Raw genomic sequence first — 280943 nt, 5'->3', positions numbered from 1 at the left:
CTGACTGAAATACCATTGATTTATTGAAGATCAAGAGAAGGGCTTGATAGTTCACCCTGGGTAATGGGCCGAGGTTTATCTTTCCTTTCAATCAATCAACCAATCAATCATATTTATTGAATGCTTACTGTGTGCAAAACACTACTAAGCGCTTGGAAAAGTACAATATAACCGAGTTGGCAGACAGGTTCCCTGCCCACAGTGAGTTTTCAGTCTAGAGGTGGGAGACAGATATCGGTACAAATAAATCAAATTACATATATGTACATTAGTGCTGTGGGGCCGGGAGAGGGGAAGAACAAAGGGAACAAGTCAGGGCGATGCAGAATGGAGTGGGAGATGAGGAAAAGTGGGCCTTAGTCTGGGAAGGCTTTTTGGAAGGCACATAGTAAGCACTCAATAAATACGACTGAATGAACGAATGATTGAATTCTCTGTGCCTCAGTTACGTCATCTGGAAAATGGGACTTAAGACTGTGAGCCTCACATGGGACAGGGACTGTGTCCAACCTGATCACTGTTCATCTAGAACAGTGCTTCGCACATAGTAAGTCCTTAACATATGCTATAATTACTATTATTATTAGCTGGGCTTCTGGCTCTGGTAGCAGACGGCCGGCGGCATTATGTGGTCTGCACATTTGAAGTCTGCACGGAAAGTCCTTTAGTAGAGCAGGGGCAGGAGGAGAGAGAAAATAGGGCTGAGGCACCCTGTAGCCCAACCTACATCCCGACTAAGCCCTCTGCTCCCTCCCCTTTCCCCCCTTCACCTCCCCTCAGCTAAGCCCTCTTTCCCTCTGCTCTTCCCCCTTCCCTTCCCCTCCCCTCAGCACTCTGCTCATTTGTATATATTTTTATTACCCTATTTATTTTGCTAATAATAATGTTAGTATTTGTTAAGCACTTACTATGTGCAGAGCACTGTTCTAAGCGCTGGGGGGAGATACAGGGTAATCAGGTCGTCCCACGTGAGGCTCACAGTTAATCCCCATTTTACAGATGAGGTCACTGCGGCACAGAGAAGTGAAGTGACTTGCCCACAGGCACACAGCTGACAAGTGGCAGAGCGGGGAGTCGAACCCATGACCTCTGACTCCGAAGCCCAGGCTCTTTCCACGGAGCCACGCTGCTTGAGGTGTCCATCCCCTTGATTCTATTCATCGTGATTATGTTGTCTTGTTTTTTGTCCGTCTGTCCCCCCCCCGATTAGACTGTGAGCCCATCACTGGGCAGGGATTCTCTCTATTGCCGAATTGTCCATTCCAAGCGCTTAGTACAGTGCTCTGCACATAGTAAGCGCTCAATAAATACTATTGAATGAACTAAGCCACCCCTTTTCCTCAATTCCCCCTCCCTTCCGCGTCGCACTGATTCACTCCCTTTGCTCTACCCCCTCTCCCCTGCCCCACTGCACTCATATATATATGTACATATCTATAATTCTATTTATTTATATTGAAGCCTGTTTACTTGTTTTGACGGAGAAGCAGCATGGCTCCGGAGAAGCAGCATGGCTCAGTGGAAAGAGCATGGGTTTGGGAGTCAGAGGTCATGAGTTCTAATCCCAGCTCTGCCGCTTGTCAGCTGTGTGACTCTGGGCAAGTCACTTAACTTCTCAGGGCCTCAGTTACCTCATCTGTAAAATGGGGATTAAGACTGTGAGCCCCACGTGGGACAACCTGATCACCTTGTATCCCCCAGCACTTAGAACAGTGCTTTGCACATAGTAAGCGCTTAACAAATACCACCATTATTATTATTATTATTATGTCTCTTCCCTTCTAAACCATAAGCCCGATGTGGGCAGGAATTGTCTCTGTTGCTGAATTGGACTTTCCAAGCGCTTAATACAGTGCTCTGCACACAGTAAGCGCTCAGTAAATACGATTGAATGAATCAAATGAATGAATGAATGATCTTGCCCCAACCAGGCCTTCCCAAGAGATGGTGGAACTTCAACCAAGATCTGCTCTTGGCCTGGGTGCTGGCGCGATCCTTCCCCGACCTCATCTGCCAAGGTCTGGAGAGTCCGAGCCCTGAGGTTGAGACTGGCACAGGCTAGGAGGCTTCCTGCCAGCACTGGGAGTGGGCTTGGGGGCTTCTGACCTCCTCATGTAGGATACCTCCTTTCGGTAAACTTCATCTCGCTGTCGTCTGGAAAGTAGGCCAGAAAAGCAAGATCTGCAGCCACTTGCAACCCTCTGGAGAGATGATCATGAGCCTAGAAAAAGGCACGGGCGTTAATACGTCCCCTTCTCTCCACGGTGTTGCCACATGCAACTTGAAAATTATGTAAGGAGGGGAGGGGGTTTACTTTCTTTTTCAGTTTCCCCTTAATTACAGAAGCTACCGTCACAAGTTGTTCTCACAAAACGGGGAGCTGAATGTTCCAATAGCTTTCACCAAGAAACGCCCTGATCACCGAGTGCTCTCCAGAACCACGTCCTCTAACTCGGAAAAAGGAGGCCCCTCTACAGAGGGAGAGGATGCCCTGTTCAGCCACTAGCCCGATGCTGGAGGCTAGAGGGATTCCGTGAAGATTGAGATGAAACTGAGATGATTGAGGCCAGAAGGTCAAAAATGAGATGTGGGTTCTAGGGCAGAGAAAGAATTCTTGCCAGTCAGGAATGAAAGGGATCCCACATAAGAACTGTTTCAGAACCCCAGAGATGGCACCTTGAATTTCTAGAAAAGAAGTGCCTCGTAAGTATTTTATTTCAGAATGGAGGTAAACTGAGAACCATCTAAGAAACAAAAAGTTTCAGCCTCAACACGGTTTTCAAACAAATGAGCTCTAGTCCACTACAGTTGATGTCTGTGTCATCTCCTTAGAATGAGAAGCAGTGTCGCCTAGTGGGAAAAGGCCAGGCCTAGGAGTCAGACGACCTGGGTTCTAATCCCAGCTCCAGCATTTACGAGCTGAGTTGACTCCGGGCAAGTCATTTAGCTTCTCTCTGTCTCAGTTACCTCATCTGTAAAATGGGGATGAAGACTGTGAGCCCTATCCCTGTGAGACAGGGACTGTGTCCGACCTGATTATCTTGTACCTATCCCAGCACTTAATACAGCGCCCGGCACATAGTAAGCACTTAACAGATAAATGTGAGGCCTATTAACCATTTTGATCCACTAGGAAGATTTCTAGTACCATTGTTCCCAAACAGTTTTGAGCAAAGGTGTCCCCCCTTCTATGGTATAAATGGAGGGGGTACAGTGGGGCCCAGGAGAGATGGGGAGAGGGCAGGGTCCTTGTTGCTAGGGCAATTCTGTCATCTATGTGGCTGCCCTGAGGTCCTCCAGAACAAAGATTCTGATGATTCTGAATTCTGCAGCCTGACACTGGCCAGTTAGGTGCCTGTGGGGGTTGGGGGGTTTGGAGGTCCCTGAAGGGGGGATCCACTAGCCCCCAGACCTTCTCTTCACGGGATTTATTGAGCGATTACTGTGTGCACAGCACTGTACTAAGCTCTTGGGAGAGTACAATATAGCAATAAACAGAAATATTCCCTGCTCACAGTGAGCATACAGTCCCTGAATTATGCCACTTCATAATTTTTAGGTACTTCAAGTGCCTAATACAGTGTATCCCACCAAGTGGATGCTCAATAAATGCTACTACTGTTAAGTTGTTGCCCTCAAACCTGAGCCTTTGAAAGGTTCCATAGTCTCCATGAGAGATTTGAGGACTTTTTTTGGAGGGGCCATCCCCCTCAACAGAAGTCAGTTTCCGGCCTCCTGAGGACTTCTGAGGAGTGGGAAGCTCCACATAAAATCTCATCATTACTGTTATTATTGTATTGTAAGCACTTAACAAATACCATTTTTAAAAACCCAAAACCTTCCTTAATTTGTCTCTGTAATCATTCACTATATGATGATTATATAGTGGACATTAGGGGGCCTGCCCTGGGTGGAGAGATGTGCATGCATCACCTCCAGCCAGCAGACCTAAAATGGGTCCTCAGGCCAGGCGGCCCTGAGGGAACAGGTGGAGAGCAGGGGGCCTGGCAGTGGATGATCCGGATAGGCCAAGTCGGAGACGGTGCCCAGCTCTCTTTTGTTTCCCCAAGAAAATGGTCAGGAGGACAGGGATCGCATCTACCAACTCTATTGGATTGTTCTCTCCCAAGCGCTTAATACAGTGCTCTGTTCACGGTAAGTGCTCACTAAATCCCAGTGACTGATTGATTGGCGAAAGAGGTTGACTGCGATACATTCTGCCTTGCCCCCCCAGAGCGTCAACCAAAGGCCCTGAGGGTCTACACCATTCCCAGATCAGTGGAGACCCCCAGGACCTCGAAGAAGTTGGCTAGTCCTCTCCAGGACGCATCCCGCTCAAGACCATAGGCTCATTATGGGCTGTTGTATCGTACTCTCCCAAGCACTTAGTACAGTGCTCTGCACATAGTAAGTGCTCAATAAATATGATCGATCGGTTGACCGACAGGGCCCTTGGGCTTGCCCGACTTCAAGGCCCAAGAGTGGACCTTTCCCGGCGCCTCAAGCCGGAGTACTCCTGACCCAACCACGGGCCTGCCAGGAAGAGAACAAAGAGATGGCTGTTCCCTTGGTTCCCTGGGTCCATCTCCTTGTGACGCAGTCTGGCAGGGCACTGCCCTCTTCCCAGACTTAGACTGATGACTGACAGTGGCGGGAGTTCTTCCTACGATCTAATCTACATCCCCGCCTGGCCCCTGCCCTCCGCCCTCTCTCTCTGCTCCCCTCGTTATGATAAATACTTGAGGTATTTGTTAAGTGCTTACTATGTGCCAAGCACTGTACCGAGCGCTGGGGTAGATACAAAATAACCAGGCCAGACACAGTCCCTGTCCCACATGAGACTCATGATCTAAGGGTGTGGGAGATTGGGAATTTAATCCCCATTTTATGGGTGAGGAAAGTGAGGCATGGAGCCGTTAAAGTTAAGTGACCTGCCCAAAGTCACACAAGCAGGAGAACAGCGGAGCCGGAACTAGAACTCAGGTCATCTGACTCCCAAGCCCTTGCTCTTTCCACTATGCAGTGTGACCTAGTGGAAGGAGCTCTAGGCCTAGGAGTCAGAGGACCTGGGTTCTGATCTCAATTATGCCAGTTGCCTGCTGAGTGACCTTGGGCGGGTTGCTTAACATCTCTGTGCTTCAGTTCCCTCATGCGTAAAATGGGGATTCAGTTATTCTATTCTCCCTCCTAACTAGACTGGAAGCCCCATTATGGGACAGGAACTGTGTCCAACCTGATTAACTTGTATCAGTGCTTAGAACAGTGCGAGACACATAGTAAGGGCTTAACAAATACCATAAGAACAATAAAAAGCCACACTGCTTCACCGGGAGGTGAAAACAGCTTATCATTCTCACTCTTGCACCCTCCACTCATGGAAGTGCAAGGAGTTTGAACTGGGATTTCCTGAACCTCTGTGAACTGGGTCCAGTTATTCCTGAGCTAGAGCACCATCCCTTCCCCTCTCTCTCTCCGGCTTGTCATCATCCCTTGTTCTTTCTCACTTACGCGCTCCCCAGTGCCCGCTCTCCTCCCTCTCCTGCAAAGGCTCTGCACACTCCCTCCCTCGATACCCCTCCCCAGAAAACTCACCTTCCGCAAATACACTTTGACGCATACAAATAACTGAACACAAAACATTCTCGAGCAAACCGTGTTCTTTAGCAAGTCTCTGTTTCTTTCTCCTCCTAATCCTCCTCCACCTCTTTCCCCTCCTCTTCCTGCATCTCCTCCACTTCTTCCTCCTTCTGTCCCTCTTCTTTCTCCTGAACCTCTTCCTCCTCCACCTCTTCCAGCTCTTCCTCCTTCTCCTCTTGCTCCTCCTCCTCCTTTTATTCCCCCTCCACTCTTTCTCCTCCTCCTCTCGCCAGTGACCCTCCACGTCCCCCAAAGCCAACCCCCCCCACCCCCAGCCCATCCCAGCCACGCAACTCAGCAATCATTCTCGGTTTCCCCATCCTCCCCAGACTTCCCAGCGGAGCCTCTTCCCTATCTGAGGGCTGGTCTCCAGGTCCTCACGCTTAGTAGCCTGGAGAAGGGAGAACAGGGCCCCATTCCAGTAAATCATTCAGCTCCCGACTAGAAGACCCCACCCAGACCAGCGCTAAGACATTGTTTGAAAATGCATTTGGATAGAACTCATTCAGATCCCTTCAGACATTTTTAAAACTCCCCCTTCCCCCACACCATCCCCCAGCTCACCGTCTCTACCGGCCACCGCCGGGCACCCATCTCCAGAAGCCAACAAGTCGCCCTTGCCACCCCCTTGAAGTCGTTCTGGCCTTCACCTTTCTCTTTTCCAGGTAAAACAACTTCGATTTCTTTTGCCTTCCCTCATAGGACGTATTTTCCAGTTCTTGAATCATTTTCATTGCTTTCCCTTGGACGCTCTCCAAAGCTTTCCATATCTCGCTTCGGTTGTGGGCCACTGTTCTCTTTGTCCTTAAAACAAAAGCTCCCAAACTCCGACTCTCTTAGCACTGCAAGTCAAGAACGGCCTCCCCTCAACCACTGTGGGGCAATTTGCCTTCAAACTGGTCAGTCCAGCAAACAGTTTTTTTAAAAAAATCAGTGAAAAATGTTTTCAAAGCCAGCATCTTGTTAAGGTTGCTCCCTGGGTTCTGTTGTCCTTGGCATGAAGGAGCTACCTTCCTTCTTTCAGACCACTAGAAACAATAATTCTGGTATTTGTCAAGTACTTACTCTGTGTCAGGCACTGGACTAAGTGCTGGGGTAGATAGAAGGTAATTGAGGTGGACACAATCACTGTCCCATATTGGCTCACGGTCCCAATCCCTATTTTACAGATGAGGTAACTGAGGCTCAGAGATGGTGAGAGACTTGCCCAAGGTCACACAGCAGGCAATCGGCAGAGCCAGGATTAGAACCCAGGTCCTTCTGACTCCCAGATCCGTGCTCTATTCACAAGGCCATGTGGCTTCTCCTTCCAACCAGTCAATGGCTGGCAATAGTAACACACTTAGTGGCTGTCTAGTGGGGCTACCGGCGCATTGTGGACACAGGCCCAGGAGATGGTGGTCACGGCATCCACCTTCTGACCACACTTAGGAGGAGAAGTCAGGTGTCTCATCACATTTTGCTTGTTCGTTTGTTTTTAATGAGATCTGTTAAGCACTTACTATGTCCCAGGCACTGTTTTAAGCCCTGGGGTGGTTACAGGCTAACCAGGTTGGACACAGTCCTTGTCCAATATGGGGCTCCAAGTCTTAATCCCCATTTTACAGATGAGGTAACTGAGGCCCAGAGAAGGTAAGCGACTTGCCCGAGGTCACAGAGCAGGCAAGTGGCAGAGTCAGGATTAGAACCCAGGTCCTTCGGACTCCCAGGCCCGTCCTCTGTCCACTAGGCCACAGCTGCTTCTCACTGGTCCCGCTGCCCTCCGACATCCCAGACAATCCAGATCCTTTCCACCTCTGCCTCCCTCTTCCCTTCTAGACCTAATCGCAATCCCACAGTTCCACTTCCTTCCTGTAGGAAGTGGTGGGTGGAAAAGGTTGTGAGGGGGCCTAAGTGGTCTTTTCATAGGTGTTCAATCAATCCGTTAATCAATGGCTTAATGGAAAGAGCAGGAGCCTGAGAGTCAGAGGACCTAAGTTCTAATTCCAGCTCTGCCACATGTCTGCTGGGTGACCTTGGGCAAGTCACTTAACTTCTTTGTGCCTCAGTTACCCCATCCCATTAAATCCTACTCCCCCCCACTTAGATTGTGAGCCCATATGAGATAGGGACTGTTTCTAACCTGATTAAATTTTATCTACCCCTGCGCTTAGAACAGTGCTTGACACATAGTAAGCATGAAACAAGTACCATTATTATTATTATTATTGCTACTAAATGAGAATTTACTATGTGCAGAGCACTGTACTAATCACTTGGGAGAATTCAACAGAATTTGCTAACACAATCCCCGCTCATAACGAGCTTACAGTGCAGAGGGGGAGACAGACATTAATATAAAGAATTTATAGTAATAATAATAGTGGTATTTGTTGAGTGCTTACTATGTGCCAAGCACTGTTCTAAGCGCTGGGATAGATCAGGGTAATCAGGTTGTCCCGCGTGGGGCTCACAGTTTTAATCCCCACTTTACAGATGAGGAAACTGAGGCACAGATAAGTTAAATGGCTTGCCCAAGGTCACACAGCAGACAAGTGGCGGAGCCAGGATTAGAACCCTCGTCTTCTGATTCCCAAGTTCGGGCTCTTTCCACTAAGCCCCGGTTATAATATATAATTTAAAAATATGTGCGTAAGTGGTGTGGGGTTAGGGGAGGGGCGAATATCAAATGTAAATGTCATCTCAGGTGTGGCTACTATCACTTGCATTGGGGCTAGTGTCCCCCTCAAGCTGGGTCCCGGCTTTTTGGAGGCAGCACTGGTGGGAGTAGGGAGAGTGACAGTGAGAATGCCACACAAGATGCCCTGCAAGTCTTTTCTGGAAGTCAGAAAGTTGCCAAAAACCAAAGTTTCCCTCCCGTGGAAGTTCTCTCTATGTCATCCCGGGGCCTGCATTTGATGACTGAAATATTTAGGGGAAAGAGAAAATAGGCAACGACGGTGTAGTTCTGGAAAGAACAGCCTTAAGGGAGAAGCAGCGTGGTCTAGTGTTTCCACACTGAGCAGGGGCCTGGGAGTCAGAGGACCTGGGACCTAATCCCGGCTCCACCATGGACCTGCTGTGTGACCTGGGGCAAGTCACTTCACTGGGCCTCAGTTTCCTTAACTGAAAAGTGTAGATTTCATTCCTGTTCTCCCACCTGGGCAGTGAGCCCTACTTAGGACAGGGACTGTATCTGGCCTGATTAATTTGCATCTACCCCAGTACTTAGAACTGTACTTGATGCATAGTAATGCCATTAAAAAAAAGAGAAAGTAAAAATACAGTCAAACAGCAAGCCTAAGGGGGGCAAGCCCAAACCGTGGGAAGATCTGATAGTTTTTCAAGATTTTTAAAAATTTATATTTGTTAAATGCTTACTATGTATCAGGCACTGTACTGAGGACAGGGGTAGATGCAAGATAATCAGGTTTTACATAGTACTCGTCCCACATGGGACTCACAGTCTTAATCCCCATTTTTACGATGAGGGAACTGAGGCACGGAGAAGTTAAGTGACTTCTGTCACCCAGCAGACAACGGGAGAGCTGGGATTAGAACCCGGGTCCTGTGACTCCTAGGCCTGGGCTCTTTCTTCATTTTAGGGACTGGGAAAGGCCAGATTCTTCACGTAAAGAAAACCACAACGGTTCATCTTCAGAAACAAATTCTGGAGGCCAGAAATGCACCTGAAACCACACTGACTTCCAGACCCGTCCTGTATCCACTCGACTACGAACAGGACCTGAAGCAGATGGGTGAGAAAGCCGTGGAGACAGTGTCATAAATACCACCTCATCAGGGGAAAAGGAGAAAAGGGTGGGTTGACAATGCAGGTAACAGAATCTTGCTAACAGGCCAAAAGATAAAAATCGAGCCCAGTCTTTTCCCTCTGCTAGAAAAGCGATTTCCTTCCTTGGTGTTGAGGAGGAAAAATACAACACCATTTGCTAGTTTGAAGATTGCCCTCCATCCATTATCCTGAATGTCATTCCTGGAGTAAGAAATGTCTCTAACAGGAATGCTTTTGGAAAGGGGAGTGGTGCAGGGAGAGTGTGCCCCCAGGGTCATAGAGAGCGTCCTGATCCTGAGAGAAGACATCTACAGCTTTCTTTGGAGCAAACACAGCCTCCTTCTCTACCCTCGGAGAAGCGGCATAGTATAATGGATAGAGCACCGGCCCGAGAGTCAGAAGGTCATGGATTCTAATCCTCACTCCGCCGCTTGTCTGCTGTGTGACCTTGGGGAAGTCACTTCACTCCTCTGGGCTCCAGGTCCCTCTTCTGTAAAATAGGGATTTAAGACTGTGAACCCCAGGTGGGATAGGGATGGTTCAACCCAATTTGCTTGCATTCACCCCAGCTTAGTATAGTGCCCGGCACGTAGTAAGCACTTAACAAATACTGTAATTATTACTGTTATTATTACCCTGTAGATTTGGAAGATTTTTATACTACTATTAATTCTGAACCCTAAAAAGTGAATTTCTTGTGTTTTCCTGCTTGGGTGGGGTTGTTTCCTGGTGTTTGGGGTCCCTATCTCCCTGGTCTTTTGAGAAGACGCAAAGATCCCTTAGAATGAGAAATCTTCAAGAGGATGGTTGACTTGGTGCCAGGTTGGGGCGGGTCAGGTCCAAGACTTCACCTTCAAACCCTTATTAAAGACACATCTCCTCCAAGAGGCCTTTACTGACTAAGCCCTCATTTCCTCTTTTCCTACTCCCTTCTGCGTCACCCTTGCGCCTTTTATCCACCCCTCCCTCGGCCCCACAGCACTTATATCCATATTCAAAATTTATTTATTCATATTAATGACTGTTTCCCCCTCTGAACTGAAAGTTCACTATGGGCAGGGAACATGTCTACCTACACTGTTATATCCGAGTCTCCCTAGTGCTTAGTACAGTGCTCTGCCCGCAGTAAGCACTTACTACATTCGATCGATGGATTGAACAGGAAGCTCTCCTGCGGGTAGAAGAAAGAGAATTAAAACATACAAGATCTGCGAGTGTTGGTAAGAAACCCTTCGGTGCGATGTGCCCCGGACAGTTCCTTGTTAGAGAACTGTGCCCTGTGTGGTTACTGCATTTGAAAAAATGATGTGGCCGGAAGGCCTTTTCAGAAAGACAGTGCCTGGCCCACAGTGAGCGCTTAACATTCATTCAATCGCGTTTATTGAGCATTTACTGTGTGCAGAACACTGAACTAAGTGCTTAACAAATACCATTCTCCAAAAAAAAAGGACACTGTCCGACAGCAGTTTGGGATTGATTCCATGTGGCTTCTAGGGTGGTGGGTCAGGACTGTGCCACAGGGCACCGTCAGGGTTTTTTTTAAAATGGTAATAATTGTAGTAATTAAACGCTTCCTATGTGCCAAGCACTGTACTAGGTGCTGTGGCAGCTGCAAGATGATCAGGTCCCACATGGGACTCACACTTTATGTAGGTGGGAGAACAGGTCTTGACTTCCCATTTTGCAGATGAGGGAACTGAAGCACAGAGAATTTTAGTGACTTGCCCAAGGTCACACAACAGGTAAGTGGTGGTCAGGATTAGAACCCAGGAACTCTGTTTGTACTTACTATGTGCCAGGCACTGTACTAAGTGCTGGGATAGAGACAAGCTAATCAGCTTAGACGCAGTCCATGTCCCCTAAGGGGCTCACAGTCTTAATCCCCATTTGCAGATGAGGTAACTGAGGCACAGAGAAGTTAGATGACTTGTCCAAGGACACCCAGCAGACAAGTGGAGGAGTGAGGATTACAAACCAGGTCCTTCTGTGTGACCTTGGGCAAGTCATTTCACTTCTCTGGGCCTGTTACCTCATCTGTAAAATGGGGATGAAGACTGTGAGCCCCACGTGGTACAACCTGATCACCTTGTATCTGCCTCAATGCATAGAACAGTGCTTGGCACATAGTAAGCGCTTAAATACCAACATTATTATTAGTAGTAGTAGTATTAGTGTGGGGCCTGGGTGTCAGAAGGACCTGGTTTGTAATCCTCGCTCCTCCACTTGTCTGCTGGATGACCTTGGGCAAGTCATCTAACTTCTCTGGGCCTCAGTTACCTCATCTGTAAAATGGGGATTAAGACTGTGAGCCCCTTAGGGGACAAGGACTACGTCTAAACTGATTAGCTTGGATCTTTCCCAGCACTTAGTACAGTGCCTGGCACATAGTAAGTACAAACAGATAATCAGAGTACCTGGGTTCTGATCCTGACTCCAGTGGTGTGACCTTGGGCAAATCACTAAAATACTCTGTGCCTCAGTTCCCTCATCTGCAAAATGGGGAGTCAATACCTGTTCCCCCACCTAAATAAAGTGTGAGCCCCACATGGGACCCGATGACCTTCTATCCACCCCAGCGCTTAGAACAAGGCTTGGCACATCATAGGTGCTTAACAAATACCACCAGCAGCGTCGCTCAGTAGAAAGAGCCCGGGCTTGGGAGTCAGAGGTCATGGGTTCGTATCTAGGCTCTGCTACTTGTCAGCTGTGTGACCGTGGGCAAGTCACTTCACTTCTCTGGGCCTCAGTTCCCTCATCTGTAAAATGGTGATGAAGACTGTGAGCCCCACGTGGGACAACCTGATTACCCTCTAAATACCCCAGCACTTAGAACAGTGCTCTGCACATAGTAAGCGCTTAACGAATACCAACATTATTATTATTATTAGGCCAGGAACGGGAGCCCCTGGTGGGAAAGCTGGCCCAGGGCCAGCCTTTAACAAAAACCACAATTATTATTAATTAGGATTAAAGCCAGCGTCACACTTCTAGCCATTTCCCTGGGTTTGCTAGCCACGCATCACTTCCCCCCCCTAAAAAAAGTCTAAAAGGCCATCCCTCCAGTTGTCTCCACTTGGGTGGTTTGAAGGAGGGGAGGGATTTTAGACTGTAAACCTATCAAAGGGAAGCAGCGTAGCTCAGTGGAAAGAGCCTAGGCTTGGGAGTCAGAGGTCAGGGGTTCGAATCCCAGCTCTGTCACTTGGCAGCTGTGTGACCTTGGGCAAGTCACTTCACTTCTCTGGGCCTCAGTTCCCTCATCTGTAAAATGGGGATGAAGACTATGAGCCTCACGTGGGACAACCTGATGACCCTGTATCTCCCCCAGCGCTTAGTCCAGCGCTCTGCACATAGTCAGCGCTTAACAAATACCAACATTATTGTCCTCACGTGGGACCAGCTGATGAGCCTGTATCTACCCCAGCGCTTGGAACAGTGCTCTGCACAGAGTAAGCGCTTAACAAATACCAACATTATTAAAGGGCAGGGACTGTCTCTGTTACCGATTTGTCCATTCCAAGCGCTTAGTCCAGTGCTCTGCACATAGTAAGCGCTCAATAAATACTATTGAATGAACGAATGATTCCCAAATGGTGGCTGCTGGGGGGGCTACTGGGAGGGGGAGCTGGGGGGAGGGAGGAAGAGCGGAGGGCTCGCGCACGCGCGCGCGCGCCGGCCATCGGCGGCTCGGTCGCTGGCCCCGCGCTCCCGCCCGATTGGTCGGGTCAGCGGAGTCCCGGCTGCTCATTGGACAGCGAGGTCACGGGGTAGGAAAGGGGGCGGGGCCTCAGCGGGGCGGGGAGGGGGGGCGAGGGGACGGCTCTCCCCGCTCTTCCCTCCTCCCGCCCCCTGCCGGACCTTCCCCGCTCCAACACGTTGGGGGCGGGGAGAGGGGAGAGGGGGAGAATCAGGGGAAGATGGGGGGGGGAGGGGGAAGAGGAGGTGGATGGGGAGGAGGAAGAGGAGGAGAAGTTGGGTGGGGACAAGGTGGAGGAAGAGAGGAGGAAAGAGGAGGAAATGGGGGACCAGGAGGGGGAGAATCAGGGGAAGATTTGGGGGGTGAGGAAGAGGAGAAGTTGGGTGGGGAGGTGGGGGAGGAGGGGAAGAAAGGAGGAGATGGGGGGATGAGGAGGAGGGGGATGAGGAGGAGGGGGAGAATCAGGGGGAGAATCAGGGGAAGATTGGGGGAGTGAGGAGGAAGAAGAAGTGGATGGGGAGGAGGAAGAGGGGGAGAAGTTGGGTGGGGACAAGGTGCAGGAGGAGGAGAAGAAAGAGGAGGAAATGGGGGACCAGGACAGGGGAAGATTTGGGGGATGAGGAAGAGGAGAAGTTGGGTGGGGAGGAGGGGAAGAAAGGAGGAGATGGGGGGATGAGGAGGGGGAGAATCGGGAAGATTGGGGGAGTGAGGAGGAAGAAGTGAATGGGGAGGAGGAAGAGGAGGAGAAGTTGGGTGGGAACAAGGTGCAGGAGGAGGGGAAGAAAGAAGAGGAAATGGGGGACCAGGAGGGGGAGAATCAGGGGAAGATTGGGGAGAAGTTGGGTGGGGATGGAGGTGGAGGAGAAGGGGAAGAAAGAGAAGATGGGGGGACAAGGTGGAGGGGGAGAATCAGGGGAAGAGGGGAGGAGGAGATGGATGGGGAGGAGGAAGAGGGGAAGAAGTTGGGTGGGGCCGAGGTGGAGGAGGAGGGGAAGAAGGTGGAGGAGATGGGGGGACGAGGAGGAGGGGGAGAATCAGGGGAAGATGGGGGATGAGAAGGAAGAGGAGGAGAACTTGGGTGGAGATGGGAGGAAAGGAGGACGGGGAGAAGCGGGAAGATTGGGGAGTGGTGAGGAGGAAGAAGAGGTGGATGGGGAGGAGGAAGAGGGGGAGAAGTTGGGTGGGAATGGGGTGGAGGAGAAGAAAGAGGAGGAGATGGGGGAACAAGGAGGAGGATGGGGAGATGGAAGAGTTGAGGGGATGAGGAGGAGGAGGAGGAGGAGGAAGAGGCCTTGCTGACCTCCCTATCTCCTATCTCTCCCCACTCCAGTTCATACTTCACTCTGCTGCCCCGAACATTTTTCTACAAAAACATTCAGGAGGTGTCACCCTGCTCCTCAAAAGACTCCAGTGGTTGCCCAGCCACCTCCACATCAAACAAAAACTCCTCACCACCGGTTTTAAAACAGTCCACCACCTTGCCCCCTCCTACCTCACCTCGCTTCTCTCCTTCTACAACCCAGGCAGAACACTTCGCTCCTCTAGTGCTAACCTTCTCACTCTGCCTCCATCTCGCCTGTCTCGCTGTCGACCCCTCGCCTACATCCCGCCTCTGGCCTGAAACGCCCTTCCTCCTCAAATCCGACAGACAGTGACTCTCCCCAGCTTCAAAGTCTTACTGAAGGCACATCTCTTCCAAGAGGTCTTCCCGGACTAAGCCACACTTTTCCTCATCTCCCTCTCCCTTCTGCGTCTCCCTGAACTTGCTCCCTTTGTTCTTCCCCATCCCAGCCCCACAGCACTGATGTACATATCTGTGATTTGATTTCATTCATTCAATCGTATTTATTGAGTGCTCACTGTGTGCAGAGCACTGTACTAAGCGCCTGGAAAGCACAGTTCAGCGTTAAAGACAATCCCTGCCCACAATGGGCTTACAGTCTGGGGGGGGAGACAAACATCAAAACAAGTAAACAGGCATCCATAGCCTCAATATAAATAGAATTATAGATATATATATGCATCAAAACAAGTTATTTGTATTGATGTCTGTCCTCCACCCCGCCCTGACTTGTAAATTGTGTGGGCAGGGAATGCAACTGTTTATTGTTGTATTGAACTTTCCCAAGTGCTTAGTACAGTGCTTTGCACACAGTAAGTGCTCAATATGACTGAATTAATGAGGTGGAGGAGGAGAGGAAGAAAGAGGAGGAGATGGGGGATGAGGAAGAGGATGAGGAGGAGAAGGAAGAGGGGAGAAGGAGGAGGGTGGAGGAGGTGGGGTGGAGGAGGAGAAGAAAACGGAGGGAAGATGAGGAGGAAAAGTTGGAGGAAGGAGGAGGAGATTAGGGGAACAATGAGGCGGAGAAGTTGGAGAGGGGAAAGAGAGAGGGGGAGGAGGAGAAGCTGGAGTGGAGATGGGGGGGGTGGATGAGTAAGAAGAACGGGACAGGGAGGAGGAGGAGGAGAAGTGGGAGTGACCTGGAATCTGCAGGACCAAATTTTGGAGGCAGGATTTGCCACTGCATGAAATCCAGGAGCCTCAGCAGAGAGGGCAGTTTCTCAGCACTGTGGGCTGCCATGCTACTGCCTCAGAGCCGGCTGAGGCCTGTCTCGGTTTCCCCCGCTTTTATCCCTCCCCAAATGCCACAGCACCAAAGTAAACTGTCAGAGAAGGAGAACAAAATGATTAAAAGGTCGGGGGTGGGGGGGTGGAAGAGGTCCTATGAAGCAAGATGAAAGGTATTGGGGTCCAATGAAGAGAAGGCTGAGGGGTGTTTTCACGGTTTTATGCAAGGCATGCCCGCTAGGGCTTTGCTCACCGAGGACCGAGATGGAGGGTGTCGGATTAGGTTAAAGCAGGAGAGAGTTAGCCATAAGGAAGAACTTACTGACGGGTGATAAAACTCTGGAACGGGTGATAAAACTCTGCAGAAGGAGAAATGGAAGTAAAGAAAAAGACACATCTGGCCTGGATGGCTTGGGCTGATCAGATGACCTTCTAAGGTCCTGTCTGCTTTTGTGACTCTCAAAAAGACAGGAAGTGAGACTATCTCTTAACTCACCAAATCAAACCAAAATTCCTGACCAAGGCGTTCAAAGTTTCTACTATCCCCTCAACTTCTAATACACCCCAGCTGGCCCTCTGCTCCTGCTAATTGGTCCCCTTCATTTGACATGTCCACTTGGGGCCTTGACACAAGGACAGTAGAATTAGACGACATATGATCCGTGCCCTCAAGGAGTTTACAACCTCTAGACCAAATGTTTTTCTGCTCTGCTTGTTTGTATTTATGTACTTATGCAAATGTGCATCATACCAGATAGATTCATCCCATTAGGTTTCTTTTCTTACAGTAGCGTTTTTGTGTTTGTTGTGCCTTGCTCCTTTGGATGATAAAATCCTGAAGGGTAGAGCCTGGCCAGACTCTCCTTCTGAAATGTCCCCTCGGGCCTGGTTCATGTTCAGTCAGTCAATCGTAGTTGTTGAGTGCTTTCTGCGTGCAGAGCCCTGAATTAAGCACTTGGGATAGAACAATATAACAGACACATGCCCTGCCCATTCAGCCTTCAGTGAACTCCCAGTAAATGCTCCTGGGGCAGTCAGACAGAGTAGTCCTAGGCCAAACGTCTGCAGGATGCTGTTCTGGTTTGATTTATGGTACTTGCTAAGTGCTTAAATAAAAAATAAATAAATGTTGGTATTTGTTAAGCGCTTACTATGTGCCGAGCACTGTTCTAAGCGCTGGGGTAGACACAGGGGAATCAGGTCGTCCCACTTGGGGCTCACAGTTAATCCCCATTTGACAGATGGGGTAACTGAGGCACCGAGAAGTTAAGTGACTTGCCCAAATTCACACAGCTGACAAGTGGCCGAGCGGGGATTCGAACCCATGACCTCTGACTCCAAAGCCCGTGCTCTTTCCACTGAGCTGTGTCAAGCACTGTTCTAAGCGATGGGGTAGGTACAAGTCAATTAAGTTGACTTCACTTAAGTCAATAGAGAAGCAGCTTGGCTTAGTGGAAAGAGCCTGGGCTTGGGAGTCATGGACATGGGTTCTAATCCCGGCTCTGCCACTCATCAGCTGTGTGACTTTGGGCAAGTCACTTAACTTCTCTGGGCCTCAGTTACCTCATCTGTAAAATGGGGATTAATAATAATAATGTTGGTATTTGTTAAGCGCTTACTATGTGCAGAGCACTGTTCTAAGCGCTGGGGTAGATACAAGGTAATCAGGTTGTCCCACATGAGGCTCACAGTCTTAATCCCCATTTTACAGATGAGGCAACTGAGGCACAGAGAAGTTAAGTGACTTGCCCATTAAGACTGCGAGTCCCACGTGGGACAACCTGATTACCTTGTATCTACCCCAGCGCTTAGAACAGTGCTTGGCACATAGCGCTTCATATCATTATTATTATTCTAATCCCAGCTCCACCACTTGTCTGTTGTGTGTCCTTGGTCAAGTCACTTAACTTGTCTGTGCCTTAGTTACCTCATCTGTAAAATGGGGATGAAGACTGTGAGACTCACGTGGGACAACCTGATCACCTATCCTCTCCAGCGCTTAGAACAGTACTTGGCACATTGTAAGCGCTTAACAAATAGCATTAAAAAAAAAAATTGGAGTCTCTGTCCTGCTTGGGGCTCACCATCTTAAGTGGGAGGGAGAAAAGGTATTGAATCCCCATTTTACAATTGAAGAAACTGAGGCCCAGAGAAGTTAAGTGACTTGCCCAAGCTTACACAGCAAGCAATTGACAGAACCAGAATTAGAACTCGGGTCCCCTGACTCCCAAGTCCGTGCTCTTTTTACTAGGCCAGGCTGGCTTCTTGCCAGAAGAAAGATCCATTTGAGAAGCAACATGATCTAGTGGATACAGCATAGGCCTGGGAGTCAGAAAGTCAGAAGGTCCTGGGTTCAAATCCATACTCTGCCACATGTTTGCTCTGTGATCTGGGGCAAGTCCCTTACCTTCTCTGAACCTCAGTTCCCTCCTCTGCAAAATGGGGTTTAAGTCTGTGAGCCCCATGTGGGACAGGGACTGTGGCTAACCTGATTATCTTGTATCTACTCTAGAACTTAGAACAGCGCTATGCGCTGTTCTAGTATAGTAAGCGCTTAACAAAAACCATTATTATTATTATTGTTATTATTATTCTGCTCACCTTTCCGGTACCTTTTGTGACTGTGATTATCTAGAGCAGGCGGGGACGGATGGCATGTATGAAAATGATGAAAAATTGGGCTGGACATGCTTAAAATACAAGCTCCTTGTAGGTAGGGAACATGTCTACCCACTCTTAATATTGTACTCTCCCAAGCGCTTAGTACGGTGTTCTGCACACAGTAAGCACTCAATAAAAAGGATCGATTGATTAATTTTGCCCAGGGTGCTCCCTAGAAATAGAGCCCCTGCAGGATGCTTAAAGATAGCCAGGGAATGATAAGTCGAGGGAGGAAAACCCTCAGCCAAAGAAACAATAATAATGATGGTATGTGTTAAGCGCTTACTATGTGCCAAGCACTGTTCTAAGCACCGGGATAGATACAAGGTTATCAGGTTGTCTCCCGTGCGCCTCACAGCTTTAACCCCCATTTTCCAGATGAGGTAACTGAGGCACAAGAAGTTAAGTGACTTGCCCAAAGTCACACAGCTGACGAGTGGCAGAGCGGGATTAGAACCCATGATCTCTGACTCCCAAGCCCGGGCTCATTCCACTAAGCCACGCTGCTTCCAAATAACGACGCATCTGCTTATTACGCTGCCCTCTCCCAAGCGTTATGTACAGTGCTCTGCACACAGTAAGCACTCAATAAAAACGATCGATCGATTAATTTAGGCCAGGGTGCTCCCCCGAAATCGAGGCCCTGCGGGATACACTTAAAGATCGCCAGGGATTGATTAATGGAGGGAGGAAAACTCTCAGCCAAATATCCACGCGTCTGCTTATTGTTACGCTGCTCTCTCCCAAGCGTTAAGTACAGTGCTCTGCACACAGCAAGCGCTCAATCATAACGATCGATTGATTAATTTAGGCCAGGGTGCTCCCCCAAAATCGAGCCCCTGCAGGATACACTAGAGAAGCAGCCTGACTCGGTGGAAAGAGTACGGGCCGGGGAGTCAGAGGTCATGGGTTCAAATCCCGGCTCCGCCTCTTGTCCGCTGGGTGACTTTGGGCAAGTCACTTCACTTCTCTGTGCCACAGTGATCGCATCTGTAAAATGGGGATTAAGACTGGGAGCCTCATGTGGGACCTGATCACCTCGTATCCTCCCCCGCGTTTAGAACAGTGCTTTGCACATAGTAAGCGCTTAACAAATGCCATCATCATTATTATTATACAGTTAAAGGTGGGCTTAACAAATGCCATCGTTATTTTTATTATACACTTAAAGATAGGCAGGGAATGATCAGTGGACCGATTAGACTGTAAACCCGTCAACGGGCAGGGATTGTCTCTATCTGTTGCCGAATTGTCCATTCCAAGCGCTTATTACAGTGCTCAGCACATAGTAAACGCTCCATAAATACTATTAAATGAATGAAAAACTCTCAGCCGTATAACCACGCGCCTGCTTATTAATAATAATGTGGGTGTTTGTTTAGCACTTCCTACGTGCAGAGCACTGTTCTAAGCGCTGGGGGAGATCCAGGGTCATCAGGTTGTCCCACGTGAGGCTCACAATCTTCATCCCCATTTTCCAGATGAGGTAACTGGAGAAGCAGCGTGGCTCAGTGGTAAGAGCACGGGCTTTGGAGTCAGAGGTCATGGGTTCGACTGGCTCTGCCACTTGTCAGCTGTGCGACTGTGGGCAAGTCACTTCACTTCTCTGGGCCTCAGTGATCTCATCTGTAAAATGGGGATGAAGACTGTGAGCCCCACGTGGGACAATTCCCCTGTGTCTACCCCAGCGCTTAGAACAGTGCTCGGCACATAGTAAGCGCTTAACAAATACCAACATTATTATTAACTGAGGCCCAGAGAAGTGAAGTGACTTGCCCACAGTCACACAGCTGACAAGTGGCGGAGCCGGGATTGGAACCCATGACCTCAGATTCCCAAGCCCGGGCTCTTTCCGCTCCCCAAGCGGTAAACGCAGCGCTGGGCGCAAGGTAAGCGCCTCGGTGGCCGTCTCCCAGAGAGCTGGAGAGTTCCCCCAAACGGATCCAGAAATGCACCGGGGAAAGACAAGGGGCTCCACCCGGAGAACTGGCCAACTCTGGAGGCCGCCTGGAGGAAACGGCCCGGGCCTCCTAAACCGCGGGGTGGGCCGCCGCGGGGGCGTCCACCCAGTAGCCGGGGGAGGAGGGCGATGATGGTGATGATGATGGGTGGGGCGGGACTGGTGCTTGGCCCGAGGAGGGGAGGGGGCGGCCACTACGGCTAGCGTTAGCCCCCCTGCTGCGAGGGCCCCATTCGGTAGTATTTATTGAGCGCTCACTGTGTGCAGAGCACTGGACTAACCGCTTGGAATGGACAGTTCCGCCAACAGATACAGTCCCTGCCCACTGACCGGCTCACAGTCTAATCGGGGGAGACAGATGGACAAAAACAAGACAACTTAATCACGATAAAGAGAATCAAGGGGATGGACACCTCATGAACAAAATAAATAGGGTGATAAAAAATATATACAAATGAGCACTGGACTAAGCGCTTGGAATGTACAATTCGGCGACAGAGAGGGACCATCCCTGCCCAAGGACGGGCTCACAGTCTAAAAGGGGGAGACAGACGGCAGAGCAGAACAAAATAAAAACATCATCAAGATAAATAGAATCGAGGAGATGTACACCTCTTTAACCAAATAAATAGGGTAATAAATAATATATATAAATGAACACAGTGCTGAGGGGAGGGGAAGGGGGAAGAGCAGAGGGTTGGGGGGAGGGAGGGGGAGCAGAGGGAAAGGGGAGGCTCGGTCTGGGAAGGCCTCCTCCGAGAGGAGCCAGGGGACGGGAGACACCCCAGCCCTCGGGAATTGGAGAGGAGCTCTGCAAGAAAATGGGGAGAAGAACAATCATAATCATCCAGTCCTATGTTTTGAGCGCTTACAATGTGCCAAGCACTGTTCTGAGCTCTGGGATAGATACAAGGTCATCAGGTGGTCCCAAGAGGGGCTCAGAGTCTTCATCCCCATTTTACAGATGAGGGAACTGAGGCCCAGAGAAGTGAAGTGACTTGCCCATCGTCATGAAGCAGACAAGCGGCGGAGCAGGGAGTAGAACCCACGACCTCTGGCTCTCAAGCCCCGGCTCTTTCCGCTAAGCCGCGCTGCTTCTCAATCATAATCATTCAATCATATGTATTGAGCGCTTACTGGGTGCAGAGCACTGTACTAAGCCCTTGGAATGTACCATTCAGCAACAGAGACAATCTCGGCTCAACAACAGGCTCGTGGTCTAAAATAATAATCATCATAATCATAAGGATGACAGTGGTCGTATTTGGTAAGCGCTTACCCTGTGCCAAGCACTGTTCTAAGCCACGGGGGGAGATACAAGGTCATCAGGTTAGAGAAACAACGTGGCTCAGTGAAAGAGCCCGGGCTTGGGAGTCAGAGGACGTAGGTTCTAATCCCAGCTCAGCCACGTGTCTGCTGTGTGACCTTGGGCAAGTCACTTCACTCCTCTGGGCCTTAGTTACCTCATCTGTAAAATGGGGATAAAGACTGTGAGCCCCACGTGGGACACCCTGGTTACCTTATAATAATAATAATAATAATGTTGGTATTTGTTAAGCGCTTACTATGTGCCAAGCACTGTTCTAAGCGCTGGGGTAGACATAGGGGAATCAGGTTGTCCCACGTGGGGCTCACAGTCTTAATCCCCCTTTTACAGAAGAGGGAACTGAGGCCCAGAGAAGTTAAGTGACTTGCCCACAGTCACACAGCTGCCAAGTGGCAGAGCTGGGATTTGAACTCATGAGCCCTGACTCCCAAGCCCATGCTCTTTCCACTGAGCCACGCTGCCCAGGGTTTAGAACAGTGCGTGGCACATAGTAAGCGTTTAACAAAGACCATTATTATTATTATTATTAATTATTATTAAGCGCTTACTGTGTGCAGAGCACTGTACTAAGCGCTTGGGAAAGTACAGTACAGCAATAAAGAGAGACAATCCCTGCCCACAGTGAGCTCACAGTCTAGACGTGGGGAGACAGACATCAGTAAAAATTAACAGACAGCAATACAAATAGAATTACAGATATATATGTAAATGCTGTGGGGTTGGGAGAGGGGGGAAGAGCAAAGGGAGCAGGTCAGGGAGATGCAGAAGGGAATGGGAAGCAGTGTGGCTTAGTGGAAAGAGCACGGGTGTGGGAGTCAGAGGTCATGGGTTCGAATCCCGACTCTGTCTCTTGGCTGCTGTGTGACCCTGGGCAAGCTGCTTAACTTCTCTGTGCCTCAGTTACCTCATCTGTAAAATGGGGATTAAAACTGTGTGGCCCACATGGGACAACCTGATTACTTTGTATCTATCCCAGCGCTTAGAACAGTGCTCGGCACATAGTAAGCGCTTAAGTACCATAATAATTATTATTACTGTGTCCACTCGAGCACTGTGCTTGGCACATAGTAAGCACTTAACAAATACTATTAAAATCAGAGATGAATCAATTTTTTAATGATATCTATTAAGTGCTTTCTATGTTCCAGGCATTGTATTAAACGCTGGGGTAGATACAAGTTACTCACTTTAGACAGAGTCTACAACCCACATGGGGCCCAGAGTCTTAACCTGCATTTTACAGATAAGGCAACTGAGGCACAGAGAAGTGAAATGACTTACCCAAGATCACACAGCAAAGTCAGTCAATCGTATTTATTGAGCGCTTACTGTGTGCAGAGTACTGTACTAAGCGCTTGGGAGAGTACAATATAACAATATATCAGTGCCCACAATGAGTTTTCAGTGTGGAGGGGCTGCTTGTCATTTCTCCATGGTCACGTGTTCTGTGCCTCAAAAGGTCCCTGGGCTACGTGCACCGGGCTGACCGGATCCATCCCGACCTGGAGACTCCCAGAGAAGGAGGTGGGCTGGCCTCAGGAAAAACTCATTCATACTTATTAAGCACTTACTGTGTGCGGAGCACTGTAAAAAGGCACCAAACCACTGAGTTCTCAGGTGTCTGCTTTAAGGAATTCAATTTTCTTGGCCTTGGTGTCCCTGGCCCACAGCCCCAAAGGCTCATTAAACGCTGGTGCTCCTGAATGAATGGACAAGGCTGGAGAGAGGCCAGACTCGGGGGCTGGTGTTCAGGGTGGAGCGGCCAGGAAAATGGGGAAAGTGGGAGACTCCCAAAAAGGGGAATTGGAGGTGGCTCCAGCTGCTTTATCTTTGGAGCGCTCACTCTGTGCAGAGCACTTGGGAAAGTATGAGAACAATAAAGGACACCTTCCCTGCCCACAATAAGCTTACAGTATAGATGGGGAGACAGTCTGACACCATCTTTTGCATTAAGGGCATTTGGCTTTTTTTTTCTAGGCCAGAAGGAGTCTGGAAGTTCAGGATCACCTCTGCTCAATAACTTGTCTTCACCAGGAAAGTAGCACAGCTATTTCAAAACAAAACAAAACACAAGACTCTAACCATCACCTGCTGCTTAATGCCAGGTAATAATAATTCTGTTGTTTGTTAAGTGCTAACTATGTGTGAAGCACTGTAATTAAACCCTGGTGTAGATACAAGATAATCAGATCTGACCTATTCCAGCTTTGTTTTGAGCCCAGTGAAAAAGGATCAATAACTAGATTTTTTTTTTTAACCTCAATTCAGCACGAATCCCTTGTCTGGTGGGGTGGGCTTCCTTGCGGGTATCCCCTTGATTGACCACTAAGTCTCCCAGTTGACCCTGCTTTTAACTGGGCAAACTGGAGGCCTCCTCGCCTAACCCCAACCACCGCTCCATTCCCCTGGGGATAATCAGAGAGGGAACTAGTGACATGTGCCTCCTTTCCCAGTGGGCTAGCATTGGTTGACATTCATTGGTTTACCTCAGAATTAAAGCTAAAACACAAATTTTCAAGCAGAAAGAATTACCCCCTTCCTAAGGTAATCCTGACACAGGTTTCCTAACACTGTTGAATTGTTACCATTCGAGTTCCTGTTTTGACTGCTGACCACTTCCATTAAACCTAAAACGGAACAGGTTGGCATACCTGGCCCACGTCAGACACCTCGAGAACAAACTGAACAGACCAAAACACCCTCGTTTCTTTCTCTAGAAGCAGCGTGGCTCAGTGGAAAGAGGCCGGGCTTGGGAGTCAGAGGTCATGGGTTCGACTCCCGGCTCTGCCACTTGTGACTGTGGGCGAGTCACTTAACTTCTCTGTGCCTCAGTGACCTCAACTGTAAAATGGGGATTAACTGTGAGCCTCAGGTGGGACAACCCGATTACCCTGTATCTACCCCAGCGCTTAGAACAGTGCTCTGCACACAGTAAGCGCTTAACAAATACCAACATTATTATTATTATTTCCCCTCACGGTATCAACTGCAGGAGAGTAGGGGCTTGTCTGTTCATTCAGTTGTATGTTTCGAGTGCTCACTGGGTGCAGAGCTGGGGAAAAATATACAAATGCAAATCAGATGTGGTCTAAGCAGCTTGTGTGAAAGCAGCATGGCCTAGTGGAAAGAGCCGGGTCCCGGGAGCCAGAAGACCTGGGTTCTAATCCCAGCTCTGCCGCTCGTGTGCTGTGTGATCCTGGGCAATTCATTTACATTCCCTGTGCCTCAGTTACCTCATCTGTAAAATGGGGAGTAAGATTGGAGCCCCGTAATTGAGGTATTTGTCAAGCAGCGTTCTTAAGTGTTGGGGAAGATACGAGATATTCAGGTCAGACACAGTCATACAGTGAGACAGGGACTGTGTCCAACATGATCATCTTATATCTTGTCCTAGTGCTTTGAACAATGTCTGGCAAATAGCAAGCGCTCCACAAATATCATTAAAAGGGTCAGGGGGTGGATGGACAATCTAAGAGTAAGTGGAACAGGAGTGGGTGAGAGAGTTGTTGATTGACATAGGAGGAAATATGAAACAATAGAAACAGAAAAACAATATAAGACAAGAACATTAACTATAGAACATTAACAATAATAGTGGTTTTGTTAAGTGCGAATTATGTGTCAAGCACTGTACTAAGCGCTGGTTTAAGTACATCATAATCAGGTCAGACAGGGTTGCTGGTCCAAGTGGGGTTCACAGTTTTACAGGGAGGGTCCTCAGGTATTTAATCCCCACTTTACAAGTGAAGAAACTGAGGCCCAGAGAAGTTAAGCGACTAGTTTAAGGTCACATAACAGGCAAGTGGCAGAGTCAGAATTAGAACATGGGTCCCCTGACACCCCGACTTGTTCTACTATGAGCAGTTAAATATTCCTCACTGCTAATAATAATAATAATAATAATAATAATAATGGTATTTGTTAAGTGCTTACTATGTGCCAAGCACTGTTCTAAGCATTGAGGTAGATACAAAGTAATCAGGTTATCCCACGTGGGGCTGACAGTTTTAATCCTCATTTTACAAATGAAGTAACTGAGGCACAGAAGTTGTGACTTGCCCAAAGTCACACAGCTGATTTTTGGTAAAGCTGGGATTAGAACCCACAACCTCTGATTCCCAAGCCTTGTTCTTTTCACTAAGCCACGCTGCTTCTCTACCGATCAGGTTGGAATGTTCATCATCCCATAGCCAAAGCCCAAAGCCTTCTATCGTTCTTAGCATCTCAAAACCAAGAAGAGTTAAGTGGGGAATGTCAGACCTAGGACTTTGATAGTTACCCAGTAAAGTCGGGAGACATGATGTGAGCTGATACCAGAGAGAAAGCAGCCAAAGAGCCCCCAAACTTTTCACCTTTTCTCTCTATGGCCCATCCATGGAACCATGGGGTCTGCCCCGGTCCATTCAATAGTATTTATTGAGCGCTTACTATGTGCAGAGCACTGTACTAAGCGCTTGGGATGAACAAGTCGGCAACAGATAGAGACAGTCCCTGCCGTTTGACGGGCTTACAGTCTAATCGGGGGAGACGGACAGACAAGAACAATGGCACTAAACAGCGTCAAGGGGAAGAACATCTCGTAAAAACAATGGCAACTAAATAGAATCAAGGCGATGTACAATTCATTAACAAAATAAATAGGGTAACGAAAATATATACAGTTGAGCGGACGGGTACAGTGCTGTGGGGATGGGAAGGGAGAGGTGGAGGAGCAGAGGGAAAAGGGGAAAATGAGGCTTTAGCTGCGGAGAGGTAAAGGGGGGATGGCAGAGGGAGTAGAGGGGGAAGAGGAGCTCAGTCTGGGAAGGCCTCTTGGAGGAGGTGATTTTTAAGTAAGGTTTTGAAGAGGGAAAGAGAATCAGTTTGGCGGAGGTGAGGAGGGAGGGCGTTCCAGGACCGCGGGAGGACGTGGCCCAGGGGTCGACGGCGGGATGGGCGAGACCGAGGGACGGCGAGGAGGTGGGCGGCAGAAGAGCGGAGCGTGCGGGGTGGGCGGTAGAAAGAGAGAAGGGAGGAGAGGTAGGAAGGGGCAAGGTGATGGAGAGCCTTGAAGCCTAGAGTGAGGAGTTTTTGTTTGGAGCGGAGGTCGATAGGCAACCACTGGAGTTGTTTAAGAAGGGGAGTGACATGCCCAGATCGTTTCTGCAGGAAGATGAGCCGGGCAGCGGAGTGAAGAATAGACCGGAGCGGGGCGAGAGAGGAGGAAGGGAGGTCAGAGAGAAGGCTGACACAGTAGTCTAGCCGGGATATAACGAGAGCCCGTAATAGTAAGGTAGCCGTTTGGGTGGAGAGGAAAGGGCGGATCTTGGCGATATTGTAGAGGTGAAACCGGCAGGTCTTGGTAACGGATAGGATGTGTGGGGTGAACGAGAGGGACGAGTCAAGGATGACACCGAGATTGCGGGCCTGCGGGACGGGAAGGATGGTCGTGCCATCCACGGTGATGGAGAAGTCTGGGAGCGGACCGGGCTTGGGAGGGAAGATGAGGAGCTCAGTCTTGCTCATGTTGAGTTTTAGGTGGCGGGCAGACATCCAGGTGGAGACGTCCCGGAGGCGGGAGGAGATGCGAGCCTGAAGGGAGGGGGAGAGGACAGGGGCGGAGATGTAGATCAGCGTGTCATCTGCGTAGAGATGGTAGTCAAAGCCGTGAGAGCGGATGAGTTCACCGAGGGAGTGAGTGTAAATGGAGAACAGAAGAGGGCCAAGAACTGACCCTTGAGGAACTCCAACAGTTAAAGGATGGGAGGGGGAGGAGGCTCCAGCGTAGGAGACCGAGAATGATCGGCCAGAGAGGTAAGAGGAGAACCAGGAGAGGACAGAGTCCGTGAAGCCAAGGTGAGATAAGGTACGGAGGAGGAGGGGATGGTCGACAGTGTCAAAGGCAGCAGAGAGGTCAAGGAGGATCAGAATGGAGTAGGAGCCATTGGATTTGGCAAGAAGGAGGTCACGGGTGACCTTAGAGAGAGCAGTCTCGGTAGAGTGGAGGGGACGGAAGCCAGATTGGAGGGGGTCTAGGAGAGAATGGGAGTTAAGGAATTCTAGGCATCGATTGTAGACGACTCGTTCTAAGATTTTGGAAAGGAAGGGTAGTAGGGAGATAGGACGATAACTGGAGGGGGAAGTGGGGTCAAGAGCGGGTTTTTTTAGGATGGGGGAGACGTGGGCGTGCCCAGGGCACCCTGACTGGGCCCTGAACCCTTGAAAGGCTCAGTTAATGTGTGAGGACCAAGGTGGGCCAGGCTCAAGGGGCTGTGTCATCTCAAGGCCTGACCAGGAGCTAGGAAGAGAGAAGGTGGTCAAACAAACAACAGTCAAGTGAGGAGAAAAAGACTCGAGTTCTGTCCCAATCCAGAGTCTGGGGGTAAGAGCTAGCCCAGTGTGTCTCAAGTATTCAGACCAGTCCATTCCAGGCCCAAGAAACTGAGTTGACCAGAGTGAATCAGTGTTGTTACTTGGGACCCACGTGGCCTACACGGGGCTGCGGTCTTGGAACTTCGACCTTGGCCAAGGGAGATGGCATTCAGTACCGGACACTCCTTTATCCACCTACACAAAATACCAGGTGGGGACAGATCAGCTGAAAATCAGATGAAAACCAGAGTGTCCAGTAGAGAACGGGGCAAAAGGTCACTCTAGGTGGATGTCTCTAAACCTACCAGAGTGTGGGACCCTCCTGAGGATCAGGCGGAAGTGCAGTGGAGCTAGAAACTCAGGAATAGAATCAGCAAGCTGACTGGAATCCCACCATCCAGGGTGGGCTACCCTGGGGCACAGCTGAGCGAGAAGGGCTGAACTGGGACTAAACCGGGACCCTAAGGTTTTTGGGTTTTTTTCATGGTATTTATTAAGAAGCACTTATTATGTAACGTTGGTATTTTTTATGTGCTTACTATTTGCAGTGCGCTGTTCTAAGCGCTGGGGTAGATACAGGGTAATCCTGTATTCTCCCCCGATTAGACTGTAAACCCGTCAAATGGCAGGGACTGTCTCTATCTGTTGCCAATTTGTTCATTCCAAGCGCTTAGTACAGTGCTCTGCACATAGTAAGCGCTCAATAAATACTATTGAATGAATGAATGAATAATCAGGTTGTCCCATGTGAGGCTCACAGTTAATCCCCATTTTACAGATGAGGTAACTGAGGCACAGAGAAGTTAAACCACAGTCACACAGCTGACAAGTGGCAGAGCCGGGATTCAAACCCATGAGCTCTGACTCCCAAACCCGGGCTCTTTCCACCGAGCCACGCTGCTTCTCTGCTTCTATGTGTCAGGCATTTTAGGGCTGGGGTAGATATGAGCTAATTAAGTTGGACATCATTCATTTATCCATTCATTCATTCATTCATTTATTGAGCGCTTACAATGTGCAAAGTACTGTACTAAGCACTTGGGAGAGTACAATATAACAACAAACAGACACATTCCCTGCCCACAACGAGCTCACAGTCTAGAGGGGGAGGCAGACAATAATATACATAAATAAATAAATTACAGATATATACAGATAAATACATATGTGCTGTGGGGATGGGAGGGAGTATGAGTGGAGGGAGGATGAATGAAGGGAGCAAGTCAGGGCGATGCAGAAGGGAAGAAAGAGCCTGGGCTTCGGAGTCAGAGGTCATGGGTTCGACTCCCGGCTCTGCCACTTGTCAGCTGTGTGACTGTGGGCAAGTCACTTCACTTCTCTGGGCCTCAGTGACCTCATCTGTAAAATGGGGATTAACTGTGAGCCTCACGTGGGACACCCTGATTACCCTGTATCTACCCCAGCGCTTAGAATAGTGCTCTGCACATAGTAAGCGCTTAACAAATACCAACATTAAATAATTAAGAGAGGAGGGCTTAGTCAGAGAAGGCTTCTTGGAGGAGATGTGCCTTCAATAAGACTTTGAAGTGGGGGAAGGCAATTATCTGTCACACTTTTACGGCTGTATTATACTTTCCAAGCGTTTAGTACAGTATTCTGCACACAGTAAGCGCTCCATAAATACGATTGAATGAACGAATGAAAGATTATGAGGAGGGAGGGCACTCCAGTCCAGAATCCACTCCCCACAGGGGGCTCACAGTCTTCATCCCCATTTTCCAGACGAGGTCATTGAGGCCCAGAGAAGTGAAATGACATGCCCCAAATCACACAGCAGACAACTGGCAGAGTCGGGATTAGAATCTACGTCCCTTTGACTCATTTTTAGGTCCAGGATGTGGGCGGGGCGACTCGTTAGGAGGAGACCGTCCGCCCGGGAGGAGAATGGAGTTGGTAAAGAGGTGGGGATGGAATGGGGTTGGGGGCGGTGCTAGGACTTTACCTAGGCTTCTTAGCACCCATTCATTCAGTCAATCGCATTTATTGAGCGCTTACTGTGTGCAAAGCACTGTACTAAGCACTTGGGAGAGTACAGTCTGACAGATCTGTCTGTTGTTAGATTCCCTGTCCACGACGAACTCACATTCTAGTGGGGGAGACAGACAATAATATGCACGCCCTTCTGCTCAGTAAAAGTGTGCATGGGGCAGGGGGTAATAGTAATAATAATAACGGTGGTATTTGTTAAGCGCTTACTATGTGCCAAGCACTGTGGCGAGGGTGAGCTTGGGTGAAAGGTGTCTTGCATCTTTAATAATAATAATAATAATAATAATAATAATGGTATTTGTTAAAAACTTACTATTCACTACTCTACCCAAGCACTGTTCTAAGCGCTGGTGTAGCTACAAGGCAATCAGGTTGATTCACGTGGGGGGTCACAATCTTAAACCCCATTTTACAGATGAGTTAACTGGGACCCAGAGAAGTGAAGTGACTTGCCCAAGGTCACACAGCAGCCAAGCGGCGGAGGCGGGATTAGAACCCATGTCCTCTGACTCCCAGCCCGGGCTCTTTCCACTAAACTAGGCTGCTTCAGCTCCTTCCCCCGGGGATTGTTGCTACGAGGTGGGGTGGTTAATCAGGTTGTCCCACGTGAGGCTCACACTTAATCCCCATTTTACAGATGAGGGCACTGAGGCACAGAGAAGTGAAGTGACTTGCCCAAAGTCACACAGCCCCAGCTCCCTCCCTCCGCTCTATCCACCTCCCCGCCCCACAGCACTTGGGTATATACGTGCATATTTATTATTCTATTTATTTTATTAAAGATGTGTATATATGCACACAGTAAGAGCTCAATATATACGATTGAATGAATGAACCTGTAATTCTAAGTATTAATATTGATGCCCGTCTATTTGATTTGTTTTGTTGTCCGTCTCCCCCCTTCTAGACTGTGAGCCCGTTGTTGGGTAGGGATTGTCTCTACTTGTTGCCGAACTGTACTTTCCAAGCGCTTAGTACAGTGCTCTGCACACGGTAAACTCTCAATAAATACAATTGCATGAATGTATGGCGGAGGCGGGATTAGAACCCACGACCTGTGACTCCCAAGCCGGGCCTCTTTCCACTACGCCACGCTGTTTCTCCGGAGGTCTCGACCCCGGGGAGAGGGATCGGAGCCCAGACTCGGAGACCCCCCCCCCCTCCATCCGCCCCCAAAAGCCTTATTCTGCCTCTTAGCTGTGTGACTGTGGGCAAGTCACTTCACTTCTCTGTGCCTCAGTTCCCTCATCTGTAAAATGGGGATGAAGACTGTGAACCTCACGTAGGACAACCTCATTCCCCTGTATCTACCCCAGCGCTTACAACAGTGCTCTGCACGTAGTAAGCGCTTAACAAATACATTATTATTAGAGAAGCAGCGGGGCTCAGTGGAAAAAGCCCGGGCTTGGAAATCAGGGGTCATGGGTTCGAATTCCGACTCTGCCACTTGGCAGCTGTGTGACTGTGGGCAAGTCACTTAACGTCTCTGGGCCTCAGTTCCCTCATCTGTAAAATGGGGATGAAGACTGTGAGCCTCATGTGGGACAACCTGATTACCCTGTAACTACCCCAGCGCTTAGAACAGTGCTCGGCACATAGTAAGCGCTTAACAAATACCAACATTATTATTATTATTGAAGGCCCACCTCCTCCAAGAGGCCTTCCCCGACTAAGCCCCACTTTTCCTCATCTCCCGCTCCCTTCTGCGTCGCCCTGACTTGCTCCCTCTGCTCTTCCCCTTTCTCCCCACCCCGCAGCACTTAAGCACCTATCTATCATTCATTCAATCGTATTTATCGAGCGCTTACCGTGTGCAGAGCACTGTACTAAACCCTTGGCAGGTACCAGTTCGGCAACAGCTAGAGACAACCAACAACGGGCTCACAATCTAAAAGTGGGGAGACAGACAACGAAAGAAAAGAAGTAGACAGGCATCAATAACATCAATATACATAAATAGAAGCATTATAATAATGTTGGTATTTGTTAAGCGCTTACTACGTGCAGAGCACTGTTCTAAGCGCTGGGGTAGATACAGGGTCATCAGAGTGTCCCACGAGGGGCTCACACACTTTTAATCCCCATTTTACAGATGAGGTAACTGAGGCACAGAGAAGTTAAGTGACTTGCCCACAGTCACACAGCTATATACACATCATTAATGAAATTAATAGATTATAGATATGTATATCTGTAATCATAGATACATATGTATATGCATATGCATATATAATAATAATAATGTTGGTATTTGTTAAGCGCTTACTACGTGCAGAGCACTGTTCTAAGCGCCGGGGGAGATACAGGGGAATGAGGTTGTCCCACGTGAGGCTCACAGTCTTCATCCCCGTTTTACAGATGAGGGAACTGAGGCCCAGAGAAGTGAAGTGACTTGCCCACAGTCACACAGCTGACAAGGGGCAGAGTTAGGATTCGAACCCATGTCCTCTGACTCCCAAGCCCGGGCTCTTTCCACTGAGCCACGCTGCTTCTCTGTGTATGTATACATATACATATATGTATATATATACATATCTATATTAATAGAATTGTAGATTCATTCATTCAATAGTATTTATTGAGCGCTTACTATGTGCTGAGCACTGTACTAACCGCTCGGAATGTGCAATTCGGCAACAGATAGAGACCATCCCTGCCCAATGACAGGCTCAGTCTAATCGGGGGAGACAAACGGACAAAAACAAGACAATTTAATCGCAATAAATAGAAACAAGATATGAGAAGCAGCATGGTTTAGTGGAAACAGCACGGGTTCGGAAGTCAGAGGTCATGGGTTCTAATCCTGGCTCCGCCACTTGTCAACTGTGTGACTCTGGACAAGTCACTTAACTTCTCTGTGCCTCAGTTTCCTCATCTGTCAAATGGAGATTAAGACTGTGAGCCCCTCGTGGGACAACCTGATTACCTTATATCAACCCCAGCGCTTAGAACAGCGCTCTGCACATAGTAAGCGCTTAACAAATACCAAAATTATTATTATACATACAGATATGCACAAGAGCTGTGGGGCAGGGAGGCGGTAGAGCAGAGGGAGGGAGTCGGGGCGATGGGGAGGGGAGGAGGAGCAGAGGAAAAGCAGCGAGGCTCAGTGGAAAGAGCCCGGACCTGGGCGTCCGAGGTCATGGGTTCTAATCCCGACTCCGCCACTTAGCTGTGTGACTTTGGGCAAGTCATTTCATTTCTCTGTGCCTCAGTTACCTTATATGTAAAATGGGGATTAAGACTGGGAATCCCTCGAGGGACAACCTGATCACCTTATATCCCCCGCAGCGCTTAGAACAGTGCTTGGCACATAGTAAGCGCTTAACAAATACCATCATCATTATTATTATTGAAAAGGGGGGCTCAGTCTGGGAAGGCCTCCTGGAGGAGGTGAGCAGCGTGGCTCAGTGGAAAGAGCACGGGCTTTGGAGTCAGAGGTCATGGGTTCGAATTCAGGCTCGGCCACTTGTCAGCTGTGTGACTTTGGGCAAGTCACTTCACTTCTCGGTGCCTCAGTTACCTCATCTGTAAAATGGGGATGAAGACTGTGAGCTCCACGTGGGACAACCTGATTCCCCTGTGTCTACCCCGGCGCTTAGAACAGTGCTCGGCACATAGTAAGCGCTTAACAAATACCAACATTATTATTATTATTATCCCAGTTCTGCCACTTGTCAGCTGTGTGACTGTGGGCAAGTCACTTCACTTCTCGGTGCCTCAGTTACCTCATCTGTAAAATGGGGATGAAGACTGTGAGCCCCACGTGGGACAACTTGATTCCCCCGTGTCTACCCCAGCGCTTAGAACAGTGCTCTGCACATAGTAAGCGTTTAACCAATACCAACATTATTATTTCTATTGATATCCGTTTATTTGTGTTGATATCTGTCTCCCCCCGCCCCTCCAGACTTGGAGCTCGTTGTGGGCAGGGATCGTCCCTCTCTTTATTGCTGTGGTGTGTTTTCCCAAGCGTTTAGTGCAGTGCTGTGCACACAGTCAGCGCTCCATAAATACGGTTGAAGGCAGGAAGAATGACGATCCGGGACCCCGCCTTTCCATTTCCCCAGATCGGTGGCCCGAGGCCCGGTCTCGGCCAGGAGAGGGGCGGAGGGGGAGGCTTCATTCCTTCATTTAGTCATATTTATTTATAATGTTGGTATTCGTTAAGCGCTTACTATGTGCAGAGCACTGTTCTAAGCGCTGGGGGAGATACGGGGTCATCAGGTTGTCCCACGTGAGGACAATAATGTTGGTATTTGTTAAGCGCTTACTATGTGCAGAGCACTGTTCTAAGCGCTGGGGTAGATATTCATTCATTCAATAGTATTTATTGAGCGCTTACTATGTGCAGAGCACTGGACTAAGCGCTTGGGATGAACAAGTCGGCAACAGATAGAGACGGTCCCTGCCGTTTGACGGGTTTACAGTCTAATCGGGGGAGATGGACAGACAAGAACAATGCAGGGTCATCAGGTTGTCCCACGTGAGGCTCACAGTTAATCCCCATTTTACAGATGAGGGAACCGAGGCCCAGAGAAGTGAAGTGACTTGGCCACAGTCACACAGCTGACAAGTGGCCGAGCCGGGATTCGAACCCATGTCCTCTGACTCCCAAGCCCGGACTCTTTCCACTGAGCCACGCTGCATTCATTAAACGCTTACTGCCGGGCAGAGCACTGTACTGAGCGCTTGGGAAGGTACAGAGTGACCATCCCTGCTCACAACGAGCTCACACTCTGGGGAGGAGCGGGGAGACAGACGTCAATATCTGTAATTTTGTTTATGAAGCAGCACCGTGCAGTGGATAGAGCACGGGTCCGGGCGTCAGGAGGTTATGGGTTCGAATCCCGCCTCCGCCACTTGTCTGCTGTGTATAATAATAATGTTGGTATTTGTTAAGCGCTTACTATGTGCAGAACACTGTTCTGAGCGCTGGGGGAGATACAAGGTGACCAGGTTGTCCCACGTGGAGCTCCCAGTCTTCATCCCCATTTTACGGAGAGGCAGCGTGGCTCAGTGGCAAGAGCCCGGGTCATGGGTGCGAATCCCGCCTCTGCCACTTGTCAGCTGGGTGACCGTGGGCAAGCCACTTGACCTCTCTGTGCCCTCATCTGTAAAATGGGCATTAACAGTGAGCCTCACATGGGACCACCTTTCATTCCTTTATTCAATAGTATTTATTGAGCGCTTTCGATGTGCAGGGCACTGTACTAAGCGCTTGGAATGTACAATTCGGCAACATCTGATGACCCTCTATCTACCCCGGCGCTGAGAACGGTGCTCGGCCCGTAGTAAGCGCTTAATAACAATGTTGGTATTTGTTAAGCGCTTACTATGTGCAGAGCACTGTTCTAAGCGCTGGGATAGATGATAATAATAATAATGTTGGTATTTGTTAAGTGCTTACCATGTGCAAAACCCTGTTCTAAGCGCTGGAGTGGATAATAATAATAATAATTATGTTGGTATTTAAGCGCTTACTATGTGCAAAGCAGTGTTCTAAGCGCTGGGGTGGATAATAATAATAATAATGTTGGTATTTGCTAAGCGCTTACTATGTGCAGAGCACTGTTCTAAGCGCTGGGAAGGGGAGTAATAATAATAATAATAATAATGTTGGTATTTGTTAAGCGCTTACTATGTGCAGAGCACTGTTCTAAGCGCTGGGAAGAGGAGTAATAATAATAATAATAATAATGTTAGTACTTGTTAAGCACTTACTATGTGCAGAGCACTGTTCTAAGCGCTGGGGTAGATACAGGGAAATCAGGTTGTCCCACGTGAGGCTCACAGTTAATCCCCATTTTACAGATGAGGGAACTGAGGCCCAGAGAAGTGAAGTGACTTGCCCACAGTCACACAGCTGACGAGTGGCGGAGCGGAATTCGAACCCATGACCTCAGACTCCCAAGCCCGGGCTCTTTCCACTAAGCCCCGCTGCTAATCGGGTGGCCCCACGTGAGGCTCACCGTCTTAATCTCCATTTTCCAGATGAGGGAGCTGAGTGAAGTGACTCGCCCACAGTCCCCCAGCTAAGTGGGCGAGGCGGGATTCGAACCCACGACCTCTGACTCCAAGCTTAACAAATGCCAGCATTCTTCTTCTTCTTCTGAGCAGATGAGGTGAGGGAGGGCCAGAGGAGGGGGGTGGCTTGCCCCAAGTCACAGAGCGGGCAGAGGGGAGGGGGGGACAGGAGGATGCTGCACAGGGGCCAGGCCTCTCCCCTCCCCCACGTCCGCCCGCAGCCCCCGGCTCGGCCGGTACCATTCGCGGTGCGGGGGGGGGAGGGGGGGCGAGGAGGGCTGGCCGGCCACACCCTGGGAAAGGCCGTGGACCCGGCCCAAGCCCAGCCAATCAGCGAGCGCGGCCGGGGCGGGGCCCGGGAGCGGCCCCGCGGGCCGGGGGGCGGGGGGGGGGGGGCGCGCGCGCGCCGCTGGGGAACTTGGGGCGGAGAGCCGCCGCGCGCGCGGCGCGCGCCGCAGGGGCGCGAGGAGGCGGAGGGTGGGGCCGGCGCGGCGGGCCCCGGCGCCGCTACGCCCCCTGGCGGGGGGCGGAAGCGCCGGCCGGGGCCGTTGGGAGGGAGGTGGGTGAGGGGGCGTGAGGAGGAAGGAGGAGGCGTCCTCGGGCCTCGGGCCCCGCCCCGGGCTTCAGGGCCACGGCCTTTGCCCGCCACACCCGCTCTCCAGAGGCCTTCGGCCAGACCCCAGCCCCGCCTCGGGCCTTCGGGGAGCCTCCAAGTTTCCACCCCGCCTCACCTCAGGCTTTCGGGGAGCCCCCAGGCTGCAACCCCGCCTCACCTCAGGCTTTCGGGGAGCCTCCAAGTTTCCACCCCGCCTCACCTCAGGCTTTCGGGGAGACCCCCCCCCCCCCCAGCTTTAGAGAAGCATTGGGGCTCAGTGGAAAGAGCCCGGGCTTTAGAGTCAGAGGTCATGGATTCGAATCCCCGGTCAGCCAGCTGGGTGACTGTGAGCGAGTCACTTCTCTGTGCCTCAGTTACCTCATCTGTCAAATGGGGATTAATTGTGAGCCTCACGTGGGACAACCTGATTAGCCTGTGTCTACCCCAGCGCTTAGAACAGTGCTCTGCACATAGGAAGCGCTGAACAAATACCAACATTATTATTATTGTTATTAAACCCCACCTTACCTCAGGCCTTCGGGGAGCCCCCAGGCTGCAACCCCGCCTCACCTTAGCATTTTGGGGAGCCTCCAAGCTTTAGAGAAGCAGCGGGGCTCAGTGGAAAGAGCCCAGGCTTGAGAGTCAGAGGTCATGGGTTCGAATCCCAGATCTGCCACTCGTCAGCTGGGTGGCTGTGGGCGAGTCACTTCTCTGTGCCTCAGCTACCTCATCTGTCAAATGGGGATTAACTGTGAGCCCTACGTGGAACAACCTGATTACCCCGTATCTACCCCGGCGCTTAGAATGGTGCTCTGCACATAGGAAGTACTTAACAAATGCCAACATTATTATTATTATTATTCAACCCCACCTCACCTCAGGCCTTCAGGGAGCCCCCAGGCTTCAGCCTCGCTTCACCTCAGACTCCCGGGGAGCCTCCAAGCTTAAATCCCACCTCACCTCAGGCCCTTGGGGAGCCTCCATGCTTCAACCCCACCTTACCTGTAAAATGGGGATTAACTGTGAGCCTCACGAGGGACAACCTGATTACCCTGTATCTACCCCAGCGCTTAGAACAGTACTCTGCACATAGGAAGCGCTTAACAAATACCAACATTATTATTACCTCAGGCCTTCAGGGAGCCTCCAAGTTTCAACCCTGCCTCACCTTAGGCCCTCGGGGAGCCCCCAAGCTTAAATCCCACCTTACCTCCGGCCTTAGGGGAGCCCCCAGGCTGCAACCCCACCTAACTTCAGGATTTCGGGGAGCCTCCGAGCTTAAACCCCACCCCACCTCAGGCCTTAGGAGAGCCCCCAGGCTTCAACCCTGCCTCGCCTCACCTCAGGATTTCAGGGAGCCTCCAAGTTTTAACCCCACCCCACCTCAGGCCTTAGGAAAGCCCCCAGGCTTCAACCCTGCCCCGCCTCACCTCAGGCCTCCGTGGAGCCCCCAAGCTTCAATCCCACTTCACCTCAGGCCTTCGTGGAGCCCCCAGGCCTCGGTTGTTGGGGCCGGGGGACCCTCCTCATCGAGGGGCGAAGGACGGAGCCCCCTCAAACCACCGCCAAACGGGGCTCGGTGAGGGGCTCGGACGGCCGGGCGAGGGCTGCGGGCCTGTGGATCCCTCGGAGCTTGCGAGTGTCCAGCTGGGATGGTCAGGGGGAGACCCTTCCCCGCTGCCATCGCCATTCCTCTTTGCTCCTCAGGAGCGAAGCCCCGAGGGCCCCCCACTCCTTTTTCCGGGGCCCCAGAAGCACTCAGGTGCCCAGTACAGTTCTCTGCATAAACTAAGCGCTTAATAAATACGATAAAATGCATGAACACCTCTCCACCATCATCCCCGCCAGGCTGGGTGGTTGCGGGCAGTCCTTACCCTCACCCCCTCAAACCACTCAGCAATGCCCTCTCGGCTCTACCCTGGGACTTCACTCCTAACTTGTCCTACGCCTTCCGGGCTGGGAAACATTTAAGCACGAAAAAGATGAGGCCTCCTCAAAGGTTACAAACACTCTGCCTGGAACTTCCCCCTCATATCAAAGCGTCTGATGTTATACTGTACTCTTCCAAGCACTTAGTAGAATACTTCGTACATACTAAGCGCTCCATCAGCGTGGTGCAGTGGAAAGAGCACGGGCTTTGGAGTCAGGGCTCATGAGTTCGAATCCCAGCTCTGCCACTTGTCAGCTGTGTGACTGTGGGCAAGTCACTTAACTTCTCTGTGCCTCAGTTCCCTCATCTGTAAAATGGGGATGAAGACTGTGAGCCCCACGTGGGACAACCTGATTCCCCTGTGTTTACCCCAGCGCTTAGAACAGTGCTCTGCACATAGTAAGCGCTTAACAAATACCAACATCATTATTATTATTATCCGTCGATACGACTGAATGAATAAATCGAGCTGATCAGCCGCATCTGAACCTTCTCACTGCCTCGATGTCTTCTCACAACCGATCCCTGCCTCTGGCCTGTCACCCCCTCCCTCTTCACACCCGACAGTCATTTACTCTCCCCTGCTTCAAAGTCGCACATCTCCTCCAAGAGGCCTTCCCTGACTAAGCCCCTCCTTTCCTCTTCTCCCTGTCCCTTCTTCATCACCCTAACTTGCTCCTTTTGTTCACCCCCACCTCCCAGCCCCTCATACGGACATATCTGTAATTTCTTTATATTAATGTCTGCCTCCCCCTCTAGACTGTCAGCTTCTTGTGGGCAGGGAATGTGTCTATTGTATTGTTCTCACCTAAGCGCTTAATACAGTGCTCTGCACACAGCAAGCACACAATAATTACAACTGAATGAATCTGAAATCGCTAGGAAACCTCTGATTGCTCATCCCCCCACCTTATGTCCCAAGTCAGCACTTTCAGGCCACCTGAGCTCTTCTATTTCTTAGATTCACATACTTTAGTATCTGTCCCCACTACTAGTTTGTACATTAGAGGACCTGGATAATTTCTACTAATTCTATCTTCCTCTCCCAAGTGGTTGGTACAGTGTTCTACCCACAGGAGGTGCTCAATAAATAACATTCGTTGGGAATAGCGTTAAGTGCCTGCATTTCATGGTATTTACGGGTCTACTACGTACCGGGCATCGTACTAAGCGCGGGGTAGATATGGAATAATCAGGTTGGACACAGTCCCCGTCCCTCGTGGGGCTCAGTCTTAATTCCCATTTTACAGAAGAAATAACAGGCATAGAGAAGTTAAGTGACTTGCCTGGGATCACAGAGCAGATAAATGGTGGAGCTAGGATTAGAACTCAGGTTCTCTGACTGTGGTTTTTCCACTAGACCACACTGATCCTCTATTACTAGACAAACTGTCCCACTCATCTGACACCAACCTTCCTGGTTCAAAAGCCTACAATCGTGTTGTCACTCTTGACTCCAGTTCATCAACTCTTGTTTTCAATCAACTGCTGAACACTGTTGGTTAATCATCCAGGACATGTCCGTGATTGCCTCTTTCCTTCTCCTCCTACCGGACTGCTAACGTCCTGGTTCGAGTTTCTGGTTATAAGGCTAGACTAGTGGATCAGCCTCCACATTGGTCTCCTTCCTTCCAGCCTCGCTCTACTTCAGTCTCTAGTACATGTTGCTGACCGGATCATCTTCCTGAAATGTCACCCAACATCCACGTTTGACACTTCAAAAGTTTTCAATGCCACTAAGCAAAAGTTCTTTACCATTACTGACGTCCAAGCTTTCATACCACTTTTATTCTTCTGCCCCGCCTTCATTCACCCTCTTCACTCCCCCCCATCCACTCAAGCTCACTTTCTAGTTAGCAGCGGTATTTCCTGAGCACCCGCTGGGTGTAATGCACTGAACCAAGCATTTGGTCTCATCCCTCCCACCTTGATCAATATTTCTGGAACACCTACTTTGTTCCAAGCATCGGTTTAGCAGACCGAAAATCAATTACTGATGAAAAAATGGGAAGACATAGGGATATGTACTGAAATACTAAGGTGCTGGGATACAGCTCCAAGTGCCTAAGCATCATAGAAAGGCGGGGAAATGGGAAAAATCAGAACCTAGTCAGGGAAGGCCTCTTGAAGGAGTGATTTTAGTTCCACCGTCTTCTACCTGGAGCTAATCTGCCTCGCCCAAATCCACCAGACCAGTTCTCCCCAGCTTCAAAGCCTGCCTCAAATGCCACCTCTCCCACGAAGTTTTCCTTGATTATTTCCCAACTCCTCAAGCCGGGTCAACCCAACAGCTTCCAACTGAGAGTACTGAGCACTACAGTGTAGTAAGCGCTTGGGAGAACACAATATGACAGAATTAACAAGAACGTTCCCTGTTCATATTATTTGTACCCATCTTCAGCCCTACTGTATATTCAATTATTTTTCAACTATTCCATCCTGCCATATCCGTGCTACTGTTACATCCTCGTTTCTCCTCCGGCTCCCACTGCTTGTAAATAATTTTCATCCATCTCCTCCGCTAGGCCGTAAGATCCCCGAGGGTCCAGAATGTGTTCTTCGCTTCTGCCGGTTTCCCAAACACTGAGAACGGTGCCTATGCACCCCGCAGGCACTCAATAAATATCACTTATCGTTACCGGGCTCCCGGGACTGCCCCCACTAACGCGAAGGTGGCCGAAATTAGGACTTTTGTGAGTCCTACCGGCCTCGGACACTCTATGCGAGCTCATTGTGGGCGGGGAATGTGTCTGTTTTTGTAGTGTACTCTCGGGAGTGCTCAGCCCACAGTAGATGCTCAATAAATACGGGTGAATGCCTGACCCAGTGGGAAGTTTGGGGGGGGGAGGGCGTTAGCGGGGTGAAATGCAGATGGAAGGGCTGAAGCCCGCTGCATTTCACCTGCAGGTGGGGCAGAACTCTGGCCGCAGGTGGCCAAAGAGGAGACGAGTGACCGGGATCATTTTCCTTACCCTTCGGCTCCTCCACAAGTCAGGCCTGTGACAGGTGAGATGGGATTCCATACACAGTTCTGAAGATGGCAAACTGTCCCCTGCAACCATGTCTGAGCCCATCAGAGTACTCAAAAATGGTTTGGGGGGGGAACCTACAATGGTACTCGCAGATAAGAATTATTACTGCGCACACATCTTTTGCATGTCCTTGCCAAGCCCCTCTCCCAACTTTGTTTTTAAACTTATGAGACCCTTAGGGGCCAAGGGCAGGCCTTATTTTCATCTGCGTATTCTTTCCCAGTACTCTGCATACAGCGGGAGCTTAATAAATACTATTACTACTTCCAGTCGATGACTCCAAGTTCACCCCCATCCTCTGCATCAAACAAACTCCTTACCGTTGGCTTTAAAGCACTCCATCAGCTCACCTCATCCTACTTCACCTCTCTGATCTCCTACTTCACCCAGACCACACGCTCCGCTCCTCTAGCATCAGCTTACTCACTGCCAAAACTCATCTATCTCATCGCGGATTCCTTTCCCAAATCCCCCTCCCCGCTCCATATTTGTCAGGCCACCACTCCCCTCACCTTTAATACATTAAGGTCACATCTCCTCCGAGAGGCCGTGCCCAATCAAGCCGAGTTTTCCTCCGCTCGCTCTCCCTTCTGTATCATCTCTGCACTTGGATCTGTGACCTTTGGGTATTTTCATATTTGCCCCACCCCTAACCCCACAGCACTTATGCACATATCTTTATATAGCATAACGTTAACGTTTCCCCCACTGGACTGTAAACTCGTTATGGGCAGGGAACTGGTCGTACCCTACCAAGAGCTTAGTATGGTGCTCTGCGTATCGTAAGCACTCAAATATCAGATCGATCGATCGATCCACAAGCAGCCCCCACTGAGCTAGCTCGATCCATTCCCCCTAATCTGAATCTCACTCCACTTCAACTCCATCACTGTAAAAACTCTTAAGGTGGAGTGACAGCCATAAAGAAAAGAAGCCTCGGAACTCCGGTAGCGGTAGCATGATAGGGGAGAGGTTTCTGCCCCCTTTGAAAAAAAAACTCAGGAAGGTGAGTCAGCCGCCCACTGAGGAAGTCATCGGCTGGGGACGGGTAGGGGGCCCGACATGGGGAGAAGGGACCATCTAGATGAGCGAAGCGTTACGTGAGGCGAGGCGTCAGCCTCCGGGCGATGGGAGGTAATGCTTTTAGGATCTGCCATTTGCCCCGGGAGGGGGGGCGGGGGGCAACAGACACAGAGGCGGCCAAGTGCAGAAGACAAAAGACACGGCTCAAAATCTGTGAAGCTCCGAAACGGTTGTGCGGAATTCTCTGCCAGTTATATTCCTCGCTTTAGATCTCCCAGCTGAAAATGCAACGCGCCTCTGTCATTGTTCCCGATCCTTCAGACCGTCAAAGGCGTCGGGTCTCAGCTTAAAATAGGTCACTTTGAGACTTCGGAAGTGGAGTTTTCGCTTTCCGCTCTGTTCAGATTAACGAAATGCCAGGCAGACGTCGGAGAACAAGGCTGTTTTTCCGAAGTGCGCGGGGGGGGGGCCGGGGGGAGGGTGACGGACAGGCCATTTTGGATGCTGAAAAATAAGCCAAGCGGCAACCGACACACACGGTCATTATTTGTGCAGATTTCTTTCACTTCCAGAAGGTGGCATCACCGCACACGCTACGGCCGCCCAGCCAACTTGACCAGCGGGCCAGGGCCGCCGAAACAGAAGCAGCCCGTGGATCACACTCGGGCCTTTCCTGGAAAATTCGGGCACGAGACCGTCTGCCACGTTCCGGAGCCGCGGTCTGCTCAGCAGCTGTGCTGGGTCTGCCGACGCGGCCGGCCAAACCCCCGGACTCCGGGAGAGCTCTCCCCCGCCTTCGAGAGTGCGGAGATCTCCGGGGCGGACCGGAGAGTAGAGCCTGGGGAGTCTAGTTAGAAGTGAATCCTCTGATACGGCCTCAGTCCGCGAATGGTTCCATCAGGCTCACAGAAGCCCACCCTTCGGAAACCCGCGACGCAGTGGCGAAAGAGACTCGACACTGCTTTGGAGCTGCCCCAAGCCTCCCCGAGTGGGTCTTGGAACCCCAGAAGATGACCAGAGGAGAAACTGGGGGGGGGTGGGGGGGGGGTGTAGGAGGAGAGGCACGCACACCTAATCCCCAGACCCAGGTCACCGTGCTGCCAATCCAATGGAAATATATAGACGGGGACGGGAGAGAGGGAAGGAGGACCTCTAGGCTTTTGATGTCCTACCGTTTTACTCTTCGCGCAAAGTAGGAAGTTCTCTGTGCCCCCGCGCACCCGGACGCCGCCCCTGGACAGTACAATCTACGGCTTTTTTTTCTTCGACCGTCTGTGTTGCTTCCGTGGCTCCCGCCGCCGCAGGTTCATGTCGGAGCGGCCTTTCTGTGAGGAGGCTTTGGGGCCGGCATCTTCCGCACTTATGGGCTCGATGATGTGGCCCTGCTTGGTGACGACCCGGGGAGCGGTCAGCTTCTGGAAGGCCCGCTGGGTGTTCCAGGTGGTGCCAACGGGCGTCTGGATGGTCTTCTCGAACTGCTGGTGGTGACTGAACGGGAAGGGGAGCTGATTTACCTGCAAAGGAGAGGGAAAGAGTTCGGCGTGAGCCACCGATAGGAACCGGGCATTCTGCTCCCCCTCTAGACTGGATGCCCATCGAGGGGAGGGAATGCGACTGCTATTTCCGGGGTACCGTATGCTCCCTGGTGCTCAGTACGATGCTGTGCGTACAGTGAGCGCTCAATAGGTATCACCGATTGACCGACAGTCTATCCCTCTAGGCTGTAAGCTCGTTATGGGCGGGGAACGTGACCGCTAATTCTGTGGTATTGTGATCCGAGGCCCTCCAGACTATAAATTTCTTGTGAACCGGGAACACGCCTTCTGTTCTATCGTACTCTCCCAAGCACCATTTAAGCTGGAAAAGAGAAGAAAATGGGCCCCGTGGACGGACTGATAAGTGAAAATGCAGGTCTCCGTCTCTCTGTTCTTCATGGTATTGTTAAGTGCTTACTACGTGCCAGGACTATACTAAGCGCCGGGACAGATACAAGCTAATCGGTCTGGACACAGTTTCTGTTCCATGTGGGGCTCACAATCTTAATCTCCATTTCTACAAATGAGGGAACTGAGGTCCGGACAAGTTAGGTAACTTGTCCAGGGACACACAGTAGTCAAACGGCAGAGCCGGGATAAGAAACCCAGGTCACCTGACTCCCAGGCTCGTGCTCTTCCCACTAGGCCACGCTGCTTCACAAGCGCAACAGCAGAGTGCCGGGGACGTAGGCAGAGAGCACCCTGTAGTCGGCAGAAAAGCGGGGACGTGTCTTGTCTCTTGTTAGGAGACAAGGTGACAAGGAGACAAGGTGAGCGAGGACCTGGACCACTGCTAACTCTAAGCAGTCACTGAGAGCGGCCTCTGAGGAGAGGGGCGGCACGGGCTGTTCACCTGAAAGTTACACGGAAGTCTTCAGCTATGTTAAAATTCTCCCTGACAATGAGATGACCCATTGCCCGGTGACCCCCACACAACACAGAAAAGAAGGGAGCTGGCTGGCTGCTGGGACCTGGAAGGGAGTGTGGTCCAATGGATAGACCCCGGGAGTCAGAGGGGATCTGGGTTCTAATCCCTGCTCTGCCACTTGTCTGCCGCGTGACCTTGGACAAGTCACTTACCTGGGCCTAAGTCACCTCATCCGTAAAATGGGGATTAAGACTGGGAATCTCATATGGGACAGGGACTGTGTCCAACTTGATTTGCTTATAACCACCCCAGCACTTGGTAGAGCGCCCGGTCCACTGTACGGGCTCAACACGTACGGCAACTATTATTAACATTATTAATGTGGTTTCTCATTCCCCTGTCATTTCTCCTACCCACCCCTGCCATTTTCCTTCTTTCTTGAGGTTGGGAATCCCAGGAGGTCCAGAGCTGAACCTACGGAACCTGTTGCTCTATTCCACTTCCTCCCACGTTATTGGTTCAAAGTCCAGAAGCCGAACCCGCGAGCCTCACGGCGATGCTGGTCCAGGAATCGGCAACCCCCGGCCCTCCCAGGACACGCGCCAGGAGCGACCTTCCAGACTCTCTGTCCGTGTCCTCGGCCGCCTCCACCCCACTCAGGGTTCCCGTTGCTGCCAACTGGGGGCCCCCGGCTCCTTCCTGCCACTGGCCGGGTTCCGGCCTGGATCCAGCCTCCTCCCCGTGGCTGGGCACACGACGCGGACGCCTGCTCTACCTAGCAGTTGAAGTGGACACGTTCGGTAAACAGGGGAGTCTTTGGCTGACGATTCTGTAGCAAGTGCTACGTGCCCCTCCCTATTACCGGGAATCCATCCCTGCCCACAGCACTACGCAACGGACGGTAGCGCTCCAGAGTAGCCGAGCCGGGAGGAGGGCCCCGACAGAGTGCTCGGCGCACAGACTTTACCATCTGTGCAGCGCATTCCAATTAACGTCGTTAACGGAATCCAACCTTTCTTCCTGAACCCGTAATCCGCGTCGCCGAACGCAGGTAGCCACTTTTCTTTCCACGCACAGGGACAGAAAAGGGGCACGGATTTATTTTTTGTGGGGGAGGGAGAGGAACACTGGACAAACTCACTTTCAAGGAGTCAACTGGCCAGAAAGTTGCCATTTTGGGACTTTCCAGCCCTGACTGGCAGCTCTCAGGTCACATGAGACCCCTGGGGTGGGTAAGGCCCCATGACTCCATTCCCACAGAGGCCAGGTGTAGGGGAAGAAGCCTTGGCTGGTCTTGCTGATGGAGGGCCACTTTCCCACTCCATCTGGATGGAAGCGGCAGGAAGGAAGGGAACAGAATTTCTTGCTAAGGCCATAGCATAGGGCTACGGGGAGGAGGCCCCGTAAATTTCAGTCCTCCCGATCCTGGGAAGACCAGGGCTACTCTTCACAGACGGAAGCTGTGGATTCTGGGCCCACTCCACGTTCCCGCGAAGAAGAGCGGAGAGAAATACATAGCAGGGATGAACCCGGTTTCGTTGATACCCACGCACCCACGTGACCCAGTGTGATCACACCCCTTTGGGGATCGACCAGCCCGACGGGAGCAAATCCGAGGGCAATATTTTTGTGCGGGGCGCCTGTCTACTCCACAGAAAAGGGTTGGTATCACGGCGCATCACGTTTGGATATAACTCCGTAGAGTTTTCAACAGGTCTGGAGAAAAGAAAATATATGGTGCCAACACCTCAATGCGGGTTCACTCCAAAATCAATCAAGGGTACTTACTGAGTGTGGGACACCGTACTGAGCGCTGTGAGCTCATTGTAAGCAGGGAAGGTGTCTACCAACTCCGTAGTCTCCCCAAGTGCTGAGTACAGTGCTCTGCACAGTAAGTGCTCAATAAATACCACCGATGGAATACATCAGTTGGCAGACACGGTCCCTGCCCACAAGAGCTTAGGTCCTATGGATCCCCGGAGGCATTATTTCGTCTCGAGGGGACCCGGGGAACCGAGTCCCAACTGCAAACCTCGACTCTGCCTCCTTATTCCCATCTCAATCCGGGGGCGAATCCCAGATTCCTGCCGGGCGGTCCTCCTCTGGCCGATCGCCCTCACTCGAACGGGTTCCATCTCGATGAAGCTTCCGCGTTGCCCTAGACGCCCCGGGCCCCAACAGGCACCGCGCCAACACCGCCAGGCCCAACTAGACGCCCCGGGCCCCTGCACGCCCGCCCGAAGGGGACAGAGAGCGAGGCGGGCCAGGACGCGGCCCCTCCGCCCCTCTCACCTGATGGGCTGCAGCCCGGACGTTGCGCTTTTCGTTGATAATCACATTCGGAAGGTGTTGGTCTTTTCTCGAGGAACCCTCGGGGGGTTTGATGAGAAATCTGAAACACACGTCGCCGAGAAATCTGGGTCCGGGCACCTGGGCTGGCGCGAGCCGCTCCAGCCGAGGGCGGACGTTCCCCTCGGGCCCTAAGGGCTGGCGGGGATTCCCCGGGCTCCTCCCGACACTTACCTTCGCTTCTTCTTTTGGCTGGGTTTCAGGCCCACGCCCCCCCACTCGCCCCAGCCAGGCAGGGTCAGGTCCACAGTCTGAGGCTTGTCGGCTTCCTCGGCCTGGTGCTTCTCCTTCAGGAAGTCGGCAACCACGTCGTCTCCCGCGAAGGCTTCCCGTATCATCTGCCTCTGAGTTCCCTCCTCTCCCGTCTCCTGGGAGGAAGCACGAGGGCGAGAGTCAGGGTAAACCGAGGCGTCCGTAGGAACAGGAATGATAATAATGATATCTGGGGCATTTGTTAAATGCTTACTATGCGTTAGGCACCGTACTGAGTGACGAGGTAGCTAAAAGCAAAACGGATCGGACGCAGTCCCTGGTCTCACATGGGACTTACTGCCTTAACCCCAATTTTACAGATGAGGTAACTGAGGCCCCGAAGTGAAGCCAGTTGCCCAAGGTCACTCAGCTGACAAATGATGGAGCTGGGATTCGAGCCCAGGTCCTTCTGGCTCCCAGGCCCGGGGTCATTCCACTAGGATGGGCCACGCTGCTTCGCCCCAACAGGGGCCACCCAACCCCCTGGCTCGAAGAACCTTTCCCAGCGTGGTACGTAGGGAGGGTTTAAGGTTTCACAGCTTTGTTCCCAGGGCCATGGTGACCCTTCTCCGTCCAACGGTCAGTCAATTGTATTTACTGAGCGCTTACTGAATGCAGACCACTGGACTGAGTGCTCGGGGGAACACAATATGACAATAAACAGACACGTTTCCTGCCCAAAAGGAGCTTACATACTAGAGGCTGCGGCACAGAGCACGTCGGGTTTATCTTCTAGACCTTGAGCCTGTTGTTGATAGAGACTGTCTCTATTTGTTGCCGAATTGTACTTTTCAAGCACTTAGCTCAGTGCTCTGCACGATGAATACGATTGAATGAATAAATTAATCAGGGCCCCCTGAGTGAGGGTGGGCGGTGGCCCCGAGCTGGCGCCCCCTCCCCGAACCTTCCCCGTTTGGTGGAGTCTGGTTATATTAATGTCTTTCTCCCCCTCTACACTGTAATAATAATAATAATAATGATAATGTTGGTATTTGCTAAGCGCTTACTATGTGCCGAGCACTGTTCTAAGCGCTGGGGTAGACACAGGGGAATCAGGTTGTCCCACGTGGGGCTCACAGTCTTAATCCCCATTTTACAGACGAGGGAACTGAGGCACAGAGAAGTTAAGTGACTTGCCCACAGTCACACAGCTGACAAGGGGCAGAGCTGGAATTCGAACTCACGAGCCCTGACTCCAAAGCCCGTGCTCTTTCCACTGAGCCATGCTCATTGTGGGCAGGGAATGTGTCTGTTCTATTTTTATAGCGTACTCTCCCAAGCGCTTAGTACACTGCCCTACACACAGTAGGTGCTCAATACGACTGACTGACCGAGCAGCGAAGGCCCGGGCCGCGGTCCCCGCTCACCTCCTCCTCCTGCACCATGATGGGGGCTGCCAAGGATTCCACGGGCTGAGATTTCACCGCCAGCATGGCCTTCAGGCTAATGATCTTCTGCTTCTTCCCCGGGGGCTGGACTCCCGCTGGGGGCCTCGGCCCCTGCCCCTGCCCCCCTTCTCCCGGAGGGGGTCTGAGGAGCGGCTCCTCTTCCACTCGCTCCTCGGAGCCCAGCCTGTCCATGTCCTCCAACCTCTGCACCCTGTCTAGTCGTTCGTCCAGCAGTGGGCCCTCCTCACACTGGACAGTCTCTTCTGGGGCCGCCACGGCTTGGGGGGCCGGTGCTTGTTGCTTTTTGGCCACCTTAGCTTGCTGGCTACCGATTTTCTGAGAAAAGACTTTCAGGTGAGCCAACACCTCTTTTTCCTCTCCTCTGAAGGGATCTAGAAAAAAAAAATCAAAGCCACCAGGAAAGGAAGATAGATAATAATAACAAAAGTGGTATGATAATAATAAGGATTGTCCTATTTAAGTGCTTACTATATGCCAGGCAGTGTACTACAGGCTGGGGTAGATACAAGGTAATAGAGTTGGACACGGGCCCCGTTCCACATTGGGCTCACAGTCGTAACCTCTATTCCACAGACGAAGTAAGTGAGGCCCAGGGAAGTGAAGTGACTTGCCAGCAGACGAGGGGCGGAGCCGGGATTAGAACCCAGGTCCTTCTGACGCCCAGGCCTGGCCTCTATCCCCTGGGCCACGCTGCTTCCCGTAACTGAGACGGATGAGCGCTAATAGCGACATACCCGGACCCCCTGAAGCAGCAGCTTATCTGCGCTCATTAAGTGGCAGGGAACACACTTCGCTAGTAAATGCATCATCTGAGGAAGCAGATGACAGTCTGAAGAGTTGCTTAAATTCATAATAATGTACCTCCATTTCTCCTCTATTTAATAGGCATTATTACTTCCTCCAAAGAGTTTAACAGAATCCACGCGTTCACTACTGTAAACGCATTCTGAGACGCAAGGGGCAAAAGGTGATTAATACTGTACAAGATGCATCGCGTTGCCGTCTTAATGCTGGGGGAATGAAAAGTTTGCCAGACACCCCGATGGGTTTATAACGAGCTTAACCTACCCCCAGATGGCATGCGGAGAATTAAGAAAACCTAATTGGTGTTCTTTACCACTCAATTGGCATCCGCTGTTATCTACTGCTGCAGACTGGGTAGTGAGAAATGCAGCTTGCTCTTGGGGCCCCGCCCACCGGGAGCTGGAGAGAGTGAGTTGCCCCACAAAAGGGGGTTGAGGTCCCAAAGACACTACTCTGCCCAAACCTATCCGTGTCAGGCTGGGTCTTCCCGTTGCCGGATTTGACCCGGGGTTTCTGGAGGAAAAAATGGATTTGATTCCATTCTCTAACCTCTTCATCCCAGGGATCGGCTACCAAAAGGAGAGGACTCTCGAGCAGAGCCCAGGCTGGAACCGTCCTGTTCCAAACTCAAGAGATTTAAAGAGAAACATTTCTTTCAGGAGAGTCAAATTGTGAGATGATCCATTTGACTTCTTAGTTATGATTCCCTGGAAATCAGATGCCTCCTTACTCTTCTCTAGAACCAACGGACCGAGCAAGCTGTGCCCAACTTACATCTCATTTTGAGGGTCCATATTCCCGGGAATTCTGGCATTCTCTTACAACCGAGAAGCAGCGTGGCCTAGCGGACAGAGTACGGGTCTGGGAGCCTGAAGGATCTGGATTTTAATTCCAGTTCTTCCGCTTGTCTGCTGGATGACCCTGGGCAAATCGCCTAACTTCTCTGTGCCTCAGTTACCTCGTCTGTAATGTGGGGATAAAGACTGTGAGCCCCATGTGCGACACGGACTGTGGAATCTGATTAGTTTGTATCTACCCAGCGCTTAGTACAGTGCGGGGCACACAGAAAGCACTTTACACATACCATTAAAAACAAACACAGAAGACAAAGAGACCAAGCAAGCTGAGTCCAACCCATGTCTCCTTCCCCCAGGGAATGCTGATATTCCCTTCTAACTCACCTTTCACTCCCTTTTCCCGTGCCTTCTTGCTGGCCACGGACTGTCGGTGGGAACGTTTCTGTTGAAATTCTCGCAACAGCGATTCTACCTCTGCCCCTGGCTCTTCTTCCTCGCTCTCAGATTCCTCGAGGGCCGGGGCCGGGGTGGGGGTCTGGGCGGGCGGTTTGGGCTCTTCGGGGACGGCCGCGTCCTTTGTGTCCTTACTGAGGGTTCTTTGCATCCAGGGGTTTGGCCCATCTATACTCATCTGCACCTCGTTCACCATCTCTGGGATGAGGTTACTGTCCTCTTCGGGTTCTTGCTCCTCCTCCTCACTGTCAGGAGCCTTCTGGACTTTCACTGTCAGTTCTTTGTTCTTAGCTAATTGCTCCTGCATTGCTTTACGAGCCTGAGAAGGAAGAACAAATTGGTCAGTAGTAGGAAGAGCAGTTAGCAGCATCAAGGACCCAACCAGCAGCTATACGACCTGACCCCGTTTTTTAGGGTATTTGTTAAGTGCTTACTCTGTACCAGGCATTATTCTAAGCGCTGGGGTCTATAAGAGTTAATCAGATTGGACACAGTTCCCATCCCACATGAGGCTCGCAGTCTAAATTGCGAGGGAGAACAGGTACTGTTAAGTGCTTACACGGGCCAAGCACTGTTCTAAGTGCTGGGGCAGATACAAGGTAATCAGGCTGTCCCATGTGGGGCTCAGAGTCTTAATCCCCATTTTACAGATGGGATAACTGAGGTGCAGAAGTTAAGGGACTTGCTCATGGTCCCACAGAAGGCAGGTGGCAGAGCCAGGTCCTTTCGCTGCCAGGCCCAGGCTTTATCCACTACTAGGCCCCAAAGATTTGGGGCCCGCTCTCCAATATCACCTCCCCCTTTTCCTTTCCTTACTGCCCCTCTTTCCTTTATTGCCTAGGCTGGCCCTATTTGTCCAGTCTCTTCCTCTCTAGCTCTGTCTCCTATCTCGCATCCCCCTTCCCCGACTCCCAGTTCGGCTGGGAGTCCGCCACGGTTCCCGGTCTTCTTTGGCTCGTAGGGGTTTCCGTTTGCCTCGTCCCACCTTTCCCCACACCCCGTCCTCCCTCCCTCCCGGTTATTCCTCACCTCGAGGTCGTACTTGGCCATGATGGCTTTGGACCTGGCCCACTTCCCACTGTTCTGATGCTTGAGACTCATTCGTTCCTGAGGAGAAAGCAGAGAGTGAAGGTTGAGTGGGTGCCGGACCTGGTCCCAGAGGGTGGAGGAGGAGAAGTAGGAGGCTCACCTGCATCCTGGCCTTCTCTATTTTTTCCAGCTCTTCCAGGGCTGCCACAGGATCGGACTTCCGCAGTGCCTCAAACTTCTTCAGAGCTTCCTTGGCCTTCCCTTTCCTCAGCATTTTGTGAAAACTAAGGTGGGATGGGAAAAAGGAGAAGAGTGGAAAGCCCGTTTGTTCATTCATTCAATCGCATTTGAGTGCTCAGCACTTGGGAAAGTACAATACCACAATAAACAGTGACAATCTTTGCCCACAACGAGCTCACGGTCTAGAGGGGGGGGCGATACGGCACGATTGTAGGCACCGTGCCGTCTTCATGCCCCAGCGCTGTAGAGTTCAGAGGATTCCCAGTGTGGGCCAAGCTGGCTGTTGGTATCAAGACCGTGCTCGTCTTCTAGCTCAGGAAGCTTTCCCAGCACCGGGACACAAAGTTCAGCCAATAGGGGCCACTCTTTGCTGCCCAGTGAATCCCCTTAGGTTTCCAGAATTATTATATTGTACTCTCCCAAGTGCTTAGTACAGTGTTCTGCACAAGGTAAGTCCTCAATCAAAACGACTGACTGACTGACGACGTTCACTCTGGACCACTTTTCTAGGGAATGAAGAGTGAACTACCCAGTTAAAGCCCAGGAGAGGGAATCAGGATCCCAGGTGCCCACTCTGTGGGGTCCAAAGGGGTGTTGGCCCTCATGGCTATGTGTTCATTCTAAGTCTCTGGCAAGACCCGAGAGTTTTCCCCAAGGGCCAAAAGGATTCAAAATGATGGCTCGGCGCACTACTGGGTCTTTGAGGCCTGTCTTCCCCGATTCGCCACCCCTGCTACAATACCCGGTCCCTTCCCTCCCCCACGGTGAAAAATGATTAGGACAGGCAAGGACATTCAGACTAAACCAGACTACTATAAGCAAACTGAATATAATAGTAATGAGAGCTGATTACTAGCTATAGGGGAGGGGGGGCTAAGGCCAGGCTCTCCTCGTCCTGGCCAGTTCTGGCCCAAACGACCTGACTCTATCCCAGCACTCCATATGGTGGGATCGTAGCTTCCGTCCTCCCTCTTCCCTGTTCATTCATTCATTCAATCGTATTTACTGAGTGTTTACTGCGTGAGAGCACTGTACTAAGTGCTTGGGAGAGAACGATACAGTACTAAATAGACACATTCCCTGCCTGCAACAAGCTTACAGTTTAGAGGGGGAGACAGACATTAACAGAAATAAATTTTGGATATGTCCATAAGCGCTGTGGGGCTGGGGCGAGGAGTGATGAACAAAAGGAGCAAGTTGGGGTGAGGCAGAAGAGAGTGGGAGAAGAGGAAAGGAAGGGCTTAGTCAGGGAAGGCTTCTTAGAGGACATGTGCCCTCAATAAGGCTTTGAAGTGGGGGAGAGTAATTGACTGTCGGATTTGAAGAGGGAGGGTGTTCCAGGCCAGAGGCAGGAAGAGGACGAGGGGTCGGCGGCGAGATAGACGAGATGGAGGCACAGTGAGAAGGTTAGCATTAGAGGAGCTCCGAGGCCCATCTTACTTTTTGCTTTTGATTTTCTTCTCTCTGCTGGCCCTGGCTTCATAGTAGGACTGCAGGGCCCGGGCTTTCTGCATCTCTGCTCGGCGCAGCATCGCCTGAAATGCAAACATGGCCCCGGTGACCCCAGGGGTCAGAAGGCCCCCCGCCGGGACGGCCAACAACCCAAAAGGGGCGGATGTGGAAGGTCGGCCCAACTCACCTCCTCCAGGCTCATGGCTTTGAAAGACGCCTTCTCCATAGGAGTCAGCAAAGGATCGGTCTTGGGCTGCTTGTGCTGATTCAGGACACTAAAAATCTCTTGCTCCAGGGGAGTTCTGGGCTTAAAAAGCAAGCGAGACACAGTGTAAGCTGGGTTCTCTTGGGGGGCCAGGCCCAAAGAGCCACCCCACCAATCTGCGCTTGCCTAAAGAATTCGATCTGCAAGAAAGCGCTTCCAGAGGAGAAAAGACTTCATCAACGGTATTTATTGAGCACTTATCGTGTGCAGAGTGCTGTATTAACAGTCTGTAATAACGGACTTGACAGACGTGTTTCCTGCCCACGACGAGCTTACAACGTAGCGGGGGAGAGAGACATTACGGCCAAGCACCCACTGGGTACTCAACTGAAGAGTTTCTATTTGTCTTCGAAAGAAATTGACCTGCTGTCCCCAGGCTTTGACCCCAAGGTCAACAGTCCTCGTGTTGGCAACCATCCCTCGCATTAACCTTGGACGCAAAAAGCCGGAATGGGAAATATGGTCTTGCAAGCCTACGGTGATCAAACAGAGGCAGCGGAGATGCAGTAAGAAGAAAAAGGAGCCAAGTTCCAAAATGAGCAACACGTGTGTCACTGGCCCAGCCCTGCAAAATATCTGGCTCCCCGGAAGTTGGCCACGCTTCTTTCTTTGCCAAGCCTGCTTAGCTTAAGCGTTAAGAGTACCAAAAATTATACATAATAATAGTATTTGGCTATGTGACAAGCACTGTCCTAAGAGCTGGTGTAGGTACAAGATAGTCAGGTCAGACACAGCTCCTGTTCCATAGAGGGTTCTCGGTCCAAGGAAGAAAGGAGAACAGGCATTTCAATCCCTATTTACAGATGAGGGAACTGCGGCCCAGAGAAATTGGGGCCGGGTTGCACGCCCTGTCGACTCATTCATTCATTCATTCAATAGTATTTATTGAGCGCTTACTATGTGCAGAGCACTGTACTAAGCGCTTGGAATGGACAAATCGGCAACAGATAGAGACAGTCCCTGCCCTTTGACGGGCTTACAGTCTAATCGGGGGAGACGGACAGACAAGAACAATGGCAATAAATAGAATCAAGGAGAGTCTCAAGAATGTGGTTTCCTAAGTGCAGCTTCTGTGCCTCAGTTACCTCATCTGTAAAATGGGCATTAAATCCTACTCCCCCTTCTTGTGAGCTGAGAGCCCCATGTGGGACAGGGACTGTCCAACACAATTAACTTGTACGTACGCCAGCGTTTAGTACAGTCCTTGGCAAAGAGCAACTGCTTAACAAGAATTATAATAATAATTATAACAATAACAGCAACGGCACTTTCAGTGGACAAGGCAGCAGACCAAGAGGGAGAGAGGAATTTGTGCAGTGGGTGGCAAGCTATTGGTATAGACGCCAAAGAGAATTAGCATTAGAGCAGTAACTTTTTTTACGGTACTTGTTAAGCGTTTACTACGTGCCAGGCACTGTACTAAAGCGCTGGGGTAGTTTACAAGATTGGACACGTTCTACATTCCACGTGGTGCTCAGCTTTAATCCCCATTTCATAGATGAGGTAACTGAGGCCCCGAGAAGTGAAGCGACCTGTCCAAGGTCACACAGCTGATAAGTGGCAGCTCTGGGATTAGAACCCAGGTCCTTCAGACTCCCAAGCCCATGCTCTATTCACTAGGCCACGCTGTTCTCTTTCTCGGACTTCATTATTTGTGAATCTTTTTGACTTGCCTTGTTAAAAGAGTAAACTCCTCGAGGGAGAGTGTCTTGTTCTTCTGCTGAATTTGGCCAAATGCTTACTAGAGTGCACTTCATTCAGCAGGGGCTCAATAAATGCTATTACTACTCCATGCAGCAGGCGAGAAATCCATGGCATTTACTGAGCGCTTACTGTGTGCAGAGCACCCTACTAAGCACTTGGGAGAAGCTGATTCAATAGAATCAGAGCGGATCCCGTGCCTTAGTGAAAAGAGCACGGGTTTGGGAGTCAGAGGTCGTGGGTTCTCATCCCGGCTCTGCCGCTTATCAGCTGTGTGACTTTGGGCAAGTCTCTTAAATTCTCTGTGCCTGTTACCTCATCTGTAAAATGGGGATTAAGTCTGTGAGCCCCACGTGGGACAACCTGTACCTACCCCAGTGCTTAGAACAGTGCTTGGCACATAGTTAGCGCTTAACAAACATCATCATCATTCTTTAGGGGAAGACAGGCCAAGTGACTTGCACTGGGCCACTGCTGTAGACTGTAAGCTCATTCTCTAGACAGTAAGCTCATTACGGGGCAGGGAACGTGTCTGCTAATTCTGTTGTATTGTACCCAGACTGAGCTCCTCTTTTCCCTCTGCTCCCTCTCTACCCTCCCCTTCACCTCTCCTCAGCTAAGCCCTCTTTTCCCCCCTTTCCCTCTGCTCCTCCCCCCTCCCTTCCCCTCCCCCCAGCAGTGTACTCGTCCGCTCAACTGTATATATCTTCATTGCCTTATTTATTTTGTTAATGAGATGTACATCACCTTGATTCTATTTATTTGCTATTGTTTTAATGAGATGTTCATCCCCTTGATTCTATTTATTGCTATTGTTTTTGTCTGTCTGTCTCTCCCGATTAGATTATAAGCCTGTCAAAGGGCAGGGACTGTCTCTATCTGTTACCGATTTGTACATTCCAAGCGCTGCACATAGTAAGCGCTCAATAAATACTATTGAATGAATGAATGCTCTTAGTACAGAGCGCTGCCCATAGTAAGCTCTCAATAAATACCACTGATTGATCGATTGAGGAGTAGAAGTCAAGAATATCATCTCAACTCTGCTCTTCGTAGTTCTTTCCAAGAGGCTCAGAGATCACCTGCCCCGTAACAGTACCTCTATTTGGATGAAGGGCTGATGATCTGACACGCAAATCGCAAATTGCAGTATGTGCACAGAACATTCCCAGACTAAGGATTTGAGCAGGGTGCCCTCAGGGTAAACGCTTAGACACAGGTTCCAAAGCAGCAGTCCCTAAACAAGGCATCAGTCCGCACATTGTCATGTATATTCTGAAACACATAATCGGTCCCTCATGGTCAAGAATCAGACTCCTATCACAAGTTTACATTCCAGAGCAGAAGGGAGGTTAGATTCAGAGATTAGTATTATTCACTGCTGATAATACAACAGGGAAGCCGATATGAACACTGGTTCGGAGGCAAACTGGATTTTCTTGCCACAGTCAAGCTGCCCCCAAAATGTAAATAACTATTCTGTACCGAATCCAGCCCTTGATAACATTAATTTTGAAGGGAATCAAACCAGAAAAACATGGCAATTTCCAGCATTTTCGCACTTGCAGTTTTTTTTTTAATTGCCTGGGTACAAAGGACACTGCCTTTAAAAAAAATAAATAAAATGACTCATATAATTGGGTCCACTGGCCAATGTCAAACCTCCATCCGTTATTTTCTATCACTAATAGCTCAACTCTAACCTCATCCTCTCTTCATATTAGTTCCGCCTGGCGATAGGCAGTGCTGAGCTGCAGAATACAGAGTGGTACAAACAGCTCCTCAAAACCCTAATTTCTGATGCTTCACCACGTACAACTGAAACAAATTTCTGGGCAGATAATTTTGGGCTACACATGGTTGATTCTACAGCAAACATAAAAGTATTTTCTTCCCCTGCTGTATTTAGTGACCAATTAAAAACTGCAAAATGGTGTCTATCGGAGAAACCTTGCTATAAAAAGTAGGATCCATGCTGAAAATCGTCTTTCAGTCAGGAAATGGAGGCCCTACTGGATCCAGAAATAGTCATGAGGGCCTTGTATTACAACAAGCTCTCATTACGAGGATATTTTTGGAAGTCTACAAACTTACTATACTGAGTGCTCACTTTCATCATTAACTTCCTCCCTTCTCAGCTAGAAGTCCATTCATTCTATAGTATTTATTGAGCGCTTACTATGTGCAGAGCACTGTATTAAGCGCTTGGAATGTACAAATCGGCAACAGATAGAGACAGTCCCTGCCCTTTGACGGGCTCACAGTCTCATCGGGGGAGACGGGCAGACAAGAACAATGGCAATAGAGTCAAGGGGAAGAACATCCCATAAAAACAATGGCAAATAAATAGAATCAGGGTGATGTACATCTCATTAAACAAAATAAATAGGGTGATGAAGATCTATACAGTTGAGCGGACGAGTACAGTGCTGAGGGGGTGGGACGGGAGAGGGGGAGGAGGAGAGGGAAAGGGGGGAGAAGACGGTTTAGCTGCGGAGAGGTGAAGGGGGGGTAGAGGGAGCAGAGGGAAAAAAGGGAGGAGCTCAGTCTGGGAAGGCCTCTTGGAGGAGGTGAGCTTTAAAAGTTGATGTTCTACAAGATGGGCAAAAACTGAAGCACAGAATCTGTGAGGTCCCACTTAGCGAAAATTATTATTACTCAATCGGAGGTATTTAAAAAGTGCTAATTGAGTGCACAGCAGCGTACTCAGCACCTGGGAGAGTCCAAAAGAATAACGTAACACACATTTCCTGCCCACAATGAGCTTACGTGTTGTTTTGGAACTATGCAAGTTCAATTGTAGGTACTCTGAGTAGATTCTTCCAATATCACCACCTCCATAATAATAATAAGCCTTATTATTGGGCCTAACAGCACTCATGCTTATTTGCAACATATTTGACGGGTCTTAGCTATAACTTCCTGAACTTCTGATAACTGACCGTTCCAAACCGAATAAGCCAAAGACATATGTTTATCCGAGTTCAATAAAAGATCTTGGATCAAGGCTCCGCTCCATAGCACTGTAATTATTATCTATGAGACCCTCAAGGAAGACTGGCCTATCTGAACTACAGGGGGTGGGGGGAAACTAGAGAAAAGTTTACCAAGAGCTTGGACACAAATTTTAATTTCATGCTCACGGAGGGAAAAGGGGGAGAGCCCCATCAGAGCTAAACACTTGCAGTTCCCTAATTACACAAACTTCCAGAAATACTCAAGCAAGGTTCTAATAATAATGATGACGGTATCTGTTAAGCGCTTACTCTGTGCCAGACACTGTACTAGGTGTTGACATGGATACAAGTAAATTGGGTTGGACACATTCCCTGTCCCATGTGGGGTTCATAGTCTCAATCCCCATTTTCCAGATGAGGTAACTGAGGCCCAGAGAAGTGAAGTGACTCGCCTAAGGTCACGCAGCAGACCATTCATTCAACAGTATTTATTGAGTGCTTACTATGTGTAGGGCACTGTACTAAGTGCTTGGAATGTACAATTTGGCAACAGATAGAGACAATCCCTGCCCAATGACTGGCTCACAGTCTAAACAGGGGAGACAGACAGCAAAGCAAAACAGAACAAAACAAGACATCATCAAGTTAAATATAATCAAGGAGATATACACCTCATTAACAAAATAAATAGGGCAATAAATTATACAAATGAGCACAGTGCTGAGGAGAGGGGAAGGGGGAAGAGCTGGGGGGAGCAGAGGCAAAGGGGAGGCTCAGTCTAGGAAGGCCTCCTGGAGGAGGTGAGCTCTCAGTAGGGCTTTGAAGAGGGAAAGAGAGTTTGTTTGGCGGAGGTGAGGAGGGAAGGCATTCCAGGACAGCGGGAGGACGTGGGCCAGGGGTTGACGGCAGGATAGGCGGGAATGGGGGACAGCGAGGTGAGCGGCAGAGGAGTCGAGTGTATGGGGTGGGCAGTAGGAAGACAGAAGGGAGGTGAGGTAGGAGGGGGCAAGGGGATAGAGAGATTTGAAGCCCAGAGTGAGGTTTTGTTTCAAGTGAAGTTGGATAGGCAACTTGTGGAGGTTTTTGAGGAGGGGAGTGACAAGCCCAGACCGTTTCTGTAGGAAGATGATCCGGGCAGCGGAATGAAGAATAGACTGCAGCGGGGGGAGACAGGAGGAAGGGAGATCTGAGAGGAGGCTGACACAATAATACAGTCGGGATATTCTGAGAGCTTGTACCAGCACGGTAGCCGTTTGGATGGAGAGGAAAGGGAGGATCTTGGCGATATTGTGAAGGTGAGACCGGCAGGTGTTGGTGACAGACTGGATGTGTGGGGTGAATGAGAGAGACAAGGGGTGGAGCTGGAATTAGAACGCATGACCTTCTGACTTCCAGGCCTGTGCACTATCCATTTCACCATGCTGCTTCTCTTATAAAACCCCGAGCTTTAGCTCATCACGTAGGATCACTGTAAAGTCGATATGAGCAGGGAACGTGTGCATTAATTCTGTTGTTTCAGAGAAGCAGCATGGCTTAGTGGAAAGAGCCCAGGCTCGGGAGTCGGAGGTTGTGGATTCTAATCTCTGCTCCGCCACTTCGGACAATGTGTGACTTTGGGCAATCACTTCACCTCGCTGTGACTCAGTTTCCTCATCTATAACAGGGGGATGTCCCTTGTGGGACAACCTGATTACCTTGTATCCATCCCAGCACTTAGAACAGTGCTTGACACATAACACTTAATACCATCATCATTATTGTATTATATGTCCCAAGTGCTTCGTTCAGTTCTCTGCACAGAGTAAACTCTCAACACAACTGACTGATTGACTAATCACTGGGATGGGGGGGGAAGATGGAGGGTTTTCACCAGGTGGGAGAAGCAGGAGAAAGAAACATGGTCAGTTGGCAGGAGCCAAGGGTAAAGACGACCTACCGCTTTTTCCCTCCTGGTTTGCTGATTGGGTCTCAATCTCATCTCCTTAGGGAAATGGCACTCCCAGGAAGAAGGTGCTGCCAGGATAAGCTTCCTACTTCTGCTTCAGTCCCTTCTGTCTTCAGTTCCGCCTCCCAAAAGCAGCCTGAACCTTTCCCCAACCAGGCTTCTGCCTGGTCAAAGTATCAGCAGGCCAAGGATTCGAGTCTCAGCTACTCAACTCACAGAGATAGCATTTTTAATGCCCTCCCTATGAAATAGTTGCAGGTTTTTATAAAAATGGTTCCAAGGATTTCTAGATGCCTTCCTACCCCCAGTATCATCCCAGTATCAGTATCTATTACTGAGAAGGAACCCCTAAACTAAGTTTACTCAAAGCTGGCCACGGCTTGCTTCCGAAGGTGTCTCCCACAGCTTTACTGACTCCCGGAACGGAGGACAGATGCATTTTACTTAGCTGGCGGATCAGTCGACCTTCCCCAATCTTAAAAAAAGCTTCGAAAGTTGCCAGACCCCAGGCTCCATGAAACCTCCATCCTAACCGGAGGCCCTGTCCACAGAACAGAGGCCCGGAACACTCTCTCTCCCTCTTCAAAGCCTTATTGAAGACACATCTCCTCCCAGGCCTTCCCTAAGTCCCCCTTTCCTCTTTTCCCACTCGCTTCTGTGTCACCGTGACTTGCTCCCTTCGTTCATCCCCCCGTCCCATCCCCACAGCACTTATGTACCCGCCTGTAACTTAGTGAATGTGTCTGTTTATTGTTGCACGGTACTCTCCCAAGCGCTCAGTACAGTGCTCTGCATGCAGTAAGTGCTCAATAAATACAACTGAATGAATGAATGGAGAGAGAAGAGGGAGGGCAGAAGCTATGATCCCGCCATATGAAATGCTGGGATAGTGCCAGGTGGTTTGGGTCAGGACTGGCCAGACTTGGAGTAGTCACAGGCTGAGGAGAGCCAGGCCTAGACCCCTTCCTCCACAGCGATTAATCAAATTATCATTACTGTTGCATTTGATTTGCTTCTATTAGTCTGTTTTTTTCCCTTCCTCTTCCTATGTCCACCCTCCTCTCCTCAATGTTCGGGTGTGAGCCTGTTGTGTCCCAAGAAAAGTGTCGGAAACGTCTATGGATTCTCCCCAGGGCCTGGTTTAGTGCTTCACACAGTGGAAGCACTTAATACATGTTATTTATTATACGCTTTTGTTCAGCTGCTCAGAACTAATTAATATCTAAAATTCCGGAGACAGTATAAATTAGTTCTTTCAAGGACAGTTTTTTGGCTATAAGTATACTCCTAGGAAGTTAATTAATATCTCAAATTCGGGAGATGGTGTGAATTACTTTAAGGAATTATTTCCTGGTCTAAGTAAACTCCAGGCTCCACTGTTGACACATCCACACACACGCTGCATTTACACTTCCATAAGACCCAGGTTACTCACCTGCATTATAGGTTCTCCGAAGTTATAACAAGACTGACCTCAGTCAATCGGTGCTATTTACTGAGCGCTTTCGGTGTGCAGAGCACCATACGGAGTGTTGGGGACAGAGTTGGACTTATTTCCTGCCCACAGAGAGCTTAGAGTCCAGAGGGGGAGACCGTCGTGAAAATAAATTACGGATATGCATGTATACGGTTACGGATGAGTGTTGTGGGGCTACGCTGGGGTGAATACCAAGTGCTTAAAGAGTCCAGATCTAAGTGCATAGGAGACAGGAAAGGGAGAGGAAGTAAGGGGCTTAAGCGGGGAAGACCTCTTGGAGGAGATGTGATTTGAGTAAGATTTTGCAAGTGGGGAGAGCTGTGGTCTGCCATATGTGAAGGGGGAAAGAGCTACAGGCCTGGTGATAGAGCACTGTCTTTTGGAAAATTTAAATTCCTACTTTTCTTACAATCGTTAGAAGCATGTACCTTGCCCAACACAGAGTAAGCAGTCAACAAATACTAGTGCTGGATTATGTAAGGAGTTTTTTTTTTTTGCACCTGTTATTATTCAGTCTAAAAAGAAAAATACTTCACCTGCTTGCAAACCAATGAACGCATTCACTGCAACTGGCAGTCACATGACTGCACACAGTGAATAAATACGCTCCGCCACTCGGTGCCCAGAGGCATTTTTACTCTTGTTGCCCAAATGACAAAAAGAAAGCATCGCCCCACTTTTTTAGCTAAAACAATTTCTTCATTCAGATGGGATGATTTATAATTCTCTTTTCAATTCTCATTTAATTTTATCCCCATAATGTCTTTGTGAGGTAGGGAGAAGTGAGAATTATTATCTCCGCTCCGCAAAAACAGGCCCAGAGAGATTTAAATCATTTACCTTGGGTTGCACCAACAGGCCAGCGGTAGCTTTTTTTTTCCCTTTCAAATAATGGTATTTGTTTCACATTAACTGGCCGTCAAACTGTTCTAAGCGCCGGGGTAGATACAGGTTAATTAGGTTGGAAACTGTCCCTCTTCCACATGGGGCTCACAGTCTCATATGTAAGAGAAAAGGAGAAGCGAGGCCCGGAGAGGTTAAGTGACTTGCCCAAGGCCACGGTAAGCATTTGGCAGAGGCGGAATTAGAACCCAGGTCCTGACTCCCGGGACTGTGTTCCTTTCCATTATAGTGTGCTGCTTCTGGGATTAGAGCCCTGTCGCCAGGGGCCCACGCCCTTGCTTTTCATTAGGCAATACTGTCTTCTTGGATGGACTGAGCTAAACTAGGGTCGACACTCAGTACGGTGCTCTCTATGCAGCAGGCCCTCAGTGAAGTGCCGATTGAGTCCCCAAAGGAAATCTTACCCCCTACACAGGAGAACGTTCAAGACGGTCTTGCCGTACCTACCTTCCAGCTATCTATGGTCTCTTCGATGGGGGTTATAACCAGATGCTCTTGATTCAGGGGAAACACCAGCTGCTCGGCTCTCCGGTTTTTCCAAACGATCGGATCCCATTTGGTGATGTCTTTGGAGGTTTTATTGTATGCTACTTCCCGGCGAATCTACCGTGGAACAAAGATTCCCAAGAAAGAAGAAAACGGACAAGTTTTCAAATTTAGAGGGATAGCCGGATTAAGAAACTGAGTGGTTGACCCTGGGGGGCACAGGACGGACAGAAAAGCCAATCGACCTTTCTCTTCAGAGATCACCCGGCTCTCAGCTCTCGCAGACAACTGCCCCCGATTTAAAACGCCCCCTCGATCTCCCGGTGATTGCCCCAGCTTCCTTCTTAACGGATCTCCCGTCCCTTACGGATTCCGATCGTTCTCACTCACGGGCCTTTGCGAATTCACTGACCTGCTCAGTCTTTTCTTTGCTGAGCGGCACCTTCACCGTCTTCTCTGATTTGATTCTGTTCAGCTGGTTCTTCACGGGGGCCAAAGAGGAGGAGGGTTTAATGGGCCCGAGCAGGTCTGAGAGAGCAAGCTTTTCCCCGGTTCCTGCAGAGTCAACAGAAATCTCGGTTTGGGATGGAAAAAGAGCTCGGAGGGGGAACTGATGAAATGTGCAGGAAGGCGAGACCGCTCAATGATCTAGTTGAGTGGAGAGAGAACGTGCAGGGAGTGGCCCATGATTAGTTTCTAGACTTCAAGCTTGTGGTGGGCAGGGAATGTGTCTATTTAATGTTGCATTATACGCTCCCAAGTGTTTAGTACAGTGTTCTGCACACGGTAAGCACTCAATAAATACGACTGACTGACTAGTCTCTGCCACTAAGAGATGCACATTCCACTCCAGTGTGAGCCTTCTGTTCCCTTAGCTGCGGCTCAGTATGGTTGGAAAGATGCTTGCTGAGCAAAGGCGTTTTTCAGGGTAAAGAGCTAATATAAAGCACAGTATTTATTCTATTGAGCGCTTACTGTGTGCGGAGCACTGGACGAGTGCTTGGGAGAAGACAAATAACAGGAGTCCACAGCCACACCAAATTGTGCCTGTGAGGGAATTCACAGGCAGGCAAGAGATGAGAATAATTACAACCGGGATATCTGTTAAACGCTTACTATGCACCAAGCACTGTACTAAGCGATGGGGTGGACACAGTTAATCAGGTTGGACAAGGTCCCTGTCCCACATGGGGCTCAGTCTTAATCCCCTATTTCCAGATGAGGGAACTGAGGCTCAGAAGTGAAGTGACTTGCCCAAGGTCACCCAACGGACAAGTGGCAGGGGCGGGCTTAGAACCCAGGTCCTTGTGACTCCCGGATCCAGGCTCTATCCACTAGGCCACGTTGGCGAGGGCACGGAGCTGGAGTCCCCTGCTGCCAATCAGCTTGGGGAACAAGGGGAGAAGGGGAGAAGCAGAGTGGCTTAGTGGATAGAGCACGGGCCTGGGACTCAGAGGGACCTGGGTTCTAATCCCGGCTCTGCCACGTCTGCTGGGTGACTGCGGGCAAGTCTCAACTTCCCTGGGCCTCAGTTCCTTCATCTTTAGAATGGGGATTAAAGAGTGTGAGCCCCACGTGGGACGGGGCTGCATCCAACCCATTAGCTTCTAATCTATGCCAGTGCTCACAACAGGGCTTGGCACATAGTGAGCCAAGTGAGCACACAGTAAGGACTTAACAAGTACCATAATTAAGGGGGAGGCCACGCACTCCTCTGCTCCTCCCGCTCCGGGCCCGACCCTCTCTCAAATGAGTTGCGGCAGGGCGATCTGCGGGCTGGAAAATGATGCCCCGTGGCTACCTGCTACTTGGGCAACCACTCCGCTTTTCGCGCCTCGGAGGCCGTCTTACCTTTGGAGCTGACGCTGAACTCGGACACCTGCAGGCTAGCCTCGGACCGCTCCGTCAGCCTGCGGCGGAAGCTACATGGAGAGAGAGGGAGGCGTTCTTCGAATGGTTCTGTTTCGCTCATGGGAAAATGCATCTCTCCCTGCCCTTCAAAGTCCCCTATGCGTGCAGTCTCAGCAAGATCCCGAGATGGTCATCTGCCTCGCCATTATTTATGCTCAAGGACAGCGATGGCACAGGCCATCCGACCCAGGTGAGGGGCTCTAGGTGGTGGGGGAGTCCAGATGCTACACGGAGCTTAAGACCTTGGGAGGTAGGTGGAGGGCCAAGCCTGGGAGTTGGAAGGTTATAATAATAATAATGGCATTTGTTAAGAGCTCAATTATGTGCCAGGCACCGTACTAAGCGCTGGACTGGATACAAGCAGACTGGATTGGATACAGTCCCTGTCCCATGTGGGGCTCACAGTCTCAGTCCCCATGTTTCAGATGATAGAACTGAGACCCAGAGAAGTGAAATGATTTGCCCAAGGTCACACAGCAGACAAGTAGCAGAGCCGGGGTTGGAACCCATGACTTTCTGACTCCCAGGCGCGGGCTCTATCCACTACACCATGTCTGGGTTCTAATGGGTTCTAATCCCTGTCTGCTGTGTGAGCTTGGGCAAGTTACTTCACTTTTCTGGGCCTCAGTTCCCTCATCTGGAAAATGGGAATCGAGACTGTGAGTCCCATGTGGAAGAGGGACTGTGTCCAACCTGATTTGCTTGTATCCATCCCAGTGCTTAGTACAGTGCCTGGCGCATTGTAAGCACTAAATAAATATCCTTACTATGACTATTATGTTATTATTATTATTATTATTATAAGAACTGAGTTGCCTGCATAAGGTTCTGTAGCTCAGCACCTCTGGAAAACTCAACAATCATTTCAAATGAACACACTGAACTCAGCCCAAACCCAGTTTTACCTGGTGGTTTTTCCATCCAGGGAGCTGATGGCCTCTAGGAGTTTCTGATGCTTCCTTCCTCCATCGCCGTCAGCCTGGAGACCAAGAACAAAGAGGATTATACTGTCTTGAAGGTCCTGAAGGGACAACAGAGGAACAGCTGGTCCAGTGGGAAAGAGCACAGGCTTGGGAGTCGGAGGACCTGGGTTCTAATTCTGGCTCCTCCACTTGTCTGCTGCGGGACCTTGGGGAAGTGGTTTTACTTCTCTGCGCCTCAGTTCCCACAACTGTAAAATGGGGATTAAGACTGAGTCCTATGTGGGACAGGGACTGTGTCCAACCCGATTAGCTTGTATCTACCCCAGCCGCTTGGTACAATGCCTGGCACACAGTAAGCGCTTAACAAATACCAGGATTATTAATAGACGCGTCTCCCTGTTTTACAAGAAGGTGATGGAGGGTTGGGGAGGTAGAAGTGTGAAAAATACGTTGGAATAGATATGAGAGTGTCCACCACCCATCTCCTGTTTGGTAGGAAAGGCAGGGAAGGAGGGAGGGAGGGAGCTACTAAACCCTGGTTCACTGGCCCATCCAGAATCTGCCACGCCTTGACCTTAATAATAATAATAATAATGTTGGTATTTGTTAAGCGGTTACTATGTGCAGAGCAATGTTCTAAGCGCTGGGGTAGATACAGGGTAATCAGGTTGTCCCACGTGAGGCTCACAGTCTTCATCCCCATTTTGCAGATGAGGTAACTGAGGCACAGAGAAGTTAAATGACTTGCCCACAGTCACAGCTGACAAGTGGCAGAGCCGAGATTCAAACCCATGACCTCTGACTCCCAAGCCCGGGCTCTTTCCACTGAGCCACACTGCTTCTTGGGCAAGTCACTTAACTTCTCTGTGCCTCAGTTCCCTCATCTGTAAAAGGGGGATTAAAACTGTGAGCCCCATGTGGGACAGGGACTGTGTCCAACCTGATTATCTTGTATCTGCCCCGGCCCTTAATACAATGCCTGGCACATAGTACACGCTTAACAAATACCACAATTATTACTGTTGGCAAAATGCTTTCACAGCAAAGGTATTTTTAAGTAAAAAGAGCTAATATAAAGCACAGTGGACTTCAATCAGTGGCATCTATTGGGTGCGTACCGTGTGCCGAGCACCGCCCTAAATGCTTGGGAGAGAATAAAATAACAGAGTTGTTAGGTGCCCTGCCCACGGTGATCTTACAGTCGAGGGGGGGAGATGGACACGAATATAAATAAATTAAGGATCTGGACATAAGTGTTGTGGGGCTCGGGGAGGGACGAGAACGGGGTGCAAATCCAAGCGCTGATCCTGACTCTGGACCCTGCTCCGGCAGACTGCAGGCATCTCACAGCTTTCCCAAAGATACAAGTTAATAGGAAAGGATTCTGTCCCTTACACTCAAAATGACGGCCTTATAGTTCTTCCCCACTCCCCTCCCGGTGTCCAGCGACGGGTTTTGCTCACTGGGCACTTGGGACTAGCAAAATCCAGCTATCCATATGTGAAAAAAACTGTTGTTCACGATTATCTGTGCTCACAAAGATTCGTAGAGCACTAAATTGGAAAACTAATGGTTAATACATTTCGGCACCCTGATACCTTCAAGCAAATGGACATTGAGGAATAAATTTTGCCCATCATGTAAAAATGAAACAGTCCAAATGCTAGGTCAAAGTAACACACGAGGGGGAACGAAAGGGCCACTTTGATGCTTTGCAGCTTGGCTTAGTGGAAAGAGCCTGGGCTTGGGAGTCAGAGGTCATGGGTTCTAATCCCAGCTCCACTTGTCAGCTGTGGGCAAGTCACTTCACTTCTCTGTGCCTCAGATACCTCATCTGTAAAATGGGGATTAAGACTATGAGCCCCACGTGGGACAACCTGAAAACTTTGTATCTATCTCAGCGCTCAGAACAGTGCTCAGCACACAGTAAGCGCCTAACAAATACCGCTATTATTACTATCATTTCACCTACCTCGTCCTCACTGGAGCTCACAGGACCTCCTTCTAGCAGCTCCATATCTTCCTCCTGTTGGCGTAACGCCTGAAGGCTGCTAGAAGGCAAGAGAGAAACTTTTAGCACAAAAATGTCACTCGCGCCAAATTTGCAAGAAAATCTCCCCCTGCTACCAGCCCCAACAGCCGGACGATACACAAGCCTGACGGCCTTCATAAATCTCGGCAGTTTACCAAAAAAGTTCATTTTTAAAAGTCAAAGGTTAGGAATTGGAAGCTATCCCATCAGACAGACATGCCACCCTGAGCTGGGTGAGTAGAGATTTGTGAGTTCATTTCTCTTCTCCTACACCTCTAATGGATTCCCGTGTGCTTCAAGATCGTCGAGGTCAAAGCGGTAGGCCTCGGGCTTGGGGGCGAACACCTGGGGATAAGATCCCCATCGAGGCCACAGATCTGAGGCTCAGCCTAGAATTATATACTATCAATTAGCGTTTAATATTAATGTCCACCTCCCCTCTGGACGGTGAGCTCCTTGTGGGAAGGGAACGTGTCTACCAACTCTGCTGTACTATACTCGCTCAGGCGCTTAGTACGGTGGCCTGCACAGAGAAAGTGTTCAGTAAATACCATCGGTCGGTCGATAAAACCACCCAGCAGAACTGAGCACAAGTAGTGCATGTTCACGGCTGTTCCTGGAGCGAGCTGGGACTTATAATGCCAGGGAGCACCAACGGGAAGAGCTGCATTTGTGCAGTTCAGTGCACACACAAAACAGTGCTACAACCATCACACTGGCCAAGGCCAGTCTCCTTGTAATAAGGAGACTATTATTACAAGTCTCCTTAATAATGACATTAATAACGACGGTATGTCAGGGGCTTCCTTCGCGTCAAGCACTGTTCTGAGAGTTGGGGTAGACTCAAGCTAATCAGGTTGGACACCATCCATGTTCCACAGAGGGCTCACAGTCGTAATTCCCATTTTACAGGCGAGGTAACTGAGGCCCAGAGAAGTGAAGTGACTTGCCCAAGGTCACACAACAGGCTAGCGGTGGAGCCAGGATCGGAAGCCAGGTCCTTCTAACGTCTAGATCCGGGCTCTATCCACTAGGCCATGCTGCTTCTCCCCTATCGGGGAGACTTGGGGAGGGACAAGCCATGGACCACTAAGCCCTGCTTGCTTTTTTCCTTTTCCTCCTGCTTATTAAAACCCGGGGGCTGAGGTAACAAAAAGGCAGCCGCCATGGAGGAAGGTGTCCATTGCCTATTTCTTGAGCCCGAATCTGGCGATCTTATTCCAAGAACCAAAGCTGAGTTCGGCATTCTGCTCTTCACTGTTAATTAAGCATTTACTACAAGTCAAACAGTGTACTAAGTGTCGAAGCAGGACGAGATGCAGCATGGCGGAGTGGATAGAGGTCAGGCCTGGGAGTCAGAAGATCATGGGTTCTAATCCTGGCTCCACCACTTGTCTGCTGTGTGACTTTCGGCAAGTCACTTCACTTCTCTGCGCCTCAGTTACCTCATCTGTAAAATGGGGATGGAGACTGTGGGTCCTATGTGGGACAGGGACTGTGTCCCACCCTAGTGTTTAGTACAGGGCCTGGCACACTGTAAGTGCTTAAATACTATCATTATTATTAAGATAATAAAACTGAACACAGTTCCTGTCCCACACGGGGCTCACAATCTCAGAAGGAGGGGGTAGGGTTTAATCCCCACCGCCACGGTGCTGACTCAACTAACCCATAGGGTCCCTTCTGGTTCCTAGTTTGGGTCAATGACTCGATTCAGCCGGGACCTTTAGGGCAAAGGCGCTGCGTGGTAGCCCGGTACGCCGGGTGAGACAATAAGTGGGTCTTAGCTGGAAACATTCAAACTTATAAAAGCAAAATCGCTCGCCCATTCTCCACCCGAGCCTCGCAGGTAGTAAAGTCAAGTCAGGCGGTGTTTTCTAAACCTGGAAGAACCTACCCGTTCCCCTTCCCAAACTGCAGCCCTCAGATCAATCAGTGGTCCTTTACTGAGTGCTTACCATAACACATTCCCTTCCCACAATGAGCTGAATCTCTCTATTCTTATTATTAGGATTAGTATTGCATTTGTTAAGTGCTTACTATGAGTCAAGTACCGCTCTAAGCGCTGGGGCAGGTCCAAGTTAATCAGATTGGACACGGTCCCTGTCCTACAAGCAGCCCACAGTCTGAGAGGGAGAACAGGTATTTACTCCCCATTTTACAGTTGAGAAACCTGAGGCCCAGAGAAGTGAAGTGATCTGCCCAAAATTACAGAGCAAGTAGTTGGCAGAGGCGGGATTAGAACCCAGGTCGGCTGACTTCCAGGCCGGTGCCCCTTCCGCTAGGACACACTGCCTGGGGCAGAAAAGGAGGGAAAAGAGGGGAAGCATAGAATAAAAATCTTTGCCTAGTTTAGGATTTGCTTTATACATGAGCCTCTTGGAGGTTTTTAAGAAGGGAAGGTTAATCGTTTCTCTCCGGTTGGCGCCCGCATCCTTTCTCTCTTGTGTGTCCTCCCCAGGCCCGGGACACACTCTCCAGCTTGATTTTTCAACGCTGGCACTTAGTTGTGCAGCAGGTTCCAAAATAAGAGCTGGCGAGGGGAGAGGGCTTTAGGGACAGGGGCTGGGCACATGGGAAGAGTAAGCTTATTCTGGGCAGCGAATGTGTCTCTTGTTGTACTGTACTCTCCCAAGTGCTTAGTACAGTGCTTTGCACATAGTAAGTGCTCAATAAATATAACTGAAGGAATGAGTCACGTACTCATTGGAGATTGTGGGGAAACCTTCATCAGCATCTGTGATGAAGCAACTGTGCCTCAGTTCCCTCATCTGTAAAACGGGGATGAAGACTGTGAGCCTCACGTGGGAACACCTGATGACCTTGCATCTATCCCAGCGCTTAGAACAGTGCTCTGCATATAGTAAGTGCTTAACAAATACCAACATTATTATTATTAGTGGGTCTTGCATTAAATCAAAAGCCAGAGGGTGAGGAATCATTCTTTGAAACTCTAGAATGTAAACCCCTTGTGGGCAGGGAACGGGTCTAAAAACTCTGTTAACTGGGTACACTCCTAAGCATTTAGTACATACAGTAAGCACTGAATAAATTCAATTGTCTGAAACCCGTAAAGTACCTAATACAGTGCCCCACTTACAATGAAAGCTTGATACAAATGTTGAATTATTAATACTCAGGAAGAAAGGAATTGTAAATTGAAGGTGCCATTTCTTCTGCCCGGGATGTTCCCCAAAGTGAGAATGAGATGTTGGAAGTGTTACGGGGCAGGAGATCCTGAACTGGATCTCTCGTTATGGGCGGGGAACCTGTCCGCTAATTCTGCTGTATTGTACTCTCCCGAGCGGTTAGTACAGTAGAAGCAGCGTGGCTTAGTGTATAAAGCACGGGCCCGGGGGCCAGAAGGACCTGGGTTCTATTCCCGGCTCCGCCACATGTCTGCTGTGTAACCTGGGGCAAGCCACTTCACTTCTCTGTGCCTCGGTTACTTCATCTGTAAAATGGGGCTAAGAGTGTGCGCTCCATGTGGGACAAGGTCTGTGTCCTACCTAAGTTATATCAACCCTGCAGCTTAGGACAGTGCTTGGCACATAGTAAGCGCTTAACAAATACCATAATAATAATAGTGGGCAGAAACGGGAAGAAAAGGGGTTATCCGAAGAGTGTCCGAAGAGACAGAGACATCAAAGGTGAAGGCATTACCTTGTATCTACCCCAGCGCTTACAACAATAATAATAATGGTACTTGCTAAGCACTTATTATGTACAAAGCACTGCTCTATGAGAAGCAGTGTGGCTCAATGGAAAGAGGCCGGGCTTGAGAGTCAGAGGTCATGGGTTCGAATCCCGGTTCTGCCTGTCAGCTGTGTGACTGTGGGCAAGTCACTTCTCTGTGCCTCAGTTACCTCCTCTGTAAAATGGGGATGAAGACTGTGAGCCTCACGTGGAACAACCTGATTACCCTGTATCTACCCCAGCGCTTAGAACAGTGCTCTGCACAGAGTAAGTGCTTAACAAATACCAACATTATTATTATTATTATTATAATACAAGGTAATCAGGTTGTCCCATGTGGGGTTCACAGTCTTCATCCCCATTTTACAAACGAGAACTTAGGCACAGAGAAGTTAAGTGGCTTGTCTAAGGTCACTCAGCAAACAAGCGGCAGAGTCAGGATTAGAACCCACAACCTCTGATTCCCAAGCCCGTGCTCTTTTCACTACGCCACGCTCCTTCTCTTGCTTGGCACATAGTAAGTGCTTAACAAATACCATAATAATACTAATGGGCAGAAACAGGAAGAAAAGAGGTTTTCTGAAGAGCGTCCAAAGAGACAGACATCAAAGACGAAGAGATTACCTTGTAGCTACCCCAGCGCTTACAAAAGTAGTTGGCACATAGTAAGTGCTTAACAAATGCCATTATAGTAACACTAATGGGCAAAAAAAGGAGGAAAAGAGATTTTCCCGAAGAGCTTCCAGAGAAGAGACAGAGACATCAGGCAAAGGAGAAGGGTTACTTTGTGTCTACCAGCGCTTAGAACAGTGGTTGGCACAAGTAAGTGCTTAATAAATACCATAATAATAATACTAATGTGCAAAAAAAGGAGAAAAAGAGATTTTCCGAAGAGCTTCCAGAGAAGAGACAGAGACATCAGGCAAAGGAGAAGGGTTACTTTGTGTCTACCAGCGCTTAGAACAGTGTTTGACACATAGTAAGTGCTTAACAAATACCATAATAATAATAATAGGCAGAAACAGGAGGAAAAGAGGTTTTTCAAAGAGCGTCCAGAGAAGAGACAGACAGGCAAAGGAGAAGGATTTCCTTGTGTCTACCCCAGCGCTTAGTACACTACTTGGCACACAGTAAATGCTTAAAAGATACCATAATAATAATAATACTAACAGTGGGTAGAAAGAGGAGGAAAAGAGGTTTTCCGAAGAGCGTCCAAAGAAGAGACAGAGACATCAGGCAAAGGCGAAGGATTACCTTGTGTCTACCCCAGTGCTTAGAACAGTATTTGACACATAGTAAATGCTTAAAGGATACTATAATAATAACAACAATAATGGGCAGAAATAGAAGGAAAAGAGATTGTCCAAGGAAAGTCCAAAGAAGAGACAGAGATATCAGGCGACGGATTACCTTGTGTCTACCCTAGCGCTTAGAACACTACTTGGCACATAGTAAACGCTTAAAAAATACTATAATAATAATAAAAGAGGAGGCAAAGAGGTTTTCCGAAAGCGTCCAAAGAAGAGACGGAGACATCAGGCAAAGGCGAAGGATTACCTCGTGTCTCCCCCAGCGCTTATAACAGTGCTTGGCACAAAGTGCTTAACAGATACAATAATAATAATAATAATAATGATAATAATCAGAAAGAGGAGGCAAAGAGGTTTCCCGAAGAGCGTCCAAAGATGAAATACAGACATCAGGCAAAGGCGAAGGATTACCTCGTGTCTCCCCCAGCGCTTACAACAGGGCTTGGCACATAGTAAACCCTTAACAGATATAATAATAATAGTAATAATAATAATGAGAAAGAGGAGGCAAAGAAGTTTTCCGAAGAGCATCCAAAGATGAGAGACTTCAGGCAAAGGCGAAGGATTACCTCGTGTCTACCCCAGCGCTTATAACAGTGTTTGGCACATAGTAAGTGCTTAACAGATTAATAATAATCAGTAAAAGGAGGCAAAGGGGTTTTCCGAAGAGCATCCAAAGATGAAACAGAGACATCAGGCAAAGGATTACTTCGTGTCTATCCCAGTGCTTACAACAGGGCTTGGCACATAATAAACCCTTAACAGATATAATAATAATACTAATAATCAGAAAGAGGCGGCAAAGAGGTTTTCCGAAGAGCATCCAAAAATGAAACAGAGATTTCAGGCAAAGGCGAAGGATTACCTCGTGTCTACCCCAGCGCTTATAACAGTGTTTGGCACACAGTAAGTGCTAAGAGATTAATAATAAGAATAATAATCAGTAAAAGGAGGCAAAGGGGTTTTCCGAAGAGCGTCCAAAGATGAAACAGAGACATCGGGCAAAGGCGAAGGATTACTTCGTGTCTCCCCCAGCGCTTACAACAGGTCTTGGCACATAATAAACCCTTAACAGATATAATAATAATAGTAATAATCAGAAAGAGGAGCCAAAGAGGTTTTCCGAAGGGCATCCAATAATAATAATGTTGGTATTTATTAAGCGCTTACTCTGTGCAGAGCACTGTTCTAAACGCTGGGGTAGACACGGGGTCATCAGGTCGTCCCACGTGAGGCTCACAGTTAATCCCCATTTTCCCGATGAGGTCACTGAGGCCCAGAGAAGTGAAGTGACTCGCCCACAGTCCCACAGCTGCCAAGTGGCAGAGCCGGGATTCGAACCCATGACCTCTGACTCCCAAGCCCGGGCTCTTTCCACTGAGCCCCGCTGCTTCTCAATGAAACATGATGAAACAAAGATGAAACAGAGACTTCAGGCAAAGGCGAAGGAGCACCTCGTGTCTCCCCCAGCGCTTACAACAGGGCTCGGCACAAAGGAACCCCTTAACAGATAAAATAGTAATAATGGGCAGAAAGAGGAGGTAAAGAGGTTTTCCCAAAAGCGTCCAAAGGGACAGAGTCCATCAGGCGAATACCGCGTATCCCCCCCCAGCGCTCACAACAGTGCTTGGCACATAGCAAACCCTTCACAGAATCCATAATGAGGTTAGTAATGGGTAGAAAGAGGAGGCAAAGAGGGTTTCCGAGCGGGGGGTGAAGGGCCTCGGCCCGGCCGCCCTCACCTGCTGGCGGCCATGGCTGAGGCGGCGCGTGGGCTGACACCGGAAGTCAAGGCCGCGCGCCCCGTCGTCAAGCGCCGCCCCGTCGCCAAGCACCGCCCCGTCGTCAAGCGCCGCCCCGTCGTAAAGCGTCGCGACCGCGGCCCTCCCGCCCCTTCCCCCTCCAGGCCTGGGCGGGCTTGGCAGGCCCAGGTCCTGGGTTCAAGACTAACCTTGAATAATCATTCATTCATCCACTAGTAATATGCCTTCATTCATTCAAGAGTATTTCTATATTCATTCAATAGTATTTATTAAGCGCTGACTGTGTGCAGAGCACTGGCCTGAGCGCTTGGAATGGACAAGGGGGTAACATGGCTCATTCATTCAGTAGTAATATGCATTCATTCATTCAAGAGTATTTCTTCATTCAATAGTAGTTGTTGAGCGCTGACTATGTGCAGAGCACTGGCCTGAGCGCTTGGAATGGACAAGGCGGTAACATGGCTCATTCATTCATTCAGTAGTAATATGCATTCATTCATTCAAGAGTATTTCTTCATTCAATAGTAGTTGTTGAGCCCTGACTATGCGCAGAGCACTGGCCTGAGCGCTTGGAATGGACAAGGCGGTAACATGGCTCATTCATTCATTCAGTAGTAATATGCATTCATTCATTCAAGAGTATTTCTTCATTCAATAGTAGTTGTTGAGCGCTGACTATGTGCAGAGCACTGGCCTGAGCGCTTGGAATGGACAAGGCGGTAACATGGCTCATTCATTCATTCAGTAGTAATATGCATTCATTCATTCAAGAGTATTTCTTCATTCAATAGTAGTTGTTGAGCCCTGACTATGTGCAGAGCACTGGCCTGAGCGCTTGGAATGGACAAGGGGGTAACATGGCTCATTCATTCATTCAGTAGTAATATGCATTCATTCATTCAAGAGTATTTCTTCATTCAATAGTAGTTGTTGAGCGCTGACTATGTGCAGCGCTTGGAATGGACAAGGCGGTAACATGGCTCATTCATTCATTCAGTAGTAATATGCATTCATTCATTCGATAGTATTTCTTCATTCAATAGTATTGATTGAGCGCTGACTATGTGCAGAGCACTGGCCTGAGCGCTTGGAATGGACAAGTCGGTAACATGGCTCACTGGAAGCAGCTTGACTCAGTGGAAATAGCCCGGGCTTGGGAGTCAGAGGTCAGGGGTTCGAATCCCGGCTCTGTCACTTGTCAGCTGGGTGACTTTGGGCAAGTCAACTTCACTTCTCTGGGCCTCAGTGACCTCATCTGGAAAATGGGGATGAAGACCGTGAGGTCTGGAGAAGTGAAGCGGCTTGCCCAAGGTCACACAGCAGACAAGCGGTGCAGTCGGCATTAGAACCCACAACCTCTGACTCCCAGGCCCGGTCTCTTTCTACTGAGCCAAGCTGTTTCTGTCTACTCTGGAAACTCGGCCTGCAAGATGCAGCCGACCTGGAGTGGAAGAAGCTACATTGGATGAAGTCTCCACTGACTTTATCATCATCATCATCATCAACAACAACGATGGAATTTATTCAGTGTTTACTATGTACTAAGCGCTTATCTTGGTGGCTCCTTGAAGTCCGTGAGTTTCGTTGCTTGCTTAAATGCAAAAAGTGTTGATTTAGTTTTTCAATTTTAATTGAGGGTTGGAAGTAAGGTTTCTCCTTATCGAGCACTCTCCGGATTTTCTATTTCTTCAGAAAAAAACGAATTCGGAAAGTGAATGGGGGTGATCCGTTCTGGCAGAATGAGATTGACTTTTATGAGGCAGTGCCGTAATTCAGGAGCAACAATAATAATAATGTTGGTATTTGTTAAGCTCTTATTATGTGCCGAGCATTGTTCTAAGCACTGGGGTAGATAGAGGGTAATCAGGTCCCATGCGGGGCTCACAGTCTTAATCCCCATTTTCCAGATGAGGTAACTGAGGCACAGAGAAGTTAAGTGACTTGCCCAAAGTCACACAGCTGACAAGCGGCGGAGCTGGGATTAGAACCCATATCCTCTGACTCCTAAGCCCGTGCTCTTTCCACTGAGCCACGCTGCTCCTTTGCGGGGAAATCATTTTAGGAAGGCTGTGTCCAGGGGAGGTAGCTTGGTGTGATGGAAGAGCCTTGGGCCTGAAAGCCGGATGTTCCGGGTTCGAGTACTGGCCCTGACCCCCGTTCGCTCTGTGGTTTTGGGCAAATTGTTTAACCTTCCCATGCCTCAGTTTCCCCCTGCTGTAAATTGGGGGTAATAATACCTGAACCCTACCTCGCAGGGGTGTTGTGAGGAGAAAACATTGAAATAATTAAGGTAAGGCGCTCTCGTAATAACAGTACCACCTAGAAACACAAGTATTATTATTATTAAGCGCTTAGTGCAATGTTCTGCACACAATAGGTGCTCAATAAATACGAATGAAGAAACAAAAGACAAATCCAAAGCCATCATTTGAAATAGTAACATTCACTAAATTTGAGTAGTGTAAATTCCCTAGCTCCCACAGAAATGCCTTAGAGCCTCAAATTTAGTGGATTTAATGGAGTGGATTCAGTAGCGTAGTGTAAACTTTGCAACCCTGCACACGTTAAGCGCTCAATACAGACGAGTGAATGAATCGTGGTGTTTGATTTTGTTACTGTTGATTTCCTCCTTTCAAATTCGGCCCATTCTCACTGGTGGAGGAAGAGTAGGGCCGCTGGGGTTTTCAATACACAGCTGCAAATTCCCGGATTTCTAAAACAACGGCGCGTAGTGGTTACAGGGATGACAAAGGTCAGGAATGCCAATCCTTATACAGGTGGACTGTACATTTCATCATCGAATCTTCAAACTAGAAGTTCAGGAGAAATCCCTGCGTTTCCTGCCCCCTCCTACCTTACCTCCCTGATTTCCTACTATAACCTAGCCCGTGCACCGCACGCCTCTAATGTCAACTTACTCACTGAACCCTGATCTTGTCTATCTCGCCGCCGACCTCTTGCCCCGATCCTGCTCCTGGACTGGAGCTCCCTCCCTCTTGGGAAGCAGCGTGGCTCATTGGAAAGAGCCCGAGCTTGGGAGTCAGAGGTCATGGGTTCGAATCCCAGCTCCGCCACTTGTCAGCTGTGTGACTGTGGGCAAGTCACTTAACTTCTCTGGGCCTAAATTCCCTCAATCTGGAAAATGGGGATTAATTGTGAGCCTCACGTGGGACAACTTGATTACCCTGTATCTACCTCAGCACTTAGAACAGTGTTCTGCACATAGTAAGCGCCTAACAAATACCAGTATTATTATTATATGCGGCAGTCACTTTCCCCATCCTCAAAGCCTTAATGAAGGGACATCTCCTCCAAGAGGTCTTCCCTGACTAGGGCCTCATTTCTTCTTCTCCCGCTCCCTTCCTCCTCACCCCTTTCAGTTGGATTTGCACCCTTAATTCACCCCTCCCTCAGCCTCACACCGCTTATGTCCACATCCGTAATTTATTTATTTACATCGATGTCTGTCTCCCCTCCTAGACTACAAGCTCCACCAACTTGTAGCCTACCTGCTCTGTTATACCCTCCTAAGTGCTTAGCACAATTCTCTGCACACAGTAAGCACACAATAAATATATTTGCTTTGTTGATTATGCCCCTCATTCATTCATTCATTCATTCAATTCAGTTGTATTTATTGAGCGCTGACTGTGCAGAGCACTGTACTAAGTGCTTGGGAGAGTGCGATATCACAATAAACAGACACATTTCTCACCCACAATGAGTTTAGAGTCTAGAGGGAATGTAGGGATGAGAAACAACCTCTTCTTTTTCCCTTCCTGCATTGTTTCCCCCTCCTGCATTGATCCAAAACCTGACAGTAGAAATAATAATCGGGGAATTTAAGTAGTAAATTTGCTACTATGTGCAAAGCACTGTTCTAAATGCTGGGGAGGATATAGGATAATCAGGTCAGATGCAGTCCTTGTCCCAAACAGGGCTGACTGTCTAACTAAGAGGGAGAGCAGGTATTGAATCCCCATTTTACAGATGAAGTAACTGAGGCACGGGGAAGTGAGATGACTTGCCAAGGTTACACAGTAGATGCGTGGCAGGCCGAGATTAGAACTCGGGTCCTCCTGACTCCCAGGCCCGGGCTCTATCTGCTAGGCCACACTGCTTCTCAGCAGCTTCTGGCCTTTCTGCTGCGATAGGACAAAGTAATAATTATAATAATGTTGGTATTTATTAAGCACTTACTATGTGCAGAGCACTGTTCTAAGCGCTGGGGAGATAGAGGGTAATCAGGTTGTCCCACATGAGGCTCACAGTTAATCCTCATTTTACAGATGAGGTAACTGAGGCACAGAGAAGTGAAGTGACTTGCCCACAGTCACACAGCTGACAAGTGGCAGAGCTCGGAGTCGAACCCATGACCTCTGACTCCGAAGCCCAGGCTCTTTCCACTGAGCCATGATCGGGGTCCCAGGATGGCACCCGGGGAGGTAGCTGGAATGAGTTATTTGGGAGGGAGCCTGAGCAGGCCTTCTGGAAGGGAAAGTCACTTCATTCATTCATTCAATAGTATTTATTGAGTGCTTACTATGTGCAGAGCACTGTACTAAGCGACAATTTGGCAACAGATAGAGACAATCCCTGCCCAGTGACGGGCTCACAGTGTCTGCTGTGTGGCTTTGGGCAAGTCACTCAACTTCTCTGGGCCTCAGTTCTGGTCTTGTCTTATGTCGTCGAGTCGTTTCCTACACGACGGACGCATCTCTCCCAGGACGCCCCGCTCTATCTGCAATCGTTCTGGTAGTGGATCCAGGGAGTTTTCTTGGTAAAAATCCAGAAACGGTTTACCATCGCCTCCTTCCGTGCTGTAAACTCGAGTCTCCGCCCTCGACTCTCTCCCGTGCCGCCATTGCCCAGCACGGGTGAGTTTTGACTTGTAGCAGATTGCCTTCCACTCGCTAGCCACTGGCCAGGCTAGGAACAAAGTGGGAACGCCTCCGCTTGGCTCTCCTTCCTGTAGCCGAGACTGGTAGAGTAAATTCTCCAGGTGCGAGTTTAGATCCGTTGTTGGGCAGGAATCGTCTCTATATGTTGCGGAATTGTACATTCCAAGCACTTAGTACAGTGCTCTGCACATAGTAAGCACTCAAAAAATACGATTGAATGAATGAATGACCCTGACGGGGGGCAGGCCTCAGTTCCCTCATCTGTAAAATGGGGATTAAGAATGTGAGCCCCATGTGGTACAGGGACTGTGTTCAACCCAATTTGCTTGTATTCACCCCCTTGCTTAGTATGATGCCTGGCACATAGTGAGCGCTTAACAAATCCCACAGTTATTATCATTACTATTATTATTCTCTGGGCTTCAGTCCCCAACAACCCCCTCCCCTACTTTCCCATCCTTCCCTGCAGTATCCTCAGAGGAGATCTCCTCCCTCCTCGCAAGTGCCACCCCCTCCACCTGCGCCTCGGACCCCACTCCCTCTCACCTTCTTAAAACCATCGCCCCTGCCCTCCTCCCTTCCTTAACTTCTATTTTTAACCACTCAATCTCCAAGGGCTCCTTCCCCTCTGCCTTCAAACACGCCCACGTCTCCCCCATCCTAAAAAAACCCGCTCTTGACCCCACTTCCCCCTCCAGTTATCGTCCTATCTCCCTACTACCCTTCCTTTCCAAAATCTTAGAACGAGTCGTCTACAATCGATGCCTAGAATTCCTTAACTCCCATTCTCTCCTAGACCCCCTCCAATCTGGCTTCCGTCCCCTCCACTCTACCGAGACTGCTCTCTCTAAGGTCACCCATGACCTCCTTCTTGCCAAATCCAATGGCTCCTACTCCATTCTGATCCTCCTTGACCTCTCTGCTGCCTTTGACACTGTCGACCATCCCCTCCTCCTCCGTACCTTATCTCACCTTGGCTTCACGGACTCTGTCCTCTCCTGGTTCTCCTCTTACCTCTCTGGCCGATCATTCTCGGTCTCCTACGCTGGAGCCTCCTCCCCCTCCCATCCTTTAACTGTTGGAGTTCCTCAAGGGTCAGTTCTTGGCCCTCTTCTGTTCTCCATTTACACTCACTCCCTCGGTGAACTCATTCGCTCTCACGGCTTTGACTACCATCTCTACGCAGATGACACGCAGATCTACATCTCCGCCCCTGTCCTCTCCCCCTCCCTTCAGGCTCGCATCTCCTCCTGCCTCCGGGACGTCTCCACCTGGATGTCTGCCCGCCACCTAAAACTCAACATGAGCAAGACTGAGCTCCTCATCTTCCCTCCCAAGCCCGGTCCGCTCCCAGACTTCTCCATCACCGTGGATGGCACGACCATCCTTCCCGTCCCGCAGGCCCGCAATCTCGGTGTCATCCTTGACTCGTCCCTCTCGTTCACCCCACACATCCTATCCGTTACCAAGACCTGCCGGTTTCACCTCTACAATATCGCCAAGATCCGCCCTTTCCTCTCCACCCAAACGGCTACCTTACTATTACGGGCTCTCGTTATATCCCGGCTAGACTACTGTGTCAGCCTTCTCTCTGACCTCCCTTCCTCCTCTCTCGCCCCGCTCCGGTCTATTCTTCACTCCGCTGCCCGGCTCATCTTCCCGCAGAAACGATCTGGGCATGTCACTCCCCTTCTTAAACAACTCCAGTGGTTGCCTATCGACCTCCGCTCCAAACAAAAACTCCTCACTCTAGGCTTTGAGGCTCTCCATCACCTTGCCCCTTCCTACCTCTCCTCCCTTCTCTCTTTCTACCGCCCACCCCGCACGCTCCGCTCCTCTGCCGCCCACCTCCTCGCCGTCCCTCGGTCTCGCCTATCCCGCCGTCGACCCCTGGGTCACGTCCTCCCGCGGTCCTGGAACGCCCTCCCTCCTCACCTCCGCCAAACTGATTCTCTTTCCCTCTTCAAAACCTTACTTAAAAATCACCTCCTCCAAGAGGCCTTCCCAGACTGAGCTCCTCTTCCCCCTCTACTCCCTCTGCCATCCCCCCTTCACCTCTCCGCAGCTAAAGCCTCATTTTCCCCTTTTCCCTCTGCTCCTCCACCTCTCCCTTCCCTTCCCCACAGCACTGTACTCGTCCACTCAACTGTATATATTTTCGTTACCCTATTTATTTTGTTAATGAATTGTACATCGCCTTGATTCTATTTAGTTGCCATTGTTTTTACGAGATGTTCTTCCCCTTGACGCTGTTTAGTGCCATTGTTCTCGTCTGTCCGTCTCCCCCGATTAGACTGTAAGCCCGTCAAACGGCAGGGACTGTCTCTATCTGTTGCCGACTTGTTCATCCCAAGCGCTTAGTACAGTGCTCTGCACATAGTAAGCGCTCAATAAATACTATTGAATTCCCTCACCTATAAAATGGGGACAAGACTGAGAGCCCCATATGGCTCATGGACTATGTCCAATTTGATTAGTTTATATCTACTCCAGCACTTAGTACAATGCCTGACACATAGTAAGTGCTTAGCAGATACCATAAAAAATAAAAAAAAGTATAATCTTTGCCCTCCGGGGTGAACCCGATAGCACTATTTTAGAAAGTGAGGGGAAATCTCAAAAGACTCTGAACCCTGAGATCATCAGGCGGACGGAAGGCCTTAAAGCGTATTGCTTTCTCGAGGAGCGGTGCAACTTGGACTTTAGGACTCTAGGATTGTTTACTACTTAAAGCTTGCCACTCCAATATGACCCCATCCGTGTGTAATCCCCACCTGCATACTCATTCCTAACGATTAATAAAATGCTCTGCACACAGTAAGGGCTTAACAAATAGTGTTGGGTGACCTTGGGCAAGTCACTTCACTTCTCTGTGCCTCAGTTTTCTCATCTGTAAAATGGGGTTCGAGACTGTAAGACCTATGTGGGACAGGGACTGTGCCTGACCCAATTTTCTTGCATCCACCCCAGGGCTTAGTACTGTGCCTGGCACATAGTAAGTGCTTAACAAAAACCACAATAATATTAACTATTATTATTATAATTGATTAACTTGTGCCTACCCCAGCACTTAGCACATAGCAAGCACTTAACAAATATTATTACTATTAATAATAAGAACAATAATGGTAATAAAAATAGTCCTTATCTCACAGGGGGCTCACAGTCTAAGGGGGAAGAGAAACAGGTATTAAATCCCCATTGTAGAGATGAGAACACTGAGGCCCAGAGAAGTTAATCACTATCAATCAATCATATTTACTGAGCACTTACTAGGTGCAGAGCAGTCATTCATTCAATAGTATTTATTGAGCGCTCACTTTGTGCAGAGCACTGTACTAAGCACTTGGGAGAATATAAAACAACAATATAACAGACACATTCCCTGCCCACAAAACAGTCTACAGTCTAGAGGACGAGCTTAGTGACTTGCCCAAGGTCACACAGCAGACAAGTGGCAAAGCCAGAATTAGAACCCAAATTCATTCATTCAATTCAATTCAATCACATTTATTAAGTGCTTACTGCGTGCCGATCACCGTACTAAGCGATTAGGAAAGAACAATGCAATAAACAGTGGCAATTCCTGCCCACAAAGAGCTCACAGCCTCGATGGGGGGAGACAGACAGTGATACAAATAAATAAAATTGCAGATATATACATAAGTGGGCTGGCAGCAGGTGGGGGAGCCAAGGGAACAATTTAGGGAGGCACAGAAGGGAGCGGGGGATGAGGAAAAGTGGGGCTTAGTCCGGGAAGGCCTGTTGGAGGAGATGTGCCTTCAATAAGGCTTTGAAGGGCGGGAGGGAAGAGTCACTGTTTGTCAAATTTGAGGAGGGAGGACGTTGCAGGCCAGAGGCAGGACATGGGCCAGGGGTCGGCGGCGAGTCAGGCGAGATGGAGGCCCAGTGAGAAGGTTAACACTAGAGGAGCGAAGTATGCAGTTTGGGTTGTAGAAGGAGAGAAGCGAGGTGAAGTAGAAGACAAGGCGATGGAGAGCCAATTCCTCTGACTCCCAGGTCCATGCTCTTTCCACTAGGCCATGTAACTTCTCAACATAAAATCGGGAAGGGTTTTCATCGGATGGGGGACTGTGTTGTCACGATGTGTCCTGCAACTGAAATACAAGGCAGAGTCTTTTCTTTCCGTAACATGTGGCCCATCCCCAGTTCTGGTTGCTGCATTTCAGGGAAGACTCAGGAGAACTGGGAGAGAGGAGAGAGAGGATGGGGCTGCTAAGATGATCGAGGATGGAGCGACTTCTGTAGTTGGGTCAATTAATCAAGCAATCAATGGTATTTATTGAAAGACCGAAAGGATTAGGACTCTTCGGCCTGAAAATACAAAGGCTAGGAATCAATCAGTGATCTTTATTGAGCACTTACTGTGTGACGATCAGTGTACTAAGTACGTGGGAGAGCACACTACAACAGAGTTGGTAAATGTGTTCCCTGAAAGCGAGGGGCTTGGAGTCTAGAGAAGGGACATTATTGAAGTTGATATAGTAAATCAAACTTCTGTGCATGGCTGAGCAAACGAGGATTTGCTGTTCCCCCAAACTCATGATTAGGAGGAGAGAACCCGGTTGAAACCCTAAGGTAGAAAATGTAAAGGGAAATGCCACTGTGCAGGCGGTATGCTTATCAAATCCATAAGCAGGAAGTGGTGAAGGGTTAAAATAGCAAGTCAAGAAGGGTTTGGATAAATTCATGGGAAAACTAGGGATGAAGGGGGGAAAACTAGGACTAGTAAAAGGCTTTTCAATAACGATCTGATTGGATGTTAGAAAGACCAAGCATCACACTTTCTCTTCAAGCATCGTAGTACTACTGAAGGAGACAGAATACTGGCCTACTGCTCTGATCTGAATTCAACAATGACTCCTTACATTCTTATAATGATGCCTTATATATTGATATTTCATTGTCATATAATGATAATATTGTATGAGGAATTATTATGTGTTTATATTAATGTCTGTCTCCCCTTCTGGACTGTAAGCTCATTATGGCGAGGGAAACTTTCCACTAAAGTTTCCACTAGATTGCCCCAGGTGGTTCTTTGGGCAAAAATCTTCACTCCTAAAGGCATAGCTCCAGCTAGCGCTCCAAGGCCCATCCCCTCCAAGAAGGCTTCCCAGACTAAGCCCCACTTTTCCTCATCTCCCACTCCCTTCTGCATCGCTCTGACTTGCTGCCTTGCTCTTCCTCCTCTCCCCACCCTACAGCACTTATGTTCATATCTGTAAGTCTATTTATTTATATGGATGTCTGTTTATTTGTAATGATGTCTGCCTCCCCGCCTCTAGATTGTGAACTCGTTGGGAGCAGGGATTGTCTCTCTTTATTGCTGTCTTGTACTTTCCCATCCGGTTAGAACAGTGCTCTGCCCACAGTAAGTGCTCAATAAAGACAGTCGAATGAACGAATGAAAGGGAGGTGTGGGATTTAGGGGAGAAATGATTGGGGGTTGAAATTACGGTTCGAAATTGCTGGCAAGTTCACCCCACTGTAAATGCTGCCTTGAATTTCTGCTGCTTACAAAGCAGATTTTTCAAGTCCTGGAGTCTCTGCTGCCTGGATCCTTACCCAGGAGAGCAAAGCTGTGATTATCACAATGAAATGCAATGAATGCGCTTTGATTCTGCTTATCTTTCATTTCGCTAATGTTCGGAAAAGGGCAGGGTCCCTAAATGCGGAACAAGGAGCATTTCCTCTTCAGCATTTACTGTAGAGGATGAATCACCTGGCGCTTGGCACCAGGCTTGGTAGGGCCAGCTAAATTGGCATGATCCCTGCCCTTTAGCAGTTTACAAACTCAAGCTACGGGGTTCCATTTAGAATGAAATACTGTCATTGCCAATTTGTTAAAAGGGATCTAAAGGTGACACAGTGGTGCAGGGCTGGGAGGAGAGTGGGGTGACTTGCTGCAGTTTTCTCCTCTGCATACCTGGAGGCGACTGTTGATGATGGTATTTGTTAAGCGCTTTCTCTGTGCCAGGTACTGTACTAAGTGTCCCCTCCACACTTCTGCTGCCCTGTTGTCACCTTTGCCCCAGCGGCTCCTATCACTTGGATGCCGATGCCGTTCTCGCCCCTACAGCTGGCACTGTCCCACTCCCATGCCTGTCCTCTCTTTTGCCGAGTGTCTTTGGAGGCCATAGGCTGTCTTGGGCTGAGAAAAGGCTGGGCAAAGCAAGGGAAAGGAACCTGGAGGAGAGAAATAACAATAACATAATCATAAACAATAATCCTAATAACTTTGGCATTTGTTAAGTGCTTACTACGAGCCAGGCACTGTAATAATAATTGTAGGGTTTGGTAAGCACTTATTGTGTGCCCCTCACTAATAATAATAATGTTGGTATTTGTTAAGCGCTTACAATGTGCAGAGGACTGTTCTAAATACAGGGTAATCAGGTTGTCCCACATGAGGCTCACAGTTAATCCCCATTTTACAGATGAGGTAACTGAGGCACAGAGAAGTTAAGTGACTTGCCCACAGTCACACAGCTGACAAGTGGCAGATCGGGATTTGAACCCACGACCTCTGATTCCCAAGCCTGGGTTCTTTCCACTGAGCCACTCTACTTCTCTGTACTGTGTACTAAGCGCACGGACACCTACAAGCAAATCAGGTTGGACGCAGTCTCCGTCCCAGATGGGGCTCACATTCTCAGCCCCCATTTTACAGATAAGGTAACTGAGGCACAGAGAAGTGAAGTGACTTGTCCAAGGCCACACAGCATGCCATTCCCACCTTCGGAGAGAGAGTCCCTTCGGCACAGAAACCAATTCATCCCCTGTCCTGGAAATATATGCCCTAAAACTTCAGGTTTTATTATTTTAACAGAGCTCAAGGTAGGTGCACATAGGATAATTTCACACACATCAGACCTCGGGAGAAGCATCGAACAAGGGGACCGCATCACAGAGGTCCTGCCTTCTTGTTTTTATTTCTGAATGGCCCTTTGTTTTCTTCTCTTGCTTCCTGTTGTCTCAGCCCACTTCCTCTTTTCTATTTTTTTTGTCTGGTTCTAATGGCTCTCTATTTTTCTTTCCCAGGCTCCCGGTTCTCTTTTGAGAAGGTACATGTCCTAGTGGACAGAGCACAGGCCTGGGAGTTAGAAGGTCATGGGTTCTAAGCCCGGCTCCACTTGTCTGCTGTGTGACCTTGGGTAAGTCACTCTACTTCTCTGGGCCTTAGAGCCCTCATCTGTAAAATGGGGGTTGACTGTGAGCCCTATGTGGGACAGGAACCGTGTCCAACCCGTATCTACTCCAACGATTACCATAAAACCATAATTATTATTTTTTTTGTTATTGTTTTATTCTCACCCACTCCCTGCCTGTCTGCGGCTGAAGGGAGGAGGAAAGAAAAACGTTAGAAAAAAGTCTTACCCATTGGCTTTGAGTCTAAATTGGCCCCACTCTTGCAAGTGCTTGATCCCAGGAGGTTGATTCATTAGAGAAGCAGCATGGCTCAGTGGAAAGAGCTGGGGCTTGGGAGTCAGAGGTCATGGGATCGAATCCTGGCTCTGCCACTTGTCAGCTGTGTGACTGTGGGCAAGTCACAACTTCTCTGTGCCTCAGTTCCCTCATCTGTAAAATAGGGATGAAGACTATGAGCCTCACATGGGACAAACTGATCACCCTATATCTACCCCAGCGTTTAGAACAGTGCTCTGCACATAGTAAGCGCTTAACAAATACCAATATTATTATTATCCCTAGTCAACCTTGAGAAGTGAGGTTCCGGTCACTGTTTTATAGGCCTGAATTGCCTCAGTGAGATCCAGACTGAATAGTGACACTCCCCGCCCCCCACCTCTAGATTGTAAGCTGGAAGGGAATGTGTCTGTTATATTGTTATATTGTACTCTCCCAAGCGCTTAGTACAGTGCTCTGCACACAGCCAGCACTCAATAAATCCGATTGACTGAATGGGGGGATGAGCAGGTGGCAAGAATATCCAGTCTTCTCAGGAACTCTCAGTTCCAAAGTCTCTTAAAGATAAATATTAATAATAATAATAAAAATGATGGCATTTGTAAGCACTTACTATGGGCCAGACACTGTACTAAGTGCTGGGGTGGACACAAGCTAAGCGGGTTGGACACAGTCCTTGTCCCTCGTGGGGCTCAGCGTTTTGGTCCCCCTTTTACAGGTGAGGTAACTGAGGCACAGAGAAGTGAAGCGACTTGCCCAAGGTCACACAGCAGACAAGTGGCAGAGGCAGGGCTAGAACCCAAGAGCTTCTGACTCCCAGGCCCATCCAGGCCCATCCTCTCTCCACCACACCACTCCGCTTCTACAGTTTACACCTCCAGTTGGACTGTTTCCATGAAGGTGGATTGGGGGGAAACTGATTCTCCATTGGGGTTTGGAGCAAGATGGGTAATGACTTGAGCATAGCCTCAACTTGGACACAGCCTCTCTGGGACTGGAGTTGTAACATGGGGAAGGGTAGCTTATTGGCAGGCTACCTCTATCACTCCATTCATTCACTGTCGTATTTATTGAGCGCTCACTGTGTGCAGAGCACTGTACTATGCGTTTGGAAAGTACAATTGGGCAACAAACTGAGACAACTCCTACCCAACGACGGCCTCACAGTCTAGAAGGGGGGAGACAGATACCGAAACAAAACAAGTAGACAGGCATCTACAGCAGCAATATTAATCAATAGAATTGTAGATGTATACACATTAATAAAATAGAATGATTAATATGTACATAGATACACAAGCGCTGCAGGGAGGGGGGTAGAGCAGAGGGAGGGAGTCGGGGCGTTGGGGAGGGAAGGAGGAGCAGAGGAAAAGGGCGGCTCAGTCTGGGAAGGCCTCCTGGAGGAGGTGAGCTCTCAGTACGGAAATGATGACGCTAATGATTCAGCCAATGGCTTAGAGACCCGAGAAGGGGAAAGAGCAGAGGCAGAGGAGAAAATAATGCCTTGATGCTGATGACTTAGGGGTGTGAAACTGGCTGGAACTCAATCCAGTGCTTAATACAGTGCTCTGCATACCATAAGTGCTCAATAAATAGGGAAGCAGCGTGGCTCAGTGGAAAGAGCCCGGGCTTGGGAGTCAGAGGTCATGGGTTCGAATCCCAGCTCTGCCACCTGTCAGCTGTGTGACCGTGGGCAAGTCACTTCACTTCTCTGTGTCTCAGTTCCCTCATCTGTAAAATGGAGATTAAGACTGTGAGCCTCACGTGGGACAACCTGATGACCCTGTATCTATCCCAGCGCTTAGAACAGTACTCTGCACATAGTAAGCACTTAACAAATACCAACATTATCCTTAAAACTCACCTCCTCCAAGAGGCCTTCCCAGACTGAGCTCCTCTTCTCCCTCTACTCCCTCTACCACCCCCCCTTCACCTCTCCGCAGCTTAACCCTCTTTTCCCCCCATTTCCCTCTGCTCCTCCCCCTCTCCCCTCCCATCCCCTCAGCACCGTACTCGTCCTCTCGACTGTATATATTTTCATTACCCTATTTATTTTGTTAATGAAATGTACATCGCCTCGCTTCTATTTAGTTGCCATTGTTTTTACGAGATGTTCTTCCCCTCGACTCTATTTATCGCCATTGTTCTTGTCTGTCCGTCTCCCCCGATTAGACCGTAAGCCCGTCAAACGGCAGGGACTGTCTCTATCTGTTGCCGACTTGTTCATTCGAAGCGCTTAGTACAGTGCTCTGCACATAGTAAGCGCTCAATAAATACTATTGAATGAATGAATGAATTATTATTTATAAATACGGTTGAGTGAATGAATGAATGTTGTTGGGTAAGATAAGACTCCAGAATGGAGATTGGGCAGAGTTGAGTGAGAGGGAGTTCTGAAGAGCTGGTTGGCAAAGGACTCAAGTCAATCAGTTCTAATAATTTTCCTCTCCCCCAGGATTGTTTTAGTTATTAGTCAACTGCCACTGCCTTCACAACTCTATATTGCTACTCAACTCCCCTTTAACTTCTTTTTGTAAAATGGTATTTTTTAATCAATCGATGGTATTTATTGAGTGCTTACTATGTGCAGAGCTCTCAGTGCTTGGGCGAGGATCCATTGCCTGCCCAAAATAAGCTCACAGTCTTAAGACGTGCCAGACACCGTACTAAGCCTCGGGGGAGATACGAGCTAATCACACAGTCCGCGTCCCCACACGGGCCTCACGGTCTTAATCCCCATTTTGCCGATGAGGTAACTGAGGCACAGAGAAGTCAAGTGAGTTGCCCGAGGTCACAGAGCAGATAGGTGGAAGAGCAGGGATTAGAAGCCAGATCCTTCTTTGTGTTTGCTTTTCCTGTCAAGGTTTCACAAATGGAAAGGTTCCCTCCCACCCCGCAGCCCTTACACAAAGCCACACTGAATGCCGTTTTCAGTAACAGCTTATGAAATGGGTGTGGACCCAGCAGCGGATATTTCTGTGTCTCCACACAGATAGCATTTTCCGAGAATCAGGATCGAAGCGGCACGACCTAGGGGAAAGCGCACGGGCCTGGGAGTCGGAGGACCTGGGTTCTAATCCCGACTCTACCACTCGTCTGCTTGGTGATCTTGGGCGAGATGTTTCACTTCTCTGTGCCTCAGTTACCTCATCTGTAAAACGGGGATTAAGACCGCCAGCCCTACGTGCGACATTGACCGAGGCCAGTCTCGTGTCTATCCCAGTGCTTAGTACGGTGCCGGGCACATAGTAAGCACTTAACAAATGCCATTAAAGAAAGAAAATCCATACCCCAGCTGTCTCCCATGAGTTTGGGCCAGTTCCCTGCACACAGTAGGCCCTCAGTAAATACTACTGATTGATTGTACTGCTGGGGACAGGGGCTCCAAGAAAAAGTGTGGGTGGCTCAGCACAACCTGTCGTTACTGCTGCAAAAATAAATCAAGCCCATGTCCTGTTGCTGCAGGATGTTATCTTCCCCCAAACCCCAAGTGCTATGAAATCCCATCAGCTCTGGTCTGTTCTTTTGTGGAAGGATATATAGCAGTGTCAATTGCTGGCCCTCTCGGTGACCTGCTAGAACACTTAGGGAAAGGACGCTTGGTCGGAATGGCGACGGCCCTGAGAAGGTAGTCTGCCTCGTTTTAATGGTAGTAGAAGTGGGTGAGAGCATTTTAGGAACGCTCACCCACGTGGAAGCACATGGGGCAGCAGGGTGGCCTAGTGGAAAGAGCAAAGGCCTGAGAGTCAGAGGACTTTTTGGTTTCTTATGGGAATAAAAGTAGGTAAGCGCGCATTTCGACAACATTCACGCATGTGGACGCACGCGTGGAAGCAGTGGGGCCTAGTGGAAAGAGCACGGGCCTGGGAGTCAGAGGACCTTTTTTTTTTTAAAAAAAAAGATATTTCTTAAGCGTTTACTAGGGGCCAAGCACTGTACTAAGTGCTGGGGTAGATACAAGCTAATCGAGTTGGTCGCAGTCCATGTCTCACACGGGGCTCACAGTCTTAATCCCCATTTTTACAGATGAGGGACTTGAGGCACAGAAAATGATAGTAATAATAACAATGGTATTTTTGAAGAGCTTACTATATGCTGTTCTATGCACTGGGATAGATAGAAGGTAATCAGGTTGGCCCACGTAGGGCTCATAGTCATAATCCCCTTTTTACAGATGAGGGAACTGAGGCACAGAAAAGTTAAGTGACTTGCGGATCCGGGATTAGAACCCACGGCCTCTGACTCCCAGGCCCGTGCTCTTTCCAGGAAGCCATGCTGCAGCTGTTCTGGTTAAGAGAAGTTAAGTGACTTGTCCAGGGTCACCCTGCAGACAAGTGGTGGAGCCAGGATTAGAATCTTCTGCCTCCCAGGCCCATGTTCTATCCACCAAGGTCATGCTGCTTTTAATCCCTGCTTGGCCGCTTGTCTGCTATGTGAACTGGGCTTCACTTCTCTGGGCCTCAGTTCCCTCACCTATAAAATGGGGATGAAGATTTATTTTGCTAATGATGTGTATATATTTGTAATTCCATTTAGCTCGATGATATTGACGCCAGACTACTTGTTTAGTTTTGTTGTCTGTCTCCCCGGTTAAGACTGTGAGCCCGTCTAAATTGTACATTCCAAGCGCGTAGTACAGGGCTCTGCACATAGTAAGCGCTCAATAAATACGCTTGAATGAATGAATGAATGACTGAGAGCCCTATGTGGGACACCTGCCGGTCTCACCTTCACAATATCACCAAGATCCGCCCTTTCCACTCCATCCAAACGGCTATCTTGCTGGTACAAGCTCTCATAATATCCCGACTGGATTATTGTGTCAGCCTCCTCTCTGATCTCCCTCCTGTCTCTCCCCACTCCAATCTATTCTTCATTCTGCTGTCCGGATCATCTTCCTACAGAAACACTCTGGGCATGTCACTCCCCTCCTTAAAAACCTCTGGTGGTTGCCCATCAACCTTCGCATGAAACAAAAACTTCTCATTCTTGGCTTCAAAGCTCTCCATCTCCTTGGCCCCTCCTACCTCACCTCCCTTCTCTCTTTCGACCGCCCACCCCGCACGCTCCGCTACTCTGCCGCCCACCTCCTCACCGTCCCCCATTCACGCCTATCCCGCCGTCGACCTCTGGCCCACATCCTCCTGCTGTCCTGAAATGCCCTCCCTCCTCACCTCTGCCAAACTAACTCAATTCCCCTCTTCAAAGCCCTACTGAGAGCTCACCTCCTCCAGGAGGCCTTCCCAGACTGAGCCCCCCTTTCCCTCTGCTCCCCCTCCCCTCCCACCCTCTGCTCTTCCCCCTTCCCCTCCCCTCAGCACTGTGCTCATTTGTATATATTATTTATTACCCTATTTATTTTGTTAATGAGGTGTACATCCCCTTGATTCTATTTATCTTGATGATGTTGTCTTGTTTTTGTTTCTCTCTGTTTTGCTCTGCCGTCTGTCTCCCCCGTTTAGACTGTGAGCCCGTCACTGGGCAGGGATCATCTCTATCTGTTGCCGAACTGTACATTCCAAGCGCTTAGTCCAGTGCTCTGCATAATTAAGTGCTCAATAAATACTTTTGAATGAATGAATGACAAGGAATATGTCCATCCTGATTACCTCCAATCTACCCCAGCATTTAATGTAGTGCCTGATACATTGTAACTTGTAAACAGATACCAAAAAACAAACACCTTCCCTGTTTATAGAGCCATCTGCCAACACAAAAGACACCTTGACAACTGTTATCTCCGTTGTGGTTGTTGCTAGGTATAGGGAAGGGAAAATGTCCTGGTGTTAGGGGCATGTGAACTGGTAAGGGGAGGAGGGATGGTCCAGGGGACCCTCTCCCTTTTCCACTGCCTCAGGCCTACTGGAGAGTTAATCTGATTTTTCTTCCTTTTATCTTTCCCTGGCTTATTTGTTTTCCTGTTGTTGACAGTTGATCACGCCACCCAATCGGTGTTTTTTCACCAGTGTTACCTGTTGTGTTCCTTTTGGATCGCTCTTGCTCCATTCTTGGAATGTTGACACACGTGTCTGACTTATATATGCACCAACCCAATGTCTGAAGGAAGAAGGCTAGCAGTCACACGGGGCGGTTACATATCAATGAATGGGGTGGCAGGTAATCCGGAAACAAAACCTAGACCTGACTTGTTCTTTAAGGATCTCAGATCTATATCTTTTTGGATCTCAGATCCCTATCTTTTGGAATAGGGCTGGGAGGGAAGAGTTGGGAAAAAGTGTCTTGTGAACTCCGACTGGGGCAAAACACTTGGAAGATCCCATTCAGACCAGTGGTGGAAAGGAAACTACTTGATCTGGGAACCTCAGCCTTTATTTCTGTCCCTTGTAATCTCTAGACTGGGCGGGGACTGCGTCTGTTAATTCTGTTGTATTGTACTCTCCCAAGCGCTTAGTACAGTGCCCTGCACATGAGCTTGGCACAGAATAGTGCTTGGCACTTAATAAGCGCTTAACAAATACCATCATCATCATTGTTATTATTATTATTCTTATGACCTCCCTCTAGACTTGAGCTTTTTGTGGGCAGGGAATGTGTCTGTTGTTATATGTGTCTGTACGTGCTCAGTACAGTGCTCTGCACACAAGTGCTCAATAAATACGATTGAATGAAAGCAGTGCTTTGCACACAGTAAGTTCTCAATAAATACGATTGAACGAATGAATACAGCGCTTTGGACACAGTGAGTGCTCAATAAATACAATTGAATGCAGTGCTTTGCGCACAGTAAGCGCTCAGTAAATAAGATTGAATGAATAGTAAGCACCCAACAAATACCATGGATTATTTGAAGTCCCTGAATTTAGTTGCCTCCTCTCCCCCCTCAACCCCTCATTTCCACCCCTGATAAGAGCTTTATGGTTAGGCCGGAGGAATGGAGTAAAGAGAGAAAAACACAAGATTTCGGCCTTCTGAGTAAGTGAGACTCCAAGACTGGAGGGTGCCAGGTTCCAAAGGAAGATGAGTGGAAGAGCCTGAAAGTCCCATTCCATCCCCTCTAGACTGTGAGCTCGTTGTGGGTAGGGAGTGTGTCTGTTGTTGGATTGTAATAATAATAATTGTGGTACTTGTTAAGCGCTGACTTCATGCCAGGCACTGTCCTAAGCGCTGGGGTGGATACAAGCAAATGGTGCTGGACACTGCGCCGTCCCATGCGGGGCTCCCGGTTTCAATCCCCATTTTCCAGATGAGGTCACCGAGGCAGCGCTTAGTCCAGTGCTCTGCACACTGTAAGTGCTCAATAAATGGTGATGATGGTATTTGTTAAGCGCCTACTACGTGTGAAGCAGTGTTCTAAGCGCTGGGGCGGGGATACAAGGTGATGAGGCTGTCCCACTTCATCCCCCTTTTCCAGATGAGGTATCTGTGGCCGAATTGTCCATTCCGAGCGCTTAGTCCTGTGCTCTGCACATAGTCAGCGCTCAATAAATACGACTGACTGAACGAATGAGGCCATTGAGGCCCAGAGAAGTGAAGAGACTGGTCCAAAGTCACCCGGCTGCCACGGGGCGGAGGTGGGATTTGAACCCACAACCTCTCACTCCCAAGCCGGGGCTCGTGCCACTGAACCTCGCTGTCATTCATTCATTCTGTAGTAATAATAACAATGATGTCGGTATTTGTTCAGCGCTTACTACGTGCCGAGCACTGTTCTAAGCGCTGGGGGAGATACAGGGTCATCAGGTTGTTCCACGTGAGACCCCCAGTCTTCATCCCCATTTTACAGATGAGGGAACTGAGGCCCAGAGAAGTGAAGTGACTCGCCCACAGTCAACCAGCTGACAAGTGGCAGAGTCGGGATTCGAACCCATGACCTCTGACTCCCAAGCCGGGGCTCTTTCCACTGAGCCACGCTAGTATTTCTTGGGCGCTGACCCTGCGCTGAGCACTGGCCCAAGCGCTTGGAATGGCTAATTCTGCAACAGAGAGAGCACCATCCCTGCCCACTGCCGAGCTCCCAGCCTGTCGCTCACTACGCGCCAACGTCCGGCCGGGCCGCAGCGTTTCGCAGGCCCCACGTGCCTCCTGGGCCACGCGCCCCCCCCACCCGGCCTTCGGCGCTAGGACCCCGAGCGCCAGGAGGGCGGGGTGGCGCGCCGGGCCGCGCGGAGCGACGTGCGCCCGGGCCAATGGGGACGGAGCTCCCGGGGGCGGGGCGGGGCCTCCGCCAATGGGGAGAGGGCGCTGGGGAGCCGCCCGCTGACGCGCGGAGCGTTCCATTGGGCCGCGGTGGGCGGCGGCCGGCGGGGAGCCGGAGGACGGGGACGCGGCGGCGGGGGGCGGGGGAGAGCGCTGCGCTCCCCGCGGATCCCCGCTGCGGCCCCTCCTTCCTTCCCTCCTCAGGTAACCGCCCGCCCGGGGAGGCTGCGGGTGGCCCCGGCCCCCCCCCCCCGCCGCGGGGGTCGATGGGTCGGGCGGGCCGGGGGCGCGCGGCACGTGGCGGGGGCGCCCCCGGGGGACGGGGCGGTGGTCGGCGCGCGCGGGGGGGGGGACACAAAGAGAAGGCGTCTCGCGCCCCCCTCCCTGCCCTTTGCCCTAGATATTGGTTCTTTCCCAGAACCCCCCGGGGTGGGGCCCCATCTCTGCCCCGGCCTCGAATTCCTGCTTGGAAAACTCAGGTGAGGCCCCCCCCCCCCCATTCCTCCTTCCCAGTCCTTCGCCTTCCATCCCTTTTTCCACCCCGGGACCCAAAAGGACCCCCCAGACACGGTAGGTGCCACCCACCCTCATCCGAGACCCAAGAACCCGAGGCCCGAGCCCATGGGGATGCTCCTCTTCCCCTCCCTTTTCCCACCAGGAACGGTCCTTTCTGCACTTTTAACGAGACGCCGTCATCCCTATCCAAGCGCCTAGTACAGTGCTCTGCACATAGTAGGCGCTCAATACGTCCGCCGGAATGAATGAATGAATCTCTCACCTCTCGCCACCCGCCGGCCTCACCTCCCGCCAACCCTTCCCCCTGCCCGACCCCGCTCCTCGGCCTCCGCGACGATGGCCTCAGACCCGACGATGGCGGGAGGCGGGGAGCCGGGCCGGCCGGACCTTCCCTCGGGCCGGCTAGAGGAGACGTAGCGGACGGAAGAGCCGTTCCTCGCCCACCGGGGAGGTTGGGTTCGAAAACTCCAGCCAAGCCGGAGGGCGACAGATGGCGGAAAGCGTGGCCCGTTTGGCCGGAGAGGAGGGGGGACGGACGGGACCGGGAGCGCCCAAGGAGGAGGAGAAGAGACCTCGCACGTCCTTTTCCCCGTAATCCGCCGTTCACTAGGGACCGGGATTCCCGTCACGCTTCCCCCGGGAAGGGGCACTGAACTCCGCAATAGTCCAAGGGCCTGATTTTCCTCTTCGGCTTTTCGCAGGGGCAGCGACAGGACTTTCGACGATGCCTGACCCGGCGGCGGCGGGCGTGGTGCCGCGGGTGGGTTCGGTCCGGGCCGCTGGCCTCCTGTGATCGCCAAGGCGAGCGTGCACAGGTGCAGCCATGTCTGTGATGGTGGTAAGGAAGAAGGTGACGCGGAAATGGGAGAAGCTACCGGGCAGGAACACCTTCTGCTGCGACGGGCGAGTCATGATGGCCCGGCAGAAGGGCATCTTCTATCTCACGCTCTTCCTCATCCTGGGGACGTGCGCTCTCTTCTTTGCCTTTGAGTGAGTTCAGATTGGAGATTCGTTGCCTAACTGTGCTGCTCCTCCTGCCCGTGTTGCATATCTAAAATGATTACCGCGTCCTGGGCTGGGAAAGAAATTTCCCGCTTGGGAGTTTTTTTGTGTGCGGGGACTTTGGGTGTTCTTCCCCATCCTCCGAAGCCAAGGGGTGGGACTTATCCCTACCGATCGTAGCTCACGTCTCACGGTCGTAGCCGCGGGTTTGAACCCTTGGGCGTCTTGGGTTCCACTTCCTCCTTTCGTCCGAAAAAATGATTCAGATCGGGTGACACGGTTTCTAGAGAGCGGATTTAATGACCGTACTCACTCGCTGTTAAGAGACCCTACAGAATGAGGTCGGGAGAAGTAACCTTTTAAGGTGACATCTTGGTGGCGTAGTCTGCCCCGAATCTTGGACCGTCCTGCACTTTAAAGTCCGGGAGAGGAGAGTTGCCTCGAGGCGAGACTGAAATTTGCAAAGTTCTCAGCCTAAAAGGTGGTCCGTGTTGGAAACGGGAGGCGTGATGCACCGAACGCTCTCCTTCATCCCTGATAACTGAAGTTTGTTGTGGTAGGGAAGGTAGGAGAAGCAAAGGAGGGGCCTCTCTCGGGTGCCAGTTGGTACCTTGGCAAGTTAAACTGCTAAGTGGCTCCTCGGTTATGGGGAAAAGAGTCCTAAAAGGAAGGCTATTTTTGGCCTGCTGCTGTCGATAATTAAAACTGACCGTAATCTCTTGGGGGCTAGTTTACACCCTGTCTCCTTGAGGGCTGAAGCTCTGAGCTTTTCCTAGCCCCTCGGGGGACGGGCATCGCCGTCCCCGAGCTAAACATTGTGAACACTGACCAAGGGTGGGAGAGGGTCTTTATGATTGCTGCGTACCTAGGGTCGTCAAAGAGGGATGCACCGGGGGGAGTGAAGATAGTCGTTGTAGCGAGGATGGAAAAGAGAAGTCTCTAGAGGCCACAGTAGAAGGCTCATTTGCTGCTGGCTGTGGGAAGCTCATAAAAAAGTGATCCCTTGGGACACCTGCATCTCGGCTAGGTCTCGTGTGTGTTTGTGCTTGTTGTAGTTTCTCCTTTTCCCTTCCCGGTTCCCTGTGAATTACATTTGCTTTTCCTTTTATCTATAGAAGAGCCAAGTTTGAACTCTCCCCAGGTGAATCACCAACTTTTTATAGGGGCAAAATATCACCGTGGGAGATGGCAACCTAGGCCTTCTGCCCAGGCCCAGAATGAGCTGATAATCCCGGTCTTAAAACACCCTCTGGTTTGATCAGTTGAGAGACACCTTGTTTTAGCGCTCTGCTCTTTTGGGTAAAGGTCTCGTATAATTGGCTTTGCTGCCATTTAGAGATAGACCTGAGTACGAAGTTGCTTTGAGAGGGCATTTTATTAACATACCTGGAGGTCTCTGGGGATGAAACATACAATTACCGTAGTTATTCAGTGACAAAGACCTCCTTCGTGGAAAATCAGGTTGAGTACTGTCTGTCAGAATGGCATTTCTAGAGTACCCGCTTCTCCTGGGATGAAGCCCCAGGTATGAGGTGTGTGCTGCCTCTAAGTTCCTCCTGGCCGGTTGACAACCTCAATATTTCAGAGGTGGATGCAAACAAGGTCTCAAAGGAGAGGAATGAGGAAGTAGGAGAATCCAATCCGATGATGCCTCGAGTAGCAAAGCCTCCAGCATGTTTGTATTATGACTTCTTTAATTGTAACAGAGAATATGCATACTTTTTTTGGTGATATTTATAAAGTGTTTACTATGTGCCAGGCAGTTACTAAGCGCTGGGGTAGATACACCTATTCAGTTTGGACGTAGTCCCTCTCTCACCTGGGGCTCACGGTCTTAATCCCTGTTTTTGAGATGAGGGAATTGAGGCACAGAGAAGTCAAGTGACTTGCCCAAGGTCACACGCAGCAGACAAGTGGCAGAGCCGGGACTAGAACCCGGCTCCTCTGACTCCCAGGCCCATGCTCTATTCACTATGGAGAAGCAGCGTGACTAGTGGAAAGAGCACGTGCCTGGAAGTCAGGTGACCTGGGTTTTAATCCCGACTGTACCAATTGCCTGCTCTATGCCCTTGAATGAGTCACTTAATTTCTCTGTGCCTCAGTTTCCTCAACTGTAAGATGGGGATTCTATTCTTCCTCCTACTTCAGACTGTGAGCCCCATGCAGGACAGGGACTGTGTCTGACCTAATTGACTTGTACCTACTCTGGCGCTTAGAACAGTGCTTGATACTTGGGAGTCAGAGGTCATGGGTTCGAATCCCAGCTCTGCCACTCGTCAGCTGTGTGAGTGTGGCAAGTCACTTAACTTCCTTGTGCCTCGGTTACCTCATCTGTAAAATGGGGATGAAGACTGTGAGCCTCACGTGGGACAATCTGATTACCCTGTATCTACCCCAGAACCCCAGAACAGTGCTCTGCACCTAGTAAGTGCTTAACAAATACCAACATATTGTTATTATTATTATACTTAGTAAGCACTTAACAAATACCATCAAACAAACTAGACCATGCTGCTTTTCTGAGGGCTCCCCCTTGCAGATCCCTCTTTTCCTGGGCCATAAATCACGCACTTTTAGCCCCTTTCCCCTTCCACCCTTGGTGTTGGTGATGGGGAAGAGCATTTTAAAAAAAATGCATTTGTTAAGTGTTTGCTGGATCTCAAGCACCTTCTTAGTGCTGGGGTAAATTCAAGTTAATCGGGCCAGATACAGTCCTTGTCCCACATGGGGCTCACGGTCCGAAGTAGGAAGGAGAATTGGTACTGAATCCCCATTTTGCAGTTGAGGAAACTGAGGTACAGAGAAGTTAAGTAGCTTGCCCAGGAGCACCCAGCAGGCAAACGGTAGAGCCAGGATTAGAACCCAGGTCCTCCGACTCTCGGTCACATGCTTTATCTATTAGGCCTGGTGGCTTCTCGCTATTCCATTTTTAATCCTATTCTTCATAATAATTGTGGTATTAACTGCTTACGGTGAGCCGGGCATTGTACTAAGCGCCGGGGTGGATACAAGCAAATCGGGTTGATCCAGCTCCTGTCCCGCATGGGGCTCACAGTCTCAGTTCCCACTTTAAAGACGAGGAAACTGAGGCCCAGAGAAGTGAATTGATTTGCCCAAAGTCACACAGCAGACAAATGGCGGAGCCGGGATTAGAACCCATGACCTTCCGACTCCCAGGCCCGTGCTCGAGGTCGTCCTGTGTATAAGGAACTCGGGCTGCAGTTTAGTACAGAACTGTGAACACAGCGAGTGCTCGGTATGCCCAAGTTCCCAGTGAGGCAAATCTATGTTTTGGTTGTTTTTTTTGAAATCCCAAACCCACATGTTCCCCTCGTCATTTTCCGTCCATCCCATGGGGGTTTGGCAAAGAGTCCATTTTGTGGTAACATGTTGGGGGTCAGCTGAAAGCCGTTCGTTTCCTCCCCGGCAGAAGGGGACCTGGGGTTGTCTGAATGCGTCGTCCAGCCGGCCGCCCGGAGAGCCTGGGAGAGCGCCCGATTGGCAGCTGCTGCCTGGAAGCAGTGGGGTCTCTGGTTGCCCCCCACGCTCTGGTTACCAAGGGAATGGCAGAGTTTTGGGGATCGGAGCTGAAAAACTCCAAAATACTGGCTTGTAATTGGGTTGATGTGTTGAGGGAGGGTGTCCACAAGCGCTATCCCAGCCAGGAAATGTAGGTTTGGCATTGAGCGTTGGGTTTGGCCTGGGTATCCAGAGAGGAGTTTTCTACCAAAAGAAAGCAGGGTGAGAAGTAGTGTGGCCAAGCGGGGAGAGCACGGGCCTGGGCGTCAGAAGGACTCTGCCGATTGTCTGCTGTGTGACCTCGGTCAAGTCACTTTTCTGTGCCTCAGTTACTTCATCTCTAAAGCGGGGATTAAGAATGTGAGCCCCATATTCATTCAGTTGTATTTAATGAGCGCTTACTTGGTGCAGAGCACTGTACTAAGCGCTTGGGAAAGTACAGTGCAACAATAAACGGTGACGTTCCCTGCTCACAGTGAGCTTAGTCTAAGGCGGGGGAGACGGACATCAATACAGATAAATAGAATGACAGATATGCACATAAGTGCTTTGGAGCTGGGAGGGGGAAGAGCAGAGGGAGCAAGTCAGGGTGACACAGAAGGGAGAGGGAGATGGGAAAAAGTGGGGCTTAGTCTGGGTAGGCATCTTGGAGATGTGCTTTCAATGAGACTTTGAAGCGGGGGAGAGTCACTGTCTGTCGGGATGGAGGAGGGAGGGCGTTCCAGGCCGGAGGCAGGACGTGGCGACACAAGCGAGATGGAGGCACGGGGAGAAGGTTAGAACTAGAGGAGCGAAGTGTGCGGCCTGGGTTGTAGAGGGAGAGAAGCGAGGTGAGGTAGGAGCGGGCAAGGTGATGGACTGCTTTAAAGCCAAGGGTGAGGAGTTGTGAGGCACGGACTGTGCCCTACCTGATTAGCCTGTATCTACCCCAGTGCTTAGTACGGTATCTGGTGCTTAGTAAGCGCTTAACAAATACCATGCCGTATTAAAATGCTAGTGCTGTTGTCCCAGCTGTGCGGCGGTCCAGATGGGCCTTAAAGCTTGCCAGTGGAGATTAGCAAGAATGAGAGCAGACCCTGTTAAGGACCTCAATGTGTACTTCACCTGTGGTTGGGGCAAGAGAGGACACCCAGAACATCGGGTGTCCCTCCTGCTTAGATTGTGAACTCCACGGGGGGCCTGATGATCCGGCAACTACCCCAGCGTTTAGTACAGTGCTTGACAGGTAGTAAGCACATAACAAATACCAGTTATTATTATTTTATTATTATTGTTAAATGGTGGACTGACCTAGCAGCGCAACCACTGCAGTCCAGGGAGGGAAGCGGATGTCCCATTGCCATGCTGCGGGACACCGAAGGCCTGCGAGAAGCGCCTGAACGCAAGAACCGAATTGACTTCCTGACTCATGCTATTGACTAATACCCATACGAGGGACTCTTTGAGGTGTCGTCCATTTCGAAGCCATCAGCTTCCTGAACGTGACCAGATTTTCCTGAAAAAGGGCCTTTCGTCTTAACGTGAACGATCTGGGAATCACCTGGAGTCAAGCAACACCTTGACTGCACTCTGAGGCTCCGTCTGTTCCTGATGAAAGGAATGCTCTATTGTGATAGGAAAGGGAAGTTGCAAAGTGGCCGAGGGCTGAGATTGAATGGATTGGAGTTGTGTAGACTATAATTAAACTAAAGCCTTCTGTTTATTCCCAACACGTCTATTGACCGATAACACTGACTCAGCACCTCTAAAGGAGGGACCCGGGCGTAATTATGAACAGAGGGGCCATCACAGTCACGTGCCAGTGATTTTTAAAAATGCGCTAAGTTTGAGAAAGAAGCCCAGCGAAGACTGGAGAACCTGCCGGTTTTCGTGGCCTTCACCACGAGGTTTGAAGAGCTCATTGTGGGCAGGGAATGTGACCCTTTATTGTTGCAGTGTGCTCTCCCAAGCGCTTAGTACAGTGCCCTGAACACAGTCAGCTCTCAATAAATACGATGGAATTGAACTCGCTATTGCATATATGGCCAAACCCGATGGCACGCCTTTCAAGATTTTCAAGCAGGAACAGTAGGATCTGATTAGACGGGCTACTGAATTTTCTCCTCAGACAGCGATCAATCAGTGATATTTATTGAGCACTTCCTATGTTCAGAGCACTGTACTGAGGGTTTGAGGAAGAACAACACACCAGAATTAGCAGACAGGTTTTGTGCCCTTAACCATCTTACAATTTAAATGAAGGAGCAGTGGGGGAATTGCATGGGATTTCACACCCCACCTCCACCAACCGTTATTTCCGTCTTCAAGAAGAAATATAGCGTAGCTTCTCGTTACTCTCTGATGCTAGCAAGATCCCGGCCAGAAAGAATCCTGTTGTGTAAACAGCTGCCCACCTCACTCTCCCAGAACGGCATCGTGACTTTATGTCACACAAAGGCATGAAAGTGATCTCTGTGACATAGGAGATGCAGAAATTCCAGGAGTACCGCCATTCATTAGCCTGACAAGAGTGTTTGGCATCATTCAGAGGGCTGAACCCTGCCAGCTATTGAACAGATTCGACTGCCAGAGAAGTCACAAAGATGTTGACGTTCATTCATGATGGCCGGTCAGAGCAGGTTTGACGGCACCCCGCCCGAACGTTTCCCCATCACGGATGGAATTGGACGGAGCTTTGGGTAAAGCATCCGGTTCTGTTGCTTCAATGCGGCAGTAGCCGAGAAGTCACTTAAGTCACTTAAACGTCTCTTTGCCTCAGTTACCTCATCTGTAAAATGGGGATTAAGTTTGTGAAGCCCCATGTGGGATTTGGACCATGTCCAACCAGGTTAGCTTGTACCCACCCCAGAGCTAAGTACAGTGCCCAGTACGTGCAGTAAGGGTTTAACAAACACCATTTTAAAAAGACAAAACAGAAAAAGCACCCAAAAGCTGAAGTGGCAGAGATAGTTTCTTTAGGCTTGCTAATAACACTGCCAAACCAAACAAAAAAAAGCCCTAAAATCCCATTCCTACACTTCTTCACCGATGTTAGAAAATTATGAAAATCACTGGCATGTGATTGCATTCTCCGAAAGATGCCCTCTGTGTATGATAAAAATTAAATAGTGTTCATGTTTGCCAATAAGCGGCACTTGGGAGGAGACTGCTGTGTCCCTTTGTGTAGGTTTTGCAGACGAATTAGGTAGGATGCATCTAAAGAATCCCAACTGAAAGGGCACGTGCCAGCTCCAGGCGTTGACTCCTTGAGCTGTATTTGAGTTATCCCCAGATGTTTCGTTATCACGCTGATGCCAATTGGGTTTGCTTTCTCTGTTCAGAAAATGGGGGTGGGAGAGAGCTGGCAGAGGGGGAATCTCGAGGCTCATTTGATCTTCAGAATGGCAGAGGATGAGGGGAAATGCCCTGGGCCTACAATATCACCATCGAGGGTGTTTTCGTTTCAGTCCTTTGGGAAACTCATAATCCAAAAGGCTACACACTCTATCCCAAAGTCTATATATTCAGGATCATGGACTAGAAACGTGCCCGTTAGAGTACGTTCAAGTGGTCGTGGAAGATTTTTGTACAGTTGACATAGGGCCATATTCTGAGGAAAATCCAGCTTATTTGCCAAGCTGCACCAAGGAGCTCCATCAATACTCCCAGGTACTGGCATCACAGAGATAAAAAAAAGTTACCAAATTCTGCTACCTGGGCAGAGCACTGATGAATGTTGCACTGAAACAAAGAAATAGAAAACCAGGATGACTTTTGGGATATTCACCGCTAGAATAAGGCATGAAGCAGCCAGCTTCACACCCAGGCTAAAGAGCAAAGAACATCCATGTCGTTCAGTGTTCTTCAAGATTATGAGTGTTGGGACTCGCATCCAGCCTCTCAGATGGATTCAACAACCTCAGCGTCATTTGAGCTATTCTCAAATGTCTTGGAAGTGAAGCGACACTGATGCAACTGTGGAATGATCACAGAGTCTTCTCATGGAGGGGCCATTTAGGGGTGATACCTCCTTTGGGGGTCAGTTTACTGGAGCAGCTAAACCTCTGCATTTGCATTCCATTCCCCTAAGGTCGCCCTGGGAACTGTGATCCCGAAGGCACTTCCAGATTCTCTCTAGGCGATTAGAATCTAAACTAAGTGATTTCTTTGTTTATTTGTTCTGGAAGCTGCAGATGAAGTGTAGTGTCTCTGTCAGCACCTCTTGGCACTCTACAACAGAGGAGGGAGTTGTGTGCCCAAAGACGGTCACCAGAAAACAGATTGATGGCAAGACAAATGCAACTGCATCATGGCGAGGATGATAATGGCATTTGTTAAGCGCCTACTATAATATAATAATGTATTTGTTAAGCGCTTACTATGTGCTAAGCACTGTTCTTAGCGCTGGGGTAGATACAGGGTAATCAAGCTGTCCCACATGGGGCTCACACTTTTAATCCCCGTGTTTTACAGACGAGGTAACCGAGGCACAAAGAAGTTAAGTGACTCGCCCAAGGTCACACAGCAGACACGTGGCGGAGCCGGGATTAGAACCCACGTCCTCTGACTCGCAAGCCCGTGCTCTTTCCACTGAGCCACGCTGCTTCTCAAAGTACTACGTGCTTACACTGTACTAAGCACCGAGGTAGATAGATGGATCGGGTCGGACAGTTCCTGCCCCACCTAGAGCTCCCAACATGAGTCTCGGAGACACACTTAACTTCCAGCCTGGAAGCAATAATTGTCATTGCACAAGTCTACTGAGTCAGTCAGACCTAGGAGGACGATCGGTGACGACACTCTCCCCAGAGCGATTGCCGCATGACCAGGTGATGAAGGGAGACTGCAAGCGGGATGGACCGAGAAAACATTCTAAGAACACACAGCGTGTCGCCAAGTAATGTGGTGTAGCTGGGGAATGCTGGGAACGGGCAGCAGACAGACCCGATTTGGCATGTGGAGATGCCTTTTCGAGCACAGGTATTCTGCAGCCCTCAAGGCAAAGAGGCAGAACCGCAAACAAGAACAGGCTCTTCAAGCCGTAACCGACTCTTAAATGAAAAACGAAGGAAGGGACCTCAGGTCCCACGTCGGATTTTCCGGCCACAGATGGCCATTAACGGCCGTGGCATCTTCGACTCTCCGGGGCAACCGTCCAATGATTCCGGGGCGACTTGTTGAGCTATTCTCATCACAGTCGATGAGCTACGAATGCTCTTGGTTCCCGATCCGAGTGTCGATATGTTGAACGTTCATCTAGTCTGTTCAGCAGGTAGTTGTGGGAACTGGACTCGTGTGATCTTTGGCCTGGCACGTATTCATTTATTTTCTATTTTTTGTTGTTTTCTCCCCTTACTTAATGGAAGAAGTCTGGGGTCCCGCCAGTGGCTAATCAAATGGCTTGGATTTTCACGGGCTGCTGACCGAAACCTTGGAGTCTCTAGCTAACGTCCGTTTCCCAAAACTAATCAGGCAAAAAAGTCGTGCCGTCCTTAGATTTCACCTCATTTCTTTTCCTCTCTGGGACTTTCCGACTTTTCCGCAGCAGTGGACAGGGAGCGCCTAGTGCAGAAACTAGCCGCTTGATCACACAACTTTGTTTTCTTATAAAAGGAATGTTTCGTCTGGGGTATATTAAACATTTTCCCCCTGAAGCTTTTTGTCTTGGAGAAACAGCATGCCTTAGTGGAAAGATCAAGGGACTGGGGGTCAGAGGACTTGGGTTCTAATCCCAGCTCTGCCCCATGTCTGCTATGTAACCTTGGGCAAGTCACTTCACTTTTCTGTGCCTCAGTTCCCTCTTCTACAGAATGGAGATTCAGTACATGTTCTGCCTCCTACTTATTATACTGGGAGCCCCATGTGGGACCTGATGACCTTGTATCTTACCCTAGCGCTTAGTACAGTGCTTGACACATAGCTTTTAGCAAATGCTACGATTATTAATTATTTCCACATAGCTCTTAGCACATACCACAATTATTAATTATTTAAATCATGTGTTAGAGTCCTCTAGACTGTAAACTCGCCCTCTAGACTGTAAGCTGGTTGTGGCCAGGGAATGTGCCTGTTTATTGTTGCATTCTCCCGAGTGCTTAGTAGAGTATCTGCACACCGTAAGCACTCAACAGATACAATTGACCGACTGACTGACTTCTCATTTATAACACTCGCTTCTCCGGAAATGTATCTTCCCTGCCGATGAGGAGCTTGCACTGTAACGCGGGGACAGATCTAAAAATACTTGCAGGGTGATCAGAACTGGTAGTTGAAGATATCGTTGTATATATGTGTATCCCCAAGTGGCGAGGGAAGTTATAAATGTGGGCGTGCTAGAAAGGTGCTGTTGGATTGGTCCAATAGCAACTCTGTATTAACTGTTCCTTCTCTTTAGAAGGATCAGTACACCTCGTCCATCCACCTCCCCCTCACAGTCCCACACTACTTCTGTTCATATCTGTAATTGATTTTAATATCTGTCTCCTCCTTTAATAACAATAATAATAATAATGATTATAATTGTGGTATTTGTTAAGCGCTTACTATGTTCCAGGCACTGTACTAAGCACTGGCGGGAGGAAGGGGAATACAAGCCAATCGGGTTGGACACAGTCCCCGTCCCGCAGGGGGCTCACAGTCTTAGTCCCCATTTTACAGATGAGGGAACTGAGGCACAGAGAAGTGAAGCGATTTGCCCAAGGTCACGCAGCAGCTACATGACAGAGCCGGGACTAGAACCCAGGGCCTTCTGACTCCCAGGTCTGTGCTGTATCCACTAGGCCACGCTGCTTCTCATGCTTCTCTAGATTGTAAGCTCCTCGGGAGCTGGGAAAGTGTCAGTCAGTTGTATTTATTGAGCACTCCCTGTGTGCAGAGCACTGTCCTAAGCGCTTGGGAGAGTACAGTATAACAGACACATTCCTTGACCACAGTGAGCTTCCAGTCTACCAACTCTGTTGTATTGTACTCTTCAATATATTGTACTCTTTCTCGAATTCTCCTTGCCCCCTGCCAGTGCTTAGTATAGTGCCTGGAACATAGTAAGCGCTTAACAAGTACCACAGTTGTACTTAGTACAGTGCTCTGCCGACAGTAAGCACTCAGTAAATGCCATTGATGGAAGAATTGATTGATTGATTGATTGAGGCCTGAACTAAAGCCTTTCCAGGCGGTCAGCGGAGTGGCGGCTCTGGGCCGTGGAGGGCAGGCTCTGCTGCTCTCTCGGCCAAGTTTAATGGCAACCTCTTCCTTCCCCCAGGTGCCGCTACCTGGCGGTTCAGCTGTCGCCCGCCATCCCCGTCTTCGCCGCCGTCCTCTTCCTGTTCTCCATGGCTACGTTACTGCGGACGAGCTTCAGCGACCCCGGGGTCATCCCTCGGGCCCTGCCCGACGAAGCCGCCTTCATCGAAATGGAGATAGGTGAGTGCGTCCAGCTGGGCGTCGAGAGCAGTGTCAGTACGAGTAATAATAATCATGCTAAGTGTGATACTTGTTAAGTGCCAAGCACTGTTCTAAGCACTGGGGGGTAGGTACCAGCTAATCAGGTTGGACACAGTCCTCATGGGGCTCATAGTCCTGATCCCCATTTTACAGATGAGGTAACTGAGGCACGGAGAAGTGAAGTGACTCGCCCAAGGCCACACAGCAGACAAGTAGTGGAGCCGGGATTAGAACCCATGACCCTCTGACTCCCAGGCCCATCCTCTATCCACTATGCCATGCCAGGGAAACGCTGACCTCCTGCTGCCTCTCCGGGAGAAGAGGGAGGGAGGGTTTTGTTTTTTTATGGTATTTGTTAAGCGCTTACTATGCGGCGGGCACTGTACTAAGTGCTGGGGTAGACAAAAGCTAATCAGGTTAGAAGCAGTCCTTGTCCCATATGGGGCTCGCGGTTTGACAGATGAGGCAACTGAGGCTCAGAGAAGTGAAGTAGTTTGCCCATGGACACACAGCAGTGAAGTGGCAGAGCTGGGATTAGAACCCAGACCATTCTGATTCCCTGGCCCGTGCTCTATCCATTAGGCCACACAGCTGTACGTGACCTGGGGGTCCTGCAGGACCTGAGCCAGATCAGTAGAGCTGAACCCTACACATTGGGTTTGAGTTATCCCTTCCTTCCCAAGTCACTTCTCCCTTCTCTGTCCTCCTCTTTGGCGTTCCGGCCCCCGGAGAGGAGCCAGGGGGCCAAACCAAAATGGCTTGGGATCGATTGACTGTTGGGCGGCACCGCCATCCTGGCGGATGGCCCGCCTGTGGAGTGCTGGGCCGACGAGGCAAGCGGTCACGTGTGGCAAAGCCCCGGGAAGTGAGATGAGGGCCACCTCAGGATCCGAGGCCCTGGCTTCCCTGGAAGCAACGAGGCCTAGTGGCAAAAAGGGCACAGATCTGGAAGTCGGAGGACCTGTGGTCTAGTCCCAGCTGCCTCTGGCCTCCCGTGAGTTCTTCGGCAGGTCACTTAACCTCAGCTTCCTCATCTATACGATGGAGATAGCGACGCCTTCCTTTTTCTGCCCTTCAGGGATGTTGCAAGGACAAAAATGAGATTAGCGAGGGGAAGGCGCTTTGGAAAATAAAAGCACCCCGTAAAACTCGAGGTGTTTTTCGCAGGCTTGGTCAGGCTGGCTCAGGCCGGGTGAGGAAGAGCCTGGCTTGGGCAGGGAACAAGGCAGGTTGGGCCTCGGATTTCTGTTGTATGCCTGTGTCCGTGTGTCCGGGGACAGACTTTACGCCCTCCCTCCCCACTTCCCTTTTAATGGTATTTGTTAAGGGCTTACTCTGTGGAAAGTACTCTACTAGCGCTGGAGAAGATGCAAGATGATCGGATTTGACATAGTCCCTGTCCCATATAGGGCACACGGTCTTACTCCCCATTTTACAGATGAGGTAACAGGCCCAGAGAGTGAAGTGACTTGCTCAAGGTCACACAACCGACAAGTGGCAGAGCTGGAATTAGAACCCAGTTCCTTTGAGTCCCAGGCCCGTGTTCTTTCCCCCTCTAGACTGTCAACCCCCCTGTAGACGCTAAGCTCGTTGCGGGCAGGGAATGTGTCTGTTTATTGTTGTATTATACTATCCCAAGCATTTAGTACAGTGCTCTGCACATACTAAGTGCTCAATAAATAGGATTGACCGACCGACTAGGCCACACTGCTTCTCACCTTCCTGTCTGCAGGCCCCTTGTCGTACAGGCCTCTCCTCCAAGAAGCCTTCCGGGACTAAGCCCTCCCCCTGCCCCCAGCTTCCTCTTCTCCCACTCCCTTCTGTGTCACCCTCACTTGCTCCTTTTGTTCTTCCCCCCTCCAGCCCCACTGCACTTATGTACATATCTGTCATTTCTTTATTTGTATTGATGTTTGTCTCCCCCCTTCTAAACTTGTTGGGGGCAGAGATTGTCTCGGTTTATTGTTGTACAGTGTTCGGCACACAGTGAGCGCTCAGTAAATACGATCGAACGAATGAACGAAAAGTCGGGAGAGACGTCGAGAGCGACCGATCCAGGGATGTTGACTAGTTCTTGTTTTGCAGAGGCAACGAATGGAACGGTGCCCCAGGGCCAGCGCCCACCCCCTCGCATTAAAAACTTCCAGATCAACAACCAGATAGTGAAGCTCAAGTACTGTTACACCTGCAAGATCTTCCGGCCCCCGCGGGCCTCCCACTGTAGCATCTGTGACAACTGTGTGGGTGAGTAAAGTGCCACAGTGGTTGGGGCGTGCGAGGCTGGAGCCGAGGTGGGCATTCCGAGGGCAGCGGCCCGGGGTGGCGTTGGGTTAGGAGCGGGATTGGCAGGGATGGCAGCGGGGAGTGCGTGGACGGGTGAAACCTACAAGTAGAAGATGCAAGAAATTCTGGCTCTACCTGTATGACCAAAGTCTGTGTATATTTGTGATATTCCTTTATTGCTTAGAAGCCTCACGATGAGCCAACGTTTTGCCAGCTTCTTTCTCTCCTGGTCTACAGGAATAGGACGCGACTAAAAGATCAAAAAATAAACGAGCCTTCCCGTCCTTCCTCCTCCTTTGCTTCAGGAGGGTGTTAAGCTTCTTTTAACTGCCTCTCCAACTTTTTTCCGTAGTAGAGAGAGCATTAAATACTTACTATGTGCAAAGGACTGTACTAAACACTGGGAACTAAGTTCACGGATGAGGTGGAGACACCCAAGGCGTTCACAGTCATAAGAATAAGGAGGGCAGGACTAAGAGGTCGTGCCCCGGTAGCCAATGTTTGCTGCTTAATTATCTTTAATGTTAAATATTTTCTCTTGAAAACAAGCGAGGCCCTGAAGATTTGAGTTCATTCTCGACCCCCAGACCACACGCTCAGGGAAGGGATGTTTTTCATGCGTTTTGGCATAATTAACAAAGTGGGCAATGGGCATGAAGCTCCTGAGTCTAAAGCCAACAAGGTGGTGTTCTGGAACTTGCCCGGTTCCCTGAGATCTCTACCACCTAGATGAAGCTTTGTTGTGATAAGAATGGTGGTATTTATTAAGCACTTACTACAAGCCAGGCACTGACCTAAGTGCTACTCCTGTAGGCTTCATTATTTGAGCTGTACCATTCATCTTTTAAGTAGCCCCCCAAAACACGATGAGGTTGGGGGGGTGACTGCAGCGAACAACAGGGTCAGCTTAGGGGCATTTGGGGGCGGTGGGGTGGGAAGACCAGGGAGAAACCCTTCTCCCCAGCACCCCAGCCAAGCCGGGACAGTGCGGCTGTGGAGATCTGCATCTAGCGTTGCTGGCTTCCCTCCACCGTACTCTTCCCCCAGCCTTTATCATGTTCTCACTAGATGTTGGCTGATCAGAAGCTTTTGATATGGGGACAAGAGTTTTTGATAATGTACGCACTTGTTATGTGCGTGGCCTAGCCTGAGAATCAGAAGGACCTGGGTTCTAATCTCGGTTCCTCCCTTTGTCTGCTGTGTGACCTTGGGCAAGTCTTTTAACTTTTCAGGGCCTGTTACCTCATCTGTAAAATGGGGATTAAGAATATGAGCCCCTTGTGGGACAGGGACTGCGGCCATCCTGATGAACTTGTATCTACTCCAGAGTCCAGAACAGTGCTCGGCACATAGTAAGCACTTAACAGAATTACTACTTAGTGGAAGATATGATTGCCGCCTTAATCTGATACTGCGACCGGCTGGTCCATTTGGAATCGTGATGGTGCCAGACAGATTCTGGCCAAATAGCAGAGCAGCTAGCGGATCTGTCCTCTCACAGCCCTAAGAGCTGGGTGATATCAAGTCATCAGTCAGTGGTATCTGGTGAGCTCTTACTCGGGGCGGAACACCATACTTAAGTGCTTGGGAGGCACAACAGCTAGGTTCCCTGCCTTCAAGGATCTTACAGTTTAGCTGGGATTTCCTGCTTCGTATACATCTGAGTCTCAGGTTCAACCTAAATGGAGTGCTGGAGTATAAAGACTGTCTTGCAAGTAAATAAAAAGAAAGAAAGCCCAGCACGCACCTCATTCCTGAAGTCCACAGTGAGCCGAAGAAATGAAGTCAGGATTCTTTGTCAATCACGAAGCATAAAACTCTCTGCGCCCCCCTGAAAGCTTAAAGATAGACTTAGAGACCATAATAGAAAGATTATATCGATCAGTCAATCAGTTGTATTTATTGAGTGCCTATGGGGAAGCAGCGTGGCTCAGTGGAAAGAACCTGGGCTTCGGAGTCAGAGGTCATGGGTTCGACTCCCGGCTCTTCCACTTGTCAGCTGTGTGACCGTGGGCAAGTCACTTCACTTCTCTGTGCCTCAGTTAACTCAATTGTAAAATGGGGATTAACTGTGAGCCTCACGTGGGACAACCTGATGACCCTGTATCTACCCCAGTGCTTAGAACAGTGCTCTGCACATAGTAAGCGCTTAACAAATACCAACATTATTATTATTATTATAATTATGTGCAGGGCACTGTAGTAAGCACTTGGAAGAGTACATACAGCAGAATTAGCAGACACGTTCCCTGCCCCAAATGAGCTTACAGTCTAGGGTAGGGATGGTCATGAATATGAATAAATAAGTCATTTATATAATTAAGTCTCGAGTCATGTACATAAGGCCAGAGAAGAGCATTTGGAATTAAGAGGTACTGAGAGATGACAGAAAGATGTTAATTTTAATTCAGTGATCAATAGAATTGAGACAGAGAGAATCCTCAGTTTAAGATTTATGTTAGTGAATAATTGAGCAACAGACAAACTTCAGTTGTAGCCCTGTTGTCCTGAAGTTTTATCCTACAGAGGTTAGTCATGTGTCCAGAAACAGAGGAACTTTACTGCAAGTCCTTGTGCAGAAGCAGAGGAAGTTTAATGCGAGTCCAGTTACTGTAATGGGAAAGAGGCATAGACAGAGAGAAATTCTAGTTTTATCAAGGGGTCACTGAGAAGAAGCAGCGTGACGTAGTTGACAGATTATGGGCTTGGGAGTCTGAGGACCTGGGTTCGAACCCTGGCTGCCATTTATCTGTTGTGTGAACTTGGACAAATCACTTAACCTTTTTGTGCCTCAGTTCTCTCCTCTGCAAAATGGGGATCCAATACCTGTTCTCCCCTGTACTGAGACAGTGAGGCCCATGTGAACCTGATTATCTTGTGCTTAGTACAGAGTTTGACTCATAGTAAGAGTCAAACTCATAATGCCACTATTATTATTATCATTATTTCTATCATTATTTGACCCGCACTCTGTAGAGCAAACTTTCTACAGGGTGGGGCTTGTCCCTTCCCAACTCCTGCCCCTTGCAGGAGGAGAGCCAAATAGTTCTGCTCTCACTTGTTCATGGGGAGCTTTTAATTGGTCCTCACTCAGTCGCTATAATGGTGGGATCACTAGGTCAAATCCTCTTAGAATTTACTTTGCCCTAACAGTAAGTGCTCCACTGTGGAAGGCTCAAACTCTCTTGATGATGGAGAGCAAACACTCTGCCTCCCGTAATATTAGACTGTCATCGTCACCATCATCAGTGACACACGGACTTGAGAGAGAGAATTCTCAGTTTAAGACTTATACTAGAGATTAGTTGAGCAATAGACAGACTTCACATGTAGCCCTGTTGGCCTGCAGTTTTATCCTACGAAGGTTAGGTGTCCAGAAACAGGGGAAGATTAAAACGAGTCCTCGGGTCCTTGCAAGAGTACAGTACAACAGAGTGGGCAGACACTGCTCCCTGCCCACAACAAGCTTAACAAGCTTTCCGGCTTAGAGGAAGAGCTTACAGGCCCATCGTCTGATTCTCTGTCCTTCGGAGAGATCTCCTTGGTAAATTGGTGTTCAGGCAATCGGGGAAGGTCGTGTTAGGTTTCCGCTGGTCCCCCAGGCAATCTTGAAGTGCATTGTCCCTGGGAAAGTCAGTGGATCTGACTGTAGAGCATCGATGCGTCCCATTTCCTTCATTGACTCAACTTCCTGGAGGGGCTGCGGAGCATGTGACCTGGATAATCCTCGATTAGCATCTCAAAGGAGGGACATGCTGGCTAAATCCACAAACCGAATCTTTAAAAGGACACACAGGCAGTCTAGCCATAGAGTAACAGGGCCATAAATGTTAGTTACCCCTTGTTACTTTTGGGCCCTTCAAAGAAAATAAGAGAGATTTTCCCAGTTTCTTCTAGTGGTCATTTTGCAGTTGAATTACAGATTTTTAGTTTACTAAGAAAACACGCATGTCCGAGCTCTGTTGTATTCTCCCAAGCGCTCAGTACGGTAAGCGTTCCGTAAATGCCATCGCTTGAATAGTATGCTCTCTAAGGTGATGGGTGTCTTCCTTTTTTTCTAGCTTCTGGGGGTGACCTCAGGGGTTTAGGAATACTGTCTCAGAATGTAACCCTAGAGTAAGTTTGTCCTGTCCTGAAAAACTCTTCAGAGCAGAAGAATCCAATCCCTGGTATGATGTGTCCCAGTGACAGCCTCCAGAAACTGCCTCGGAGTGGCTCCGTTATTTTGAGTTTTTATTTTACTCATTTTCCTGGGATTTCCTCAAGGTGTGTCACCCTCCGCAGCAATGAAGATGGGTGGGGAAATAGGGTCAAATAGTTTTGGGAAGGATTGGGACTCTCTCATCAATCAATAGTGTTTATCGAGCACCTGCCTTGCGTAGAGCACTGTACTAAGGCTTTGGAGTGAACATTAGAATTAGGAGACATAATCTCTGCCCTCAAGCAGCATACAGCCTAGCTCGGGAGACGGATACACAGATGAATTACAGACAGGAGGAAGTAATAGAGTAAAAAGATAGAGACTTAAGTGCTGTGGGGGTGGTGGAGTTTCAGACAGAGGGGAGTGCGTGAGCAAGAGGCAGGACTGACAGGAACTGGCCCAGAGAGTCGATTAATAGGAATGAATGCAAGAAAGGAGTGGATATGTTGGTGGGAGGGAGCCACAGGTCAGGAGTTTCTGCTCGATGTGGAGAGGAAGGCCGTCATTTTGGCCCAGGGCCTCCTCATTTCTCACTAGTCTCTCAGCCTCTTCATTGGATTTCCTGTCTCCGATCTTTCTCCTCTCCAATCCATACTTCACTCTGCCGCCCGGATCATTTTTCCTGAAACATCTGCTTTTGTGTCTGCACCCCTCAAAAATTCCCAGTGGCTACCGATTCCTCTCTTCACTAAACCAAAATCCTGACTGTTGACTGTGACACACTTCATGAGCTTTCTCTCCCTTTTACATGAGAAGTAGCATGGCCTAGTGGATGGCGTCCTAGCCTGGGAGTCAGAAGAACCTAGGTCCTAATCCCAGCTCTGCCACTTGTCTGCTTTGTGCCCTTGGGCAAGTCACCTACCTCATCTGTAAAATGGGGACTAAAACGGTGAGCCCCATGTGGGAAATGGACTGTGTTCAACCTGATTATCCAGTGCTTAGTACGGAGCCTGGAGTTAGTAAGCACTTAACAAATACCATAAAACAAACAAACAGTGGTAAAACAAACAACAAACATATGTACTATCTTCTCCCATCACAAGCTGCTCTTATTCTTCATTCTCAAGTTAATCTAACTGTCTCTTCTCAGCTGTGCCCCCCTCCTCACACCCTTACAGTCTAGAATTCCCTCCCCCTTCAGATGCACCACACCTTAGCTCTTCTCTGTATCTTCAAAACTCTCTGGTTATTCCACTTCTTCTGGGAAACGTTCTCCAATTATTCCCCCCCCCCCCCCCGGTCATTTCCTCCCAATCTTAGCACTTGTTAACTTCCATACTCACTGCTTAAGCACTTGTTCACCTGTCTTTCCATTCTCTTTTCCTCCCCATCTGTAAATTATTTTGTATAGGTCTCCTCTTGTAGATTGTGAACTTCTTGAAGGCAGGGGTGGTGTGGATTTTTACCTCTGTATTCTCTCCGAAGCTCTAAGTACAATGCCTTGCACCTAGGAGGTGCTCAATATATATTATTGATTGATTGCCAAGTGGGGACAAATTGTCAAAACTACAAGAATGAAGAGGAAGAGCCCTGATCCAAATGGTCAGAGCAAAAGCAGCCAATTAAAATAATAATAAATAGATCAAACAGAATCTATTTTGTAGTGAAAATGATAATAATACTTATGGTATTTGTTAAGCGCTTGTTATGTGCCAAGCACTGTTCTAAGCGCTGGGTTAGATACAAGGTAATCAGGTTGTCCCACGTGGGGCGCACAGTCTTAATCCCCATTTTCCAGATGAGATAACTGAGGCACGGAGAAGTTAGATGGCTTGTCCAAAGTGACACAGCAGACAAGTGGCAGAGCCGGGATTAGAACCCGCAACCTCTGGCTCCCAAGCCCGGGCTGTTTCCACTAAGTCACGCTGCTTCTCCATTCCAAGGCTGCATATGTTCGGTTCTGTTTTCTCACCAAGAGGCGAGGGGTTTAGGGGGCTTGCCATAAACGCTCCGGAGGCGGGGGTGGGTTGTTCTGGGCCCGACTCCCCTTTCAGAATTCTATACCATTTAAGCGAAAATCAGAAATATTCAAATGGTGATTTTTGCGAAGTCAGGGAATTTTTGACCCTCGTCAGGTTGAACGGAAAATCAAAGGCGCTAGGTCTGGTTCAAAAGAGGCAGACGGCAGAGACGGCAATGGCAGTGGAATCGACCAAAGCCCCGATGCCGCTGTCTGACTGAAAAGCCGATGAGGCTGCGGCGATGAGGAGAGGGGGAGGCGGCCACTGGACGGAGCCACGGGAAATGTCCTTTCCAGCCATGTAGGAAAACAGGCTGTTTTCTTCTTTAATGGAAATCAAGAGAGGTCCTTGCCAAGTGTGATGGAAAAGAATGACTGGCTGAAATTCCTCTGCCTCCACTTTGATGCACGCTTTGTTGCAGGTGGCAGTGATTTGTGAGTTTCCGTGCTGTGACAAAAAGAGAATGTATTGGTCATGTGATCACTGCAACCCTCTTCCTTCCTTCCCCTAACTGCCTGTAATTAGTAATAATAACGGTGGTTTTTGATAAATGCTTACTGTGTGCCGTGCCCTGTACTGAACTCTGGGAAAGACGCAAGATAACGAGGGCGGACAGAGAAGCAGCGTGGCCCGGTGGGTAGAGCCCGGGGCTGGGAATCAGAAGAACCTGGGCTCTAATCCTGGTTCCGTCACTTTTCTGTCGTATGACCTTGGGCAAATCGTTTCACCGCTCTGTGCCTCAGTTACCTCATCTGTAAAATCGGGATGAAGACTGTGAGCCCCATGTGGGACAGGGACTGGGTCCAATCTGATTAGCCGGCGTCTACCCCAGCGCGTAATACAGTGCCCGGAACACAGTAGGTGCTTAACAAGTACCATTAAAAAAAAGAAAAAAAGTTGGCAGCCTAAGAGACCAGTAGGCGAAGGGGAGCTCAGAGGAGGAGTTCTGCTTAGGTGGGCAGAGACCTGTGAAGCCCACCTCCTTTTTGGGTGAAAAACCTTTGTGTATTCAGGAGCCCTCACAGAGGGTTGTATTCGGTGTGTAGCAGAGTTTCCCGTGGAAACCTGGAAGATTGAACTGGATCAGTGAAGCGGATGTTGGGAGACCCAAGCTATTCTGTATCTGCTCTGCTATTGTCTAAGGGGGTGGTGTGGGTTCCGATTTTGATGCTGACCTCTCCCCTCTCTCCCCCACAGAGCGCTTCGACCATCACTGTCCCTGGGTTGGGAACTGTGTAGGAAAGAGGAATTATCGTTACTTCTACCTCTTCATCCTGTCTCTCTCGCTCCTCACTATCTACGTCTTCGCCTTCAACATCGTCTACGTGGCCCTCAGTGAGTTGCGCGCCGGGCCTTCTCGGGAACTTTTCTGGGGCTGGGGGGTCAGTTGGGGTCCAAAGGCAGAGGTGCCCAGCCTCAGCGGGAGTCCATCTGGCTCCCAGCCAGCTTTGAAGGGGGTGCGTATGGAGGAAGCAGCGTGAATCTGCAAAATGGGAATCGCTTTTCCTTTGCCTCGGTTGTTCCAACCAGGGTAAGCAGCCGTGACTGTAGAGGGATTTCTGTGGAGGGCCCTGTCTTGGTGTCAGTTCCTCTTCAGAGAGGGAGAGAGAGAGAGCCCTTTGATAGCATTTTCACCTGACACATCTCATTCTCTCAGAAGAGCTCTCCACCCTCTCAGCCGAGGCCAAATTGGACCGCAGAGCCACCCCCGATAGGTTGGTACGAATCTGTAGCGCTTGCCGATAGCTCCTCATACCCGCTGTCGAGGGGATGTGGGACAGGGCAGAGCCGTGACAATTAGAGGGAGTGACTGATTGGTCCCCTAGCAGGGCGACTGTCATCTCTTCAGAATTTGTGCCTTTATGTAGTTCTGGTTGGAAATGCTGTGGATTGGAAGTGACCAACGGCCCACGGGGTCATCTGGCACATCCTCTAGCAACACGGCCAGCCTCTTCTGCTTTGGCAACACCCCCATCCCTGCTGCAGGTGCCTGGGAGACCATCCCATCTCCGCTCAGGCTCGCCCGGCAATATCTTTGCCAGTTCAGTCCGACATGGAACCCGCAGGCCAGGCTGACTGACTCGGTGCGTTTTTTACAGGGAAAAGATGGGTGGAAGAGTCCAGAAAGGGATTGTGCTTGGGTCAAGGGTAGACTAAGGGAGGACAGGCCTTAGTGTTTTGTGAATAGAGTAGAGAAGTAATCGAGGGAGGAGCAATAAGGAATAATCTTTCCAAGGGAATTAAACTAATCCTTCCCTCTGGGTGTCTTATATGCTAACCTCTCTCTCTCTTTCTCTGAATGTCTCCTAGAATCCTTGAAGATTGGCTTCTTGGCAACATTGAAAGAAACACCAGGAACATATCCTTCCTTCAAACTGAATGCCATATCTCTGGGACTCTTAATTCTTGCTAGTCTGTTTTCATTCCAGCTGCTCGCCGAGCAGAGAGAGTGGAATCCCACTAAACCCTGAAACTGGGGGTGGGGAGGTGTCCAAAAATTGTGGCACAGGTGGGTCTGGGACTCAACTTTCTGGGAAAAAAGGTTCAAAGGAATTAATGCAGCGTGGCTCAGTGGAAAGAGTCCGGGTTTGGGAGTCAGCGGTCATGGGTATGAATCCTGGCTCTGCCACTTGTCAGTAGTGTGACTGTGGGCAAGTCACTTAACTTCTCTAGGCCTCAGTTACCTCATCTGTAAAATGGCGATTAACTGTGAGCCTCACGTGGGACAACCTCATTACCCTGTATCTTCCCCAGTGCTTAGAACAGTGCTCTGCACATAGTAAGCGCTTAACAAATACCAACATTATTATTATTATTAATAAAGGTAAAACCGCTGCAAAACAGCTTGTCTCCTGAGCTTTCTCCTCAGCTTGTACCCTGTGGATTTTAGTATCTGCATAAAGCAGAGGGCTCTGGCTAAACTGAAATCAAATAGGAGGTAGGAGAGCCAGCAGGGAGCCTGAGGGAATGAAGGTTTCTGTCTACTGGGGGAGTTCTGAGGAGAGTGCAAAAGCGGAGCCAGGAATAGCAATGTGCTGCTCCTTCTACTCAGTTGCCCTTAACTGGGAGGGAAGTGTTCACGAGCACAGTCAGCTCTGGGTTTATTCCAATCCCCAACCACTCCATACCCTTGGGAAGAAAGGCTTCCTTCTCCCTCTGCCAAAAAAGGTTGAGGGGGGGGTGTCGATTCTTCACCTCTAGACTCTAAGCTCCTGTGGGCAGGGGTCATGTCTACCAACTCTGTTATATCATCCTTTCCCGAGTGCTCTAATCAGTCACCCAGTCAGTCGTATTCATTGGGTGCTTCCTATGGGCCGAGCACTGTACTAAGCGCTTGGGAGGGTGCAATATAACACATTCCCTGTCCTCAGTGAGCTTACAGTCTTACAGAGGGAGACAGACATTAATAGAAATAAATAAAATTACAGATAGGTACAAAATTGTTCTACCCACCGTAAGTGCTTCAGAATACCATCGATTGATTCATCTCCAGAAGAGCAAGCTGCCATCCATTCATTCAGTCGTATTTATTGAGCACTTACTGTGTGCAAAGCACTGTACTGAGCACTTGGAAGAGTACAATAACAGATACATTCCTGCCCACAATGAGCTCCAGTAATCAGATCTTCCTTCTCTCCCCGGTGTCACTATTGAAGCATCTGAGCTTTTGGGCAGGTAATGGATCTACCAACTCTGTTGTATCGAACTTTCCCATTTTTATTTTTTTGTTGGTATTTGTTAAGCACTTACTACGTGTCAAACACTGTTCTGAACCATGGGGTGGATACCTGTTAATTAGATCAGACACAATCCCTGTCCTGCATGGGGCTCACAGTCTAGGTAGGAGGGAAAACAGGCGGACTGAGGCATAGAGAAGTTAAGTGACTTGCCCAAGGTCACGCCGCAAGTTACTGTCAGAGTCCCAAGCACTTAGAACAGTGCTCTGCATGCGGGCAGTGCTCAATAAGTACCACCGGTGGATAGTGCTGTGTATTGATAAGATGTGGAGATGGGGCAGGATGTCCTGGGTGAGCTAGGCCATTGGGGTGACCTCGAATTATTTTGGCTCCTTAACAAGAACTCACTGTTCTGGAAGTACTCATCTGTTTCTTCACCCTCTGGTCTGTCGTGGGGTTAACTGGATTCCATACTTTCCTGGTGGCCCTCAACCAGACCACAAATGAAGATGTGAGTAACTGTCTTTCCACTCTCTCCTCTTACGTCCCTTTTCCCTTCGGATGCGCTCCTTTCTCTCCGGCCCCTTGGCTCGGCTCGCTTTGACCTGACAGAAATGGTGATTTCAGTCACCATTGTCCTTGGTGGTGTCCCGCGGGAACCTTACTCTTGGTGGGGGTCTTCGCCTCAATTTGGGGAAGAGTGGCGGCCCTGAGGAAAATGCATCTTTCTGCCTGCAGATTAAAGGCTCCTGGGCCGGGAAGAACCGGGTGCAGAACCCATACAGTCACGGCAATATTGTGAAGAACTGCTGTGAGGTGCTGTGCGGCCCTTTACCCCCCAGGTAAGAGTTGGAAGGTGGCGGTGGGTCACGGAGCTGGCCCCCAGATAGTTAGCCTGTGCTTTGGGGATGCTGCCTGGGTCTGAGCCCTAGTCACTGGGGCCAAGCCACTCCCTTCTCCCCAGGCTGGGATCTTTCCTCATGGCTCTGGAAAAACAGGGCCTAGTGAGGGGAGACTACAAAGTGGAGCAAACTACAAGGTCCTCTTGAGGTCTCCAGCAGGACTGAGAATTGGCGGTGGGCCGAAGGCTGCCGGTTGTCGAAAGTTGGGTGTTCTCGGCTAGATTGGAATGGAAGTGGAGTGGGAACGGTGAGGTGGTCGCCGGTCTGGCTGGACCGGTGGGAAGAGCCTGGGGGGAAATCCACGGCCCCTGCTCACCCACCCAGCCCTCCCCGCGTGTGCCATTTCAGACGGTTCAGGAGCAGGTCGTCGGGTCTGCATTCTTTTTTTTTATTAATGATATCTGTTAAGCGCTTACTATGTGTCAAGCACAGTTCTAAGCGCTGGGGTAGATATAAAATAATCAGGTCAGGCACAGTCCCTGCCCCACATCGGGCTTACGGTCACAGTAGGAGGGAGAGCAGGTAGTTCAGTGCCTGGCACATAGTAAGCGCTTTCAAATGCCATCATTATTAACAGGAATGGAATCACCATTTTCTAGTTGAGGAAACTGAGGCACAGAGAGGGGGAGCGACTTGTCCAAGGTCATACAGTAAGCAGTTGGCAGAGCCGGGATTAGAACCGAGGACATCTGACTCCCAGGCCGGTTCTCTACCCACTAGGCCACGCTGCTTCCCCGTGTGTGGTGGGCCAGAGCCCTTCCGCTGCTTAGCGTGATGGGCGCCTGCCGCATTGAAGAACCCCGAGCTACTACTTTTTGCCCTTTGGAGAAATGAGGACCTCAAGGATCTGGGTTTGAAGAGCAAGAAATAACTCAAAGGCCCACATCACCTTCTTGGCCCCACAGGCTAATCATAGTAAAAATGATCGTTCTGACAGCTCTTAAACATTTACTATGTGTCAAGTGCTCTGCTCAGCCCTGGAGTAGATACGAGATCATCAGGTTGGGCACGTATCTGTCCTACGTGGACTTCACAGTCTAATAGGGAAGGAGAACAGGTACTTTATCCCCATTGTACAGATGAGGAAACTAAGCCCCAGAAGATGTTAAATGACTTGCCCAGGGTCACCCAGCCAGGCAAGCGTCTGAGCCAGGAATAGAACCTGGGGCTCTGCACTCCCAGTTCTGTGTTCTTTCCCACCGGGAGGCTTTTCCCACGGTTGCTGTATTCCTGTGGATGCATACCTAATGATAATAATGATATTTGTTAAGCGCTTACTATGTATCTAGCACCGTTGTAAGCACTGGGGTAGATCCAAGCTAATCAGTTTGGACACGATCCCTGTCCGACATGGGGTTCCCAGTCATAATCCCCATTTTACAGACGAGGTAACCGAGGCCCAGAGAAGTTAAGTGACTCGCCCATGGTCACCCAGCAGACCAGTGGCGGGGCCGGGATTAGATCCCAGGTCTTTCTGACTCCCAGGTCCCTGCTCTATCCACTAGTCCATGCTGCTTCCTGAATAGTACGTAGTATTTTCACTGCAGTGCTGCACTGTTTTTCATGGCTGCTCATGGTCATTATGACTCACTCATAGGCAGGCGTTCTCTGCCTTTTCTATCCGTGCCATCTGTTTTTTTCTCTTCTTCTCTCCTTCTCCTAGACGTTGTCTCTTTTTGAGCAGTTCTGCCTGCTGAGTAGTGTCTCCGGTTCAGTAACTTAAAAAACCCCAAATGGGTTTTCTTAATGGCATTCGTTAAGCACCTAGGATGTGTCAAACACTGTTCTCAGCGCTAATTAATTAAGTCAGATACAGTCCGTGCCCCACATAGGGCTGAACAACCCAAGCAGGAGGGAGAACGGGTATTAGAGCCCCATTTTACAGTTGAGAAAACTGAGGCACAGAGAAGTTAAGCAACCTGTCCAGAGTCACCCAGCGGACAAGTGGCGGAGCCGGGATTAGAACCCCGGGCCTCTGACTCTCAGGCCCGTGCTCTTTCCATTGGTCCACACGGCTCCTTTGACGGAAACATCATCTCGGTTACTTCAGTAAATTGTCCTCCTTGTAATATTCCCAGGGTTGGATGGATTGGCTTGATGCCAATCTATGTGAGCTACAGGGGAGCTCAGAGCCTGCCATCTGTGGGAAAACGGAATTCATGGAGGAGAGCCCCTGATCCGGGAACTGCGATTTGCAGAGGGGTGGGCTTGTGTTGTTTCAAGAAGGGGTGGAAAAGTGTATCCATAATTCTCCCTTATTCTGTCCCCTGCAGCGTGCTGGACAGAAGGGGCATTTTGCCACTGGAGGAAAGCGGAACCCGACCCCCCAGTACTCAAGAAAGCAGCAGCATTCCCCTGCCACAGACTGCAGTAAGTGGTCTAACCTGGCAAGCTCGGGGTGGTGGGTCTGAAGCCACCGGGACCTAGGGATAGGCCCTCTTGGGTCTTCTCAGGGTCCGTCTGGATGCCGGAGAACACGGCGTCCTGCGGATAAACATGTTCGACTGACCTTTGTCCGTTCCCCCCCCCCCCCCCCCCCCCCCCGTATGGACCACTTTACTTTGCTGACTCCATTTTACAGATGAGGTAACTGAAGTACAGAGAAGCAAAGTGACTTGCCCAAGGTCACACAGCAGGCACATGAAGCTGCCGGGATTAGAACCCAGGTCCTCTAACTCCCAGACCCGTTGCTCTTTCCCGCTAGGCCGTGCTGCTCCTCACTAGTTCACCCCGCTCCTGAACTGACCAGTACTTGCTGGCCAGTTCAGGCTGCTGGGGCGAGGGGAACTCACTTTAACCTTCACACTTCCCTGCCCTCCCACCCCCCTACTGCTGCCCCTCGTCTCGCCCTAGTCCCGCCCTGGGATAAAGGTGATGGTGGTGGTTTTAATCATCATCATCATCTTCATCATCGCCAGTGGCTCTGGTGATTGTTATGAAAAGCTATTTCCTGTCCCGCAGCGACAGCACAACAGTTCAAACATAATTGTCCTAAGTGTCCCAATTATTATTATCGTGGTACTTGTTAAGCGCCTATTACGTGCCAAGCACTGTTCTTGTAGATACAGATCAATCACGTTGGACACAGTCCTTGCCCGACATGGGGCTCACAGACTGAATCCCCATTTTTCAGATGTGGTCACTGAGGCCCAGTGAAGCAAAGTGACTTGTCCAAGGTCACACAGCAGACGTGTGGCGGATCCGGATTAGAACCTAGGTTATCTGACTCCCAGGCTAGTGCTCTGTCCGCTAAGCCACACTGTTTCGCCGGGCAGGTGAGGGTAACTAACAGAAGAGGGTGAGGAGGGTCTTCTGGAGCACGACAGGGGTCTGTCCAGCATCCTTGCCGTTCCTCCCCCCTGGTTGTGGGGCTGATGTCTCCCTTCGGGGCTCCCCAGCAGGAACCAGCCAAGTCGTTATCCGAACACCTTGCTTGGAGGTTCCCCGGGAATGCATTCGGCTTTGATCCTGAGTGGCATTTCCACACCCTGAGAGAGGCGTGCTTGTTAAGCTCTACTGAAGGCTCACCCCCTCCAGGAGGCCTTCCCAGACTAACCCTCCCCCCCATTTCCTCTGCTCCCCTTCCCCATCGCCCTGGCTTGCTCCCTTTGCTCTACCCCCCTCTCCCCCAACACTTGTGCATATATGTACATATTTATGTCTATTTATATTAATGATGTGTATATGTCTGTATTTCTATTTATATTGATGCTATTGATGCCCGTTTACTTGTTTTGATGCCTGTCTCCCCCCTTCTAGACTGTGAGCCCATCGTGGGCAGGGATTGTCAGTCTTTGCTGTTGGATTGTACTTCGCAAGCGCTCAGTACAGCGCTCTGCACCCGGCAAGCGCTCATTAAATGCGATAGAAGGAATTGAATGAATAAACTCAGCTGGGGCCAGGTATGGGCAGAAACAGGGGGCCTTCAGAGAGTTCCACGGCGAGTTATATTTTACTCTCCCAAGCGCTCATAACAGTGCTCTGTAAATACGACTGAGTGAATGAATGCCTTTGCTGGGCTTAGCCACGATCCATCAGTAACCCCCGGGGCACCTGTTGTTAGGCTCGGTAGTCTTTCTCCAAAAAAATACCGAACGAATCACTCGCTCGTACGTACCGCGGGTGTCGGCGCAATCCAGCGGTGTTATTTACACCGGCCGGAAAGAACTGCGACTTCCCCTTTAGGTTCTCCGGCTAGCGGGACCAGTTTGTGTGATATTGTAGTAGTCCTCCAGAGGGCAATCAAATGGCAATCGAAGGGCCCGCTGAGGTACGTCAGGCAATCACGCAGCCGGGCGGGCTCATCCATCTGCCGTGTCCCAAGCCATTGGGCCCCGCGGCCCCGCGGCCCCCCGCCCCCCTCCGGAGGAAGTTAATTTCAGACCAGTCTGGCCCGCTCTGATTCCGTGGACCCCGGCCGGGGAAGGTCAGTCCAGGCTGGACTGGGCTAAGGAAATCTAGGTCCGATTTGGCTCCTGCACGTAAGGCCTCGGGAAGCCGGGTCACTTCCGGGGTGGCCCCGGGAATGCCCCGTGGGGGTGATGGCGCCCGATATACGTCAGGCTGAGGAAGGTGGGCTCCGTGACTTTTTAGGGCATTCCCACGGGATTCTGGGGCATCCCAGAGGACAGCCAACGGTGACCCAAGTCACCCTGGGCCTGAGGGCACTGTGAGAAAAAGGGCCCTTCCTCCCTATCTCCCCACTGCCCACAAGGTCAGGAGGTGGACCCCACCTCACCAGTTGGGAAAGAGCCCCAGGCCACCCCAGTAGAGCACGATCCCTCTCCCGAACCCAGGCCGCGAGGCGGGGCGGAGCGTCACCGTTTCTGTCTTCCGCTTGGCGATGGGACGGTATTACGGTGTAACACCCGCGTAGGCTTGGAGGAAGGGGTCGCTGATTGTGCGGATCCAGGCTGAAGAGGGCCAGAGTGGAGCCTGGGGTAGCAGGAGCAGCAGCGATTATTAAGCGTTTACCGTGTGCGGGGCCCTGGGGGAAGGCGGTTCTGACGTGCGGGTTTGGGGGGGACGATTTTTTTTTTTACCTATTCTCGTATTTCTCTCATTAGATCCCTACAGAACCCACAAGCTCCAGTCAGCCGCCAGAGAAAGCCAATTTTCCTGCAAAAGAGATGCCACCCAACGGGCCGGGGAAACCACTGTTCAGCCCAGGGACTCTTCCGGAGACCGAAGAAGCCGAGAAGTAACGTCTGTTCCCAGAAGAGAACTTTTTTCGTTTAATGAAAGTGAGGTAGGGGAGAAGACAACAGAGACGGAGGGTGAGCGAGCGGTCCCCTTTGCCATTTTGCTTTCGTCTTTTTTCACCTGATTCTGGACTGGAATATACTTGGTGCAAGCTGTTTTCCCTGGACTCGAAGCACGAACGGAAGACGTGGCTCACGCGGAGGAGCCGGACGGGACCTGGGGACCCGGGAGCGGTCCGGCCAGCGCCCCTGCTCGTCTGGTGGCCTCCGCGGGCGGTCCCTCCGGCCCCCCGGAAACGCCGGCTCTCCTGGGTTGGTCTCGCCTCTGGCACCGTTGGGGCACGTGGCAGCGGGCCTGCCCGGCTTGGCCAGCTGCGGGGGTCTGGGGAGGGGAGGGAGCTGCATGGCTGAACCCTGACGTGAATCCTGGCTGGCTCGGTGTGACGTAGGGTGGATTTGGGTACACCCCCGGGAATTTGAGAGAGCAGAGGGAGGGACGGGGTCGGGTTTGGAAGAGCCTCCGTGCCATTTGAGTGCCAATGATGCCAGGTAACAAATACCGTTCTTTGGAGGGTGGGATCTGTCCCCCGGATACTTGTATTTATTAATGTAGCTCCCCTCTCGGCCCTCCCTCCCCGCCAACACCCTTCACACCCCTCACACCCTCATCCACCCCAATCCCACTCTTTTTCGATTAGCTAGAAGTAAACAAATGACTTTATTGCGTAGTAGTTTAGTGAGATAACAATTCCCCCACTTCCTAGCCCACCTCTATCTTTTGATGTCTGTATCCGTCTCAGTAAGCAATTGTGAGATGCCAATGGCAAGCAGCACCACCTTCCTTTTCTATCTCTCTCTCTCTCCCTCCCTCTCTCTCTCTGTCTCGTCTCACTTTCCTTTTCTCTTCCGTCCTTTCCCCCTCCCCGGTCTTCCTCTTTGCTCTGGTCGGGAGGAGTGACGGCCACCACAGTAGTACAACTCGGTTTGCACTTTGCGAGCACCTCTCCGAGTGCTTTTATAAACACTAGATCCTCACCGGGTCCGAGTGAGGAAGGAATCGTCCCTTATTCCCAGACGAAGAAATCATGGCACCGAAGAGACCGAATCATTTTCCCCGGTCCCAGAAGACAGGCCGGGGGCGGAGCTGGGATGGAAACCCGGGAGCGGCTATTTCGGGCGATTCCGTTCTGTCCCGGGCGGCCATACTTCCCTGCGGAGACGGGTACCCGAGTGGGTCCCGCTTATGGATTTCCACCCTCGGCTGACTCGGTGGCTGGGGGGAATGCTGGGACAACCGGACCTTGGGCGCGGGAGGTAGTGAGGGGCATTTATTGTTTCGTGGCACTGCCTCGCCCGGGAGCTAGCTGTGCTTGGGACCTGCACTCTGTGTTTCAGGGAAGAGGACATGTGCATTAAATGTGACTCTGTTTAAGAGATAACGTGTGTTCTCCCATCCCTTTACGAGCCACAGTCGTTGTGGATGGTTTCAGGGTCGAGAGGGGGAAGGGGGGGTAACTGGAGTTTTTTTTTTAATCTGTCTGAAGGTGATTAAACTGTGTCTGATTTAAACCTCCTGCTTCCTTCTCCTTTCCCCTTCCTCATCAGGAGCGCTGAGGGGCCGGGGCAACTTGGATCCTTCCCACCGCTGCCATTCGGAGACTCGCTGTGCTCGGGAGGCGGGGATCGGGTCTACCAACTCTGGCGTACTCTCTCTGGCACTTAGCTCGGTGCTCTTTGAACATAGTCGGTGCTCGTAAATAGGATTAATTGAAGCCCAGACCTCAACTTCAGTGGAGAGATCATGAGATTTCTTTTCTGTACCGAATTCCCATTTCCCCTTTGCCGCGGGAATGGAAATAAACGGTCTTCTCGGCAGCGCACCTCTGGGGACTTTTCTATCCTGGAGAGAAGGGAGTAGATGGGGTTTGTTTCCTCTCACTCACTGCCTCTGAGCCCCGGGGCAGAGTTATTGTAGAGAGCAGTCAAGAATGGTGAAGGATGACTAAGACCGAACCCTTATAGGGTTTGGAATTGCTAGTTCACAGCGGGGGGAGTGGGGGTGATTGCAAAAGGCCATTTTCTAGTCAGGCCTCCCCAGACTGTTCCTCTGTGGGGGTGGGAGCGAGGCTTGCCCCTCCTCCAGCTGCTCAAAGTCAGTGTCCCGGGAGGCCGGGGCTCATGGAATTGCAGGGAAGTTCGTTGCATCGTTGTTCTGCTGCGAAGGAGGCAGTACTCAATTCCAGTCCGTAAGTCTAGTCTGAAGAACCGCTTCCCTCTCACGTCGGGAATCTCTCCCGCTTTCTTTCCCTTTACAAATCGCTCTTTGGTGTCTGGGATCTTGGCCAGGGGAACGATTCCATTCAAACCCTGATACGATCGCGCTAACCAGATGAGATAATCTCGAGACTTTATTATGACCGAGAGGAGGTTGGAGAACTGATTTCCCCCAGAGCGGGTCAAGTATTGTTTAGCCTTTTCAATGGCTGATTCCTCTTTCTGGCCGACCGACGAAGGGTGGGATCTGCCGTTGGCTGGTCCCTAATGTGCCCCACTTCCTTAGGCAGGTGGGGTCAACTTGGGGCTGGAATTGACCCCTAGGCACCTCGGGGACAGGATGGGCGGGGCTGGCAAATTCCCTTCGTATGACATCTGTGTGTGAGTGTGGGTGTGTATGTGTGTTGGGGGTGTGTGGTTGCATCGTAACCTCTCGCACCCCCCACCCCAGTGCTAAATGTCGGGTTGGACACGACGGCCAAATTTCCCCGCCCTTCGTCCCCCTCCCCATACCCTCCTACCAATCAGATCTTCCAATTTGTTGGAAAAAATGTATTTTTGTTTTAAGTATATTTTCTAATTTCATGCAATTTAATATGTAGAACTCGGCACTTTTGGCGTGAGATTACAAACGTGTGGTGGTTTTGATTTTCGTCCTCTGGTGTTGCTTAATGAAAGAATCTCTTTTATTTGAGATCATGAATGAAGGAGACCTGAATCAGTTGAAGAAATTCAGAAATGTCCACCTCTTTCTGCTTCCGCCTCGTTTCTTTTCTGGTTCATTCTTCCTTTTGACCTAGCGCCTACCCTTCCCAGCATGGACCCCACTTCTTTGGGCTTGTCTCCGCTCTTTATTTATGGTATTTATTAAGCACTTACGCTGTGCTAAGCACTGGGATTGATGTAAGTTAATGAGGTTGGTCACAGTCCCTCTCCCGCATGGGCTCACAGTCGAAATGGGGGGAGAAAGGAGGCACAGAAAGTTAAGTGACTTGTCCAAGGTCACACAGCAAGCATTTGGCAGAGCCTGGATTAGAATTTAGGTCCTCTGACTCCAAGGCCCGTGACTTTTCCACTCGGCCATGTTGCTTCTTGTATCTCTTCCCTGTGAGTCCACTTTGGAAATAATAATTGTGGTATTTGTTAAGCACTTCCATGTGCCAGGCACTCTACTAAGCGCTGGAGTAGATACAAGGTTGGACACAGTCCCCGTCGCACGTGGGGCTCGCGGTCTTAATCCCCATTTTACAGATGAGGTAACTGAGGCATAGAGAAATGAAGCGACTTGCCCAAGGTCACACAGCAGACAAGTGGCGGAGCCGGGATTAGAACCCACAATCTTCCGTCTCCCAGGCCCGTGATCGGTCCACTGGGCCGTACTGCTTCTCCCCGATGGTCCAAGGTGGTAACATAGGGATTCCAGCTTTTCTCTCCTTCTGATGGATTTCCAGGGCCCGGCCCCTACACTCCAAGCCCGAGGAATGTAGGGACCGCACTCGGTCTTTCACCCAGTGTTTTCTTCACTAGGCCCGGCCTGCGTTGACCGATCTCCAGCAGAAGGGGTGAGAATGGCGATCTCTGACCCTTCTTTGCGTAGGAGCAGTGGTAACCGTAAAACGGACAGGCACCGGTGGGAATCGCGACCTCTTCGCCGATGAGATCAGCGCAAGGGGCCCACAAGGATATGTGAGTTCCCAAGTGGTGGGAATCCTAGTAGAGGGTCCCTCTGAAATCCCTCTGAGTCCCGGATGGGGACTCTCAGGCCCCGGTTGAAACTGAATCTCCCGCCACCTGGGCGGTCGACTCTCCTTCCCCTCATCAAGTCCCCCACTGCCTGATCTCTTCTTCTGGTGGTTTGCGTCAACTGTTCCGTAGCTCACTGAGGCTGGTTCTGTGCTAGCGGAAAGAACTCCAGGATTAACCCAAGTTACTTGCAAGACCGTCCTCTCACTCCCAATTATCCAGTTGTTGTTGTTTTTGCTGCTGCTGTTGTTTTTTTTATGGTCCGTGGTTAAGCGCTTACTGCGGGCCAGCGACTGTATTAAGCACACAGCAGCCAAGTGGAGCAGAATTAGAACCCAGATCCTTAGTCCCAGGTTTGGGCTCTTTCCCCTGGCCCACACTGTTTTAATCCACTCCAGCGGAATAGGGGTGGTTTTTATAATCGATAATGATTAACTGAGAGAAGAATATCACTTAGTGCTTAGTACAGTGGCTGGCACATAGTAAGTGTTTAACAAATACCCTGATTATTATTTAAAGAGCCCAGAAGTAATTTAGCCCCGCAGATTAGGCCCAGCTCTACAAGCCCCGTTATAACCAGTCACTATTTAAATGCCCCAATTGTACTAGTGGCCAACGGAGCATTCAGACCCAAAGACTTAGTACAGTGCTCTGCACACAGTAAGCGCTCAGTAAATATGATTGAATGAATGAAAGACAGTCCCTTGCTTCCTTCTCTTTCTCTCTCTCTCCCTCTCTCCTATCACTTTTGTGGAGGAGGAAGGACTATAAATCAGTCTGAGGATGTCCACTTCAGAAAGTTCTCTAACAATTATAGGTTAGGGGATTAGAAAACTACCGTTACTATCCCACCAAAGTAATTTTCCACGGGGCATCAATCTGCCAGCACAGCCGCCGACAAATGGCACATTGTGATGGTTAATATTTTTTCTGTGTCCAGTGATCCTTGGACTCCGTGTGTTGTATTTTCACAGGCCTTGACATGTTGGCTCCTCCTTCCTCTCTGCATATTGCTTAATAGCCTCAGTTCTGCCCATACCTGCCAATGGAATCTTCCTCACACTAAACAGGGATTGTTCTAAAGCAGATTCTAGGAACTTCCTTAAAAGGGAGCAGGTGAAAAATGAACGGTAACGGAGATGTTTTAAAGGTCCCCACCAAGCAACCGTGCAAAGCCCCCGGCTCCAGATCCCCAGACAGATATCCCTAATAATAATAATTGTGGTGTTTGTTAAGTGCTTACTATGTGTGCCAAACACTCTGCTAAGCACTGGGGTAGAGATAAGCTAATCGGGTCCCACATGGGATTCGCAGTTTAAGTAGAAGGGAGAACAGCTTTTGCATTCCCATTTCGCAGAGAGACCTGAGGCACAGGGAAATTTAAATGACTTGATCAAGATTATACAGCAGGTGAGTGGTGCAGCCTGAATTAGGACCCAGGTCCTCTGACTCCCAGGCCCGGGCTCTTTCCACTAGGCCATGCTGAAATCTTCTCGTTCCTCTCCCAACTCTCTCTGGACCTCACTGGCAGGCCCAGCTCCAGAAATTGTCTCCCCACACCTTCCACCCCCCTTCTTTTTTTGTAGAAATAAAACCGGTCATACCTATACTCTACTCAACTCATCTAGCCGAGTCCTCTTCCTTGGAAAGAGCATGGGCCTGGAAGTCAGACAAAATGGGTTCTAATTCCAACCCTGCCACTTGTCCGATGAGTGACCTTAGCCAAGTCACTTAACTTTTCTGTGCCTCGGTCTCCTGATTGGCAGAATGGGATTTCAATACCTCGTCTCCCTCCTATTTAGGCTGTGAACGCCACGTGAAACCTGGACTGTGTCTGACGTGAGTATCTTGTATGTACCCCTGTGCTTAGTAGAGTGCTTGGCACATAGTAACATTTAAATACCACAATAATTATTATCGAGTAATATTAATAATAATATGTAAGCAATACCATCCTGAATAAGAATAATGATTCTGTTTCCACAGTGACACACTTCCATGTCTCCTCACTTACCAACAACCCCTTTCCCCAGAGAGGAGGCTTGTTCCCTGATACTTCTGAGAACTGTCTGATTCTCAAGACAAGGGCCTCGCCCAATCTGGATAATATAAGTATCTCATCTATAGAGAGAGAGGATCTATAATTGAATTCAAGTGGCAGTTAATACAGCCAAGGTACATTCCTCATCCCCAAGGAGCTTGCATTCTGAGAAACACTGAAAGAGGTTGAGCGGAACATCTACAAGGGATTTAGCATGGTGTTGTGGATAAAGCACAAGCCTGGGAGTCAGAAGGTCATGGGTTCTAATCCCGGCTCCAACACTTGGCTGTGGTGTGACCTTGGACAAGTCACTTCACTTCTCTGGGCCTCAGTTACCACATCTGTAAAAAAATGAGGATCTGTGACAGGGACTCTGTTCAAACTGATTAACTAGTATCTACCCCAGTACTTAGATCAGTAATCGGCACTTAGTAATTGCTTTCCAAGTACCTTGGTTGTTGTTATTTAGTAACAAAAGCTGTCACGGTAGAAGGTGTTATCCGATGCAGAGGGCTGCATCTGTCTTTCCGATAGACCATTTTTCCTGTCGTGATTTTTGTATTGCATTTGAGATATTTTGGAGCAGTGCTGAGTTAACTTTATGGCAATGAGTTTGGGCCGCCGTTGGAAGCTGTAGCCTATCAGAGGAAGGTCTGTTCGATTCCTGGAGGTAAAAAAAAGTCATTTTAGCAATGCTCTGTCCCAGCGATAAGCATCAAGCGGCATGGCCTAGTGGAAAGAACACAGGCCTGGGAGTCAGAGGATCTGGGTTCGAATCCTTGTTCCACCTCTTGCCTGCTGTGTGACCTTGGGCAAATCACACAACTTCTCTGTGCCTCAGTTTCCTCAACTCTTCTCCCCTCTACTTACTGTGAGTCCCATGGGGGACAGGGACTGTGTCTGCCCTAATTAACTTGTACCTACCCCAGCGCTTAGAGTAGTGTTGGACATAGTAAGTACTTCACCCATACCATAAAAAAAACCCCAAAACTGATTATTTCCAGTACTTTTTTGCATTTCAAGCTGGTCCAGCTACAAGTACTATGAATCTGGCCAGAACCAGGCCCAGGCTGTCCTCCGAAGTCCCAGCGTCTGAAGGAGGAGTTTGGGGTAGCTTCCTTTCAAAGCTAATGAAATGAGAGAGGGGAAAGGGCCGCAGGCTGCTGGCAAACCGAGGGGAGAAGGAGAAAATGGTAACGTGGGGAGATCTCGGCTGGGGAGAGGGAGCGGGTTTCCAGTCCCACTGTTGGCAGAAAAGCGGAGAAGCAGCATGGTTTAGTGGCTAGAGAGCGGGCCTGGGAGTCGGAAGGACCCGGGTTCTAATCCTGACTCCACCACGTGCCTGCTGCGTGACTTTGGGCGAGTCACTTTGCTTCTCTGGGCCTCAGTTACCTCATCTGTTAAATGGGGATTAAGAGTGTGAGCCCCACGTGGAACAAGGCCTGTGCCCAACCTGATTGACTTGTACCTACCCCAGTGCTTGGAACAGTGCTCGGCACATAATAAGCACTTAACAAGTACCGTAATTATTATCATTGAAAAAGGGGCTGGATTAGGGCAGGACTCTGGCTGTCGAGGAGGGGTTGAGTTCCTGGTTCTGGCTGCAGGCCCTGCTTGTGCCACACCCTCTGCCTACCTCACTCCCACTACTTCCTCTGCCAGCCCACATCTGTGCCAGCTTGCTCATGGGGAGCGTTGCTATGTGCAGAAATTGTAACTTTCTTTTCCTCTGTCATACAAACAAACAAGGGTAAGGCAGCTCTAGAGGGATTGGAAGTAGATTTAGACGGTAAAATTAGATTTGATTTAGATTTATAATCTGTAAGCTCCTTGTGGTCAGGGTACGGATCTAGCGACTGTTATATTGAACTCTCCCAAGTGCTTAGTACAATGCTCGGCACCCAGCAGGCGATCGATAAGTACGATTAGAGGTCCGATGACAGTCACCTTTTCCCAAACCAAAGCAGGACTGAGAAGTGAGCATTGATGAGAAGGGGGAGGTGGGGATTAAGGTGAATGAGGTTGCCTTGGTTGGAAATCATAAGGGGAAACACTTCTGCTGCTAATTCGACTCACTTGAAAAGGGGTTTTAAAAACAGACAAAAAACCCCAAACCCAGCAGTTTGGGATTGAATCAACCCTCCTTAGCTGTGCTAAGGAGCAGCATGGATTAGTGGAAAGAGCACGGGCTTGGGAGTCAGAGGATGTGGGTTCTAATCCCGGCTCCGCTATTCATCTGCTGTCTCCGCCACTTAACTTCTCTGTGCTTCAGTTACCTCATCTGTAAAATGAGGATTAAGACTGTGAGCCCCCTGATTACCATGAATCTACCCCAGTGCTTAGAACAGTGCTTGGCACAGAGTAAGTGCTTAACAAATACAATTATTATTACTTAGATATTTCCCACAAATGCTAATGAACAGGTTTCTTTGGCAGTTCAGGAAAGCACAAATCAAGTTATGTCACCTAGGCAGTTTATCCTTGCTAATTAATAACTTTGCAGTGGAGACCTCAATGTCCAGAAAGTGACTTTTGGGGTCCAGAGTCTGATTTCACTACTTTGTATGTAGAATGATTTACTCCTAAATGCTCAAAAGTACTGGAGTTATAGGCTCAAGCTACTTTTAACCTTAACCTACTCTGTGACTTTTCTTATAATTAAAAAAAAAAAAATTCACATTGAGCAATATACACATCAAAATCAATTAACTTAGGGTTTGGTGGGTAAGTAAAGCATTTATCCACTCAGCAAGAATGAAGCGAGGCCACTTCGTGGTTATTGATGATTTAAATATAGTTTCTTCCCTCCTTCACTCCCTCTCTTCCCCAAGAGCTCAAAAATCATCAAGCAGATATCTTAAATGGCTCCACAACATGACCCAACCCAGGATCAGGAACAAGCATGGTATGATAGAGAAGCAGCATGGCCTAGTGGATAGAGCACAGGCCTGGAAGTCAGAAGGACCTGGGTTCTAATCTCAGCTCCGCCACTTGTCTGCTTTATGGCCTTAACTTTCCTGTACTTCAGTCACCTCATCTGTAAATTGGGGATTAACACTGAGCTCCGTGTGGGACACGGACCGTATCCAACCTGATTATCATGTATCTACCCAGTGCTTAATTCATTGCCTGACACATAGTAAGCGCTTAACAAATACCATTCAAAATTTTTAAAAAAAATGGTATGGAAAGGTAAAAGGCCCCCAAAACAATGAGTATCCTTCAGCCCCGGGTATAATGGGGAGCACAATGGATTCAACTACATGTTAAAAAAAAGACCCACTAAACCCCTAAATTAAGGTAAAGCTGATGGTGAGATTTTGCAGACACAAAAGTCAGGAAATTCCGTAGTTCGGGTTCCCACAGCACAGTTCCCCGTGCCTTTGTGCATATACGTTACCCTTTGGTCTTTACGATGCTATCGCTGGCACATTTTATAAGTGGCGATACAAATGCTATAGCAGTCTCTGCGGAGTTATAGGAAGAGGTGCAGTTTGCATATGAAATAGCATAGAATTCAATTTATTTAAGGCCTTCCTGGAGGATCGGTTTGGGGGGGGCGGGGGTAGTTCCTTCCCATTCCCATTTGATTGTGTTCCTAGCTGAATAGTATGTAATGCTGCCCACTTAATGTGATTTGTTTAAGCAAGACCCTATTGTAACCTATACATACGGTCTTCTCCTTGGGTAGGATTGCCATCCTGGATTTCTCGACTCGCTATAACTTGAACTTGAAACTCCGTGACCCTCCCCGCCGTTTGAGAGGTGTAGTTTTTGTTTAATTTCTTGGTTCTTTGTAAACCCCGAAGCCCTTTCCATCTTACTTTCTCAGAAGTACTGGAGCGCAGTACGTCGGTGCTTAGCTTTAATAATGATGGTATCTGTTAAGCGCTTACTATGTGCCGAGCTTTGACCAATCCGCAGGCCAGCCAGGCCAGTCGGGCCCAGGGAGATATGGGAATGGTTGGGTCCCAAGTCTCTTTAAGGGACTTTTGGGGAGTCTCCCGTTGTCTCCTTACCAGAAGGGCGGAGGGTTAGGGCCGAGCCGCCGTAGGGCCATCCGGGCTCATCTTGAGGAGAAAGGAACGTGTTCTGTGGAGGCGTAAGGTAGATGCCACGGGAATAGATCTACCGGTTCGGGATACTGTAAAAATCAGTCAAGACCTCACAGCCTAAGAGCCTCCCATCATTTTAATGGGAAAGATCATCCAGTTCCTGACACTGTATTTGTTATGCATCAAACCTAAACCTGGGACGCCTCTCTCCCTCACTTTTTGACCCCAATCTCCTCCTCCCTTCCCCCGACATCCACCCCTCCTCTAACCATAATGTTCAGAATAAGGTTTGCAGTGTTCGTAGCCTGGTCATTCCAGTTCCAAATATGCTTCAGAAGAAGGGCTGTGCTAGATCACAAACAGTGCGGCCTCTAATCTGTTCCCTTGCCACAACTTTTTTTTATGGTATTTGTTAAGTACTTACTGTGTGTCAGGGGCTTTATAAAGAGCTGGGAAAGACACAAGCTAATCAGGTTGGATGCAGTCGACGTCCCACATGGGGCTTACAGTCTTAATCCCTTTTTTCCAGATGAGGTAACTGAGGCGCAGAGAAGGAAGTGACCTGCCCAAGATCAAACAACCTTTGGCCACAAGTGGTGGAGCTAGGATTAGAACCCAGGTCCGTGCTCTACCCATTAAGCCACACTGCCTCAATACCAACTCTAAGATAACGACTGGGTCTAGATGGAAATCAGGGAGAGAGACCAGCCAGATTTGTACCAAAGAGAGAAAGTTCAATCAGAATGCCCCTGCACTTCAGCAGGGATCTTTGCTTTATTATTTATGTACAGTCATCTGCCTAGGTTCATTTTTACAGGTTTGCCATTTCCCAAAGGCATAAAATGAGACCAGCATTTTTTTCTTGCAGGACAGAAGTTAACTGCCTTAGGCATGTAGCTAAGTGGCTATTTTCAAGGCTGCTTGAATGGGTTCAGTCACATAGCTGACACTTCAGATCAGTAGGCTCTTTCCATCTGTGCACTTTGTAGCTCCTAAAACAATCCAGAAGTTTCAGCCACATGTACAAGCTCTTGGTTTAAAAGAAAAAAAAAAATCTGTGCCCCAAGAGGTGCCTGGATGAATACGTAAATTCAGATTTGGCCTGAAGCTGGTTGATAGTCTTTTTAGTGGTTATTTCCCTCCCAGCAGATGTCCCTCTTCTGTCTTACAGGTGGCAAATTATGGACATGCAGGAAAGAGCTCAAAATCCAACAGTCTTTTTTCTCTGTGAAGAACAATCTTGACGGGGTCCTCGAATGGAGGGATTGAGGGGAAAAAAGGTGCAAATTCTCTTCAACTGGATCAGTCCTGTTTAAGAGTGGGGAGTGCTTTCAAACTCAAGATCAGGGGACACATGGCAGTCAGTGATATGTGTCATTTTAGAAGAGAAAACCTGAGGTGAGAAATATCTGAGACAGTCACTGCCCTTGAAGGAAGGTCAGTGACTCAAGAGAAGGCCTCCAAGGAAGTAGTTTTACATCAGGTTGAACCGAGCATTGAAAGCTGGGTGATTCTCAGCTCTTAGACCAAAGCTATGTCCTTTCCAGGGCTGACTCTACTTCTAGGGAAGCCCAATAGGATGGATTGGTCGGGGGGGGGGGGGGGGGGGGGAAGGGAGGGGGAGGAGGCGGTCTTCCCTCAAGAATGACGGACGGACCTTGGTCCTGAAATAAGGACCTGTACAGGAAGTTTGGCTGGAGTGCTAATTTGGTTCGTTCAGAATGACTTGCACCCTCTCATCCCTAGCAGGCGTGTTCCCACGCAAACCTGGAGCGCAACCAGTAGCAGGGGTGCAGTGCATGTGATCTATAGATTAAAAGGACATTGCTCCATGAACGGAGATCTAGAAGTCCTCCTAGATTCTCAGGCTGGTATGAGAATGTGGTCCCCATCCCCATTTGATGCCGCTGCCTTGAGAAATTTCTCTTGTTCCCCCGTAAGGCCTGGATCCCTAATTGTAGGAGACCTTACGGAGCAAGTGAACTTGACCCCGTGACCCCTCCCACCATTTGAGGGGTGCAGTGTGGGGAAGCCAAGTTTGAGCTGGAAGGCAGCCACTCGAGTCGCGCCCACTCCCGGGGCTGGGGTGAGGGAGGAAAGGCCCAGGAGGGGAGTCCGGGGCTCCTCGTAAACATCTCAGGATGACTCTGCCAGGGAGATGCCGTGGAATAGCTCTTTCGTATTGTTCAGCTCCGCATCTTCCCGGCCACTCTCGGATTCCTCGAAGCAGCCTGAATCCCGGGGGATATCCACTTTGTGGTCAGAAGGTAAAGCCAGAGGCTCACAGTTGGTCTCACCTCCTTCTTCAACCTCACTGCCAGCTGAAAGAGAAAAGGGGGTACCAGCCCCGGCCCCCGGGCCTGAGCAGGCGGTCGATTCCAATTCACCCCAGCCGCCGGCCTTCCTCCCCACTGCTCCGATTACCATTCAGAATTTCAAGGAGTGTGGGAGGGAAAGGAGGGCTTGGGGGTGACCGTCCCCTGGCTATGGAGAGGACACTGGGGCGGCCGGAAGCCCTCCCCTCCCCGAGAGTTTGGCAGGTGCCCCCCCACCTGCCGATTCCTGCCCAGAGCAGAGATCTCCCAGTTGCTGGGTACAGATAAGGAGATATAACTATGAAGACGGTGCCATCCCCCATAGTGTTGGGGAAGAATAATGGAGAACCCCTGTCACAGCGACTGCTGGGAAACCAGTGGGGAACCATCTGGCCCTGCAGTAGCATTGAGGACGAGCATTGTTCACTGAAAACTGAATCCACTCTGGATTCAGTGAGCACGAGAATGGTCACAGACCAGACCAGCTTTGTTTCCCCAAATCAGGGAGCTGAAAATGTTTCCCCTCCTAGCCCTGAAATCCACTGTAGCTCCCCCGCCTAGGAATCCACATTCATTCGATCTGGCCTTGAGAAAGAGACTCTCAAGTGAAACGTTAGATAATATATGGTGACTGCATGATGAATTGACCCATTTGCCAGTAATATCTCAGAACCCACCTAGTCAGATATGGACTTCAGGGGCCCTCCCCCTTTGGGTACAGAGCTGCATTTTATGCTATGACTACCCAAAGTGATGATTTTTTTAACCAAATTTGAAATTTGCCACCTCTTTTAAAATATTGCCAGAACCACACGGGAAAGGCTCAAAAGGATAGGCTGGGCAAAAGCATGGATTCTTTCCTCAGGGAGGAGGACTTTGTTCTCAGAAATGGAACTGGAGCCCCTTTCAGCTCAAGGATTTGCCTCTCTGCATTGTTTGAAGGGAGGGTGAGTCACTGTTGGTAGCTAGGGGGTGATTGTTTCTAACAGTGTTCTCGCTTGATTGGCGATACTCCTGGTGTAGGAGCGGGCTCTTGCCGGGATAAGCAGTCTTTATTTGCCCTATAGGATGGCAGCCTGCCCTGGCAGTGGGAACCTGGGCACTGGCCCTAGGCAGGGCATGGGGAGCTGTCTCGGATTGTGGATGACTGGGATTCCTGCTGTCTTGTGGCCCTGGTTGGGTGCTTGATGTATCCCTACTGCCTGCCCAGGGGCCTCTGGAATCCTCGTCCCTGTTCCCCCAAAATCCCACCTCTGCCCAAGCCCTCTTCCCTCAGTCAGGGAATACCGGGCCCCGCTTCTGCTCTCTTCTCAACCCCACCATCCCATCTGGGAGAGACCAATCTGCAGAGCAAATGGGGGCTCATGGGAACCGGAAAGCTATGTCTACCCAAGTGGATTTCCAGGGGTCTCTGGTTTGGATTGGAAAGTCTAAAGGTGGAGGAAATCTCAGAAGCAGGACTACCCCTAGGAAGCTCCACGAGTCCTGGGCCAGCAGAGGAAGTGAGGGGGGACGGGCTAAGGGGGGTGGTTAGTGACCGAATCCCGCTCCACAACCCCTACCCAAGCTACACGCTTACTGTCGTAGTCTAGCAGCAGGTCAGCCGCCGTGAGCAGCTTGGCTCGGTGCTGGGGGTCGGTGATGTTCAGCTCGTTAAGGTGAGTCTCACGCAGTTCCTTGAAGTCCTCTAAGGTCTGGTAGCCATTCAGTAACAAGGTGGATGTGTGCTCCTGGGAACAGAGTCTCTTTCAATCCTGCCCCGCTAGCAACCAAGCCCTCCCCATCTAGACCGTGTCCAGATGAAACCACCCTCAGAGTCGCTTGTAGTTCCCCAAAGTGAGTCCAAGTCTCATTATATTAAAGTCTGTCCCATTTAGACCGTGAGCCCGTCATTGGGCAGGGATTGTCTATCTCTTGCCGAACTGTACATTCCAAGCGCTTAGTACAGTACTCTGCACATAGTACAGTATAGCTCGATAAATACTTTTGAATTGAATGAATGTCTCCCCTTTTAGACTGTAAACTCGCTGTGGGCTGGGAATGCGTCTAACAACTCCGTTGTATTGAACTTACCCAAGCACTTGGTACAGTGCTCTGCACAGTTAAGTGCTCAATAAATACCATTGTTGATGATGATGAGTAAACATACTAGCAGAATTATAGGCTGGCCCCTGCTACTGTGGATGACCCTGTCAGTCCTCCGGGCTGCCATTGCTGGCCACTTGGGTGCTGTGAAAACAGAGCCAGTTGGCCTAAAGTCAAGAGAAAGCACCTTATGGATGGGCAACGGGTCTACCAAAACTGTTGTATTATACTCATCCAAATGCTTAGTAGTGTTCTGCACACAGTGAGTGCTCCATCAATGGAATTTGAACAGTTACTGTGTACAGAACCCTGGACTAAGCATTCAGGAGAGTACAACAGAGTTGGTGTATACATTCCCTGCCACTGAGGAGCAGTGAAGCATAGAAGCAGCGTGGCTTAGTGGATAGAGCACAGGCCTGGAAGTCAGAGACTTGGGTTCTCATCCCGGCTCTGCCACTTGTCTGCTGCGTGACCTTGAGCAAGTCACTTCACTTCCCTGTGCCTCGGTTCCCTCCTCTGTACGATGGGGATCGAGACCGCGAGCCCCACGTGGGACATGGAGCGTGTCCAACCTGACCAGCTTGTATCTACCCCAGCACTTAGTTCAGTGCCTGGCACATAGTAAGTGCTTCACAAATACAATAGTACAGTGCTAGGTGCTTAGTACAGTGCTCTGCGTATAGTAAGTGCTCAGTAAATATGATAGAAGGAAATACAATGTAAAAATAAGGAGCTTACAGTCTAGGCAGGGAGACAGACAATAATGTAAGTGAACAAACCGCAGATCCGGACCCATGTGCTGTGGGGCTGAGGGTGGGGTGGATGCTAAGTGCCAATGCCATCTTCCCAACAGTGGCCCTGGCTGCCCGGCAGGTAGCTCTCCCCCTGATTAAGCCAGTTCCGCTCTACGGGGGCACTTGCACAAGAGCCAGGGTGCTCTCCAAGCTCCCAAAGCTCGCTGTACCCGCGTAGCCCTCCCGGAAACTGACCTGCAGGCCAATACGCTCCAGCAGCTCATGCAGGGTCTTGGGCTTGGGGCGCTTGCTCTTGCTCGGCTGGCGGCTCTTGCGGGCGGGGGTCACCTCCTCCGGCACGACGTCCACGTAGATGAACTTGAAGGAGCCCACTTTGCCGTTCAGCAGCCCCATCCAGGTGCCCACCGGGGGCTTTTCGATGATCTGGATGAGGTCTCCTTTCTGCGGGGGACACAGTGCAGATGGAGCTTAAGCTCAGGGTTGGGGGGGCCTCCGGGGAGAGCTGCAGCTCTGTGCCACCCGGCCATTTTTGGGATAATCCCCCCAAATGAGATGGGGTGAGGTGGGGTATGTGCATGCGTGTATGTTTTCTTTTCCCCAGGGGAACGTCTGTTTTCCCAGTGGTCCCGCACATCTTCCAAGTGGGCAGACCACCAAAACCGCAGCCACCCGAAGGCCAACCTAGCAACGATCAACACCAGCTGGAAGTTGGCAGCTGCCAGGTTAAAAAATTACCCGCAGCTCTCCGACCACACAGGAGGGCAGACGAGCTTGGGTCAGGGCGAAGTTCAGGATGCCGACCTGGAATTCAGCGAGGCAGATGGGAAGTTCAGCCCATCTGCTCTCGAGATCCTTGGGGAACTCCAGTGGATAGGGACAACTGTTGAACCCCACCCTCTGCTACCTACCACCTCCTCCTGACCTTCCACCTTCTATTAGGAGTGATCTGTTAAAGTAGCGTGGCCTGTGGAAAGAGCGTGGGCCTAGGAGACAGAAGACCTGGGTTCTAATCCCCGCTCTGCCACTTTCCTCTTGTGAGACCTTGGGCAAATCACTTCTCTCTGCCTCAGTTTCCTCATCTGTAAAATGGGGATTGAATTCCTGTTTTCCCTTTCACTTTAGCTGTAAGCTCATTGTGGGCAGGGAACAAGTCTATCATCTGTGTTATAGGGCACTCTCCCAAGTGTTTAGTTCAGTGCTCTCCACACAGTAAGCTCTCAGTAACTGTGATTGATCTATGAGCCCCACGTGGGTCAAGGACTGTGTTCACCCTGATTATCTTGTATCGACTCAGGGCATAGTACAGTGCTTGGCACCTAATCAGTGCTTAGCAAAACCACAATTATTATGTTCAGCCCCACACTCTATCCACTAGGCCAAACTGCTTCTCTATGTTCTATGTTTTGATGGATTCCCACACTGAGCTTGGCATTTAGTAAGCACTTAAATAGGACAATGATCAGTATTAAGAGCAATGGGGTGTTCGCTCCTGGTGGCGGTGCATTTTTTTATGGTATTTGTTAAGCATTTACTATGTGCCAGGGACCATACCAAACGCTAGGGTTTGATAAAAGCTAATCAGGTTGGACACAGTCCGTGTCTCACAGTCAATTTCCATTTTACAGATGAGGTAACTGAGGCACAGAGAAGTGAAGTGACTCGCTGAAGGTTACATAACGGACAAGTGGCGGAGTCAGGTTTAAAATCCTGGTCCTTCTGACTCCCAGGCCCACGGTCTATCCACTAGACTACACTGCTTCATTTATGAAAGGGAGGGGCCGAGCAGGAAGGGAGGTTCAGTTGAGGTAGGAGGGAGGGAGGGGCAGGGAAGTGACTCTCAAAAAAAGAGGAATTACTAAAATTAGGAATAGCTCCAGGCAGCTGCTGGCTGAGCTCTGGCCCAGGCAGTTCCAGGGAAGGGGTGGGGTGTCTTGGAAATTGCCAAGCTTGGGCTCTCGCTCTCGGTTCCCCTAGTGTTTCACAAGATGGACCGGGGCCCTGTCGATTGCTTAATAGGAGCAGAAAGCCTTTCTGAATCACTTCTCTAGCTCGGCCGACCGGCCCGGCCTGGAGGGAGGCGCTGGGGAAAAACACTCACCTGGAGCTTCAGGGAGTCTCTGTCGTAGGGGCTGGGAGTGAAGTCCGTATGGACCCGAGCTTTGCCACAGAAGGGTCCCGTGTAGGGTAGCGAGGCCTCCTCCAGGCTCCCCCTGTCCCGGGAAATGCTGGAGTATCCGGGGCTACACAATTCGCTGCCTGCAGGAAGGAGCAGAGAAGGGTCAGCTGCAAACTGGGAGGGTGGATTTGATAACTGTTCATCCTGAGATGATAACACGGCACAGAGTTGGAACTCACTCCCACTTCATATCCGACAGATCACCGCTCTCCACGCTTTCAAAGCCTTATGGAGAAAGAAAAAAATCACACCTCCTCCAAGAGGCCTTCCCTGATTAAGCCCTCATTTCCCCTACTCCCTCTTCCTTCTGTGTTGTCTATGCACTTGGATCTAAGCACTTAATATTCAGCCCACCCTCAGCCTCACAGCACACGTGTACGTATCTGTAATTTATCTTAATGTCTGTCTCTAGACTGTAAGTTCCTTGTGGTCAGGGAATGTGTCTACCAACTCTCTTGTATTCTCTCCCAGGTGCTCGGTATAGTGCTCTGCACAGAGTGAGCACTCAAATATTATTGACTGATCTACTTTGTACGTGACAGTCAGAGAGCAGTGGGTCACCAATAAGTCTTAGTGGCAGAAAGTTCTTCTACTAAATCCAAATGTGACTGGTACATAGTAAATGCTTAAATATATTTAAAATAATTTTTTTTAAAAGTGGTCTCTTCAGTAGCCCCTCTATATAGCCATTGATCATTAGTTTTTTCCTGGAGGGGAATTTCAGCATCCAGATTTTCATAGCAAAATCTGAGCAAGAAGCAGCATGGCCTACTGGCTAGAGCCCAGGCTTGGGAGCCAGACGGCCCTGGGTTCTAATCCCTGTTCCCCCACTTGTCTACTGGGAGACCTTAGATGAGTCACTTCATTTCTTTGTGCCTCAGTGGCCTCACCTGTAAAATAAGGATTAAGATTGGGAGCCATACATGAGGCAGGGACTGTGTCCAACCTAATTAACTCGTATCTCCCCCAGTGCTTAAATTAGTGCTTGGCACATAGTAAGTGCTTAACGAATACCGAAAACAACAACAATGTAGTAACATTAATAGCATCATCTTCAAATACATAGGACATATATGATATCTCCCTGGGGTGGGGGTTAATGGAAATTTCTGGCCAGAAATAGGTAGCTCTACCATGCCGGATACCTCCATGCATGCACAGCCTCAGGAAATCCACAACAGCATCATGGCCTAGTGGACAAAACTAGAGCTTGAGAGCCAGAGATCCTGGGTTCTAATTCCAGCTCTGCCACTTGCCTGCTGTGTGACCTTGAGCAAGTCACTTTGCTTTTCTGTGGCTCTAGTTACCTCATCTGTAAAATGGGGATTAAATCCTCCAGCCTCTGACTTAGACTGTGGAACAGGGTCTGTGTCCAACCTGATTATCTTGTACCTCCCTCAGCGCTCAGTACAGTCTCTGGCGTATAGTGAGCACTTAAGTTCCATAAAAAGAAAAAGACAACAGCGATGGCATAACTGATGGCAGCGGAGGTGAATGCTGCTGCTAAAGAGATGATTGGGAAGATGGGCCATCTCCCCTTCTTGCCACTATGACCATCACTTTAGCCACCTTGGTCTAGATATTCGCCCCCTCCCCCAATCCCCTAACAGCTACACTGGGTCCTACCTTAGAACAGCTCCCGTGCTTAGAGCAGTTTCAGCGCTTAGGACAGTGCTTGACACACAGTGAGCACTTAAATAACCATTATTATTATTATTATTTTTATTACCTTAGTCTATTTAGCTGGTGAGTAGGAATCCCTCTGCATACAGCAAGTGCTCAATAAATACCACTGATCGACTGATGATCATCCAGCCTAATGCAGTCACCCTACTTAGACTAAGAACCCCATGTGGGACAGAACTCGGTCTTGGCACATAAGAAGCACCACCATTATGGCTCCCTTATGTAGACTGTGGGCCACAGTCAGGTGAAGGGAAATTTAATTTACTGCTTCCCACTGATTTACCTTAACTGTCCCTGGCCAGAGAAGGTGAACTCAGTATGGGCAGAGAATGCACCTCCTTATTCTCTTGTAATAATTATAATAATAGTATTTGGTAAGTGCTTATTATGTGCCAGGCACTGTACTAAGCGCTGAGGTGGATACAAGCAAATCGGGTTGGACACAGTCCTTGTCCTACAGGGGGCTCACAGTCTTAAGTTCCCATTTTACAGATGAAGTAAATGAGGCACCGAGAAGTCGAGTGACTTGCCCAACGTCACACAGCAGACATATGGCAGAGCCGAAATTAGAACCCCTGACCTTCTGACTCCCAGGCCTCTGCTCCATCCACTATGCCATGCCGTACTCTCCAAGTGCTCAGAACAGTGCTCTTCACATAGTGAGTGCTCAATAAATACCACTGATTGATTAACTAGTCCAAGACTTATTCTTTCCATGTCAGGCAGGAGAGTAGCCTGTTTTCTTTAACATTCTCTCAAAGTGATTTAATAATGATTTTTCCCACACGTTGCCAGGTGTGTGAGGGGAGGGGGCTAAGCTTACAGGTCTAATTTCCAGGATTGCTCCGCCAGTCGCTTTTAGAGGCACAACACGGTGCTCTTTTTTCAATGCTGTGGCCAAACCAGAACCCTCCCCCTCCTTGTCTGGTTGCAAGCTGCTGAAACGTGCAATTAAAAGCCCTCAGAGGAGGGATCCAAAAAGAAAGAGGGAAAAGCATAGGCTCACTGTCCAAGATGGCTGGGAGTGTTGAGAATCTGGGTGGAAAGCAGAGCTACAACCCTGGGAAGGGCGTCTCAGGATCTGTGGATCAGAATAATAATAATAGCGGTATTTGTTAAGCTCTTACTCTGTGTCAGGTACTGTACTAAGCGCTGGGTTAGATACAAGATCATCGGGTTGGACTCGGTCCCTCTCCCACGTGGGGCTCCCAATTTCAAACCCTATTTTACAGATAAGGTGTCTGAGGCAAGAGGAGTTAAGCGACTTGCCTAAGTTTACACAGCAAATAAGTGGCAGAGCTGGGATTAGAACCCAGATCCTTCTGACTCCCAGGCCCATGCTCTATCCACTAGCCTGCTTTGCTTCTCCCGCTGAATTCAAGGGCCTCTTCCTTCCATTGTGGATTGAGAGTGACCAACTTCATTTGCATTCAAACTCATTATTAGGACCAGGGCAGGCATGGTACCCAGTTTTCCCTACTATAGAGGGGAGACCAGGGAACCAACGCATAAACTTGACTGCAGAATCTGGAAATTCCCTTCTTCACTTCACAACTTCTTCTTCCCTCACCTCCTTAGTTTTTATGTTATTCATTAAGCACTTACTGTGCATCAATCACTGGTCTAAATGCTGGGGTAGATTTGAGTTAATCAGACCAGATACAGTCCCTTTCCACAGTCTAAGAAGGAGGGAGAACATGTACTGAATCCCCATTTTGCAGTTGGGGAAATGAGGCACAGAGCAGTCAGTCGGTCAGTCAGTCAATCAAATTTATTGACCGTTGTGTGCTGAGCACTATACTAAACAGTTGGGAGAGTACAATATAAAAATAACACATTCCCTGCCCACAACGAGTTTACAGACTAGAGGGGGAGACAGTCATTAATATAAATGACATATAAAATTAATAATATAATTTGAGAAGCAGCGCGTGGCTCAGTGGAAAGAGCACAGGCTTCGGAATCAGAGGTCATGGGTTCGAATCCTGGCTCTGCCACTTGTCAGCTGTGTGACTGTGGGCAAATCACTTAACTTCTCTGTCCCTCAGTTACCTCATCTGTAAAATGGGGATTAAGACTGTGAGCCCCACGTGGGACAATCTGATTCCCCTGTGTCTACCCCAGCGCTTAGAACAGTGCTCTGCACATAGTAAGCGCTTAAATACCAACATTATTATTATTATTACAAATAAATTACAGAGCAATTACAGGTCACACAGGAGGCAAGTGACACAGCTGGGATTAGAACCCAGGTCCTCTGGCTCCCAGACCTGAGTTTTATCCAGTAGGAATTTACCCTCAGTGTAAACACAGACAAAATTTATATATTTAACATTTATTCACTGTGGTCCGTCCTGGATGATTCTGTCCATGGCAGAGGCTGGTATCAGAGAATGGGCTAAGCCGTAACCATCATCACCACCGCCTGTCTTGCTGGCACAACGACATAGCACTCCCCTCTTAGCCCCCTGGGCACCCCTCATCTTGGAGGCCAAGGGGCCGGAGTCAGCACAGCCTAGCGGAAAGAGCACTGGCCTGGGAGTCTGGGGACCTGGCTTCTGATCCCGGCTCCACCCTGTACATTCTGGGTGACCTTGGGCAAGTAACTTCACTTCTCTGTGCCACAGTTTCCTCCACTGTAAAAAGGGGATTATATCCTATTCCCTCCTAGACTGTGAGCCCCAGGTGGGACAGGGACTGCGCCCAACCTGATAAAACTTTATATACCCCAACACTTAGAACAGTGCTTGAGACACAATAAATACTTAAATGATGTTGAAAAAAATTATATTTTCTTAGTCACAGACCGTAAAAATTTACAAGAGCATGACCTAGTGGATAGAGAAAGAGCCTGGAGTCAGATGGACCTGGGTTCTAATTCTGGCTCTGCCACTTGTCTGCTTTGTGACCTTGGGCAAAATCACTTCTCTTCTTTGCGCTTCAATCGCCTCATCTGTAAAATGGGGATTAAGACTGTGAGCATTATATGGGACAGGGACTCTGACCAATCCGATTATCTTGTTTCTATCCCAGTGCTTAGAACAGTGCCTGACACATAGTAAGCACTTGACAAGTACCACAATGATTATTAGTAGTAGTGATGATAATAACAGTAATAATAATAGATTATCTCTCCATGGCAACCAAACCCACGGGTTCCATCTCACAGTCAGCGGTTCTATCTCTGATGGGAAGGAAACTCCTCCCCCTTAGCCTGTAAACTCCTCAAAGATGCTGTAAACTCCTCAGGGGCAGGGAATATGAAGCAAGCTCGGCAGAGTGCCAGATACAAAGTGCTGCTTTATAAATATATGGACGAAGGCCTTGTGGTTTGGGGCAAGGGTGAGTCTGGAGCCAGTGAGACTGTCCACCTCCCCACCACACACCAGACACTAGCCCAGATGCTTGAGGGGAAACTGAGATTCTCCCCAGATTTAGAGAGGGATATCAGCCTCAGGTAGATGGGGAACACACTAGAGAACACATTTTCAGAACAAAGCAGCTCTATCTTGAGTTTGGACAGGAACCCAGAAAATCCTTCTTTAGATTATAAATTCCTTGAGGACAGGATACATTGGGTACTCTCCAAACCACTTAGTACAGTGCCTTACTATGCCCACGATTAATTGATAGAAGAAAATTACTGCTTATCAATACTGCGTGTAGAGGGGCTGTGGGAAAGGCCCGTCAAGCTGGAAGAATGACCGTTTAAGTCAACGCCCTGCCCTGTAGCCCTGAGTCATGCAAACCATCAGCAGTATTGATAATAATTATAATAATTGGGGTATTATTATATTAGGCACTGTTCTAAGCGCTGGGGTAGATGCAAGCTAATCAGGTTGGACACAGTCCCTGTCCCACTTGGGGCTCACAATCCTGATCCCCATCTTACAGATGAGGTAACAGGCACAGAGGAATTAAGTGACTTGCCCAAAGTCACACAGTGGACAAGTGGCAAAGCAGGGATTAGAACCCAGGTCCTTCCAACATCCAGGCCCATGCTCCATCCACAAGGCCACACTGCAGAGATCTAACTAGGCAACGGAGACTTTATAAGAGGAAGAACAATCTGGGTTTCTTTCTTGGAAGGGCTCGGAAGAGCTCAAAAAACAGTGTGACCTAGTGGATAGAGCACAGGCCTGGGAGGCAGAAGGACCTGAGTTCTAATCCCGGCTCTGCCCCTTGCCTGCTGTGTGACCTTGGGCAAATCACTTAACTTCTCTGGATCTCAGTTACCTCATCCATAAAATGGGGATTAAGACTGTGAGCACCACGTGGGAAATGGATTATGTCCAACTGATTAGCTTCTTATCTACCCCAGCGCTTGGCACAGTGCCTGGCGCATAGTAAACACTAAACAGATACAGTAAAAAAAAACCCCTCAAGTAATGGGAGAGAAGAGACAAACACACAAAGATTTAAGTAGACAAAATCCAAGTTCCGGAGCAGAAAACATTAAAAAACTAGAGAAGGGTATAGAGGTCAGGCATGTGGAGACAGATAGACACCCCTCCCGACCCTGGGAAAGATGAGCAAGACCGCAGCATGTTGGTGAAAGAGGCCAAAAAGTTGTTGGTTCTTAGGAAGGGAGAAAGTGGGAGGACTGGGGAGTTAATTGAAAGCTGGGAGCAAGCGCAGTAGGTTTGGACAAGGGAAAGTCTGATGGAGGAATAATAACACCATCTTGCAGACAGGAGGGAGTTGTAGCATGAGAGGAAGAATTTAAAGTGAATTAAGTTGGCTTCTTTTTTCTCCATGTCCTCCCGTAGAGTCAGCTGCTTCAGCACAGGAGTGGAGGAAGCCAACAGAGGGAGTGACTCAGGGCTGGGGGCTGCTGGTCCAGGCCAACAGGAAGGGAGGGGACACCCAATTTCTCCCCACTCCCCCTGCTCTGAAGGGCCCATGTTACTGCCCTTGCAATTCCCAGAGCCTCAGGACTGAAACGCTTACTATATACCAAGCACTGTTCTAAACCTCTGGGATAGATACAAGTTAATCTAATCAGGTTGGATACAATCCCTGACCCACATGGGGCACATAGTCTAAATAGGAGGGAGTAGGATTGAATCTTCCTATTTACAGATGAGGTAACTGAGGCACAGAGAAGTGAAATGACTTGCCCAAGATCACACACGGTAAAGTCAGGATGAGAATCCAGGTCCTTTGACTTCTGGGCCCGTGCTCTTCCCACCTCCTCCAGGGAACTCACCAGTGGATGTCTGGCGACTGAGAGGCTGGCGGGTGTCCTCCTCTTGCTCCAGGTAACACATGGCCACCTTTTCATGGCTCAGCCCTTCAGTTTCACAGTCTGGAGAAGTTGGAGAGATTGATTCCTCTTCCTGAGTATCTGCCTGAAGAGCAGGGGGGGAAGACAGAGACTATTTGGTAGACCGAAGGCCGGAGCCTAGGATGGAGGAATCTCCTCAGATAGAAAAGTCACCTATCTGGGAAGACTGAGGAAGTGGAATCACCTCACTCTAAAAACTTCCAAGGACGTGTCGGCGGTGCCTACAGCCCAGAGCACGAGGATCAGAAAAGCGGAAACCTGATCGTGCTGAAGACGTACCGGTCCAGGATGACAGCTCGCTGTAGGCCGGGAATGTGTCTGTTTATGGTTATATTGTGCTCTTCCATGTGCTTAATATGGTGCTCTGCACACAGTAAGCACTCAATAAGATTATTCATTCAATAGTATTTATTCAATAGTATTTATTGAGCGCTTACTATGTGCAGAGCACTGTACTAAGCGCTTGGGATGAACAAGTCGGCAACAGATAGAGACAGTCCCAGCCGTTTGACGGGCTTACAGTCTAATCGGGGGAGATGGACAGACAAGAACAATGGCAATAAATGGCAATAAATCTTTTAAATTCATTTAAAAGATTAAATGAATGGCAGGGCCAAGGGCATCAAGACGATTGATAATTGGCTCCTTGTCTAATCCCAGAAGCCTCTGACCCCAGTCTCAGGTCATTCCCACTGAGGAATCAGGGGTACCTCAGGAGTTTGGATTCTAGTTGGGGAAATTACTGGCTTACGAGTGAATTTGGTTAGGGACCCAGTTCCGTAAGGGGACCTCAAGAGGTTATATTATCTGATTACTTGCCTCTGGCAGAGCTAAATTAAATACTGGACTAATGGAGCTGTAGCCCATGGCCCACCACCCTTAAGGGGCCCCGCCAGCCACTAGGGACCCCCAAAGTTGACCCAAAACACTTGCCATCTCTTGCTCTTTCTTGCTCTGCCCCAGCCAGCAAAGAAGGGGAGTGCATGATCAGCTGTGGGATTTTTGGCCATCTGGGAAGGTGAGCCCCCTGTGTTGCACACTCTCCTAGGCCTTCCCATGGCTTTAATTCGACCCTCACCCAGGGCCAGACCACTCCAGGATGTTCCTTTCTGACCCTGTCCTCTTCTTGACATTCAAGAACGTTTTCCCGTCATGGCCTCGAGAGCAGCCTCCTGCACCTGACTTGGATGGAATCCAACCCACCTTCTAGTCGCCTCCCCCAACTCCTCCTCCTTACCATCTCCTCCGAAAGGGCTTTCACCATCATCTTGCCCATCTTTCTGTTCATGGTGCGGGAGATGACCGCCCTCCACTTCTTTCCCAGCTTCTTGCCACTCCCGCCCTTGCCATTTTCTTCAGTGATAGGAATTTTGGAGTCATCCTCAGGGATCTGTGAAGAGGCACGAAGGGGTCTGGGGTGAGAAGGCTGCTGGGGAGTGTTCCAGGGGTCGCGGGGACACGTGACAGGATGCAAACAGCCAGCAGGGAAGGCCGGGTCAGAAGATCGGCCGAGGGGCCGAGCACCCAAAGGACGGAGAGAGATGCAGAGAGCGGACCGCAAGTTGAGAGGCAGCTTGACGGGGGTGCTCAATCTATGGGGTTCTGAGGCAGTGAATTTTGAGGTTTTGGGGGAGATCAGAGCCAGCTTAACTCTCCCCAACCAAACAATAAAATGCACTCGGACGTTTCTCATTTTGTGAGCCCTCTGCAGGCCAAACGTAACTGAATAGGCCAATAATCATAGTAACAATGATGGCATTTACTGAGCACTTTGTACCGAGCAAAGAAGGCAGTGAGAAGCAGTGTTGCCTAATGGGTAGACCATGGGCCTGGGAGACAGAAGGATCTGAGTTCTAATCTTGGCTCCTCCACTTGTCTGTGTCACCTTGGGCAAATCTCTGTGCCTCAGTTACCTCATCTGTAAAATATGAGCCCTTTGTGGGACAGACTGCATCCAACTTGATTACCCTGTCTCTAACCCCAGCACTTAGTACAGTGCCTGGCACATAGTAAGCACTTAAATACCATATAAAAGGGCCTTTGGACTTTCCAGCTGAAATGTGACGCACTAAGATCCAGGGAATTCCACTTCGGGGTGACACTGACAATACTTTGGACTGACTGGATTAAATAATAAAAAGGGAATGGGATCAGGAGACCCAGGTTCTACTCCTAGTTCCATCACCTGCCTGCTGTGTGATCTTGAGCAAGTTACTTAACTTCTCTGTGCCTCAGTTTCCTCATCTGTACATTGGAGACAAAATATCTGCCCTCTCTTACTCAGACTGTGAACCTATGGGGGACTGTGTCCAATATGATGATCTTAAAGCTACCCTAGCATTTAACACAGTGCTCAGTACAAAGTGCTTAGCAAATGCCATCATTGTTACTAGGATTATTGGCCCATTCAGTTATGTTTGGCTGCAAAGAGCAGGAGTTCTAGAGAACTGAGTATGGAATTGGGGGACCTGCCAGGAACTCGGGGTTCAGCAGGGACAGAGTTCTCTCTAAATCTTCAGCAAGGGACTCCTGTCCCAGCCCTGTCCCATCCCACCCTTCCACCCCTGGTTTTCAGTAGTCTGCCTCGCCTCAGGGGAGGTCTTCTGCGAGCTTAAGGGCAACGATGGGCATCTGTAATTTAATTTATTTGTATTGGGGAGGTCCTCTGTGAGCTTAAAGGCAACGGTGGACATCTGTAATTTAATTTATTTGTATTGATGTCTGTCTCCTCCCCTCTAGACTGTGAGTTTGTAGTGGGCAGAGATTGTCTCTCTTTACTGCTTAATTGTACTTTCCAAGGGCTTAGTTCAGTGCTTTGCACACAGTAAGCGCTTAATAAATACCATTGAATAAATGAATGAGTGTGATTAGACAGGCATGTCATGTGACCCCACTAGCTCCTTGTGGTTAAGGATCCAGTCTACAAACTATTGCTCACTCCCAAGCACTTTGTACAGGACTCTGCAATCAATCAGTAGTATTTACTGAATGCTTACAATGTGCTGAGCACTGTTCTAAGAGTTTGGGAGAGTATAATACAACAGAATTAGCAGACATGTTCCTTACCCATAATAAACTTACAGTGTGCTCAATAAATACCCCTAATTGATTGATTTGTGGAAGCTTGAGAAGCAGCGTGGCTCAGTGGAAAGAGCACGGGCTTGGGAGTCAGAGGTCATGAGTTCGAATCCCAGCTCTGCCACTTGTTAGCTGTGTGACCATGGGCAAGTCACTTAACTTCTCTGTACCTCAGTTACCTCATCTGTAAAATGGGGATTAAGACTGTGAGCCCTTTGTGGGACAACCTGATTCCCCTGTGTCTACCCCAGCGCTTAGAACAGTGCTCTGCACATAGTAAGCGCTTAACAAATACCAACATTATTATCAGAGGTCTCTAAGCCTCAAAAGAATCAGAGCATCATGGCCTAGTGGAAAGAATATGGGCCTGGGAGTCCAAAGAACCTGGGTTCTAATCCCAGTTCTTCCACTTGTCTGCTCTGTGACCCTGGGCACGTCACTTTATTTCTCTGTGCCTCACTTACCTCATCTGGGGATTAAGATTGAACTCCATGTGGGACAAGGACTCTGTGTCCAACCTTGTATTTTAGAACAGTGCTTGGCACATAGTATGTACTTAACAAATACCATTAATTAAAAAAAAGTGAGCATGTCCTGCTGTTGATAGCAAGGGGATGTTCATATGGGCAAAGATAGTGTTTCCCTGGAACCAACCACACATCCCAGGTTTTCAAGGACTCACGTTCTCCTCCAGGTTAAATTCCTTCTCACTCACTACAGGTGAAGTGGGCTTGGATTTGGCAAAATCCTTGAAACTGCTGGAGCGCTGAAGTGAAAGCTGGAAGAAACAGAGGAGACAAGGTGAACTTGATCAGTAAATCCAGAAATCCAAGGAGCTACTCTTGGCCCTGCTAGACTGTAAGTGGCGAATGTATCTACAGATTCCTCCAGACGCTTAGTACAGCGTTCTGCACAAAGTAAGTGCTCAATAAATAGGATTGATTGGCTGAAAGCTACAGCATGGGGTTGTTTCCTGAAGTTGCTCCTTCCTCCCCTGACACAGATCCGGTACTTCATTCATTCATTGAATCGTATTCTTTGAGCACCAATTGTGTGCAGAGCACTTTACTAAGTTTTGAACCATGCATCCTCCCAGCCTTCTTGCACTTGGATTCACACCCTTTATTCAGCCCTCCCAAAGAGCATGGGCTTTGGAGTCAGGGCTCATGAGTTCGAATCCCAGCTCTGCCACTTGTCGGCTGTGTGACTGTGGGCAAGTCACTTAACTTCTCTGGGCCTCAGTTCCCTCATCTGTAAAATGGGGATTAAGACTGTGAGCCCCACGAGGGACAACCTGATTCCCCTATGTCTACCCCAGCGCTTAGAACAGTGCTCGGCACATAGTAAGCGCTTAACAAATACCAACATTATTATTATTATTATTATTATATATCTGTAATTTATTTATACTAACGTCTGTTTCCCCCGGAAGATCTAAGCTCACTTTGGGCAGGAAATGTGTCTAGCAATTCTGTTATATTGTACCCACCCAAGCACTAGTATAGTGCTCTGCATACAGTAAGCACTCAAAAAATACAATTGACTGATCTTTTTTTGAAAAAATTCACTAGAGGTAGGATCAGATGACCTCCTCCCCGCAGGCCAGGCAAATTCCCAGAATGCCAAGCCCTGACTGGAGGTACCAGAGGGAGACGTTACAGGCAGGCTACAGGCTGCTTCCCACTACCTCCCTGGAAAGTGCCCCAAATTCAGCTAATCCCCCCAGGCAAATATCCAAATGCCCCCAGAGCAGCCAATCATTCGTTCGTTCATTCAATAGTCGGTCTCCTTCGCTGGCGCCTCCTCCCCCTCCCATCCTTTAACTGTTGGAGTTCCTCAAGGGTCAGTTCTTGGCCCTCTTCTGTTCTCCATTTACACTCACTCCTTCGGTGAACTCATCCGCTCTCACGGCTTTGACTACCATCTCTACACAGATGACACGCAGATCTACATCTCCGCCCCTGTCCCCTCCCCCTCCCTTCAGGCTCGCATCTCCTCCCGCCTCCGGGACGTCTCCACCTGGATGTCGGCCCGCCGCCTAAAACTCAACATGACTGAGACTGAGCTCCTCATCTTCCCTCCCAAACCCGGTCCTCTCCCAGACTTCCCTATCACCGTGGATGGCACGACCATCCTTCCCGTCTCTCGGGCCCGCAATCTAGGTGTCATCCTTGACTCGTCTCTCTCGTTCACCCCACGCATCCTATCCGTTACCGAGACCTGCCGGTTTCACCTCTACGATATCGCCAAGATCCGCCCTTTCCTCTCCACCCAAACGGCTACCTTACTGCTACGGGCTCTCGTTATATCCCGGCTAGACTACTGTGTCGGCCTTCTCTCTGATCTCCCTTCCTCCTCTCTCGCCCCGCTCCGGTCTATTCTTCACTCCGCTGCCCGGCTCATCTTCCTGTAGAAATGATCTGGGCATGTCACTCCCCTTCTTAAACAACTCCAGTGGTTGCCTATCGACCTCCACTCCAAACAAAAACTCCTCACTCTAGGCTTCGAGGCTCTACATCACCTTCCCCCTTCCTACCTCTCCTCCCTTCTCTCTACCACCCACCCCGCACGCTCCGCTCCTCCGCCGCCCACCTCCTCACCGTCCTTCGGTCTCACCTATCCCGCCGTCGACCCCCGGGCCACGTCCTCCCGCGGTCCCGGAACGCCCTCCCTCCTCACCTCCGCCAAACTGATTCTCTTCCCCTCTTCAAAACCCTACTTAAAACTCACCTCCTCCAAGAGGCCTTCCCAGACTGAGCTCCTCTTCTCCCTCTACTCCCTCTACCACCCCCACCTTCACCTCTCCGCAGCTTAACCCTCTTTTCCCCCCATTTCCCTCTGCTCCTCCCCCTCTCCCTTCCCATCCCCTCAGCACTGTACTCGTCCGCTAAATTGTATATATTTTCATTACCCTATTTATTTTGTTAATGAAATGTACATCGCCTCGATTCTATTTAGTCGCCATTGTTTTTACGAGATGTTCTTCCCCTCGACTCTACTTATTGCCACTGTTCTTGTCTGTCTGTCTCCCCTGATTAGACCGTAAGCCCGTCAAACGGCAGGCACTGTCTCTGTTGCCGACTTGTTCATTCGAAGCGCTTAGTACAGTGCTCTGCACATAGTAAGCGCTCAATAAATACTATTGAATGAATGAATGAATAGTATTTTTGGAGCACTTACTATGTGTAGAGCACTGTGCTAAGCGCTTGGAATGTACAATTCCGCAACAGATAGAGACAATCCCTGCCCAATGACGGGCTCACAGTCTAATAGGGGGAGACAGACAGCAAAGCAAAACAGAACAAAACAAAAACAACACAACGTTATCATGATAAATAGAATCAAGGGGATGTACACCTCAAGCAGCGTGGCTCCGTGGAAAGAGCATGGGCTTTGGAGTCAGAGTTCATGGGTTCGAATCCCGGCTCGGCCACTTGTCAGCTGTGTGACTTTGGGCAAGTCACTTAACTTCTCTGTGCCTCAGTTACCTCATCTGTAAAATGGGGATTAAGACTGTGAGCCCCACGTGGGACAACCTGATTCCCCTGTGTCTACCCCAGCGCTTAGAACAGTGCTTGGCACATAGTAAGCGCTTAACAAATACAAATACTAACATTATTAGAATAAATAGGGTAATAAATAATATATTCAAGTGAGGACATTGCTGAAGGGAGGGGAAAGGGAAGAGCAGATGGTGGGGAGGGGAGGGGGAGCAGAGGGGAAGGGGGTTCAGCTGAGGGGAGGTGAAGGGGAAAGAGGGAGGAGCAGAGGGTGGAGGGGGAGCAGAGGAAAAAGGGGGAGAACTCAGTCTGGGAAGGCTTCTTGGAGGAGGTCACAGTTGAGGAGGGCAAGATGCTCAGCTCAGGGGTCACTCTCCTGCATAATGAGAGTCTGTGATCTGCACACAGTAAGCGCTCAATAAATACGATTGAATAATTGGAGTCAGACAGGACCAGTGCAATGACTCATGCCATCCAGGTAGCCATTGGGTGGGCCGGTAGCCAAGGTGCGGGAATGGCAAGGAGCAGAGACCTAAGCTACAAAGCCTACCAGCTCTTCAGGGATCCTGCCATCTACTTCCTGCCACTCCAATTATATCTAAGGGCAGTGGGGGTTTTTTGTTTTTTCTTAAATGAAATTTGTTAAGCATTTACTACGTGCCAGGCCCTGTACTAAGCACTGGGTAGATACAAGCTAATCAGGGTAGTCACAGCCCGTGTCCTATCTGGGGCTCAGTCATAATCCCCATTTTTCAGATGAGGGAACTGAGGTGCAGAGAAGTGAAGTCTGGAATTGTCCCTGGTTTAGGGAAAGGAAAAGCCCCTGAAGTCAGGAGAAAGGGTGGGAATATCCAAAGCCCCATAAGGACCAATAGAAATAGGTGAGATCTTCCCAACACAGCGTAGGTGTCATGAGATGATGGGGGCAGGATTTCCTGGAAGGGAGCAGTGTGGTCTAGTAGAAAGAGCATGGGGCTGGGAGTCAGAAGAGCTGGGCTCTAATCTTGGTTCTGCCAGCTACCTTCTAGGTGACCATGGGCAAGTCATTTTAACTTCTCTGTGTCTCAGTTCCCTCATCTGCAAAATGTGAATTCAATACCTGTTCTCCCTCCTCATTGTGGGCAAGGAATGTGTCTGTTTATTGTTAAATTGTACTCTTCCAAGTGCTTAATACAGTGCTTTGCACACAGTAAATGCTCAATGAATACCATTGAACGACTGAATTCTTGGACTGTGAGTCATCTGTGGGACCTGATTATAATAATAATAATAATGATAATGATGATGATGTCATTTGTTAAATGCTTACTATGTACAAAGCACTGTTCTAAGGACTGGGGAGGATACATGGTGATCAGGTTGTCCCACATGGGGCTCACCTTTTTGAGGGCGTATTTGTTAAGCGCTTACTCTGAGCGAAGCAGTGTTCCAAGCGCTGGGAGGGGGGAATACAAGGTGATCAGGTTGTCCCACATAGGGCTCACAGTCTTAATCCCCATTTTACAGATGGGGTAACTGAGGCCCAGAGAAGTGAAGTGACTTGCCCGAAGTCACACAGCTGACAAGTGGCTGAGGTGGGATTTGAACCCACGACCTCTGACTCCCAACCCTGGGCTCTTTCCACTGAGCCACGCTGCTTCTCTTGTATCTACCTCAGTGCTTAGTTCAGTGTGTGACATTTAGTAAGCGATTAACAAAAACCACAATTATTATTATTAGGGCGCTTCCTCTCCCTCTGCCAGGGATCTGAATTTAGTACCCTCTGGCTAACATCTAGCACTTGACCTCGCCACCTGCAGAAAATCTTTATTAAATCAGACTTCCAAGTTGCGTAAGACTTTTGGATGATGTGGCCAAGAGAGTTGGAGAGGAAAGGATGAAGTGAACATATGAAGAAAGGCAATCATATTCTTTAAAAGTGAGAATTGTGAGCTGCAGTGAAATGTGCTTCTTGGGCTGAGTTGGGGATAGGAGAGTGGAAAAGCAGAACGCTTCCTGGAAAGACTGGAAGAGGGCTAGGAGACGATGAAACAGGCAGGCAGAAAATCCCATCAGCAGCACAGTGAATCCCCCTCAGGGTCGCCCCTGGAGAGTTTCCAGTACTCTACCAGTCTCAACTACAAGAGGGAGAGTCAAGCAGAAGCCTATCCATTCCATTCCTAGCTCGGGCAGTGGCTCTGCTACAAGTCAAAATTCCCCTGTGCTGGGCAGCGGCGTCATGGGAGAGAGTGGAGGGTGGAGACTCAAATTTACTGCGTGGAAGGAAACAAGGGTAAACCACTTCCATATTTTTACCAAGAAAACGTTACGGAAACACTACGAGAACGATTGCAGATGGAGGCGGGGCGTCCTGGGAGAGATGTGTCCACACCGTCGCTCTGGGTGGGAGGCGACTCAACAGCGTAAGACAATCACAGTGAAAACTGCATTTTAAAATACTAAATGATGGAAGTTTCTGCCTGGTCTGGTCCTTCTCAAATAATCAATCTAGACCGTAAACTCATTATGGGCAGGGAACATGTCTACCAACTCTGTTAAATTGTACTCTCTCAAGTGCTTAGTACAGTGCTGTGCATGCAGTAAGCACTCAATAAGTACCATCGATTAATTGAAGCAATAATATTTCTTGAGCTCCTCCTGCTTACCTGTGGCCAGCCCTGACTCTTGCTCAGGAGCCCTTTTGCCTGCCTCCTAGTTGTCTTTCTGGCTGCCTTCCTGGTTGCCCGCTGGACCAACCCGACTTTGCCTGCTTGGACCTCCGCCTCCGTGCTTGCGTCCGTCGGCCTGTTCATTCATTGAGTGGTATTTATTGAGCTCTTTCTGTGCATGAAGTACTGTACTAAACACTTGGAAGAGAACAATACAGCAGACACATTCCCTGCCCCCAATGAGCTTACTCTAGACTGTTCTCACTCTGTTCTTACACCCGGCGGCCTCTACTTCACCCTCCTCTTCTTGTTAGAGTGTAAGTTCTTTGAAGGCAGGGATTAAGTCTGTTTATTGTATTCTCCCAAACACTTCTAACAGCACTCTGCAGGCAGTAAGTGCTCAATTCATTCATTCAATAGTATTTATTGAGGGCTTACTACGTGCAGAGTACTGTACTAAATGCTTGGAATGTACAATTCGGCAACAGATAGAGGCAATCCCTGCCCAATGACGGGCTCACGGTCTAAAAATACTATTGAGTGCCTGATTAGGGCACTCTCTGCTATGGCTCACGAAGCTCTCCCTCAACCTGATTAGCTTCTATCTACCCCAGCGCTCAGCACAGTATCTGGCACATAGTAAGTACTTACCAACTACTACTGCAGCAAGTTTTACTTCAACAACTTAAAATGATGCTGAACTCCATGACCACCTATCCCGGCAAAAAGCTCACATTAGCTAGGAATGAGGGGGGTTTTCTATCTAGCTACCAGTATCCGGAGAAAATAAATAGCTAATAGAGCTATAAAGTCGCTTAAGACATCAACCGATCAGAATTAAGTTCGTGCTAATTAACCTGATGGCAACTAATATAACTCAACTGACTTAACACCCAGAGCCGCAGACTCGTTGTTTTCTTGATTGATGAGTCATTTTGGACTCAGATTAGTGGAAGTGCCCTTCACCTAATTTTCAAAAACCAGGTTTTGAGAATCTCCAATCACAGAGTTCTGGCTTGCCAAGTAGTTGCAAGGTTTCAAAGCGGATATAGCAGCTTGCTGTGGTTAGAGAGTCTAAAGGTTGTCTTGGTAGAAAGTCAAGACATCTTGAGATCTTTTACCAAAAGTGGACTCTCTAGAAGTAAGTCCACTTTTGGTAAAAGATCTCAAGATGTCTTGAGGATTTACTGATATTCTCCTTCAATAATGTTGGTATTTGTTAAGCGCTTACTATGTGCAGAGCACTGCTCTAAGTGCTGGGGGAGATACAGGGTCATCAGGTTGTCCCACGTGGGGCTCACACACTTTTAATCCCTATTTTACAGATGAGGGAACTGAGGCCCAGAGAAGTGAAGTGACTTGCCCACAGTCACACAGCTGACAAGTGGCAGAGCCGAGAGTCGAACTCATGACCTCTGACTCCGAAGCCCAGGCTCTTTCCACTGAGCCACGCTGCTTCCCTGCTGGTACACTATGAAAAATTACATTTTAACCAAAAGCTTTTATAGTTTGGTCTCTTTTATAGCATAGCAGCCACATCTCAGACCTGTTTCTGATCTTCTCTCCACCCCTTTCTCTTTCTTTCCCCTCCCATCCTCTTCTTCATCTCTCTCCGGTAGCTAGAGCCATCCAGTTCTGCCTCCCTCTATCCCTCACCCTCTTGCTTCGGAAGTCTGCCATCTCTGCAGAATCTCTGCCCTGTGGCACTTATGTATATATCTGTAATCTATTTAGGTATATTAATGTGAGAAATAGAGAAGTGGCATGGCCTAGTGGAAAGAGCACAGGCTTGGGAGTCAGAGGACGTGGGTTCTAATCCCGGCTCCGCCACTTATCAGCTGTGATATTCTGAGCAAGTCACAACTTCTCTGTGCCTCAGTTACCTCACCTGTAAAATGGGGATTAAGACTGTGAGCCCCACGTGGGACAACCTGATTACCTTGTATCTCCCCCAGTGCTTAGAACAGTGCTTGGCACATAGTAAGCCCTTAACAAATACCATCATTATTATTATTACTATTAATGTCCATCTCCCCCTCTAGACCGTGAGCTCATTGTAGTCAGGGAATGTGTCACTGTATCGTACTCTCCCAAGTGCTTAGTACTGTGCTTTGCATACAGTAAGTTCTCAATAAATACAATTGAGGGAATAGAGTTCTCTCAAGTCCGCAACCTTGGTGTCATCCTTGACTCAGCTCTCTCATTCACCCCCCACATCCAATCCGTCACCAATGCCTGCCGGTCTCACCTTTACAATATCGCCAAGATCTGCCCTTTCCTCTCCATCCAAATGGCTAATTGGTACAGGCTCTCATAATATCCCGGCTGGATTATTGTGTCAGCCTTCTCTCTGATCTCCCTTCCTCCTGTCCCTCGCCGCTCCAGTCTATTCTTCATTCCGCTGCCCGGCTCATCTTCCTGCAGAAACGCTCTGGGCATGTCACTCCCCTCCTTAAAATCCTCCAGGGGTTGTCTATAAACCTCTGCACCAAACAAAAACTTCTCACTCTGGGTTTCAAGGCTCTCCATCACCTTGCCCCCTCCTACCTCTCCTCCCTTCTCTCTTTCTACTGCCCACCCCGCACGTTCCGCTCCTCTGCCGCCCACCTCCTCACCGTCCCCGTTCACGCCTATCCGCCGTCGATCCCTGGCCCACGTCCTCCCGCTGTCCTGGAACGCCCTCCCTCCTCACCTCCGCCAAACTAACTCTCTTCCCCTCTTCAAAGCCCTACTGAGAGCTCACCTCCTCCAAGAGGCCTTCCCAGACTGAGCTTCCCCTTTTTCCTCTGCTCCCTCTGCTGCCTCTCTGCCCACTCTTCACCTCCCCTCAGCTAAGCCCCCTTTCCCCCCTTTCCCTCTGCTCCTCCCCCTCTCCCTTCCCCTCCCCTCAGCACTGTGCTCATTTGTATATATTTTTATTACCCTATTTATTTGTTAATGAGGTGTACATCTCTTTGATTCTATTTATTGCTATTAAGTTGTCTTGTTTTTGTCCGTCTGTCTCCCCCGATTAGACTGTGAGCCCGTCAATGGGCAGGGATTGTCTCTATCTGTTGCCAAATTGTACATTCCAAGCTCTTAGTACAGTGCTCTGCACATAGTAAGGTCTCAATAAATACTTCTGAATGAATGAATGGAGGTGAAAGAGGGAACTGAGAGGGGTTGATTGTTATCACTGTGGTAATAATCATAATAGTAATAACGGTATTTCATTCATTCACTGGTATTTACTGAACACTTACTGTGTACAGAGCACTGTACTAAGCACTTGAGAGAGTACAATACAACAATAGTCACATTCCCTGCTCTCAACAATGGAACACCTTCCTTCCTCAAATCTGACTATTCCTCTCCCCCTCTTCAAAGCCTTATTGAAGGCACATCTCCTCCAAGAGGCCTTCCCTGCCTAAGCCCCGCTTTTCCTCACCTCCCACTCCCTTCTGCGTCATCCTGACTTGCTCCCTTTGCTCTTCCCTCTCCCAACCCCACACCACTCGAGTATATATCTTTATTCTGTTAATGAGATGTACATCCCCTTGATTCTATTTATCGTGATAATGTTTTCTTGTTTTTGTTTTGTTCTGTTTTTCTTTGCTGTCTGTCTCCCCCTATTAGACTGTGAGCCCGTCATTGGGCAGGGATTGTCTCTATCTGTTGCCGAATTGTCCATTCCAAGCGCTTAGTACAGTGCTCTGCACATAGTAAGCTCTCAATAAATACTATTGAATGAATATCTTTCATTATATTTATCTGTACTGTTGTCTGTTTCCCCCACACTAGACTGTAAACTCGCATTTGTTAAGAGGGTGGTCATGTATTTAATCCCTGTTTTATAGGTGAGGAAACTGAGGCGCAGTGAAGTGACATGCCCAAGCTCACACAGTAGGTAAGCGGCAGAATCAGGATTAGAACCCATTCCTCTGGCTCTAAGGCCTGGGCTCTTTCCACCAGGCCACGTTGGCAGTGACTGTGTCTGGCTCCACTCCATCCCACGCTTAGAGCCAAATGGGGCCAAGGCCACAAGAAAGTCTGAGGCTGAGGAAGGGGTGAGGAGAAAGCTGCCTTTTTTGTGAGACTAGTAATCTAAGGGATGGACTTTCCTCTCATTGCTTCCTTTTCCCCATCATTAATATACTCCTCTCGATGTTCCTAACCCCGGCTCATTCCCGGGCTCGATTTTCCTAATCTAAGAGATGGCTAGCTCCCGAAAGGTGGGGAGGTCTTCCCAGATCTGGGGGTGCAGGGGTGTGGCACCCTGAAAGATGTCATTTCTGTGAGAAGCAACTAAGTGTAGTGGATAGAGCCCCAGCCTGATATTCAGAAGGTCATGGGTTTTAATACCAGCTCCTCCACCTGTCTGCTGTGTGACCTCGGACAAGTTACTTGACTTCTCTGTGCTTCAGTTACCTCATCTGTCACACGGGGATTGAGATTGTGAGCCATATGTGGCTAAGCACTTAGTACAGTGCTCTGTACAGAGTAAGTGCTCAATAAATGCGATTGAATGTGAGACAGGGACTGTGTCCTAACCCAATTTGCTTGCATCCACCCCAGCACTTAGTACAGTGCCTGGCACATAGTAAGCATTTAAATACCACAATTATTATTATTGTTATTCTACTTCCAGTGACTCCAGCGAAATCAGACTAGCCTCTGCTCAGGGTCCAGAACCCCTAAAATGCACCAGTTGAGGGGAACTTGCAAATTCCCTAAATCTGTCCACAACGGCACCTGGTCTCTGCTCTGACCCTTTGCCCATTTCGAAAGCTTTTGCTAGAAGTCAGGTCACAGCCAAGCACCCCCCGACCTCCCTGCCCCAGTTGCTCTGGATGACCCCTGAGCTTGCTGCGTTTTCCCCCAGGTTTTAGAGCCAGGCATTGCCGAGAATAGCGGATGTGGGTTTAGTGGGTAAAGCTTGTGTCTGCTTATTGTTGTAGCTGCACTCCCCCGAGCACTTAGTAAAGTGCTCAATAAATGAGATCGACTGACTGAGGACCTGGGTTCTAATCCCGGCTCTGCCGCTTGCTTGCTGTGTGAACTTGGGCAAGTCATTCGACTGCTCTGCGCCTCCGTTTCCTCAACTACAATACTCGTTCTCCCTTCAGCTTAGACCGTGAGCTCCATGTGGGACAGGGACTGTTGTATCCAGCCTGATTAACTTGTATCTGACCCAGTGTTCTAGAGCAGTGCTTGAAACAAAACACTTTAAAAATACTATGAAGAACAAAGACCGACAAGGGTAAGAAGCAGAGTACAGAGGCCAGTCTCGGCTCCCCTATCATGGCACTGAACCATAGAGTTAGGAGAAGTTATTAATCAATCATTTGTATTAAGTGCACTGTGTGCAGGGAAGTGTACTAAGCACTTGGGAGGGTGCAACAGCGGCGGTAGACATGTTCCCTGCCCACAACAAGTTTACGGTCTACAGGGGGAAACAGATGTTAATATAAATGGTTTCATTGCCCTGACAGGGAGGAAACCAAATTGCCCATTTTCCCCAGATATAGTTTTCCTAAAGCATTAAAAAATCTAAGCATGAAATTCTCCCATCCTTTCCATATAACACGTCTAAAAAAACCAAGAGACTGTCAGCTGCACCAGGGAAACCAGACACTCATCCAAAAACACAGTGGCAGCACAGAATTAAACACTGTCAAAGAATTATTTTGCTTAGGCAGCAAGCAGACCAGTGTCACAGGGATGAACAATGAAGAAGAAAACCAAATCAAGATGGCCAGCGCATTCGTTGAGAGACTGTCAGACGGAATGTGCTGGCAGAGAATTAGGTACCAGACCAAACTAAAGGTTTACAAAGCTGAAGTGCTGGTCAACTTTTGCTAAGGCTGTGCAATATGGACCACACACACACAAAGAGTCATATTCTCTGAGCCGTTCTTGCAGCATCACTCACGGGCTCAAATCAACGGCAAACGGCAAGGCGGATTCACAGAAAAATGAAGTTCTGGAATGGAGGCAGACTAGTGACATCGAAACTACGTTCCCCCCAGTAAAATTACACTGGGTGGGAAGATAGGATAACTAAACAGCTGCCCTAAGGTCAGCTGAAATTGAGAAACCAAAAGCAAGAAAGAGGAAGTGTTTTAAGGGAATTGGTAAAAACTGATCCTCAGACAATGCTGCACTCCAGCTCAGAGTGACATCGCACATGACCATAGGTCAAATGGTAGTTATTTACTGACTTTAAGAAAGGAGTGGACCTTTTTGAAGTTATTTACTGACTTTAAGAAAGAGTGGATCATTTTGAACAGAAGTTTCATAAAGATCGAGAGACAAGGAAGCAAAAATGAAGGCACCAGCAGCACAGTGTGAGCACAGTGTGACCGGTACCTCGTGAACAGGTGAATTACACTTTCAGTGACACCCTAAGAGGACAAAGGCCAGCTACATGTAACATGTCCGGTCATCCCATGTTATATGGGAGAGCCTGAATTTCAATCTCAACCATCCGAAAGGCGACTGTCTCACGGCGCCGCTTCCAGCCAACTAGCATTCATTCAATCATATTTATTGAGCTCTTACTGTGTGCAAAGCACCGTACTAAGTGCTTGAACTAGTAGTTGCGGTGGTGGTCACTGAGGACCCACTGTATGCAAAGGTGTAGCGGGAACAATGTTGACAGCAGAAGGTCTGTAGAGAGGGAGGACACATCTCTTTTTTTAAAAATGGTATTTGTTTCGCACTTACTTTGTGCCAGGCGCTGTTCTAAGCACTGAGGTAGATAAAAAGTAATCAGATCAGACAGTCTCTGTCCCACATGGGGCTAACAGTCCTAATCCCCATTTTCCAGATGAGGTAATTGAGACACAGAGAAATGAAGCGACCTACCCGAGTTACCACAATGGACAAACGGCAGAGCCGAGATTAGAACCCATATCCTTCTGATTCCCAGGCCCACGCTCTAACCACTAGGCCACTTTGCTTCTCTTGCCACTGAGCTCACTGCTGCTGCGGTAACCACCACCTTGGCCATCCTGCATCCTGGAGGTTTGTGCGCCAGCCAGAACCACGTTCCAGGGTAGCTACCGTGGAAATCTTTAGAGAGCGGCCTGAGGTAACCCAGAACAAGCAGTGCCTGGTGGAATTTGCATATTGGATGAGTTTTTGTGGGGAAATTCCAAGGCCACGATCCACTTTTTCCCTCGTCATTTCCTTTTCTACTCATCTCAGATACCCCCGGTAGATGATTATTTCAAGTATGCAATCAAAGCTATTTAGTGAGCGCTCACTCGGTGCCCTGAACTAGTCATCTAGGAGAGTGCAATAGAATAGACATGCTCCTACCCTCAAGAAGTTGACAATTTAGCAGGCGAAAGATGTTAAAATTAGTAGGTAGGGGAAAGAAACGGGATTTAGAGATATTTACATGAAAGTCACTTGCTAGTTTTTTTGAGGGGTTAGAATGGTCTTTTTTTCTAGACTGAAAGCTACTTCTCGTCAGAGAACGTGCCTATGAACTCTGTTGTATTGTACTCTCCCAAATGCTTACAGTGCAGACAGTAAGTGCTCAATAAATACCACTGTTTGATTGATTCCATTTCACAACCACCCCATGTGCTACTGGCCACATGGAGACCAGAAGAAAAAGTGTGGATGGATCTGAGTACCGGGGACTCAGATCAGGAGCCTGTCCTGCTGATAGTTAGGACTCCCTATCGTTCCCCATAAACTTACATCCCAGGAAAGTGCTTAGTACGGTGTCCTGCACACAGTAAGCGCTCAATAAATACTATCGATTCATCGATTGAAAGGCTCAGCCACGTACTGGCCTATCCGTTGCGGGAGAGGCAGCGAGTTGCAGCAACAAGGAGCCAACGGTAGTAGGACTGTTTATTGAACACAGTGTAATGTAGTAAGCACTTAGGAAAGTAATTCTTTCTGACAAGAGAGGGATGTGTTTTCATCCACGTATGTGGATGAAATCTGGATATCATTAGGGTCATCTTTAAATGCAAAGGATAGCTTGTTCACTCCCTGCCTCTCCTTTCGACGGTAGTGAGAATAATAATAATGATAATAATAACAATGATGATGACAGTAATAACAGATGAGTGCAACTGAGGGAGGGAAGGTCAACTCCCCTGATTGGATCCAAATGTCCCAGGGGACTTCTTGAACGGGGGAAAGCCAGCCCTGCCTGAGAGCTATGCATTTCTCAGATTCCCATCGAGGTCTCAGCAGAGCGTAAAAAAACCGCCGAAGAGCGACGTCTTCTGCCCGCCAAGAGGGGGAAGTGGCTAGTACCTTTTTGACTGGTTGCATGAACAATGAAAGCCACTATCGTGCCAAGAACAGAGTGGCAGCAGAATGTGGCACATGCAAATTCCACCCGCAACAGGAGGCATTTTTTTTTCCTGTCAGTTGCGGCTTTACCGAGGCAGCAGGGACGACAAGTGCCCACACAAGTGCCCATTCAGGAAGCCACCCACCGGCCCGGAGAAACCCGGAGAACGGCAGGATCCATACCCCACTGCCCTCAAGTCAGGTTTCTTACCCTTAGCTTCTAAATCTGGGTGTCAGAAGGATGTGGGGTTCTAATCCTGACTCCACCAGTTGTGTGACTGTTGTGTGACTTGGAAAGTCACTTCACTTCTCTGGGCCTCAGTTCCCTCATCTGTGAAATGGGGATTAAGATAGTGAGCCCATTTTGGGACAGGGACTGTGTCCAACCTGATTAGCTTGAATTTACCCCAGAGCTTGACACATAGTAAGTGCTTAACAAATACCATTATCATTACTTTTATTATTTATAATAATAAGCCTGGTGGACCCTTCATCCCACTGGTGATGAAGGCATTGAAGCGGGAAGGCATTGGCTTCTCAGTGTCTATGGGAACCCCACCCCTCCCCCATGGACTCTGGAAGGAACAGGGCAAAGATGCCTGAATCCAGCCCCCACTTCCAGTTGGGGGAGTTAGAACTGAATAGCTGAGAAGCAGTTTTGCCTAATGGATAGAGCATGGGCCTGGGAGTCTGAAGGACCTGGGTTCAAATTCCTTCTCCACCACTCACTTGTTGTGTGACCTTGGGGAAGTCACTTCACTTCTCTGTCCCTCAGTTCCCTCATCTGACAAATGGGGATTAAGATTGTGAGCCCCCTATAGGATATGGACCGTGTTCAACCTGATTAGCTTGTATCTACCCCAGCACTTAGTACAGTGCTTGGCACATAGTAAGTGCTTAACAAATACCATAAAAAAAACCAAAACACCCAGAGTATCATGGCTTGAGGGATCACACCCTGCGAAATGGACGAAGTTCAGAGATGAGCACCCCAAAGAAGCTCCCTCTTCAGTCCATCAATCATGAGTATTTGAGCACTTTCTGTGTGTAAAGCACTGTACTTGACATTTGGTACAATAAAACAGAGTTGGTAGACATTTCTTGCCCACAATGAATTTATAATCTAGAGGGATTGTAGCAGGCCCCTCTAGAACCTCTTAGCAGTCCCTCTGATATGGGCTGCTTAGGGGTTCCTCTGAGATAATAATAATAGTAATTGTTAAGCCCCGACTCTGTGCCAAGCACCGTACTAAGGAGCGTGGCCTAGAGAAGCAGCACAGCCTAGCGGATAGAGCACAAGCCTGGGAGTCAGTAGGACCCGGGTTCTAGTCCCGGCTCTGCCACTTGTCTGCTGTGTGACCTTGGGCAAATCATTTTTCTGTGCCTCAGTCAGTTCATCTGCCAAATGGGGATTAAGACTGTGAGCCCCTGGTAGGACAGGGACTGTGTCCAACCTGATTATCTTTTATCTACCCCAGTGCTCGGAAGAGTGTCTGGCACAAAGTAAGAGCTGAACAATAACCATAAAAAACACTAGGGTAGATACAAGATAGTCAAGTCCCACATGGAGCTCACAGTCTAAGTAGGAGAAAGAGCAGGCATTGAATCCCCATTTTACAGATGAAGAAACTGAGGCAGAGAGACAGGAAGTGACTTGCCCAAGAGAAGCTCCCGAGATGTTATTATTCTGGAGTGGAGAGAGAGGAAGCCGAGGAAAATGGGGCAGAGGGTGACAGGGTGAGGGGAGAGGGTAACAGCCAGGTGAACCCTGGCCTGTTCCGATCGACTGCGATTTAGCCGGAGGGGAGACCCCCCATACCCTTCGCTTCGCCAGAGGAAAAGGGGGGCACGGAAGTAGCATGAAGAAATTAGCTCCCCACCGTGGCACCGTACCTTCTTTTCTGGGTCAGCTCCTTCTCGCTGGCATTGGAGGTTTGCGGCGTAACATGGCTCTGTGTTTTTTGGAGAAACCTCTCCCTGTCGTGAAACAGAAGCTGGTCTGCTTCGCCCCGTCTGACCCCGTCCCCCGAAGAGCATCAGGCGCTTCATTTACCGAAGGCTCTCGTCTTTGCAGGTTGGGGGAGGGGCGAGGGTGGGGGTGGGGTGGAGTTAGTGAGCTAGACACTAACTTCGTACAGGAAGCCACATGATCAGCCATAGAACAGTTACTGTCTTTGACCTAAGAGGAGGAAGTTCCCAGCTTCAGACACCCCCTGCAGTGGAAAGTCTTTGGGTCGGAATCTGAAGTAGAACGGCACCTTGGGGGAAGGGACAAGAAAAAGTCCCCCAGGTATCAGGGGAGAGGTGTCAGTCCCTTGGCTGCCGACGTCGCCTGCTCTCCGAGGATAGCGGCCAGGAGGTTGGACCGAGCCGTCCGGGGGACATGATGCCTCTCCTGGCTTTGTATTTGAAGCTGCCCCTGAGCTCGGCCCAAGGACAATCCCTCTCTCACGCTGGAGTTGTTTTAAGCCAGAGGGTGGAATCTCCTTGACAAATACACCCACCGACAGGGGTGCTGACCACAGTGGGGAGGGTGGTCTGCCGTGGCTGCGAAAGGATGCCCTTTGAGGCATCCGCCCAGCGGCAAAAGGCTGGATAAACCTGGGCCGTGGAAGGGGCTTTCATCACCTCCTCCAGGAGGCCTTCCCGGACTGAGCCCCTCTTTTCCTCTGCTCCTCCTCCCCTCCCCATCGCCCCGAATCCCTCCCTCTGCTCTACCCACCTCCCCGCGCCACAGCACTTGTGTATATGTACATATTTATTATTTTATTTTATTAATGTGTATATATCTACAATTCTATCTATTAATATTGATGCTATTGATGCCTGTCTACTTATTTTGCTTTGTTTTCCTGTCTGTCTTCCCCCTTCTAGACTGTGAACCCATTGTTGGGTTAGGGATCGTCCTCTATTTGTTGTCCGGATTGTACTTTCCAAGCACTTAGTACAGTGCTCTGCGTATGGTAAGCGCTCAAGAAATACGGTCAGATGAATGAATGAATGAATCACTCATCATGCAAGAGGGCACTGAAGAACAGGCAAGGCACTGAGTCCACCGGAGGGAACGGAGAGGCACCCAGTAGCATGGCTTAGTGGATAAGCCCGGGCCTGAGAATCAGAAGGACCTGGTTTCTAATCCTGACTCTACCACTTGCCTGTTTGTGATCTTGGCTAAGTCATTTCACTTCTCTGGGCCTCAGTTACCTCATTTGTAAAATGGGGATTAAGAGTCCCTTAGAGGACAGGGCCTGTGTCCAACCTGAATGACTTGTATCTACCCCAGTGCTTAAAACAGAACTTGGCATATAGTAAGTGCTTAGCAAGTACCATAATTATTAAGTGAGAAAGTCTGACAATGAGGAAGTATGGTCAAGGCACAGATGTGCTGGAATGTGAAAGGAGATAGGCTCTGGGCAAGAGATCACAGTGGGTTGAGTGAACTAGCCGTTACCCTCCAGCAGAACAGCATGGCCTAAGTGGAAAAGCCTGGGAGGCAGATAACCTGAGCTCTAATCCTGCTCCACCACTTGCCTGATATGTTGATCTTGGGCCAGTCGCTTCACTTTTTTGACACAGTTTTCATAGCTGAAAAATGAAGCTTAGATACCCATTCCTCCTACTTAGGTTGGTGAGTATTGTGTGAGACAGGAACCATGTCCAAATCTCATCATCTTGTATCTACAGCAAAGTTTAGTACGATGTTCGGCACACAGTGAGCATTTTACGAGGCACCACCATGATAATTAGGCAATCGGAGAGTAGCCAGGGAGAAACAAAAGCAGCAAATGAATGGATTCTTTTTAGCTGGCAATCCTTGTGACCTAACCATGCCCTTGGCTTCCCCGAAGCCTCAGTCCTCCCACCTAGCTTTCATTTTTGACCACCCCCACAAGTTCTTTCTCTTTCAAACTGAGCTGGAAAGAAAACTCCCTCTAAGCTATCAGCTCCTTCTAGGCAGAGAACATGTCTTCCAACTCTGCTCTATTGTATCCTCCCAAGTGCTTAGTACAGTGCTTTGCACACAGTAAGTGCTCCATAAATACCATCGATTACCCATCCCTAACTCTTTGGCAATTCTAAGTAAATGGGAATCGCTCCTTTCTGTCCTCCAGGGAATTCTCACACATGAAACTTGGGGTGTCCCCAAGTTTGCCCCCCTTAACATTTAGATACAATGACAACTCAGGGAGGGGCAGAGGGAATCAACCCTCTAGACTGTAAACTCATTGCAGGGAGGGAATATGTCTGGTGCCTAGTTGTGTTTTACTCTTCCAAGTGCTTAGTATAGTGCTCTGAACACAGTAAGTGCTCAGTAGAAACAAGTGATTGAAAGCCATCCTACTCATTAAGCACAATTTATGTGGAGTACACGATACTAAACCCAAGTGATCTGTGCCGTGCTCTTTAAAGGCCTATATTTTAGTCACTGCAGACCCTTTGAGGGATCCACCAATTCATAACATTTTTCAACAGTGTTGAAAAATGCTTGGATCATCAGCAGCCCCAGTGCTTCACACAATGAGAAGCAGCATGGCCTAGAGGAAAGAGCAAGGGCACGGGAGTCAAAGAATCTGGACTCTAACCATGGCTCTGCCACTTGCCTACCACGAGACCTTGGACAAGCCACTCTGCTGTGACTCAGAGCCCACATCAGCAAAAGGGGGATTCAATACCTATTTTCTCTCCTACTTCAACTGGGAGCCCCATGGGGCAAGGACTGAGTTCTAATCTGATCATCTTGTACAAAGTGCTTGGGGCTTAGAACAGTGCTTGGCACATAGTAAACACTTGGCAAAATACCATCATATGATACGTGAACACCCGCTTAACATAATTATCACTCAGAATATGTTAATACTTTCTCTACTCACATGTTGCCAGTCAGCTGTGTGAACCGTTGGGCAAGTCACTTAACTTCTCTGTGCCTCAGTTACCTTATCTGCCAAATGGGGATTAAACTTGTGAGCCCCACATGGGACAACCTGACCACCTCTGTATCTCCCAGCGCTTAGAACAGTGGCTTTGCACATAGTAAGCACTTAACAAATACCACAATTTATTTATGTACCCAAGATGTTTGGGGGGTTTGATTCCCTCCTCCCCTAGTTCTGCCCAAGTCTACATACCATTTCACAGCCAGACCTAGGAGCAGTAAGTTTCTCTCACCTAATCAGAACTGGCCCACAGCATTCAAGAACCAAAACAGGAGAGTCCAGGCTAGAAGAATGTCCATATATCAGCCCAAGCCGATAAAATCAGAGAACCCGCCAGGCCACAAGCAAAGCCAGATGGGTCCTAACAGGATAAAGAAGCAACAGGAAAGGAGAGTAGAAGGGGCTAATCTAGAGAAGAGGGAAACTACCAAACAAAAAGAAGAATAGGTAGCACCTGAAAGCTCTTTGTAGCACCCTAATGAAGACTGCCTTCAGGTGGGCCTGTGAGGCATTGCTTTGCACACGGTAAGTGCTCAATAAATATACTGAATGAATGAATGAATCGGCAGAAAGTTTTAGTAAGGGTGTTGGGGGTTGGTTTCTGAAACACCACTGACCTAATTGTCTTGTGTCTATCCCAGAGCTTGGTTCAGTGTAAGCCCCTAATAGATGCCACTATGTTATATTAATAATTAATTGATAGAGAGAAACAGCTCGGTGTAACGGATAGAACACAGATCTGGGAATCAGAAGGTAATGCGTTCCATCCCAGCTCCGCAGCTTGTCTGCTGTGTGGACCTCTGTGAACTTCTCCATGCCTCAGTTAACTTTTCTGCAAAAATGGGGAATGAGACTGTGAACCTCACATGCGATAGGACTGCGTCCAACCTGCGATTTGCTATATCCACCCCAGGGCTTTAGTACAGTGCCTGGCACACGGTGCTTAAATGCCATCACCTTATCATTATTTATTATTACTACTGGGTCCATGAGGCTACTTCCTTATATTTGGCCTTAACAATAACAATAACTGTAAGACACATATGAAGTCACAAACACTATGCTGGCAGTTTATAATGGTCTGATGGCCCTACATGGCCATCACATAAGCCATCATTTTGTGGAAATCCACTCAATTTGGTCCAGTCCTAGAGGGTCCTTTGGTGTATTTGGTGTAATCCTCCCAATTGGTCCATATTTTTGCCTTCCCTTCCCAGGTCCACAGGAAGTCTGATGCAGCAGCTGAATCATTGAACTTCACAGCAGGAGCTGTGGTGGAGAGAGGTTTGATGCCGAAATGAGAAACTGGACATTAAAACATTCAAGACACCGCAGTCAAACAATGTCCAGAATAATGACATTAAAACATCAAGCACCTGGCTCCCGTTAATATCTAAATCATTTTAATGGTATTTGTTAAGTGCTTACTATGTGTCAAACACCATTCTAAGCACTGATGTAAGTACAGGTAATTAGGTTGGATACAGTTCCTGTCGCTGCATAGACTCACAGTCTAGTAGGGAGGGAGGAACCTACTTTAATCGCCCATTTTTACACGTTAAGGGGAACTGAAAGCCAAGAGAAGTGAGAGTGACTTGGCCAAGGGGTCACTTGAGCAGCCCAAGGTGCTGGAGGCTGGGAATTAGGGACACAGGAGAGAGCAGGCGTGGTACAGTGGAGAAGAGCTTGGTGCTTTGGAGGTCAGAGTTCATGGGGTTCGAAATCCCGGCTCGGCCACTTGTCTAAGTCTGTGTGACTTTGGGCAAGTCACTTAACTTCTCTGTGCCTCAGTTACCTCATCTGTAAAATGGGGATTAAGACTGTGAGCCCCACGTGGGACAACCTGTTTCCCCTGTGTCTACCCCAGCGCTTAGAACAGTGCTCGGCACATAGTAAGCGCTTAACAAATACCAACATTATTATTATTAGGTCCTCTGATTCCCAGGCCCTTGCTCGTTCCACTAGGCCACACTGCTCCCCAGCCTGAGTCTTGTATCATCCTTAACTTATCCCTTTAGTATCTTTAATCTAATGTGAACTCAGTTTAAGGTTGTCACAGATGCCATGAGGGCTTGGGGAGGGCTGTGGAACCCCAACATGAACCTCCCCCAACCCCCCCACTCCCCAAACTACTTCCTCTTTGCAGATAGTTGCAGGACCAGGACTAGTCAAAAGACCCAGTGGATCTTCAGTAGAGTGTGTGGATTTTGAGTTATTGGATTATTGGATTTCCTTTGTAGTGCTGGTAATAAAACTCAAGGGAGGGCTGGAAAAACGAGGTGATGGTTCCTGGCAAATGTTTTCTACTTATCCGCTAGACTGCTTTAGCGTCCTTTCCTCTCTTTGTTTCTCATTCTAGGTTTCTTCCCCTCTTTTACCCCTGTGGTTTTTAAATATGGTTTTCGCTTTAACTAGCAAACAGGAAGCTGCTTACATCTGGAAGTTCTAGAAAATTTCATAAAATAGAGTCTTTCCTGGGAGGGTGAAACAGGCAGAAGGGGTGAAGGTGAAAGGGGAGGTCAGCAGGCTGGAGGGTGCCCAGCAGTGGGACGGGGTTGTGGGGGTTTCTTTTCCCCACCAGGCAGGGTCTAACATCACTTCCAGGGACATTGTGCGCTCCAGAGATCCTTTCCCAGAAATCTAGCCCACTGCCCTCATCGGTCATGGCCCTGAGGCTGAGGACAGTCAGTCAGTCTGTCGGTCAATCGCATTTATTGAGCATTTACTCTGTGCGGAGCATTGTACTAAGTGCTTGGGTGAGTACAGCACAAAAATAAATAGACACAATCCTTGCCCCCACAACGAGCTTGCAGTTTTGCGGGGCAGACATTAATAGAAATGAATAAATGACAGATATGGACATAAATGCTGTAGCACTGGGAGGAGGGATGAATAAAGGGAGCGAGTCTGGGTGACCCTGAGGGAGTGGGAGAGGAGGAAAGGAGGGCTTAGTCAGGAGGAGATGTACCTTCAGTAAGCCTTTGAAGGGGGGAGAGTAATTATCTGTCGGATACGAGGAGGGAGGGCGTTCCAGGCCAGAGGTCATGGTTCTGCAGCTGAGGTAAGGGAAAGACACACTATGGCTCAGTGTTAAATCCCCTCAGTGCTGAAGCCAGGCGACACTGCCACTGCCCACACTGTGGCCCAGAAACCTCCTTGTTTCTTACAGTATTTGTTAAGTGTTTACTATGTGCCAGGCACTGTACTGAGATAAATACGAATTAATCAAGTTGGACACAGTCCCTGTCGCACATGGGGCTCACAGTCTTCAACCCCATTTTACAGATGAGGTCACTGAGGCAAAGGGAAGCAAAGTGACTTGCTTAAGGTCACACAGCAGATAAGTATCTACTTGTTTTGTTTTTCTGTCTGTCTTTCCCCTTTTAGACTGTGAGCCCGGGTTTGGGCAGGGATTGTCTCTATCTGTTGCTGAATTATATATTCCATGCACTTGGCACAGTGCTCTGCACACAGTAAGTGCTCAATAAATACGATTGAATGAATGAAAGAAAGTGAGATCCGGAGCAGGACCCAGATCCTTCAGACTCCTAAGCCTAACCACTTAGACATGCCTTGCACATAGTAAGCACCTACAAAACCTCAACTATTATTTTTTAGCTCTACTGAGACGGCCCACAACATCTGTTGGACCCTAACTGCTCCTTCCTCTTCGATTTGAAGAAAGAAGCTCTAACGCCTGAGCTCTGAACATTGCTCTCTTGAACTGGGGAAAGCCAGGACAGCGAGGAGAATATGGAGGGTGGAAGGAGTTTCACTCCCTGTTGCACCTCAAGAGCTGCGAGACAGAATTCAGCTCGCTATTTGGCGGGGTTGACCTCTCAGAAGAAGGTGAAAGGAGAGAGCAAAACCGAGGAAGAACCCTGAGTGAAGTAGTAGAACTTTTGATGCTGTCTTCTCCTTTCTCCTTTTCTCAACCAATCAATTAGTTAATGAATGGTATTAGTGCTCTATACACAATAAGTGCTCAATAAATATGAAACAGCGGTACAACCGGAGGCTGTACTAACATTTTTCTCCTCCCCGTGTCCCATTTCTCTCCTCCCGAGGAATGTTATAAGAATTATGTATTATTATGCTTACTAAAATGCTAAGCACTGGGCTCGATACAAGAGATTCAGATTCGTCACATGGGCTCATAATCAAGGAAGGAGGAAGAGCAGGTAATACTAATCACTGTGGTAGTTGTTAAGAGCTCACTATGTGCCAAGCACTGTTCTAATTGCTGGGGTAGATGCAAAGTAATCAGGTTGGACACAGTCCCTGTCCCACATGAGCCTAACAAGTCTTGTTCCCCATTTTACAGATTAGGTAGCTGAAGCACAGATAGTTAAATGACTCTCAAGGTCATTCAGCAGACAGGTGGCAGAGCTGGGATCATTCATTCATTCAATGTATTTATGAGCGCTTACTATGTGCAGAGCCACTGTACTAAGCGCTGGATGAACAAGTCGGCAACAGATAGAGACAGTCCTGCCGTTTGAACGGGCTTACAGTCTAATCGGGGGAGACGGACAGACAAGAACAAGCACTAAACAGCGTCAAGGGGAAGACATCTCGTAAACAATGGCAACTAAATAGAATCAAGCGATGTACAATTCATTAACAAAATAAAAGGGTAACGAAAATATATACAGTTGAGCGGACGGTACAGTGCTGTGGGATGGAAGGAGAGTGGAGGAGCAGAGGGAAAAGGGAAAATGAGGCTTTAGCTGCGGAGAGGTAACAGGGGGGATGGCAGAGGAGTAGAGGGAAGAGGAGCTCAGTCTGGAAGGCCTCTTGGAGGAGGTGATTTTAAGTAAGGTTTTGAAGAGGAAAGAGATCAAGTTTGGCGAGGTGAGGAGGAGGCGTTCCAGGCCCGCGGAGGACGTGACCCAGGGTCGACGGCGGATGGGCGAGACGAGGACGGCGAGGAGTGGGCGGCAGAGGAGCGAGCGTGATTAGAATTCACATTCTCCCTGGCCTGTGCTTTAATCCACTAGGCCATGCTGCTCATGGTACCGAATCCATTTACAGGCAAGGAAACTGAGACTCCAAAGAACAGATAACAAGGCTACCCAGGGTCATCCCCATGTTAGCTTCACTCCGGGCTCAATCACCCACTGGGGCGCCAGATTTTTCATTCATTTATTCATTCATTCAATTGATTTATTGAGCATTTACTCTGCGCAGAGGACTGTACTAAGTGCTTGGAAGAGTACATCAATAAATAGACACATTTGTTGCTCACAACGAGCTACAGTTGAGATTCCAGTTGGGAGAATTGAGCACCAACACCTGAACCTGCCATGAGCCAGGACTGATGCCATGCGAACTCGGGAAAGACATTAAGGAGGACCCTCTGGGAGCCCTTTCCAGAAAATGCGACAAGGCAATGAACGAGGAGAAATCCACAGAGAAAGGTCATCTGACCACTTTAGTCTAGATAATAATTATGATACTTGCTAGGCATTTACGTGCCAACCACTGTTCTAAATGCTGGGTGGATACAAGATAATCAGGTTGACACAGTCCCTGTCCCACACAGGGCTCAACAGTCTATCTAGAAGGGTAAGATTGACTCCCACTTTACAGATAGGGAACTGAGGCACGGAGAAGTGAAGACTTGCCAAGCCACACAGCAAACACATGGCAGAACCAGGATGAGAACTCAGTCCCCTGACCCCAGAGCCACGTCTTTCCACAAGGTCATGCTGCTTCTAGGGGCCAGGGTGGGCCAGCCAGGGCCTGGTGTGAGCAACTGTGTAAATGGATGACCGAACCAAGCAAAAAAATGCAAATAAAGACGCTGCTCCTGGGTTGGCAAAAGGACGCCACCAGGAAAAAGTGATGATGTGCCTTGAACCATTGGTTAATTAACAGGAAAGCCCCCACCTGTACTTGAGACCTTGCAAGAAATTAGATCCCAAATTAGTATCATGTCATCGCTCCACTGCCCAGTTCTCACGGGTCTTGTTCTCATCCCTCCGACCACTCCTCCCAGCTCTACGTTCTCACTTGGGGGTCGGCAGAAGATCTAGATGCATTTTGAGAAAAAAAATATACTCTAGGAAAGATTCTTTTTGTCCCGGATCTCACGTATTTTTGCAAATGAAATCTCAAAGGCAAAATTTACTGGGATAAGGATTTTTCTTTCACATGAGACATTTTTTCTAGACTGTAAGCTCATGGAGGAACTTGTCTGCTAATTCTGTTGTACTTTTCCAAGTGCTTAGTACAGTGCTCTGCCCATGTAAGTTCAATAAATACAATGATTAATTGTTAGAGAAAACAGTGTGACCTTCCACTAATACCTTTCAGTTCTTGGTATTACAGAAACTGTAAGCTTGTTTGGGCCTGCATGTGTCACCAACTTTGAGATTATGGACTCTCCCAACTTAGCATCATGTTGCACATAGTAAGCTCTCAATAAATACGTTCGATTGATTGATCGAAAGACTCCTAAACTCTCCCATGGCATGGCCACCAGCCACACTTTCTGAGCTGTGACTGAGGCAGTAGAAATCATCATAGGATTTGGGTTTTTGTTGCTTTGAAGATATTTGTGCAGGTAATAAAACAATAATGATGTATTCGTTAAGTGCTTACTTTGTGCAGGCATTGTACTAAACAATCGAGTTAGACTGAGTCCTGTCCCATGTGGGGCCCCAGTCTAATCCAGATGAGATAACTGAGCCCAGAGAGTGACCACCAGTCACACAGCAGCAAGTGGTGAAGGCAAAATTAGAACCATGACCTTCTGACTCCAGGCTCGGTCTATCCACTACACCATGCGCTCTCACTGTACTACTGTATTAAGCACTGGGGTCGATACAGTGAATCAGGTTGGACACAGTCCATGTCCCAAATGGGGCTCACCTTATCCCCATTTTACGGATGATGTAACTAAGGCAAGAATAATAATAATAATGATAGTGATGATGTACTTGTTAAGTGCTTCCTATTTCCAGGCACTGTACTAAGCACCGGGGTAGACACGAGCAAATCGAGTTGGACCCAGTCTCACCCCCCACTTTACAGATAATGCAACTGAGGCACAGAGAAGTTAAGTGACTTGCCCAAGTCACACAGCAGGCATGTGGCAGAGCTGGGATTAAAAGCCAGCTTATCCATTAGGGCATACTGCTTCTAATCTTCTGATCTAGAGTGCTTGATGAGGTACTCGTAAAAGATATTACTAAAATAAACTTGGCGAAAAGGGCAAAGTTTATTTAGATTACAATCTGGTGAAGAAACTGGGAGTGTCTCTGACTGGATTTATTTTAATTATTTAACATTTGAATAAGGTCAGAGGGCTCGCTGACAGCAGGATGACATGTTATACTGTACCTGGGCCCTGTCTGGAATTTTGGTTTTAACCTATCGATTGATCTATCAGTGGCGTTTCTTGGGCACTACTGTGTTCAGAACAAAGTCCTAAGTGGTTGGGAGAGTACAGTGCAACAGAGTGGTAGAGAAGTTCCCTGCCCACAAGGAGTTTATAGTCTCAAGGGAGACAGACACTAAAAATAATTACAAAATATACTTAAGTGCTGTGGTGCTGAACGTGGGTGAAAGCAAGTGCTTAAAGATTACAGACCCAAGTGCCTAGGCGATGAAGAAGGGAGAGAGAGTGGGAAATGAGAGCTTAGTAGGGGGAGCCTCTTGAGGTCTTGAGGATTTGAATAAGGCTTTGAAGATGGAGGGAGTGGTGTTCTGTCATAAATGGTTGGGGTGGAGAGGGGGAGTTCCAGCCAGAGGAGGACGCGGCAAGGAGTGGGCAGTAGAATGAACAAATCTAGATCATTCCCCACCATCAGGGCTGGTTTCCTCCCTTGCCCAATGCCTTACTCCCTCAGTGAGCGATACCCTGGAGCAGAAGCTGGCAGCATCTGCCTTAAGGCTCTGATTGATTTAATGGAAAATGTCCTGCTGCTGATTAAAGGAGAACTGCCGAGTAAGGGTGAAGGCTCCAGTTTCTGCCTCAACAACTTTCAATCCCCGATACTTCTGTTTCCGCAACACTGCTAGCATCTTCTGTCCCCAGAGGCAAATGCCCTACCAGGCCCTCATGACTGAATCCCCGGGGAGCTGTCATTTCCTCTCTGGTCTCAGTCAATGATATTTATTGAGTGCTTACTGTGTGCAGAGCATTGTACCGAGTGCTTGGGAAAGTACCATATCACAAGACAACAGATATTCCCTGCCCACAATGAACTTACAGTCTCCAGCCTCTCCCCACACCATTTCGCAGGCTGCGGCTCAAACGCCGACGATGATGACGGTTATGCTTTTTGTTAAAAGTGCTTACTATGTGCGGAGCACTGTTTTAACTGCTGGGGTAGCTGCAAATTAATCAGGTCGGATACAGCCCCTGTCTCGTGTGGGGCTCATAGTTTAAGTAGGAAGGGGAATGGGTATTGGATCCCCATTTTTACAGATAAGGAAACTGAGACCCAGAGGAGTTCACTGACTTGACTGAAGTGACACAGCAGACAAGTGGCAAAGCCAAGATTCATCCAGTGCTAGGCACTTAGTGAGCACTTAACAACTACCCTTCATTCAATCATATTTATTGAGCACTTACTATGGCAAAGCACCATGCTAAACACTTGGGAGAGTACAATATAACAATAAACAGACACATTCCCTGACCACAATGAACTTATAGTCTAGAGGGGGAGACAGACATTAATATAAACAAGTCAATAAACAGAAGCCAGGTTCTCTGACTCCCAGGCCCCTGCTCTTTCCACCAGGCCACACTACTTCTCCACCTCCCCGTCTACAACAGAGTTATGATAGTCACAACCCTATCATCATGGCCCAGTACCTCCTAGTCCCAGGATGAGTTTCTTTCTTTGTCCTTCAGAGGCTCCAGACACTGGGCTGGATCGACTTGCCCACTTACCCCCAGCCCATTCTCTTTACTATAACCATGTTTCTTTTCTTATCTACTGTGTTGGTCCTCCCTCTCCCATTTCTAAGTCCAAGATTCCCCTCCATACGGAACAACCTTCTTCTCCCTGTGGCCACCAGCCTGCATCTCTCGGAAAAACACAGCTCAAGGTCCACCCCTGCCAGGAAACTGCCCAACTGACGCCACCATCCTACAGTGAGCCAGTAGAATCCAAGACCCGACTCCTCCCCTCTCCTTCCCCTCCACTCAATCTTGTCAGAATCGTATCTGTATTTGGGCAGCTCTGTAATTTCTGTGTTTACTTCCTCTATTTTCTGAGCAGTGCCTTAAGTGAAGGACTCGGGATATATAAAACAAACCGGCGACCCATTCCATGGCCATAAAGGAGCTTATGCTCTATCAGGCTGCAAGCTCTTTGAGGACTTGCTCCCTAGTGTGTACATCACAGCCCCTGACAGCGTGTTAGCACCTGATGGGTTTGACAAATTATTTCAGCTTTACTGCAGCTGCTGCTGAGCTGGAGGTGCAGCCTACCGACAAGAACAATCAGGGCTAAGAGGAGCCTAATCAGCTGTCTTCTCTAAACTGTAAGCTCCTGGTGGACAGGGAAAGTGTCTACCAACTCTGTTAATGTTGTACTTTCCCAAGCACTTAGGACATTGCTCTGCCCACAGTAAGCGATCGGTAAATACCATCGGAGCTCAGCCAGAGCTGGAATCTTGACACCTAACATGACACAGACTGGTCTTCCTCAACCAAAGCCCAACAGGAAACAATGTGGTCTAGTGGCAAGAGCACACGTAGGGGAATCGGAGAACCTGCATTCTAATCTCAAGTCCATCACTTGCTTGCTGTATGACCTTGAGCAAGTCACTTCACTTCTCTGTGTTTCAGTTTTCTTGCAAAGCAGTGTGGCTCAGTGGAAAAAGCCCAGGGTTGGGAGTCAGAGGTCATGGGTTTGAATCCCAGCTCTGCCACTTGCCAGCTGTGACTGTGGGCAAGTCATTTCACTTTTCTGTGCCTCAGTTCCCTCATCTGTAAAATGGGGATGAAGACTGCGAGCCCCACGAGGGACAACCTGATCTCCTTGTATCCCTCAAGTGCTTAGAACAGTGCTTTGCACATAGTAAGCGCTTAACAAATACCACCATTATTATTAAAATGGGGATTCAAGGCTTAATCGTCCTCCTGCTTAGACTGCAAGCCCCACCTGGGACAAGGAGTGTGTCTGACCTGATGCCCCCCGGTACTTACTGCAGTGTTTTATAAATACCACAATTATTATTCTATCGGGTATTGAAAAATTCAGTGTCTGGCCCTCCTGAGCCCTGCATTTTACCAAACCGAATATGTGTGTCAGGACCAGTGTTTAAAGGACTTGTAGCCCCTCCCATGTCTGCCGGGTCCGGGGCTGCGTTGGTCTCTCCGGAATCCAAGCTTTTGCCTGGGGACCTGGAGGCAAAAGCCACTCCTTTAGCTCTTTCTTATGGTATTTTTTAAGCGCTTACTATGTGTCAAGCACTGTTCTAAGCGCTTAAGGGATAGATGATCAGGTTGGACACAGACCCTGTTCCACACAGGGGTCACAGCCCAAGTTGGAAGCAGGAGGATTTGATTCTCAATTTTAAGAGGAAGTAACTGAGGCCCAGATAAATTAAGTAACTTACCCAAGGTTACACAGCAGAAAAGTGGCAGAGCCAGAATTAGAACCCGGGTCCTCTAACTCCCAGGCCAGTGTTCTTTCCACTAGGCCACGCTGCTTCCCTTTTCCAGAGAGATGAACCCCCTCTGCCAGGCCAGCCCCCAGCCCCAGTTCCCTCAAGTAGCCTCAAGACGGGAAGCTCTGCCCCCTCAAAATCATTTGCTCAGCCCCACTGGTAAAGGTAATCCTGCAGCTGCAGGGAAATCAAATGCAAATTTAAATGTCTTTCAGGGGAAGATGAAACCAGAACGAGGCAGTGTTCAGCTCTGCATTAAGCTTCCTTCCTTCCCCTCCCCTTGTTAAGGGCCCAGCAGCAGCAGCTGAGTATGTTTGTGATTGGGGATGCCATCTGAAGTTTTTCTGGAGAGGCCCGGCCCGGTCCCACAGGACTATGGAATCGAGGGATCAGGGACGAAGTTCAGGCCTGACACAGAGTATTACCACTGCAGCATTGCGCGAGTCTCAGCTTAGAGCTTAATAAAACCCAAGCAAAACAAAGAGCCACAACCAAGGATCAGCACCAACAAAAAAAACCCCCTAAAAACCCACAGGCAGCCAGCGTTAAGCAAGCCTGTGGTGACTAGAGGGCTGTGGGCCAACACTTGTTTGTCTCCATTCCCACAGGCCCCTGAGGTTGATGATGCCCCGACTCGACTCGAAGCTGCCTTCTGATTCAGGGCATAATGGTTCTTGAGGCTGGCCTCTGGGCAGGGTTGACCTTCTGGCTACAGTTAGTGTCCGTGAGCCAAAAAATTCCCTAGCCACTTCCTCCAGTGGAAGCTCCTTGTGGACAGCAACTTGGTCTTGTGCTTCTGCTGTTGCTTTCCCAAGCACTTAGGACAGTGGGAAACAGCCTGGCCTAGTAGAAGGAGCACGGGTCTGGGAGTCAGAGGACCCGGGCTCTAATCCGGGCTCTGCCACTTGCCCGCTCTGTGGCCTTGGGTGAGTCGCTTATCTTCTTTGTACTTCAGTTTCCTCATTTGTAAAATAGGGATTCAGTAACTTTTCTGCCTCCCCCTTAGACTGTGAGCACCTTGTGGACGGGGATTGTGTCTGACCTGATTATCTTGAATCAACCCCAGCTCTTACTTCAGTGCTTGACACACAGTAAGTGCTGAACAAAAACCACAATGATTATTATTCATTCATTCACTCATTCATTCAATAGTGTTTATTGAGCTCTTACTATGTGCAGAGCACTGTACTAAGCGCTTGAAATGTTCAAATCGGTAACAGATAGAGACATTCCCTGCCCTTTGATGGGCTTACAGTCGAACTGGGGGAGACAGACAGCATTATCATTGCAATCAGTAGGTACCCTATAAAAACCATGACCCAATCACTATTACCAACCCGGCAGTCTCTGCTTTTTCTTCTTTTTTTTAATGGTATTTGTTAAGCGCTTACTATGTGCCAGACACTGCAGTAAGCGCTGGGTGATCACTAATCAGGTTAAGCACAGTCCATGTCTCACATGGGCTCACAGCCTTTCTCCATTTTAACAGATGAGGTAACTGAGTCCCAGAGAAACGAAGTGACTTTCCCGAGGTCACCCAGCAGACAAGTGGGAGCCGGGATTAGAATCCAGGTCCTTCTGACTTCCGGTCTGTGCTTTATCCACTAGGCTGCTTCCTGCTTCTCTCCTTCCATCCCTTCCACTCTCCCACTTATTCACCTCTTCACTTTCTAGTAACTGATCTCTCTCCTTCATTTCCAAGTCACTTCACTACCCTGGTAGAAATAACAGTACCTCCGGGGAACATGGAGATCACACGGAAAATATCTCAACTGGCAGAACGCAATGCTATTCAATTCAGTGCTTGAGAAAATGGTCCCCAAAATGGCCCCGTGATAGGCGCTCACAAAAAAGGAGTGAAAACACTTCTATCAGTGGGTGAGAATTTTTTTTTGGCGGTAACGGCATTGTTGAGGTTCTATGTCCTTAGTGATCTTTTAGTCTCACCTACGCGACTCACCCTTCCACTAGCACTTCCCTGTGTTGCTGAAGTCTGTCAATGCAGTTTGGGAGAAAAAACATGAATGGCAGTAAATCAATTAATGGGAGATGAGACCAGGGTCCCTAGAAACAAGGCTGCCATGGAAAAATGCCACCTGTGCCCACTCCCTTGGGATCGCTGGGGAACTCACACCCCAGCCCGCTGAAGGGCAATATAGGCGGCAACAATAGATTCACAGTCAGGAGGAAAGCAAAAACATAATGAACCTTGTCCCAAGCCAAGGATCAGATTCATTCTTATTGATGATGATTGACTGATTAGGAAGGAAGAGCACAGGCCTGAGAGTCAGAAGGACACGGGTTCTAATCCTGCTCTATCACTTGCCTCTGTGACTTTGGGCAAGTCACGTCACTTCCTCTGGCTCGGTTACCTCCCACTAAAAACGGGATTGAGACTGTGAGCCCCATTTGGATAGGGACTGTGTCCAACCCGATGGCTTGATCCGACCCAGTGCTTAGTAACGGTGCCCTGGCACATAGTAGGTGCTTAACAAGTACCGCAATTATTATTATTGCTGTTGTAATGTTTCTGGTTGACTTCCGGCCCAGTTTTCCCCAGGTTATGGCCACGCCTGACTGTCTGGCTTGTGGGAGCGGTGGTCTGCCTATTCATTCATTCATTCATTCATTCAATAGTATTTATGAGCACTACATGTCAGAGCACTGTACTAAGCGCTTGAATGAACAAGTCGGTAACAAGATAGAGACAGTCCCTGCCGTTGACGGGTTTACAGTCTAATTGGGGGAGACAGACAGACAAGAACAATGGCAATAACCTGGGCCCAGCTTGGGGAGGGGGAGAGCTGGGCTGACCACATGACTCTTTTCAAACTGAGTCCCCCTCACCCCAGAGCATGGCCCCTTGCTGCTTGGGTGACACTGCTAAAAATGAACAATAATAATAATCATACTCTGTAATCTCATAGTGGGCAGGGAATATGTCTGCTAATTCTGTTGTGTTGTGCTCTCCCAAGTGCTTAGTACAGGGCTCCGACCATAGTAAGCACTCAATAATTACCACTGATTGGTAATAATAATATTAATGGAATTTAAGCGCTTACTATGTGCCAACCACTGTACCAACTGCGGGGGTAGATACATGAACGTCAAGTCCCACATGGAGCTCACAGTCTGAGTAGGAGGGAGAACAGGTATTGATTCCCCATTTTACCGATCAGGGAACTGAGGCACAGAGAAGTGAAGTGACTCACCCAAGGCCACACAGCAGGTAGGTGGCAGAGCCGGGATTGGAAGACTGGTGCTCTGACTCCCAGGCCCATGCTCCTTCCATTAAATCACACTGCTTCCTTGATAATAATAATAATAATGTTGGTATTTGTTAAGCGCTTACAATGTGCAGAGCACTGTACTAAGCACTGGGGTAGATAGAGGGTAATCAGGTTGCCCCACGTGAGGCTCACAGTCTTCATCCCCATTTTACAGATGAGGTCACTTAGGCACAGAGAAATGAAGTGACTTGCCCACAGTCACACAGCTGACAAGTGGCAGAGCTGGGATTCGAACCCATGATCTCTGACTCCCAAGCCCGGGCTCTTTCCACTGAGCTACGCTGCTTCTTGATGATAATGGTGGTATCTGTTAAGCACTTACTATGTGCCAAGCCCCGTGTTAAGTGCTGGGTGAGGTACAAGATAACTAGATCAGACACAGTCCCTATCCCAGTAGGCGGCTCACAGTCCAAGTGTGAGGGAGAACAGATATTTGGTCCCCATTTTACAGGTGAGGCAAGTGAGGCACCAAGTTGCAAGTGACTTGCCCAAGATCACACAGCCTAGGGCAACTGGTGGAGGAGGGATTAGGGAGCCAACTCAGGCAGGGGAGAAAACAGTCTGTGAACCACAGAGATTAAAAAGCGAAGGTTCAGGTCTGGGGATGGGGGTGGGGAGACCACAAGCAGAGGAAGGGGCCCAGGCAACGGGAAATCTGGTCTCGAAGCACCAATGAGCTCAACGAACCTGCTTCATCCTTTGATTGCCTCCCCCTACATGACCTCTACCTGTGCGTAGGTGTTATGCCTGCCTCTTGATCGTCATCCCACACAACGGTGCTTTGGGCTTTTTTTTCGGTTTGTTCGTTTTATTTTGTTTTTCATGGTATATGCTAAGCACTTACTATGTGCCGGACACTATACTAAATGCTGGGGTAGAGACAAGCTAATCAGATTGGACACAGTCCATGTCCCACATGGGGTTTACAGTCTGGATAAACCCCATTTTACAGATGAGGGAACTAGACCTACTGAAAGCTCGCCTCCTCCAGGAGGCCTTCCCGGACTAAGCCCCCCTCTTTCTCTGCTCCCCCTCCCCTCCCCATCGCCCCCGCTCACTCCCCTTGCTCTACCCCCCTCCCCACCCCAAAGCACTTGTATGTATGTAATTCTATTTATTTATATTGATTCCACTGATGCCCATTTCCTTATTTTGATGTCTGTCTTCCCCTTCTAGAGTGTGAACCCATTCTGGGCAGGGATTGTCTCTATTTGTTGCTGAATTGTTCTTTCCAAATGCTTAATAAGTGCTCTGCACACAGTAAGCACTCAAATAAATACGATTGAATGAATGAATGTCCGTCTCCCCCTCAAGACCGTAAGCTCACTGTGGACGGGGAATATATCTGCTATATTGTTACATTGTACTCTCCCAAGCACTTAGTACAGCGCTCTGCAGGCAATAAGTGATCAATAGATACAACTGACTGACAGAAAAGTGAAGTGACTTGCGTGAGGTCACACAGTTGACAAGTGGCGGAGCTGGGATTAGAACCCATATCCTTTTGATTCCCAGGCCTGGGCTCTACCCACTAGGTGATCCCACTTCTCTAGTAGGCCACATTATTTCTCTAAACCCGGGTACAAAGGATGGGGTGCCCCAGTACCAGTACTTGGTAGAAAAACTCTCCGGGTGTGTCGGATTCATCCATTCATTCGGTCATATTTAATTGAGCGCTTACTGTGTGCAGAGCACTGTATTAAGTCCTTGGGAGAGTACAATACAGCAATATACAGTCACATTCCCTGCCCACAGTGGGCTGACAGTCAAGAGTGGGGGAGACAGACATAAATACAAATAAATAAAATGACAGATATGTACATAAGTGCTGCGGGGCTGGGAGGGGGGAAGAACAAAGCGAGCAAGTCAGGGCGCCACAGAAGGCAGTGGGAGATGATGAAAAGTGGGGCTTAGTCTGGGAAGGCCTCTTGGAGGAGATGCACCTTCTTAAGGCTTTGAAGCTGGGGAGAGTCATTGTCTGTCAGATTTGAGGAGGGAGGGCGTTTCAGGCCAGAGGCAGGACGTGGGCTGGGGTCACTTCCCTTGACCCCAAGACTTGAGGAATTGATCCACTTGCATGGAGCTATCTATGCTCTCTCGGCCTTGCCAGCTGTTTTCTCTCTGGGACCTGAGGAGCAACGAGCTATTAGGCAAATGCAGTGCAAAGGGCAAGTGCCATCTTCACCCATGGCAGCCAGAAACAGGCAGGATGGGATCTGACACCCAGATCTTCTGAGTTCCAGTACATTACTAATAATAATGTTGGTATTTGTTAAGCGCTTACTATGTAAACAGAGCACTGTTCTAAGCGCTGGGGTAGATACAGAGCAATCAGGTTGTCCCACGTGGGGCTCAGAGTCTTCATCCCCATATTACAGATGAGGTAACTGAGGCACAGAGAAGTGAAGTGACTTGCCCACAGTCACCCAGCTGACAAGCGGCAGAGCCGGAACTCGAACCCATGACTGCTTACTCCCCGGCCCGGGCTCTTTCCACTGAGCCACGCTGCTTCTCTACTCTTTCTCCTGCCCCAACAGCAGAGCTGTAATACACCGAGGGGTTCAGTCCCCACCCTTTGAATGTCACCCACAGAGTCACACCCACGCCTCCAACTGCAGGCTTGCCCTACTGCTGAATTTCGCAAAATTCACACATACACACTTCCCACAAAAGCCACAGGCAGCAGTAGCTTAATGACGGAAAAGTCCAAGAGCCAGAATTGCTCTGAGGTACCCAGTAAACAGAAGAGGTTTTGGAGGAGATCGGATACTTTGATCAGACAAATAGAGCAATTAAGATACTTTGATTTTATATTGTGCTTTTATTTTTCCAGGTGCTTTTGTGAGTTTCCTGGTTTCTCCTCCTCCTATTACAGTGAGGTAGGAAAGGGGAAATCAATGAATCGATTATATTTATCGAGTGCTTACCGTTTGCCGATTACTGTACTAAGCGCTTGGAAGAGTACAGTATAACAGACTTGGTAAAAATGTTGCCGGCCCACCATGAACTTACAGTCTAGAGGGAGGACATTATTCCTATTTTACAGAGAGGGAAACTGAGGAAAGCAATGTGGCCTTGTTAGGAAGAAGTGTGGCCTGATAGAAAGAGCATAGGCCTGGGAATCAGAGGACCTGGGTTCTAATTCCAGCTCTGCCACTTGTCTGCTGTGTGACCTTGGGCAAGCCACTTTGATTCTCTGTGCTTCAGTTTATTCATCTGTAAAAGGAGGATTAAATCCCACACGCTTCTACCTAGACTGCGAGCCCCAGGTGGGACGGGGACTGAGTCCAGTCTGATAGCCTTGTACGTATCCTAGTACTTAGAACAGTGCTTGGAGCATAGTAAGCTGTTAAGAAATACCAGAATTATCATTAATATTATTATTCTCAGTCTTGAAGTTTAATTTAAATCTTCTATTTTTTGACTTGACCTCCATTTTTTTGTCAAGTAACATTTATTAAGCACTTGCGATGTTTGTAAGTTCCTACAGGGCAGGGATGTTGCCTACCAACACTGTTGTGCTCTCCCAAGCATTTAGTACAGAGTTCTGCACTTGGTATTCTGCACTGAACGAATATGTGCCAAGCACTGTACTAAGCGCTGGGGTAGATAATAATAATATTGGTATTTGTTAAGTGCTTACTATGTGCAGAGCACTGTTCTAAGCACTGGGGTAGATACAGGGTAATCAGGTTGTGTCTTCATCCCCATTTTACAGATGAGGCAACTGAGGCCCAGAGAAGTGAAGTGACTTGCCCACAGTCACTCAGCTGACAAGGGGCAGAGCCGGAATTCGAACCCATGACCTCTGACTCCCGAGCCCGGGCTCTTTCCACTGAGCCCCGCTGCTTCTACACCAGTCCCTGCTCCACGTGGGGCTCACAGCCTAAGAAGGAGGAGAAGAGGTAGTTTGATCCCCATCTGACAGATGAGGAAACTGAAGTCCGGAGGAGTTAAGTGACTTGACCATGGTCATGCAGCAGGCAAGAGGCGGAGCTGGGACGACGACCCAGCTCTCCCGCCACCCAGGCCGGCGCTGTTCGCATGAGGCCAGGCTAGCTTCCAGCCTGTGAAAGAACACCTTCTTTGCGGTCTCCTCAGCGCTTAAGCAATATTTGGTGTTGAGTAAGTCAACCCTGTGATCGCCTGAACTGCCTCTTGCATGAGCTGATGTCCCTAGCTAGTCAGTCAGTGGATCAGTCAATCGTGTTGACCGCGCGCTTACTGGGTGCAAAGCACCGTGCTAAGCGCTTGGGAGAGTAGAATAGACACATTCCCTGCCCACAGTGAGCTTGCAGTCTAGAGGGGGAGACAGACATTAACAGAAAAAAAAAATTACAGATTTGTACATAAAGACTGTGGGGTTGGGAGGGAGCATGAGTAAAGGGAGCCAGTCAGGGTGACACGGAAGGGAGCGGAAGAAAAGGAAAGGAGGGCTTAGTCAGGGCGTCTGTTAGAAAGTCTGTGGCCTTCGCTGCCCATCGAGTACTTACCGTTTGCCGATTACTGTACTAAGCGCTTGGAAGAGTACAGTATAACAGACTTGGTAAAAATGTTCCCGGCCCACCATGAACTTACAGTCTAGAGGGAGGACGTTATTCCGATTTTACAGAGAGGGAAACTGAGGAAAGCAATGTGGCCTTGTTAGGAAGAAGTGTGGCCTGATAGAAATAGCACAGGCCTGGGAATCAGAGGACCTGGGTTCTAATCCCAGCTCCGCCACTTGTCTGCCGTGTGACCTTGAGCGAGTCACTTCATTTCCCTGTGACTCAGTTACCTCATCTGTAAAATGGGGACTGAGGCTGGGAACCCCACGTAGGACAGGGACTGTGTCTAACCCGATTTTCTTGTAGCTGCCCCAGTGCTTAGTACAGTGTCTGGCACATAGTAAGCACTTAACAAATACCAGAGTTATTAAGGCCGGGCAGCATAAGGCGGGCCAATGCAGGAGGGTGTCCAGCAGGGCGATGCGGTGCAGTGCAGTGCTGGGGAGTGTGGAGCAGTACCAGCATCTTCATGGCCGAGAGAGCAGCGCGACGGACCCAGGAGCCCGACTACCTGAATTCCCCAAAGGCAAATAGGCTTCTATAACTTCTCAATCAATTTTATCACCTTGTGGAGGCACAGATCTCTTGTGTGCGGCTCCAGGAGCTGATTGCTCATCAACCCTCTACTTGGAGACTCTGTCATTTTAGGGTCCAAATAATAATACTTTGATTAATATTTAATTCATTTATATTTATTGAGCACTTACCATGTGCAGAACACTATACTAAGCACTTGGGAAAGCACAATACAAAAATAAACAGACATTCCCTGCCCACAACCAGCTTATAGTCTAGAGGATGAGCTTTATGCCTTTATTTTTCAAAGTGCTGTGATGAATTTCCTCATTTCTCCTTCCCATATCCCCAGGGGGAGGATTTTCATCCCTATTTTACAGTGAGGGAAACCAAGAGGTGGACGGGTCAAATGAAGCAGCATGGCCTAGCAGATAGAGACCAGACCGGGGATTCAGAAGGACCTGGGTTCTAATGCCGACTCAGCCTCTTGTCTGCTGTGTGACCTCAGGCAAGTCACTTCACTTCTCTGTGCCTCACTTCCCTCATCTGTAAAATGGGGATAAAGACTGTGAGCCCCATGTGGGACAGGAACTGTGTCCAACCTGATTAACTTGTATCTACTCCAGTGCTTAGTACTGTACCTGGCACATAGTAAGTGCTTAACAAATATCATAAAAAGTCTTTCTTAAGTCTCTGGCCTCACAGTTCTTCACACTATACCACGCTGCACCTTTCTTCTCTTCCAGGAGAGATGATGGCTGGGGAGAGAGTGAAAAAGATAGCGTGCTGGCAAAGGTCCTGGCTTTGGACAGAGAAAAATGCAGAGACCTGGAGAGAGATGGTCACAGGGATCACTTTGGAAGCAGGAATGGTGAAAGATTGAAGGCTCATTCTGGGGTACAGTACTCTCCCAAGCGCTTAATACCGTGCTCTAGTCATAGCGAGTGCTCAGTCAATACCACTGATGGATTGATTGATTGGAAGAGGGATGGAGTAACGGACTTCACCTTCCCCCCGGGATGCAAATCACGTGACCTTATGCTTTAACTGAGCAAACGGTTTCTGGCCCCCTGGGACGGTCAGCGGGGTCGGAGAGAGATGGAGGGAGATCTCGGAGGCTGGGAGGAGGAGGATGGGTGACCCAAAAGTTTCCAGGTCAGTTGAGGAACAGCTTGAGAAGCAGCATGGCCTAGTGGAAAGTCAGAGGACCTGGGTTCTAACACCGCCTCTGCCACTTGCCTGCTGTGGGACTTAGGGCAAAGTGACTTGGCTTTCCTGTGTGCCTCGGTTTCTTCATCTGTAAAATGGAGACTAAACACCCTCTCTCCCTCCCGAGCCTCATGTGGGACGGGGACCTATGTCCAGTCTGATTATCTTGCATCGACCCGAGTGCTTGGCACAGAGTAAAAGTGCCTAACAAACACCATCGTCATGATTATTTTCAACAAGGCCAGCAGAAAGTCCAACAGGCTGTACGGTCTGGAAGTTGGGAATGCCAAAGGAGCCGCGACTGTTGATCATCCCAGGGGGCCAGAAACCATTCGCTCAGTTAGAGCATACGTTCACGTGATTTGTATGACTACTGGCTCGGAGGGGAAGAGCATTTTGCTTTCAGTGTCGGGTTCATTTCCCCGCACGGGAGGAGGAGTAAAGGGATCTTGAGATGGAGGCTGCCGGACCGTGAACCCTCTAGAGGGAGGGCCATTGCCTCGGCCCCCGCCGGTCAGTGCGGGGAGAGGAGTGTGGTTCCCTGGGGTGGGAGAGGAAGTGCCTGGGGATGGGACTAGGCTTGGAGGAATGGCATAAAGGCCGCCATGAGGGCAGCCACGCCTGCGGTGCCCAGGGATGAGGGGAGCGGATTCCCGTGGGAGAAAGGCTTGGTGTGCTCCTGCAGCCAGGACAACTCCTCATGCAGATTTCTCTTCCGCAGCTCGGCCGATCTTCTTCCCGGATGGTATGGTAGTATTTATCCAGGTACTGGAGCTGAGAGGAAGGGGGTAATGGGGGTGAGCCGGGGGGTGATCGGTCTCCTGCCCGGGCCCTTCCTCTGCCTCCCCTCCCCCGGGGGACTCACCTGCTCCGGGACATGATGCTGGTGTCGATGAGGTTCCGGTCATAGGGCACCAGGGACACCAATTCGAAGGTCAGGGAGCGCCCGGGGGTACTGTGGGACCACAGGAAAGATCGGCTGAGGGTTTCCTGCTCCTTCTGGCACTGCCCTGACTGGCTCCCTTTACTCATTCTCCCTCCCAGCCCCATACCACCTTTTGTACATATCTCTAATTTATTTCTATTAACGTCTGCCTCCCTCTCTAGACTGTAAGCTCGTTGTGGGCAGGAAATGTATCTATTTATATTGCTCTACTGTACTCTCCAAGCGCTTAGTTCAGTGCTCTGGCACATAAGTAGGATGACTGACTGTTCCTGTCTGGACTATTTGACACCCTCCTCCAGACTCAGGTGCATATCCAATCATCTCCCCTTCAAGTTTAGAGCATTACCTCATCGTCATTTTCCCTGTCCTGCCCTTATGCCCTGCCTTGGTCTTCCCTTCACAGTCATTTTCCCTGCTGGATTCCCACAATACCTCCTTTTGGAAATTGCCCTGTTCAGGCCTTGGGGGTCCCTGAAGCCAGGAGCAGGTTTGACTTTTGGGGTGTTAATTATTCTCCAATCGGGGACTGTTCATCAGCATCCACAACCCTCCCACGTGCAAGCATCCATTTGGATATGGCTTTCGGCCTTCTGCTACTTTTTTTTTACTGATATTTAGCTTTTTGGATTTTTTTTATGGTATTGTGTTAAGGCCTTACTATGTGCCAGGCACTATACTAAGCACTGGGGTGGATACAAGATGGACTGTGGACCAGTGTCCATTGTGATATTTTGTATTTTTCCCAGTGGTTTCTTGTTCAAAAAAGCAAATGGTTTCTTTTAAATCTCTGGTAATTTACCTTGGTCTGGGGCTTCTACCACGAGGGCCACATCCTCAAGACGGATTCCAAAATTCGCCGTCATGATAATAGCCAGGTTCTGGGGAACAAAGAGAAGCCATTGGGAGGGGCCGTTCAGAAAAATCCCAGGAGATTGCTGGGCTGACTCCGGAAAGGGTCACCCCCATGTTGGTGCTGCCTCTTGGCAATACAGGACAGTAGTGGTGTCCGTGTCTGGAGTGGAGAAGCCCAACAAGATGATGCCCAGGTGCCAGGTCTCCCGTTGAACCTTCTGCTCACTTTTCCTATGCATTTTTCTACACAAATGTTTCCCCACTCATTAAGAAAACTCAGTGGTTGTCCATCCACCTCGCAGCAAACAAAAACTTCCTACCATTGGCTTTAAAGCACTCAAACCACCTTGCCCGCTCCTACCTCATCTCTTCTACTCTCCTACTACAACCCAGCCCACCCCACTTTGCTCCTCAAATGCTAACGCTCTCACTGTACCTCGAGCTCGTCCACCTCACCGCCGACCCCTTGTCCATGTCCCTGCCCCTGGCCTGGAACACCTCCCCCTCATAGGCAAACAGACAATTACTCTCCCCTCCTTCAAAACCTTTTTGAAGGCACATCTCCTCCATGAGGCCTTACCTGACTAAGCCCTGCTTTTCTCTTCTGCCACTCCCTTCTCTGTCACCCTGACTTCTCCCTTTTTTCATCTCCCCTCCAAGATACCCAGCACTTATGTATATATCTGTAATTTATTTATATTAATGTCGGTCTTCCCCTCTAGACTGTAAGCTCGCCATGGCAGGGAATATGTCTGTTTTTTGGTTCTACTGTAACTCTCCCCAAGTGCTTAGTACAGTGCTCTGCACAAAGTAAGCACTCAAATAAATGCAACTGCTGACTGCCTGAACTCACTCCTTCCTCCCTGCTCCTACTGGATGTTAATCTCTTGCTCCCCTCAGAGCAAGACACAGCCCCAAGGAAATGCCTGGTTCACTTTCTGGGCAGTGAAGGAAGAGGGTTGAGGAGCTGCACCTATGGAGGGTGAACATTCCCTGGGTCATGGCGATGTTGTTGGAGGCTGGAATCCCACCGGCCCTGGAAAGAAAAGAAAGGTAAAATTTATGCCTCCCCCAAGGGATGAGAGCTTGGGTGGAACTGGAAGATGGGTGAGGAGGGATTGGGCAGGCTGGCTATTGACTCCCCGCTCCCCCACCGTTACCCTCCGTGGGGCCACCGCTTACACTTTGGCTACTTGCACGGAACAATCTTGGCTGGCAGGCCCAGTGGTAGACTGAAAGTAATGTCATCAAATCCTTCCTGTGTTAGTGATAACTGAGTCATTACGTGACTACAAGAGCAAGAGTTTGGAGATGGGCTAGTTGCTAGAGGGGAACGGCTAAGCGATTGGGTAAATGATGAAGAATGAGGAGCATTTTCTGCCATGTGTAATGTCCTGGGTTCTAGCTGAAACTGGGGCTCAACAGGACAGAAGTGATAGTTCCATCTGTGAACTGTTAGGGAGCCATTTACGCTCGTGAACGGTCAGGGAGTCACTCGTGTTTCTTGAACAGTCAGAGAGTCACCTAAATTGGTTAGAAGGTGACCCACATTCGTGAGCAATCAGAAAGTTTACACTGAACAGTCAGGGATCTACCGGCAATTGTCAACCATTCAAAGAGTCACTCATACTGGTGAAACAGTCAGGGAGTCACCTTCACTGTTAGACAGTCAGAGAGGGACCCATACTTGGGAGGCAATCAGAAAGTCAGCATTCATGAACAATCAGGGAGCCATCTGCACTCATGACGTTCAGGGAGTCATCTGCGCTCACCGAACAGTCAGGGAGAACTCGTGAACAGGTAGAGAGTCACCACTCTGGTGAACAGTCAGAGAGTGACCCACACTGGTGAACAATACCAAGTCAGGGAGTCATTCCCGCTAGGCGCAACAGCCAGGGAGACATTCACACCTGTGGAACAATCAATTATTTGCACTAGTAAACAGCCAAGGAAGTCACTTACACTCGTGAACAGTCAGGAAATTTCCAACACCATGGCCTGTGGCCATGACCATAGTTGAGTCCCAATTTCCCAGAGAGCTCTGCGGGCAAAGGCCTCCATGATTCTTCCTAAAGGAGAAAATGTCTTTGCAATCAAGGAAAGTCCTTGGTCTACCGCCATGCCCCAGTCCAGTAACTTTGATTTCCATTTATGGTCTCAGAACATGACCAGCCCTGGGTTAGGTTCAGAGAAAGCAACATGGCCTAGTGGATAGAGCAGAGGCCTGGAGGTCAGAAGGACCTGGGTTCTAATTCCAGCTCTACCATTTGTCTATTTGTGATCTTGGGCAAGTCACTTCACTTCTCTGGGCCTCACTTACCTCATCTATACCATGGGGATTAAGACTGTGATCCCCATGTGGGACAGGGACTGTGTCCAACCTGGTTTGGTTGTATCTGCCCTTGAGCTTAGTAGAGTGCCTGGCATATAGTAAGCACCTAACAAATACACACCACTATTATTATCTGTGTTCATATTTATCAGAGCTACAGGGATCTGGGGTACAAAGCAGATATATGCCTCTAAAGGGCATTCAATGACCTTTGGTGGTTGATGATAATGGTCAAGTGTGTCATTTTCCCTTTTCTACTGGTTCCTGGAAGAGAGTCTCATAATCGATCAATTATTGGTATTTATTGAGTGCTTACCATGTGCAGCACAAAAAGAAAAAGCATGGCCTAGTAGGTAAGAGCACGGGGCTGGAAACCAGAAGGACATGGGTTCTAATCCCAGCTTTTCCACATGCCTGCTTTGTGACCTTGTGCAAGTCACTTCATTTCTCTGTGCCTCAGTTATCTTGGCTGTAAAATGGGGATAAAGACTGTGAGCCCTTTGTGGGACAAGGTACAGTGCCTGGCACATAGTAAGTGCTTAACATATACCACAATTATTATTGTTGTTATTAGTATCATCACCCAGACATCTCTCCGGTGGGGTGGGCATCAAGCCTTCCAATAACTGCACCCCTGTCCCCTCCCAGGCTAATCAATCAATCAATCAGTGGTATTTATCAAGGGCTTACTGTGTGCAGAACGCTGTACTAAGCACTTGGGAGAGTACAACAGCTCCTCTGTGTGACCTTGGGCAAGTCACCTCACTCTCCGTGCCTCAATTCCCTCATCTGTAAAATGGTGACTAAAACGTCCTCCCTGTGGTCCAGGGACTGTGTCCAACCTAATTATTTTGAACCTACCACAGCATTTGATAGAGTGCCTTGGGTAAGCACTTAAAAAAAAAAGAACAAAAGCTGACAAAAAGAGAGAACAAAACAAAAAACTCCGACTACCGGAAATTGAAGTGGCTGAAGCTGCTGGGTCGCTTTCTGTCTCTTCTTTTAAATGGTATTTGCAAAGCACTTACTAAGCTGCACTAAGTGCTGGGGTAGATACAAGATAATCAGGTTGGATACCATCCATGTCCCACATTTTCCACATTTTCCCCATTTTCCTTATGAGGTAACCGAGGCACAGAGAAGTGAAGTGACTTGCCCAAAGTCACTCAGCAGAAAAGTGGTGCACCCGGAATTATAACCCAGGTCCTCTGACTCTCAGGCCTGTGCTCCTTCCACCAAGTCATGCTGATTCTCTTCCTTTTCCCTGTCTTTTCCTGACTTTGGAGTCTGCTCTCCCACTGTGACAGTCAACAGAGGTTCCAGGCTCTTGTGGAAAAAAAAGCTCTGCCTTTATCTGGTCCTCCGAATACTGGACAAATAAATGAGGCAGTTCTAGAGCTGTGTGCAGCTAGCTGGGTTTGAACCTGACCCAGCGGGCATCAAAGGAGGAATTAGGCTAAGGCTTATTTCAAAGTGAGCCAAGGTTCATGAAAGGTGACTACAGTCTTTTCTAAAACACAGCTCTGTGTCAAGGTCTGAGTTTGTGGCTGCAGCCAACTAGAAAAAAAATAGGAGAAATGAGAGAGGAGAAAAGAGAAACTGCTTACTTGTGGCTTCTTTTTATCATGAGATTTATTGAGAGACCAACCCCCACGTAGGCCCAGCTGACCCAGTCACGCTTCAGGTAGGCCTGCTTCAGACACCTACCTATTAATAATTTGTGGTATTTGGTAAACTCACGGTATGTGTTGCGCATGGTATTAAACCCTGGGCTAGATACAAGATCATCAGGTTGGACGCTGTCCCCATCTCACAATGGGCTCGTAGTCTGAAGAAGAGGGAGATCAGTTATCTTATCCCCATTTTACAGATGAGGAAACTGAGGCACAGAGGCATTAAGTGACTTTTCTAAGGTCATACGGCAAGCAAGTGGCAGAGGAGGGATTAGAACTCAGGTCCTCTGACTCCTGGGCCCGTGATCTTTTCACCAGGCCTCGCGGATTCCCAAGGTACCTGCTTACCTGAAGTTTTGAAGGGGAAGACAAGCCTGGAAAGGTCAATATTTCCCATCAGCACTCGGGTGTAGGCTTCCTTGGGGGGACAGAGAGCAGAGGATAAACAGGCCAGATCAGGTTAGTGATGCTGTTTGAAAGTTTAAGACAACAGTCCTGATGAGCTAAAAACCCTGAGATTCTGCTGGTTCATATTTGTGCGTGTTGCCCCTCAGCGAATGACATTCTGGGGAGCCCCCGTCCCCTAACCATCCCCCCACCATCCCTTGGACCTACGCCCTCTCAGTTTCCCCAGCCCTCAGTGGTGGGGAACTGACTGGTCCTGACCAGAGGCAGAATTAATTATTTTTTGTATCTGAGGTAAGTGTTTTTTGTTTTTGTTTTTTTTTTTTCTATGGTATTTGTTAAGCACTTTCTATGTGGCAGGCACTGTTCTACGTTCTGGGGTAGATACAAGGAAATCGGGTTGGTCACAGACTGTGTCCCACATGGGGCTCACAGTCTAGAGAAGCAGCTTGGCTCAGTGGAAAGAGCACGGGCTTTGGAGTCAGAGGTCATGAGTTCGAATCCCAGCTCTGCCACTTGTCAGCTGTGTGACTCTGGGCAAGTCACTTCACTTCTCTGTGCCTCAGTTACCTCATCTGTAAAATGGGGATTAAGACTGTGAGCCCCACGTGGGACAACCTGATTCCCCTGTGTCTACCCCAGCGCTTAGAACAGTGCTCTGCACATAGTAAGCGCTTAACAAATACCAACATTATTATTATTATTATTAAATCTCCATTTTCTAGCTGAGGTAACTGAGGCACAGAGAAGTTAAATGATTTGCCTAGAGTGCTTGGGCCTAAGCGCTAAATACAGCGCTCTGCCTATAATAAGTGATCGTTAAATAGCATTGATGATGCCCAGGCTGCCTTGGCCAGAGTGAAGGAGACGGAGTGGAGCTGAGAGGCCCCGGAGTTGGGGGTCTCCTCAGGCATCCTTAGTCAGAGATGCGGTGATGCTGACAAACTTGATGCGTGGCCTAGTGGAAAGAGCATGGGCTTGGGAGTCAGAGAACTTGAGTTCTAATTCCGGTGCTGCCAAAGGCTTGCTGGGTGACCTTGGGTAAAGTCGCTTAGCTTCTCTGTGTCTCAGTTAACTTGTTCTCCTTCTTAGACTATAAGCTCATTCTTATACTGTAAGCTTGTACTCTATACTGTAGGCTCATTGTGGGCAGGGAATGTGTCTGTTTATTGTTATATCGTACTCTCCCAAATTCTCAGTACAGTGGTCTGAACCCATGACCTTCTGACTCCCAGGCCCGTTCCCTATCCACTACGCCATGCTGCTTCTCTCTTATTATTATTATTATAACAACTCTGTTGTACTGGACCTCTCCCGAGCACTTCGTACTCTGCATACCGTGAACGCCCAGTAAATACCAGTGATCGACTGACCGCATGTCCTGTGCTAGGGACTCTGCTGGCTCCAACCCATAAGAACAGGGAAGGAAGAAGAAGTCAGTGCCAGAGGGATAAAGGTGAACTTGACCTTCAATCTTCCTGGGCCAAAGCCAGAAAAAAGACATCCTCACAACCAGAGTTGAAACTAGATACGATTGATATCGATATTTACCGTTGATTGATTGGAGGGGTATTCAATCAATCAGTGGTATTTATTGAGCACTTACTGTGTGCAGACCACTGTACTAAATGCTCAGGAGAGAACAGGACAACAGAGTTGGTAGACAAGTTCCAGGCCCATAACAAGATTACAGTCTATGGGAGAAAACAGACATTAAAATCTATCACTCACTCAAAAATCAATGGTATTTATTGAGCGCTTAAGTGCAGAGCAATGTACTAAGGTCTCGGGGACGAATAATACAACGGAGTTAGTAGAAAGGTCCCCTACCCTCAACAAGCTTACAGTCGAGAAGTTATTCTGAGCTGCACGGCACCTCCCCTCACCCTCCCCTTGTCCCCCTTCACCCCTCAAAAGGTGAGGTCAGACCCCAGGTTCGTACCTTCTGGAAAGAGGAGGGTTTGCCCCAGTGGACAGTCCTGGTGATGTCAGTTGTTCCATCCCTGCACCGAAGGGCAAACAACCTTTAACCTGGTGGCGGGGCAGGGTTGAGTCCCAGTGCTTAGGCCTCTTCTTCCCCAGGCACTCCCTGAGGGCCTAGCCAAATTTTGCCCTCCTTATGGGAGCTGAATGATTACTTGTGGGTCAGCTGTTTAGGTTTGGGAGGATGAAAGCAGACATCCCAGTGCCACCTCCGATGCCGGAGTGAGAGGCCCGAGCCGCTAGGGGGGCTTGGGATGAGGGAGAAGCGGGAGGGGGTCGGGGTGTGGATCAGTCAATCACCAGGCTGGGACTTTTGGGGAATGAGGACCAGCTGAGGGGCTGAGAGCCAAGCACTACGCACCAATATTGTCCTCCCGAATCCAGGAGGTACATTTCGTTGTGGGACAGCATCCGGTGGGTCTCATTGGATGGACTGAAGAGGCAAATGGTACCAATAAGGAGACGGATGATATTTTTCCCCATCAATCCTTGCTCGCCCCCTGCCCTGCCCATATAGGCTTCCCTAGGAGGTTTGCGGTCACTTGGGGCTCTGGGATTGGACAGGGGACAAAACCGCAGAATGATGTCAGGGATCAGGGATGGAGGGGTGAGGCGTGTGGCTTGGGGTCAGACCTGGCACACCATCTTAAAAAAAAACAAGAACTGAGTCCTCTTTTTTTTTTTAATGATATTTGTTTAGAATTTACTACCTGCCAGGCACTGTTCTAAGAGCTGGAGTAGATACAAGATAATCAGGTTGGATACAGTCCCTGTTCCATATGGGGCTCACACTCAATCTCCATTTTACAGTTGAGGTATCTGAGTCCCAGAAAGTGAAGCGACTTGCCCAAGGCCACACAGCAGACAAGTACTGGAGCTGGGATTAGAACCTGGGTTCTATCCACGAGGCCATGCTGCTTTTCAGCCTTTCCATTCTAGATGTTCCTAGAGTCCTCACTCTAGGCTTCAAAAACTCCTCACTCTAGGCTTCAAGGCTCTCCATCACCTTGCCCCTTCCTACCTCTCCTCCCTTCTCTCTTTCTACCGCCCACCCCGCACGCTCCGCTCCTCCGCCGCCCACCTCCTCACCGTCCCTCGGTCTCGCCTATCCCGCCGTCGACCCCTGGGTCACGTCCTCCCGCGGTCCTGGAACGCCCTCCCTCCTCACCTCCACCAAACTGATTCTCTTTCCCTCTTCAAAACCTTACTTAAAAATCACCTCCTCCAAGAGGCGTTCCCAGACTGAGCTCCTCTTCCCCCTCTACTCCCTCTGCCATCCCCCTTTACCTCTCCGCAGCTAAAGCCTCATTTTCCCCTTTTCCCTCTGCTCCTCCACTTCTCCCTTCCCATCCCCACAGCACTGTATTCGTCCGCTCAACTGTATATATTTTCGTTACCCTATTTATTTTGTTAATGAATTGTACATCGCCTTGATTCTATTTAGTTGCCATTGTTTTTACGAGATGTTCTTCCCCTTGACGCTGTTTAGTGCCATTGTTCTCGTCTGTCCGTCTCCCCCGATTAGACTGTAAGCCCGTCAAACGGCAGGGACTGTCTCTATCTGTTGCCGACTTGTTCACCCCAAGCGCTTAGTACAGTGCTCTGCACATAGTAAGCGCTCAATAAATACTATTGAATGAATAGAGTCCTTCCAGCCCTCCAGGAACCAGCAATCACAAATAACATCCAGCCTTCTCCCCCATGAAATCACTAACCCAGTGGGCCCCGTGGATGCCTTGGGCAACTGATTTTCCCAGGGGAACACCTACCTGTAATGGGCCAGAGCTGCATTCAGTCCGCTGGCCGAGATGGTTTCAAAACTTGGCCCATCGCAGTATTTCTCCTCTCTGGGCAGGATGATTGGAAAATAATAACAACAATTAAAACCACCACAACAATAAAAATAATAATAATAATGATTATAATTATGGTATTTGTTAAGTGCTGACTAGGTTCCAAGCACTGTACTAAATGCTGGAGTACATCTAAAATACTTTATTTGGCCACAGTCTTTGATAATAATAACAATTATGGTATTTGTGGTACAATAATAACAATAAGCTTTCTAGTATTTGTTAAGTGCTGACTAGGTTCCAAGGACTGTACTAAGTGCCGGGATACTAAAATACTTAATTTGGCCTCGGTCCTTAATAATAATAATTATGGTATTTGTTAAGCCCTTATTATGGGCAAGGCACTGTACTAAGCTCTGGAGCGGATATGAGCAAATTGGGTTGGACACAGTCCCTGTCTCACATGAGATTCACGGTCTCATTCCCTATTTCACAGATGAGGTAACTGAGGCACAGAGAAGTGAAATGAAGTGAGTTGCCCAAAGTCACACAGCTGGCAAGTGGTGGAGCCGGGATTAGAATCCACAACCTCCTGACTCCCAGGCTGGTGCTCTGTCCACTACGCCATGCTGCTTCTCTAAGCAACATGTTCTGCACAGGGCTCTTAGTCTAAAAGGGGGAGGAGAATGGGTATTGAACCCCCATTCTACAGGTGAGGAAAATGAGGAACAAAGACATTGAATGATCTTCCCAAGGTCACAGAGCAGACAAGTCGCGTAGCTGAGATTTGAACCAGGGTTTCCTGACTCCAAGGCCCTGGTTCTTTCATTCATTCATTCAATCATATTTATTTAGTTCCTACTAAGAGCAGAGCACTGTACTAAGTGCTTGGAAAGTACAATTCAGCAATAAAGAGAGACAATCCCTGACCACGCCAGATTTACAGTCTAGAAGGGCTTACCACCAGGCCTCAGTGTTACCACCAGGCCTCAGTGTTTTTCAAATCAAAGTCTTCTGTGCCAGGATTTGTGGCTAATATGTCAATCTAGTGGCCATGTCTTGTCAAACACTAGCATAATATTGAAAATAATAGTAATAATAATATGTTTAAGTTCTTACTATATGCCAAGATCTGTACTAAACACTAGGGTAGATGTAAGATAATCAGGTTAGTCTGTCCCACATGGGGTCTGTCTCTCCCCACTCCAGTCTATTCTTCATTCCGCTGCCCGGATCATCTTCCTACAGAAACGCTCTGGGCCTGTCACTCCCCTCCTCAAAAACCTCCAGTGGTTGCCTATCAACCTCCGCCCGAAACAAAAACTCCTCACTCTTGACTTCAAAGCCCTCCATCACCTCGCCTCCTCCTACCTCACCTCCCTTCTCTCTTTCTACTGCCCACCCTGTAGGCTCCGCTTCTCTGCTGCTCACCTCCTCACTGACCCCCATTCACGCCTATCTCGCCGTCGACCCCTGGCCCACGTCCTCCCTCTGTCCTGGAACGCCCTCCCTCCTCACCTCCGCCAATCTAACTCTCTTCCCCTCTTCAAAGCCCTACTGAGAGCTCACCTTCCCAGACTGAGCCTCCCCTTTCCCTCTGCTCCTCCTCCCCTCCTCTTCCCCACCTCTCCTCCTCTCAGCACTGTGCTTATTTGTATATATTATTCATTACCCTATTTCTTTTGTTAATGAGGTGTATAACTCCATGATTCTATTTATCGTAATGATGTTGCCTTGTTTTGTTTTGTTCTGTTTTGCTCTGCTGTCTGTCTCCTCTGTTTAGACTATGAGCCTGTGGTTGGGCAGAGGTGTCTCTATCTGTTGCTGAATGTACATTCCAAGCAGTTAGTACAGTGCTCTGCACATAGGAAGTGCTCAATAAAGACTATTGAATAAATGAATGAATAGGATTGAATCCCTATTTTACGGATGAGGAAACCGAAGTACAGAGGAAATGAAGTGACTTTCCCAAAGTCACACGAATCAGGATTAGAATCTAATCCTGGAAGTCAGGATTAGAACCCAGGTTCTCTGACTCCCAGGCCTATGCTCAGTAGGCCACACTGCTTCAGAAGGAGCAGAAATCTGGAAGCACTCTGAAAACACACTGGCTCCTTCCCTCTCACTGTCTGTGTTTGCTTGGGTCTCTATTTCAGTCTGCTCATGTCCATCACCGGGCTGGAGAAGCAGTGTGGCTTAGTGGCAAGAGCACAGGCTTGGGAGTCAGAGGAGGTGGGTTCTAATGCCGACTCTGCCGCTTGTCTGTTGTGTGAACTTGGGCAAGTCACTTAACTAGAGAAGCAGCGTGGCTCAGTGGAAAGAGCCCGGGTTTAGGAGTCAGAGGACACGGGTTCTAATCCTCGCTCAGCCACATAGCTGTGTGACTTCAGGCAAGTCACTTAACTTGCCCTCTTCAAAACTTGGAGAAGCAGCGTGGCTCAGTGGAAAGAGCACGGGCTTTGGAGTCAGAGGTGATGGGTTCGAACCCCAGCTCTGCCACTTGTCAGCTGTGTGACTTTGGGCAAGTCACTTAACTTCTCGGTGCCTCAGTTCCCTCATCTGTAAAATGGGGATTAAGACTGTGAGCCCCACGTGGGACAACCTGATTCCCCTGTGTCTACCCCAGCGCTTAGAACAGTGCTCGGCACATAGTTAGAAGCAGCGTGGCTCAGTGGAAAGAGCACGGGCTTTGGAGTCAGGGCTCATGAGTTCGAATCCCAGCTCTGCCACTTGGCTGTGTGACTGTGGGCAAGTCACTTAACTTCTCTGTGCCTCAGTTCCCTCAACTGTAAAATGGGGATTAAGACTGTGAGCCCCACGTGGGACAACCTGATTCCCCTATGTCTACCCCAGCGCTTAGAACAGTGCTCGGCACATAGTAAGCGCTTAACAAATACCAACATTATTAACTTCTCGGTGCCTCAGTTACCTCATCTGTAAAATGGGGATGAAGACTGTGAGCCTCCCGTGGGACAACCTGATGACCCTGTATCTACCCTTAGAACAGTGCTCAGCACATAGCGAGCGCTTAACAAATAGCAACAAATAGCAACATCCTCTGGGCTTCAGTTTCCTCATTTGTAAAATGGGGATTAAGACCGTGAGCTCCAAATGGGACAGGGATTCTGTCCAACCTGATTACCTCGTATCAACCCCTGCTTTTCGAATAGTGCTTGGCACTGGTGAGCGCTTAACAAAATACCAGAATTATTATTATCAGGCCACGAGAATCCCCCACCCCTGTAGAACTCGGGTCTGCAATTTCCGCAGAGACCCAGACCTCCGAAGCAGCCAGCAGGGGTCGCAGTTGCATCATGTACATTTTGCAGTTGAGCCGTCGATAGTATTTATTGAATACTATTTATTGAGCGCTTACTATGTGCAGAACCCTGTACTAAGCTTCTGGAATGGACAATTCGGCAACAGATAGAGACAATCCCCGCCCAATGACGGGCTCATAGTCTAAACGACGGGCTCAGACCCGAGGAGTTTTAGGAGAGAACCAAACAAGGCCAACACCAAAACTCCTTCCCCATTCCCAGCCCCGCACCTCGTGGATCCCCAAAATCACGGGAGAAAGAACCCGAAGGTACCAAGTTTGGGAGGTTTCCTTTTCATTCTCCACTCACGAACTAAGGGCGGGGAGGAGAAGCAGGAGCATGGCCTAGTGGAGCGAGCATAGGCCTGGAAGTTGGGAGGATATGAGTTTGTTGTTGTTTGTTAATGGTATTTGTTAAGCGTGTACTATGTGCTGAACGCTGTTCTAAGCGCTGGGGTAGATACAGGGTAATCAGATTGTCCCACGTGGGGCTCACATTTTTTAATCCCCATTTTTACAGATGACGGAACCGAGGCCCAGACAAGTGAAGTGACTTACCCAAAGTCACACAGCAGACAAGTGGCGGAACCGGGATTAGAACCCACGACCTCTGACTTCCAAGCCCGTGCTCTTTCTACTAAGCCAAGCTGCTTCTAATTCGGACCCCGCCATTTACCCGCTGGGTGACCTTAGGCGAGTCATTTAACTTCTCTGTGCCTCAGTTCCCTCACCTGTAAAATGGGAATTTAGACTGTGGGCCCCATGTGGGACCAGGGACTGCTTCCAACCTCATTAACTTGTATCTACTCCAGCGTTTAGAACAGTGCCTAGCACATAATAAGCGCTTAACCAATACTATTTTTAAAAAGGGGACCTTTTCTACCAATTCTGTAGTATGGTACTCTCCCAAGAGATTAGTTCAGTGCTCTACACACAGTAAACACTCAGTAAATACCATTGATTTCTTGTAACTCTTATGACTCTTAGCACTTCCTATGTGCTAAACATATGAGATTGGATAGAGTTGTTGCCTCATATGGGAGTCACACACTATCATCCCCATTTTGCAGATGAGGAAACTGAGGCCCAGAGCGGTTAAGTGGCCCGCTCCCAGATGCACAGCAAGTCAGTGGCAGAGTGGCAACTTGAACCCTGGTCTCCTGACTCACAGTTCTGTCCTCTCCCCACTAGGCCATGCTGCCTCCCTTGTGAATTGCCGGTACTCCCATCCACACTAAGTAAAAGGAAGAGGGAGAAACCTAAGAAAAGTGTCTCTATGTGGCACTCACCGTCGCAGCTGGTCCACATAAACTGCTCCCGAGAATTCATTCACCGTCCCCTTGGGGACGTTCTTCTCCAGCCAGACCAGGTAGCGGATGACTGCCACAGCATCCCGCACCTATGGAGAAGGGTCACGTGGGGTGCTTAGTGTCTTCTGGTGAGTTCATTATGGGCAGGGAATGTGTCTGTTATTTCTCCTGTATTGTCCACTCCCAAGTGCTCAGAACAGTGCTCTGCACACAGTAAGCACTCAATAAATACCATGGATCGACTGATTAGCACAGGATAGGGCTGGGGAACTAACAGAGCTCAAGGAATGTGGTGGTTGCTTCTGGGCCTTTAGCATTTGTAACAGCCTGGGCCCTGACTGACAAAATCAATCAGTCAATCATATATATATATATATATATATATATATATATATATATATGTAGAGTGTTCCTACTGACAAAATCAATCAAATATATATAGAAAGAGAGAGTGCTTTCAGTGTGCAGAGCACTCTACTGAGTGCTTGGGAGCGTGCAGAGTTGGTAGGCATGTTCCCTGCTTTCAGGCCAGAGGGGGAGAAAGGGATTCTAATATACTTATATTTTGTGGGACTTCTGCCCCCCTCTGTTGGTTTCCCAGTTCTTTCTCTGTTTCTTTCCCCAGGGATCCCTGGCTCTTAAAAGAAGAGGCCTGCACATGTGGGATATTCGGATGAAATAATTTTGTAGGTGGAAAATGACTGGAGGTGGACACAGTAGTTGCTATAGATAATGATGGGGACCACAGAATAGAAGTTAAAAATACATTAAAGGTAGGGGGAAGCAGCAGAGACTAAAGATATGTATTGGAGGTGGGTGCGTGTCACAGTGCTTAGAGGTCCACCCCATGCCTTCCATGTGACCTTGGGCAGGTCACTTCACTTCTCGCTGCCGCAGTTCCCTCACCTGTAAAATGGGAATTAAACACCTGTTCTCCCTCCTACTTATTCTGTGAGCCCTGGGTGGGACAAGGACTGTGTCTGACCTGATTATCTTGTGTCTTCCCCAGCACTTAGAACAGTGCTTGATACATAGTAAGCGCTTAACAAAATAATTATTATTAGGACAAAGTTGAGCCTTCTTTTTAATTGTATTTGTCAAGCGCTTACTTTCTGCTTAGTTCCTGCTCTTTCCTGGTGTCTGGTTTGAGACTCCCCAGATCCCGCCCCCCTTCCCAGAACAGGGCCATGGAAAAACCAGGCTGGAACTCACGTGGGCCGCTCTCAGAAGTTCCTGTTCCTTTTGGTTCTTCACCGCCTTCGTCATCATCACTGGGGAGTAGGGCTCCGCCACTAGTTTTTCCTGGGAGAACAGAGAGAAGGAGTCAGATCTCTCTGGGACTCCAGCACCTCACACAAGAGCTGGTGGAGGTGTCCAGACTTGGGAGAGGGCTGGGTTTAGTGACTTGTCAGAGGCCATTGGCTTCGTCCAACCTTCTGGGCCCCGTTGATAGGAAGCACCGAGCTAGGGCCGAGGAATGGGGGCCCATGACCGGGAGAGAAAATGACAGGAGGCACAACTCAGGAAAGCAGCATGGCCCAGTGGCTAGAGTAGAGGCCTGGGAGTCAGAAGGACGTGTGTTCTAATCCCAGCTCCACCACTTGTCAACTGTGTGATTTTGGGCAAGTCACCTAACTTCTCTGTGCCTCAGTTCCCTCACCTGGAAAACGGACTGTGAGCCCCATGTGGGATGGAGACTGTATCCAACCTGATTAGCATGCAACTATCCCAGCGCTTAGAACAGTGTTCGACACATAATAAGCACTTTATAAATACCACCATCATTATCTACTCAGGATGGGGCTGGTTCTTTTGGGGAATTTTTTTACCTGGGGGATTACCCCATAGAGTCCATACGTCGTATATTCCGTCCCAATCCAGATCCTGACATCTTCTTCTGCGTACTTCCTGATGCTATCCTGAACTTGATCATAATCCTGGATCTGCACGCACAAGTCGGCTTTGCACTCGGTGTTCAGATACTGCTTGACTTCCGAGTCCAGCCGACTCCCATTTACAAATAAACTGAGGGGACAGACACGATAATCATCATCACCGTTGTGGTATTCCCTAAGCATTTACTATGTGCCAAACACTGTTCTAAGTGCTGGGGTAGATACAAGATAATCAGGTCAGACCAAGTCCTGGTCCCCTAAGGGGCTCATGGTCTAACTTGTTGTGGGCAGGGAATGTGTCTACCAAACTCTATTGTATTGTATTCTCTCAAGACTTTAATAGAGTGCTCTGCACACAGTGAACGTCCAATAAATACCTCTGATCGATTGAATGGTGGAGAACAGATTCTGAATCCCTATTCTAAAGAGATAGAAATTGAAGCTCGGAAAAGTTAACTCTGTAGTATCTTACTCTCCTAAATGCTTAGTACAGTGTTCTGCACACAGTAAGTGCTCAATAAATATGATTAAGTGACTTGCCCAAGGTCACAGAGTAGGCAAGTAGCAGACCCATGCTCTTCCCGTTAGTCCACACTGCTTCCCCAGCAGTAAGAACTGAGGTCTACAGACATGAATATGAATAAATTAGGGATATATATATAAGTGTTGTGGGAAGGGGTGAATAGGAAATGCCTCAAGAGTACAGATCCAGGTACATGGACTTGGTGAGATAAAGGCCGGATCCTCAGTTGAATTTTCCCAAGCACTTAGAACAGTACTCAGCACAGAGTAAGTGCTCAGTAAATACTATTGATTGAATGATTGATCGAGAAGATTCCAGATCATCTTGAGGCACTCTTCCCTGTCTGTGTGCTTGGCAGGAGATGGTTAGGAGAGGGTGGAAATCCAGTGTGATGGATTCCAATTCCCTCCTTGCTAGATTATGCGAGAAGGAGGCTAGTAAGGCCCAAAGTCACACAGCAGACAAGTGGTAGAGCCAGCCTCTAGAGACAAGCCTGTGCTCTATCTATTAGGCCACACTTACTTACCAACTTCCCCTGCTTATCCCCGTGACATTCTCTGCCCATTGGCTTGTTTTTCCTCTGCCTTTCCACATTCCTTTTTCTGAGGGTCTTTCCAAAGGATTTCTCTGCAGGCAGCCTTCCTCCCCTCAAACTTCTTTACCTGCCTTTCTTTCACTTTTGATTCTGCGGCCTCTCTGGCTTTCCCCTTTTCTGCCTCAACGGCACCCGCCGGGGTTTCTTTTCTCCTTGGCTAGCTTTCGTGCTTCTTAGATGCTTCTACCTTGTCTTTCCCTGAAGATTTCACCTCCTGATGACTGGACCCTAATCAGTTTGATTAGGGCAACTCTAAACACCCCCTCCTTGGTCCTCCAAGGAGTGCTGAGGTGAAGAGAGAGGCACTGTTACTGGATTTTCCTCCACCTCTCTGCCCTGCCCACTTCTCTCTTCCTGACTCCCCACCTCAAACTAGCAGCTAACCAACACCCCACAGCTGCTTCTCCTTTGGGGGTCTCGGTTTCAGATTCCATTTGCCCTGCACTCTTTGGTTCCCTGTTTGTACCAGGTGGCTGAAGGAAGGAAGAGGCAGAGGACTGTGATCTTTCTCTATGGATGGCCTGTACCTGGCCCGAGCCAAAGTTCATAGGGAAGAGGAAGCGGCATCTTCCTGGGTGGAAGGACCAGGCAAAAACCCAAAAGAGGACCTGCCTGGTTTTTGACAGGGGCAGGGGCGGGTGACTGGGGGCATGGAAGGTGGTGTAAAGTGGTACCTTATGGATGTGTTGGTCAGCAGGGTGTATGAGTAGAAGAAAGGGTTGTACTGGATGTCTCTGCTACGCAGGTTGAAAAGCCCTGAGGAGGAGAACAGAAAACTGGCCTGCTCACTACCACGTCATTGGTGAGAGGGGTCTCAGCAGCCTCTGGACTATCTTCGGCCCGCTCTCCAGTGCTCTTCTTCAACAATAATATCAGTAATGATAATAATAATAATAACAATAGTGATAATGTTACTGGTTAAGTATTTACTATGTGCCAAACGTCGACTGAGGGCAAAGACCACCGGTCCTGACTGCCACTCACGAGAGTGGATTGGAGGAAGTACAGTGACAGGCGATGGGGGAAGACTAGGAATCTGAGGGAATCTGGCACCAAGATCAAGGTTGGGCTGTGGAGAACAGATTATCTGCTGCTAGAGGATTGCCGGGGGTCAGGTCGAGAGGGTGAAGCGATGTGAGTTCTAATTCTGACTCTGCCAAGTGCCTGCTGTGTGACCCTGGGCAAGTCGCTTAACTTCTCTGTGCCTCAGGTTCATCAACTGTAAAATGGGGGTAACTGTTTTCCCTCCTACTTAGACTACGAGTCCCATGAGGGATAGGGGCTGTGTCTGACCTAATTAACTTGTACCTGTCCCAGAGTTTAGAACAGGTTTTGAAACATTAGTAAGCACTTAACAAATACCGTAAAAAAAACCCACCGTTCTAAGTTCTAGGGTAGATATGAGTTATTCAGGTTAGACATAGTCTTTGTCCCAAATAGGCTTCACAGTCTAAGTAGGAGGGAGTAGGATTTAATCCCCAGTTTACAGAAGAGATAACAGGCACAGAAAGTTAAGTGATTTGCCCAAGGTGACACAGCAAGCAATTGGCAGAGCCAGGATCAGAACCCATGGCTTCCTGACTTCCAGGTCTGTGCTCTTTCCACTAAGCCACACTACTTCACCCTCTTGACCAAACCTCCGCCGGGCCTCTAGCAGTGGAAAACCTGGTCTCCATAGCCCAGCCTCGATCTTAGGGCCAGTCCTCCCCCATCCCCATCCGCAGCCAGTCACTATATTCCTTCCTCTGGCCGCAACCTGCCCTTGTGAGTGGCTGTCAGGGCTGGTGACCCTCAATCTTCCTCATCCATAAGGTCCATCAGCCACCTCTGCTTGGAGCCCTCCCTTTTCTTGACTCTGCCTAGTGAGTGGTGGCCCTCTGGATCTCCGTCCTCTACTTTCAAATCCCCAATAAGTGGCAGCGACAGGTAGCTCTTTTCTTTCCCCTCCACCTCCCTCTCACCCACCTCCCTCCTTCCAAACCCCAGCAGTGGCTTCAGGCTGCTCCGTCCTACATCTCTCTGGACTCCCCCAGCTCCTGGGGAGGGAGGAAGGAGAGAAACCAAGAGGAAGAAGTGAGGAGAGGGGGAGGAGGAAGGGAGAAATGGTCGGGGAAGTAGATGAAACTGAGAGAAGATGAGAGAGAAGATACTGGGCCAGATTTATGGGAAAGAGCGAGGGCAGAGCAGGAGAGAGAAGATGGAAGCCAGGGAGGTGGATGGGAATGAGAGGCAGAGACAGGAAAATATAGTGAAGGAAAGAGAAAGAGAATAACGATAGCCCAGCTGGGTGAGAACACGAGGCAGTAATAATAATAATTATTGTGCTATTTGTTAAGTGCTTACTATGTGCCAAGTCCAGGGGTCAGTACAAGATAATTAGGTCCCAAATGAGGCTCACATTCTAAGTAGGAGGGAGCACAGGTATTGAATCCCCATTTTGCCACTGAGGGTACTGAGGCACAGAAAGGTTAAGTGACTTGCCCAAGGTCACACAGCAGGTAAGTTACAGAGGGTCTCTGACTCCCAAGCCTGGGCTCTTTCCACTAAGTTGCTTCCCAAGTAGATATACGCTTAAGCGACTACTTATGATGGTCTGAAAATAATTGTCTGATTGGGAAAGGAAATGGGGAGGGGGCATGGGAGAGGGGCTGGAAGGCAGAATGGTTGAGTGAATAGGGGAAGAGGTGTTAATGGATAACAGGACTGAACATCTCAGGTCACTAGTTTACTGCTATTGCTTTGCTTCTTGCTTGAACTTTCACTGTGCTCTTTCTCTGGGGAGTCCCTTTGGAGTGAGGGACTCCATTTAGCCATAATAATAATGTTGGTATTTGTTAAGCGCTTACTATGTGCAGAGCACTGTTCTAAGTGCTGGGGTAGATACAGGGTAATCAGGTTGTCCCACGTGAGGCTCACAGTTAATCCCCATTTTACAGATGAGGTAACTGAGGCACAGAGAAGTTAAGTGACTTGCCCACAGTCACACAGCTGACAAGTGGCCGAGCCGGGATTCAAACTCATGACCTATGACTCCCAGGCCCGGGCTCTTTCCACTGAGCCACACTGCATAATTTCACTACCACTGTGGACTAGTCTTTTCCTCCCCCCTTCTCCTGACTTCGGCTGCTCCCTGATGGATTTCCCAATGCTGGGAAGAAGGGAAAAAGGAAACCCAGGAGGAAGAGTCTTGAGAGAAAGCAGAAGGCCGCCGGGCTGGGACTTCCTGGGAGATGGATGGAAGGCAAGAAAGCAGTGGCAGGACAGGAAGAAGCTGACATTTATGGCCGGGGGCTATGAGATTTTGCTTTTTGAGTGGTCAGTGGGTCCTCACAAGCAGTCTCGTCCAGCGCTGACAGCAGGACTGCTGTGGGCTTCCGGGGGTGGCTATTCATTTGGCTTCGGATGTTGGAAACTTTCTCCTTCCAGGAGCAACCTGGAAGCAAAGGGATGAGTCAGTGACACATAGTCTCTGTAGCAACCTTTGGGGTGGGTTTGGGGAGACCACCATTCAACCCCCCTCCAGGTACCTCTCCTGAAATCTGGCAATGATTTGTCACTTCTGTGAAGAGACCACTGCCAAGCTCCCAGCACTGGACCCAGATAAAGCTGCCCTTGGGGCCACCCCCATCCCACCATCTTTCTCCCCAAATGGCCCCTCAGCTCGCTCTTACTGCTGTTGCAGCTGTAGCAAGGATTGGGGCCTACAGGGAAGATCTGCGGGGAAGGCTTGGGGGCTCAATTTGGGCAGCGCCCCCTCCCTCCCGTCTCTCCCTCCCTCCTTTCTTTCCTCCATTGCTCCCTCCCTTTTTCCTTTTCTCCCTCCCTCTTTCCCTCCGTCCATTCCTCCCTCCCCCTTTCCTTTTCTCCCTCTCTATCTCCCTTCCTCTCTCTCTCTTTCCAACCCTCCCTCTCTGCCTCCCTCCCTCCCTCTTTGGTTGCCCCGAGAACGCCTCTCTCCAGAACCCTCCCGAACCTCACCACCGAGTAATGGTGGCTTTGGGGGTAAGGAAAGAGGCAGCTGACCACCACCACACCCCCCTTTCTCATGCTGCCCTTCCTGAAGCATATGCGTGCCACTTCCTGCCACTGCCTCGGTTCCTGTTAATTGCTTGGTGGCACCGGAAAAGAGGAGTGGAGGTGGGCAAGGGACGGATGGAGTTGGGGGTTGGGGGGGGGGGCGGAGTCCGCTTCAGTGGCTGAGAAGGCAAGGCCCCTGTCACTGCCAAGAACAGTAGGGCCGGCACAGGGTCCTCTGCCCTGCATTAACGCAGCCTGGCACGTAGCCTTGGGGCATCCCATTGTTGAGCAACCAGAAAATAGCGGAAGTATGATGTCAGAGAGAGGAGGGCCAGGAGGAGGAGGGCAGAGGGGAGTAGTACCTGTGAATTCATCTGAGAGGTGGTAGATTTTCTCTGTGGGAGGGGGAGGCCGGCTGGTCCCCCACACGACGTCCACGAGGTTTTGCACAAGGGGGGTCAGGGTCCTCTTGGATCTCTGGAAAGTTCTATTGTAACTCTCCCAGGAGTCTGAGGGGAGAAGGAGGTCCGTTAGGCACCCCAGCAGCAGCTCAAGTGGGTCTTCTGATTCTCGGAGGGCAGGAAGGGGAGGTGGTGACTTTGATCCGTTCAACCACTGTCCCGCTGACCTTCCTTACATCCTTCTACCATTTCAGCGGTGTCCAGTCCCGCTGAGGAGCCCGGGGTCCCAATCAATCAATCTATCATATTTAGTGCTTTCTGTGTGCAGAGCACCGGCCTAAGCCCTTGTAAAGTACCGTATAATAGAATTGATAGACACACTCCCTGCCCTCAATGACCCCACCCAAGCCCTTGCAGCTGTCATTGGTCTTGCCAGCTGCGAGTGCCAATCGTGAGCGAGCCATTGGCCAGGTGCCTGCTGGAAGCTCCCATGGCCTGGCAGCTCCGTACAACCCCTTCTCTTGGATCTTTGCGCCCCAGTCTCCCTCTTGTTCCCCATTTCCCCTCCGCTCCAGCCTCTCCTTCCTGTTCCTCTTTGCTGAGACCCCAGATAAAAATAATAATTATGGTACTCGTTAAGCACATACTATGTGTCAAGCACTGTTCTAATTGCTGGGGCCGATACAACTTAATCAGGTTGGACACAATCCCTGTCCCACATGGGGCTCACACTCTCAATCCCCATTTTACAGATGGGGTTACTGAGATGCAGTGAAATTAAGTGACTTGCCCAAGGTCACACAGCAGAGATGTGGCAGAGATGGGTTAGAATGCAGATCCTTCTGACTCCCAGGCCTGTGCTCTATCCACTAAGTCAAGCTACTTCTCAGATCCATTCAACCACTGATGGCTGTCCAGGGATGCCAGAGTTAATTTCTTCCTCCTCCTTGGGGAGGCAACCGGATAGCACGCGTGGGATGGCTTGACCCAAAGGGCAAGGAGGTGTTTATCAGAAACCCAAACAGTAGGAGCTTTATAGATTCTGAGAAATCATCGATGGAGCAAACCAGCCCATGGGCCACGCACCAACGACCTACCAATAGAGAAGAGGAAGGGGTCGAAGCCGATCGTTCCTCCGTCGGGAGTCTTCTCTAGGATCCATGACAAAATGGAAGAAATGTCCACTGCAAGAAACAGCACAAGTTAAGCCTACACAAATGTCACTAAGCACGTGGCAGGGAGGAGAGGGCCAGATGAAGCCCCCTGGGGAATGGGACTTGGGTTTGCTGGAGATGGGAGGGTTGGCCAGGGAAAGGCACAAACCAAGCCATTCCATCTTACCAATTATTATTAACAATAATAATACTAATAATGTGCTGACTTTATGTTGAGCACTGTAATAATAATCATAATAATAACAGTATTTGTTAAGCACTGACTCAGTGCCAGACACTGTTCTAAGCGCGTGGCTCAGTGGAAAGAGCACGGGTTTTGGAGTCAGAGGTCATGGGTTCGAATCTCTGCTCGGCCACTTGTCAGCTGTGTGACTTTGGGCAAGTCACTTAACTTCTCGGTGCCTCAGTTACCTCATCTGTAAAATGGGGATTAAGACTGTGAGCCCCAAGTGGGACAACCTGATTCCCCTGTGTCTACCCCAGCGCTTAGAACAGTGCTCGGCACATAGTAAGCGCTTAACAAATACCAACATTACAAGCAAATTGGGTTAGAAACAGTCCCTGTCACACATGGGCCTCACAATCTCAACTCCCATTTCACAGATGAGGTAACTGAGGCACAGAGAAGTGAAGACATTTGCCCAAGGTCTCACAGCAGACACACGGCGGAGCCGGGATTAGAACCCAATTCCTTCTGACTGCCAGGCCTGTGCTGTATCATGAGGCCAAGTACTTTGTTTCTCCCGTACTCCATTATACTAAGAACTGAGGTAGATACAAGGTAAACAGGTCTCCCATGGGGCTCACATTCTAAGTAGGAGGGAGAGCAGTTACTGAATCCCTATTTTGCAGTTGAGAGAACTGAGGCACAGAGAAGTTAGTTGACTTGCCATGGTCACAAGGCAGGAAAGTGGTGGAGCTGGGATTAGAACATAGGGCCTCTGACTCCCAGGCCCCTGCTCTTTCTACTAGACCAAGCTCTTTCCCCATCAGTGGAATTTACTGTGCACTTACTGTGTGCAGAGCACTGTATGAGGCTCTCGTGTACAGTGGAATTGGTAGATGCAAACCTGCCCGCAAGGAACTTACAGTCTACAGGAGTCAGACATTAAAATAGATTCTAGATAGGGGAAATATTAGAGTATAAGAATTTGTATTGATTTTCTAATTTACTGTTGTCTTGTTTCCTTCTGCTCTTATCCTATGTCTTGCCTTGTTTAGACTGCGAGCTCTTGGGGGGGACAGTTTAGTTTGCAATTGTCCCTGCTCTTAACAAGGTGTTTTGGATGCAGCAAACCCTTTCTACTACTTCTAAGGCACAGAGAAGTTAGGTGACTTACCCAAGACCACACAACAGGAAAGTGACAGAGCTGGGATTAGAACACAGGGCCTCTGACTCCCAGGCCCATGTTATTTCCACTAGGCCACAATGTCAGAAGGACCTGGGTTCTAATTCCAGCTCCACCGCTAGTCTGCTGTGTGACCATGGGCAAGTCACTTAGCTTCTCTATGCCTCAGTTCTGTAAAATAGGGATTAAGACTGTGAGCCCTACATAGGACAGGGACTGTGTCCGTCCTGATTAGCTTATATCAACTCCAGCGCTCAGAACAGTGCTTGACACACAGAAAGTGCTTAACAACTACCATCTTTATAATTATTATTATACTTCTACTATTACATACAATAATCAAATTTATTAAGTGCTTACTACTTGTAGAGCACTGTACTAAGCGCTTGGGAGAGTATGTTATAACAGTATAACTGTATTGGTAGACACATTCCCTGCCCCAAATAAGTTTACGACCTAGAGGAGGAGCTTACATTCTAGAGGTCCGTACTCCTCCTGTGTCCACGTTTTCCCCCACATCCTCCCTGTGACTGCATTACACATGTCACTTTGCAACACCCATAGCCCAGCAGGCAGAAAAGCAGGGTGGTCTAGTGGATAGAGCAAAGGCCTGGGAATCCTGGCTACCTACTTTATTAAGCAAATTGGCACCATCAGGTGTGAGTTCCCTAAAATCTCCACTGCTCCTCCTCAGTCCCTTCCCCTTCAGGCCCCCTCTTCAACTCTCTCATCCTTCCCAGCAGTTTCTCTAGAGGAGTTCACCTGCCTCCTCTCAAAAGCCACCCCTTCCACATGTGCACTGACCTGACTGGAGTAACTGCCAGTTGCAATCCATCTGCCGCTCTGCCTGGATCCAGTAGCGACTGTCTGTCCAGAGTGCGGCTCCCATTAGAGAGACCACCACCGTCCCTGAGTCAGAGCAAGGCAAAGGTTTTTTCCAATCAGTTTCTTAGCTTATTCCCACCGAGGAAGAAGCAGGGAGTGGAGGGAAGTGGTCTCGGCTGTGAGCCGAATAGATTCTGGACAGGGCAGAGATCAGCAGACTGGGGGCTGGGGAAGGGGTCAGGTACTAAGGAAGATAGAGGTCTTGGTGTCCCTATCTGGGGAGCCTTAATCAGAGATCGTGTCTTAATCAGAGATCCTGTCTCAGGCAACCCAGTCATTCACTCGCCTGAGGTGAGAGAATCAGGGTCCTTCCTAGATAGAGGATTCTGGGTCCAAAATGAGGAAGAGAAATCAGGAGAGGAATGGGGGAAACTGAGAGAAACAGCAGGCTCTCACCTGCAGACCCAGAGAAACCTGAAATCCATTCCAGCCTCCCGTCTCGCTTTGCGATGTATTCACTCTGAAAAACAAGAAAGCCCCATCACAAGTAGAGGGGCCCTCACTGACGAGATGTCACCTGAGGCCTCAGCCCATCGCCCTTCTCTTCCTTCTGCCCAGTGATGCCACCATGACTGACAGAATCCTGCCCTCCTGGATGACCGGGGAGTCACAGGGATTGAGGCGACTCTGCAGAAGAGCAGGAGGCTCAGAATGCTCTGGGCCTTAAACCAAGAGAGTGACTTAATCTGGTGCTTGCTTCTTAGGAGAAGGATGAGGCCATATGTCCTGAGGCTGTGCCCTTGGTGATCCCTCAGAAGATGTGTCCTAACCCCTTACCCCTTTGCCTTCTCAGGACATGAGCCACTGTCAGGGTCCTTTGACAGGCCACCACCTTCTCCTCCTCAGGACGAGGGATCCCCAACTCTGGCTCTAAATACAAGTCCAAGAGTGGCTTTCTAGCTCTTTTCATGAAAAATCTTTGCTCTGCTAGTTGATAATGCCGATTCTACAGCTGTCAGCTGCAAGTATATAGTGTGTTCCCCCAGAGTCCTTGATGAGACTCCTTGGACTAGAGCGCTGCCCATAAGACCATACTGTCTTTTGGCTGTCTCCTGGGGATGTAGAACTCAGGGCTGTGAATGGAACTATTCCAGAGAGCCAGAGAGAGCGGTGACAATCTGCTGTGGAAAGTTCATTGATTCTGGGTCCCCTTTCAGGGTTTGGGAGGATTGGTTTGAGGCTGGGGTCAATCTGAACCAAGGAGAGGCTTCACGTGGATGATGAATGAGGTGTTTCGCGCCTCAGTGGAAAGAGCCTGGGCTTGGGAGTCAGAGGTCATGGGTTCAAATCCAGGCTCTGCCACTTGGCAGCTGTGTGACTGTGGGCAGGTCACTTAACTTCTCTGTGCCTCAGTTACCTCATCTGTAAAATGGGGATTAACTGTGAGCCTCACGTGGGACAACCTGATTACGCTGTATCTCCGAGCGCTTAGAACAGTGCTCGGCACATAGTAAGTGCTTAACAAATACCAACATTATTATTATTATTATTATTTTCTGTTGTCCTGATGCACTGCTGGCATTTATGGTCCCAGGGAGGGCACCTGGTACCCATGGCAACCTGCGGGTGCACCTGGGATCCATGGCAGTCTGTTGGTGTACACATTACCCATGGCAGCCTGTAAATCCATCCAGTGCCTACAGCAGCCAGTATGTGCACCTGGGACCCACAGCAGCCTGCGTGCGTACTCAGGATCTTTGGTAGTCTGTGCATGAACCCAGTGCCTGTGGTATCTCTGTATGCAACTGGTAACCGTGGTGATCTGCAGGTGCCCAGGGCACCACATGTGTGTCAGCAGCAGCACTCACCCGGCATCTCGGGTTTGCTCGGACGTAGCGCAAGGAGGATCATCACCAGGTGAGGGGCAGACCACCCCGGTCTGGGCCAGGCCCTCGGTTGAGGAGGTAAAGGGGCAAAAGAATGCGTCAAAATGGTTCGCTCACCATGTGGGCATCGGTTGCAGGGATAATGTAGGCACTGAGATTGTGGTGACTCATTTGTCGGCGGAGGGCCGTCAGCCGCTCTGTGGTGTTGATCGCAGTGGCCGGCAAGTACTGAAGCCAGAGAGAGGCACGGAGGTTAGTGAAGGGGTCGAGGCCTGAACCTTGTTTCCAAGGGTAGTGACCTCCTCAGAAGTGGTTAAACATTAGGGGACTGGCTTTTAGCTGGTGACTTGGAAGTGTGAAGCATCTTCTTGAATGGACCACCTCCAAAGTTAGATCATTCTAGTCCCCAGGTGGTGTCTTCTGGGAGGGTAATAATAATTATAACAATAATAATTATAACAATAATAATTGCTTAGTATTTGCTAGGCACTGTGCTAAGTACTTGGGCACATAGAAGGTAATTAGATCAGACACAACCCCTCTCCCACGTGGAGCTCCCAGTGTAAGAGAGAGGGAAAACTGGAATTTTATTTCCCTTTGTTCACAAAGCAGGCAGTGGCAGAGCTGGGACGAGGATCCGGGTCTCCTGACTCACTGTTTGGGGCTTTGCCCATAGGCTCTATCAATGTGTGGGGAACATGAGAGCAATGAGGTGTGTCAAACCCCCAAACGGGTCCTGAGATGCTCTGATGGAAGCTGCTCTGTGAACATGAAGTCCAGGCATTTCCTCTCCTCTGCTGAGTCCCTGGGCGATAAGGACTGAGGTGGGAAGGGTCAGCAGAGGATAGTAAATGCCTGGACTTCATGTTCACAGAGCAGCTTCCATGGAGCATCCTAGGACCCAATTTGGGGGTTCGACACCCCTCATTGTTCTCAAGTTAATTACTAATGTCTGTGGTATTTAAGTGCTTACTATGTGCCAAGCCCCGCACTAAGCACTGAGGTAGGTAATAATTATGGTACTTGTTAAGCACTTACTATATGCCAAGCACTGTTCTAAGTGCTGGGGTAGATACAAGTTAATCAAGTTGGACCCAGTCCCTGGCTCACATGAGTCTCACAGTCTTAATTCCCATTTTACAGATACGGTAACTGAGGTGCAGGGAAGTGAAGTGATTCGCCCAAGGTCACACAGCAAAGTGGCAGAGTCAGGATTAGAACCCAGGTCCTTCTGACTCCCAGACCTGTGCTCTATCAACTAAGCCACGCTGCTTCTACAAGATCATCAGGTGGGACACAGTCCCCATCCCAGTCGGGGCTCATAGTTTAAGGAGGAAGGAAAAGACCATCTCACCGGAGGACTGGCGGAGCAGTTTCTGATGTCCCCGTTCTCCCTCGCAGAGCTCATTTCTGTGGGGTAGCCCATGGCAGCATATGCTAGAACAAGGGAATGAGACAGTGAGTCATTTGGGGCCCTGAAGCCAGCAGGATGGCCACATTATCCCTTCCCTAGTCTCCCTTCTAGGGCTCAGAAAGGAATCTCCTGCTGTGATTATAATTATCCCCACACGGTTCCTCTTGTTAACCTTTTAGGGCTTTCTTGAAGGAAGCTAAGAGCTCTGCCTCGCTCATTAACCCTATTACCAGGGAATAGGGTGGGGCAACCACAGAAATAACAGAATGCCCCGGGCTGGGAATCCCTATGAGGGGGCTTGGAGGCAAGGGAATGACTTGTCGTGGGATGCCAGGGGTGACTGGGCCCTGCAGAGAAAGTCCATGGGAAATGAATGAACTGCTGGGCCTTGCTGCTACTCCTGACAGGGGCAGCACTACATCAGTTCAGCACTAAGAATGGCCAACTGGGCCGGTCCCTAGGGACCACTGCCGGCCATGGAGTCTGGAGCACGTGCCTCTCAGGGATGGAGCAGGGGCTGACCGTGCAGGGCTTGGAACCACAGATAATGCTCCTCTCGGGCTTTCCCTTCCAAGTCCAGAACTTCTACCTGCATTTGCCAAAAGGAATAGGGGCCTACATCAAGGTGGGGCAGGGAATGAAGTTGTAGGCAAATAACTCCTGTTCCAGCACACACACCTACATGTCTGGCATTACCATCGGAGGGGAAACAAGAAACAGCATAGACTAGTAGAAAAAGCACGAGCCAGGGGGTCAGAGGAACTGGGTTCTCATCCCTGTTCCTTTGCTTGCTTACTGTGTGACTTTGGACAAGTCATTTAACTTCTCGGTGCCTTGTTTCCTTCACCTGTGAAATGGAGATTACCTGTTCTCCTTCCTATTTTGATTGGGAGACTCAGGTGGAACAGAGAAAGTCCGACCCGATTATCTTGTATTTACTCCAGTGCTTGGCACACAGGAAGCACTTAATGAAAACTCCGCTTACTATTACGGATGTCAAATACATTAAGTGCCTGCTAATAATAATGGTGTTTATTTGGTGCTTACTCTGTGCAACATTGCAGTGCTTGGAAGATACAACAGAAGCACTGATATGTAATAATAACTGTGTTATTTGTTAATTGCTTACTAAATGCCAAGCACTATACTAAGTGTGGGGGAAAATATAGGATAATTAGGTCTTACATGGGGGTCACAGTCTAAGTAGGAGAGAGAACAGGTATTGAATCCTTATTTTGCAGACGAGGGAACTGGGGAACAGAGAAGTGAAGTGACTCGACTAAGATCATGCAGCATTTAAGTGAGCGGGTCGGGATTAAGATCCAGAGCCTCTTTCTCTCAGGCCCGGACTCTTTCCACTAGCTGGATCTCACAGCTCTCGGACCCATGATCTTTCCATTAGGTCATGCTTCCATCTGGCTCCCTTCCCATGCATTTTTCATGGACTGCTGACCCCAGGAAAATCCCGTGACCAATTAAAGGGTTTTATACATTTTGAAAAACATACAATTTACCTACAATTTATGGCCGAAGTAACCCTACCCATTTCTACATTGGGCCATAGCCTCATAGACCAATCAATCAACCAATCAATCATATTTTATTCATATTAAAGTCTATCTCCCTCTCTAGACTGTAAGATCATTGATTGGTTAATCAATCAATCAGGAGTATTTACTGAGTTCCTACTGTGCGTTAGTTCATTAGTCTATTTATATTAATAAGACATAAAGCTCAAAACTAGATTTTGGTACCAAGCCCAACCAAAGTATGTTGGCCCCCTATGTTTCTGAAGGCACATCGAAGTCCTGGAGTTGAGTAAGCCCAGGTAATGATGATGCTGATGATAATAATATTTGTTAAGCATTTACTCTGTGCCAAGCTCTGGAATAGATATAGGATAATCAGATCAGACACAGACCCTGTCCCCCCCCCACCCTGAGATTCACAGTCTCAGAGGTAGGGAGAACAGTATTAATCCCCATTTTAAAAATGAGAAAACTGAGGCACAGGGATATTAAGTGACTTGCCCAAGGTCACTAAGTGGCAGAGTCAAGACTAAAACCTGGGTCTTCTTCCTCCCAGTCCTGTGCTCTAACCACTAGGTTCGCTGCTTCTTCATCCACGGAGCCCTCAGAATGGGTCCTAGGTATCTACGGGTTCATAAATTGAAGTCAGATAGGCCCTGACTTCCATATATGGCAAACCTTAGGCTCCGCACCAAGCCTGGGAATGGAGTTGGTGCCAATAACCGAAATGTCTGAGCTGATAATGCCATAACTAGAGGAACACACCCAAAGCACTTACGTACAGATCTTTAAATCATTTATTAGAAATTATTTATACTAATGTCTGTCTCCCCGTCTAGACTGTAAGCTCGTGATGGGCAGAGAAATGTCTGCTAATTCTGTTGTATCATACTCTCCTAAGAGCTTAGTAGAGTTCTCTGCACATAAGTGTTCAGTAAATACCACTGATAAACAACACTTTGGGCTCGAGAGTAGAACACTGGTGGATAGCCAGTGTGCTATTTCTTCTGTTGGTCTGCTTCTTCTAACAGATGAATGGAAAACGTTTTGGGTTAGCAGACCCAAAAAGGATTCAAGGAGCAGGTGATCTAGCCAGAGGTTCAGAGATGGCACAGGGGGCAAACCAAAGCTTGAAGCAAAGACCCAGTTCTCTGCTAAGTATGGGCCTGCTCACAAATAACAGGGAGGCTTTGAGTTGATATGCCACTATCTCAGAATCCAGTGTCAAGGCTGAGAAATGTATCAAAACAGTTGGTTCAAACACTGGAAGGCAATTGCTTGCTAATAACTGTGGTATTTGTCAAGTGCTTCCTAAGTACTAAGCACTTGAGTAGATACAGGATAATCAGATCTCACATGGTGCTCACAGTCCATGTAGGAGGGAGAAGAGGTAGCAAATCCCCATTTTGCAGATGAGGGAACTGAAACACAGAGAAATAAAGTAACTTGCCCAAGGTCACGTAGCAGGAATTTGCAAAATGGAGATTAGAATCCAGGTTCTCTGACTCCCAAGCCCTTGATCTTTCCACTAGGCTATGCTGCTTCTCTAGTCATCACACTCAGAGCCTCCCAGAATGCATCCAAGATGCTCCCTGCAAAATTCTCCACCTCCAGCAGTCAGCTCGTTTGACTCCTGTCTCCTGGACGTTCTTCCCTCGAGTTCCTGGGGAGTTATCCCGGGAGCTCTGGGTGGCGGGGAAAGAGGCCTGGTGTGCCTTCCCCACAGAGAGTTGGAGCCCACCTGCAAATCCAATGTCCTTTCCAGAAAGAGGCTGAGCGGGCGTGGGAAGTGGCAAGACGAACCCTGGTTTCTCATGGCTGAGCCCATGTGATTCTGGGATGCCTGACCCCCTCCTTTTAACCCTTCTCCTATGAGTTCCGTCAAGAATAATAGCTTCCGCTGCCTCATCAGCCCTTTGCTCTCCTTTCAAAAGGGCCTTAGTTCATATCTCCTCTAGAATCATTTTCAGAGTAATCCCACCTGACCCTGAGATTTCTCATTCATTCAGTCGTATTTATTGAGTGCTAACTGCATGCAGAACACTGTACTAAGGTCTTCTCCTCACTCCTGCTCTCCCCACATGTTTCCTCCAGAAATAATCTATACATATGCCTTTGTATTTATTTTTTTTTGTTTTATTCTTGTGATGAGTGATTTTTAATCTATCTCTTCCATATTTAATAGTATTCCTATGTATTAAGCACTTACTCTGCTAAGTGCTGAAATAGATAGAAGAAAATCAGATCGGATACTGTCCCTGTCCTACTCAGGGCTTTCAGTGTAAGAAGGAGAGAGAGCAGACATCTTATCACCACTTTACAGATGAAGAAAATGAGATCCAGAGAGGTTGTGACTTGTCCCAGGTCACAAAGCAGGCCAGTGGCAGAACCTGCACTAAAATTCAGGTCTCCTGACTCTCAGTCCCATTATCTTTCCATTAATAGAAGTATTAGAGCCCTTCTTGAGGTTGTAAACTCCTGGAGGGCAGGGACCATGTCTTGTTTTCTCCTAATCCATCTCTGTACAATGGTGCAGGATGAATGAATGTAGCTGTTGGTCATCTTCATCAACATCAGTGGTATTTATTGAGTACTTACGCTTTGCAGAGCACTGTACTAACTGCATGGGAAAGGACAACACAACAGAGTTGGCAGACACATTTCCTGTCCGCAGTAATAATAATAATGGTATTTGTTAAATGCTTACTATGTGCAAGGCACTGTACTAAGTGCTGGGGTGGATATAAGCAAACTGGGTTAGACACGGTCCCTGGCCCATGTGGGGCTCACAGTCTCGATCTCCATTTCACAGATGAGGGGACTGAGCCCCAGAGAAGTCAAGTGACTTGCCCAAGGTCACACGGCCGACAAGGGATGGAACTGGGATTAGAATCCATGACCTTTTGACTCCCAAGCACTTGCTCTATCCACTATGCCATGCTGCTTCTCAATCAGTTTAAAAGTCTTGAGGCATTCATATATGTAAATCATTCGCATGCTGAACGTCATGACAGCCAGGAGCACCAATACCCCCAAGGCTCTGCTACTGCTGGAATAAAGCATGTTTCTGGGGGTAATCCTGAGCCAAAGCAACCGAAACACCCTTCCCCTCCTTCCAACACTCCCCTGTGAGGAAAGTAGGGGAGCAGCGGGAGAGAAGTCATACCAGCCCGGGAGAAGGGGAGAGGAGAGAAGAATAGGTAGCAGCATGGCCTGTGGATAGAGCGCAGGCCTGGGAATCAGAAGCTCATGGGAAGCTCTAATCCCGGCTCCGCCACTTGTCTGCTGTGTGACCACAGCAGACAAGTCACTTCACGTCTCTGAGCCTCAGCTACCTCCTTGTAAAATGGGGATTAAGACCATGAGCCCTACATGGGACAGGGACTGTGTCCAACCCGATTTGCTTGTATCCACCCCAGCACTTAGTAAAGTGCCTGGCACATTGTAAGCACTTAACAAATATCATCATCATTATTATTAGGAAGATTTGTGAGGGAAATAGGGGAGCGGATCCATAACATTTATTCCACCGAGCTAGAGGACACGATCCCTGCCCTATTGAGCTCTGGCGAGCCGGGACTGCTCTTTATCATCAGGGGCAAAAGAGTCTGAGCCAGAGGCAGCCATTCCATCCCTCACTCTTCCCTCCAGGAGGGAAGATAGGAACTTTTCCCTCTGGCACTCTGCCCTGGGATTCCTCAACTCAGGGACCGCTCCCAAAACCTCTGCCAATTCCCAGAGCCCTGATTTATCTGGTTCCCCTTTTCCTGGTTAATCCTCCCTTTCTGTCTCCTCCTGGGGAAGGAGAGAGGAAGAGAGAAGTGGAGGAGATCTGACAATGGTCCAGCATCTTAGCCATGGGCCCGGCCCCCGCAGACCCGTGTAGATCACAGAGAGGAGGCCCTTGTCGCCCCGGGAGGGACCGAATGTAGCTCAGTTCTTCCTTCCTAGGCACCGGCACTGAGGGAAGAGAAACGAAGATATATCTCCAAACATACCGCAAAGAAGGACAAGTAGGCCAGAGGTCCCTAGAGAGGTCATCGCGCTTCAAAGTGGAGCGGCTTCTTTGCAACAGCGGAGCTTCTAGTGGGGCTGGTTTAGTGGCATCCAGTACTAGATAGTCCCCCGGGAAAGGGGCGGGCTCTTGTCCGGCTGTGGAGAGAAACAGAGGCTTCTGAATCCTGCCTCCCCTTCCTGGCCCTCATCCGGGGTGGGGGAGTGGACAGAGCCTCGGGCTGCGTCTCCCAGCTCCGGGCAAACAAGAGTTGGGCAGGCACGGGACAAAGGCGAAGTCCAAAGATCTTGGCAGCTGAGGATCAACGTGTTTAATAGCCCAATCAGCGCTTCCTGCCTCTGACCGGATTCCCCAAGTCCGCCCCCCTTTCCAGCGGGGTGTTCTGATCCGCGCTCTCCCCCCTCTCGCCCCTGCCGGCCTAGTGACTGGGGAGATTGGAAACCCCTCTCAGTTTCCAATGCCTCTCGCTCCCGCAGGCTGAAGCACTTTCCCTTCTGCACTGCTAGGGAGGGCAGCTTCTAACCGAAGTTTGGGTTTCTTTCTCCTTTGAAAGATGCAGCATCCCGGCCCCCGGTCCCTGAGGAATTCACAATCAAAGTGTGGGGATAGGGAGGAGGGACAAACCAAAACTCTCTGTCAAAAATAAAATCCACACGAACAGAAATATGAAGCAATGTTCTAATGTTTAGGGTGAGGTAAAGGTTAGGAGCAGGGAGTCAGGAGAACTGGGTACTTACTTGGCTCTGCCTCTGCCTTGCTGTGTGACCTCGGACAAGTCACAACCTTTCTGGGCCTGTTTCCTGTAAAATGGGGATAAGATACCCTTTGTCCCCAACTCTCAGATTGTGAGCCCTATAGGGAGCAGGGGCTGTGCCTGATCCCATTAAGTTGGATCTATGCCCGGGGGTTAGCTTAGTACGGGGCACATAGTAAGTAGGAAGCAGTAGGGCCTAGTGGTAAGAGCTCAGGGCTAAAGGTCAGAGCACTTGGGTTCTAATTCTCCTACTCCTTCTCCCTCCTGTGTCATCCTGACACTTGGAATAGACTGTGAGCCCCATCTGGGCAGGGATTGTCTTATCTGTTGCTGAATTGTACTTCCCAAGTGCTTAGGTTAGTGCTCTGCACACAGTAAGTGCTCGATAAATACGATTGAATGAAGGAATGAATTGTACCCTTTCAGGACTTGAAATTCACCTCACCCTCACCTCACTCTTAGTCCCACAGTACTTAGGTATGAATCCATAATTTATTTTAATGTCTGTCTCTCCCTCTAGTCTGTAAACTCCTTGCGGGCAGAGAACATGTCTACCAGCTCTGTTATATTGTACTCTCCCAAGTGCTTAGTACAGTGCTTTGTTTGGCCATTTGGTCTGGGGAAATTAGAGCTGACAAATCACTACTATCTCAGGTGCCTGGGGTAGTGAGAAGTAGTGTTGCTTAGTTGAAAGAGCCTGGGATGAGAGACAGAGGACCTGGGTTCTAATCCCGGCTCCACCATATGTCTGCTGTGTGACCTTGGGCCCACCACTACACTTCTCTGGACTTTAGTTACTTCATCTGTAAAATGGGGATTAATACTGTGAGCCCTACATGGGACAGGGACTGTGTCCAACCCAGTTTGCTTAGTACACTGCCTGGCACATAGTAAGTGCTTAACAAAACCCACAATTATTATTATCAATACTATTTTTATTATTACTCTCTGGGCTTCAGTTACCTCATCTGTAAAATGGGGACAAAGACTGTGAGCTCTATATGGGACAGGAGCTCTGTCTAACCTGGTTATCTTCTATCTACCCCAGGGCTTAGTTCAGTGCCTGGCACATCGTAAGTGCTTAACAAATACCATAATAATAATTATTATTATTCTTGACTTACTGTGAGGAATGCACAGTCCTGTGTTTGGCAATAGAGAAGAAGCCCCAGAGGCATAGATGTGGAGTTTTTTAAACGGTATTTGTTAAGTGCTTACTATGTTCCAGAAACTGCACTAAGCACTGGGGTAGATATAAGCAAATCAGGAGGGACACTGTCTCTGCCCCACATAGGGCTGAAAGTCTTAAATCCCATTTTACAGATGAGGTAACTGAGGCACAGAGAACTGAAGTGACATGTTCAAGGCCACACAACAGAGGAGTGCCAGGGTTGGGATTAGAACCCTGGTCCTCTGACTTCCAGGCATGGGCTCTTTCCAACAGGCCATGCTGTTTTTCAGAGCTGGGCCTTCATTTAAGTGGGAAGAGCATGCCTTGCTGGGCCAAGTGAGTACTGGGATGGCAGTAGTCAGGCAACCATATTTTTTGCCTGAAGGACTAATTCCCCTATGGCCTACAAGGATTCATTCATGTATTCATTCAGTAGTATTTATTGAGCGCTTACTATGTGCAGAGCACTGTACTAAGCACTTGGGATATACAAATCGGTAACAGATAGAGACAGTCCCTGCCCTTTGCCGGGCTTACAGTCTAATCGGGGGAGACGGACAGACAAAAACAATAGCAGTAAATAGAATCAAGGGGATGAACATCTCATTGAAACAATAGCAAATAAAGGATGGTGAGATCTCTGGGCTCCAGTCTCTAGAATTATCCTATTGTGGAAGATGCAAAGGAGATGGGAGGGCTCTAAAGCAGGAATGACTGCAATCTACTTTCCGAGTGTGAACCATCAAAGGTCTGTGCAAGGCATAGTGGACAGCAATATAAATAAGTAAATTATAGCTATGTACATAAATCCTGCTGGACTGAGGGTGTGGTGAATATCAAGAGATTAAAGGTCACAGATCCAAATGCACAAGTGATACAGAAGGGAGGCGGAGTCAGGGAACAGAGGGGTATTTTAATGGGATTTGCTAAGCACTTGCTATGTGCCAAGCATTGAGGCAGAAGTAAGCTAATCAGGTCGGACACAGTCCATATCCCACATGGGGCTCACAGTCTTAATCCCATTTTACAGATGAGGGAACTGAGGCCCAGTGAAATGAATGTCTTGCCCAAGGTGATCCAGCAGACAAGGGGAGGGAGCCGGTTCCTTGACTTCCAGGCCCGAGATCTATCCACTGAGAAGCAGCGTGGCTCAGTGGAAAGAGCACGGGCTTGGGAGTCAGCGGTCATGGGTTCGAATTCCGGCTCTGCCACTTGTCAGCTGTGTGACTGTGGGCAAGTCACTTCACTTCTCTGTGCCTCAGTTACCTCATCTGTCAAATGGGGATTAAGACTGTGAGCCTCACGTGGGACAACCTGATCACCCTGTATCTACCCCAGCACTTAGAACAGTGCTCTGCACATAGTAAGCGCTTAACAAATACCAACATTAATATTATTATTAGGCCACCTGCTTCTCACTAGGCCATGATGCTTTTTGGGGAAGGGCTTAATCGGGGAGCCTTTTTGCAAATGGAGGGAAGAGGCAGGACCTAGGTCCACTAACCCTGAAGCAGCATCCCAGCCTCTGTCCTGCCCTCAGGGAGAGTGGCAGTTCATGGCATGGTGGATAGATCATGGTTGTGGGAGCCAAAAGATCGTGGGTTCTTATCCTGGCTCTGCCACTTGTGTGCTGTGTGACCTTGGGCAAGTCACTTTCTTCTCTATGCCTCAGTTACCTCAGCTAAAATGAGGATTGAGACTGTAAACCCCATGTGGGACAGGGACTGTATCCAACCTGATTTACTTGTATCCACCCCAGCACTTAGTACAGTGCTTAAGCCTAGTAAGTGCTTAACAAATATCACAATTATTATTATTATTATTCTTCGCTGCCACTGCCCACTGAGCAATTCTGGCCCACTGAGGAAATTCCGGGAGCAGCAGCAGCAGCCTAGAGCTGAAGCTGCTGTTCCTCTTCCCAGTTGACTTGACCACGTAATAATAATGATGACATTTGTTAAATGCTTACTACGTGTCAAGCACTCTTCTGAGAGTTGAGGTAGATACAAGTTAATCAGGTTGAACACAGTCTCTGTCCCCCACGGGGCTCACAGTCTTAATCCCCATTTTCCAGATGAGGTAACTGAGGCACAGAGAAGTGAAGTGACTTGCCCAAGGTCACCCAGCAGACAAGAGGCGAAGCTGGGATTAGAACCCAGATCCTTCAGACTCCCGGGCCAGTGCTTGATCCACTAGGCCATGCCGCTACCCAGCTGGGAGCAGAGGAGCCAGAGGAAGAGTTGAACAGCTCTTGGTCACCATAGTACCGTTCGATTTGCCTTCATAGTTGAGGGAAGGGAAAAACAGCTGGAAGGACCCCACCTCCTATATGAGGGGAGGAAGGGGGAATTTTGCTCGGTGTGGCGATAAAGTGGTCTTTTTAGATGGGAGAGGACCTCCCAGATGGAGAGAGAAGTGTGTACGGTGTGGCGGGCAGTGAGAGGGTAGGCATGACAGGACTGGAGTGTGAGAATGATCTCCTCTAAGCTGTAAGCTCCTTATGAGCAGGAAATGTGTCTGTTATATGATTGGGTTGTATTCTCCCAAGTGTTCAGTACAGTGTCCTGCATATAGTAAGTGCTCAATAAATACACTTGACTGATTCCCAACTCTGTTATATTGTACTCTCCCAAGTGTATTGTACTCTGTTATATTGTACAGTGCTCTCACATGGTAAGTGCTCAGTAAATATGATTGCTTGATTAGCAACTCTGTTATGTTGTTATACTGGACTCTCCCAAGCACTTAGTTCAGTGGTCTCCACACAGGAAGCGCTCAATAAATACGACTGATTGATTGATAGAACTGGGGTGCGGAAAGCTGCTGGATGGCCCATGACAGGGATTTGATTGGATCTAATAATAGAATGATTGTGGTATTTGGTGAGCTCTTACTATGTGCCAGGCACTGTACTAAGTGCTGAAGTAGATATAAGCTAATCAAGTGGGCTACAGTCCCTGTCTCAGATGGGGCTCAGAGACTAAGTGGGTGGGAAGCAGCGTGACTCAGTGGAAAGAGCACAGGCTTGGGAGTCAGAGGTCATGGGTTCAAATCCCGCCTCTGCCACTTGTCAGCTGTGTGACTGTGGGCAAGTCACTTAACTTCTCTGTGCCTCAGTTACCTCATCTGTAAAATGGGCATTTAGATTGTGAGCCTCACGTGGGACAACCTGATGACCCTGTATCTAGCCCGGTGCTTAGAACAGTACTCTGCACATAGTAAGCGCTTAACTAATACCAACATTGTTGTTGTGGGAGAACAGGTATTGAATCCTCATTTTACAGATGAGGAAACTGAGGTTCAAGAAGTGAAGTAACTTGCCCAAGGTCACACAGCAGGCAAGTGTTAGAGCCAGGATTAGAACCCAAGTTTTTTGACTACCTACCAGGCCTGGTTGCTTCTGGATCTGAATCTACAAACTTCAGAAAAGGTGAGCAATGGGATCAAAACAGTATGTAGGGGAGGATCATTTTAGCTGCTGCATGAAGGAGGGAATGGAATGGGAAAGGGGGAAGGGGAGCGTGGGGGATTGGGATATGCAAGTGACAGGAGGAGTGTGTGAACAGGGGAGAGAAGGGGTCAGACATCATTTATGTCAAGAGAATTCTCTTGCCCCACTGCCTTCTGGGTATTAAATGGAGGGTTCAAGGGGTGACTCACCCCGGTCAAGTCCTAGCTCCGGGGACAATGGTCTCTGCCACTTTCCTTCTTATCTCTGATCAGTTACTTTTGCTCCCTGCCCATCCAGATAGGGCTGTTACTGTGATCACTGCCTGCATACCGTATGAGATTTATATAGAGACTCTTCTTGGGGCTTGAAGATGACACTCCAGATAGTCAAACTTTATCCCCATGTGAGGGTGTGGTTTCTGTTTAATTTACTGACTCATTCGGCACACAGGAAGGGGATTTGCCTGGCATTGCTTTCAATTTGACAATTAGATTTCTTGCTCTTCTCAAAGCTCAAGCTCTGAAACTGCCATTTTTTATTCCCATCTGCTGGCCCTGGGGTGGTGTGTCAAGTCATGTTGTCTTCCAGACAAGTCACTCATTTGAGGTATACCTTTTTAAGCATTTTGTCTGCTTTCTCTCCTTATGGTACATCCACTTCTGCTCAACATATAGCCATTGTTTGGGTTTCCTGCAGCCACCCATTCTTCTCATGGGCTCCCCCAAACAAGTCCAGATCTTGCAGTCCTGTACGGACACTGGACACAGCAGTTATTTTGAGGACCTTCAGTTTGGTCTGAAGTTTGGTGTCCAGAGACACTATATTCTGTCATTGTCTCTCAAGACACATGGTGCTCCCTCGATTTACTTTTCTAATTATTGGTATCTCTACCCATCACTGGACTGCCTGTCACCTGAATAGCAAAATTCAGTGACATTATTCAGCTCCATTTCACCAATAATAATTGTGGTTTTTGTTACGTGCAAAATACTGTACTATGTGCCAGATAATCAGGCTGGATGTAGTTCCTGTTCCACATGGAGCTGGCAGTCTAAGTAGGAGGGAGAACAGGTATTTAATCCCCATTTTACAGAGGAGAAGGCAGAGGCATAGAAGTTAAATGACTTGCCCAAGGACACACAACAGGCATGTGGCAAAGCTGAGTTTAGAACTCAGCTCCCCTGACTCCCTGGCTGATGAGCTTTCCATGAGGTCATGCTATTTCTGCATTTATGAAAGTCTTTGGTGGGAGTTGGGTTCACAACCCCATTCTTCAGACATTGTTCACTTGTCTTGAGGGTATGTATTTTCAAACACATCAAACTAAAACTCCTCATGGCTTCAAAGCACTCTAACATCTTACCCCACCTTACGTATCTGCTCTCTTCTTCCCAACTGAGTCTCTTCACTTCTCTGAAGCCGAGGTCCTCAATATCTTGCTCTTGTCTTTCTCACCTTCACCCCTTGCCCACACTGTTCCCCTGGCCTGAAACTCCATCCCTTCACAAACCCAAAAGACCATAGTGCTCCCCTCATTCGGTGACTTCCTCAAACCCCAACTCTTCCAAAGGGACTTCCCTGAGTAGTTCCCAGCACACCAAATTGTACATATCCACTAACAATCTGAAACACATGCACTTATACCCACCCTGACCACTTATGTATGCTTGCTATTTGACTGTACATTTTGCAGTGGTGTTTGTTAACTGTTTATTATGTGCCAGGCACTCTACTAAACACTGGGGAGATACAAGCTAATCAGGTTGCACCTAATCCATGTCCCACATGGGGCTTACAGTCTTATTCCCCTTTTGACAGATGAGGTAACTGAGGCCCAGAGGAGTGAAGTGACTTACCCAAGATCACCCAGCAGGCATATAGGGGAACCAGAATTAGAACCCAGGCCCTCTGACTCCCAGGCCCGTGTTCCTTCCACTAGGCCAAGTTGCCTTCAATTCCTTCCTTTACACTATTTGCAAATATGTTTATGACATTCTCTCCCATTGTAGTGTGGGCTCATTGTGGGAGAGAATGTGTCAGTGGTCTGTTTAGTACTTCCCAAGCACTTAGTACAGTACATTGCATGAAGTGGGTACTCAGTAAATTGTATTACTACTGCCCCTATAGCCACTGAACCTAGCTACCTTCGCTTGGGAGCCCTCTCCCCTTCCCGGGCTGGGTGATACAACAAGCTAGTGCTTTTAGACTACAATTCTCATGGGTTCTAATCCCGGCTCTGCCACTTGTCATCTGTGTGACTTTGGGCAACTCACTTAACTTCTCTTTGCCTCAATTACCTCCATCTGTAAAATGGGGATTAAGACTATGAGTCCCATGTGAGACAATCTGATTACCTTGTATCCCCCCAGCGCTTAGAACAGTGCTTGGCACATAGTAAGCGCTTAACAAATGTCATCATCATTATTATTATTATTTAGCCAACCTTCCTGCCCTGACCTGCCCACTGCCCAGCCCGAGGTGATTCAGAAGCGATAGTCTTACTCTGTCTTCGATCCTGGCCGGGCAACAGCCTGCTAGCTTCTAGAGGCTGGACTAGTGGTCTATTCATTTATTCATTCATGCACTCGTATTTATTGAGCACTTACTGTGTGCAGAGCACTGTACCAAGCACTTGGAAAGTACAATTCAGCAACAAATAGAGACAAGCCCTACCCATAACGGGCTCACAGTGATTGCCCATCCACCTCTGCATCAAACAAAAACTCCTCACCATTGGTTTTAAAACAGTCCACCATCTTGCCCCCTCCTACCTCACCTCGCTTCTCTCCTACAACCCAGGCTGGACATTTTGCTCCTCCAGTGCTAATCTTCTCACAGTGCTTTTTTCTCTCCTGTCTGGCCACTGACCCCTAGCCCACGTCCTGCCTCTGGCCTGGAATGCTCTCCCTACTCTAATCTGCCAGACAATTACTGTCTCCCCCTTCAAAGCCTTACTGAAGGCACATCTCCTCCAAGAGGCCTTGCCAGATGAAGCCCCACTTTTCATCATCTCCCACTCCCTTCTGCATCACCCTGACTTGCTCCCTTTGCTCTTCCCCCATCCTAGCCCCACAGCACTTATGTACTTATCTGTAATTTTATTAATTTGTATTGATGTCTGTCTCCCCCACTCTAGATTGTAAGCCCCTTGTGGGAAGGGAACGTGACTATTTATTGTTGTATCGTACTCTCCCAAGGTCTTAGTACAGTGCTCTGCACACAGTAAGTGCTCAATAAATAATCTTGAATAAATGAATGAATGACCACCCTCACCTCAGTGGTGTCCTTAGGTCCTGAAATAGCTAGTGTAACTGTCAAAATTTCCAAGCTCAGAATCAAGTGGCATAGGTTCATTTTTGTCAACATTGGGCCCGGGCTGAACATTTTGAAAAGCAGAGTGGCCTAAAGAAAAGAGCATGAGCCTGGGAGTCAGATGACGTAGGTTCTAATCCCGGCTCCACTCCTTGCCTGCTGTGTGACCTTCGGCAAATCATTTATCTTCTCTGTGTTTCAGTTTCCTCATTTGCCAAATGAGGAGTCAACACCTGTTTTCCTTCCCCCTTAGACCATGAGTCCCAAGAGGGACAGGGACCGTGTCTGACCTGATTATCTTGTATCTATCCTAGCGCTTGAAATGGAATAAGCACTTGGCACATACTATTATTGTTATTGTTATTAGGTTCAGGAACACGTTGCTGGAAGAACTGGCAAAAATGAGCACTGGGATCTTGAGTAATAATAATAATAATAATGCTGGCATTTGTTAAGCGCTTACTATGTGCAGAGCACTGTTCTAAGCACTGGGGTAGATACAGGGTAATCAGGTTGTCCCACATGTGGCTCACAGTCTTACCCCCATTTTACAGATGAGGGAACGGAGGCACAGAGAAGTTAAGTGACTTGCCCACAGTCACACAGCTGACAAGTGGCAGAGCCGGGATTCGAACTCATGACCTCTGACTCCCACGCCCATGCTCTTTCCACTGAGCCACGCTCCTTCTTGTCTGGAGTTCTGGAACACCCGAGGGACAGGGACCATGCATAATTCTCACAAGCGTATTCTTTCCCAAGACTTATACAGTGGTCTTAGTATTTACTACCACTCCTCAGCTTACCCTGTTCCTCACTTGAACACAAGTAAGGTGCCAGGCCCTATCTCCAGAGTGGCTATGTGGGATGCTCCAAGCTAAGACATGTCACAATCTTTTTTTTTTAATGATATTCATCAAGTACTCAGTATGTGCGGAGCACTGTTCTAAGTGCTGGAGTAGTTACGAGCTAATCAGGATGGGCACAGTCCATGTCCCAAATCGGGCTTACAGTCTTAATTCCCATTTTCCAGTTGAGGTAATAGAGGCCCAGAGAAGTTAAATGACTTTCCCAGGGTCATACAGCAGATAAGTGGTGGAACTGGGATTAGAACCCAGGACCTTGTGACTTCCAGGCCAGTGCTCTGTCCACTAATAATAATAATAATTCTGGTATTTGTTAAATGCTTACTGTGTGCCAGGCACTGTACTAAGCACTGGGGTGGATCCGAGCTAAATCGGGTTGTCACAGTCCCTGTCCCATGTGGGACTCCCAGTCTCAACCTTCATTCTACAGACAAGCAAACTGAGGCACAGAGAAGTGAAATGATTTGCACAAGGTCACACAGAAGTCAAGTGGCAGAGCTGGGATTAGAACGCACGACCTTTTGATTCCCAGGCCCATACTCTATCCACAAGGCCATGCTGCTTCTCAATCACTGGACTAATAGCCCGGGCCTGGGCTTGATTCACAGGGGCAGAAGCTGGAGAGGACTGTCTGCTTTCTGGCCTGCCGAGAGGCCTCCTAAATCACTTCCCCTAGGAAAGCCTGGCCTGGATGGAAAGGAAACCAGGCTGAGGGTGGAGCAGGATGTGGGGTCTCCTTCAGCTGAACAGAATCGTCATGGCAAACAGGAAGGATGTAGTTCCTCTGCTTTAAAGGCAGATTTCATTTCCTTCTTTGCGATTGGTGAATCGTAGGCTATTTGTTTCATGTTTCTCCTATCAGGGCTCTTGGGAAACACAAATGAGGGATTGCGGCCCTTCATGTTTTAGGTTCAGGGGTACCGAAAATGGGTTTTGCTCAAGAGGATAGCTACCTTGTTCTTGTCTGTCCATCTCCCCCGATTAGACTGTAAGCCCGTCAAACGGCAGGGACTGTCTCTATCTGTTGCCGACTTGTTCATCCCAAGCGCTTAGTACAGTGCTCTGCACATAGTAAGCGCTCAATAAATACTATTGAATGAATACCTTGGCTTCCCTGGCCTTAAAAAGACCTTTTGCAAAGATGAGATCTGATAGTGCATCCTCCAGGGCATGGGACAGGGCACGACATTATTATTATTATCAAGTCCCGTCGAGTTGTTTCCAATTCATAGCAACTTTAGGGATATATATTCTCCAGAACGTCCTGTCCTCTGCCACCGCCTGTAACCTTGCTGACGGTTCTTCCGTTATCGTTGTTACGGTTTCTATCCATCTAGCTCCTGGTCTGCCTCTTCCTCGTTTTCCCTGGACATTTCCTAGCATTAGTGTTCCCTCCAGAGAATTAGTCTTCCTGATTATGTGTCCAAAATATGCTAATCTAAGTCGAGTCATTCGGCCTTAAGACCCCTTTGGCTTAATTCGCTCCCAAATCCATCTGTCTTTCGGGCGGTCCACGGAATTCGCAGAAGCCTTCTCCGACAGCACATATCAAAAGAATCGATGCTCTTTCTATCTTATTTGTTCACCGCCCGGGTTTCGGATCCATACACTGTCACTGGAAAGGCCACAGAATTGACGATTTGTATTTTTGCGAATCGAAGGCCCAGTGGGCAGATTTTTGTCCGTCTGTCTCCCCGGATTAGACTGTAAACCCGTCACTGGGCAGGGATTGTCTCTATCTGTTGCCGAATTGTCCATTCCAAGCGCTTAGTACAGTGCTATGCACAAAGTAAGCGCTTAACAAATACCAACATCATTATAGTAAGCGCTCAATAAATACAATTGAATGAATGAGGGGAGTGCAAGTGCACCTGCATATTTGGGTTGAGACAGCAGGGGGCAGCAAAGGCCCACGGAGGCCCCCTTCACTAAGGAGCCGGGACCATCCTTAGCTCACACTCAGAGGGGACTCTGTGATGGACACTCTCCATCACCATAATTAATAATAATTATGGTATTCGTGCCAAGCACTCTGCTAAGCTTTGGGGTAGATACAAGGTTATCGGTTTGGATACAGTCACTGTCCCACATGGGGCTCACAGTCTAGGTAGGAAGGAGTAGGATTTCATTCATTCATTCATTCAATAGTTTTTATTGAGCGCTTACTACTACTAATAATAATGTTGGTATTTGTTAAGCGCTTACTATGTGCAGAGCACTGTTCTCAGTGCTGGGGTAGACACAAGGGAATCAGGTTGTCCTATGTGGGGCTCACAGTCTTAATCCCCATTTTACAGATGAGGTAACTGAGGCACCGAGAAGTTAAGTGACTTGCCCAAAGTCACACAGCTGACAAGTGATAGAGCCGGGATTCAAACCCATGATCTCTGACTCCAAAGTCCGTGCTCTTTCCACTGAGCCACGCTGCTTATCTAGTACAGAGCACTGTACCAAGGGCTTGGAATGTCTAAATCCGCAACAGATAGAGACAGTTCCTGCCCATTGACGGGCTTACAGTCTAATCGGGGGAGACAGACAGACAAAAACAATAGCAATAAATAGAATCAAGGGGATGAACGTCTCATTAGTAAAATAAATAGGGTAATGAAAATATATACAATTGAGTGGACGAGCATAGTGCTGAGGGGAGGGGAAGGGAGAGGGGGAGGAGCAGAGGGAAAGGGGGGAAAAGAGGGCTTAGCTAAGGGGAGGTGAAGAGGGGGTAGAGAGGGAGCAGAGGGAAAAGGGGAAGCTCAGTCAGGGAAGGCCTCTTGGAGGAGGTGAGCTGTAAGTAGGGTTTTGAAGGGGGGAAGAGAATTTGTTTGGCGGAGGTGAGGAGGGAGGGCATTCCAGGACCGCGGGAGGACGTGGCCCAGGGGTCGACGGCGGGATAGGTGAGAACGGGGGACCGTGAGGAGGTGGGCGGCAGAGGAACTGAGCGTGTGGGGTGGGCAGTGGAAAGAGATAAGGGAGGAGAAGTAGGAGGGGGCAAGGTGATGGAGAGCCTTGAAGCCTAGAGTGAGAAGTTTTTGTTCGATCGCATTTATTGAGCGCTTACTGGGTGCAGAGCAGTGTACTAAGCGCTTGGAAAGTACAATTCGGCAACAGATAGAGACAATCCCTACCCAACAACGGGCTCATAGTCTAGAAGGGGGGAGACAAAACAAGAAGACAGGCATCGATAGCATCAGTATAAATAAATAGAATTATAGATATATACACAACATTAGTAAAATTAATAAAATAATAAATATGTACATATATACACTGGTGCTGTGGGACGGGGAAGGGGGTAGGGCAGAGGGAGGGAGTAGGGGCGATGGGGAAAGGAGGAGGAGGAGAGGAAAAGGGGTGCGATTCATCAGTCATATTTATTAAGCACTTACTGTGTGCAGAGCATCACAATAAGTGCTTGAGAAAGCACAATTTCACCTCAAAACTCAGCTCTGTCCCAGGTGGGGATGAAGTGTGAAAACAGGCAGGAGAAGGATTTTAGATGTTTTGAGGCCAGCCAGAAAATCTAAAAATCCACGGAGAGGTGAATGATATCCAGACTTCCCAACCGGGAAAAACAGCTTAGACATTTTTTAAATGGTATTTGTTAAGCCCTTACCATATGCCAAGGACCGTACTAAGAGCTGGAGGAGATACAAGGTAATCAGGTTGGCACAGTCCATGTCCCACATGGGACTCACAGTCCTAATCCCTATTTTACAGATGAGGGACCTGAAGCGCAGAAAAGCAAAGTAACTTGCCCAGTCATACAGCAGACAAGTGGTGGAGCTGGGATTAGAACCCACATCCTCTGACACCCAGGCCCGTACTCTTTCCATTAGGTCTCGCTGTTTCTCCAACTGGGGAAAAATGAATTAGACATTGGAAAGGCACGAGCAAAATGTGGTCCCATTTCTCTCAGGAGCAGTAACGATTTGTTAAGTACTTACTATGTGCCAAACACTGTATTAAGCACTTGGTCAGATACAAAATAACCGTAATATCCCTGTCACACCTGGGGCTCACAGAAGAGGAAATTGGATTTAGTATCTTGCCACCAAGGTTATCATCAACTGATGGACAGCTTCGCTGGAGATGTACCAGTTTTCTTTCCCACTTTTTGGTGGAAGGGTTTGTCACTCCATCCCATTAAAGAATTTGGTAAGTGGAACTTGGATTTCTTTGCAGGAGGCCCGGCTGTACGGCTGACTCATTCTTCTGGGCGGGGCTAGACACACTGCGAGGCGGAAGCGTGCAGGGTCAGAGCCTCCGAGGATGCGGCAAATCAATCAATTAATCAATCAGTGGTTTTACTGAGTGCTTCCTGTGTGTGCAGACCACTATACTAAGGGCTTAAAAGAGAACAATATAACAGAGTTGGTAGACGAGTGCCTTGCCCACAAAGGCAAATCTGGGTAATTGCCCTTCCCTTCCCCATGAGAGAGTCAGAGGTGCGCAGCCAAGGACAAATGGCTCCAGAAGATCCCTGGATTTAATAATGGCCTTTGGATATAATTATGGCCTTTGGATATAATAATAATACTTTTTATGGTATTGCTTACTATGTGTCAGGCACTGTACTAAGCGCTAGGGTAGATACAAGATAATCAAGGTGGCCACAGTCCATGTCCCACACATGGGGCTCACAATCTTAATCCCCATTTTACAGATGAGGTAACTGGGGCACAGAGAAGTGAAGTGACTTGGTCAAGATCACACATAGGACACAGGGTGGAGTCAGGATTAGAACCAGGTCTTTCTGACTTCCAGACCCATGCTCTTATCCACTAGGCCACACTGCTTCTGATTATAATAATAAGAGATTTGCCAAGCACTGTACTAAGCACTGAGATACACACAAGATAACTAGGTCAAACACAGTTTGTGTCCCACAAGGGGCTCACAGTTTAAGTGGGGGACAAAAGGCATTTGATTCCCACAGATACTTTGGGTAAACAAACTTTTTACCCCCAACCTGGAGAATCCAGCCTTTTCTTCCTTACCATTAAAAGTAGGAATTTCTGTTTGTTCACTGTGCCTTTCCAAGGTTGGAATCACATCTCTCTGAGGCTATTTGGAATCTAGGGGACCGAGATCCAGCTGGGCCCTTCTCAAAGTTTTGTACAGGGATCAGGCCCAGCTATCCTGTTGAACTCTTTCAAGTGTTTAGTGCAGTGACTTGCACACAGTAGAAGCTTAATAAAAACCACCGATAGACAGACTGATTGTACTACTTCTGTTGGCCTATTGAATGGCTTTCTAGTTTGAACCCACGGTTGGCATTTAGAGAACGATCAGCCCACTGATTTGAGTGAGAACTACTCTAACACCAAGTTACTGTACTTGCCTATCTCCCTTCCAGCTCCTTGCCCACATCCTCCCTCTGTCCTGAACTCCCACTTCATATATGACAGACCACCACTCTTCTCACCTTTGCAGTCTTATTAAAATCCCATCTCCTCCATCGGCCTTCCCAGACTAAGTCCTCACCTCCCCTATTCCCTCTCCTTTCTGTTTCACCTTTGCACCTGAATCTGTATTCTTTAAGCATTGTGGTTTAGTGGGTAGAGCACAGGCCTGAGAGTCAGGAGGACTTGGGTTCTAATCCCAGCTCTGCCCCATGTCTGCTGTGTGACCTTGGGAAAGTCACTTCACCTCTCTGGCCCTCAGTTTCCTCATCTGTAAAATAGGGATGAAGACTATGAGCCCCATGTGGAACAGGGACTGTGTCCAACTTGCTTAATTTGTATCTAACCCTTGCTTAGAACAGTGTTGGCACAAAGTAAGTGCTTCACAAATACCATAATCATTATTATTTAAGCACTTGATATTCACCACACGTCCACAGACTTTATGTATATATCTGTTGCCAAATTGTACATTCCAAGCACTTAGTACAGTGCTCTGCAAATAGTAAGCGCTCAATAAATGCTAGTGAATATTTCATTTTAAGATCTGTCTTTCCCTTTAGACTGTAAGCTCCTTTTGGACGGGGAACATGTCTCTGATCTTCTGTACTCTCCCAAGCACTCAGTATAGTGGACTACACAGTATGTGCTCAATAAATACCTCTGATTGATCTATTGATTGACTGAATAAACTTACTCAATGCGGAGCCCAGCACCAAGGTCTTCAGAGACTAAAAGAGGAAGAAACACAGTCCCTATCTTCAGGAAGCCTTCAATCCAACAGGAAGCTTAAGACACAAATGAATGATAATTGCTAAGATTAAAAAAAAAATAAATTCCATTTGCAAAATGAAATTTCATGGTTCCCCGAGTCAAACACCTCACTGAAGGGCAGCTCTGTAGCATTCTCTGAGATCTCTGTCAGTTTTGAACATTTTTTAAGGGGTCAGGTGCCAAGGTATGATTCACTGTGTTTATTTCCCTTTGCTTCTATTGTGGTTTAGTTGTTTCCCCATTTATTTATGAAATTCTGAGGGAGGGTCTATTTGTCCATTATTTTTTCCCAGTGTCTTTCAAAACAAGAGCTGTTCACTCAGGAAGTGTGTCGACGCATTCATCTGTTGCTAGCTACTGGAACAGCAAACCGCTTTCAGTCAATAGCTCTGTTGGCAAAGGAACAGGTCTTTTATAGCAAAGCCTCATAATGAATGAGACTCAAGGAGGCCAAAGTGAGAAATAGAATCAGGTGCTGCAAACATCAAACTGGAGCACAACATAGGAGACAGCCTTTTTTGTGTGTATGATATGGCTGGGCCTGGGGGTTCTGCATCGGCCTTTTCAATCAATCATATTTCTTGAGCGCTTACTGTGCACAGAGCACTGTCCTAGGCTCTTGGGTGAGTACAAATAACAATATAACAGAGTCAGTAGTTACATTCCCTCTTTACAATCAATCAGTGGTATTTAGGGAGCACTAGGTGTGTGCAGAGCAGTTCGGTTACTTACACACTAAGATGAATTTTACCTCAGGGGCTCCTTTTAAAAAAAAATGGCATTTGTTAAGCACTTACTATATGCCAAGCACTCTATTAAATGCTGGGGTAGATACAAACTAATTCCATGTGGGACTCACAGTCTCAATCCCATTTTCCAGATGAGGTACCTGAGGCCCAGAAAAGTGAATTGACTTGCCCAAGGTCACAGCAGCCACGTGGCAGAGCCGGGATTACAACCCAAGTCCTATGACTCCCAGGCCTGTGCTCCTTCCACTAGACCAGGCTGCTTTTCTCATCTTACATTCCCTTTCCCCTCCAGGGTCAGCACAGCTTATGCTTGAGAGGAAATGACTACCAGGTGCTTGTGGTTGGAAGGAAAGAGGCTGAGACTTTGGCCTACCTCAAGCCCATACTGCGACCCCGCTTCCCAGGCCCATTCTGCTCCCCCTTCTGCGCTGCACCTGGGAGACAACTGCCCTAATCTTTCTACTTTCAGCTCATCCCCCAAGAAAATTTTAGATGATTGCCTCCCACTGGGAGGGCAAGGTGGAAGAAGTGACCAGAAAAGAGAAAGGCAAAAGAAGAAAGCTAGACCTTCATGACTTGGAAGTCTCCAGCTTTCCACCAATCTCCTGGATTTTATCCCTTCTGTGCTTTTTCCAGATAGCACCCTCTTCTTCCTTAATCAATCAATCAATGGTATTTATTGCACACTTACTATGTGCAGAGCACTGTACTTAGTGCCTGGGAGAATATAACAGAATTAGCAGATTCCCTGGCCATGTCTTGTACTAAAGCACTCTCAGCTGGCCTAGAACTTTCTTGCAAAACTAGGTGTTAGGGAAAACTCATTATTCCAATTTAGTGATGCACCCTGGCACCTAGAAGTTTCTTGGGTACATTCTTCCAGTAGGTAGTAAATCCCCTGTGGACAGGGATTAGGTCTAGCAACTCTTAGCAAATGCATATTGGATCTACACTTTATGCTCTTTTGCCCAACTTCAATAAGCCCTTGCTATCTTCTGAGTTTGCCCACCATTCTGGACTTGTGAAACCATTCCCCTTTGGCAGTGGGTGGTGGAAACCGGAATCTTCTTTGGTTGGTGGCTTCTCTCCTTTCTGTATCATGAACCGTCCTCGATGGCTCACTATTGACGGCAGACAGACGCCACCTGGTTAGAGAAGCAGCGTGGCTCAATGGAAAGATCCCGGGCTTGGGAGTCAGAGGTCATGGGTTCTAATCTCAGCTCTGCTGCTTGTCAGCTGTATGACCTTGGGCAAGTCACTTAGCTTCTCTGCATCTCAGTGACCTCATCTGTAAAATGGGATGAAGACTGTAAGCCCCACGTGGAACAACCTGATTACCTTGTATCCCCCCCCCGAGTGCTTAGAACAGTGCTTGGCCCATAATAAGCACTAAACAAATACCAACGTTATTATTATTTCCGATGAGACCAATGCCAGGGATTTAGAGATTCTCCAAAACTAGCATCAGCCTCTAGACTGCAAGCTCATTGTGGGCAGGGAATGTGACTGTTTATTGCTATATTGTAATCTTCCATGCACTTAGTACACATTACACACAGTGAGCATTCAATACATATGATGATTAATAATAATAATTATGGTATTTGTTAAGTGCTAACTCTGTGCTAGGCACCGTACTAAGTGTTGGAATGCAAGTCCCCTCCTGCCTCTGCCCCAGAGACGTGTAGCCGATAGCATTTCAATCCCTTCCTTGTTATTCACAGATTAAACGAACCCATCCTTTGCGGCCGGGCTAGGTCTTGTTGACATACTTTAGCAAAACTTCCACCAATTTTCTTTTTCCTGTTTTAATTTTATCCATTCCTGTTGACATTCCCCACCTGTCATCGGGAAAACACTGGGACAGTACAGTTGAAAGAGAGACACTTAAACCAGATTTGACCCTGAGAAAAATCAACCTCACGGTTCATGTTAGTGATTCAGCTTTGTGAATCTTCCCTCCCTTCCCCAGCAGAGTGATCATTAGGAGAGAGGAGAAGCTGAATCAGGAATTTGGGATAGAGAAGCCATCAAAGCAAAAAGGAAGCTAATCCCTTCACAGGACTAACTGCCACTGGTGGGTCAGCCAAAGAAGAATTTCCCAAGAGGGTGGAATTTGAGCAGGTTCTTTCGATGATGTGTGCATTTTAGAGTAAGGAAAGAAAAAACTCCAGCCCATCCAGCATTTCTACAACAAGGAAATTGTATTCTCTTAAGGACTGCGCTTTAAGGAAAATTTACTATGTAGTATTTTTTTGTGGCATGCATTTACTATGTCCCAGACACTGTACTAGGTGCCTGATACAGGATAATCAAGTGGGTAGGTGCAGGGTAATCAGGTTGGTTATAGTGCCTGTCCCACAAAGGGCTCATAATCTTAATCTCCATTTTACAGATCAGCCTATTAAGGCATGGAGAAGTTAAGTGACTTGTCCAGTTTACACAGCAGACAAGTGACGGAGCCAGGATTAGAACCCAGGTCTTCTGACTCCCAGGCCTGTACTCTTTTCTCTAGATCACACTACTATCCCAGTTTTCACACCACATGCAGTATTGCAGACACACACAACTGTTTCTTCCATTGCTGTACTTCAATTAATTTTTTTATGGTATTTGTAAAGTGACAAGCACCGTTATAAGCACTAGGGTAGATATAAATCAATCAGGTCATACACAGTCCACATCCCACATGGGGCTCACAGTTTAAGTAAATCAATTCTGACAGCTCTGCGTCATTTGGAAGAAAGATCTCCATTTCTGTCACAGGGTGTTTCTACAAAATGGTTATTTATTAAGCACTTGTGTGCAGAACACTGTACTAAGCACTGGGGACAAATACCCAGGTGAGAAACTCATTTTAAACATGGTCCCGAGAAACCCGCAATGTGGTGGAACTGACATATGTCACGAGATGAATTTGGCTAATGTTAGATAATTCTCCTTTTGGCTTCCTTTCTCTTTGCTCTACAAGCTGAGACATAAAAGGGATTGATTCATTCAGTATTTTTTCTGGAGCACCTACTGTGTGCAGAACAGTCTACCTAAGTGCCTGGGAGAGTTGGTAGACACGATCCCTCCCCACAAGCAGATTCCAGTCCAGAGTGGGAGACACTGAAATAAATTATAGATAGAGGAAATGGTAGGGTAGCTTCCTCTGGGAAGAGTCACTCTCCCCGGCCCCCGTGGCCCTGCTCCGGCGCCTTTTAGATCTCATTTCAAGAATTAAGTCACATGTTCTGAGGTTTTCTATTTTGCCTCAGATCTCTTGGCTTCCCTCCCCGTTTCACTTCCGATGACTGCCACCCTCAGTAGAAAGAGGCATAATAATAAAGGGGAAGGGTTTTTCCAAAACCCCAAAGAACTCGAATAGCTTCTCTGGGTTATCTGTTCCTTCCCACATTGGTTGCCATTCTGTCTCCAGTCGGTTCTCTGCTCATCTTCCTCCCTGCCGATGCGCCGCTGAGGCTTGGGGCAAGTCCAGCCCCGACTCACCCCACCCCACTCCACCCCACTCATTCAGATGCCAGGTTGCCAGGACAACTTCAGGCAGCCGACAGCCACCTCAGACCCGATGGACTTACCTAGAGGGGCAGAGAAATGAAGAAATCTCTTGTCCCCTCACCAGGCCTTTGGAGGAGATCTATGCCCTCTCCCTCCCCCTCCAGCTCTCTCCACTCTATTTTCCCTCCCCATTGATTCCTACCCCTCTAAGCACTAAAGTATTTTTTATGGCATTTGTTAAGCGCTTACTATGTGCCAGGCACTACACTAAGCTCTGGGGTGGATACAAGCTAATTAGGTTGGACACCATCCATTTTGCACATGGAGCTCACAGTCTTAAAGTCCATTTTACAGATGAGGTAACTGAGGCCCAGAGAAGTAAAATGATTTGCCCAAGTTCACACAGCAGATAGGTTGCAGATCTGGGATTAGAACCCAGGTCCTCTGACTCCCAGCCCGTGCTCTATCCACTAGGTCACAGTGATTCTAATTGCATGTAATGGGTGGATTAGTTGCTAATAGTCCTGTTGGAGGGGGTGGTGGGGGCGGGGGGGCGGCGGGAGATGGGGTTGTGTTGGTTGGAATGGTGAACAGGAATCAGCAGTGTAAGACTTCAGTCAATCAATCAGACAATGGTATGTACTGAGCTCTTGCTAGGAGCAGAACACGGCACTAAACACTTGAGAGAGGATAATACAACTGAGTTAGGAGACATGTTCCTAGAAAGAGAGTGTCTTCCAGCTTCACTGATGCATCACATCTCTTCAACCTCCCAAACTGGGGAGATTTGTCAGGGAAATCACAGACTCACAGAATCACAGGATGGACCGATCAGAGGACGCATCTCAATATTGAACGGTAAATCAACCCTTCCAACTGGGTGCAGGTAGGTCAGATGGGGTGCCGAAGCATATCCATAATCCAATCAAATGCCTCTTATGCAATTTGCACCCATTAGGTATCCGGCAAGATGCTTATCTCATCTTGCCTGGAGTTGAGAAGGAGGCATTGACTGCTTCTCCTACTCCCTTCTGCGTCACCTTGACTTGCTCCCTTTATTCATCCTCTCTCACAGTCCCACAGCACTTATATACATATCCGTAGTTTTATTCATTTATATTAATGTCTGTCTTCCTCTCTAGACTGTAAGCTTGTTGTACGCAGGGAACGTGTCTTCCAACTCTGTTATATTGTGCTCTCCCAAACGTTTATTACAGTGCTCTGCACACAGTAAGCACTCAGTAAATATGACTGACTGACTGACTTGGCCTAGTGGAAAGGGCAGGGGCCTGGGAATCCGAGGACCTGGGCCTTAATCCTGCTGTGTGACTATGAGCAAGTCATTTGACTCTTCTGTGCCTCAGTTTCTTCTTCTCTAGAAATGGGGATTCAATATCTGTTCTCCCTTCCCCTTAGGCTAGGAGCCCCATGTAGGACAGGGACCGTTTCTGATCAGATCGCAGCTTACCACAATACTCAGGGCTTGGTAAACACTGAACAAATGCCCTAATTCATTAGGACTGCTGCTGAATGGGGAAAAGGAGGAAAAGGAGGACCAGGTCTGTGACCTGTCCTTTCTCCAAGGAAAGACACACTCCCAGGAGTCTGGGAGAGGTGTCCCTAGGTTCCCCGCTGCCACTGGCCCCAACCACAAAGACCCCTGAGCCGCTACCGTCGACAGGACAAAACGCATCGGAAAACACTGTGTCCGGAGGGGCAACTCTGCTCTCCCCTGGACTCTGGTTTCCTCGAAGGCGGATCGCAAGACTGTTTCCAGGTCAGTGTCAGAGTTCGTGGGGGAGGGTAGCAGCGACACATCCTCCTTTTGTTTGCTATTGTTAGCTTTCCGCCACCTGGGAAGCCCATCGGGGTGACTCAAACCCCCTGCTCTTGGCTTAGGAAAACAGGATGCCTGGAGCTTGGGCAACGTGCTGGACTGCAAATACCGGGATGCCAGGGTGCCAGGGCATAGTTTCCAAGCCCGCTGGGAGAAGAGAGAAGGGGCTCTGGGATGGGAACAGGAAGGTTCCTTTTCCGTGGATTGGAACCAAGGCTCCAATCCATCCCAGTTATTTTCAGTCAGTGGGCAGAGCAATTCAGATTCCCTAGCACTGACTCTGAAGATTGTGGGTAAGCAAGGGCGTGGCTGGATCTTGGTATGTGGGCTCCAGTTGCTGCTCTATAAATGCCCCATGGTCAACTGTCCCTAGGTTAATTAAGTGCCCCAAATGGGCCCATTCTGTCTCCTCTTGAAGACAAGGCCAATCAGTCAGTCATATTTATTGAGCACTTACTGTGCGCAGAGCACTGTATTAACCTCTTGGGAGAGTACAATATAGCAATATAACAGATACATTCCCCGCCCACAACGAGCTTACAGTCTAAAGTAGGGGAGACAGAACTTAAGAAAAAGGTTTAGAACTGTTCCTAAATATTTTCCTTTTTTAAAAAATGGTGCTTGTTGAGTGTTCACTTTGTGCCAAGCACTATACTAAGCACTGGGGCAGTTACAAGTTAACCAGGTTGGACACAGTCCCTGTCCCATATGGGGCTCCCAATCTTAAATAGGAGGGAGTAGGATTTAGTCCCATTTTACAGATGAGGTAACTGAACCACAGAGAAGTGAAGTAACTTGCAGAAGGTCACAGAGCAGACAAGTGGAAGTGCAGGGATTAGAACCCAGACCCATGCTCTCTCCCTCTAGACCACGCTGCTTCTTTCCTCATGTAGACACAGCCTTAGTAGTCTGCACCCAGAGAGAATGTTTTGGTCAATTGTCAATGAGTATTTATTGTGGTTCCTCACGGAACATACAATACAATGATACTAATGAATTAAACAGACCATTAAGGCAGACATGGAGGCAGACTGGAGTAGACTGAAGCCCAGCTAAATAAAGAACATGGCACCCCAGAATGGCCCTGAGGGGCGTTTATAAGGATTGTATTGTTTCTATATTTAACATTAGGTATTATGCAAGTGCTGGGCAGCGGGGCTGATCAGAGAATTGTGCACAGTTGCTGTTCATGGACTCTCAATTTTAACTTTGAAAAGTGGCCACTGTTGTTATTTTTGTCTTTTTACGTCCCCCTCCCCGCTGCCCACAGTACTGAGGAGGGCTTTCTGGGGTGAAGGCCAGCCTGCTGCCAACTCTTTCTAGGGCTGGGGTGTCTGAAATCCTGCCGTATAGACTGGCTGCTGGAACAATAATGCTTGACATTCAACCCAGGAAGCAGTGTGGCCTAGTGGAAAGGACATAGAACTGAGAGTTAGAGAACTTAGGTTCTAATCTTGTTCCTGCCAATTGATTACTGTGTGTCCCTGGGCAAGTAATAATAATAACTGTGGCATTTCTTAAGTGCTTACTGTGTGTCAAACATTGTTCTAAGCACCAAGGTAGATATAATAATTTTGGTGCTTGTTAAGCACTTACTATCTAGTAAGCACTGTTCTGAGCACTGGGGTAGATACGGGTTAATCGGTTTGGACACATTCCCTATCCCACATGGGGCTCACACCCCCATTTGTAGATGAGGTAACTGAGGCCCAGAGAAGTGAAGTGACTTGCCCAGAGTCACACAGCAAACTAGTGATGGAACTAGGATTAGAACCTATCCGCTCTGACTCCCAGGCTCATGCTGTACTCACTAGAACATGCTGACAAGTTGCTTAACTTCTCTATGGCTCAGTTACCTCATCTGTAAAATGGGAATTAAATACCTGTTCTCCCTCCTTCTTAGACTATGAGCCCCATGTGGGACAGGGAATGTGTCCAACTTGATAAATTTCCATCTATCCTAGCTCTTAGAACAATGCTTGACAAACACAACATTAATAATAATAATAATAATCCCACCCCCAGCCCCACAGCATTTATGTATCTTGCCCCTATCTTGATGTTGGTCTCCCACATTAGATTTTATACTCCTTGTGTGCAGAGATTCTACTGATTCTATTTTGTGGCATTCTCCCATGCTCTGCACACCGTAAGTGCTCAGTAAGTAATAATTCTGGTATTTATTAAGCCTTACTACGTGTCAAGCACCGTAATAAGTGCTGAGGTAGATACAAGAAAATCAGGTCCCACATGGTACTCACTGCCTTGGTAGGAGGAAGAACAGATATTGAACTTCCATTCTGCAGATGAGGGAACTGAGGCACTGAGAAGTGAAGCGACTTGCCCAAGGTCACACAGCCGGCAAATGGCAGAGCTGCTATTAGAACCTAGGTTCCCTGATTCCCAGCCCACGTTCTTTCCAGTAGTCCACACAGTTTCCCGATCAATCTTGGGAGGCCAAAAGGAATCAAAGCTCTCCTTCTCACCTCGGAGACCACAGTATTGCCTGACCTGACTGTGGGCACAGGCTTTCAGTGGCACACCTGATTCTTGTCAGTGGCACATGACCTCTGTCCCCCACATCTTCTGGACACCATCAGTCTTACTGATAGAAGAAACCCGTATGTTTTTTTATTCAAGGACATCTGAGCCACATAGTCAGAATGAAGAGAGCGGTCAGTGGTACAGGAGACCAACATATTTCCTGAGTTCTTGACCACTGATGCTGTCTGGTTTATCTTTGGACCTATCCTCTCTCTTTGGGAACCCTTGAATAATAATAATAATAATAATAATAATAACTGTGGTATATGTTAAGCACTTACTTTGTGCCAATCACTGTAGTAAGCCCTGGGGTAGATACAAGTTAATCAGGTCCCGCACAGGGCTCACAAATCTAAACCACCTATGCGACACCCTGTTGAGACCCTGAAAGTCCAGGACCAGTTCTGGGATGCAGCGAGACAGTGGTTGATCTAGGAAGGCCACAGAGTTTTTCCTCCTTCTCCATGGCCCTTCCGGCTCTGCCTGGAATGCCTGTCATCCCACATCTCCTCCCGGAAACCATCCGGCTTCTCAGCTTCACGCCCGACCATTCAGGATCCAGGTCTGAGGGACGGTATGCCATCATACTGCCGGTGGAGGTGTTTACCACTTTACTCTGACTGGAAAATGCCCCCCCCGTGACTGTAAAACCTCATCCTGAAATTTCCAGGGTCCTACGAATCTGTGATCATCCCATCTCCCTTCTCGGAGTGGTGACTCTTGGGGAACCAGCTGTGCAAACCAAGGGGGTCCCCTTAGGTGAACGTGCTGATCCTTAAGCATATTTCTGGGACCCTCCTTCTCACCCCCAGCAGAGGCATTCATCCCAGGAGACCCCAGTCACCATGTAGCCCTCCCAAGTTAAAGCAGCTTGCCCTTGCTGCTCCAGTCTCGGCATATGAGACCAGATGATCCCCCCTTTACAGGGAGGAATAGAGAGGCAGAGTTGCCTAGTGGAAAGAGCACAGGCCTGGGGCTCAGAAGACCTGGGTTCTAGTCCCGACTCTGCCACTGGCCACCTACGTGAGTTTCCTCTAGGCAGGGAACATGTCTACCAACTCTTGTATTATACTCTCCCAAACACTTTGTACACTGCTCTGCAAAGAGTGAGTGCTCATCATCAGCTATAACCACTTCAAAATGATGACCTGGTGGTTTTCATTCTGCTAGCACCTGCTCTTGAGACCGAGATGGTGATTGGATTTGTTGCAGTTGGATTTTTGCACACCACACCATGTGATGGATATAAAATCGAAGGAGTTTTCAAGAATTTGAATTAGAAGCGGTTACGTGTGGAAAAAAAAGCATGAAAGTAGACTTGATGAAAGACATTTTGATCCTCTGCCATGAGAGAAAAGGCTGTGCGCATGAAGGAATAAGAAGTAAAATGAATGGAAAAAGAACCCCAACAAATACGTTTTGGGAGAAAGCTGCCAAATTGCTTCAACTAGATGTGGAAAACTATTTGATCCTTAAGCTTAGGAAGGATGGAATTCGTGGGTCTAGCAAGATGATAATATTTGAAGTCCAGAACAGTGGCAACAAGAAGCATCATTCCTAATGTAGAAAAAATGGCATCTCAGGGCCAAACTTTGGGGAAAAGTTCCATCCTACGTATGTGTGGTGTATCAAAGATGCCAGCTACAAAGGATTCTGACCATTTTGGAGTCTAACAGGAAGTAGGGGTTTTGGTTCAACAGAACAGGCCTCCTAGAACTAGCCATCTGACTCCAAGCAAGGTGTTTCCCATGGACACTTGTTCCTGTGGCTGCTAATAATAACTGTGGTCTTTGTTAAGGACTTACCATATGCCACACACAGCATAAAGTGCTGGGCTAAATACAAGATAATTAGGTCTAGCACAGTCCCTGTCTCACAAGAAGCTCCGGTTTAAGTAAGAGGAAAAATAGGTATCAAAACCCCATTTTACAGAAGAGGAAACTGAGCCATTGAGAAATTAAGTGACTTGCCCAAGGTCAACAAAAATGCAAGTGGCAGAGTTGGGATTAGAATCCAGGTCATTCAATCAATTAATTGTATTTATTGAGTGCTTACTGTGTGCAGAGCATTGTATTATGGGTTTGGCAAAGTAGAATATAACAATATAATAGATACATTCCCTGCCCACAGTGAGTTTCCAGTCTAGAGGGGGAGACAGACATTACTATAAATAAATAAATTATGGATATGAACATAAGTATGGCGGGGCTGAAATGGGGAATGAAAAAAGGGAGCACGTCAGGGTGATGTAGAAGGGAATGGAAGAAAAGGAAAAGAGGGTTTAGTAGGGGCAGGCCTCTTGGAGATGAGCTCTTAATAAGGCTTTGAAGGAGGGGAGAGTAATTGTCAGATATGAAGAGAGGGAGTTCCAGACCAGAGGCAGGATATGGGCAAGAGGTAGATGGCAAGAGAGACAAGACCGAGGCACAGTGAATAGGTTGGCATTAGAGAAGTGAAGTGTGTGGGCCGGGTTGCAGTAGAAGAGTAACAAGGTGAGATCGGAGGGGGCAAGGTGATTGAATGCTGAATGCTTTAAAGCTGATGGTAAGGAGTTTCTGTTTGATGCAGAAGTGGATTGGCAACCACTGGAGATTCTTGAGGAGTGGGGAAATATGAGTTGAATGTTTTTGTAGAAAAGTGATCTGGGCAGTAGAGTGAAGTATGCACTCAAGTGGGAAGAGACAGGAGGCAGGGAGGTCAGCAAGAAGATTTATATAGTATCAAAGAGAGAAAGGATAAGGGCTTGGATGAAAGTGATAGCAATTTGGTTGGAGAGGAAAGGGAGGATTTTAGCATTTGTGAAGGTTAAACTGACAGGATTTAGGGATAGATTGAATATGTGGGTTTCTTGAAAAAGAGGAGTCAAAGATAATGATGAGGTTAGGATAACACCAAGGTCCTCTGATTCCCAGGCCTGGGCTCCTTCCCCTAGATTATCCTGCTTCTCCAGAAGCTTCTCATTTTGCTGGAGGCTGAAGTTGTTTTAATCTTAGTGAAAATCTAGTGAAAATCATAGTCAGTGCCCCAGAGCCTCCTGGGATAATAATAATAATAATTATTATTATTATATTTAAGGGCTTACTCTGTGCCAGACACATAGCACTAAACACTAGGGTTGATACACAGAATCCCCAAAAGAAGGGAACAGACCACCCATCACCAGCCCAAGCCCAGTTCACTTGATTTCTAGGGATAGACATCATGCTGGCCAAATACCTAGCAAAGGCTTTGGAAACTCATAAATTCAACAAAGACACAAGAAAAAAAAAGTGGTTTGAACTTGGACAGAGAGGTCACACGAATACAGGTCTCTTGTTTTGCCTTATTCCATCAGATAAGACTGTAGAAATTAAGTGTTCAAAATAATCCCTGTAAAAAGCCTAGATATGGATGCTAATGGCCCCAGATCATTACCTCTATTAAAGATGAGTATGCCTCCAAGAGATGAAAATCCGTGGCTTGTTTTCATTTCCATTCATGATAAGAGGGTGAGAAGCTGAAAAAACAGCAAATGTGGTTGGAGTAACAGCCTATTAGTACACAGGACTCATGTCATAGAAGACCCAAACAAAAACACTCAAGATTCAACTGGGTGAAATTCTGAGCCAGCTGCAGCCAATCCACTATTGTCCTGGTGACTGTAATCATCGCCTGACTGGGATGGGCCTGGACTTATTGCACCATTGCCAATGGATGAAACTTTCTGGGGATGAATAGAAGCTGGTGTGCCTGAGAAGACAGGCATGCCATGCCTGTAGAAGGCTGCAGGGAGAGGCAATTGCTCTTAGTTTGATCAGACATTTTTGGATAATAATAATATTAACTGTAGGCTCATTATGGGCAGGGAACATGTCTGCTAATTCTCTTGTACTGTACTCTCCAAAGCACTGAGAACAGTGCTCTATACATAGTAAACATTCAGTAAATACTATTGATTGGTTGATTAATATTATTATTATTATTAGCAATAATAATAATAATTGTTAGGCATTATGTGCCAAGCACTGATCTATTTCAAATTATTTAATGGTCAGATCAGCATAGTTCTTGTCCTAAAGGGGGCTCCTCCAGTCTAATAATAATAGTTGCAGTATTTGTTAGTGCTTACTGTGTGTGAAGCACAGTTCAAAGCGCTGGGGTAGATACAAGGTAATTAGGTTGGACCCAATTCTTGCCTCACATGAGGCTTACAGTCTTAATTCCCATTTTACAAATGAGGTAACAGAGGCACAGATAATTTAAGGGACTTGCCCAAAGTCACACTGCAAATAAGTGGCAGAGTCGGGATTATAACCCACATCCTCTGACTCCCAAACCCGGACTCTTGCCATTAGGCCACACTGCTTCTCTAAGGGGGAGAGAGAACAGATATTTCCATTTTACAAATGAGCAAGCTGAGCAAGCGTAAAGTTAGGTGACTCAGGTGGCACAGTAGACAGGGTTTATAAAAACCATCATAATTATGATTAGGACTGCTCCCATAGAGCTGTTCTTCGGGGCTTCCAGGAGGTTCTGGCTTCTCTCCTTCTAACGTCTTTTCAGAATTAGACTCTGACACCACTGAGCTTGGGTGAGAGTTTATCTGCCTCTTTTGAGGTCTCCAGTGTGACCCTCTGAAGCAGCACCTCCATGACAGATGACAGAGTCTAGTCAGTCACTCAATCAATCCTATTTATTGAGTGCTTTCTGTGTACACAGCACTGTACTAAGGGCTTGGGAGAGTACAACAGAACAGTATACCAGACACATTCCCTGTCCACAGTGAGCTTGCAGCCTAGAGGGGGAGAGAGACATTAATAAAAATAAATTGCAGATACATACGTAAGTGCTGTGGGGCTGAGAGAAGGGATGAATAAAGGGAGTAAATCAGGGAGCTACAAAAGAGAGTGGGAGAAGAGGAAAAGAGGGCTTAGGAAAGGACTTTTGGAGGAGATGTGCCTTCGATAAGGCTTTGAAGGGGGGAAAATAATTGTCTATTGGATAGGAGGAGGGAGGGCTTTTTAGGCCAGAAACAGGACATGGGCGAGATGTCAGTGGCGAGATAGACGAGATGGAGGTACAGTGAGAAGGTTGGCATTGGAGGAGAAAAGTGTGTGGGCTGCATTATCGTAGGAGAGTAGTGAGGTGAGGTAGGAGAGAGCAAGATGATTGAGTGTTTTAAAGTCAGTGGTTGAGGAGTTTCTTTTGATGTGGAGGTGGATGGGCAACTTCATTTATTAAAGAGGTAAGGATCGTCAATGGGCCCGAACAGAGTTGACAACCATATCCCAAACCAGTGAGGGGGAGCAACAGGCTCCAGCCATCTTTTCAAGTGGCTCCTCCCATCCTACACTCTTTGTCTAAAGGATTAAATGACCAAGAGGAAGACTACTACCCGGTTTTCTTGCCCCATGCTGGCCAAGGTTATTTCCTTCTTTTTCCCACACTCCATAAAAGGGATTATATCTGCAACTTCACCCCAGTAACCCCTGCTCACACACCTTTCCTCCTTTATTTAAACGTCAGAAAATGTTTTGACTGGCCTGAAAATTTTTCTCCAGCCTCATCCACTCTTTGCAATATCAGAGGAACAGAGCATCTGGCGGAGGCCGGCAGCAGGAGGAGAGGAGTATGACATTTTCTATATAAATTCAAATTTTTACTCAGCTGCAGCCTAATGCCTCCTCGCCCAGTTTAATTTTTATTTTGGCTTTAGGTCTATGCTCGTTTCCATCTTGCCAGTTAGAATCCCTGTTTGGAACCGATTCTGGTAAAATCTCACCCCTTTGCTAAATTTGGTACAGAATAGAGAGGTATGTGTGTATGTGTATGTGTCTGTTACATATGGATAAACTGAGGCACAGAGAGAGGGCTCTTGTATGACCTCATAAATTGTTGGAGCATCTTGGACTACTCCACAGGTTTGCTGACTCCATCACCTTGCCCCCTCCTACCTCTCCTCCCTTCTCTTCTTCTACTGCCCACTTCGCACCCTCCGCTCCTCTGCCGCTCACCTCCTCACCATCCCCCTTTCACGCCTATCCCGCCGTCGACCCCTGGCCCACATCCTCCCGCTGTCCTGGAATGCCTTCCCTCCTCACCTCTGCCAAACTAACTCTCTTCCCCTCTTCAGAGCCCTACTGAGAGCTCACCTCCTCCAGGAGGCCTTCCCCAACTGAGCTTCCCCTTTTCCCTCTGCTCCCTCTGCTCCCTCTCTGCCTGCTCTTCACCTCCCCTCAGCTAAGCCCCCTTTCCCCCCTTTCCTTCTGCTCCTCCCCCTCTCCCTTCCCCTCCCCTCAGCACTGTGCTCATTTGTATATATTTTTATTACCCTATTTATTTTGTTAATGAGGTGTACATCCCCTTGATTCTATTTATTTTAAGTTGTCTTGTTTTTGTCCGTCTGTCTCCCCCGATTAGACTGTAAGCCCGACAATGGGCAGGGATTGTCTCTATCTGTTGCCGAATTGTACATTCCAAGCGCTTAGTACAGTGCTCTGCACATAGTAAGTGCTCAATAAATACTATTGAATGAATGAATGGCTTGCAGGCCTTTTTTATTTTTTTAATGATTGTTCAGCACCTACTATGTGCCAGGCACTGTACTAGGTGCTGGGGCAGATACAAGCTTATCAGGTTAGACACAGTCCATGTCCCACAATCTTGATCCCCATTTTACAGATGAGGTAACTGAGGCACAGAGAATTTAAGTGACTCACCTGAGGTCATGCAGCAGACAAGCAATGGAACCAGCATTGGAACTCAGGTCCTTCTTACTCCCAGGCCCGTGCTCTATCCACTGGGCAACACTGCTTCTCCATGCCTTGAAAAGGCCTTGGCTTCAACAAGCCACCCAAGAAAAATGGTGAGAGAAGCCCCCTTCATTTGGGGATAACATCTGTTGTTATGACTGGGATTTCTATAATATTTCTTAATATTTACCAGTGCCATACAAAAGTATAATCTCACACAATAGATCAAATTGGGCCAAAAGAAGAACAAAGTCTCTCCAGGGAGCTCATAGTCTGGTCCTTAAATCATGAACAGGATAACTCTGGGAGAGGGGGCTAGCGGGAAGGGGAGTGGTGGGTGCTGGGTAGATTGCCCAGTGCCCTCACACATAGTGTGGGTTGGCATTATTCTCCAGATTCCCGCCTTCTCTTCACGTCTTAGTGGTCTCACATGGCCCCTGAAAGGACTGGGTAATGGGAGCCACCTTCAAGGCCAACTGAGAAGAATTTAAAGCTAAAAAAAGAATGTGGGAGATATATGGTAGGGATGCCAAATCTTGGGACCCTCTAGGCAGTATCATCTGTGGGGGCAACTATCGCCCACATCTTTTCTCTGGCCTGGAATGCCCTCCCTCCTCATATCTGACAGTCAGCTCCAATTACTCTCCCTCTGTTCATATCCTTATTGAAGGCATATCTCCTCCAAGAGGCCTTCCCTGTTTAAGCACTTCTGCATTGCCCTGACTTGCCCCCTTTATTCATCCCTTCTCCCATCTCCACAGCTGTTATGTCCTTAGCTGTATTCTGTTTTAGACTGTAAGCTTGTTGTGGGCAGGGGGTATGTCCATTTATGATTATATTATACTCTCCCAAGAGTTTAGTACAGTGCTCTGCACACAGTAAGTGCTCAATAAATATGATGGACTGACAGAGAGAGAGAAAGAGAACATGAGCAATAGAGCCTGCTGGGTCTCAGTAATGTTCCATTTTAATGAAAATGGATCAAGCAACAACGGTGTGCTAAGCACTATACAATATATATATCCAACAAGGTCCCTGCCTCCTGGGAGCTTGCAGTCTTAATACGTACATACAGTACAAATACAATAAGTCTTACTTTAATGATCCACAGGGGAACCTAGATTCACATTTTTGAATCTGAAAGTCTGTTGCACTGAAACTGGCTCAGCTTAGTTTAGGAACACACATTTCTCTCTCTCTCTCTCTCTCTCTCTCTCTCTCTCACACACACACACACACACACACACACACACACACACATATGCACACATCTTTTTTGAGTTCCAAACTACTGGTGAAATTGTGTCCATGTCTCTGTGTGGCATGGAAGAGCAATCTCTTCCACCATGTACCCATATACATAGGACATCTAATCATAAAATGTTTCCAAAAATGAAAAGTAAAAAAGTTATGGCAGCATTTAGGGAAACGAGAGTTGACAGAATGAAACCCAAAATAATTGAAACAAATATTGAACAGTTTTTAAAGCTCAATCTGTTTTTCACATTGGACTGTAGCTTTTCTCAATGAATCTGTTAATTAACCAGAGACTGGAGGCAACACTAGGACTCTCAGGCCCGTGCCTTTTTCACTAGGCACACTGCTTCACAGTGTTAGTTCCATCTCGTCATATGCTAGCCGGCTTCCCGGAGCAGAGGAAGAGTCAAGGTGAGTGGAAAAGTAGGTGAACTGTGGTTAAACTTAGAAACACTGGGTGTGAAAGTCTGCAAACATTCACACTATAAGACTATCCAGGCCGGGTCCCTGGGCAGAGGGAGGGAAGGTATCAGGCCATAGTGCCACAGACCAGCCCAGGGGGACCAGACTTTCCTCAAACACTAGAGGAAAGAAGGTCCCTAACTGCCCAATAAAAAGGATTTCAGTTGCCAGTGGCTGTGTCTCCCTGACTTGCTCATCCCGCCTCCCAGCCCCTTGGCACTTATGTACATATCTGCCATTTATTTGTTTATATTCGTGTCTGTCTCCCCCTCTAAACTGTAAGCTCACTGTGGGCAGGGAATATGTCTATCGTTATAGTGAACTCTCCCAAGTTCTTAGTGCAGTGTTCTGCACAAAGTAAGCATTCAGTAAGTTAGATTGACTGACTGGATGTCAACTCCAGTTTGGCCCCTGACTTTTTTCACCATGGACCGAAGCCATTTCTCATCCGCTTCCATGTTTAACCCACTGCTTTGCTTTCGGGTCTCAGACTGGGGCTCTGAGAGCAGTTGTCTCCCCTTGTCACCCTCTGCCATCTCTGCTCTGCTCTTTGCCCCACTGGCAATCCCAGACAGTCGAGGACTGTTTGGTACCAGCCTTCTAAATGGCCCTGAATCGAGCTTTAGTAGCATTTATCTTCCGTCCTGTGAAAAACACTCTGGGTCTCAGCATCAGTAGCAATTATCCAACATGTGAGTCGAGAATCTTGAAACCATGGAAAAGTTGTGGCAAGCAGTGTGGCCTGGGGGAAAGAGTATGGGCTTGGAAGTCAGGTATTTATTGAGCACTTACTATGTGCAGAGCACTGTACTAAGCTCTTGGGAGAGTATAATACATTATCTGCTGTGAGATCTTGGGCAAGTCACTTCTCTGTGCCTCAGTTCCCCCAGTGGCAAAAATGGGGATTCAGTACCTGTTCTCCCTCGTGCTTACACTGTTAGCTCCATGTGGGACCTGATTATCTTGTATCTACCCCAGCACTTAACACAGTGCTCAGCACAAAGTAAGCACTTAAATGCCACACTTTATTATTATTATTGTTATTAGCATTATCTAGGACAATTTCCAGAGCTGGCCTGAATGAAAATGTCAGCCTCGGCCCCAAATAACGAATGGAGTCTCTGGGGGGATCTCAGCTCTTCATTTTGGCTGAAGTCCTCAAAGCACGGAGGGCCGGGAAGAGAACGTGGATAATGCACCAGATTGTATCGGCTACAAATGCTGAAAGAGAAGTCCACTCTCTGAATCGACTGTGATGAAGAGCTGCTTTCTAATAATGAGGGGAAGGCATTCAGACATGTAGGGGGGTTATCAGGCAACTGCACCTTGAACAAAGTCATGAGGAAGAGACCTTTTCACCTCAGAGCAAGGGTCAGGTGGTCTCCACCCGGGAGACTGTTGATGTAATTCAGGAAGCTTGTGTCTGTAGATGAGGGGCGATGACCATGGGGGTCCCAAAGATTAGAGGGCCGTCTCTTGGAAGTGAAGTAGGAGCCATGTCACCACATCCTCTGACGGTGAGTCCTACCCTGTGGGTGGGAGGGACCCCAGCCCATCTAAAAACCTAGTGACTACCAGCTGCCTCCTCTCTAGTCTCATAGCACCCCTGATAAGAGAATCTTGTACACATTTCTACCCACTAGACTGTAAGCTTGTTGTTGCTAGGGAACGTGTCTACCAACCCTGTTATACTGTAGTCCCCCAAGTGCTTAGTACAGTAAGTGCTCAATACATACGATTGATTTTTACCCCTCATGCAGACGTGTTTGTGTGTGGGCTTGTGGAGGGCTAGTATACTGCAGAGAAGGCGGTACATTACATGCTTGGATTAATGTGGTAGGAGTTTGGATTGAGAGGAAAGAGCAGATTTTAGCTATTTTGTGAAGGCTGAATGGAGAAGATTTAGTGATGGATTGAATATGTGGGTGGAATGAGAGAGAGGATTCAAAGATAATGCCAAGGTTACAGGTTTGTGAGACAGGAAGGATGGTGGTGTCATCCTCAGTGATGGGAAAGTCAGGGGAAGGACAGGAATTGGGTGGAAAGATAAGGAGTTCTGTTTTGGACATGTTAAATTTGGGGTAACAGCAGGACATCCAAATAGAGATGTCTTGAAGGCAGGAGGAAATGTGAGACTAAAGAGAGGGAAAGAGATCAGGCCTGGAGAGGTAGATTTGGGAATAATAATAATAATGTTGGTATTTGTTAAGTGCTTACTATATGCAGAGCACTGTAGTGCTGGGGTAGATTCAGGGTAATCAGGTTGTCCCATGTGAGGCTCACAGTCTTAATCCCCATTTTACAGATGAGATAACTCAGGCCCAGAGAAGTGAAGCGACTTGCCCAGTCACACAGCTGACAAGTTGCAGAGCCGGGATTCGAACCTATGACCTCTGACTCCCAAGCCCGTGCTTTTTCCACTGAGCCACACTGCTTCTCACTTGCATAGAGGTGGTAGTTGAAGCCATGGAAGCAAATGAGTTCTTCATGGGAGTGGGTGTAGATGGAGAATAGAAGGGGATCCAAAACTGAACCTTGAGGAACCCCCATAGTTAAGGGGTGGGAGGCAGGGGAGGAGCCTGCAAAAGTGAGTCAGAATGAGCGGCCGGACAGGGAAGAAGAGAACCAGAAGAGGACACTGATGGTGAAGCCGAGGTTGGTTAATGGTCAATGATCAACAGAACTGAAGGCAGCTGAGAAGTCGGGGAGCATTAGGATGGAATAGAGGCCATTGGGGTCGGCAAGGACCCCTTTTCCCTCTGCTCCTCCACCTCTCCCTTCCCATCCCCACAGCACTGTACTTGTCCGCTCAACTGTATATATTTTCGTTACCCTATTTATTTTGTTAATGAATTGTACATCGCCTTGATTCTATTTAGTTGCCATTGTTTTTACGAGATGTTCTTCCCCTCGACGCTGTTTAGTGCCATTGTTCTTGTCTGTCCGTCTCCCCCGATTAGACCGTAAGCCCATCAAACGGCAGGGACTGTCTCTATCTGTTGCCGACTTGTTCATCCCAAGCGCTTAGTACAGTGCTCTGCACATAGTAAGCGCTCAATAAATACTATTGAATGAATGAATATGTGACCTTTGGTAGGGCGGTTTCTGTGGCACGAAGGGGACAGAAGCAGATTGGAGGGGTGATCAAGGAGAGAATTGGAGGAGAAGCACTCGAGACAGCGGGTGTAGACTTAAAGAGTTTGGAGAAGAAAAGTAGGAGGGAGAAGGGAGGGAGCCGTGGTGTCAAGGCAGGGAGGTTTTTAAGGCCAGGGGGAGACAAGTGCATGTCTGAAAGCAGTGGGGAAGAATCCAGCCTCAAGGCTTCTCCCACTCTCGATGTCCAGGGTAGGCTCAGGTGCAATGGGGTGAGAGGAAGAGGGAGGCTGTGGGAGGATGGAAAGGAAGGTGGAGAGGGAGAGAAAATCTCCCCCTCCATGACTGTGGCCATCACCACTCCAGGCTGGCCCAGGGCGGGCAGAGGGGAGTGAAACAGCGCCATCGTGTGGCAGATCGAAAGAAGTTGCGTCCGGAGGCCGACAGATTGGGCTCAGCCCTCCCCTTCCCTCTCATCCTGCTGTCAAAAAACAAACCCCCACAAAGTTTGATTTTTTTTAAAAGCGCTTCTTACGTGCCAAACACTGTCCTAAACGCTGGAGTAGAGCCCCACGTGGGGCTCACAGTCTAAGGTAGGAGGGAGAACAGGTTCAGAACAGCTCGTTATGGACAGATTATGTGTCTGCTAATTCTGTTGTATTGTACTCTCCCAAGCACTTGGTTCAGTGCTCTGCACATAGTAAGTGCTCAGTAATACCGTTGATTGATTGATTGATTGCTGGTGACAGTGCCTGAGCAGCTAAAGTGAAGCCCCACAGTTTAGAGGCAGTGTGGCCTCAGGGAAAGAGCACAGACCTGGGAGTCAGAAGGATCTGGGTTCTAATCTCAGATCCGCTACTTGTCTACTGTGTGACCTTGGGCAAGTCATTTAGCTTCTCCGTGCCTCAGTTACCTCATCTATAAAATGGGGATTAAGACTGTGAGCCCCATGTGGGACAACCGATTACCTTGTATCTATCCCAGAGCATAGAACAGTGTTCGGCAGGTAGTAAGCACTTAACAAATACCATAATTATTATTATTGAAACCCCATTTTGCCGATGAGGGAACTGAGACACACAGTGATTTTCTAAGGGTACACAGCAGACAAGTGGCAGTGCTGGGATTAGAACCCAGGTACTCTCACTCCCAGGCCCATGCTCTACCCGCTAGACCACACTGCCTCTAAAACTTTGGGGCTTCATTTTAGCTGCCCAGCTGCTGACACCAGCAATCAATCAGTCAATGGTATTTATTGAGTGCTTACTATGTGCAGACCACTGTACTAAGTGCTTGAGAGAGTACAATACAACAGAATTAGCAGACACATTCCCTGTCCACAATGAGCTTACAGTCTGGAGGGATCTTACAAGGAAGCAACAGCAGTTTGCCTGTAGCAAAAGGTCTGACTCAGGTAAGAAGGTTAGAAAAGGAATAGATTGCCTTCCGCTTTAGTTCCTAAGAAGTCCCAAATCCTCACCAGGGTGAAGAAAATTTCAGTTATTCTGCCTGAAGAATTTAGGCAGAAATGAAGACACAAATAAGCAAAAGCGTACATGGCTCTCCATTACTTCAAATCTGGGAAATGTTAGCCAATGGCTGTGGTTTTGGCAATATTACTGGTAAAAAAAAATTGTATTCTAAAAGTTGTCTTGAGTTGCCCAGACTTGAAAGAATGACAAACAGTATCCCAGAAGGGTTGGCTCCCCTTCCCTCCCTACTTCCCCACCCCAGACCCCAACGTTCAAACAGTTCCTTTGTTACTTAGGAGCAAACCAGCCTCAGGCTGAGACTCTTTAGAATTCTCCATCATTTTATTGTCCTACCCTGGGCCAGAGCTACTGTGACCCATTTTAGGATCACATAGTGAATCCTGAATTCAACTGAACATCTTGAATTCACCCCGAGTTCTTTGCAGACCCAGGGTCTGGGCTCCTGGAGCAGTAAGAGTGGCCTAGTCAAAAGAACACAGGATTGGAGTCAAAAGACCTGAGTTCTAATTCTGACTCAACCACTTGCCTGTTCTCTGACCTTAGGTAAGTCACTAAACTTCTCTGTGTCTCAGTTTCCTCATCAGTAAAATGTAAGCTAAATACCTGTTCTCCCTCTTATTTAGGCTGTGAGGTCCAGATGGAACAAGGACCATATCTAACATGATTCTTTTGCATCCAGAAGCAGTGTGGCTTAGTGGATAGAGTGCAGGCCTGGGAGTCAGGAGGACCTGGGTTCTAATTCTTGCTCTCCCACATGGCTGCTGTGTGATATTGGGCAAGTCACTTACCTTTTCAGGGCCTCATTTAGCTGATCTGTAAAATGGGGATTAAGACCGTGAGCCCAATGTGGGACAGGGACTGTGTCCAACCTCATTAACTTGTATCTACCCCAGCGCTTAGAACAGTCCTTGGCACATAGTAAGCACGTAACAAATACCATAATTATTATTACTCTAGTGCTTAGAACAGTGCATAACACATAGTAAGCACTTAACAAGCAACATAATTATTATTTCTATATTAAATTATACTTTCTAGACTGCAAGTCCATTGTGGGCAGGGATTGATTGTCTGTTGTTGAATCATACTTTCCAAGCACTTAGTGCAGTGCTCTGCACATAGTAAAGTGCTCAATAAATACAATTGAATAAATGAATATTATCTATCTCAATGCTTAGTACTTGGTACATACTAAGCACTCAAATATTATGATGATGATGATGATGATCACACTTTCTGGGGACCTGCAGGGAAAAGAGCACCAATGAGCCCCTGAAAAGGAGATGAGAGAGAAACATGAGCTGCCAGCCTTTCCCAGAGGAAACCTTTATATCCAAACAAGGAGGGGGTGGTGCTAGGACTCTGGGCTGGCCTTCGGTGTCCTCCTGTGGCCAGGTGTCACTGTAGCGATGCCCCAGCCTAGCCCAGGGCCCAGCTGGCTACATTTGGTCAGTTGGCTCCTTTCCCCACCTCTAGATAGCCTTCATTAGAGAGTCCTGCCCACCCAGCAGCTGGCCTTAATAACAGTGCTCCCCCTTCATGAAGATGTTCATTTGGAGTGTTGCCAGTTGAGCTGAGATTACTTAATCAGTCAATCAATGGCATTTATTGAGCACTTACTAGGTGCAGGGTACTGCACTGAACTCTTGGGAAAATATAACAGAATAATAATAATAATAATAGTATTTAAGCACTTACTACATGGCAGGCACTCTACTAAGCACTGGAATGGATACAAGCAAATCAGGTTGGACACAGTCCCTGTCCTATGTGGGGTCCACAGCCTCAAACCCCATTTTACAGATGAGGTAACTGAGGCCCAGAGAAGTGAAATGACTTGCCCAAGATCACACAACAGACATGTGGCAGAGCAGGGATTAGAACCCTAACATCAATCTAATATTAAGCTACTCCCTGGGCCTTCATTTCAGCTATCCCATCACTGAAACCTTGCTCATGTCTTCCCAACTGAACTCCCTCGCCATTAATTTCCAATAGACTGTGACCCACCTTCAAAGTCCTAAAATTAAATCTCTTCCAGGAAGATTTCCCTGACTAATCTCTTAGCAGACAATTTCCCTGCCCATAATCAGTTTGGCATCTCTCTCTATCTCTCTCTCTTTCTCTCTCTTTGCCTTTCTCAGGGCTGGTTGGTGGATTCTGAGAACTGGTTTATTTCTTTGGATAAGGGTGTGTGTGTTGTTATCTGCTGATTAATCTGTGTACCGGATATAAGAACTGGAGAGGCCAGGAGGAAAGAGGTAAAATCGACTAAAGGGAGGAAGGGGCAAGAACTTCAGAGAAGAGGAATATAGTGGGAGGATGGGGGGGAGAGTCAGTGCAATCAGATTGAACACTGTCCCATCCCACATGGGGCTCACAGTCTGAGTAAGGACTAGTATCGAATCCCCATTTTATAGATGAGGAAATTGAGGCACAGAGAAATCAAGTGTCTTGGCTAAGGCCACACAGCAGGCAAGTAACATTTGGGATTGAAACCCAGGACCTTTGACTGCTAGTCCTGTACTCTTTCCACTAGGCCCTATTGGTTCAGGAGGCAGGAAATGAGAAGAGTATGGGGTGGGGCGGGGAGAACATGCTCGAAAGAGAGGGAGAGAGTCCTGAGCATAAATAGGGCCCCAATCCTAATTATTTCCAAAATAACAAATCCAGGCTAAAGATGTAAACATTAGGATGACTTGAAGCAGATAATGATATTGGGTATTTTCTTCGGCTAGGTGTTTTCCAGTGCAGGAGAATAAACCAAACAGCTTGGGATATAAACAACATGGAAATGGAGGGCGACCTATTTAAGACAAATTGTTTTGAGCAGACTTTGTTTCCATGTAGTCTCAGGAGAACAAGAAGAGAAAAAGCTTCTTTCCTCATTCATCGTACTGTCCCAATAACCCAATATTTCCAACAACCATATGTCTAGCAGAGAATATGCACTTTGTGTTACTTCTGTCAGCCAACAAAAATCCAGTTCCCTAGTTTTGATCAACTTTGTTTTCATTAGAATATTATTAGCCACAAGTCATACCAAGTTTCTGGTGTTTGGAATGAGATAAATGGATACAAACAATTTTAATCTATAATTCGTATTTATTGAGGGCTTCTTATGTGCAGGTGATTGTACCAAACACTTGGTAGAGTACAGTGTCAAGAATTTTTATGGTATTTGTTAAACACTATGTGCCAGGCACAATACTAAGTGCAGGGATGGATACAAATAGATCAGGTTGGACACAGTCCATTTTCCATATCGGGCTCCCAGTCTTAATTCCCTGGCTCTGTGACCAGAAAAGGCTTGTGTCTTTGAAATAAAGTTCCAAAGATCCTCTCTCCTACCTGTAGCAAACACCCCTCTCCACAGAGAGGAATCTGAAGGCTGGGTTGTACCATTTTTGTGAACACTAAGATGAGGTTTAAGCTAGATAACGTTCCAAATCTTTTAGGCCCCAAAATACACTTAGGTCTCATTATCCAGTTATTTCAGGCTTAAATTCGAGGGGGCCTGAGTTATCCTGACAATCTACTCCTTTCCCTTGGCAAGTGTTGACGGGGCTAAAACACTAGTGCTCTTTGAAAGAAAGGGTCTAGTAAACAAAAATAAAGCATGTTTTATTATACAGGTTAAACAGTTTGGAATGACACTATCTGTTTCCTTTGTTCAGGTGTATTTGTTGTGTAAATGGAAGCAAAGCCCTTGGAGGACATTAGAGTTTTGTAAACACAACTATTCATCCCTTAGGCATTTACCTGCTGCAGTGTCACTGACCTGAGGGCTTTCTTTTGGTCCACATTACTGCAGGGGAGGGAGTGACTGATTAGTAATAATTGTGGTATTTATTAAGCATTTAGTATGTGTCAAACACCGCACTAAAGGTTGTAGTAGGTACAAGATAAATGGGTCCTTCTCCCACATGAGGGGCTCAGTTTAACTACAAGGGGGAACAGGGATTGTGTCTACCAGCTCTAATATATGGTTCTTTCCCAAGTGCTTATTACAGCGCCCTTCCCACTGTAAATGTTCAATAAATACCACTGATTAATTGACTGCTGACCAAATCAGAAGCAGCATGGCATAGTGGATAGAGAACGGGCCTGGGAGTCAGAAAGTCATGGGTTCTAATCCAGGCTCCCCCACTTGTCTTCTGTGGGGTCACTTTACTTCTCTGTGCCTCCGCTACCTCATCTGTAAAATGGGGATTGAGACTGTAAGTCCCACGTGGGCCAGGGACTGTGTCCAACCTGATTTGCTTGATTCCATCCCAGTGCCTAGTACAGTGCCTGGCACATAGTAAGCACTAAATACCATTATTATTATTATAGTATAATAATATATTGTAATGATATAATATATTAATTGTTATTATTATCAGCAGCCCAGATGGAGGGGTCAGGATGCCATATTTTTCCCAGCATTCACCCTGCAGAACTTGCCATATCGAGGATTCTGAGGGGCTCTGACAGACAGCATTGTTCACATCCGCTGTAACAACCAATGTACTGCTGCTTGGCTTAGCAAAGCATAACAAAAATCATCACAAAGTGAGAAACAAATGTAATGGGGCAAAATTCCTCTTAACACTTCTTCCTGGGTGGAATTCTGCCATCTGTGGAATAAGATTGAGCTGAGGAAGGCGATTAAAGGTTACACTTGGCTGAGTTCTAAGAGTCGCCCATTTACTTAAACGCTTTCAATTCCAAATGTACAAACTCATCATATTTTGGGCCCTCCATGTGTATCAAGCTTCAAGCCCCAAAGGGAGTTATTGGTGGAGGGAGGGAAAGATAAACAAGCCAAGAATCCAGCTGTGGTCAGGGAGTAACATGATGAGATTTAGATCAGTGCAAGATGATATATATGGGCAAAAGCAATTAGGCCAATTCACACCCACCATTCTCTCCCTTTATGTTTGGTGGTAAATTGTCTGAAGGGCAAATAAGGATTCCCAAGGAAAACCAAGCGCCGCGCGCACACACACACACACACACACACACACACACACACACACACACGCACCCATGCAGGACGTATTGGAAGTACACAGACTGATATCACATAAAGATTGTGAGACAAAGAGGTCAAAGCCAGAACAAACTGAGTGTTGCAAAAAACTAAGCCCAATAACACTACTAGGGATAGTTCATGTGAATGCACAGTGTAGATGGGCCACACAGTCATGCCCCCCCACAAACACAGTGTTCTGCACATAGTAAGTTCTCAATAAATACTATTGAATGAACATGAATTTGACCAGCAATGGCATCTTCTTTAAGTACAAAGGACAGATATGTAGATACACACATAGGCTTATTCTGATAGTTTAAAAATAAGGCATGTGTTTAGAAGCAGACTGGGCAAATTCTAGAGATAACAGGCCACATGGTAGGGCTTTAAAATCCCCCATTTCCCTCTGTAAAGTTCACATCACTTTAGAATCATGGTCTACTGGATAGAGCACGGGCTCAGGAGTTAGAAGGATGCGAGTTCCTGGCCATGTGTCAGCTGTATGACCTTAAGCAAGTCACTTCCCTTCTCTGGGCCTCAGTTACCTCATTAATCAAATGGGGATTAAGACAGGGAGCCCCATGTGGGAGAGGGACTGTGTGCAACCTGATTTGCTTATAGCTCTCTGAGCATTTAGTACAATGCCTGGCACATAATAAGTGCTTAACAAATACCACAATTATTTGTCATTCCATCCATGTTTTAGGAGTTTTCATTTCTAAAAAGGTCAACACACATGGAAGAGAGAACAGAGAGCAATAATTACAATAATAATAATACTTAAGTACTTACTATATGTCAAACACTGTACTGAGTCATGGCATAATGGATAGAGCAAGGGCCTGGGAGTCAGAATGTCATGGGCTCTAATCCTGACTCCATCACTTGTTTGCTGTGTGACCTTGGGCAAATCACTTCACTTCTCTGGACTTCAGTTCCCTCATCTAAAAAATAGGGATTCAATATCTGTTCTCCCCCCTATTTAGACTGTGAACCCCATGTGGGACCTGATGATCTCCTGTCTCCCCTAGCACTTAGTACAGTCTTTGTAACACATAGTAAACACTAATGAATACCACAAATATTAGAGGTAAATCTGTTGGACTGTCTTCTGAGGGTTGTTTTAGAACCCCTGTAGTTGAAAACATTTGTAGACAAAACAAGGAAAAAACTTAGCGGGGGGGGGGAGGGGGGGCCAGGGCGGGAGTCCTAACCAAGGAAAGGGTACTGATGCAATGGGATTTTCTTTCTCTGATTTCGACGAATTGTGATTCATCTGATTGGATTGCTTCAGACATTCCAAACTCATGATGCATTGAGGTATATTAGTGCACGAGCGTGCCAGAATAAGATAAAACAATAGAAGACAAGATGGAAATGAGCAATGGGTTTTTTAGGTATCCTTGTAAAAACGCAAGGAGCCTAGAGGATAAGGAGGAAGAGGTGGAAGTGTTTCTGCAGGAAGGAGATTATGAATGGATTGGTATTAGGGAAATCTGATGTAAGAAACCGTACGATTGGAATGCCACAGAGTGAGAGATAGAGAGAGACTTTCTAGAAGGGGCAGAGAAGAGAGAGGAAGTGGGAATTGTCTGTACATCCATTTACTCCTTAGCAGTGAAAGCCAAGAAGGAGCTAATTAAGAGGTAATGGTGAAAGCCTACAGATAAGAGGAACCAAAAAATAAAGACTCATTTATCAGCAGTGGCACTGTCTTTGTCTGGGAGGAAAGTGCCACAACTGATGGATCACTTCTAAGACTTCAGAATATGGGAACTGCTCTCCTGAAATGGGTCAGTAGTTTATTTAGTCTGTTACCCTATCTCCCGCATTGACTAATATCTGATGTTTCTAAGGAAGGCAACAGAATTCTAAATTCACTTGGTGAGCTGAACAATATTTATTCCAGAAAAGGGTGGGATTTTCATTTTGATTCCAGAGGGTGATGAATTATGAATTTCCACCTTGAAACCAGAAAATAAAGTGCTCCTGTAATTTTAACCTCCACAGTGTCACTGCAGGAACTATTTTTGTCCATAGGAATGTTTACCAAATTATTTTTTCTTAGCACTTTGACTCTCTGCTCACTTTTTTTTATGGTATGTGTTAAGCATTTACTATGTACCAAGCATTGTACTAAGCACTAGAGTAGATACAAGCTAATCAGGTCCATGGGGCTTAAAGTCTTGATCCCCATTTTGCAGATGAGGTAACTGAGACAGAGAGAAGTTAAATGACTTGTCTAAGGTCACACAGACAAGTGGCAGAACAGGATTAGAACCTAGGTCCTTCTGACTTCCAGGCCCATGATCTATCCACCAGGCTATGCTGCTTCTCTCTGTTGTAGATTTGAGATTGGGAAGCCTCAGTGTTTATATGCTTCCATAAGACAATAACTCTAGGAAGGATTAAATTTCCTGAATGCATATTTAGAGAGACTAATCCAGTAGGACTGTCAAAAACAATCTTGATTTTGATCAAAATTGAAGCTATCATTGTCAGGGCTTAGATGGCAAAAAAAAAAAATGTACCCCATAGAATCTGCCTTCCTCTTCCTGGGTAAGTATAGGTATCCCAGCATCTTTTGCCCACACCCATAGAAACATGGGCCAGATCTGAAGTCTTGAGAGACCCACTCCATTTGTTTAAGGCTTGATCTTGTCCAGGATAATGGAGGCTGGAATGAGAATGGAACTATTTGGGGGAGCAAATATTAGACATTTAAGTGGAAAGGAAATGAACATGGAAGACTGATCATGTTAGCAAGGAAGACGCTTGTTAGCCTGCAGTTGGAGAAAATCATGCTACTTCAAAAAAAGGTAAATTTAGAGTAATTAAGAGATTTAGTAGGTTGAATCCCATGGGGGAAAATGCTATATATAGGTAGGAGGCTAGAGGAAGGATGGAGGTTCATAAGGGATAACATAAAGGATGTGGAAAGGAAATGGATTCCACTATGACTGAGAAATGAAAGGAACAGGAGACAACTGTGGCTACTCAAGGAACAAGGGGATCAGAAGGAATTAGACAGGATGTAGAAGAAAAGGGTAAAATAACAGGACAAAACTGCACTGGCTGAATGGAACTGAGGGGAGAAGAACTTGGAAAATGGTGTATTCTCAAGGAAGGGCATCAAAGGGCAAAGGAAGTCATAGAAATGAGCAAGAATGAGGAAACTGGGGGGTATAAAAGCACTGGATACAGATAAACTGTTGAACGCTTCATTCTGGCTTTCACAGTCTTTCCCTAATTTGTGTTTCTTCTACCCAGATCAGAGCCTTCCAACTAGCATCTCAAGAGTTTTGCTTTCAAACCATCTACACAACGATTCTAGACTTTAAGATCCTTGTGGGCGGGGAATGTTTCTACCAATCTCTGTTGTATTGTATTCTCCAAAGCGCTCAGTACATTAGTACAATGCTCTGCCCACAGTAAGCGCTCAATAAACAACATTGGTGATGATGATTATTATTATTATTATTCACATACTCTACTACTTAAGCACCACCTAGTCACTTATCCTTCTCTCCAGTCTCTTCTTCCTCCTACCTGTCAGTCACTTTGTGTCCATGTCTTCTGCTGGACTGAGTTCAATGAGGGCAGGAATCATGTCATCTACTTTTAAGTCTCCAAGTGCCTAATACAGTGTTCAAGAAAAACTACTAATTGAGCTCCTTGTGGGCAGGGATTGTGCCTACCAATTTTTGTATTGTACTCTCCCAAGCACTTAGAACAGTACTCTGCACAAAGTAAACACTCATTAAATATCATTGACTGATTGATTACTACCCGATCTGGGGACTATACACTTTTTGAAACAAGACACTTTTGGTAAGGAAGTAAAAACAGAAGTGATAATAATAATAATTGTTAAATGCTATGGACCAAACACCGTAATAGGCTCTGGGGTAGATGCAAAATAATCAGGTCTACGTGGGGCTCACATTCTAAGTAGGAGGAAGAGAATGGATATTAAATCCCTATTTTGCAGATGAGGGAACTGAGGTATAGGGAAGTTTTTTTTTGTTTGCTTTTTATGGTATTTGTTAAGCACTTACTATGCGCCAGGCCCCATTCTAAGCACTGGGGTAGATGCAAATCAGGTTGGATACTGTCCATGTCCCACACTGGGTTCACAGTCTTAATCCCCTTTTTACAGATGAGGTAACTAAGGCACAGAGAAGTGAAGTGACTTGCCCAGGATCACACAGCAGACAAGAGGCAGAGCCAGGACTAGCACCCAGATCCTTCTGACTCCCAAGCCCATGATCAATCCACTAAGCCACACTGCTTCTCAAGTTAAGTGACTTTGCCTGAAGTTGCAAACAAGGTAAGTGGCATAGGTGGGGTTAGAACCTGAGTCTCCTCACTTACAATCCAGTTCTCTTTCCTCTAGACCACACTGCTTGATTGTTCAGAGCACACTCAAAAATCACCATTGACAGTTTGATGGTGGTTTTGAGTGTGAGAAGAAAGGACTCTGGGAGAGAACCAGTCTACCCCTGGCCCTCCTGTGACAATGCAGGAAAGGTGAAACATCTTGTTGGACCTGGGTTCTAATCCTGACTCCACCACTTGTCTGGTGTGACCATGGGCAAGTCACTTAACTTCTCTGGGACTCAATTACCTCATCTGTAAAATGGGTATTAAGACCGTGAGACACATGTGGTCTAACCTGATTAGTTTATATCACTTAATGCAGTGCCTGGCACATAGTAAGTGCTTAGCAACAACAAAAAAATTGCTGCTGGTTGGGGGTTGAGCCTGAAAGGTAAGTGGAGGGCAAGCCCTGGGCCCCTGCCTGTGAAGATGTAAGGCTTTGCATCTTGGATTTACACCCTTTATCCACCCCTCCCTCAATCCCACAGAAATCATGCCCATATCCATAATTTTATGATTAACATCTGTCTCCCCCCTCCACCGTAAGCTCGTTGTGGAGAGGGAACATATCAACCAACTCTGTTGCATTGTAGTCTCCCAAGTGCTTAGTGCAGTGCTGTGCACGCAGTAAGCGCTCAATAAATACAATTGATTGAGTTGGCCCCTGTGATGGTGGCCCACTTTGGTACCTGTATTTATGAAGCACTTACTATATACTAAACTTCAGGAAAGAGATACAAAAATGAAAGTCAGACCCACTGTTCCTGGTCCTCCTTCCCAGAGTAGGTGTTTGCTAGTGTGTTTTATGGTATGTGTCAAGTGCTTACTATGTGTTAAGCACTGTTCTATGCACTGGGGTATATACACATTTATCAGGTTGGACACAGTCCCTATTCCTGCTTGGGGCTCACATTCTTAACCCCCAATTTATAGATGAGGTAATTGACAGAGAAGTGAAGTGACTTGCCCAAGGTCCCACAGCAGACAAGTGGCAGAACTGGGATTAGAACCCAGGTCCTCTGACTTCCCAGGCCTGTGTTCTATCCATTGCTGCTTCTCTACTTGGAAAGGAGAACCCTTCCAAGTCTCTGTCTACAGCCAACCCTATATGTCTGGAGCTGACTGGCCTATACTGTGTTTCATTTCTATTCAGTCTCCTATTCTCTCACCTGGGTTCAAGCAAGGATTCCAGGCAAAAGTCCAGAATGAAAGGAATACCTGGTAATCCAAGAGAGCTCCATCTAATTTCATTTTAAGGCTAGAGATGCATTTGAGGTGTGCCATCCCTACCCGACAGTACCTTCTGAGGTTTGTTACGCTGGGATGAGCTATTTTCCTTTTGTTTTCTCTAAGTCTGGACCAAAATGTTGTTAGTATTATTGCTATTATTATTATTGTTCAGGGTGGTCTAGTGGAAAGAGCACGGGCTTGGGAATCAGAAGTCATGGGTTCAAATCCTGCCTCCACCACTTATCAGCTGCATGACTTTGGACAAGTCACTTAACTTCTCTGTGCCTGTTACCTCATCTGTAAAATGGGGGTTAATACTGTGAGCCCCACATGGGACAACCTGATTACCTTGTGTCTACCCCAGTGCTTAGAACAGCTCTTGGCACATAGTAAGCACTTAACAAATACCATAACTATTATTATTATTATTATTAATAATGATATAATATCATGTGGTAACTGGGTCAGAGATGACTCAGCAGCATAAGACAAGACAAAAATATGATATTAAGAGAGAATATAATCACTTGAAAATTAATAGTTATTAATCATTAATAATAATAATGGTATTTGTTAAGCATTTAAAATATGCCAATCCTTGTACTAAGCAGTAGGGTAGATACAAGGTCATCAGGTCCCACATGGGGCTCACAGCCTAGGTAGGAGGGAGAAGAGGTATTGAATCCTCTTTTGCTGATGAAGAAAGTGAGGCACAGAGAAGATAAGTGACTTACCCAAGGTTACACAGTACTTGTGTAACAGAGCCAGGATTAGAACCCAGGTCCTCTGGCTCCCAGAGGCTCATGCTCTTTCCATCCATAATAATAGTAATAATAATAATAACTGTGGTATTTGTTAAGCATCTACTGTGTGCCAAGCACTGTACTAAGCACTGGAGCATATACAAGATCATCAGAGCCCACATGGGGCTCATAGTCTAAGAAGGAGGGAGAATAGTTATTGAATCCCCATTCTGCAGGGACCTGATGCCCAGAGAAGGTTTGCCCAAGGTCACACAGCAGACAAGTGGAGGAGCTGGGATTAGAACTCATGACTTTCTGAGTCCCTGCTTCCCAAGAAGGAGTCCTCGGGTCCAGCCCCAGTGGCCTCTACTGTTTCCTTCAAGTCTTCCAGCTCGCCTGCTCCACAGTCGGGCCCTTGTGGCCCCACGTGACCAGCAAGTTCCCCTCTCCAAGACTGTGAGGCTTCTTGCTTCTCAGGCTGTGTGAAACATAGGCCCAGCGGAAAGAACAGGGCGGGGGGCCTGGGAATCAGAAGACCTGGGTCCTAATCCCGGCTCCATCCCTTGCCCACTGGCTGTTTCTAAAGTCCCTTGGGAACATCTACAAGCCTCCGGTCCCTTTAGATCTCCAGAGGAAGTTCCATTTTGCAGAACAAAGAACTTAGTTCACGCCACATGGCTGGTCAGTAGAATGTTTGGAGGGCTATTTATATGATTTGTTTTCAAGTGTTTTTTGGAGGATGAAAATGAGACATTTCAGAAATCTCCTAGCTACTATTTTAAAGGCTCTGCTTGGCAGCCCAAAGCATTTGAAAAAGAGCAGATCTCTGGCCATTTGGCCCCTCAGGGGAGAGGACACCTGTACTCTATCTTCCTGGTGGCAGGAGCACAGGGGTGGTGGAAGAGGAGGGATGGGGCGGGACTTTCTAGGAAGTTTGGGGAAATTTAAAGTTATGCCTTGGGCTTTTCTCTGCCTAACTGCTACCCTTGGACTAAAATCCTTGAGTAGCAACTTTAATTTTACTAAAAATCCCACATGACCACAGTGGCTTAGTGGCAAGAGAAGGGGCTTGGAAGTCAGAGGATATGAGCTCTAATCCCCACTCTGCCATTTGTCTGCTGTGTGACCTTGGGCAAGCTACTTAACTTCTCTGTGCCTCAGTCACCTCATCTGTAAAATGGGGATAAAGACTGTGAGCCCTACGTGGGACAACCTGATTACCTTGTATCTACACCAGCGCTTAGAACAGTGTTTGGCATATAGTAAGTGCTTAAAAAATACCATAATAATCATTATTACCCCAGTTCCCTGAAGGAAGAGTGTCCACAGGACCACAGCCTAGAAGGGGGGGTTCCTGATACTCCCATGGGATTCCCCCACCACCACACACACACAATTTATGGACCGGGGGGTGGCCTTCTTCAACTCCCTGGCATCGGCACTCAAGCTTCTCAGAGTATTTCAGGCGCACATATGTCATAGGAGACAAGGGAGGACAGGTTGCAACAAGATTGAAGTTAGAAGCTTCCTTAAAGCTTAATGATCAATGTGATTCTCCCCTTCTCCCTCTGCTCAAAACGAAGGGGAGAAACCCCCTCCCAGATTCTCTCCTGAGACCAGTGGATTCTCCACATGTTCCAGCAATCCAGTTTCCTTCCAGCTGTGTCTGATCTGATTCTATCGCATCTATCTCAGCACTTAGCACACTGCTCGAAACCCAGTAAGCAGTGAGCAAATATTACCCATATTATTGCTCATAAACTGCCAGGAGGCAGAATCTCTTCACGCTTGGCCACAGCGAATCCTCTACCACTCCAGAACCCAAAGGGAAAGAGGAGGTGGGGGAGGGGAAACACACAAACAGAGGGAAAACAGAAGTACCTGGGCTTAATGGAAAGAGTACGGACCCGAGAGTCAGAGATTCTGAGTTCTAATCCCAACTTTGCCGCTAGTCTGCCGTGTGAACTTGGGCAAGTTACTGTACCTCATTTCCTCACTTGTAAAATGGGAATGAAATCCTCTGACTTGAAGTGTGAGGCTCGTATGGAACTGGGACTGTGTCCAACCTGATTATCACACATTTAATTACATGATAAACAAATATAATGGATCGATTGTCTACCCCAAAGCTTTGTACAGTGCCCGGCACACAGTAAACCCTTAATAATTACCATTAAAGAGAGAGAGAGAGAGAGAGAGAGAGAGAGAGAAGCAAAATTAGACTCAGCCACAGCAAACCCAAAGCTCCTGGGCTACAGCAGCCTAAAGAGAGGGAGTTTCCTGGTATTGCTGTCAACTCTCCCATTTAGCAACTACACCCCTGGTAATAACTCTCTCCAGGTTCCTGGGTGCCAGCTACCGAAGGAGCTCCAGTCCCTTCAGGTGCAGATGCGGGTCATAGGCCTGTGTGGAGGGAAGCAGAGCCAGCAGGGAAGGGAGGCAGTTTTGATTTAGCTCATTTACCTAATGATGAATCATAGAACCTGGACTGCCTTCAAGATCTCTCTTCTTGGATGTCCTGCCGTCACCTCAAACATAATGTGTCTGAAACAGAACAACTTATCTTCCCATCCAAACCCCTAACTTTCCCATCACTGTAGATGGCACTACCATCCTTCCTGTCTCACACCTTGGTGTTATCCTTGATGACTCTCTCTCTCATTCAACCCACTTATTCAATCAATAACTAATTCCTGCTGGTTCAACCTTCACAACATGACTAAAATCCACCCTTTCCTTTCCATTCAAACTACTACCACTTTATTCCAAGCACTTATCCTGTGCCGCCTTGATTTCTGTATCAGCCGCCTTGCTGACTTCCCTGCCTCCTGTCTCTCCCCATTCCAAACCGCACTTCACTCTGCTGCCCGGATCATTTTTCCAAAAAAATGTCCAGCTCATGTCTCCCCACTCCTCAAGAACCTCCAGTGGTTGCCCATCCACCTTCACATCAAACAGAAATTTCTTACCAGTGGCTTTAAAGCATTCAGTCACCTTGCCCCCTCCTACCTCATCTTGCTACTCTCCTACCCAGCCCACACACTTCATTCCTCTAAAGCTAATCTTCTCATTGTACCTCCATCTATCTATCCTCTATCTTGCCACCGACATCTCACCTACATCCTTCCTCTGGCCTGGAACATCCTCCCTCTTCATATCTGACAGACAATTACTCTCTCTCTTCCTCTTCAAAGCCTTACTGAAGGCACCTCTCCTCCAAGGGGCCTTCCCTGACTAAGCCCTTTTCTCATCTTCTTTCACTTCCTTCTGCTTTGCCCTGACTTGCTCCTTTTATTCATTCATTCAGTTGTATTTATTGAGCACTTTCTGCACAATTTATTCATTCTCCCTCCCACCCCACAGCACTTTATGTACATATCTATAATTTTATTTATTTATATTAATGTCTGTCTCCCCCTTTAGACTGTATAGAAGTGGGCAGGAATCGTGTCTGTTATATTGTTATAGTATACTCTCCCAAGTGCTTAGTACAGTATTCTGCACTTGGTAAGCACTCAATGAATACAATTGACTGACTGACTAGGACCTATAGTTGAAATCCAGTGATTGAAACTAATTTGATTAATCTAAAATACAGAGAAGCAGCGTGCTCTTATGGACATCTTACGGGCCTTGGAGTCAGTGGACTTGGGTTCTAATCACAGCTCTGCCACTTGTCTGCTGCGTGATCTTAGGCATTCATTTCACTATGCTTCTGTTTCCTCATTTGTGAAAGGGGGATGAAATACCTCTTCTCTTTCCCCTATATATTGTGGGACAGGGCCTGTGTCCAACCTGATTATCTTGTCACTATCCCAGAGCTTAGTAAGTGTTTGGCACAGAGTGTGCATTGAAACCCCACAATTATTATTTTAACTGAACGTAATTGGACTGGGCTATTATAGAGAGGTATGCACCCAATTTTGTTCCGTTATCTCAATTTGTTTTCCAATTATCCAGACTCTGTCCAACCTGATTATCTTGTCTTTATCCTAGCCCTTAAGTGCAATGCTTGGCACATAGAAAGGGCTTAAATACCACAATTATTATTATTAGTCCACTGGGCGTGGTTGCGGTTTCAGTAGTGGATTTTCTTTGGTACTGAGACCTTGACTCCTTCTCTGGTGTTGTGGGCCCTAGACATTACTCCTCAGACTGAAGAATGAGATAGGACTTAGATTATGGGCCAGAAATATTTTAGGGTCAAAGAATGAAGCCTATCCTTCTAGAAGGAACTAGGAGATTGAGTGAGCCATGGCCCAGAGAAGGATGTGGAAGGATGGAAACAGGATAAGCAAATGAAGAGTGTTCTAAGTAGAAGTATTCAGAGGAGCTGAGCTGGAGAAAGACAAGTAGTAACCTTGGGCCTGACCCCTGTTCCTTCAAGTCAGCATTCTTCCGAAGACAATTCCATTCCCAGGATCCCTTGTTGCAATGGAAGAGGAAGAATCAGAGAATTGGCCCTTTTGTTCTTCACTTTTGTTCCTTTCTTATTTCCTCCCTAGCACTAATAATAATAATGTTGGTATTTGTT

At 48.5% G+C, this 280943-nt stretch overlaps 4 protein-coding genes across 7 annotated transcripts; 1 reads left to right on the top strand and 3 right to left on the bottom strand.

Moving 5' to 3' along the window:
- Positions 1 to 42798: 42798 nt before the first annotated feature.
- Positions 42799 to 75180, bottom strand: UTP14A (UTP14A small subunit processome component). 3 transcript variants are annotated; one of them, XR_485249.3, is made up of 16 exons: positions 75125 to 75180; positions 68317 to 68395; positions 66327 to 66400; positions 65362 to 65432; positions 63923 to 64065; positions 63472 to 63627; positions 53964 to 54083; positions 53765 to 53859; positions 52245 to 52368; positions 52085 to 52162; positions 50987 to 51374; positions 48960 to 49372; positions 47515 to 47708; positions 47284 to 47383; positions 43761 to 44102; positions 42799 to 43092 (listed from the first exon to the last, which is right to left on the bottom strand). XR_485249.3 is itself a non-coding variant. In XM_007661715.3 (15 exons), the coding sequence occupies exons 1-15, from the start codon at positions 75136 to 75138 to the stop codon at positions 43836 to 43838; spliced, it is 2316 nt and encodes a 771-aa protein (XP_007659905.2). In that variant the 5' UTR covers positions 75139 to 75180; the 3' UTR covers positions 42803 to 43835. The 3 variants fall into 3 exon arrangements, 2 of the variants coding, with proteins under 2 accessions (XP_007659905.2, XP_007659906.2); XM_007661715.3 differs by having other exon boundaries at positions 42803 to 44102; XM_007661716.4 differs by having other exon boundaries at positions 42803 to 44102; positions 68317 to 68392; positions 75125 to 75173.
- Positions 75181 to 95756: 20576 nt separating this feature from the next.
- Positions 95757 to 129255, top strand: ZDHHC9 (zinc finger DHHC-type palmitoyltransferase 9). 2 transcript variants are annotated; one of them, XM_029067565.2, is made up of 10 exons: positions 95757 to 95856; positions 96870 to 97158; positions 107927 to 108087; positions 110194 to 110352; positions 117751 to 117888; positions 118864 to 118912; positions 120639 to 120741; positions 120969 to 121072; positions 123406 to 123502; positions 126199 to 129255. In XM_029067565.2, the coding sequence occupies exons 2-10, from the start codon at positions 96992 to 96994 to the stop codon at positions 126334 to 126336; spliced, it is 1116 nt and encodes a 371-aa protein (XP_028923398.1). In that variant the 5' UTR covers positions 95757 to 95856; positions 96870 to 96991; the 3' UTR covers positions 126337 to 129255. The 2 variants fall into 2 exon arrangements, with proteins under 2 accessions (XP_028923398.1, XP_028923400.1); XM_029067567.1 differs by lacking the exon at positions 95757 to 95856 and adding an exon at positions 96028 to 96131.
- Positions 129256 to 138140: 8885 nt separating this feature from the next.
- Positions 138141 to 166967, bottom strand: SASH3 (SAM and SH3 domain containing 3). The gene is made up of 9 exons (XM_029067898.1): positions 166938 to 166967; positions 166325 to 166359; positions 154511 to 154634; positions 151988 to 152140; positions 150673 to 150814; positions 143700 to 143857; positions 141836 to 142042; positions 140341 to 140491; positions 138141 to 138767 (listed from the first exon to the last, which is right to left on the bottom strand). The coding sequence occupies exons 1-9, from the start codon at positions 166965 to 166967 to the stop codon at positions 138583 to 138585; spliced, it is 1185 nt and encodes a 394-aa protein (XP_028923731.1). The 3' UTR covers positions 138141 to 138582.
- A 26777-nt stretch (positions 166968 to 193744) lies between these two features.
- Positions 193745 to 227874, bottom strand: XPNPEP2 (X-prolyl aminopeptidase 2). The gene is given in 27 exon segments (XM_029068066.2): positions 193745 to 194140; positions 194143 to 194190; positions 194281 to 194363; positions 195013 to 195025; positions 195154 to 195205; positions 195207 to 195240; positions 196189 to 196223; positions 196226 to 196242; positions 197169 to 197208; positions 197210 to 197230; positions 197232 to 197275; positions 199560 to 199629; positions 201559 to 201619; positions 201961 to 202032; positions 203369 to 203446; positions 208001 to 208110; positions 209234 to 209323; positions 209851 to 210046; positions 211709 to 211790; positions 214366 to 214467; positions 215414 to 215560; positions 216550 to 216636; positions 218781 to 218885; positions 219258 to 219321; positions 220805 to 220915; positions 222042 to 222124; positions 227629 to 227874. Coding segments are annotated over 27 exon segments (2046 nt in total). The 5' UTR covers positions 227672 to 227874; the 3' UTR covers positions 193745 to 193982.
- Between the last annotated feature and the right edge of the window lie 53069 nt (positions 227875 to 280943).

This window comes from Ornithorhynchus anatinus, chromosome 6 (assembly GCF_004115215.2).
Source record: "Ornithorhynchus anatinus isolate Pmale09 chromosome 6, mOrnAna1.pri.v4, whole genome shotgun sequence".
NCBI lineage: Eukaryota > Metazoa > Chordata > Mammalia > Monotremata > Ornithorhynchidae > Ornithorhynchus > Ornithorhynchus anatinus.
The sequence above is the reverse complement of the archived record's forward strand: the minus strand, read 5'-3'. Positions and strand labels throughout refer to the sequence as shown.

What these genes read in the sequence shown, in the direction of transcription:
- UTP14A (XM_007661715.3), bottom strand. An exon ending in AAGCCATGAGCCTGGAGGAG is followed by an intron (nt 53,860 to 53,963) that starts GTGAGTTGGGCC and finishes TTTGCATTTCAG; the next exon opens with GCGATGCTGCGCCGAGCAGA. An exon ending in AAGAAAATCAAAAGCAAAAA is followed by an intron (nt 52,369 to 53,764) that starts GTAAGATGGGCC and finishes ATCCCACCTTAG; the next exon opens with TTTTCACAAAATGCTGAGGA.
- ZDHHC9 (XM_029067565.2), top strand. Translation starts at nt 96,992, where the DNA reads ATGTCTGTGATGGTGGTAAGGAAGAAGGTGACGCGGAAATGGGAGAAG. An exon ending in CATCTGTGACAACTGTGTGG is followed by an intron (nt 110,353 to 117,750) that starts GTGAGTAAAGTG and finishes TCTCCCCCACAG; the next exon opens with AGCGCTTCGACCATCACTGT. An exon ending in CATCGTCTACGTGGCCCTCA is followed by an intron (nt 117,889 to 118,863) that starts GTGAGTTGCGCG and finishes AATGTCTCCTAG; the next exon opens with AATCCTTGAAGATTGGCTTC.
- SASH3 (XM_029067898.1), bottom strand. Translation starts at nt 166,967, where the DNA reads ATGGCCAAGGTGGTGGTTACCGCAGCAGCA. An exon ending in AATTTAACCTGGAGGAGAAC is followed by an intron (nt 152,141 to 154,510) that starts GTGAGTCCTTGA and finishes GCCTCTTCACAG; the next exon opens with ATCCCTGAGGATGACTCCAA. An exon ending in GAGACTCCCTGAAGCTCCAG is followed by an intron (nt 142,043 to 143,699) that starts GTGAGTGTTTTT and finishes TGTCCCCCGCAG; the next exon opens with AAAGGAGACCTCATCCAGAT.